General features: G+C 41.2%; 4 protein-coding genes, 1 non-coding gene and 3 pseudogenes across 9 annotated transcripts; 5 read left to right on the forward strand and 3 right to left on the reverse strand.

Annotated features, from left to right (window-relative positions):
• Positions 1-24,955: 24,955 nt before the first annotated feature.
• On the forward strand, positions 24,956-27,521 carry SFT2D3 (SFT2 domain containing 3). Its single transcript, XM_055316223.1, has one exon. It carries the CDS (start codon positions 24,991-24,993, stop codon positions 25,645-25,647), a length of 657 nt encoding a protein of 218 aa, XP_055172198.1. The 5' UTR covers positions 24,956-24,990; the 3' UTR covers positions 25,648-27,521.
• Positions 27,522-28,708: 1,187 nt separating this feature from the next.
• Positions 28,709-139,947, reverse strand: WDR33 (WD repeat domain 33). 5 transcript variants are annotated; one of them, XM_055316407.1, is made up of 23 exons: positions 139,801-139,947; positions 98,796-98,901; positions 94,633-94,859; positions 93,297-93,365; positions 92,624-92,728; positions 89,992-90,087; positions 89,653-89,804; positions 87,843-87,940; positions 49,685-49,811; positions 48,387-48,541; positions 48,214-48,292; positions 47,670-47,780; positions 47,029-47,123; positions 46,727-46,813; positions 46,372-46,511; positions 45,633-45,785; positions 43,677-44,765; positions 40,812-40,920; positions 37,320-37,758; positions 32,823-32,986; positions 32,612-32,704; positions 31,081-31,296; positions 28,709-29,342 (listed from the first exon to the last, which is right to left on the reverse strand). In XM_055316407.1, exons 3-23 carry the CDS (start codon positions 94,834-94,836, stop codon positions 29,113-29,115), a joined length of 4,011 nt encoding a protein of 1,336 aa, XP_055172382.1. In that variant the 5' UTR covers positions 94,837-94,859; positions 98,796-98,901; positions 139,801-139,947; the 3' UTR covers positions 28,709-29,112. The 5 variants fall into 5 exon arrangements, with proteins under 5 accessions (XP_055172382.1, XP_055172383.1, XP_055172381.1 ...); XM_055316408.1 differs by lacking the exon at positions 98,796-98,901 and adding an exon at positions 122,254-122,405; XM_055316406.1 differs by lacking the exon at positions 98,796-98,901.
• Positions 106,034-106,239, forward strand: LOC129504011 (NADH dehydrogenase [ubiquinone] 1 alpha subcomplex subunit 1-like; annotated as a pseudogene).
• On the forward strand, positions 107,587-119,923 carry LOC129504012 (isochorismatase domain-containing protein 2-like; annotated as a pseudogene).
• Positions 126,080-126,183, forward strand: LOC129504059 (U6 spliceosomal RNA). The gene has a single exon (XR_008663294.1). It is a non-coding gene; the product is annotated as a U6 spliceosomal RNA (small nuclear RNA).
• A 16,313-nt stretch (positions 139,948-156,260) lies between the features above and the next one.
• Positions 156,261-172,666, reverse strand: POLR2D (RNA polymerase II subunit D). The gene is made up of 4 exons (XM_055316363.1): positions 172,532-172,666; positions 164,574-164,754; positions 160,210-160,305; positions 156,261-159,264 (listed from the first exon to the last, which is right to left on the reverse strand). The coding sequence occupies exons 1-4, from the start codon at positions 172,602-172,604 to the stop codon at positions 159,186-159,188; spliced, it is 429 nt and encodes a 142-aa protein (XP_055172338.1). The 5' UTR covers positions 172,605-172,666; the 3' UTR covers positions 156,261-159,185.
• Positions 172,667-179,495: 6,829 nt separating this feature from the next.
• Positions 179,496-203,600, reverse strand: AMMECR1L (AMMECR1 like). The gene is made up of 8 exons (XM_055316182.1): positions 203,392-203,600; positions 201,726-201,835; positions 191,484-191,928; positions 188,023-188,133; positions 187,603-187,717; positions 186,875-186,965; positions 184,792-184,888; positions 179,496-183,100 (listed from the first exon to the last, which is right to left on the reverse strand). The coding sequence occupies exons 3-8, from the start codon at positions 191,888-191,890 to the stop codon at positions 182,989-182,991; spliced, it is 933 nt and encodes a 310-aa protein (XP_055172157.1). The 5' UTR covers positions 191,891-191,928; positions 201,726-201,835; positions 203,392-203,600; the 3' UTR covers positions 179,496-182,988.
• Positions 203,601-246,105: 42,505 nt separating this feature from the next.
• LOC129503847 (archaemetzincin-2-like) lies at positions 246,106-248,074 on the forward strand (annotated as a pseudogene).
• The last annotated feature ends 7,668 nt before the right edge of the window (positions 248,075-255,742 follow it).

Below are 255,742 nucleotides of genomic sequence, written 5' to 3' on the forward strand. Positions count from 1 at the left end.
TCTTGCCAGTTATTATTTTTCCCTGAAAGAAATCTCAGGATCATTGATATAACTTTAAGTTAATTTCTTTCTCATCTTTTACTTCAAAAATTTCATTGTATTGGGAAATGCTTAGAAGTAGAACGAAGAAAATTGCCTTGACTTTCACCACGAAAGGTGAGTGCTTCATAAAGATTTGTGGGCATTAAATACACTAATCTATGCAAGTGGTTCTCAAACTTCTTGGACTTTGTTTTACACTCTTAAGAAGAACTGAGGATACCAAAGAGATTTTATGTAGGTGGGCTACATCTATCAATATTTACCATATTGGAAATTAAAGTGAAACATTTTCTTAATTAGCTATTAATTCATTTAAAAATCAGTAAGAAAACTGGAGTACCTGCGTGGCTCAGTCAGTTAAGCATCTGCCTTGGGCTCCGGTCATCTATTCAGAGAGGTATACCAAAAAAAAATATTACTATGGATAAATCAAAGTGGAATTCTAAAAGTGTTCAAGAGTTACATAAAGAGGCAGGATAAAAAGAAATGCTCTTTTTACACACAACAACTTGGATGTATCACAAGGTCATTATGCCCACTAGAAAAAGCCAATCTTAAGAGATTATATACTGTAACAGATTCCATTCATACAACATCCTTGGAACAACAAAATTATAGAGAATGAAAACAGATGACTCATTGCCAGAGATTGGGAATGACTGGGGCAAGAGCTAACTGTGACTATAAAAGAGTTTCCTGATTCATTAACACGGGTTGTCTCTTCATTTATTCAGATTTTAATTTCATCCAATAATGTTTATAGTTTTAAGCATACAAGTCTTATACTCCTTTAGATAGTTTATTCGTAAGTATTTTGTTATTTTTGATGTGATTCTAAAAGTTGTTTTCTTAATTTCCTTTTCAGATTTTTCACAGTATATAGAAATATAATTAATGCTTGTATACTAATCTTGTGTCCTACAACCCTGCTGAACTTGTTTATGGTTTCTAGGAGTTTCATAAGGAATTTCTTAAACTTTTCTATACACCAGGTGTCACCTGCAAATAGACAGTTTTACTGCTTCCATTCCAATCTTGAGGACTTCTATTTATTTTTCAGCCCATTTTCCCTGGCTAGAGCATCCAGTACACTGCTTAATAGAAGTCTTGTTTCTAATCTTAGCTGAAAGTACAGTCTTTCACCATTAAATATATTAGCTGAGGGTTTTTCATAAATCCCTTTATCATGTTGAGGAATTTCTCTTCCATTCTTGATTGTTTGCATGTTCTATCATGAAAGGTGTTGGATTTTGTCAAATGTTTTTCCCATATCAGAAAGATTGAGAGGGGCACCTGGGTGGCTCAGTGGTTGAGCGTCTTCCTTTGGCTCAGGTCATGATCCCAGGGTCTTGGGATCGAGTCCTGCATCCGGCTCCCTGCAGGGAGCCTACTTCCTCCTCTGTCTCTGTCTCTGCCTCTCTCTGTGTGTCTCTCATGAATAAATAAATAAAAATCCTTTAAAAAATAAATAATTTTAAAAATAAATAAATAAATAAATAAATAATTTTAAAAATAAGAAAATTTTAAAAAGGAAGGTTGAGAGATTGTATCACCTTTGTCCTTCATTCTATTAATGATGTTCTCTTTTTTTTTTTTTTTGAACAAATTTTTGGTTTCATTGATTTTTTTTCTATTTTTTCTCTTCTCTAAATCTACTCATATATTTTTTCCTTTCTTCTGCTTGCTTTGGATTTAGTTTGTTCATCCCTTTCTAATTTTGTAAGGTAAAAATTTAGGTTATTGATTTGAGATCTTCTTTTTTCAATGTAGACTTTTATAGGTATAAATTGCCCTCTCAGCATTTCTTTTCCTGCATCCAGTAAGCTCCTGTATGTTTGTTTTCTATTTCATTAATTTCAACATATTTTCTAATTGCTTTTTGATCTATCCTTTGGCCCATTTGTTCTTTAGGAATGTGTTATGTAATTTCTGCATATTTTACAAATTTCCCAAATTTCTCTGTTATTGATTTCAAATTTCATTCTACTGTGGTCAGAGACTTTTGTGTAATATCAATCATTTTCAATTTTTATAGAGGTTTGTTTTAATGGCCTAGCATATGATCTATTGTGGAGAATGTTTCATGTGTCCATGAGAAGGAATATATATTCTACTGTTGTTTGGTGGAGTGGGAGAAGGGAGAAGAGAAGTCTTCTAACCTTTTCTGTGTTACTGTTTTTTTTTTATTTATTTATTCATGAGAGACACAGAAAGAGAGGCAAAGACACGGGCAGAGGGAGAAGCAAGCTCCCTGTGGGGAGCCCGATGTTGGGACTCGATCCCAGGACCCCAGGATCATGACCTAAGCCAAAGGCAGACAGTAAACCACTCCACCCAGGTGTTCCTGTGTTACTGTTATACAATGTCCATCCACACTGTAAACTCCAAATACATTGTTTTAATTATTACTTTACATCATCTTACATCTTTTAAAAATCTGAGAGGAAATTGAAGCAATTATACATTCATAGAGTTTATTATATTAACCTTATTATTTAGCATTTCTGATTCTGTTTCTTCTTGTAGACTTTTTTTTTCTTCTTGTAGACTTGATATACCATTTGGCGTCATTACCTTACTCCAAAACAGCTGTGTTCTCATCTGCTTCCTTTGTGCTATTATTGTTAAATAACAATTTTTTCAAAATGTTGACACATATTATGTTTCTATATGTAAAAAAAAAGCTGGCTATATAAGTACATACATAAATCTTAGGTAATTACTTTTTAAATCAGTTAAGAGAAGAAGAGAGAAGAAATAAGCAAATGTAGGTTTGAGTTATTATCTCATGTCATTTACTTTCAGTCTGAAGAACTTTTAGTGTTTCTTATAAGTCAGGCCTGCCAGCAATAAGTTCTTTCATCTTTCTTTTGAAATGTCTTTGTCTTTATTTCTTAAAATATAGTTTTGCTGGATATAGAATTATTGGTTGACAGGTTTTTTAAGCACTTTGAAGATATCATACCGCTGTCTTTTGGCCTCCATTGTTTCTAAAGCTTTTGTTTGTTTGTTTTTATTTTTTTAGAGAGGGAAAGAGAGAAGGGAGTGGGGATGGGGGCAAAGGGAGAGAGAGAATCTTAAGCAGGCTCCATGCCCAGGTGGAGCTCGACACAGGGTTCAATCTCACAACCCTGAGATCTTGAGCTGAATTCAAGAGTCAGATGCTTAACTAACTGAGCCTGAATTCAAGAGTCAGATGCTTAACTGACTGAGCCACCCAGGCACCCCTCACCTCATTGTTTCTGATGAGACATCAGCTGTCACTCTTAATGCACTTTCCTTATATGTGATGAACTGCTCTTCTTTTGCTGCTTTTAAGATTTTATCTTTGGCTTTCAACATTGTGACTAAGATATGTCTGGGTGTGGATCTCTTTGTGTTTATCCTAGTTGAAGTTCATTCTTCTTGTATGTAGAGATTAATGCTTTTCATCAAATTTAGGAAATTTTCAGCCACAACTCCTCCTAATAATTTTTATGCCCCTTTCTCTCTCTTCTCTCCATTATGCATATGTTGATGCATTTAATGGTGTCTCACATTTCTCTGAAGCTCTGATTATTTTTCTTCTTTTTTTCTCCCCATTTTACAGATTGCATTATTTTTATTACTCTGTCTTGTTGAAACTCCCAGCAACCTTTTCATTTTAGTTATTGTACTTTTCATCTCCAGAATTTTTATTTGACTCTTTATAATTTCTCTTTGTTGATAGTCTCTATCTTGTGAGATGTTGTTTATCCTTCCTTTAATTATTTAAGTATGGTTTCCATTAGTTCTTCAAGAATATTTACAATGGCTGCTTTGAAGTATGTGTCTACTAAATCCAACATCTAGGCCCCTTCAAAAGCAGTTCACATTGGTTGTTTTCTTGTGTATGGGTCACAATTTCCCCTTTATTGCATGTCTCAAAATTGGTTTCGTTGAAAACTGACATTTTATAGGTTATACTGTAGCAACTCTGGATACTAATTCCCTTCATCCTCTAGGGGTTGCTGTTGTTGCTTTCTTCGTCATATATTTAGTGACTTGCTGAACTAACTTTGTAAAGCCTATTTCCCCTGTAGTGTGCAGCTTCTGATGTCCCTACACAGATTTTTGTCTTGCTTTTATCTCTTAGCCTGGCTTCTTAGTGGTCATCTCTGGCTTAGCATAGCCATTATTGGTCAAAGAATTTTTCCCTTTACCACTGAAAGTGTGTGTGTGTCTTAGATGCTGATTTCACAGAGGAATTTTTTTTATTTGTTGGTTGGTTGCTTGGCTAATTGTTTTTGTGTGTTTGTTTTTGGTTTTTTTGTGTTTTTTTTTTTTTTTTTTTTTTTTGCCCCTGTTCAGCCAGAGACCACTAGCTTGGATTTTCCCCCTCCAATCATGCCTAAAAATGGTCAGCCTTGGCCATGCACATAGTCTTCCAGACTCCAAGGGCTATGTGTGATTATATGTTAAAGCCCGGCTTCCTAGACATTGCCTCTGCATCAGAGTAGCTCATTATTCAACCAGTGTTTGGTCAGAAATTTTAATTCAGGGCATGTGGGTAGATCAGTGGTTGAGCATCTGCCTTTAGCTCAGGTCATGATCCTGGTGTCCTGGGATCAAATCCATATCAGGCTCTCCACAGGAAGCCTGCTTCTCCCTCTATATCTCTGCCTTTCTCTGTGTGTCTCTCATGAATAAATAAACAAAATCTTTTTTTAAAAAGTTTCACTTAAGGCCCTTGTATCAGCAAAGCTTCCTCCATGTGCTGATGCATCTCTCTGCAGCCTGAGGGACTGTTTCCAAGTGTGCTCCATGTCTTGCTGTGATTTCTTCTCAGTGGGTGAAGGTTTTGTACACAGATTTCCTGACACCCAAGGTGGACTCTGATCTGAGGAGCACTCTTCTTAACTAGCTCCTTCTCTGGTTCTCTCCATTAAATTTCTGGTTGCTCTGCCAATTTGCTTGTTGCCACTAGTATCAGGGAGCTATAAGCACTGTCTTAATTGCTCTTGACAAAAACCTCCATTGTTTTCAACAACACCCTTAGCTAGAATTTCTTACCCTGTGTTCCAAATAAAGTCAGTCTCCTTCACTCAGAGCTGGGAGCTTTTAATCTCCAGACTATGGCCTGACTCTCCTGAACAGAATCTCTACACCCTGCACAGGATCTAGATTTAGAGACAGCAACCTACCTACTCAGGGTAACACTTCTGTAAAAGTGGTCTCTGGGATGATAATGCTCCTGGTTTTCTTGGCTTGGAGGTCTCCTGGTGTGGAGCCTTCCCCTATAAGCCAGCACAGTAGGGATGAAGGTCCCAGCATTCCTGGCTCACTCAGCTATAGTAGATATTCTACTTTACAGGTGGAGTCTGGGAGGGAGAAGCCCTCCTCTTCTTGGCTGCCTCAAGTAGAGTACTTGGAGTAGCATTTCTGTAAAATGGAGCTAGTGGGGGAGGGAATAGGCTGTGACTCAGTTGCCACAGACTTCTTATTGAGATTTAGTAGATTTTCTTGGATGACTGTTTCTCCACTCACTGTATGCACTTAGGATAATTTCCAGGATTTTATTTATTTTTTTAAGATTTATTTATTTATTTATTTATTTATTTATTTATTTATTTATTAATGGAGACACAAAGAGAGAGAGAGGGGCAGAGACACAGGTAGAGGGAAGCAGGCTCCATGCTGGGAGCCCTATGTGGGACTCAATCCTGGGTCTCCAGGATCACGCCCCAGATCGAAGGTGGTGCCAAACTGCTGAGCCACCCGGGCTGCCCAATTACCAGGATTTTAAATAATTGTTTTTATGGAAGCCCAGGTGGCTCAGCAGTTTGGCGCTGCCTTCGGCCTGCAGTGTGATTCTGGAGACCCAATATCGAGTCCCATGTCAGGCTCCCTGCATGGAGCCTGCTTCTCCCTCTGCCTATGTCTCTCTCTCTCTCTCTCTCTGTGTGTGTGTGTGTGTGTGTGTGTGTGTCATGAATAAATAAATAAAAATCTTAAAAAAATAATTGTTTTTAATAATTTTCTCCCATTAAATGGTTATTTTGTTGGGGAGCGAGGCCACCATGCCCTTTACTCCAAAATTCCAGAAATAGATCCACCTCTGTGACTTCTTTTACTGACTTTTCATCTAGTAGTGTCAAATGCATAAGCTTTATTGATCCCTCAGCCATTAGTGGCACTTCTGTAGTCAAGGTTGCTGATAACTTACCCGGTAAGATGGTCTAACAGTTTTTTTCCTAATTTAAAACTGTGAGAAACAAATTTTGTGTTTCAAATTATTTAAGTTATTAAGTTATTTAAATCATTCAATTCCTTTTTCTTTAAATTCTGGACTGATGGTCTAAAAGTGATAATGCAGCATGGGTGCCTGGGTGGCACAGTGGCTAAGCATCCAACTCTTGGTTTCAGCTCAGGTCATGATCTCATGATTATGAGATGGAGCCCCACATCAGGCTCCATGCTCAGCTTGGAGTCTGCTTTAGATTCTCTTTCCCTCTCCATCTGCCCCCCCCACTTGTGTGTGCTCTCTCTCTCTCTCTAAAATAAATAAATAATAAATAAATAAAAATGAAATGATAATGCTAATGAACTGGAACAGTATTAGTTGAAAATATTAAAAATTATTTGAAAAAAATTTAAATATTCATAAGATAAAATAAGCTAAAGTAAATTTTCAACATTGTGAAAAAGAAAATGCATGGGACAATTAAGATTATTTTATTAAGCCTATTGCACTAGGGAGAAGGTTCATTAATAAGGCATACCTCCAAGAAGAGGAAGCCTAGGACTTCATAGAAGCAGATGAAGAAGGGAGTTGTGAGAAAGGGTAGTGGTAGACCCAATCTGCAAGCACAGGATGATCCTTTGCAGTTTGCCATCTCTCAGAACATAAAAGGTTTGGAAGTTTCTCTGCTTTTCAGGAGCATGGGGCTCAAATAAAATTTAGTATGATTATTCCCCTCAAATGTCAGTTGTCGTTGAAAAACTCAGAGGCATTCATAAGCCTCCTGAGTGTATGAAGCAGAACCTAAGAAATTTTATTTGAACAGACTCCTAAACATAGAGAACAAACTAGTGGTTGCCAGAGGGAGGTGAGAGGGGTTGGGAGAAATAAGTGAAGAGGATTGAGAGGTAAAAACTTCCAGTTATAAAATAAACAAGCCATGGAGATAAAAAGTACAACATAGGAAATAGTAATAATATTTTTTTAAGATTTTATTTATTTATTCATGAGAGACACACAGAGAGAGGCAGAGACACAGGCAGAGGGAGAAGCAGGCTCCATGCACCGGAAGCCCAACGTGGGTTTCGATCCCGGGTCTCCAGGATTGCGCCCCGGGCCAAAGGCAGGCGCCAAACCGCTGCGCCACCCAGGGATCCCAGGAAATAGTAATAATATTGCAATAGCATTGCATGGTGACAGTTAGTGACTATGCTTATCATGGTGAGCATTGAGCAACGTATAGAATTGTTGAATCAATTGTAACCTGAAACAAATCAAACCTGAAACATATAATATATATGGGGGCACCTGGTTAAGTGTCCAGCTCTGGTTTCAGCAGCTCAGGTCATGATCTCATGGGTCATGAGATCAAGCCCTGAGTCAGGCTCCACACTCAGCAGGGGGTCTGCTTGAGAGTTTCTCCCTCTACCCCTGCCCATGCTCACTCTCTCTCTCAAATAAATAAACAAATCTCAAAAAAAACCTGAAAATAATATAATATTGTTTGCCAGTCATACTTCAATTTAAAAAAGATATGAAAAAGAAAACTTGTGTCTCATGGATTTTTGTTGATGTGGCTCCTGTAAAACCAGCTGAACCATCTGTCATAGGTGGTAGCAAAGGTCGGGTGACAGGGTCCTGGAGATTAGATGTCTTAAAAGAGAGATGCCTAAATAGGAAAGGGAAATATTAATATATAAAAGCTTTTTATAAATAAAGTATCAGGAGCTGAACTCTGAAAATATCTAGTCCAGTAAACTCTAAGAAGCTGGTGGAGGAAAATCTTTCAGTTATGCAGCAGCACTGCTTCCTGAGTTTCTAAAAAGTTCCCACACTAGACATCAATGCTCTCAGTGATGTTCTTCCCAGCCTTAGTTGCCTCTCATAGCAGGCATGTGTGACCCAAGCCTTTTGCCCACTTGTCCAGGGAAATCTAGCCCATGAAGAGTCTGCTATAGTGGGGAGTCCTTCCAGGTTTATAACAAGTCACCAGGCTTCAGCTCACAGGGCTTCTCCAGAGGCTGGGGAAATGGCCAGGTGACCTAAAGACCCAAGGGGATTTGGGTGGTCAACCTTTAGTCTTAGTGATGGCAAGTCAGGTGGGAGGGAGAAAAACTGGAAACATTCATCAGAAGAGTTGTGGCCAGATGTTGATGGAAACTGGAGGAATTGAAAATTTAGTAAGGACTGACAATTTGGGAAAGGTAGCAGGATCCAGTCCAAAGTGCAGGTAAGTATCAAAACCTGTTCTTCCGGGGATCCCTGGGTGGCTCAGAGATCCCTTTGGCCCAGGGTGCAATCCTGGAGTCCCAGGATCAAGTCCCACATCAGGTTCCCGGCATGGAGCCTGCTTCTCCCTCCTTCTGTGTCTCTGCCTCTCTCTCTCTCTCTCTCTCTCTCTCTCTCTCTCATAAATAAACAAATAAATCTTAAAAAAAAAAAAAACCTGTTCTTCCACACTGTCTGGGAAGTCAACTAAATCTCTACCAGACAAGAAGAGAGTTTTCATCTCCATCAGTTACCTGCAATTTACAAAAGGTGCAAAGTGACTCAAAGACAATGAGCAGGGCTAGAATCTGAATACCTAGAAGAATGTACTATGAACTGTGTATAGTTGTCTATTGAAACAATTTTTTCCTTCATTTCCCTACTTCTGATTGAAAAATAATCTCCAAGAGAAATTAGTCTTGACCACAAAATAAGGCTAGTCTCATTAGATTTGACCAGGTTATCTTCATAGGCGCAGCAAGAATGGTCATTTTGGGGCACCTGGGTGGATCAGCTAGTTAAGCATTTGACTCTCGGTTTTGGCTCAGTTCATGATCTCAAGATCATGAGATCAAGCCCCATGTAGGGCTCCACACTCAACTTCTTCCCCCTCGTTCTCCCTCCTCCTCTGCTCCTCCCCTCTGCTTTCACACTCTCTCTCACACACAAATAAATAAAATCCAAAAAAAAAAAAAAATGGTCATTTACCACAGACATTCCTGAGTTTGCTCTGCTGCAAGTTTTCATAAGAAACCTCAGGTCATACTTTTAAAAGTTTCTTGGTGTGTTCATTCTGTGCAGACCTGGTACCTCTTGTGAAGCAGCAGCTGAGGAAACTCTGGCACTTGCTGTGGCTCATAAAAAGCCCAAGGAGTCAAGACTGTGAATAACTGGGGCCCCTGGGTGGCTCAGTCAGTTGGATGTCTGCCTTCAGCTCGGGTCATGATCCCAGGGTCCTGGTATGGAGCCCCCACATCAGGCTCCCTGCTCAGTGGGGAGCCTGTTTCTCCTTCTCCCTCTGCCTACCACTACCCCCTGCTTGTGCTGTCAAAAAAATGAATAAATCTTTAAGAAAAAAAAAAAAGCTGAGAATCACAATCATATTAACTTGAAGGTGGCAAGGCAGGCTGGTTCTGTGATGTGGTTTAAGACTAAGAGGTATACACTTGGTAAACTGACGAAAGCCTACTGTGAATGACCAGATTTGTAAATAAGGCCTATCAGATTCCAATGTGATAGGCAGCCAGTCAATGAAACAGACACACCTGCACAGCTGGAGCTGGAGGATGAACATGTAGCAGATGTACACCAGCAGCAGACAGTGGTATCTACTAAAAAGAGAACCTGCCTCTTCACTCCAGAACTCTGTTCCTCCAGACCAAGAAAATGTTCTCAACAAGAAAACCACAATCTGGTCCCACCACATCCTGACCACTACAATAGCGTTTTCTCAAGTTTTTTGCTTTCCCCTCCCACATTCCTTTATTGTGTGTGTGCACTAGCATACTGCATCGTTGTTTTTTTTAATCTAAAATGGCTAAAGGTATGTTTGGATCGATATCAAAAGGAGATGGGATGGGGGAAAATACTGGTTCCATGAGAATATCCCCACTCTCCAGTAATGGCAGGCTCAGTCAGCTCTTATCTTTATATTACAGTAGGTTATTTTGCTCTCACTGTTTAACAAAAAAATAACAACATAAAAATCTTTGCATATCTTGTTTGGAGAATTTTGTTTTATTTTATTTTATTTTAAGATTTTATTTATTTATTCATGAGAGACACAGAGAGAGAGAGAGAGGCAGAGACACAGGCAGAGGGAGAAGCAGGCTCCATGCAGGGAGCCTGACGTCTGACTCAATCCTGGGTCTCCAGGATCAGGCCCTGGGCTGAAGGCAGCGCTAAACCACTGAGCCACCAGGGCTGCCCTGATTGGAAAATTTTAATGTTTTCATTTATCATTGTAAAACCAAGGACAATTTGATAACTTTTTTGTATGTAGCTGTTTACATATAGGGCAATCTATCTTTAGGTAGGGATAAATTACTCTAAAAGAAAAAAATACTCTAAAAGAAAATAATCTAGATAGCTTTCCTTTCAAGTCAAGTGTCTTGTTGTTTAAATAAACTGATTTTAAAAAATAAAGAATAAAAATATAGGGGTGCCTGGGTAGCTCAATTAAGCAACTGACTTTTAAAAATATATATATTTTATTGATTAATTTGAGAGAAAAGGAGAGCTCACATGAGCATTGGGGAGGGGCAGAGGGAGAGGCAGGGAGCCCAATGCAGAACTCGATCTCAGGGTTCTGAGACTGAGCGGAAGGCAGACACTTAACTAACTGAACCACCCTGGCGCCCCATGAGCAACTCACCTCTTGATCTCAGTTCAGGTCCTGATCTCAGGGTGGTGAGTTTAAGCCCCATGCTGGGCTCCACTCTAGGTGTGGAGCATACTTTAAAAAAAAAAAAAGAATAAAATTTTAAAATAAAATAAAATCTTCTTGAGGCTAAGAAATCCAAGCAAAGAACCTGCCACCAGATGTCATCTGCAGTACCCATAGACTTGAGGGAATCTTTCTCTTTTCAAGGTTCCCAAAATATCTTATATCTCTTGGGTCTGCCAAGAGGTGACCGTCCTCACTCACCTACAAAGCTAGGGGACCTGTAAGCCAGGAACTGGGTCAGTTTTCCAGTTTTGTGATCACTGGCTCCATGAGGTCAACCTTAACTCCTTAAAGGCATCTGGTCATGTCTGATTAGATGATCATCATTCTCAAATACGGCATCCAGGCAACACTTTGGGGCCATACCCACTCTTTCCAATTACTTCTGTTAATGAGGACAGATTCTTACCAGATTCATGACAATAGCTTACATTGCTAAGAAAATAAGGGTACTTAGTAAGAGTCTCAAATCTAGAGGGGTCAGGTAGGGAAGAAAGATGTCATTTATAAATGGTAGATTTCTGTTTGGGTTTTTTTTTTTGTTTTTGTTTTTTTCTGTTTGTAAAATCATAGTCTACTAAATTATTATGAGTTGCAGATAACTTAAAAGAAAAAAGAAATGAGTTCATTATATATTAGACAAAATAATTATATACATAATTAACCCTATTTTCAAAGAAGAGTAGGCACGAACAAATGTTTTGTGGTTTTCTAGGTATCCTCTAGGAAATTCAAAGATAATTTTAGGCACAGAAGTTACCCTGATGGAGCATCATTCCCAGATAGAACAATCCAGGTGTGACCTTGGAAATTTTATCTTATTTTATTTATTTTTATACTTAAGGATTGACTATTAGGAAGGCAAAAATCAGATTTAAATACCTAAGATGGGAATCAAATCATGGGGTGCCTGAGAAAAAAATATTTGGCTATTCATTTTAAAGGGATTATAAAAAATTAAAAGTTTTAGAAATAAACCTAGAAGATAATATGATTGCAAAGAACTTTGGCCCAAATTCCTAAATGAGAAACTCTGTTTCCTTAAATAATCAAAGACATAATAAATCAATATAAACCAGAGAAGGTAATCCCAGTAAGATAAATCCTCTTTGTTGCCTAGGTACATTAAGTAACAGAATAAATAATCCTGTATCTTCTAGGTGAGGGTATAAACAGTAAACCAAGGCAACAAACCCATCAAAGTGAGAAAACTTTGCTAAGATCCTAATTTTTCAAATTTGAGTATTATAAAAATAGGCACAATTCATTTCCAAAATTTGTCTTTCATTTCACTCTTTTAAATTCTGGAACAGACACCTCATACCAATATCAGGGTATCTGTTCAGGCTGCTATAACAAAAAACCTTGGACCGAGTGATTCATAAACAACAGACACGCATTCTTCACAGTTCTAGAGACGGGAAGTCGGAGTTCAGGGTGCCAGCATGGTAGGGTGAGGGTCCCCTTCTGGGTCACAAACTTCTCTACATGGTGCCAGGGCCTAGGGAATATCCCTGAAGCCTATTTTATTTTATTTATTTTTTAATATCACTAATAATGCTAAGAGGAATCTTTTATTTTAGTGTCTTTTCAGTCCTCGAATATGTATGTACATATGTGTGAATATGGTGGGGAGAGGGGTGGAACAGGGGAAGGGGATCAAGAGCACACTTACCATGATGAGCGCTGAGTAATGTACAGGACTGTTGAATCACTATGTTGTGCACCTCAAACTAATATAACACTGTATGTTAATTATACTTCAATTAAGAAAGAAAGAAAGAAAGAAAGAAAGAAAGAAAGAAAGAAAGAAAGAAAGAAAGAAAGAAAGAAAAAGGAAAGAAAGAAGAAGAAAGGAAGAAAGGAAGAAAGGAAGAAAGGAAGAAAGGAAGAAAGAAAGAAAGAAAGAAAGAAAGAAAGAAAGAAAGAAAGAAAGAAAGAAAGAAAGAGGCACCTGGATGGCTCTGCCAGTTAAGGGTCTGGTTCTTGGTTTCAACTCAGGTCATGATCTCGGGATCCTGGGATCAAACCCCACAGCAGGCTGCATACTCAGTGGGAAGTCTGCTTGAAGATTCTCTCCTTTTTCCTCTGTCTCTCCCCCTGTTCTCTCTCTCTCCCTCAAATAAATAAATAAGTCTTAAAAAAAATAAAACAGATGGAGGTTCTTTTATAAGAGCACTAACCCCATTCATGACTTAAGCACCTCCCAAAGCCCCACATCCTCATATCACTGTTTTTGGAGATTAGGATTTCAACGTACGAGTGTTAGGGGGACACACACAGACCAGAGCACAGGGGATTCATGTGGTCAGACTAATTTCACAGTATTACTGCGATGTTCTTAACATCAAGTGTGTTCACTGTTGCTATCACTGGATGAATCAGTAAGTCAGCACTTAAAGGTTTTCTTGGTTTCAATTGTCAACATAGTAAATATCAATAGTTAGAACCACCAAGAAAGCTTTTGGGGTCTTCAATGAGCTTGAAGGGTGCAGAAAGATGATGGCGAACCATACAACTTCTTTGGGACAAAACTACTGTTTTCCTTGGGAAACAGAAACACACACTCAGTTGTGTCTCTCCAAAATTATTTCTCTTATGTGTAATCAAAACCCCATACGAGTGATCATTTTAACCAAAGCCGCTAACTTTCGGTTCATAGAGGTAGTGGAGGGTGGGTCACTGCACTGTCTGTCACAGGCCACCACTTTGCCACAGACTAGCAGAACTCATGAACAGCTGTGCACAGCCTCATTCCTCCTTCATGCACTTCTCAAAGTAGCCGAAATGAGCATGTTTGCCTCAGACCCTAAGACATAGCCCTCTGGAGCAGATACCAATTAGAAGCAAAAGAATATAAAATTTAAATTATGCTTAGTAGCCAATGATTCCTCATTCTCTTACTTGGAGATGATCCAGGTGTCTACCTAGTGAACGGCCATTAATTAACTCAGTGTAGTATAACTCCAAGTTGTTTAAATTACACAAATATCTTGGCAATTATCTTAAAGTGGACATACAGGTAAACATTATTATTACTGTTGAAATAAAGTTTGTCAGAATAATCATCTGACTTGGTTAAATACAAACATATATGTTTTATAATCTTAAACAGGTAATATAAATAATGCTAGCCTATGTGATCACCACAGTTTATATGCATAAATTTAGGAAGAATATACCCAAGTAGAATAAAAATATAAGCTGGTATAACATTTAATGCTCAAAGAAGTCACAGATATTTTTATTAAACCAAAAATATTAAATTAGTTTAAAATTATTAAACTCATCTCATTTGCCTAGGTCGTGTGAGCTTATTCTTAAAATACCTCTGAGTTAATTTCTATAAACTTTTTCTCACTTTTTGCTCCTTGAAAGTATTAAAAATTCAGTTTCCTTAACTTCTGGACATTTTTTTAATAAATTAATTTTTTATTGGTGTTCAATTTACCACCATACAGAATAACACCCAGTGCTCATTCCGTCAAGTGTCCCCCTCAGTGCCCGTCACCCATTCACCCCCTCCCCCCTCCTCCTTCCACCACCCCTAGTTCGCCTCCCAGAGTTAGGAGTCTTTATGTTCTGTCTCCCTTTCTGATATTTCCCACACATTTCTTCTCCCTTCCCTTATATTCCCTTTCACTATTATTTATATTCCCCAAATGAATGAGACCATACACTGTTTGTCCTTCTCCGATTGACTTACTTCACTCAGCATCATACCCTCCAGTTCCATCCACGTTGAAGCAAATGGTGGGTATTTCTCGTTTCTAATGTCTGAGTAATATTCCATTGTATACATAGACCACATCTTCTTTATCCATTCATCTTTCGATGGACACCGAGGCTCCTTCCACAGTTTGGCTACTGGGGACATTGCTGCTAGAAACATCGGGGTGCAGGTGTCCCGGCGTTTCATTGCATCTGAATCTTTGGGGTAAATCCCCAACAGTGCAATTGCTGGGTCGTAGGGCAGGTCTATTTTTAACTCTTTGAGGAACCTCCACACAGTTTTCCAGAGTGGCTGCACCAGTTCACATTCCCACCAACAGTGTAAGAGGGTTCCCTTTTCTCCGCATCCTCTCCAACATTTGTGGTTTCCTGCTTTGTTAATGTTCCCCATTCTCACTGGTGTGAGGTGGTATCTCATTGTGGTTTTGATTTGTATTTCCCTGATGGCAAGTGATGCAGAGCATTTTCTTATGTGCTTATTGGCCATGTCTGTGTCTTCCTCTGTGAGATTTCTCTTCATGTCCTTTGCCCATTTCATGATTGGATTGTTTGTTTCTTTGCTTTTGAGTTTAATAAGTTCTTTATAGATCTTGGAAACTAGCCCTTTATCTGATACGTCATTTGCGAATATCTTCTCCCATTCTGTAGGTTGTCTTTTAGTTCTGTTGACTGTATCCTTTGCTGTGCAAAAGCTTCTTATCTTGATGAAGTCCCAATAGTTCATTTTTGCTTTTGTTTCTTTTGCCTTCGTGGATGTATCTTGCAAGAAGTTACTGTGGCCAAGTTCAAAAAGGGTGTTGCCTGTGTTCTCCTCTAGGATTTTGATGGAATCTTGTCTCACGTTTAAATTTTTTTTTTTAATTTATGATAGTCACACAGAGAGAGAGAGAGAGAGAGGCAGAGACACAGGCAGAGGGAGAAGCAGGCTCCATGCACCGGGAGCCCGACGTGGGATTCGATCCTGGGTCTCCAGGATCGCGCCCTGGGCCAAAGGCAGGCGCCAAACCACTGCGCCACCCAGGGATCCCTTGTCTCACGTTTAGATCTTTCATCCATTTTGAGTTTATCTTTGTGTCTGGTGCAAGAGAGTGGTCTAGTTTCATTCTTCTGCATGTGGATGTCCAATTTAACTTCTGGACATTTTTAACAATATTCCATTTACAGAAGATGCTTATTTATCTCTAAACTAATCAGAACAGAGCTTCTTTAACTTAGGTGATTTTATAATCTACTTTGGCAATACCATCCAGAGGTAGAAAAATATCACACACTCACATAATGAAAAGTAAAAGCTTTCTGAATTACAAAAATGTACATCAACACGCAGACTGACACAGATTGCTTATAGCTCCATTTTTAAAATTTCAGCCCTGGCCAACAGTTAACACAGGTTAATGGAATTCACTGTTCCATGTCAAGAACTGTTCTCTTCCCAGTGGGTTTGAATCCTTAACTGATTTCAGCTCAAAGTAGACAAGCAGAAAACAGTGGGACAAACAAGATTCACTGTAATCTTTTACCCAACAAAGACAAGATCTCTAAGACCTAAATGGGGGATCCCTGGGTGGCTCAGCTTCAGTGGCTCCTGCCTTCGGCCCCAGGGCGTGATCCTGGAGTCCCAGGATTGAGTCCCACATCAGGCTCCCTGCATGGGACCTGCTTCTCCCTCTGTCTGTGTCTCTGCCTCTTTCTCTGTGTGTGTGTGTGTGTCTTTCATGAATAAATAAATAAAATCTTAAAAAAAAAAAAGACCTAAATGGTACGACCATGAAGCCAGCTCCAGAAATCAAGCGAGTGCTCAAAAAGAATCAAAACAAAATCCTTATCATGCTATCGACTGACACGAGTCCAGGGTGCAGGACTAAAAGTCAAAACATACCATTGGTCTCAGATCACCAGCCAGGAATAGAGAGGCTCATCACATGGGTGAGATAAGGAGAGATCCCATCACAAGCTTTGTTTCTATACAAGTGATGGCATCAAAACCATACAAGATACAATGCACCAACAGTTAAAGAAATGGCTTTACTTAGAATTTTGCACTAGAGAGAGTGTTCATTAATAAGGAATACCTCAAAAAGGAAAGAGTCTAGTGTTTTATAGAGGCAGGTAGACAAAGGGTCATAAGTGAGAAGCGGTGGAGGTAAGCCCAGTCTCAGAATATGCGAGGACGGGATGGCCTTGTACCAGAACATGTAGTCAGGGGGAACTTCTCAGTTGCCACTGCTTTCTAGAATCACAGGGTGCACGTAAAGTTCAATGTGGTATCCATCCAGGTCAGCTTCATGTCTTCCATCTTGTCATATTTTCATTGCTGATTTATAGTTTCATCCAGTTCTATGGAGTCAATCCTTCTCTTCCATGACTCGGAAAACTCTGTAACATGTCAGTTTCATCTTTTTCAGCATATTTAGATGTAGATAGTGCAACTGTGGACTGAGAAAGATAGTCTTCTATCCTAAAGCCAAAAATCCATCTTTTTTTTTAAGGTTTTATTTTTTATTTGAGAGAGCAAGAAAGCATGAGCAGTGGGGAGGAGCAGAGGGAGAGAGAGAGAAGCAGACTCCCTGCTGAGTAGGGAGCTCAACACAAGACTTGACCCCAGGCCCCTGAGATTATGACCTGAGCTGAAGGCAGATGCTCAACCAACTGAGCCACCCAGGTGCTTCAAATTGATGAATTTTCTGAACAGATTTGCCATAAATAAAAAATATAAATGTAGGGGCACCTGGTTGTCTCAGTCAGTTAAGTGTCTGCCTTCAGTTCAGGTCATGATCCCAGGGTCCTGGGATTGAGCCCCGTGTTGAGCTCCCTGCTCAGTGGGGAGTCTGCTCTCCATCTCCCTCTGCCCCTCCACCTTGCTCATGCTCTCTCTCTCTAATAAATAAATAAATATTTTTAAAATGTAACTGTAGCAGTTTTGGAAAAAAATTTTTAACAATATTGCAAAATAAGACGTTGTACTTTTAAAAGCAGCAAGTTCAACACACAAGATCTGCTAAGTTCACCGTTTGGGCCATCGAAAGGCCTCCCCAGTTTAGCTTGTGTGTTTCACCACCACCCCCCTCTGGACCTAAGGCAGTGCCCGCCTCCCTGCTCCCAGGTCGACCACCAAGGGCGCCAGGACCTAAGGGCTGTCCACTCCCCAACCCCCCAAGCAACAACACAGACACCCTTGGGTCCAGCAAGCCAAACACCATGAGCTTTGAGGGAACTCCTGTGTGAGTTGGCCCATTTCCCTGGCTTCCCCCAGGAAGCTTCAGGAGACAAACCAAGGGGAAGGTCCCTATTCCAAACCAAGGCAGCTCCTGTGCGGGGGGCAGGCCACAGAGGCTGCAGAGCTAAGGGCGCAGTGGCGTCGGATGGGATGCTCAGCTAGAGCCCCCTTGTGGGGGAGCAAGCTCCCAGCCCGACATTCTGCCCTTCACCAGTCCCTGCAATGCCAGTGGCAGGGCCAGGTCAGGATGGTGACCAAAACGCCCTCCATGTTTCCACTAGGCTCCAAGCTGCACTGTCCAACACAGCAGCCACTGGTTGGCCACATATAGCCATGACAAATATAATATTATCGTATTTATATGATTATATATGAATTAAATTATACAGTAATATATTTTATGTATTATCACAAAAATGACTCATAACCTAATATTATAAATATAAATAATTATATTAATTGATTAAAATTTAAAATTCAGTTCTACAGTCTCCCCAGTGACGTTGCAGACACTCAGAGCTGCATGCAGTTTAGTGGCTACTGGATTGGTCAGCATAGGTCTGGAGCATTTCCGCAATTACTGCAAAAGTTCTATGAGACAGCGTGCACCTGCCCAGAGGCTCTACTGCCCCCAGCTGCTGGCCACCGGGATGGATTGGCAAGTCCTCTGCCACCCCGCCTGGGGAAGGTGAGCAGGGCCAGGCCCTGGCCCCTGAATGGTGACCTGGTGGTGATGGTGTGGCCTGGTGACGTTGTGGGGCCCTCTGTGCAATGCAATCCCCTGTGTCACACAGCCTTATGCTTAACCAATGCAGGGTTCACCAGAAAATCCAACACAACCAGGACAGAGTGTTGGGGGCCAAGAGGCAGGAATGTGAAGGAATAAGACTTGAAAAGATCATAAGCATGTAAGCAGTCAAGTGTTGTTTTTAATAAATGAAAAAGGAAGGGCACCTGGGTGGCTCAGCTGGCTAAGCATCTGCCTTCGGCCCAGGTCACGATCACAGGGTTCTGGATCAAGCCCTGGATCAGGCTCCCTGCTCAGTGAGGAGTCTGCTTCTCCCTCTGCGCCTCCCCCATCAATGCGCGCGCTCTCTCTCTTCTCTAATAAAATCTTTAGCAAAATAACAAATGAAAAAGGAAACTCAAGACCTTGGAGATCTCAGAGTCAGTGTACACGGGACCACTGTGCTGTGTGGACTATGAAGGCATGATCCAGAGGCAGGAGGAGCTCAGGAGAGTAGGAGAGGAAAGATGTGTGGGGCTGTGGGAGGAGGTCAGCCCAAGGGAAGGCCCTGCATTAGCAAAGCCACAGAAGAGCAGAGTCACCCAGCTATTAGGGCCCAAGGGCCCCAAAGAGAGCTCCCAGAGCAGGGTGAGAACTGCTGTGGCATAAAGGGGCAAGCCTGGAATGCCAGATAGGAAACTTGAAGTTTAATTTTTAGGGGTGCTCAGGTGGCTCAGTCATTTGAGCATCTGACTCTTGATTTCAGCTTAGGTCATGATCTCAGTGTTGTGGGATCAAGCCCCACGTCAAGCAGGACCTTGCTGGCCAACACAGGGAAGGAAGGGAGATGCCACTTTGAAAACACCTCAGAGGAGGCATGCCTGGAACTGCCTGGATCTGGGGAAAAATAGTTTCCGTTAGGATAGGGATCACATTTGGTGAGTAGAGTGCTGTTTCCTTAGGTCAAGTTCAAAGTCCTCAATAAAATAAAAGGCTAGGGGTACCTGGGTGGCTCAGTCGATTAGGCACCTGACTCTTGATTTTGGCTCAGGTCATGGTCTCAGGGTCATGAGATTGAGCCCAGCATCATCAGGCTCAACTGCCCAGTGCAGTCTGCCTGGAATTCTCCCCCTCTTCCTTTCCATCCCACTCTACCCTTTTCCCTGCACTTTTTCAATTTAAGTAATTAATTAAATTACTTAATTAAATTACTTTAAAGGTTAATTAAACCTTTAAAAGAGAGACTGTCCACCTAATGGACATCTGACAGGCACCTGACCAACACTGCACAATAAATAGGTCCCTTCCCAGGACTTGTGGGTGGAACACTTTTATGAGATTGAGGTCAGTCCCTGTCCGGCCACTGAGAGTGCAATCTTACCTCTCCCCATGTTTAGTAAAGCTATCTGCCACCACAGAGCACACAGATTATGGCTACAGAACAAGGATTTAGTGTAAAAATAAAGTAACCATTGCCAGGGATGTCCTGTGTTTGCTGGAGTCTCTCGCTCCTTCCAATCTCAATCCACAACGATCCACTGCAAACCGGTGCTCAGAACGATGGTGCAGGATTTGTATTTTTGATTCCCTTCAGATGTATATGTTATGAAGGAAATCACTAGACACTTGTTTGTCAGCACAAAGGATAGAGAGTGACGGGAGATGCTGTTCTGAAGAGGGACATTCAAAGTGGGACCTGAACACAGGTGCAAGCTATGAAGATACTTGGGGGTGGTGTGGGGAGGGATGCTCGAGGCTGAGGATGAGGACAGAAGGCACTGCGGTGGGAATGACTGGACACACCCAGAAACAACTCAGACCACCATGTCTGGATGGGAAGGGGGGGCACGATGGGAAGGGGATATGGAGGGTGTCAGGGGGGCCACACAGGCAACAAAGGGCTGTGACTTTAGGAAAGCAGGGCAGCATCAGAGGGTGCGAGGGAGCCGGCCTGCAGGTGGGAGGAGCCCCTGGCTGCTGTGTGAACAGCTGGGAGGCCCAGACCAAAGGGGCACAGAGACAGAGTCCTGGGGCGGAGGCCAGAGGAGGGGTCAGCACTGGAGGAGATATGTGTGGGTCTGGCACTGGATGGACTTCCCAAGTTGAACTGCAGGATGGGGAAGAGTATGTGACTTCCTGAAATGAGGAAGAGCGGGGCAGCAGTTACAGGTTTGGGGGGGTTCAGAGGATAAATTGGGAATCAAAAGTTTCATTGTGTATGCCATCTTCAAGATGTCTGTTGGAGGGACGCCTGGGTGGCTCAGCGGTTGAGCACCTGCCTTAGGCTCAGGGCATGATCCTGGAGTCCTGGATCGAGTCTCCCATCACACTCCCCCTCAGGGAGCCTGCTTCTTCCTCTGCCTGTGTCTCTCTCTGTGTGTCTCTCATGAATAAATAAAATCTTTTTTTAAAAAAAAAAGTCAATTGGATATCCAGTGGAGGAGGGATCTGCCAAAGGGACTGCATAAGATGGTTTGTAACAACATAGGGTGCCAAGAAAGGGTGGGATGCCTGGGGCACTCAAATGAATGTACAGCAAACCCAGGAGACCTGGGGCCCTGCTGGTGGTACCATGCACTGTTCTGGAAGCGATGTCACTGCCAGGAGTTCAAGGAGGGTAATTTTACTGGACTTGGCAACAGAAATATTTGCTGACCTTGTCACAATTTTGCTGGCACAGTGGGATGAAGGGGATTCAAGAACAGGGATAAGTGGAGACATGGGGTTTACAGCTTCTTTACATGGATTTTGCTGCAGTAGCTAGAGGGCAGGTGGCATCTAGGGATGGTTTCCTTATGTGCTTTCTATCAACATAGGAACCAAACCTGAACAGGTTTCCTGGTTTTATACAATTCTATTCCCTGGAAAGATCTTCTTCTGTAATGGGAAGCACACAGATTTAAAACCAGAACTCACCTCTAGTCTTGCTCTACTACCAATTTAGGGGTGAGCTTAGTAGGTTCTTTACCTTCCAGATAGTTGTTTTCCTTCATCTGTACAATAAGCAAAACAATGCCTGTCTTTTGCATAACTGCATAAGTGACTAAGTAAATCACTTATAGACCACCATTCTTTCAGCCTCTATCAATTTGACTCCAAGCACAACATGTAAGTGGAATCCTATACTATTTGCCATTTTGCAACTGGCCTATTTCACCTACCAAAATGTCCTCAAGGTTCATCTGTGTTACAGTATGTTAGAATTTCTTTCCTTTTTAAACACTGAGTATTACTTCATTATATATACTCAATTTTGCTTATCTGTTCATGTGTAGATGGACAGTTGGGTTGCTCTCACCTTTCAGCTATTGTTAATAATACTGCTCAGAAGACTGTGCAACTCTTGGTCTCAGGGTTGTGAGTTTGAACCCCCCGATGGATGGAGAGATTACTTAACAAATAAAAACTTTTTATTTTTTATTCATGAGAGATACAGAGAGAGGGGCAGGGACATAGACAGAGGGAGAAGCAGGCTCCATGCAGGAAGCCTGATGCGGGACTCGGTCCCTCACACCCTGGGCCAAAGGCAGACACTCAACCGCTGAGCCACTGAGGTGTCCCAATAAAAACTTTTTAAAAAAATAATGCTACTATAAACATGTATGTACAAGTATCTTAAGGCCCTGCTTTCAATTCTTTTGGGTATACACCCAGAAGTGGAATTACTGGATCACATGGTAATTCTATTTTTAATTTTTTGAGGAACCACCATATTGTTTTCCAGAGCATCTGTACCACCTTATGTTCCTACCAACAGTGCAGATTACAATTGCTCCACTTACTGGTCAACACTTGTTATTTTCTATGTTTTTATTTTTGTTTGACAGCAGCCATCCTAATGGTTTTGCCCATGGTAAGTGATTAGGATGATTACTATTACTACCACGTATGAAAGAATTTCAATCTAAAATGGAACCAGAGGATATGAAATGGAAAACATTTGCCCTCAGGAAAACAAAACTTAAGAACTGAAAAGTTGATTTCCTGTAAATCCCTGATTTACAGAAGATGGAAACTTATCTGCTGACCAATGAACATCCATCAAGAATCTCTCTCCCTGGGGAAAAAAAAAAAATCTCTCTCCCTGGGCACCAGGGTGGCTCAGTCGGTCATGATCTCAGGGTCCTGGGATTGAGCCCTTGCGTCTGGGCCATTATCAGCATGGAGTCTGCTTGGGATTCTCTCTCTTTCTGCCCCTTCCCCTACTCATGTACATGCATGCTCTCTAAAATAAATTTTTAAAAATCTTCCTGCTAGAACACGGTGGGTAGTTAATTGCCTTGAGTTGGAAAACAGTTTGCATTTACAACTGTAAATATATTCATCCTTTTAATTTATGTAAAGTTTTTGTACACAATTCTCAATTAAGACATGACAACAAATTTTGGTTTTCTACCGTCAAGTGAGAACATTAGGCTCCAGCAACACGTCATTGTGTGAGGAAAATAAAGTGCTGTGCTAAAATAAATAAATAAATAAATAAATAAATAAATAAATAAATAAATAAAATTTAAATATCTTAAAAAAAATCTTAAAAAAATAATAATAATCTTTTCCTATCCAGAAGCCAGTGAACTTACCATTTAGACTCTGGCTGGATTCCCCCATCTTTGCACTCCTTGTCATAAATACAGTTTCCCATCCCCTAAATCCTCAATGGAAGTCACCTGTAGCTAGCTACAGTTTGCATTCCTCAAACTGTAGTTCCTCTGCTATTCCCAAATAAACTCAATTTCTGGCAATTCAAGCTTGCCTCAGTTTATCTCTTCAGGTTGCCACAAGTGAGATAAGAACTGTACACTGAAAAAGAACACTCTATGTCAGGATCCAACCAGGAAGGAAGTATTAAAGGGAATTTAATGGGGAAAAGTGGCTACGCAGGTAACAGAAAGACTGAGAAACCAGAGATGATGGTAGCAGGAAGCCATGAACATCTACCTCTTCCTAGGGTAGAGACAAAAGAATGTTACCTGCCCATTGGCTGGCATCAGGTTCTGCCGTCATGGGGAAGCTAAGTACCAAAGTGATGAGGAGATCCTAAAGAAAATACTCGGGTTTCTCTGTGGCAATGCCTCTAAAGCCAGGTGGCAGAGAATTACTGGGCCCAGTCTGCAGAGACATGCACTGCCTCCGATCCCAGGACAAAGGAAGGAATGGTCTTCTGGGGTAAGCAAGCCAACGGCAGACTCTGTACACCTCACCGGTATTGCACTTTACATTACAAAAGGACTCCCATGCCACCACATTTAAGTTCACAAGAGGCATTCATAAAATCTAACAAAAAAGGTATTTCAATGGATGGCTTCAGGCAGGATCTGCAGAGCCTTTCAAGCACCTTTACTGCCCGGGGAACTGACAGCTCCTTGCATTCAGAGCAGCCTTTCAGGTCCTAGGAAAAAGGAGACGAAAGAGATCCTGTGATGGAGTTGCTGGCAAATACATGAATTAAACAAATAAATGTTCACAACTGGGAAAGAAAAGAACAGTAGCAGTAAGTAGCTGGAAGTGTGGCTTGGTGTACCCGTCTAGGAGGAGAAAGTACCCAGGCAGGCACAGGTGAGCGCAGAAGCCCTGGAGGGGACCCGCCAGGAGGGGACCCGCCAGGATGTGACCCACGTAGGGGACGTGAGGCGTTCGGAGACCTGGACCCAGAAACGTCAGAAGCACAGAAAGGTCAACGGAAAATACAAGACAGAGGCACTAACAAGCCTTGGACGTGGGGCTTGGCCTTTGCTAAAAAGGGGGGCGGAGAGGCGGATAAATGAGCTGGGGGTGGGGGGGACATTAACTCTTTTATCAACTCCAGAGTTGATAAACTCATTAACTCTTTTATCAACTCCAAGAAACCAGAGTCCTGCAGAAATGAACTCTTTAAAAAATTAAATTTATTGAGAGAAACTGTGGACTAGAACACAGTTTTAAGAGGTAATACAGAGTGATTTCCCCAACGGCAACAAGCCGGCAGGACTACACAGAACAGCATCACAACCAGGATACCAGCACCCACTAGCTCAAGGTACGGGACCGCCCCATCACGGCCACAGGGCCTCGTGTAACCTTTCCTAGGCACAGCCACCCGTCCCCCAACCACCTTGCAACGCCAACATAACTACCCCAGGTTATCCCAGGGCCGGGCGCCCGGAGAGCCCACGCGGAGACTGCAATGATGCCCCGCCCCCCGCCCCAAGGATCAGCCGCCGGAAATGTCCCGCGGAGGCCCCGCCCCTTCCGCCTCGGCCGCAGGCCCCGCCCCTCCCGCCACGGCCACCTCCCAGCCGCCGAGGGCCGGGCCGACCCGCTTCCGCCAGCGACCAAGGAAAGCCGGAAGTGAGCAGCGGCCCTCCCCTCCCGCGGCCAAAATGGCCGACCTCCACCGCCAGCTGCAGGAGTACCTGGCCCAGGGGAAAGCCGGCGGCGTGGCGGCCGCGGAGCCGCTGCTCGCGGCAGAAAAGGCCGAGGGGCCCGCGGCGGGGGGCGGGCCGGCGGGGTCGGGGGCGTGGCTGGGCCGTGCCGGCCTGCGCTGGGCGTGGAACCCCGCGGAGCCCTCGGGCGTGGCGGGGCCCGCGTGCTGGCCCGGCGTGACGCGCGCGCAGCGACTGGCGGCTAGCGGCGTCTGCCTGCTGCTGGCCGCACTCTGCTTCGGCCTGGCCGCGCTCTACGCGCCCGCGCTGCTGCTGCGCGCCCGCAAGTTCGCGCTGCTCTGGTCGCTGGGCTCGGCGCTGGCGCTGGCGGGCGGCACGCTGCTGCGGGGGGGCGCGGCGTGCGGGCGGCTGCTGCGCGGCGAGGAGTCGCCGTCGCGGCCCGCGCTGCTCTACGTGGCCGCGCTGGGGGCCACGCTGTACGCGGCGCTCGGGCTGCGCAGCGCGGTGCTCACGGCGCTGGGCGCCTGCGTGCAGGTGGCCGCGCTGCTGACCGCGCTGTGCGGCCTGCTGCCCTGGGGCGCGGGCCCCGCTCTGCGCGTGGCGCTGGGCCGCCTGGGCCCGGCCGCCGGCCTTGCCAAGGCGCTGCCGGTGTGAGGAGCGGGGACGACGCGGGACCTGCCCGTCAGCCCGTCAGCCCGTCCGAGCGGCTGCGCTAACACGGAGACTTGGGCCGTTTCGGCAGCCGCCCGGGACCCGCGTTCTCCTCGACGCGCGGTAGCACGTGCCGGGACGGGGACGTGGTCGACGTGGTGCCCCCCGTGCACCGCCAGCGCTCGGCTGTGCCTCCCTCGACTTCGACTGCGCGCGGTCAAGAGTGGCTCCTCGGGTGGAGTTAGCTGCTCTGGTGACTTGGCTCAGACTTTGGCCTTCTGTCGTTTAGAACAGTCCGGCGGTCGACGGTGGCGGCTGAGCTGCGGTGCGCTCTCACACGTCTCTCCTCCATCAGTGCGTGGATTCTTGAGGGCAGCAAAGGAGACACTGAATGTAGCCACCGGGTATTAGTGAGGTGCTTCCGTTAACATGCTTTACCTCGGTTTTTCCCTTCTTTTGGTGAAATTGTAGATACGGTGCCTTTCAGAGTTTAAGGAAGACTGGTTCTGTACGAGACCGTGAAGACGACGGGCCAGAGGGGAACGTGCGTCCCGGGAAGCGCGACATGTCCCGCGGCGGCCCCGGGCTGGATGGGCCGCGGTCTCCCGCACGACAAGAGCCCCGCAAGAGCCCCACAGCCGGAGTCCCGGAGTTCCGTACTGGACAAAACCCACGGATTTTCGCAGGGCCCGATTAGCATTCCTCCCTCGTTTTAGTGCTTGCTTCTTCAAGTATGACTTGCATTTTGTAGGCTGATTTTAATGCTCTTCATACCTGTCTCATTTCCTTCTAGGTTCCCCGTTTACGCCGGAAAGAAAACTACATGTTCCGGCGGTAGCGATGTAACTTAGAAAGTACATGTATTTAGAATTTTCAAACTCTATGTCAGTGGTTCTCAGTTCACACCAGAATTACTTGACGAGCCAAACCTCACATCCATTCTGTCAATATGCGGCAGGGCCGGAAACCAGGCATCAGTACTGAGAGCTGTCCAGATGACTCTGTGTTTAGGTTGAAAACCTAAAAGTTGAGAACTGTTGCCTGAATGGGTGTGTCGGCCACAAGAGAGGTTGCCTCCTTGTTCAACCTCAGTATTTATAGTCCTAGATCCTGATCTGTGTCCTAAGCCCTGCTCCAGCTTCATGGGGCCCCCACCCCAGTAAACAGGGTTACCTACCTCAAGAGGAACCAACAGGGTGTTTGTAGTAAAAGCAAATGCGCTGTTTTCAGAGTGACTTATTTTTGTAACTGGAAAAACTTGGGCCATTGGCTGCTCCTTCTGTCCCCCATTAAATCTCTATTCTAGTCCTCAATTTCTCTAGAATTTGCACAACTGAAGATTTTAGTGTTTACTACATTTTTATGTTGATGCAGTTGTATTTTTTAAATTGTTCTCCCAACATTTTCTCAAAAATTCAAACACTGAAAATCTAGCATTGGTAAAATTCAAAGCACAATATCTTGTATGTATTTTAGTAGTGATGTTTTAAAATATCCTAAGTATTTAATAAATTACAGTGTAGAGATTTCAGTTTTTTCTAAAGAAATTCTTTCTCAAAATGTGAACTGGTTATACGCTTGCTGAGGTACTGTGTTTTGTTTTTGTTTTTTAAGTTGAAGCCTAAAATGTTAAGATGATAAGGGTCTTAATTACATGAACCTCAAAGGAGTCTAATCGAATGGGTTTGCTCCCTCGATCCTATTTTACCTTATCAGAATTGATTACAACTTCTTTTTAAGCTGTGCCGGTGGAAATAAATAAATAAATAAATAAATAAATAAATAAATAAATAAATAAATAAATAAATAAATAAATAAATTTTTAAAAAGCAGTGCCAGTGGAGGGCAAATAAAGAATAATCCACAAATCTGAAGCATTCTTGAGCCTCCTAATCATGTGTTTATACTGACATGCTGATGTTTTAAATTTCAAAACAAAGTGAAAATTATTCACTTGTAAACTCTGTTTTAACACCCTAAAAAACAGCGTATGGTTGACATTTTCTCACTCTGCAGAAATGACTTAGCTTTTACCATGTTTTTCATTGAGAAAGAACCAATTAAGAGGTTTTTATATGCTGCCCAGCTATGCCAGTATCACCTATCTAAGCAACTGTACGATTTCTGGCACCACTAACTTTACCAGGTAGACTTGTCTCCAGTGCTAAACTTAAGCTGGCAAAGTAGTTAGATACTAAGGTAGCCACAGGAATATCCTTTGATTAAAGCCTTCTTATAAAAACAAAGGGGTTAGGGGATCCCTGGGTGGCACAGCAGTTTAGCGCCTGCCTTTGGCCCAGGGTGCGATCCTGGAGACCCGGGATCGAATCCCACGTCGGGCTCCCGGTGCATGGAGCCTGCTTCTCCCTCTGCCTGTGTCTCTGCCTCTCTCTCTCACACTGTGTACCTATCATAAATAAATAAAAATTAAAAAAAAAAAAAAAAAAAACAAAGGGGTTAGAGAAAATACGGGGTTATCAAATTGGACATTTAGCTTCCAATCCAAACTGGGCCAAATGATACATGTATATAAAACTCAAGGGATCTGTTGTGGATTTAAGCTAAAACTATCCTCTGCCTTAACCACTGATATACGAGAAAGTTTTGTGGAATTGTTTTAGGAGATATTTGGTCCATTCTCAATTTTTGACATGATGTAATCCGATACATGTGGTTAATTTCTGGTTTAAGTCAGGTTCCTCTCATCAGAAACAAGGAAGTTCAGTCTAAGGTGTGATTAGCAGGAGATTCACCCAAGGAAGAACCCCTACTTGGACAGCCAGAAGATTTTCTTCTTCAGAGTATAATTTTCTACCTGCCATAGCAGGTGGTAACTAAGGCTTTGAATCTACTTTAAACTCTGTTACAAAGTATCTCTCACTCTAGTACAAAAAATAAGTGTGACCGAATGGGTAAATGAGAATTTAAGACCAAAAGTTAATGTCGATGGCTCAGAGGTACTCATCAAGCATGCTGTTACAAATAGAAGCAATAATTGTACACCCCTCAAGCAGACTGGATGCAATGGAAACGAAGAGTTTCCTTAAGGAAAGCACTTCACAACTAGTTTTCTGTTAATTCTTGCATAAATCACATTCTGTATTCATACAAAAACTTAATGTTTTTTCTCTGACAAACTGTACATATAGAAACAGATTTCCAATTGGACATGAACTTAAATTTGTGGAGGTGCTCCATGTCTTGTGACACTTAAAAAAAAAAAAAAGATTCCAGCTTTTATCTTCACAAAACAATGGGAGTTAGGGCAGTGAGGGTGGACAGGACAGAACAAGGCCAGCTACTTTGGGCAGCCAGCAGCAGTCTCTTCATCTTGAAGACCTCATTAGGGACTCCTGGGATTCAGCTTCCCCAGAAGTTGAGGGCTATGTGGTGCGGGCTTCCTTTGTCTTGGTAAGTCCACAAGAAGTTCTTAAATACTGTCCAGAGAGGCCTCAGAGTCATCAGCTTCTACCGGCCCCTCCCACCACCCCTTGAAGCTCCTCGCCTTGGTGGGCCAGAGTTCATGGTACTCCCTCTACCCCAGTTACTGCCACTCCGGCCCCCTCTGGAAGGAGTACCGCTGCCTGGAGGGCCCCCAAAGGGTTCATCTCTGTGGTAGCCGTCATGGTGATCCCCATCCAAGGAACTGGAACGCCCGGATTTTGGCACTCTCTGGGAAGGCCCTGGGCCCCCTCGGCCTGAAATGAATCAAAACGATTTCACAGGTTACTTTTTCTTTTTTATATCAGGTACTGTTAATCAGTAACTCCCGGCACAAACTCTTAGTGATGACAATGGAACACTCTGGGTCTTTTTTTTTTTTTTTTTTTTTTTAAATTAAGGGACACCTGGGAGGCTCAGCATTCAGTGCCTGCCTTCAGCCCAGGGCGTGATCCTGGAGTCCTAGGATTGAGTCCCACATCAGGTTCCCTGTATGGAGCCTGCTTCTCCCTCTGCCTATGTCTCTGCCTCTCTCTGTGTGTCTCTCATGAATAAATAAATGAAATCTTTTTTGTTTTGTTTTGTTTTAAAGATTTTATTTATTCATGAGAGAAAGCCAGGTGCCCCGCCCCATATATTAGAATTCTGACTTTTATTTTCTCATGAGCTGACAGGATTTGGCCATATCTTCCATAATACACTATCAGAAGATGACTGACGATTTTATTTTACCTTAACTTTCTGAGTGGAATTTGAATGTAGGTAAAACAAGGAGGTTAGGAAAACTAGCCAAAGGAAAAGTGTTGGCTGCTTTTCCTACAAAGCACACAGCCTAGGCCCACCTGAAGGTGCCTGGGCAGAGAAGATGTCAGCTAGGATGTCATTTCCACACCAGCCATGTGGCCTTGGCTAGGGACCTTACACAGGTGTCCTAAGTGCCCATACAGACCAACAACAAAATGTGCTAAGGTAGGGAGATCTGGTGACATGAGGTAATTTCTGAGGATTCTGCTTTGAGAAGAACCAAACCACTATCAAAAACAAAAAGCAAAACTTTGTAAATAAGAGACTATAAACATGACACAGGTTAACTAGGCCTGCTTCCTAGGAGCCTCCAAACTCTACCACACAGGCCATGGCCCAGCCTAACCTGAGACCACATGGTGGCTACTGCTCCTGGCTAAAAGTTAGTGCTACCTCTAAAATAAAGATCCAGGAGCACCCGGGTGACTCAGTCAGTTGAGCGTCTGCTTTCGGCTCAGGTCGTGATCTCTAGGTCCTGGGATGGAGCCCCATGTGGGGCTCCCTGCTCAGTGGAGGATCTGCTTCCTCAGCCCCTACCCACTGCTCACGCTCACTTTCTTGGTCTCTCTCTCTCTCTCTCTCAAATAACTTTTTTTTTTAAATAAAAAATAAAGATCTAAAGTTTTAAGTTGTAGAAATAATCTACTACCCCCCTGAAAACAACCCCTTCCAGACCATATTTCTCTAAGTCTTTGCAACTCTGGGCATTAGCAGTTCCTTCCAGACCCAATAAAACAAAACACAGGACCTGGGAAGACAATTCTTCCTGCCACTGGAGACACTTGGGAGGAGGCTAAGAGCAGTCAGCTGTGGAGAGCATGTTTGCCAATGAGAGCTAGAGTCTCTTCCCTGCTCTGGGGCACCTTGACAAACAGCTGGAGTGGAACACTTGAATGAATCGGGGAATGGGATTCTTGGAAGCACGTGGAGGGGGCTTATGCAGAGGCTGAGCTTGCAATCACCCGAGTACGGGGTTTGACTGGCTGTGGTGTAAACCCAAACAAGCTGTACTATACTTGGGAACATGTGCCTTTGCACAGCCTAACTCGAGGTATCCTGTCAGGAACAGATGGAACAGGAACGCAGGGATGGGGCTGTCCTGGCGATGAGGCCTCCTGTGGTCCCCATAACCTTCTTGGCAGAACTGTGGCATCCACAGCTCCTGGAACTGTATCACTGGCCTCCATTTACCTTTGCCTCCTCGATCCTCAGAAGGACCCCCTGGGGCTTCCAATTCTCTGTGCTCTGAGGTCCCTGGCCCATCATGCCAGGGACGCTTTCGTGGTGGCAAGGATGCCATGTCCATGCCCTGGAGAGAAGAGGAACGTTCTCTACTAGCTGGGGAATGACCATCATGAGGGGGATGATCAGGGCGAGGAGCATCACGGAAATGTTCATGACCTGGCCCTGAAATAAGAAAACACAGGTACAAGGCTAAGAATCTGACAATCTCATATTAAAGTATAGTGTGACCAAAAGCAGATGGAAATTACACTGTTAACAATAAGCACTTTGGGGTGCCTGGGTGGCTCAACTGGTTGAGCATCCAACTCTTGGTTTTTGGCTCAGGTCATGAGCTCAGCATTGTGAGACTGAGCCCAGCATAGGGTTCTGCACTCAGTGCAGACTGGGATTCTCCCTCTCCCTCTGCCCCTCCTGCTTGTACTCTCTCTCTCTAAAATAAATAAAATAAATCTTTTAAAAAATAATAGGGGTGCCTGGGTGTCTCAGTCGGTTAAGCGTGTGACTTTGGCTCAGGTCATTGTCTCAGGGTCCTGGGATTGGGCCCCATGTGGGGCTGAGTGCAGGCTCAGCAGGGAGTCTGCGTCTCCCTCTGCCTCTCCGCCTGCTTGTGCTCTTTCTCTCTCATATTAAGAAAAGCTTAAAAATAATGAAAAGAAAGAAAAAGAATAAGTAGCAACTTGAGAACCAATATTCATTTATGCACGAAACATGTAAATACCCACTGAAGGCGAGGTGTAAGTCACATCATGAGCACATGAAAAAGTTCAAGATTAGAAATCAACATACCTCTTAAAATAAGAAACAGGTAAGGTCCAGAAAAGTGGTTCTGACTTTTTAGTATCAGGGTGTCTTTTTTTTTTTTAAAGATTGATTGATTGATTTATCAGAGACAGAGAGAGAGAGAGAGAGAGAGAGAGAGAGAGAGAGAGAGAGAGGCAGAGACACAGGCAGAGGGAGAAGCGGGCTCCATGCTGGGAGCCCGGTGCGGGACTCGATCCCGAGACTCCAGGATCGCGCCCTGGGCCAAAGGCAGGCGCCAAACCGCTGAGCCACCCAAGGATCCCCCAGGATGTCTTTATACTCTTAAAAATTATTGAGATTTAACTTATGAGACATATCTAATAATATTTGCCATATTAGCAATTAAAACTGAGAAAACGTTAATTCATTTAACTATATTTTCCAAAAACAAAACAATTTAGTGAAAAGAGTGGTACTGTTTTCTATTTAGGCAAATCCCTCTGACATCTGGCTCAACAAAAGAAAGCTGGGACTCTCCCAGCTATTTCTGTATTCAATCTACTGCAATAAACGGCTGCTGACTGAAGGATCTGAAGATCCAGCGTCCCACGAAGATGTCTGAAAACAGAGGACCTGGTGCACCCCACCCCCCAATGCTGCTAAGAGGTCCTTGGACCACACTCCATGAGCTGCTGGATTCAACTCCCCAGAAGCCCCAGCAGCTGTCCTTCCTTACCTGGCTCTCTATTTCCATCCCAGGAATCTGGTTTCCGTCCTCCTTCAAAGCGAGGGAACTCATCAGGAGTGGGAAGTAAACCTTTCCTTCCTCCTACACAAGGGAACAACATACATAACACTATACTCACAGACTGTTTCAGGTATGTCTCCAACAACTTAACTCTCCACTGTGTCCTTGGCAAGACCCAATGTCCTCAGCACACACTCACCTCGTGGAGTACCCCGACCTCGACCTCTGAGATCTCTTCCTCGGGCTGCTTCATCAGAAGGATCAAAATTCTCCTCTGGACCAAAGTCTTCAGGACCAGGAAAGCCATCCCTTCCTCGTGGAGGGGCACGGCCCTCATGTCTTGGTGGTACTCCTCTCCTAAAGCTGTCGGGGAGAAAAAACAGCAAAATATCCATCTAATGGGATACCTCACAGCTCTGAGTTCATGTTTCAAAGAAGATAATGATATAAGAAAACATGATATTAATGTAAAATGGGAGAAAAAATAAAATTATGTATTTTTTTAAGTATACATTTTATAATCCCATTATTACAGGCAAAAACAGGCAGGAAGGAAAATGTAGGGTTGTGGTCATTTTCTCCTAAAGCTTTTAGGAATAACAACAGCAGTGAATAAGTTTTAAGCGCTGATAATCATGCCTAGTGCTTTACATATATTTTTTCATTTTATCCTCACCACCACCACATCATTAACTCCATTCTACCCATGAGTACACTGAGGCACAGAGAGGTGAAGTCATTTATTTAAGGACACACAGTTAAGTGTTGGGATTTGAATTCAGCCAGTCTTGACTCTAGCCCAGGCTCTTTACCACTACCTCCCAAATATTTTTCATTACCATTTACATTTTTATAATGAACAATTATTACTTATATAATCAGAAAAAGTAGAGCACAGATTCATCCCTGCCAACTGTACCAGACTCAATTTGGGAGCACCTGATCGCCCATCTGTCCAGGCAATAGCCTCTATGCAAGGCTGGCCATGAACTTCACCCATATCCCCACTCCACAGCTGACTGCTGTACAGGCAGGCATGTGGTTTATGGGGAATCTCCTCACTGGCAGCCTGGGGCCCTGGCTGGTGGACAAATTCACTGTCTTTCAGGATTCTGGACTGGAGGCTGAGTTGGCCATTAGAGGAGGGAGCACCCGAGCTGAAGGATGCCTGTGGGGAAGCAGCAAAGGGGCCTCCAAGCAGGAAAGGAGCATCAGCACAGAGAGAAAGGCCTTGGGGCCAAAGAAACTATCAGAGGAGCAAGGACCTGGAGCCAGTCTGCATGAGTGGCTGGGCCTTCCGCTTTTTCTTAAGTCTCCATTCAGTTATCTTTTATTCCAAAAAGAGTTTCACTTGGCAAAATTTCAAACTTAGAGCAAAGCTGAAAGAACAGAACAATAAACATCTATGCGTCCTTCACCTAGTTCTTTTTGTTTAATCAGTTCTTAAGATACTACTCCATGTGCTTTATCATCTTTCTCTATTTAATAAATCCACTTTCTGAACCACCATTTCAAAATCAGCTACCAACATGAACCTGATCCATAATTCCCCAGTATGTTTCTTCTAAGAGCAAGGATTTTTATCCTACCTAACACTATTATTATCAAATAATGTGATATTATTAATATAATCCAATTCAAAATTTCTCTGTCCTCAAAATATCCTTTACAGTTGTTTTTAAATATAGATTTCAATCCTGATCACATACTGTTCTTAGTGGCCATGTCTCTGTGGTCTGTTTTCTCTTTCATGACCCCAATGTTTTTGAAGGGTCCACCCAGGTATTTTATAGACCACAATCCGAATTTATCTGATTACTTCCTGATGATTGGACTCAGGTTAACCTTTCTGGCAAAACTGTTTATACCTTCTCACAGATGCCAGCTGATCACCCTGTTTATGATGTAAAAGTGGTATAGTGACCAAATCCCACTGTTGCAAAGGTACACTTTCTTTCATTTGCAATTAAGTAATCTGTGGGTGATATTTTGGCACAGTGAGAATATCCTATTTCCCCAAAATCTTACAACCAGTGGTTTTAGTATCCACTGATGGTCCTGGCCTGAATCAGTTAGGACACTGACTGCTTATAAAACAAGTGACTTCCTAATTCTATCCCTCTCCCTCCTCCTAATTGATTACTCGGTATTTTATTGTAAAGAGCTTTCCCTTTCCCACTCCACCACTCCAGCTGTCATCTTAATAACTTTCTTGGTCCTGAGGTACCTAGATGACTCATGCTCCTACAAGCAAGGAGTATGTGCCCAGGACACTGGCTGAAATAACCACCTAAGTAAGGGTGGAATTGGCTGAAAGGAGAGGAGCAGCGCAGGAAGAGTACAGCAGAGGGCGCTGTGTCCCTGGGGCAGATTTGGGGTGAATCACCGCAAACACCAAGAGGACTCCTTTGTCAAGGCATCCATTACATGACTGCCCTAGGTATGAAAGGACAGAGACAATCTAATGTGCCCTCATTAGAAAGGCTCCTATTAGAGACTAAAATGCCTGTGTCCCCCACTAAACTCGTATGTTGAAGCCCTAATCCCCAGTCGGATAGTATATGGAGTTAGGCCTTTGAGGAATAATTAAGGTTGGAGTAGGCCATGGGGCACCTGGGTGCCTCGGTCAGCTGAGCATCTGCCTTTGGCTCAGGTCATGATAACAGAGTCTTGGGATCGAGTCCTGCATCAGGAGCCTGCTTCTCCCTCTCCTTCTGCCCTTATTGTGTGTGCATGCATATACTCACTCTCTCTCAAATAAATAAATAAAATCTTTAAAAAAAGAAAGTTAGAGGAGGTCATGAAGGTGAGGGGGAGCCTTGTGATGGGATTAGTACCCTGATAAAAAAGAGACTTTCCACCACACCAGGACACAGGGAGAAGGTGGGCAGGCTAGCTGTCTACAAGCCAAGAAGTCTCACCAAAAACCCGCCCTGCTGGACCATGAGCCATGACTTCAAGCCTCCAGAACTTTGAGAAAATACTCATGTTGTTTAAGCTTCCTGGTCCATGGTATCTTGTTATGGCAGCCCAAAATGCCTAGTACATCTCGATGAACTGGCCCTTCTCAAATATCTCTTTCCATCTAACAGACTCATCTATTCACCAGTTACTGAGCACCTACACTGTCTCCCCACTGTTGCTCTGGGTCCTGGGGATAAAGAGGTAAAGAAACAAAGCCCCTGCCCTGGTGAAGCCGTCATATTCCTGGCAGATACAGATAACAAGGAAATAAACACATCACTTTAAAGTCAAGCAGAAATAAATAAATAAATAAATAAATAAATAAATAAATAAATAAATAAATAAATAAATAAATAAAGTCAAGCAGTGCCAAGTGCTATGAAGAAATAGGAAGCAGGCTCAAGGAACTGGGCTAACAGGAGGAGGGATCTAACTGGAGTGAGCCATAAATGTCTGGGAGACTGTGTTCTGGGCAGAGAAAACAGCAAGCACAACAGGAGCAGGAGCATGTTTGGCATATCTGAAGAACAATAGAAAGCTGTCAACAGCACAAGAATCTGGACTGAGTCTGTCACTGACAAATGAAATACAATAAAACTGGGGCATAGTAAAATCTGAAACTGCACAAGATGCAAAGGTTCAAGAAATTGATGGAAGTTAACACTGATGCCAAAGCCAATGGAAATGAAGCTCTTGCAGGCTAATATAAAAGCCATTTCAAAGAGTGAATCCTTGGATCCCATTGAGACAGGCCCTTAAGAAAACTAGGAGCCCTTAAATCCTTTTTAAAAATAGTTTATCAAAAAAATAATAATAATAAAATTTAAAAAAATAAAAATAAAAACTCCCTTCTGAAAGCTGCTTTCCAGAACCCCTTGATTTCACTCCCCTGGGCTACATTATCAGCCATTCTTTTCTAACACATCCCATGAGGATGGGGGGAATGCCGACCCTGAACTCAATCCCCCACTGGCGACAGTCAAGAGAAATGTGACAGGAAAAGCTGTGGTGGTGACGGCACGAGTGCCACACAGCACAGGCACTGCAGTCAGCCAGCCAGGCCTGAAACTGCTCTGAAACCTCCTCCTGTCCGAGAGTCAACTGCTCTGATCCTCAGCATTGCTCCTCCTCTGTGAACTACTGACAAGAACACAGGTCTCACAATTCACTGGCACACAGAAATAATCATCACCAACACTGATGATTCTCAGTTTCCTCTGAGATTTGCTAATGCTTGTTTTTTCTTATTTCTTCAATGCCTTTTCTACACCCAGCAAGGTGAGTATTCGAGCCTGACCTTGACCTAACTGAACAGCAATAATTTTCCATTTGATTTGACTGTTAAGATCTTTAGGCAATTACACAAAAACTATATCACAACTCTTTTATTCTCAATCTAGATATGTGTCGTATTACATCATTCTAACCAAGAGAATCTGGCAACTTCTAATCAGGTCCCAGAAACTTCATACCATACTGATCCTCACATCTCTTTTAAAAGGACCAAAAAATAAGCAAAAATAAAAAGATTTCTAAATTGTAAAGATAAAAAAGAAGCACAAAAAGGTAAAAATGCATAATTACTTGCTTAAAGTCTAAATGCAACACCTAGAGAATGGTAGAACTAGTAATCAATATAGCACCCTCTGCCTAAGCAAAAGAGGAAAGAGACTTTTGTAGAACAGGTAAACAGGTCCAGGGAAGAACTAGACCCACAGAGCATCTGTCCCACCTTTCTTCTCTGCGCCCTCGAAAACGTGGGTCCTCGGGATCTCGGGGGAATCGTTCATCTCCAGGTCTGCGGCCTTCCCAAGCCCCTGGAGGGCCCCGGGCTGCTCCCCGGCCATCCCCCTCGTTGAATTCCCTGTGATCAGGTGGAAACGGAGGCCCAGGGCCCCCACGCCTCCACTTCTCTTCTTGTGGTAAAGGTCCTCCTCGCCCCTCAAATTCACGTAATCGGTGGCCAAAGCGCTTGTCCGGGTGGAAGTCATCTGGTCTGCTGAAGTCATCAGGGAAGTCGGGGTGAGGGCCACGCCTATCAGGGGGACCCCTGCAGTCCTGGCTGCCCCGGAAAGGCCCCCTCTCAGGCCCATGCTCAGGACCGCTGCTCTGCTCATGCCGCCTCTCTGACATGGGGCCCATGTGATGGTTTGGAGGGCCGCGCGAGTCACCTAAAGGAAACAAAGCTGATTTTTACCTTGTCTTCTAGGAATCCTGCCAACACAGGTCTGATTTTCTGCATCTTAAAGTCTCAGAATGGATTCTTGTATTTAGAATGTTTTTCGTCCTTAGTTTACAAAATACTTAGGAAACAAATCCCTAGTGCATCATCTAATGGAAGAACACAGGTTTGGGGGTGCAGATTTCAACCTTATCACTCCCTAGCTAAGCACCTCCACCTGGGGCAAATCTCATTTGAAATTACTCACTGCTATGAGGATTAATTCAGAAAACGTGCGACAGTCTAACAGGCATAAGAATGAGCATCCCTTCCCTATTCCCATTCGCTCAGTGACTCAGTTGACTTCATTAGGCCTGCTCCACTACACCCAGGAAGGAGACGACAGAGAAAATTCATGCTGCCAGGCAAGAAAGCCAAGCACAGGGAATTGACCTCTGCATCTGAAAAGGACTGCAAAGCCCATCACAGGGCACTGCAGCTACATCGCCCCCATCCCTGATGTGGCCCCTTTAGCCTCTAGTTCATTTAACTTGATTAGCTAATTCACACTTTCTTTTTTTTTTAAGACCAGGAATACTTTATTCAAACCCATCAGAGACATGGACAGCTTGGGTCTGTAACAAAGCACACTTCAATTCTTAACAAAATCCTCTGTAAGGCACATGGAACCACGGGCCTCTCTAATAACTGCCTGGTCACCAAACAGCCTTGCTTGTACTTCAGTTTTGGAATCATATGAACATATTTTCTGCCCCTTTGCATGAATGAATGATGTATATCCCTCACCTATAATAATTATCACCATTCTTTGCACACAGTGTTTAGAAACCCACTAAAGATTTTTTAAAAAATATTTTAACATACGTATGTAATATATTCAAAGTCCAGAATAAAAACAGAAACAGGCCAATTAAACTTGCGATGGTTAATTTAGCTTACTTCTTAACCTTGAAGTGATTTGTTCTCCTGTTATTATACCGCCATTGGCATAGTATCTATTGGAAATGTGTACCTATTTTGTGTCAACATACAATCCGAATCAAGCATTTTTTTAAAAGTAGGTAGCAGAGGGACCCTCTTGCTCTAAACAACTACAATTTTAAGATGAACTTCCTCTACCTGCCCCACTCATGCCTTTCCCTCCTCCCTGGCAGTAAAGACAAACTTCCTCCCCTCAAGTCACAGCCAGCCAGGATTCTTTCCCTCCCCATGCCCTTCCTCTTCCCTTTCAGTTCCTGTCTTTGGGCCATTTGAATCCCATTCAATTTATATAAAAAAAAGTTGGCAATGTCAGTATAAAAAAAACACCATTAGGAGAGTTCTCTCTTCTCTTAAGCTCTTCCTATGCCTTCTGCCTCCTGGTCCTTCCCCTCATTAAACCAGTCCTCTCCATGTTGAGGAAAGCACCTTCTAAGCTTTGTTCAGTCAGTTTGCAAATATCCCAGGTCCCTTTTCTTCTGGTAAAGAGGGCCCCTCACTTCTTAGTGGGTTCCTGATAGCTTCTTCTCTGACTTTATGTAGCTTGAACTTGGTGTGATCTCAGACACAGCAAACTTTGATCTGAGGAAGCTGAACACATTCCATTTGGACTTACCTATGAATAATAATCCTCCCATTACCTCTATCTGTTTAAAAGTACCCTGGCTCCTCCAAGGAAAGAAACCCACCACTACAAATTAGAAGGGATGTGGCCACCGGTGATGGGGCGGCGGCGTTGGTTAATCCAGTAGGGGATGGCAGGGCCACTTTCTCGGCTCTCCCTTCTCCCTTTGGTCCCTGGGAGGAGAAAGAGAGGAGGAAGAGAGAGAGAGGGGTAAAAGAGAAAAGGGGAAGAGCAAGGAGGAGAGGGAAATAGGTGGAGACAGACACAAGGTAGGGAAGAGGAAGAGAGGCAGGCTCTCAGTTTGTTGATAGCTGTACCTTGTGGGTAACAGACTCTTCTTAGGGTCCCCAAATTCCAAAGATGGGTTCTTGATTTCTCTTTTTCCCTGTGGGCCACCACTTCCATGCAATGAGACTATAATAAAGATTCTCCTAATTCCTTTATTGCTCCCTTTCCTAGGATGTCCTGCTTCTCTCAAAGTCCTAGGGCTGCAAAATACTAATGAGGACTTTTCTTCATCTGATAAAATGAGGGCAAAAAATGTAACATGTGCCACAGAGAGCTGTGGGCTCAGCTGATTAAAAATTAAAAAGAGAAGTTCTTTGAAGTGCAACCTCCACAATACCCCTAGTTCTCTGGCTTGTGTCCTCCCTGTGACAGTGCACTGACTTGAACATCTCTGTCTCCGACCTTCCCTCTTTCCACACCACTCAGTCCTGCTCTCACTGACTCCGGCCAGCAGCCTATCACCTGCTCACTCCTGCTCCAGCCCTTCCCCTGTGACAGCAGAACACCTCAGTACGACAGGGGGCTACCTCTGCACTTTCAACTCCTGGGATTAACTCGGCTTCCAAACAGTCTCACATCTAAATACTGACAATTCTCATCTCTGCTTTCCAGAATATCAAGAACCTGATACATCACTGCATTGCTTTCTTCTTATCAAATCATGTGGAACAATATAACCAGCTAAAGAATTCAATACATGGCACAACTGGGGAGGGGGGATATTAAAAACACTATCAAAATCTCTAAATTCTTTAGCTTATCAAAAAATGTCAGTGGAAACAGTTCAGCTTTCCAGGATGCAAACAACATGCCCTTGTACTCAGTGAGCACAGGACCACTGCCATTCCCAAGGCGTGGACGGAGCTGGCCCGCTGCCGCGCAGGGCCTGCTACTAGGGTTGTTCCAGCAGTTCCACTGCCAGCTTCTGGTAGCGAGGAGCTTAGTTACTCAGGGCAGCATTTTTGACTAATTAAAGCAAGTCTATGAAAACAATGTTAAGACAAAGCCTTTACCTGAAATGACTGTCCTTCTATTTTTCCTATAGGGTTCAAATGACCACTCTACCAATTACTTACCAATAATCTATTTATTGTAAGATTTACCCAGAGGTGGTAGAATACAATCTCTTATTCAGCCGAGCAGATATTTACCTTTGTTCGGGCCAGGTCCTTGTCCAGGGTTAAGAGGGGGGATGCGACCTTGTGCTCCCTGCTGCCCTAGGCCTGGTATCAGGGGTGGGGGGCCTGCGTTCTGTCCTTCCTGAAAAGATGTTTTTAAAGCGGGGGTGTGAAATCATAGGCTTGTGCTTTATGAATAGCAATTTTATCATCACGTGACAAGATAAGAAACACTAGGTTGCCCCAAAGCCTCCAGCAGTAAATACACAGCTAGTGACATTATAGCAAAATTGTCCTTAAATTGAGGGAAGGAGAATACTTCTCTTACCATAATAAAAGGAAACACTTATATTTTAAACCTGATAGGTTTTATTTAAAGCTAGATCTTTACCTGTGATGCCAAGTAAGAACCTCAATGGAAAGTCAGAAATTGTAACATAACACTCTGCACAAAGGAGGAACTTCTGGCAAATGTAAAGATCTGGAAATCTGCCAGGCCAGGTAAACTCTGCTTTCACACTCAGGACTCTTTTCCAGCTACAGAAAACAACCACTGCTCTCAAGAGGCTAGAGCTGGGTTTGAAGAGGCAGAAGAATATGAAAGAAGTTCGTGAGGAGACGTTCACACTGGCTTTCTCCTATCACCTCCCTCTTCTTTACCTCATTTCCTCATCCTCAGCATCCTACTGCACATTCCCCATTGAGTCGCCTGGGATCCTTTAGTCCCTGCAGAGACAAAGCTGCTCCTCTGATCCTCTTGGTCTCCATGCTCTGGAACCCCAGAGCTCACCCCAGTTTGTCCCTAAGATTATGGTTTTTTTTAGCAGCCATGTTTCCACACTGTCCAGTGACCTTGGATCAGGTCTCCTGACAAACAAATTAACTTCTTTACATAAAGAAATGCATTTAGTGACTGGACCTACTATGGAAATAGTACAATTTCAAAACCATCAACAGCAAAATTGCTTGCGCATCCCAAACTAGCTACCTGTCCTACCTGCCTCGATAGGACGTCTAGCATTGTAGCTACACGTAACTATCATACTCAATACCAGTAATTTCTGTCCTCCTTTGTTTCCTATCCCTTTCACCCAAGGACTGCTCTTGTCAAAATCTTTCACGTTATTACTTTAACACCAGAAAGCAATTCCACTAAATTAAACCAACTGAAACAACTGGTTTAAATAACTGACCTCATGGGGATGCCTGGGTAGCTAAGTGGTTGAGCGTCTGCCTTCAGCTCAGGTTGTGAACCGGGGTCTGGGGATTGAGTCCCACATTGGGCTGCCTGTGAGAAGCCTGCTTCTCTCTCTATGTCTCTCATGAATAAATAAAATGTTTTAAAAAATAATAATTGGCCTCATCAAAGTGAAGAAAGATTTCAGCACATAAAAAAATATGAGCAAAGATTTTCATCAGGCAACTCTTGAGATCTAAAATGTCTATATCATACCTTCATACTCATTCTATAGGTCAACTAAATCTTTAGAACCATTATTCTTTTCACGTATAAAATATTTTATTACTTAATAAAAACTCTTACCGAATTGTCCCAGAAATCCAGGCCTACCCTCTTGAATCTGACAAGTTTTTAATTTCAGTCATAATGTGGTAGCTAAAGTTCATCACTGTTTTTGTCCTCCCAAATGAAAGCTGTTAATTCATTACCACAGGGTTAGGGAACTGATATTGTAAACACACACAAATGCTCTGTGTATTAATAAAATATACAATACTATACATTTTAGGGCAGTTTGGGGCAACAAACCTAGATTTATTGCACTCATCCTAAATTCTAAAAAGTGCCCAACAGATTCTGAGAATAAACTCAACTATTCTTCACTGCTGTGACACTCGTAAGTCCTGGATGATCTATGGAAGAGTAACAGAACCTACTTGTTCAGCTAGTTATTTTAATTCAGTAAAACCTATGATCATCTTCACCGGACAGATTCTTGCAGGTGTTTGAAAAAGCAAAACAGACTAGTTTTTTCATGTGCAGCATCTGTAACACATCCTCTCCAGATGGATCGAGTGCCCCTCAGTGAAGCAGTCAACATTAGCTCATTCACTTTTGGTCTACAACTGACTTCAGTGATACAAACCCAGGGGTTCAGGCCTAAGTAATACTGCCAGGACCATGAAACTGAGGAAAACAAAAACCACAGATCCAAAGAGTGGTAAATCCACACAAGCTCATGCAGTCCTTCCCCACAAAACCTGAGCCCTCCTCACACCACTTCTCAAGCACAAGCCCAGCAAAGGAGTACTACAATTTGGCTGACAAAAACAGAATCCTCAAAAAAGGGCCAAGACAATTTCTACAGAATGAACCCTCCTAGTAAATAAATATACATGTGAGTGGAAAACAACTTGAACAGAATTTTGCCCAAAGGGTCACCATTTGAGAATGCACAATTCTGGACTCAGAGGGCTCTAAAAGCATTCACTGAGATGAAAATGGTGAGATCAGAGTCTACTGCACGCTTGTGAGTTAAATACTCCATACTATCTTAAAGAGTAAAGCCAGCAGGCAGATCAGCCCATGAAACACCAGGCTACAAAATAAACAGCCCAGAAAGGGGGGACCTGACAAACTCACGGCCACCCCTGCTTTTTCCCCAAGGCCACCACTCTTTCAGAGTGCGGGGACAATTGGGAACAACATTCAACTGAGAGCTGATCTTTTCTGGAATAATTTCTATTAAAAAAAATCGTATTACAATATATTTCATGGTCTGATTTATTCTCATTTCCTTCAGCCATGATGCTATTCTCAAGCCAGCATCACTACTTGAGAGACACTGTGACTGCTTCCCACAGCATTTGGAAGTGCCACCTCTGTGCAGAGCATGTTTTCCCAATGTGTAATGCCTAGAAGTTAGAAATAAATAATACCTGATTGAAGGGGGCCCGGGGCCCATCACCTAGCAGAGCTGTTTTCTGCTGCTGGAATGGTATTGGCCCTTGAGATGGATGTGGCCCTCTTGCCGGGTTCTGCTGTCCCTGAGGTCCAGGGGGCCCTTGCATGCCACCCTGGGGTGGAGGCCCCAAAGAGCCCTGGGGCGGCCCCTGCTGACCTTGTGAGCCTGGAGGCCCTCGCAATTCCTGGGGGGGGCCCAGCATGGACCCTTGGGCTGGAGGCCCTTGCATGCCTCGCATCTCTTGAGGGCCTCGCATCTCCTGAGGGCCATGTCCCAGCAGTCCACTTGGTGGGTGTGGTCCTCTCATCTCTTGAGGCGGATGGCCCATCATCATCCCTTGGGGAGCAGGACCCTGATTTTCTCGGGGGCCTGGAGGACCCTGCATTCCTCTTGGATTCAATCCCATCAGAGGTCCCTGAGACACAGGACCTTGGATCCCTTGAGACCCTGGCCCACCTTGTATCCCATGAGGATGAGGAGGTCCTTGCATTCCTCTGGGACCAGGTGGTCCCTGCATACCTTGAGTACCAGGAGGCCCCTGAGGGCCCAAGTGACCCTGGGGACCAGGTGGGCCTTGAGGGCCTATGTGACCTTGTGGGCCAGGTGGACCCTGAGGACCCATATGACCTTGAGGACCAGAACTACCCTGTGGTCCAGGTGGTCCTTGAGGTCCCAAAGGGCCATGAGGTCCAGGATGCCTCTGCATTCCTTGGGGCCCATGCATGTCCTGAGGCCTTGGTAACCCCTGGGGTGGGCCCTGGGGCCCTTGTGGTCCCATGAATCCTTGTGGCCCCCCACCCCCCTGATGCAGTGGAGGACCTTGTGGTCCCATTTGTCCCTGGGGTCCAGGGGGTCTAAACTGTCCCTGTGGACCCGGAGGCCCCATCTGAGCCATGTTCATTGGCATCTGCTGAGATGGATGGGGCTGCTGAAAACCTTGAGGAATCTGAGACATTGGACCTTGTCCTGGAAAGGGCTGGGGTCCAAGGAGAGGGGTGCCAGATGAAGGAGGAGGCTGAATCTGCTCAGCCTGTTTCTGTGCAAGTCTTTCAATTTTAAGTTGCTAGAAAGAAAGGAAAAAAAGCACACTGATAAATACACCAGAGCCCTTGAAGTTGACAATACTGCTATCACTGACTTTGTTGAGGGAGCCTCAATACGAATATAAGGCATCGACCTCTCAACACTCCAGTTAACTAGAATCCATGTAACATTCAGATATTCTAAGAGCACACAAGCTTCCAGACTCACTCTAGACTCCCTCTTTTTAAATACTGGGAAACAGCAGCCAGGATTATTTATACTCATCTTATTATATTCAATAACTTACTTTATCATTCTTGGTAACTGTCAAAGGTTCAAAAAAAAAGGAAGAGCAAACCACCTGCTCTAGAGCAGACAGAAAAAGAAAAATTATTTTATTTGTGGATAAGACTATGTTGGCTTTACCTTTTCTATTAAAAAATGTATATTTAGGAGTGCCAGAGTGGCTCAGCTGGTTAAATGTCAGACTCCTGATTTCGACTCAGATAATGATCTCAGGATTGTGGGATCAAGTCCCACATTGAGCTCTGCACTCAGCGCGGAGTCTACTCAAGATTTTCTATCTTCCTCTCCTTCTGCCTTTCCCCCTGTACACACACTCTCTCTCTCAAATAAATAAATCTTCTTAAAAAATATATATTTAACTTACGTCTACTCACACTTGACTGATCTGGTTTTAAAAGTCTAAGAAACAGAATTCTTTCACACCTGACACTATGTCATTGTATGTCAATTATACTTCAAAATTAGAAAAACAGAAAAAAAGAGTAGTGTTCATCAGACCCACCTGAGAATCCCTTCCCTTCTCCCTAAGAGCATATCAATAACAAAATGTTAACACTACTTTCTTAGATCATCTTAAACCCCCCTAAAGAGTGTTACACACCTCCAGAAGCTGTGGGTTAGTATATTGTAATGTGGCCATTTCTTGCTCAATTTCTGCTTGTGTTTTCTTCTTCTCTTCCAATTTAATGTCCTCTTTTCTGTCATTCAGTACCTCATTTGGGGCAGGAATTGGAACTTTATTTTGCATCCAAGCCTTGGGAAAGAAGAGAATATTAAATTATACCCTAAGTGTGTATATTTTAATGAGAGAACAAGAAAAACATTGTCATGTCGCTGACCATTCCAACCTGCCGAATACAAGTTGGCTCACCTGGTGTACTGCCTTTATTTCTAATGCTCCTTCTTAGCAACAAGAATGGAGTCAGGCAAGCACAATATCAGGTAGAAACTACTAACTTGATAAAAACTGTAAGCCCTTACGTGTTATTAAGAATGAAAAGCCTGCCCGCCCCCTTCAAAAGGGCACATGCATTTAGTGTTGAGTAAACAAATAAAGCAGAAGACAGACAAAGTAGAGGAGAGTCAACATACTCTCTCTGCTCCATGCTTCTCTCTTCTCCTTCCTTTGATAGCTTGGACAATAAGAAGTAGGTGAGAATAAAAGAGCTACAAGAGTCATGACAAACTCAGAACTAGATGCAGAGCAGCAGATGGGAACTTTGTCTTAGAGTACTCCAAAGAAGTCTGTAGTACAGAAATACCTTCCACACATGAACTGATGCAAAACTCACTGGGCAGAACCTCCTAGTGCATAGACTAGGCTGCTGCTACTCACTCACCTGCTGGAACTGAGCAGGAATAGGTTTGGCATAAGGAACTTTCTTCTGAGGAACTTTTTTCTGATCCTTTTGCATCACCTCTTCCATTCCCCAGTCTAAACCTGGAATTGTCATTTCAATTTCATTTGACTCATCTTTTCCTGTAACCGCAAAAAGGATCAGTTAGCCAAGGAAATGAGAGCAAAGTGGCCATTTCATCAGTGAACACATTTTTGGAAGAATAGATTTTAAAGAATATGTAGTTTACATTTTATGCAATTTACATAAATCATTTTGGCATTTTCAAAATAATTTAGTATCATGAAGGTAAGAAATAAGTCTACAAAAATTTTATAAAAACAAAACATACTCTTACCCATCTGCTCTTGTTCCATAGCTAATTTTAGTTGTTCTGGTATTCCCATTCCTGGAATTACTGCCAGGCTATTAGGTTCAAGGTCATCTATAAAGAGGAATACATCTATTGTCAACAGAGATTTTATAAACATAGTGGCCCAATAAAATGAATACTTTATAAAAATGAAACCTACTATTGGTGATTTTATCAATCAGTAAACTATAAAAGTAAAGTTAGTTTTATATTATCTTTTCCACAACTAACAATTTAATAAGAGAATATCAGATTTCAAAGAAGAATAAATGTGTTAAGAGTCTCACCATATTCTACTCCATCTTCAGACATTCCAGGCAACAGATTGAGATTATATCGATCTCGCATTTTATCACCTGGTCGATTTCGGGTCCAGAATTTGCTATTGAAATAAAAGTGATTAGAGGGGTTAAGGGTAGAGGACAGTTTCAGTGTATTTCTGGGCACTTAAGAGTACCAAGCAATCCACTGGTAAACATAATAAAGTTTTACAAGTTTTTAAAGTTTCTTCTAAAAATTTAAAATGTCAAAAGATTTATTTTTAAAGATTTTATTTATTTATTCATGAGACACACAGAAAGGAAGAGATGCAGGCAGAGAGAGAAGAGGCTCCCTGCAGGGAGCCTCATGTGGGACTCGATCCCAGGACCCTGGGATCATGACCTGAGCCAAAGGCAGATGCTCAACCACCGAGCCACCGAAGTGCCCCTCAAAAGATTTTTTTTAGAAGAATTTGAATAACAAAGTCTTACTCAATACTCATCTTCTTCTTATTATTGCATACTTATTTATAAACCACTACAAAAATGTTCCTAAGAAGTTGGACCAGAAATTAATACATTTATCTATCAATAAAATAAATATAAATCTTCATTTTCTGCTGCTCCATGAACACAGTATTCCTTATTATTTTTTATATAAAGCTTACCTAGTATGGTCATTTGAACCTGAGCAGAGTATATGTCCAAGAGGATGCCAAGCCAGACTCCAGATCATTCCTTCATGGGCCATCTCCATCCCACCCACTTCTTTCTCTACCCTGTAATATCACCACAGAAAGAAGTCTTTTCACAAAACTTATTAAAAAAAAGATATTTTCTTTTACTGTAACACAAAGCTACCAAAGCCTATTTCTTTGAATCTGGTCAGTTCTACATGTTTCAGGTGTATTCATTTGTCATCAGCAACATATTCTTTTATTGGAGGAATATTTCAGAGGGAAAAATGCTTCAGAATGAATTCACCAATAAGAAACAAGGAAATGTGCTTTACTCTCCCTTAATGACTTCCACATCCAGAAATAGAGGTGCTAAATTTTCTATTCCAAGCTGGGTTTACAGAATTGAAAACTGCAGGAAGTCTCTGATATAGGACATTTGAATACTCAGGAAAAACACAAAATGTTATGTTTTACACTTTCGGGTACTCTCTTCATAAATTATATAACTTCTTTAAAAATAAGTATTACATACCCAACATGCCAGAATAGCAAAGAGCCATCGGACCCTCCACTGGCAAAAAGTCCTTCGTGAACAGGATGCCAGGCCACAGCTGTAAAACAAAAACGTGGGGAAAGGCAAAATTATTAGGATCTCAGCACACTACAAACAGTAGTCAGAATGAGAAGCATGCCCTAGCCACTGACCTGTGGCTTCTTTCTTATGACCTCGGAAGACTTGCAGCTCTTCTTTGAGGTTTCGGATATCGAAAAGTTTACAGAGGTGGTCACGTGATGCAGTGAGCAGCCAATTGCCGTTGAGATTTAATTTCACTTCCATGACGGTGTTTTTATGGGCATGACTAGAAACAGAGTACCAAGAAAATATTTGTCAGAATACAAAACAAGTATAAATTGATACAATGGCCATTTTTCTCCAAAAGCACATGGGTCAGGACAGCAAGAGGTCTGGACATTTATTTATGTCTCTGATTCATTTCTTCCTATTGTACTTTTAAACTGTGGTCTAGTGATGCTACTACATGCTTTATTACTTCTTAATGTCCATTATCTAAGTGTAGTTTTCATTAACCAATTAAAATAGCAGAGCTTCAACTGTATAGAAAAGCTTATCTGTGAAGCAGGCACTTGAACACATAAATCAATATTTGATAAAGCTCATTAAATTTTCAAAGTTCAGTGACGCTCCTCTCATTAAGACAAAGTATTTAAAAAGGGCACAGGACAGTTTGAGGGTTAATTTGAACTAAAAACACAACAAGCCAAGGCCTGCAAAATGCACATCTCCAAGGAGCACTAGTCACAAGCTGTTCTATTTGGTTGTAGCCTCGGAGTTATGCAACAAGACAGCCTTGCTCCAACCAGCTTACTCTGGATTTGGCTCACTTTCCACTCAGAAGGACCAGGATACAGGGGTGTGGTCAAAAACATGTTAATAACATACTCAGTTAAAAAAAAAAAAAAACATACTCAGTTAACTATGAATGTTGAAGGATAATAATAAAATAATATAAAATATAATAGAGATACTTTTAAAAAGACAAAACTTTATTATAAGTCTGCATCATAAGTAAGCACCTTAGATAAAAAATGAAAACAGATTCAAAACTGGAGAGAAAACTTCTCTACAAATAGATGTAGTGAGATGGAGAGAGCTGGGCTATATCTAGTAAGTAGCACATGCCTCAGCTCCACATAGTGACAAAATATAGCATGAGGAGAGACCACAACCTAGAACAGTGAGAACTACCTTCTCCTCATCTCCCTTCCTGCCCCCACCCCAAGGGATACACAAATTAAATTTAGATACATATGGCAGAACAAAAATCATATTTAATTAATAAGAAGACCCTAGGTACAAGTTCATCTGCAGTCTAACCTAGTTTTTCATGAATACATGGGAGGAGAGAAGGCTCAAACTTATAGAATACAGGCAGCCTTGTTCCCCTTTGTTTAGGAACCAAGATGGGGTTCCTATTACTTACAGTGTTGCAAGACTCTGCCCAGTCTTGGGATCCCAGAACTTGATTGGCTGTTGACTATCTTTACTTCCTGAAACAACTAACCCTTTTGTTGGATGCCAGTCTACACATTTCACATCTGCACCATGCCCTGTTGGAAACAAGTCAAAATAAAACCTAGTCAGTCATATATTTAAAGAAGTACTCCATTTTAATTTAAATCAGAGCAGACAAACTTACGAAATTTGAAAAGACTCTTGGATACAGCAACCTCTTTTGAGGCAAAGGTGCACAGGAAGCATTTCAGTTCTGCAACTAAGCTCATCTTCTTGCCTACTTCTGATAGGCCAGTCAAAGCTTTCTGGAAGCTGCACTATTCAAGCCCCATATTTAAAGCTTTTCATGCCTTTTTTTTTTTTTTTTGGATGATCTTAATTACTGGGCACATCAGAAAGGACAAATATCCACCATTTGTTTTGATGTGAATGCAACTGGAGGGTATTATGCTAAGTGAAATAAGTCAATCGGAGAAGGTCAATCATCATATGGTTTCACTCATATGGGGAATATAAGAAACTGGTGAAAGGCACTACCAGGGAAAGGAGGGGAACTGAGTGGGAAAAATTAGAGAGGGAGACACACCATGAGAGTTAGGAAAACAAAAAAAGGCTTTCAGAAGGGGAGGTGGGTAGGGGGTTGGGTTAACTGGATGCTGGGCACTTGAGGAGGGCACTTGATGGGACGAGCACTCGGTGTTATACTATATGTTGGCAAATTGAACTTCAATAAAAACAAATGAAAAAAAATTAGTGGGCATTATTCTTGTCATTCACGGTAGTTTCCCCACTTTACAGTAGTCCTTATAGATCAAAAGTCCTAAATTCAGTTTCACGTGCCAGTGCTTTCTAGATGTGATAGTAGGAAAAGTATTCATTCCATCTTTCGGACGGAATCCATTTACTGAAATGTAAAACAAGAAAACCAATCCCTGCTTCATTCACACACATGCCAGATGATATGATGGTAAGAGCTACTCTGTTGAGTGCTTACTATATGTTAGACCATGTACTGAACACTTAACACTTACAAATATCACTTCTTTAAATCCTCACAAAATCCTGAGGCATTATCATTATAGCCATGCTGTAAGTGAAAAAGAGAAACAGAAGGACTGCAAGGGTTAAATAAGATGTCCTAGTTTCCAAAGCTAGTCAACAAGAACAGGAGCAGGACTCTGAACCTGGTCTATAGGATTCCAGAAATAGTTCTCAAAATCACTGTGCTAGAGCATGAGGTCACTTCATAAAAGGAACACATTAAATGATACTAAAAATCACAAAAGTGAAAATCAGAACTTATGGAACTGAAAGAAGTAAGATCTTTGAAAAATCAGTGCTATCCAGAAAAGACCTCAGGAACATTTTATATAGCAAATAGACTACAAAGCATGTGAAGAGTGAGGTGATAAGTATTTGAAACAGGTCCCTCTCTAACCAGGACCAAATCAATCTTCTATGAAGTCTGAGGTGGGAAGGAGGAAGGATATGGAAGAATAGCAAGAGAGGGAAGAAGGGAAGAAGGAAGGGATGATCCTAGAAGCAATGGAAAGTGAATTTGCACCAATTCAGAAGGGGAGTGATTTGCATCTCAAATAGGCATGGACTTATCTAAAGATAAGACCCCATGTTGGGAAGTATGTAGGGAGATACCAACTGCCTGGACAACAGGTTGGAGGTGTTCCAAAGCATGAAAAACATGCATATCCTACAACCCAAGAACCTCCTGCCTCAGAATTTATCCTAATAATGGATGTCCAAAAAGATTTGTCTAAAGAATGTTTACTGATAGCTTATTTTTAAATGCCCTTGCAAAGGAAATATATTAAAAAATATATTTCAGTATGGCATATATGCTCAATGGAATATGATGCACCTGTTATAAATGATATTACAGTAATTTAATTATGTAATTTAAATGTTCATGATACAATCTAAAAAAAGAAAAACACCAGTGTGTGCAGCACTCTTGATTCTACAACACTGTAAAAGACAAGCAAATTAATACCATGAGTGGGTGTGTACACTTATCTAGAGAAAAATGCAAGAAGTCTAGACACCAAACTGTTAACAAAAACATTAAGCTAAGTAGAGGTAGTAGGGGGATTCTTCTTTCTGTGTTTTGTTTTTATTTTTTATTTTGATTGTTTTGTATTTATATTTTCTACAGTGAACACATATAATTTTGTAACTGGGATCTGAACATGAAAAGGGGAAAAGAGGTTTTGTTGCTGCTTTGATTTTATTAAGAAAAAGAATTGAGGATGAAAAATTGAATAGAAATACAATCAGTCTCCCAGCCCCTTGCTTCACTTAAGAATTTTTTTTCATTTTTTTTTATTTACTTAAGTAATCTAATACACCCAGTGTGGGGCTTGAGCTCACAACCCCAAGATCAAGAGTCATATCCTCTCCTGATGGAGCCAGCCAGGCACCCTAAGAATTTTTAATGTCATTAACAATTTGATCCTTAAAAGGGAATTTAAAACCATATGTGTGCATTTTAACCAAATTTGGAAAATATATGAGAAAACACTTAAAATGTGATGTACTGTGCAAAAACATTTCATACTCCTTAACATCCACCTCTACCCTCATCTCTTCTGGGATACTTTCATTACATAATGTATGTTTAGTCTAAACAGATACATACAAAAAAAAACAAAAACAAAAACCATCAATTCCACAAAAAAGGAACAACAAAATATATTTTAGCTGCTTTGATTTTCTTTTCTGACATTTTTTAAAATTTGAAGGTACCTGGGTAGCATAGTCAGTAAGCATCCAACTCTTGGTTTCAGGTCATGTCATGATCTTAGGGTCGTGAGATTGAGCCCTATGTCAGTCCCATGCTCAGCACAGAGTTTGCTTAAATTTCTCTATTCTTCTCCCTCTGCCCCTCCCCCTCACTTTCTAATAAATATTTTTATTTATTTATTTTTATTTATTTATTCATGAGAGACAAAGAGAGAGAGGCAGAGACACAGGCAGAGGGAGAAGCAGGCTCCCCAGGGGGAGCCCGGTGCAGGACTCAATCCCAGGACCCCAGGATCACGACCTGAGCCAAAGGCAGACATTCAACCACTGAGCCACCCAGATGCCCCATAAAATTTTTAAAAATAAAATAGAATCTATTTAAGCAGAATCCAAACAAATGAGGAATTTACCCAAATCCATACATATCACTAATATAAACCCAACTGATTGGTTCTGATTCTTGGGTATTATTTTATTGGTTACTGCCCTTAGTAACAAAAATACTACTACTAAAAAGCACACATACATCATATGTGTATAGTGCTATATTAAGTAAAGCATGTATACTAATACACTACATATGAAAATTACAAGGCACAGATAGGTTAAACAACTTGCCCATGATTACACAGCTGGTACACAGCTGAGCAGACATCTTGAATGCAGGGGGCTGGTCCCCAAGCCCTAACTCTTAATGCCTATTCTATCCTGCCTCATTAGATGTAGAAAGGTTAGTCTAAGAGTTACAGGAGGAAAAGACTCACTGAAAGATAGCAGACAGGGAACAGATGGGACGGCAACTATTCATGTCTTTATTTTATTTTTGAACCATAGGCATGTGTCATCTACTTTTTAAAAATTAAATACAAATAAAAGACTTATCTAAGAAAATATATACAAAAATAAGTGCACCACCCTAACATTTATGGCTTAAAAAGAGATACACGCATACACAAAGCACACACATGTATTTGCTCAAAAATCCATAAAATGTAACTGAAAAAAAAAAAAAAAACATGAGAATCTGACTATACTACCCCCAAGAGAGGGAATTGGGTAAGGAGACTTCACTGTATATTGTTTGGTAATTTTTAAATACTAAAACATGAATGAATGATCTTCTTTCATTCATGGGGGAAAAAATTCAACTAAAAATTTTTAATTTAATTTACTAAATAGGAGTTGACTGAAAACCTCTAAAAAGTGGGTATGAAATTATTACAAGTAGCACATATCATTTCTATAATTTTTTCAAATTAAAAGGAAGAAAAATAAATAGCTTAACCTGGCGTAGAAGCACACTTGCAACTGCTTCCTTCTTTGGTAAAAAAAATGTTACTGAATTCTCAACGAAGTGACAAAAACTATTTCAAATGATAAAATTGTACCCTCTCATGTCAATGTTGACACAGCTAGATCCAGAACAATGATACTAATAAAAATTTAACCTAAGAAAATAACCTAAAGAATTTTAACTTTTATATTTTAAAGATGGAATTTGAAACTTTGTTCAAAACAGTGAAAAAGTGTCAACAAATTTTAAAAGTGTGATAATTAAATGAACTGTGTCATGCCCCCCCAAAAAAGGACATACAACTATTAAAATGAGGATTCTAGGAACAAACGAAAATGCTCATAAAATAAAATGAATTTTAAAACAGCAAACAAGGTGCACCCAACTGGCTCAGTCATTGAGATATGCAACTCTCCATCTCGGGGTTCTGAGTTCAAGCCCCACACTGGATGTAGAGATAACTCAAAAATAAAATCTTAAAAATAAATAAATAAGTAATAAAAACAGCAAACAAAATGCACACATAAACTGTGTATATGCCATGGAGGTGATTATAAGAATGTTCATGTATACATACAAAAATGTAGATGGTAATAGGCAGCAAATAAAAAGTCTACTGAAATAGCAGAAATCAAGGTGAAGTTTTCACATTTTCTCTAATGTTATAGTTATAATCATAAATAACACAGGTTACATGTGTGTATGTGTGAATGTGTATAAACTTTCTAATGTTTTAAAAATGAGAAAAAAAAGCCCACTAGTGAATGCAAGTTATTTTGCTAGGTGATATTTTCTTCATCAAAGTAGCAAAAATTAAATTTGGTGACACGCAGTGATAATAAAAGAGGAACAGGCACTGTCATCCATAATGGGTTGGAAAGCAAATTGGTACAATTTCTTCAAAATATTATAGCCCTTAATTCAACTAGGAATTTACCCTACATCTGTAGCTGTAAAAGCACACCAAATTTTACAAAGATATTTATTGTACCTTGTTTGAATTACAAGACTGGCAACACCTAAAAACCAATGATAGTGTATTTAGGAAAATTAAGGTAAATCCATAATGAATATAATACAGCTGAGGAAGAGAGAACTTTTGGGGGGTGATGGAAATATTCTATATCTTCATATGGTGGTGGTTACAAAAATGAAGCAGAGAAATGGGTTTTGAAGGGACTGAAATGTTATAGATCTTCATTATAGTATATGTATTTGTCAAAATTCATAGAACTGTATACCTAAAAGGGTGAATATTACCATATGTAACTTATACCTCAATAGCCTTTTAAAAAAATACAAGCAGAAAAGCTAAGTGAAATTACTCCAATTTGTAAAAAAGAAAAGTTAAGATGGTGATCATTTTTTAGGGAGAAGAAATGCTATGAGAATAAGAAGGCATTTACTCACGCTGTCTGAAGTTGTCAACATGTTCTTTTATTACTTTATCTAATGGCAACTGCCTTTGGTGTCCTTCCACTCAATGACGGATACATACTAGTGCCTTTGCCAGTATAGAACCAGTGCTCATGGTCCTGGAAGATGGGACTTCAAAGTCTCAGTGAATGTACCTCTTCAGACGGCTCTCAGACTCAGTATGTCTGAATTAAGTTTCAAAGATATTATGGGTTTTGTGAGCTGAGTGCCATATACAAAAACTTAATTTTATATAAATTACTCTCTCACAGAAAAATGATGGGAATCTGAAACACATAATTTATCAATTTAACCATTAAACCAAAAGAATGTCTCTATACTAATTTTTATCATTTCAAAGGTCCAGAATATCAGGATAGAATCATTTGAAATTCTTTGTGATTCCCAAATGTGGACATTTCAAGAGTGTAGTTAGTGTTTGCAATACTGAAGCAATTAACACAAACTTAATGGAAGAGTCATTCGAGTGAATTTATGGCCCAGTAACCTAAATATTTTAGTACTAAAAACATCTTGCCAATGGAAGACCAAGTGTAAAGTGGCCCTTAATTAAAATGTTTCAGAATAAGGCCTGTAAGACAGTTTGAAGATAAAATTCTCAACATCAAACCCACTCCAGATACTACAAAGCCTAACTCAGGACAAGGTACAGCCTTGCAGGGAGTGACGGGAGTCTACAGGTAGACTGTGGTAAACACATACAGTCTTTGGTAGGATTACTGCTTTAAAAAGCCAGTGATACAGGTGTATGGTTACCAAGTAAAGACTCCAGGATCCCTGGGAAAGGTCATAGTCCCTATCCATACTTGATGGCAATTAGAAAGGGAGGATACGCTGGAAGAAAGATTTCAGTGTTGAAAGATGGAGGTGCAACTGCCAAATTCTAAAGTTAAGAGATTCCAGGTACAAATCATTACATAAAGATCAAGACTGTCATAATTGATCTATGTGTTGAATTCCCTTTAAATATTTGAAAATACTTAAGGATTTAACCTGCACTGTCCAATACGGTAACTAATCAGCCACATGTGGCTACTTATATTTGTCTTAATCAAAGTTAAAATTTAGGTTCCTCAGTCACACTAGTGATGATTCAAGTGCTCAATGGCCACATGTGACTAATGGCTAGTATGCTGGATAACACATATCTAGAGTAATTCCATCATCACAAAAAAGGCCTACTGGACAACACTGATTTAAATTAGAGTCATTTTAAAGAAAAGTTTCTACTTAAGTTCCCATGTTATTTTTATTCAGTTACATAATAAATAACCCAAAAAAAGGTATCTTCAATTGCTACAAGAGCTAGGCAAGACCTGCAAAGGTATCCAGCCCTGAAGCTGTCACATGAAACTGAGGCCTAAAAGGGCTAAGCCAGTGCCAGAGGTAGCCCAAATTTTCTTCCCATTGCTATCTTCCTTTCAGCTACTAAATTCAATATCCAAATGAAGTGGCAAAATACAGTTGACCCTTGAACAGGGGTTTGAACTGTGCAGGACTATTTAAATGCAAATATTTTTCAATATACAGTATTATAAATGTATTTTCTATTCCTTATGATTTTTTTAACATTTTTTCTCTGCTTTATTAAGAATATAGCATATAATACATACAGCATACAAAATATGTGGTAATCAACTATGTTATCAGAAAGGCTTTCTGGTCAACAGTAGGTTATCAGTAAAGATTTTAGGGAGTCAAAAGTTATACGTAGATCTTAGACTGCAGTGAAGGATCAACACCTCTAACCAGCTCCCTCAGTGTTGTATAAGGGTCAACTGTAGTTCCTTTCATTTCACTTCTCAATCAAACTGAGCAGGTTGTAGTAGACAAACTTCTGTATACCTTTCCATGTCTCAGAACTACATAAGAAAAGAATTTAGGGGTAAAATTTAAAAATAAGTAAGAATTATTTCTTTTACCTTTCTGAGAAGTGATCAGATTGACTCTGAAGACCAGGGTCTTATTAAGAATAAAGGAATGTAAAAAAAAAAAAAGGAATAAAGGAATGTGGGGGAAAAAAAGAATGTGGCGACCATGACCTAACTCCACCCAAAGATATTATAAATTAACCATACTGGGTTACTTTTTAAGCCTTGGAGGGAGTGAATTTTGCATCATTTCTTAGCTAGCTAACACTCTCTTTGGTCCTAGCTAAATGAATGGTCACAGAATTAGCATATTTTGGGAGACCGGTAGCACTACTTTGTAGACTGTGTCTGACACACCAAAGTGTTTAATTTACTAGTTATTCTGTATGTTGGTAAATTGAACACCAATAAAAAATAAATGTATTAAAAAAAAGAATTGCAAAATATAACCATTAACTGTACATTAGGATTTATACCAAATGGGAAGAAAACAATTTTACTTATTCCACTTGATCATTCTTTCACACATTCATTTATGTGCTCTTTCACTGGCTCATTAACTCAAAATAAGTGTACGTTAACAGCAACACTTATTGGACTTTTTTTTAAGATTTTATTTATTTATTCATGAGAGACACACACACACACACACAGAGAGAGAGAGAGAGAGAGAGAGAGAGAGAGAGAGAGAGAGGCAGAGACACAGGCAGAAGGAGAAGCAGGCTCCATGCAGGGAGCCCGATGCGGGACTCGATCCCGGGTCTCCAAGGTCAGGCCCTGGGCCGAAGGTGGCGCTAAACCGCTGAGCCACCCAGGCTGCCCGCACTTATTGAACTCTTATTATGGATGTCAATCTCTAAAATATGTGATCACCAAACAAAATGAGGACTGAACACTGGGGAATCATACAGTCCAGATACAATAACTTTCAGGAAAATTAGAATAAAAATGTTTTCAGAACAAAGACTAAATTAAGCTAACAAAACAACACAGGTTCTTTAGAGACTTTTCTCCACAAATGAAAACAGAAAAATCTCCTTTAAAAAATGTTACATAACTATGGCGAAAATAGCAAGATGCAGAATGCAAAACAATTTCTCCTAACTAATGAAAAGCTGCTGAGGGTGTGTGTGTGTTTTAAGGGAGATCCTAGAAATAAAATGCAGAGACTCCTTAATAAACCCTAAAATTCTAATAGCAGGGCAGATGGTTTAGTCTTTGATATTTTGTAAACAGTTCCAGGTGTATTTTTATACAAAGTGAAAGGCTTCCCTATTTATCATCTCCTATCTCAGAACCAACCATAAGCTGTAGTGTAGTGACAGCTAGAAGCCAGTAAAGGAATGAGGTCTGATTTTCCACTCTTCCTTTATAGGTTTCTGTGATATTGTATCTAAACTGTGTGTCTTTGTATATTTTTCAAGAACCTCATCTCTCCTCCACACCCTCACCACATCCTAAGGGACCTATTATCCCACACAGGTAAATTGTCCTGCCTTAACACAATGGATATGACCCCAAGGCTCGGTAAACAGTCTGAAAACCAATATAGTTTTATTTGAAGGTCAAAAATAGTGTTCATTTTCCCATTTTATTTTTCCTGGATCAGACCAGTATATGAACAAATCTTAAGAAAATTTCTTTTATACATAACTTACAAAAAGCACCAAGATTTTCTAATACAGGAAGGAAAAATCAAACAAAGAATTCAAGTACCATCTTGTACATTAACAGTTGAAGAACTGTTATTTAAGAAAATGCATCAAACATTAACAACAAACTCAGTCTACTTCCAGCCACAGAAACATAAAATGTAACAGATCAGTTTAAGGCAAAGGGTATTTGTTGCCATGGTCCACAGCCAGACATTTCAGTATCCAATAGATTAGAGGACTCAAGAATTTTAAAAGGATGAAACAGCATAAGTAACTTGTACGCTGGCCAATGAATATGCAATTTATTAACATTTTACCTCCCTTTTTTGCAAAATGATTTTAAATATTTTTGATCCAACAGTCAACATCAACTGAAAGTAATATTGTTAATACTTCTGTTATCTAAATCTAGAAACTGACATTAGTAAACATCTATAAAATTAAATGGAAAGTCAATCATGGAAACCATATACCTCTAAACAGTGTTTTCAAGAAGCATGTTCCAAGCCACAACAGAGCACAGAATCCTGGGTGGAGGAGTTCTGTGGTCAAAGAGAGGGCAATGGTAAATTTTAAAAATTAAGTTATTTTTTTTCCCATGTCTGAGAGCCTTCGGTGCTTTCAATATAGGTTATAAATCTGCAGGTGAGAATCTGAACATGAGTCTCAGCTTCAAAGCACTTCCAAGTCCCTCAGAAGATGAATCTGAGAAATTTTGAAATGCTAGATTATGTTGTTTGGCAATGATGAACCTAAATCAAAGAGAGTGGACACCTTCGGGGGAAAAGAGAAAGTGTATTGAGAAGGGGGGCACATAAAAGGACTTTTAACCATACTGTAATGTGTTCTTTTAAAAAATTCAAAAAAAAAGCACAGCAAAATATAAGAATTTGACACAATTGAGTGGTAACACAAAAATGTTTATCAGGTTATAAAAAATTGTGACATGCATAGTGTCAGAAGAGTATCCAGTATGCAAATACAAAAACTCAAATGAAACAAGGAGATAGGGATGCCTGGGTGGCTCAGCAGTTGAGCATCTGCCTTCAGCTCAGGGTGTGATCCTGGCTCCAAGGATCGAGTCCCACATTGGGCTCCCCTGTGAGGAGCCTGCTTCTCTATGTCTCTGCCCCTCTCTGTGTCTCTCATGAATAAATAAATAAAATCTTTAAAAAAAAAAAAGTAAACAACAAAAAAAAGTAGATATACAATAAATTTGCCAATCTCCTACCTAAATCACACATTTAATTTGTATATACAAGTAAAATGGTTTCTATTATCTGTACCATGTATTTATATAGAAGACTGACAAAGGCTGACCTAAAAGAAATTGTCAAGTAGATTAAAAACTGAAATTAAGGGGCACTGGGTCAGTTAAGCATCTCTTAGTTTTGGTTCAGGTCCTGATCTCGGAGTCCTGGGATGGAGCCCCACATGGGTTTCTGCACCCCAGGGTGAAGTCTGCTTGGGATTCTCTCTCCCTTCTCCCTCTGCCCCTGCCCTCCTCCACTCACACACTCACTCTCTCTCTCACCCTCTCACATGCACCATCTCTCTAAATAAATCTTATTTGAAAACTGAAATTAAGCATACATCTCATAAGACTAATGCCATGTAACTACTTCTGGCATCAAAGCAAAAAATTTTTATGAATATATGACATAACTTCTGAGTCCAATAAAAATATATACAAGTGTAAGTTTTGCTGAAACATGTATCAGATTATTAAACTTATACAATAATATGGAGGAAGGGTGTGATAGAGAAAAGTACAATTTCTATTTGAGTCAACTGTAAAGACTGTATTTAGAAAAATCCTGAGAACTATGAAAGGGAGAAAAACAATCAGATGTCTGATGCAACAGGAAAATCTACATTTGTTTCCCAAACCATTGCCTGAGAGTGTACAGAATGAGTGTTGATCCTCTATATTCTTCTGTTATAATAAGCAGAAAGAAAGGAGCACCTGGGTGACTCAGTGGTTGACCATCTGCCTTCGGCTCAAGTTGTGATCCCAAGGTCCTGAGATTGAGTTCCACATCAGGCGTCCCACATCAGGCTCCCAGCAGGGAGCCTGCTTCTCCCTCTGCCTGTGTCTTTGCCTCTCTCTCTCTCTCATGAATAAATAAATAAAATCTTTAATAAAAATTAAAAAAATTTTAAAAACAAAAAACAGAAGATTTTCAGCATGTTTCCTGCCCAACAGCAAATTCCCCTTTGTTGGCTTTTTCTATTTTTAATTTAAAGAATTTTTTTTTTTTAAAAAAAAGCTATTTTGTAGAATATTCATCAAAGCAGCTTAAAGGGAAGGAATGCAACAACTGTATTCTTTAAACCTCATTGCTATTTTATTGTTCCAAATATTAACAACCAGTATCGCAAAGCATATCAGCCATTCATTGGTCTGAGGTGGGAGATACCTGATGTCCCACACACAAGGCAGAAACCAGCTACAATGTCCTTTATGAAAAAGTGTGCACTGGTGTGTGTGTGTGTGTGTGTGTGTGTGTGTGTGTGTGTAATCAGAGAGTCAAGGTTCTCTAGCAAACATTTCTGCACACATTCATAATTCAATAGTAATACACAGATGGTATAATAGTCTTAAAAAAGTAGCATATTGTCATCACTTGAAAAACTATAAAGTTAAGTATAAAAACCAAAAAACCTTTAAAAGAATGATAGGAAGGTCTGGCAATAGCGAGACTATCAGAAAGAGCACAACCTATGTATGTATGCTACAATAATAACAGTAAAGTCACTAGTGCCAGCAGTTGGCCAAGAATGAAAAGAAGCTGTGATTAAAAGCCCTAATGAAAAAAAAGCAGGATCAAACAGGAAAACAAGACAATGATACGTTAGGGCACTTCTAGGGAAAGCCATCTTTCTGAAAATCAGATGAAAACAGTAAAGTGGTTCATCACCCTTAGTTGGCCAGATTAAGGACACTGTGTCTTAAAGTTGGAAGTTTTGATAGATAAAAGTAACACAGAATCCTGGCCAAATGTGACATAATTAATTGCCCCCCATAGTAATCATAGCCATGTACAGCATCAACTGTCCTTTGAATCTCTGTTTTGCCAGTATCTACTTAGGTATATTCACACATTTTTGGGAAATGTGGCTCCCTATAGAATTCTATTCATCTACTACTAAGGAAGGTAATAGTGGCAAAGTTAAAGAAATTTACCTGCATCAGAACAAGGTTACATGAACCCCTAAATAACTGCTAGCAGCAGGGTCTATTCACAGGATTCCCAGAAGACTATAATTTCAAGCTATTACTGAGAACTTTTTCTATAAATAAGTAATCTAAGATGGCATCACACTCCAATTGGATCTTGACAATTATCTCTTTTTCTGTTTCAAAGTAGAAATAAGAAAACTGGGAGCTGGTTATATTACTTAGTTTCTCATAGTAAAAACAACCACATAAATACTCATTAGTCCAGAATGATATAAGTGAATAAAAATAAATAAGGGGGGGGGGGCGGGCGGAGGAATGCCTGGGTGGCTCAGTGGTTGAGCGTCTGCCTTCAGCTCGGGGCGTGATCCTGGAGTTCCAGGATCGAGTCCCACATGGGCTTCCTTCATGAAGTCTGCTTCTCCCTCTGCCTATGTCTCTGTCTCTCTATCTCTTGGTGTCTCTTGTGAATAAATAGGTAAAATCTTTTTAAAAATTAATAAATAAGGGGGGGGAGTCTCCTGTGCATGAAAATTCCAAATAACTTATGTATAATTCCCCAAACCTTAAGTGTGAGCTGTGCTTCATGACTTCCTTCAAAAAGTACAGTATGGAAAGGGGGTCAGGGGAGTAGCCCTACAATGGAGACTCCAACACTGCCTCAACCTGGTGATTAAGGTCAACATTAGACCATGTTGAGGTATAATCTTTGCTGTGATGTGATGAAAACGGCACATTACCTCTATGATCTTCTGCCTCAAATCCCATAAAACCAAAACTAATCATGAGAAATACATCAGATAATCCCAACTGGATGACATTCTACAAACTACCATAAAATTTCTCATTAAAGTGCTGGCTCCAAGAAGACTGGAACAAGATTCTGACAGTGCTAAAGAGGGGGAAAACTGAATTTACAATTCACTACCCAACCAAATGAAAACATTTTTTTACTTTATTTTTCCTATAGATCTCAAAAAGGAAAAAAACTCTTTACCATTCTAGAAACGTGGAAACCAAGTAACAAATAATAGGAAATGTGAAAATCCAAGCCACTTTAAGTTAAACTTGACATACTATAAACAATACCAGCATTTCCTTGTGGAAGTGATTAAAATCTGCCATATTCTTGTAGTCTATTGAATGCATAAATGAAGAAAAGCCAAGAGAGCAAAAAATACATCTATGCACATTGTATTAAAAACCAAAATTGTATTTTTAGGGAAAAGAGATCAATGTTTAATTCTGCTCTCCTCTCTGAGTAGCATCACAACTAAATCACAGAAATTCTCATTTCCACATATAATCTACTATGCTTCCCTCTCACAAGAAGAAAAACCCAAGAGATGAAATTAGCTTTGTCCAATAGGAGCACATGGCACAGGTACAGTGTTGAAACAGTATTATTTGAAATCAAAGAAAAGATATGTTCAATATACTTTAATTCATATTGGCACATTGTTTAGTGCTCATACGCTATAGTAGTTGATAGTAAAAAAAAATCTGGAGTAAAACTGACCTATTTAAATGTCAGATGTAATTTACCAGTTATGGCCTTATGTAATTTATTTAACACCTGCTAAGCCTTAATATTTTCAAGTGTAAACAAAGGTTACTCAATTATCAGACTGTTTCAGAAATTAAATAAGGTATATAAATAATTCAGCATCATGCCTGGCACACATTTTGAACAGCCAATAATTAAAAGCTCTTATTTTGATCCAATCTCTGCCTTGAAAAATTTTGCATGGGGACAGATATTTCCATAGAGAGTTGGTTATCCAGCAAGAGCCGTTTCTACTATGAACAGAGGATAGGAAAGCAGACAATGGCTCAATTTAAAAATACTCCCATTAAGACTTAAGACTTTTGCTAAATTTGTTTTCAAGCAACCTCTGAGAAAAGAATACTTTTTTTACCTAATTTTACCTAATTACCAACTCTAATTACCAACATCCAACCCAAGTATCAGAACTTGACCTAACACCATTTCTCACTCAGAACTAAAAAATCTAAAATGGGGGTCACCATTGTCTTTATTACTTTGTCTATGTTTTAAATAATTAAATCAAAATAAATAAATAAATAAATAAATAGTTGATGGATTTAACTATTGATTCCACTAGACTAAAATGCAGTCTCCAACACCAGAGCCTTATATTTATGGAGTAAATATTTCATGACTCTCACTACATTTCTCTATCTTTAAAGAATATTAACTAATTTCTAGGGAGAAAGAAACCTACAGGAAAAATACTAGGCTTATTAACTCAAGTGTCTTTCAGTGACTTTAATTAATCACTTACCTCTAAATCACCCATTGCCATAGAATATCTTAAGTTTCAAATACATGATTAAAAACTTAAATACATACTATTTCTTAAGAAATGGAAAAATCATGTAAGTAGAACACAAGGAGGGAAGTAACAGAAATTGTTTCTAGGTCACTAATGTAAAAAAGAAATTACATCTTGTGGCGCACTGGGGATGGCTCAGTGCTTCTACCTTCCGCTCAGGTCATAATCCCAGGGTCCTGGGATCGAGCCCCATGTCAGGCTCCCTGCAGAGCCCTCTCCCTCTGCTCCCGATCCAGCTCTCGCTCCCTCTCACGTATCTCAAAATATTTTTTAAAATAAAATAAAATAGTACCTTGGAATAAATCATGATTTTAGTACTAAATGAAATGATGTCTGCAATCCCCTTCCTAGATTATTTTCCAAGGTTTAGAGTGAATACAGTTATTTCCCAAGACTGATACCATGAATTTTATTAAAATTTCAAAAACATTCAACCCAAATGTGAGCATTCTCCAAAAATAAATGGGCCAGAGCAGAAAAAATAATACCCAAAACACACGGAAGGCTATTAGAGGCCTTAAAAAGATTCAGGAGCACCTGGCTGGCTCAGTCAGAAAAGCATGTCTCTTGATCTTGTGGTCCTGAGTTCAAACGCCACGTTGGGATAAACATAGGGGGGAAAAAGGGCTCTAAGCTCCATGACAGCTCAGTGATAAAGACTGTGATGTTATAATGATGGTAATTACAGAACCCTTCATAAAGCAACTTGTCCAGGCCCCTGTTGACTTCTCACTTATACAGAACAGCTACCCTCAGCTAAGGCCAGACAACTGCTTTCTAAACAAAGCAAAAGTTCGTCTTAGAAGAAACCCAAGAACAGGATTTAAGACTGGAGAAGAATGCAGTACAAAGCTTGTGGCAATGCTACACTATGACCCTGAAGGAAGGACAGAAGGGAAGGAAGAAGAGAAGAGACAGGAGAGGGAAGGTGGATGAGGAAGGAAGAGAGAAAGAAAGACATTCCATCTGAGAGTGAAGTAAACCAAGCATTCCACCTCACAATACAATCCACTGGTTTGTGGCAATTGCTGCTTACTCCAAGCCTGTCCTTCCCCGCCTAGTTCATTAACACACACACACACACACACACACACACACACACACACACACACAGTCCACAGTGAGGACTATCATCCAAGGGAGGAGCCTTTGGGTAAGTGGACTTACACAACTGTGAAAGAAATGAAAGACAGCTACTTATGCTAACCAATACAAATCTTCATTCAAATTTAACCAATCAGGGGTTACTAGACATTTGAGAAAAGCTGACCAGGAAAAAGAAAGATTAAGGGAAAATAGGTATGAGATCAAACCAAACACACAAGTATTTCAATTACTATGCTAAAGTTTGAAGGGGTATATTCATTTAAAACAAGCAACAAAACAGGTCACTATGAAAAGTAAAAATACAAGAGAAGCACTAGGGGATTTTGGAAATTACACACAAAATGGCTAAAATAAAAATTTGATCAGAAGGGCTAGATAACAAACTAGGCATGAACGAAGATAGTATTCTGGAAAACAGAAATCTTCCAAATCTTAAAAGTAAAGGAGAGAAACAGAAAATATGAAAGAAATGGTAATCAAGGCAGATAGCTCCAAGAAGACCAACGTGAATATATTAAGAATTCCGTAAGACAGAGACAATACAAAATGATAAAGAAAGAAGAATCCTTTGAATGAAATAAAGATTTGGAATTGCAAATTAAAGCAAGACAAAAAAGATGGATGTTTAAAATATTTAAACACTGGTGTGGTAGTATAGTAAAAACAAGTTTGCTGAGTGAGATCATTTCAAAGACATTCAGAGAGGGAAACTAGATTATATACAAAATAATGAGAACCAGAATAGCATCTGATATTGATAAACAAGTAATGGAGGCCTTCACAATTCTAAGGTAAAAGGATTTAGAATCAGGAAATCACAATCCAGACAAACTTAGAGTCAAGTATGATAGCAAATTATAGACCTCTCCATACATAGGATTTTGAAATTTACCTCCAAACACTGTTTCTGAAAAAGAAATTTAACGTCCAGTATGACTAGCGTAAAAGATAGTTAAAAGCAGAGCAGGAAGTAAGAGAACCAAGTCATGTCTTCAAAATTAAAAACAAAATCCATGTACTATAATTGCAAAATTAAAGTCTTTTAAAATGCTACAATAAAAGCTTTTAGCGATATTACAAAAAAAAATTAGAAATGCAAGAAAAACTAAAGTGGGAAAAAAATTTTTAAAGATTTTACTTGAGAGAGAAATAGATCATGAGGAGGGGGAAGGGGCAGAGGGAGAAGCAGATTCCCCACTGAGCAGGGAGCCCAATTCAGGGCTCGATCCAGGACCCTAATATCATGACCAAAGCCAAAGGCAGACGCTTAACTGACTGAGACACCCAGGCATCCCGCAAACTAAAATTCTTGATGACATCTGAAAGTAAAGGGAAAGGAGAAAAAAATAGACGTTGAGGGTACAGACCATAATGGTGAGTCAAGGGAGGTTGCTTCAAGCTGTTGGCCCAAAAAAACTAACAAACTAAGAGCATTAAAAGCTATAGGAAATGATCAAAACACCACAGTTCATAATAACAAAACCCAGGAGGCAGAAGGCACAGTGGCGGTATAGTAAACAAAACTCCTCATCTTTCATGACAGGAAGTAAAGAGACACCACATCAGACAGATATACCAAGAAATATATTATTTTAAATTCTAATGTTAACCACAGGAATAAAAACAAATTAGTTTTAAAATTTTATATCTGGGGAGTGGCAAAGGATTGGCGTATTTTTATATTTCAAATTCCATGCTGCTATGATGTTGGAGAAAAAAAGACTTTTCCATGTGAGCTTATAATTTTTAAAAATAAGATCATATTCTTAAATGGTGGGAAAATTCTTTTATCTTTAGTTTTTGGCTAGACCACAACAACATCCTTAAGCTTTATCATTAATACCTCCAGGACTGTGAGGACAAATAAAAAATCTCTCTCAAAAGCTTAAATGTTCATACGGTTTGATCCATTAAGTTCATAGCTGTCTATCCTAAAATTTACAAGATTGGCAGCAAATATAAAGATAGAGGAAGCTTAGTGTACAACTCTTAGTAAAAACCTTGTAAATCCTACACATCTGTCAATGAAAATGGTTAAGTGAGTTATGGTAGATACATGCTATGGAATGTTATAGCTACCAAATAAAAAGATTGGAGTAGTAAGGATACAGAAAGATGACCATGATATATCATATCAAAAGAAAAGCAAACAACAAAAGAATAGATGTGGTATAATCCCATTTCATATAGTCGTTGTTGTTTTTTTTTTAAGATCTTCTTGTATATGTGTAAGAATTGTGGAAACATACACACCAAAGTATTAACAACAGAATAGTGGTGAACTTTGGATAGAAGATTGAAAAAGGGGAGAGAGAATCTGACTTTTTACTTCTCTTTGTGTGAGCTTTTTATGAATGTTTATTAATTACCTTTGTAAAAGCAGAAAATTCTCAAAAAGATAACTTCCACGTTAATACCACCCAGTTCTTTCCTTACCTTTCCACCCCTCCGTTCCCCCAACACTGCTGCACCACAGATCTCAGCCTTCCATATGACATGGCGGGAATGTGTGAATCCAGACCTTACAGTACTCTCCAAATCTTACTTTCATGTGATACACAGAATATACTTGTTGCCATGCATGACTAATGGGAAAAATGCATCTTAATTTTGCATTTAATCTTCAGCTTAGTTGGTTACACAATGGCATTGCTAATAAAGCCAAGGTTTCAAGTGTTATCCCCACAGGTCAATTAACTGTTATGCAGTCAGTCTGCTTTTGTTTTCATCACCTGTCATCTTCCTGGGGACATGACAACAAGATGTGGAGAAAGCAAAGTAAATCCATTTTAACTAGTGGGAACACACTGATAGTGGGTTTCAGTCTCATGGTTGTATTCTGAAGAACACACGTGCGCATATGTATGACCACAGTTTACACAGTTCTTTGCTAGCCAACCGCATATAGTCACAGAATTGTGTCATCAATGTTTCCCAAAGAGAGATTTGCTGGTTAGCCAAGTATCTGCAACAACAGAGCCTATCTATGCTCTGTGGGAGTAGTGTGATGTTGGGGTAAGTGGGACCACGAAGTTCTCAGTTTCGATTCTATAATTCCCATCTTCAGTCATCACACTCAACAAAGAAAAATCAAAGCCATGTGGCAGAGTGAAGGTTTCAAAACCTTAACTGTGCTTGAAGAATGATCTTTCTTTCACTACCTCATTTGTAGAGAAGGCAAGAATAAAAGGAGAAAATCAAAGACTAAAGGATAATAAAATAAATGAAGACTTACAATGTAACCATGGTGCTAGTTATATAAATATCTCTAACAAGAGAATATTGGGTTCTGATCTAAAGTTAAAACATCTATTAAAAATGCCCCAAAAAACAACTCACATCACAAAGATGTATCATTTTTTGGCCTTTATATCTTTTCAGGATACTGTAAACCTCATAAAAAGTAGCAATGAAAGGAATATTCTGCTATAGATCTATAGAACTCAGTATATTTTATGCTCAAGTATCAATTGACCTAACTAGAACTCAAAAAAACAAAACAGCTAATGGTTCTCAGGGAAGACTCAAATTGTTATCTATTAAAAAATCAAACAAGCAAGCAACCAAACAAAGGAAAAGAACTGAATTTGGGGTCCAGTGCAAGAGGAATGGTGGGAATGAAGTGTTGTCTTAAGAGAATACAGTGAAAAAAAAAAAAAAAAAAAGAGAATACAGTGGTTCTGAGATGACAGTGGAAGTATAGTATGAGGACTTCTTAAATAAAGCTTTAAATAATAAGTCATAGTTCCATTTCAATGTTATTTATTTAGATGTGGCTTACAATACAATTAATTTTACCAGTGACACTTCTAAGAACCCTTACTGAAAATAGGATGATCGTGTATAATATCCCATTCCCAACTCTTGATCTAGTCATCTCCTCTTCAACCCTTTATAATGCCTTTCCTAACCAGTTCCAAACTCCTCTTAAGTCAAATTCACTTCAATATGTCACTTTCTTTACCACCAGCTTTCCTTATACATATGCAACACACATTTTCTTCATGCCTGCCACATGAGCAGAGGCGTGTTCTGTGAATTTCTAGGACCCTCACAACAACCCTGTGAGGTAGGTTTCATTAGCACCACTTGACAGAGTTAGAAACAAACTCAGACTGCTGACTTGCCCAGTGGCAGAGGTGGGACTCAAAGCCAGAACCGCTTGCAGATATGAGTTATGACTGCCCCAAGTAAGACTGTACCTAGAATTTTCGAGGAGCTGGAGAAGAGGTTCAGTAACAGTTTCTTCTTCATTGTCACTTACCAAGTAAACAGCAAATATACTATATTCTCCTATCATTAAATTTTAAAGGTAACAATATACAAAATCAAATTTACCCCTCCCATTTTATAGGGAAAAAATGACATACGCAAATAGACTCACAGACATCATTAATTATGAAAAGATATACTAAACTGGTGCTATTCTACATCAATCCTTCTGGTAAATGGACACTTATAAAAGTGATACAAATGCAAATCTACTCATCATTATAAATAATAGGAAGAGTGAATTCTGTGGGGATCATGAAAGTGGGCTGCTGCCCAGATTTACTTTCAAAACATAAAACATTATCCAGGAACTTTAACCCAGAGAATGTACCACAAACCTACATGCCTAAGTTATAGGAAGATGTCTCCTGGCATCTACATCTAATTTAGACACTGATAAAAAGGGTTATATAATAAGTTCCTTACTAATCCTGAAATCTGTGGTAACTCTGGAATCCTTCTTCCTATGCAAAAATACATACTGCACTTGGTAAAGACCTGCATTTGGTAAGACCTAAATGATAGTTCAGTATCATGTGTTTAAAACTTAAAATGTGGGGATCCCTGGGTGGCGCAGCGGTTTAGCACCTGCCTTTGGCCCAGGGCGCGATCCTGGAGACCCGGGATCGAATCCCATATCGGGCTCCCGGTGCATGGAGCCTGCTTCTCCCTCTGCCTGTGTCTCTGCCTCTCTCTCTCTCTCTGTCTCTCTGTGACTATCGTAAATAAATAAAAATTTAAAAAAATAAATAAATAAATAAAACTTAAAATGTATACACTTTTCTGTGTAGAATGGTCTTTAGGAGAAAAACCTTATTTTGAAATGTTACCACTCTTAGTTATGTCCAAATCAACCATACTATAACGCTACTACTGTTCTACCAAAAGCACCGAGATGTAAAAACTTTTGCTATCTAAATCCTTTCTTAGGGGCCCCTGGGTGCTCAGTCATTAAGCATCTGTCTTTGGCTCAGGTCACGATCTCAGTGTCCTGGGATCAAGCCCCACGTCAGGCTCCGTGCTCTGTGGGGAGCCTGCTCCTCCTTCTCTCCCTCTGCCTGCTACTGTCCCTTCTTCTGCGCCCTCCCAAATAAATAAAATCTTTTAAAAATAAATAAATCCTTTCTTAAAGGATTTTGAGGATCTTATAAACATTCAAAGCTATCACACAGCTATGAAGATTTCAATGACCAAATATGATTATGTTCTTTATTTCTATAGGAAAGTTCCACAGACCAATAGGTATATAGTATTATCATATGAAGAAGCCTGGTTTGCCTATAATGTACCTTGTCTAACAGAACTATACATTTTTGTTCTCTCATCTGTAACACCACCTGTCAAAAGTGCTTAGAATTTTAATGGGTACTCATGGTTAAGTCTTAACTACAAATATAGATTTTCTATCTCTAAAACTTACCCAGTTTTTACCAAATGATAAAAAGATTCAATACTAAGGAGAATACCCTCTATTACTCAAGATGAAGATATAAAAGAAGCTTATCTTGTAGTTTACTAGAACACAAATTTTGTTCTGAAGACCTCCACATTTAGAGGTACCTCAGGACTTGTCGAGCAGATGCTCCATAAATATCTGATTTTAAAGAGTTACCACTTTTCAAGTTACAAAAACTATAAAACTACTTTATTAATCATAGGGATATTCTTCTGAGTAATATAGTAATGTAGTGCTTATTCAAGAATACATATGAAATGAAGAGACCATTAAAAAATGCTTTTAAAACAAAAATCAGCAATCAGTAGTACTGCTCAAGAAGACAGGAATGGCTATTTGACCCATCCATCATACCCAGGGCCTGGCACTTAGTTAATAGCAATTGTTTGAGTAAATGAACCAATATAAATTTGCCCTTAGTGGTCTTTGATGAACATGACTAAGATAGACAGTTGGAGCTGTGAAAAAATAGTCCATTTTTTGCCTTAAGTCAATCTGAGAGTTCATAAGGAATTTTTAAAATTATTGTAATTTTTAATTGTAAAGTATTTGACAGAGTTCTTAAGTCTTAAAACCTTTAAAATTGCTTTGGTATTTGCTGCTTTGTATGAACACAGACAATCTAGAAAATGAATAGTAGACTTGTCCCAGATAGAAACAATTCCTGAAGCACTACAAACCAGTCCCTGGACACTAAGTTTAAAGAGATAAACCTTAGGATCCCGCAGAGATTAATGCAAAAATGCACACATTTTATTTTTATTAAAAAGAACATGTTCGGGAATCCCTGGGGGTCTTAGTGGTTTAGTGCCCACCTTCAGCCCAGGGTGTGATCCTGGAGACCCAGGATCCAGTTCCGCATCGGGCTCCCTGCATGGAGCCTGCTTCTTCCTCTGCCTGTGTCTCTGCCTCTCTCTCTCTCTCAATCTGTGTCTCTCATGAATAAATAAAATCTTTTTTGAAATAAATGAATGAATGAATGAATGAATAAATGAATAAATAAATAAATAAATAAATAAATAAATAAATAAATAAATAAATAAATAAATAAATGAAAATAAAAAGAACATGTCCATATTTTACCCACTACTTCTAGCCAGCTGAAAACTGGTATGCATGATAAGCTCAATTGCTCTGTTTTGTAAAAACATAACTATTGGTATCACTGAAGCTTATTCCAGTCACAGGCCCAATGTCACTGCTATTGAAGCATGGTCTCCCTCACCCAACTCCCAGCTAGTTCTATATAGTGAGAAGTCAGTTTGGATTTAAAGCTTTTTAAGAAAGTTCAAAAAGAAAAAAAAAAAAAAGGCAGTCCCTGACCACTGAGAACTAAACTGATACAGTTAAGCCTCAATGTTATTACAGACTGATCTGACATTAACAGCAAAATCATTTTGCTCTCCTGATCCCACTAAATAACTGTCTAGACCAGGATGAAGTCAAACGAAAACAAGATATACAACCCATAAAATACCAAGTATCTCTCTTATGCTAAATGAGTGACAACCGTCAATCCTTGAACCCTCCCCCAAATTACCCAACGCCCAAATCCTATACTATAATCTTTGTAACACCATCTTATTGAGACACCCCACAGTTCTCCATGGTCTGTATTCTTTGCTGCAGAGAGTAATAAATCCAACGTGTTCAGTAACAAGTGTGTTCCTGATGGCCTCTGAATGAAGGGTAAATACTAATGGTAGAATGAAAATAGACTACATGCTCTAGGGTTACAAAAGGACTCTAAAATATGGCTTACTAATACACATCTCCTAATTCACAATGAGGGCAGCTTTGGCTAACTTTGGTACAAGATTTCTTCCATTTTGCTTTTAATGTCAAGACCATGCTAAAATGTGTTGAAAAGTTCAGAAAAAATAAAAAACATTAATGACAATCACAGTGTAAACTGTTAAGGCATATAGGAAAAGCCCATCTAGCAATGTTAATTAGGAGAACGAGCAGGAGTCGTCACCAAGAGTCATTTCAATCAGAGCCATGCTCAAGTATATGGGCTATACCCACATGCCTAAGTATTTTAAAACAAGGACTTTAAGAAAATACCTAACAATAATAAAGTTGAGGTATAAGGAAAAGGTAGAAGAGGGTAACTTTTTCTTTAAATAGTGTTCACCATAACCATTGGAAAACCTGGATAACAGACTAGCTGTGAGAGGAAAGCAAGATTTTAGTATATATTCTTTTACTAAAAGCCTTTTTTAATGTGCAAAATCTCCCACTTTGCAGCTGAATGTTATTTTTTAAGTATGAATCACACTAGACAGAGGTATAAAAAACAAGAATGCCAACTTAGAACAAAGTTTTATAACACAAATCTACTATAGACACTAATATGAGCATTTTGACAAAAAAAAAAATCCAGTATTTTAAAGCTAAGCTATTCCTAACTATATGTTTAACACAGGAGCTAAAAACTCAAAGTCTTGAAGAACTTGAGGGGAATAATAATTTATTAAAAGCCCTTCCCTACCCCAAAGCTAAGGCAGAAAACACCTTTTTAACTGTCAACCATATAATGTTTTTAAAAACCCTATAAAGATAAAGCACTAATTAACTACCTTTCAGATAAAACTAAAATATTTTCATGTCTAGGAGATGGGGACATGGGGTATATATGCCACTTTCCCAAGTGCCTATTACGTCTTTCCTGAATCTGGAACATGTAAGTTTGGAGCATCACATTAAAGTCATTGTCTTCAAAGACACCTAATTTCTTAGAACCTGCAGTGTGTGGGAGTTCTGGTTGAGAGAGAAAATTTTTCAACACTGCCCTCTATCTGTTAGCACATAAAAGTGTTGTATATATTACAATCTGGTCTTGCTGTAGGATGTGCATTACCACTTACTTTTAATGGATCATAAAAGCCTTATTATTCAATAAGTAGGAGCGATGATTTAAACTCATCTTGGGATGCCGTTATGCAGTTCAAAACTATGACTTCAATGGAACAATGAAAACTAGTTTTTAAAAAAAATATGTCAAAGCTTGTTCAAAGAGAGTACCTACTATACCAAGTAATGCCTATGTAAGTGACTTACAATAGGAAAAGGAAGTTTGTGGTCTCCCTGAGCCCATGTAGTGAAGGAAGTATTAGATCTTTTAGAGTACAATGGAGTAAATATTCTAAGTTACATTTTATTGTAGGTATATAACCTTTCACCTGTATTTGTATTAGGGTATTAGAAATAATCCAATTAAGAAGGTTGACCTTAAAAAAAAAAAGGTTGACCTTTCCACTAACTCCAATCTCCTCTGTAAATCTCTTTTACAATTTTTTAGAACAGGTGCTTTATGGCCCAGTGAATTTTAGCACATTTAATTCAAATGTAATTCTACAATAATAATAAACACCAAGATGTTGACTACTCTCTCTCTACAGTGTAAACCTAAAGCCATGTCAAGTTTTATCCTTTATGACTATCACAATCCTTGGCATACCTGTTCCAGGACTGAAACTTTCCTCTTTCAAATACCTTTCATCTCATGAGCATTAATATCTAATATCCAGTTTCTAAATCAAAACTGTGTCATCATCTTACTTCTTCACTGTGCGAGGAGACTTGTTTTTCTTTTTTCCTTTAAGTAAAGGTCCAGGGGCAGGGCACCTGGGTGACTCAGTCAGTTGAGCATCTGCCTTCAGCTGAGGCCATGATCCCAGAGTCCTGAGATTGAGCCCCCAGCTGGGCTCTCTGCTCAGCAGGGAATCTGTGCTTCTCCCTTTCCCCATGCCCCTCCTCCCCACTCATGTTCTCTCTCAAATAAATAAATAAAATCTTTTAAAAAGGGGGGTGGTGGTGTCCAGGGACACCTGAGGACTCGGTTAAGCGTCTGACTCTTGATTTTGGCTTCAGCTCATGATGTCAGGGTCGTGAGATGGAGGGGCTCTGTGCTAGGTATGGAGCCTACTTAAGACTCTCTCCTGGGGATCCCTGGGTGGCTCAGCAGTTTAGCGCCTGCCTTCAGCCCAGGGCATGATCTTGGAGTCCCAGGATCGAGTCCCACATCAGGCTCCCTGCATGGAGCCTGCTGCTCCTTCTGCCTGTGTCTCTGCCCCTCTCTCCCCCTCCCTCTCTCTCTCGTGAATAAATAAAACCTTAAAAAAAAAAAAAAAAAGACTCTCTCCTTCTGCCTCTTCCTTACCCCAGCCATTTTCTTTTTTTTTTTTTTTTTAAATTTTTTATTTATTTATTTATGATAGTCACAGAGAGAGAGAGAGAGGCAGAGACACAGGCAGACGGAGAAGCAGGCTCCATGCACCGGGAGCCCGACGTGGGATTCGATCCCGGGTCTCCAGGATCGCGCCCTGGGCCAAAGGCAGGCGCCAAACCGCTGCGCCACCCAGGGATCCCCCCCAGCCATTTTCTTTAAAAAAAATAAAAGGGTCTAAGGAGTGCCTGGGTAGCTCAGTTGGTTAAGCAACGGACCACCCTTGGTTTTGACTCAGATCAGGATCTCTAGGTCCTGGGATTGAGTCCCGCGTTGGGCTCCATGTTCAGTGCAGTCTGTTTGTCCCTCCTCTCCCTCCCTCTCTCACATGCTCTCTCTCAAATAAATAAAATCTTTAAAAAAAAATCCAAAATATTTTTAAAAGCCTAAATTTAAAACAGTTCAAAGAGCTAAAATACTCTATAGTAACGGATTTATTAAACTCTAGCAGAGAAATTATTAAATCAAATAAAAAATGCCCAGCAAATTCTCTTGAATAATTTTTGTTTTAATAAACATTTCATTTTTACCCCAAAGACCCTTAGTCATTTACATTTGTATGATAAATTGTTAAATCTGTAAAACTAAAAATGTTCTGAAAAACCAGAATATACCTTTAAAAATATAAATGGGGGACACCTGGGTGGCTCAGTGGTTGAGCATCTCGCTTTGGTCAAGGCATGATCCCGGCATCTGGGATTGAGTCCCATATCAGGCTCCCTGCATGGGGCCTACTTTTCTCTCTGTGTGTCTCTCATGAATAAATAAATAAAACTTTTAAAGAAATAAAAATATAAATGTAATAGTTTTTCCATCAATTACTAGAAAATGACTTCACCATTCCAAAAACATGTAAAATATTATTAACACTAACTTCTACTTATTTAACATTCAGGGCCTACAGACAGAACATTAGAACTGGACACTATACTACATGATCTCAAAAAAGCAGAATTTAAGTTCAGAACTAACTAAACTTACAGTGCTCCTTAATTCCTAATGTGTCTCCTTTAATATTATCCTATTTACTCTTAGAATCACTTTTTCAGTTGGGCCAGTATCTGCTACACGTAAGGATTTAGCTTCCACCCTCCAACAAACCCCATCCACTGGGACAGAAAATATATAGAATTACAGTTTCCCCAAGACTCCTAACTTACCAGTGATCACCTTACTCATTGAAGAAGACAAACAGAAATGACATTCTACCAGAGTTATCACTAGCTCATCAAACTTTATTACTAAATGGGTTTAGAAATTACTGTGATTAAAATAAATAAAAAAAATTTTAAAAGAAATTGCTGTGATTAAATTTGGTCAATAGGAAAAAACTTGTTCTTCCCCCAGAGAAAAAGAAATGTCTCAATGAAACAGTCTAGAGACCAAAGACCACAGTCTGCGGCAGTATGATGCTGTGAAGACTTGATTTTCACTGTATCCTGCATTCCCACTCACCATGGTGCTTGCCCAATTGACAAAATACATTTGAGGCGATGAAAGAAAGGCCTAGGAAAATGCTGGAAATGCTGCTTAAGGGACGAAGCCATGTTTTGAGAATTTTTATTGATCACAGCTGGTAATCATTTAATATTTGATTCATCTAACAATTAAAATAGAAACTTTAAATGCTTCCATATCAGATCTTTTTTTTATAAAGCCAATTCTAGCGATGACTGGGTGGCTCAGCAGCTGAGCATCTGCCTTTGGCTCAAGGAGTGATCCCGTGGTACTGGGATCAAGTCCCCACATCTGGCTCCCTGCATGGAGCCTGCTTCTCCCACTACCTGTCTCTGCCTCTCTCTGTCTCTCATTAATAAATAAATAAAATCTTTTAAAAATAATTATTAACAATAATAAAAAGCTAATTCTAAGTGTTGAATTTTTTTACACCTGAAGAGATTAGAAAATCACTTGTTTAAGCAAGTGGTCATATTTATGGACTAGCTATAAATTGAAACCAGTACAATTGTGATAACTGATAATGGCTAAAAATACTTAGATGAGTTAAAATACATTTCAGAAGTAACTACTTTTATCCTTAAATGGGCAGAAAGGTGGAAGTAGGCTCTAAAATTAGCTTTGGAAATGAGATAATAGCTGACACCAATTGAACACTCTTTACGGCAGTAATGTTTCTCATGAATTAACCAATTTAATTCTCACAACTACTCAGGAAGGTCAGTATTATTACTAATCCCCATTATACAGATGAAAACCAATAGACACAGGGACATCTGGGTGGCTCAGCGGTTGAGCGTCTGCCTTTGGCTCAGGGCATGGTCCAGGGGCCCAGAACTGAGTCCCGTATCGGGCTTCCTGCATAGAGCCTGCTTCTCCCTCTGCCTAGGTCTCTGCCTCTGTGTCTCTCGTGAATAAGTAAAATCTTAAAAAATAAAAAAATAAAAAAAGAGAGAGAGAGAGAAAGAGAGAAAGAAAGGAAGAAAGAGAGAGAAAGAAAGAACAGACACAGTAATGTGACTTACCCCAGTGTCCCATATCTGCTAAGGGCTAAAAACTGTGACTTAACATCCAGGTCCCAGAGCTATTATTGTAGTAATATACAGTACTATCTCTTTATATACTAACTTTTGTTGTGTAGCTTTTATTAACAGGAAACTAGTAAAAGAAGTTAATCAGAAAAAAAAAAACAATAAATAATGTTTTCAAAAGAACACTGAGAAGAGCACCTGGCCAACCCAGTTTGATAGAGCACGTGACTCCTGATCTTGGGTCATGAGGTAGAGCCCTACATTGGGAGGAGAGTTCACTTTAAAAATAAATTAAATAACAATGTTTAATTTTTAAAAAATGTTTAATTAAAAAAAACACATAGACAAGTCAAGGAAACTACATAAGGGAAAGGGAGATGAAAAAAAATCACAAATGAACAACAACAAAAGCCTTGAAAAACAGTAGAGAGAAGGGAAAATTAATTTAATGAAAATAGCTTTGAAGATCTAAACTACCAAATAAAAGATCTGGGTTGGGAAAAGGTATGAAGGAATCTTTAGAGTGCTGAAAGCATTCTGTATCTTCACTGACAATGACTACTACGCATAAAACTTTTTCAAAGAAAAGTGAGACAGGGCAGCCCCGGTGGCACAGCGGTTTAGCGCTGCCTGCAGCCCAGGGTGTGATCCTGGGGACCCAGGATCAAGTCCCACGTCAGGCTTCCCGCATGGAGCCTGCTTCTCCCCCTCTGCCTGTGTCTCTGCCTCTATCTCTCTCTGAATAAATAAATAAATAAATTTTAAAAAAAGGAAAGAAAGAAAAGGGAGACAGAAAAATCTTTACAAAATGCTCATTATAAGGTATTACTGCCTCCACTGAAAACCAGAGGTTTGAGGTAAGTCATAACTAAAACAAAAAATTTTTTTTTTTAAGAATTACTGGATCAAGGAAATTATAGCCAAACCACAGGCAATCCTCTGAACTAAAGATCAAAACAGAGGATCATGGCTTTGTAACTGCCTAACTGAAAGACCATTTCCCACCTAAGTTTCCATTGGATATTTGTTACCAGCAAGGCAAGTCTGCAGAAAGGGCTACAAGGCCAACTGTCCTGTTTAGCATTTTTTAAATTAATCTAGATGGCCTGCTTTGCAAATTTAGAGGTGATCCAAAACTAGTTCTCTAGATGTTAGGATTCAAGGAGATATTGTGATGTTAAATTTAATTAACAGAAACGTAATATGTAAAATTGTAAATAGAGATAAACGTAAAGTCCAGTACTTAAGTTTTCAACAATTCTATAGTTTACTAGAATGGTTTTATGAGTTTATGTAAAAACAAATGTAGGTTTTAGAGTAAATTCATGTGGTGTCGTGCCCTCTGCAATTCAGTAAGAACAGATGTGCACAATGGTGAACCTTAATTCCTGATGTGAGATAATGTGGTAGAGTCCAGAAATCACAAGAAAGAGTAAAGGGAAATTTAGTGTTCAACTTGGATAAGAAACAAGAAAAATTTTGGCATTTTTAAATATTTAAAGGATTATGTATGAAAGTAGAGTTCAATTTATTATATACAGATCTAGAATATAGGGATAGAAGACATATTTGAATTACAGAAATTTTTTCCTATAGAAAGGTAAAAAAAAAAAGCTGTTGTAAGAGCTCTTAAGCTGTCCTAGACTCAAATGGGAGGCTTAGCTTGCCAGCTGTCAGGAAAATTACAGAAGGCATTCCCTCCCTTACCAGATGGACGATTCAGAGCAGGAGAAATTCTACCTAGCCCTACTCAAAGGTACCACAGGCCCCCTGTGGTGGCTGTGCCTTCCTGGTGTTCCCTAGGGACCAACACAGTATTTAAAACTATCAGCAAGTTAAAGCAGATACAATTTACTGGGCTCATAATCCAAGTAACATGTTATTCTAAAGCCATGCTACTAAGGGTAAAGTGGTCTCAGAGAGAATTGTATCAAAATACCTTCAGAGGGAAAACAGAGGCTTCAGCAGATTCGTTTTTAGAAACTTATTAGTGTATTTTGGAGAAATTAAGACTAGTTTATGAACTAATCCATAAAAAATTATAAATGAAAATGGGGAAATAACCTAAGAACTACAATTTTTTTCTTTAAATAGAAATTTTTATTCTGTAACTGAAGATATCACAGCACAATAGGTGCTTCTTACAGATTCCCGAGAAAGGCCTTAAATCAAACTTTGAAATGGTTTTCTAGTTTATCATTAAAAAGTAAAGGGGAAAACTTTTTTTTTTTTAAAGTATTTGTTTTGGTACTTAACTGCCCTCATTGACAAGAAACTACTTTTGATAACATCAATCTAAGGATCTACCTACTAAACATAAAAAAGCCAAAAACATTACATATTTACCTTATTTTATCATTCCTTCCAAAGCTCTGAATTTTAACTTTAAAAACTACCGAAGACTCAATTAGCTGCGAAGCTCTACGATATAACCAGGTAACTAATTCATCAGCAAATGGATTCACTCATAATAAACCGAAGTAGACAATTACAGAATAATTAATGCAAAGATGCAGACTCTTTCTGAAAATTAACAGCCTAAATTATTTATCATAGTGATTTATCACGGTCAAAAAACTTTATATACAAAAATCTTCATATATAAGAACGTCTGGGAATTGTTTGACTCTTAATTAAAACACTATGATAGCAGCAGCGTGCAGAGCTGACATCCCAAGAAAGCCAAAAATCTATTTTCAACAAGTTTTTGCCACATTATGTAAACACTTAAAATAAGTAGAGAGATAGAAAGAACAAAGCCCAATATAAAAATCGAAAATGGGCAGCCCCGGTGGCCCAGTGGTTGGCGCCACCTTCAGCCCAGGGCGTGATCCTACTCAGGATCAAGTCCCACACTGGGCTCCCTACATGGAGCCTGCTTCTCCCTCTGCCTGTGTCTCTGCCTCTCTCTCTGTGTGTGCTTCTCATTAATAAATAAAATCTTAAAAAAAAAATAAGATATAAATTGAAAACAGGACGCCTGGGTGGCTCAGTAGTTGACCGTCTGCCTTCATTCAGCTCAGGATGTGATCCCAGGGTCCTGGGGATCCAGTCCTGCATCAGGCTTCCTGCAGGGAGCCTGCCTCTCGGTGTATCGCTTGAATAAATAAATAAAATCTTTTACAAAAATAAAAATAAAAACAAAAAATAAAAATCTAAAACAATTCCTGCAAAAATGTGAATATACCATGTAAAATAAATATTTCAGAACCCTACTAATTTCTTCAAATAATGTGCTTCAGAAGTCTTATTTAGACTGAAGTCTTTTTTCTTCTCATTATATACTCAGATAATTCTTTACATAGGAGAACCTACCATACATAATCCAGTCTTTTCAGGAGAGCAGAGGGAAGGGCCTTAAACTCTTCCTTCCAAAATAAGGGTTAGTAACACAGATAGAGAAAACCAGTGTCCATATGTAAAATGAGTTTACATGGTTGTCTGGAGGATTAAGATGTGCTTGAAGACCTTTTAATATTAATATATGCCATGTTAGTGGAAGGAGTTATTCTGACATAGGCTATTTTAGAGGAAGCTGGGTGTTTCTGTTTTCTGTATCTGTTCTCTGGGGAGAACAGATAGAATCTTGTGGAATGTTTTGTAAAGTATTGTACAAGCAGGCTCATTAATCATAAACTACATGGTTTGTAAATTCTACTTTGTAAGTAAAATTATCCCCAGTAAATAGCATCAAAGGTTTTTGGAACACTCAGACTTCATAAACATGTCTTCACACAATTCAAAACACACTGCTGAACCAAAGATCTCTGCAGAGGCGTTGATCTCATTTATTAAAGACCACAGTCAACGTAACAAGGAAGGGATACATAGGGACTTACCAAAAGTACTAATAATATTCTTTTTCTTAAATTGTGTGTACTCAGGGGTTCATTTCCACTCCATGAGTGCTACATCTAAAAACTGAAGAGAACTTACCTCCTGAATAAGTCTCAGTATAACTCCTTATTATGTCTATATTCTATTTATAAAAACTAGCATCTATCTTATAACCCATTTAGTTTAGTGTAGTTTAATTTTTGTTATTAAATATATCCTACATTGAAAACCTATAACCTACAAGGACAATTTTAAAGAACAGTAAAATGAACCTGAGTCTCTAAATTAGCTCCCTCTACCTATACGCCACTCTTCTCCCCAAACATATATTGTCATCACAGCTCAGGAAGACATCACTACATCCATGTTGGTGGTAAACAGAAAACAGGCAGTTTAACATAGTGGTTGAGTATGAGCTCTGGACCTCAAAAATCTGGGTTCAAATCCTAGCCCCCTCTTACAAGCTATCTAACCTTAACACAGGTTTATTTAATTTTTTTGTACCTTGGTTACCCATTTGTGAAATGTGGACCACACAGCACTTAGCTCATAGGGTTACCAGGAAAATTAAATGAAGTTCTCAGAACACAGGTGCCTGGGTGGCTCAGTCAGTTAATCATCCGACTCTTGATTTCGACTCAGGTCATGATTTCAGGGTTGGGAGATCGGGCCTCCCGTCGGGCTCCACGCTGGCCATGGAGCCTGCTTAAGATTCTCTCCCTCTCCCTCTGCCCCTCCCCCCACCCTCCCACCCCAGCTCACTCTCTTTAAAAAAAAGAAAAGTTCTTGGAACATGCCCAATACATAGTAAATGTAATGTGTCGGCTATTATTAAAACCAAGAAGGTGGGATCCCTGGGTGGCGCAGCGGTTTGGCGCCTGCCTTTGGCCCAGGGCGCGATCCTGGAGACCCGGGATCGAATCCCACGTCGGGCTCCCGGTGCATGGAGCCTGCTTCTCCCTCTGCCTGTGTCTCTGCCTCTCTCTCTCTCTCTCTGTATGACTATCGTAAATAAATAAAAAAAAATTAAAAATAAAAATAAAAATAAAATAAAACCAAGAAGGTAAAACAAAAGTAAAGCATGCTGAAACTTTGTAAACTGGGTTCTTCTGAGTATTATGCTTCTCACTAAAATTTACTTCAGTGTTATTGATTCGTTTTCAAACTTTCTCAAAAAAAAAAAAAAAAACCTTTCTCATGTACATTTTAGCTAGTCTTAAGTGATCTGCTAACTCTATGCAGATAAAACTACCTTTCTAACACTATCAAGACTCTTCTCCCATATTCTCCACATCTTAAGTATGTGACATTATCTTCCCTACTAAATTTTAAAGCATGAGGGGAGGGGACACCTGGGTAGCTCATTGGTAAGTGTCTGCCTTCAAGGTCATGATCTCCAGGTCCTGGCATCCAGCCCCACAACAGGCTCCCAACTCAGTGGGGAGTCTGCTTCTTGCTCTCCCTCTCTCCTCATGTGCTCTCTCAAATGAATAAATAAAACATCTTAAAGGGGGGGGAGGGGCAGCCCAGGTGGCTCAGTGGTTTAGCACCGCCTTCAGACCAGGGCCTGATCCTGGAGACCCAGGATCAAGTCCCACTTCAAGCTCCCTGCATGGAGCCTGCTTCTTCCTCTGCCTCTCTCTGTGTATGTATTTCATGAATAAATAAATAAAATCTTAAAAAAAAAAAAAAAAGAGAGGAGGTGTCATACTTTGTAAAAAGATTCTTCTACCGAAGGTAGTATACATTTAGCATCTGCTCATTATTTAAATAAATGGATTTTAATGGCTCTATTTCACTGGGAGTCAAGTGCATAAATATCAATAAACTAGAGGCTCATTTAGATTCATGTACTTCTGGTGCTTAAATGTTCTTTTAATCCTAGCCCATAAATTAAGTGCTCTAAGTAATAGTAGAAAAGAAGGATAATTGTGTATGAATTATGCTGACTTGGATATGCTTTAGTAATGAGTAGTACATGATACTTTTCAATTTTGCAACATAATCAAATTTCCTACCTATGAACCAATCATGATCTTTTGAGTAGCAAATCTCCAACAATAGATCCGTGCTCATTTGAACCTTAAAAAAATACTGATTACTTCCTAATACGGAACTTCTTTTTCTTAAGAAAGCATGAGAACCACCTCAGAAAGGACACTAAAAAGCAACTATAAATTCTGCAGTCAACAGAATGGAATCATGGCTTCCACCATGCACAGGGATCCTGTATGCTTATAATTGATGATCTACATTAAGAAGACATGATAGAGGGACACCTGGGTGGCTCAGTGATTTACTGTCTGCCTTTGGCTCAGAGCGTGATCCTGGAGTTCCAGGATCAAGTCCCAGATTGGGCTCCCTGTATGGAGCCTGCTTCTCCCTCTGCCTATGTTTCTGCCTCCTCTTTCTGTCTCTCTCATGAATAAATAAATAAAATCTTTAAATTAAAAAAAAAATGATAGAATGCTCATGTTAGCAGCACATACACTAAAAAAAAGAAGACATGATAGCTATATTCAGATACTTAAAAGGCTGCCATGAAGAAAGTATAAATTTAATTTTTTGTGTTCCTGAGGCAGGACAAGTCATACAGAAGCAGATTTCTGATATAATCAAAGAACTTTCTGAAAATTAGAGCTATATAAAATTAGAAAAAAAAAGAATTATTTGAGGTAGTGAATATTATTAACACTAAAAATGTTTATGAGTAGGGGCATCTGGGTGGCTCAGTTAGTTAAGTGTCTGCCTTTGGCTCAGGTCATAATCCCAGAATCCTTGGATCAAGCCCCACATCTGGCTCCCTGCTCAGCAGGGAGTCTGCTACTCCCTTTCCCTCTGCCCCTCCTCCCCACTTGTGCACACGATTGTGCTCGCATGCACGTGCTCTCTCTCCCTTTCTCAAATTAATAAAATCTCTTTTTAAAAATGTTGATGAGTAGGCGCAGCAGTTTGGTGCCTGCCTTTGGCCCAGGGCGCGATTCTGGAGACCCGGGATCGAATCCCACGTCGGGCTCCCGGTGCATGGAGCCTGCTTCTCCCTCTGCCTATGTCTCTGCCTCTCTCTCTCTCTCTCTCTCTCTCTCTCTCTCTCTGTGTGTGTGTGTGTGTGTGTGTGTGACTATCATAAAAAAAAATGTTGATGAGTAGAAGACTGGGTTTCAGGAATGATATAGAAAAGATAAATATTTGATAAAGAGTTGAACTACATGGTTGTAAACATTTCCTTCAATAAAATGTTCCTAGATTTTCTTAATACTTAAAGTTTTGGTCTGAGGTACACCACTAATCTTGTGCAGGACTATGCTTACCTGCCCAATATTTCAGTCTGTGTGGGCTACCTGAACATCATCCCTTCACAGAGACCAACTGACATTTTAGACATTGGAAGGTCCTATCCCTATTTGACTTTATGACCCAATTGTCTCTCTACATATAAAGCTAAATTATATTCAATTAAAATTTTCTGTGAAGAACTTCACATCAGCCTTGAAACAACTGGAATCCCATTACCCACTGGATTCTCAACCCACAACTGAAGGATAGGGAAATTATAACTGGTTTCATTGTTTTATAATCATTGCTAAAAATCAGAGAATTTAGAGAAATAAGGAATGACAGAAAATGGATAATTGGTATCTAATAATTCGACTATACCAGACCTATCAGAACTACTTCTTGGGTGGTATAATTAACTGGGTTTAATATATTCATATTGGTCCCATATATTCATTGAGGTACTAAAATGTTTTCAAATGGGAGCAAAGATCATGAATAAGTTAGAACATATACCCTAAAAGTACATGGAGATTCATTATACTTTTGTACATGTTTGAAATTTCCATAGCAAAAATGAAAATAAAAAGAACTTCCACATAAAAAATAAAATTCAACTCTCAATATAGGCAGGATGCTGGTCTATTTTTAAAGATACAGGAAGAACAATAATTCAGCATCCATTTAATTTTATCCAAATTTGCCTGAACTCAAATCTGAAAATATTTAACTGCCAGAATAACTCACATACTCTAAATTTCAGAGGAAAAGTTCTTAAGTGCTATCTAGAAACATTTTCATTGGGATGACTGTGTGGCTCACTGGTTGAGCCTCTGCCTTTGGCTCAGGGCATGCATGGTTCTGGAGTCCGGGATCAAAACCCACACTGGGCTCCCCCGGAGGAGCCTGCTTCTCCCTCTGCCTATGTCTCTTCCTCTTTCTCTGTGTCTCTCATGAATAAATAAATAAAATCTTAAAAAAAAAAAAAAAAGCCTTTAGAAACAGTTTCATTACCAAAACTGAATAACATGGAAGTGAAACATGTTATCACATAGCAGGTTTTCTTTTATTTAATCCAAGATGCATAGTTATTATTATTATTATTATTATATTATTATTATTATTATTATTATAATCCTACCTAGTCCACTGTAAAGATATTTTAACATTACTTTAGTAACTACAATTACTGTGTTTCCTCTATACAACTTAGGATCCTCAATACCTAGGGATACCTAAGTGGCTCAGAGGTTGAGCATCTGCTTTAGGCTCAGGGCATGATTCTGGGGTCCTGGGATTGAGTCCCACATCGGGCTCCCCAGAGGAGCCTGCTTCTCCCTCTGCCTATGTCTCTGCCTCTGTCTTTCATGAATAAATAAATTTAAAAGTCTTAATTTAAAAAAAAAAAAGGATTCTCAAAGCCTAGAAAAAGTTAACCATCTTTTTGCTGTTTAACAGCTAAGACTTCCATTAAGATTGAGAAAAGCTGCAACATTAGCATAGTGTTAGACTACAACATCAAGTGTAAGATTCTAGTCCTGGATATGAACTTGTTTTACCTTGAATATGTCACTTAAGCCTGCTGGATCATGATGCTCATCTATAAAATAACTCCAGCTAAATGATTCCAAAAACTCCCATCTAGTTCTGAAGGTGTATAGTATTATAACGTTCATAGTGAGTATACTCCTTCAATGATAGATACTATATCCTTATGCTAGCTACCACTGTACAGCACTGTGGATTAACCCAGACGAAAGGTAAGAAGCCAGGAATGTCTAAATAAACATGATTAAAAAAAAAACTGGCTTGAATACAGATTACATATCAAGAGCATTTATTTTCTTATCTAGAAAGCATCAACACTATAGGATGTAAATTAAGCTCTGGAATGTTGTTAAATTCAACCAAGACTCTTGAACAGAAAAGAAAATCTCTGAATAGTAATTTCTTGACACCCAGTGTTCTGTGGCACCCATGTGCTACCCAGCATTTATGTGTCAGAGAAGATGTTACTTTTATGGTATATTGGATTCAAGAGTATGGAGTGAAATTCACTCTTTATTAAATCAGTGTAAATTCAAATTAAGCACTTGAGAATACTACCTTCCGCTTAACTAATGAGATTAAATGTTTTTATTAATGTAAATGTTTTTTCAGTGTTTGTATCACGCATATAAAATAGTTAATTCCGTAACTCTAGCACCCACTGAATTCACATAAATAGTACTGATAAACTGTTAGTATTTCAACAGCCCCACTTTATGAAGTCTAAAACTAAGCTAATCCAAGTAAAAAATATGGATTTCTTTGTAGGAGGGAGTAATTCATAGGCATTAGTTCATAATTATGAAATCAATAAAAGTAAACAAGAAAAAATTGAGTAACAAGTGGGCCATGTAGTACAGAAATGTAGTATACTGTTAGTAAAACACACACACACACACAACACCTGCTTTCAGAAATAGCAATAATGAGAAGTGCAGCTATTGATACCTCAGTTAATCATATTGTAAAAGAAATGCCAGGAGAATGTGAGCTATCTAAATAAAATCACAGTGCCATTATGTTGGAGAAAGCCATGCTGGCTGTAAGACAGGAATATAGCCCTAACAGATGAATACAGATAAGCAAGTTATTTGCAGGGGTGGGGGGATGACAGAAGGAGAGGAACACTTGTATTTAATTCAACTCAAAGAATTCAAAGATTTAGTAGCAGTAAAAAATCTACAAAATGAATGTGAATTGGAGAGTGTGTTCAGGTTTCTTTAAAGAGCCTGACTGAGACGGTGTATATGTAAAAAAAACTGAATGGAGATGTAAGCTACTATTGTGGTATTGTGATGATTTAACCACAAATGCCTTCCCTATTTAAATATTCCAATCAGTACTGTTAGTACACGTACCTCGGAGAATTCTTTCCTCATGGCAACGAAGAAAGTCCCAGATTCTAACAGTGCCGTCATCAGAGCATGTGGCAAATTTATTATCCGTGGGTGAGAAACTGTTACATGAAGACACACAGCAGGGGAAAGAAGTCAGCATTTAACAGATTATCTGTGCTTCTCAGACAGGGAAAAATAAAAACACTGTGCTGCGTTATAAACAGGAGAGGGAAGTATTCCATCAGTGAAGAAGCCCTTAAAGAGAATGTTGTCAGCTAATAAATGCATCTCATCAAAAGAAGAATTCACCAGAGTAGTTGCTTCTTAGTTTTCAATCACCAATAGTCCGAGAACTTTACAAGTGTATTATTAGTACTAATGCTTCCCACACTCCCCACAGTGCAGTATTTCCTGCCTTACCAACAGAATACAAGGAGCTGATTTAAGTGTAGAAACTAAATGAAATCTACTTTTGCAATATTCCTGTAAACATTCCTTTACATTATATAGGAATATCACTCAAAAAATTAAGCATCAACTTCTGCCTCAGACACTTCATGAAATGATAAGCTAAAAATTTTTGGACAGGCTGTTTAAAGACTAGTTGTTAAATATCCCTACATTAATGTTTCTCATTTATTTGAAAAGTCTGTGGGAAACTTTCACATCTTCTCCCTGGCAAGCTCTTCCATGAATGTTGCACCTTGTAAGGAAAACTTTAACAAAGAGACATTCAGACTGTGTTTGAAGCCAAAGATAATCTACTGCAAATGATTTTGCCATCTTTCCCTCCCTGTCGTGAAAAACCATCAAGTTTCTCATCTATCTCGAAGAACTCCCTTGAACTTTTGAGTTCTATAACTAACAAAGAGCCAACTGTGAAACTCAATGTATAAGCAGGACACTAAAGCACAGTCTTTGTAGAAGCATGTTTATCCAACAATTTTTGTAAAGATTCTGAAAGTAGAAACAAGTGACTGCAGTGGATGATGTTTCTATAAGGATGTCAACCTCCTCCCACACATGGGCAGTACACCCGTAAAGAATGCTGCTTAGCTTTATTATTCTGAGGCTGCAGCAATTCTTCAGGCTTGCTTCTGAGATTTTTTTTTTCCGGTTTTACTATACATATCTCATTGATATGTAAAAATATACAGCTCACTGAAAATATTTTAAACTCCACTTATTATACATTTGCGTAACTGATGTTCTCAACAGCGAATCAGAAGAAAAAGTCCTAGAGTCCTCTTGACAATGGTTTGCTTACAGTTTCAAAGCTTGAAGAACCCATTCATTACGCCATTAATGTTTGCCACATCCAGAGTTACTTGTGAGTTTTTAGTCCTACTATACTCTCCTTTTGAAGTCGTGGCATAACCAAGCCAACCAGGTCTTCACTTAAGCCTTTTTTTCTTGTATTTTGTGTGAACTCTGAAGGTGTTTTCTGTAGGCTTTAGATTTTATTCAGTTGTATAATTAAAGACTGAATTCTTTATTCGGAATGAAAGATTCTTGTCTTACACAGTAGGTAATAAAAAGGAATAACGTATACACATTATTAACCATAAATGAAAAGAGAAAACCAGTGCAAAATGCGGCAGACAATACATCTCTAACATATTGCAAAGGCTGATACCGGGACAACACTACTTCAGAAAAGTGCCAGCAAAATGGTGAGTGTGTGAAAACAAGGAAAAATATTGTGTTTATAGGGTGCAGAAAGTATCCCAGAATCTGACAGAGCCCATGCATCTCTGCACCCAGAATACACTTAGAGAATAATTTAACCATGACAATAGGGACTACAGAAAATGGTATATTGTGTATAAACCTGGCCTCTCTAATCGCCTCCTTATGTGCCTGGAACATCTTGACGTTGTTCATGTTCGACTGCCAATATTTCACATATCCTCCATGGTCTGCTGTCAACATCCACATGTCATTATGTGACCAAGTCATGGCCCTCACTGGGCTATCATGAGCCTGTGAAAACATAAGACATTTTAAAAATTATGTAAAAGAATATAACGATGGAAGGCTTTACAGGAACCTATATTACCTCACAAGAATTATTTGTCCAATTTTAAGCTTAAAATGCCAATAAAGTAACTGTATCTCCAGTTCTTTACAGTACCACAGGAGGATGCTATTGTCTGATGACTACTGTTACCTGTAATATTGTTTCAAAATTGAAGGTGAGTCCATTCCACAAGGTGAACTCTCCACTAGAAGCTCCAGTGACCAACCGTCTTCCTTCTGGAGTCCACTAGGGAAGAAAAAAAAGAATCTTAGCTAATTTTTAAAACACTTAGAAAGGATTATAAAATATCTAATACTCAACATTAAATAGACAATACTTTCACTTAAGCATAGTTCAGAATTATAAGCAAGTACTTTGTCAGAAAAGAACTCATATTAACAGCACAGGGAAAGCTTTAGCACTTCAGCTCATTAACCAAATTAAAAATAATAAATGGGGGATCCCTAGGTGGCTCAGTGGTTTAGCACCTGCCTTCAGCTCAGGGCATGATCCTGGAGTCCTGGGATCGGGTCCCACATCGGGCTCCCTGCATGGAGCCTGCTTCTCTCTCTCTCTCTCTCTCTCTCTCTCTCTCGAATAAATAAATACAATCTTAAAAAATAAATAAATAAAAATAAAAATAATAAATGCAAGGGGCACCTGGGTGGCTCAAGTCAGTTAAACATCCAACACTCGGTTTCAGCTCAGGTCCTGACTTCAGGGTGGTGAGATCAAGCACCATGTGCTTGGGATTCTCTCTCTGCCCCTTCCCTCACCGCCTGTGCTTGCTTTCTCTTTCTCTCTCCCCCTCTCTCCAAATAAATAAATCTTTAAACAAAAACAGTAAATGCATTAAAAGTACCTGCTTAAGTTACACCTCTAAAAACAAAACATGCAAAGACCACATTTTCCTAGGATGCTTAGCAAGCTAACATAAAATGGTCACCAAAGTAAATCAAAAAAGGATTACACCTGCTAGTGGACCAATTAAGGCAGAGAAGTTAACAGGTGTTTTATGAAAAAGCTAAGTACCAATTTAAGGACAGCAAGGCTAGCAAACTTCTCCTGGCAACTAAATGTACTTAAAAAAAAACAAAAGTCATGAATAAATAAATAAAATATTTAAAAAACAACAACAAAAAGAAAAAAAACAAAAACTTTTTAAAGCTTTCCCCTATTCACAATATCAAGCATTGACAAGTCTTATGCTCATCAACTCTCCAAAAATGTAAGTCATGATTAACACTACAGCAATATTTTAATATCACAATTTGCATACTAAGGGGAATCTGTGACATATGCTTACCAACTCTAAACATAACATTGCTTTTTTTTCTTTTTACTTTCAAGCTTCTATGATAGATTACAAACTTATTTTCCTTAGGCAATGTAAATACATGAAATAAAAATACAACAATCCTATTTTCCAAACTAAAAACTATGTGGACACACAGTTGAAAAATACAAGTGTGCTTATAAGAATAGCAGGATGAGATATGTAAAATAAAGACTATTTGGTAAACCTTTTTATTGCTAAACTGCACATCATGATTTTATTATAAACAAAATCCCCCTACTTTCCTAGTTTCTGTTATCTGCTATGGGTTCCAACCAAACTATAAGCACAGGACTTTATGTCTTAATACCTTCTAATGTGGACTATGCCTCTACTGTGTGCAAATGTCTCCTAAGACCTTGCACTTTGATCCCCAAATGAGAAATCTACCTATCTAACAAACTGTAACAAATACAATTTTATCATTCTGTACTGTGATACAAAATGCTCAGATTTTATTCATTTCAAAAAGATTTTCTCTATTACGCTAAGAAAATACAAAAATTAGCTGCACACCAACTCCTTTTATCAAATTCCCTGGCAAACAAAATTATACTACTTACTGGTTGGCTCTACCAACAAAAGAAGCCAAAAAACAAGTGTTTCTTTACTGATGTTTCTACTGCTTTAGACCTCTGAAGCAAATAGGACACCTAAGACTGACTGCAGTATTTCCCCCAGCCCTTTGGTTCTCCCTGCTCTCTACCATTACCTCCCTAATATCAGGGGCTTGCTTATTTTGCTCATTTGCCACAATGCTTGCTTGCCATTACTATCTTTTTTCTGTCCCTTTTTTCCTCCCAATTCTTATTTGCTTAACTCTGTTAATTCTATCCTACATTTCTGGCCTTACTAACCAACAAGTACATTCTTACTTATTAGCAAACCACAAAGATGATGATTATACTATCACAAATGGAAATATTAACTGGATGCCTGGGAGACAAAAATGGGAAGACATTTTACTGCAAACCCCTTCAAATTTTCAAATTTTGAACCATGCCAATCTACTATCTAAAAATTATACTTTTTAAAATGTCATGCAAATGTATTGAGTACCTACTGTGTACCTTTACTGAAGCTAACAATTATGGTCAACCATTGGTCTTCAGCTCTTCTCAGGTGTTTTCCTTACTAGCGACATATTAACAGTTTTCGTTAACTTTGAGATGCTACTTTCTAAACAGCAGCAAAAGTAGCCCTGCTATTCAAGAGCAAGTCTGAGACATGCTGCAATACAGTCCCCTGACTTGCTCAGAGAATTCTATGGAAATTACAACATGAACAATTCAAAAGCATGATTGGGTATTCCAAAATGAAGTTATCAGCAACATACCAATTTTTATCCCAGATATACATTTAAAACAATTTTGTCCTGCTAAATATATGTTCAGAAGTTATAACTCAGGATTAATTTTTTAAAAAAATATCCAACAGAATACTTACCCTAACAACAAATACTGGACACTTTACTTTATTTGTTGATGTTCGAACAAATTTTGTTGTTACTGCATTCATAGGATTATTCAACATTCCTATAGGTGGGACCAGCTACAAAAAGAGGAAATTGTGTTTTAAAAGTTCCTGGTTACACACAGGGCATAAATCAGAGACATAGCAAGGTAATTATTTCAACATCTAAAGACAAATTCAGGACTACACAGGACTTTCAAAAAAACTATTATTATAGATTATAATCAGTCTGCATTAATTAAATGAAGAAAACTGAGATACAGGACAGTTAAATGCCCATTATTACTAAACAAATAACAAAATCAAGTATGAAATTTCCCCTAATTACTTCTCAAGGTCAACACAATAAAAACAGGTTGAGAATAAACCAAATTTAAAATTAACTTTCCTATTCCACAGACTCTGAAGCAGTGCAATCTTTCGCTGGACACTGCTTTAAGCCCCAAATCAAAAGTTTGGCCACTTTAGAAGTTTTAATTGAGAAAAAAAAATAACTCGCAGAGTACACAGATACATTATCTCTTTAGGAATGTTTTAATTATAAAAACGTAAAAAGTCCATGTTTGCATTTGAGATCACATAGCTTTACGTCAAAATGTCCAAGCAGCGGTTTTATTAAGCTAGTATAACATATCTTAATACTTACATCATTATAATAACCTGCATCAGGCTGAATTGCCCGCATATCTCTCTGGTCTCTTTGCCATATTCTATTCTGTTTAAAAATAAACAAATTAATTAATTAGTATATGGTCCAATTATACTCAGTTCGAAACTAAAATATTAACAAAATGTAAGCTATCAAATGGGGAGAAAATAGGATTAAAACTTTTTCATTATGTTCTATAACAAAGATAACAGTGGGTATCTTAAAAAGACCTTATCCTACTGACATTGTTTAGAATTTCCCTCTTCTCTTTACTCACCTCATCCCCAACCAATCAAACAAGGTACTGCTGACCCCAACACATTCTCACTGACCATGCTTTAATAAAAGGAAAAAGGATAAGGGATAAGCAGACATCTCCAATTCCCTCAAAATCGTCAGCACAATTCCTGATATCTTGTCCTCGGTTTTCTTAATTCCTCTTAAGCTCTCCTAGACTAGTTTTCCAACTGAATTCCCTGGAAAAACGTAAATAAATCTAAATCTAAATCTGTCTTAATCTCTGAATAAATCTTTTTCTCTTATGTGTCTGCAACATGCTAATTATCCAATATGCAAGCAGGTCTTTAAAAGATCTCACGTTAAATAAATAGATAAATAAATAAATGGTCTCAGGTAAGAAAAAGCAAACAAATGTTCTTCAAAGGAGGCCAGAGCAGATCAAAATCTGATTAAAGTAATAGCATTAGTAATGAAAAACGAATCACAGAGGCTAATAATTCCTAGGTGAAGACAAGTAAATAAAGAGCTCAAAAGAGAGAAATATCATGCAGAGGTCTAGACAGCCCTAACTCCACCTTTAGCTGTCATGTCAGAGTTGCTTTCACCATATAGATGTGCTTGACCCTCAAGAAAAGTGGAGCCCTTTTCTCTGACAAGAAGAGCTACCCACCACCAGGGGCTTGGAAAATCAGTGTTCTTAGAGCCAGTGTCTTCATGCAAAATTGCTATTTTGAATGTATGTTCGCACAGAAATATTCCTATGTTGGTAGTCTCTTAAAATTTCATATACACTGTGGGTTTAACAAGTATTTTAAGGCTGGCCTTGAGAGTAAAGTACTATTTTCTGAGATCTGCTGTGAACTTTGTTCTAAAAGTTTAAACTATGAACTAGAATTCAAATTTTGTAATTTTTGAGATGATTCATGAACGCAAAGAGTAAAAAAGTACTGGTGATTGGCCTCATTTGAAATTCCACTTATCCTACTATAATTCAAGAAACATAGTTATTATACTTATTACCCTAAATTTTAGAAACTCTCTTTTTTTTAAAAAGCCGAAGTTTGATCATCAGAAGCACATTAACTGGACTTACCTCCAAATACTTAATTACAGATGGATTATAGTCTATGGTTTTTCGATTTACTGCTTTTCTCATCCGTTTTCCATCAAAGGTAAGCTGTTGCATTGCTTGCTGCTGTGCAAAATCAGGTCGCTTATAAAATAGCTGTCGAGGTGCTTGGTGCTGGAACCTTGGCATATGGAAAAAACGAGGAGGAGAACCAATTTCTGTAGCCATGGTGATGTATTCGTTCTAGGACACTAGAGTAGGGAAAAAGCACTTTCACTACAAATACCAGCATTGCAACACTGCTTGATAACATTTTTAAATGGACATTTTTTGTACTTCTATTCTCTAATAGGTATAATTTCTAGTTTTTAGTCATCATTTTTACAAAATGAATTATTAGATTTAATGGCAGAGACCAGTTATACATTTGAAAAAGGCCAATTCACAGAATAAGTGCTAATAAGCGTTTGTTGTAAGATTCAGCCTGACGAAGGGGAAAAAAATAACAATAATAGCATGGGGTGAATGTGCTGTGTGCATTTAAGTTAGGGCATCTGGGGTAGAATCACGGAGAACTGTTCACATTTTTTTTTATTTTTTTTATTTATTTATGATAGAGAGAGAGAGAGAGAGAGAGAGAGAGAGAGAGAGAGAGAGAGAGAGAGAGAGACAGAGACACAGGCAGAGGGAGAAGCAGGCTCCATGCCAGGAGCCCAACTTGGGACTCGATCCTGGGACTCCAGGATCGCGCCCTGGGCCAAAGGCAGGAGCGAAACTGCTGAGCCACCCAGGGATCCCCTATTCACATTTAATGACATTTTCATTAGATGTTTGATAGTAAAACAAATCATTTATGCAAGAGTCACTAAAAATTTTTTTTAAATATGACTTTTTGTCTTTTTAACTTTCCTAGGAATAGTGTAAAAAAAAAAAACTATCCTATTTCACATAAATGCTAGAAGTATGTATATCTAGGGGTGCCTGGGGGGCGCAGTCAGTTAAGCATCCAACTCATGATTTCGGCTCAGGTCATGAGATCAAGCCAGGCATCTGGCTCTGTGCTCAGCACAGAGTCGGCTTGAGATGCTCTCTCTCCCGCTGCCTCTCCTCTCTCTCACACTCACGCTCTTAATAAATAAAATCTTTAAAAGAAAAAAATGTTTTAATGTAAGTATATATATATATCTAACTTCAGGATCCAAGTACCACAGAAATGTATGTACCACAGATATGTATTTCTCAGTATGTATATTTAAATACTTATATAGTCAACATTAAGTTAACAACTGAATGGACTAAATATGAAGGGCTTACAGTTTTTCAACTTTAAGGCTCTCCAATTAAATTTACATTCCAGGGATGCCTGGGTGGTTTAGCAGTTTAGCGCCTACCTGCAGCCCAGGGCGTGATCCTGGAGTCCAGGATCAAGTCCCACATTGGGCCCCCTTGCATGGAGCCTGCTTCTGTCTCTGCCTCTCTCTCTCATGAATAAATAAATAAAATCTTAAAAAAAAAAATGTACTCTGCATTTTTTCTATAGTCTTATATTTGCCTTTCTTCATTCAATACACTAAAGGACCAGAACAAAATGTATGATTTCCTTTGGATGAAAATATTTTAGCATTCCTACTTCATTCATCCTGCCACTTTAGTCTCTCATGAAACCTTTTAATAATGCTAATAGAGAGGGGGATAACAGGAGGAACAAATAAACAAAACTAAGTAGTGTGATAAAATACACATTTAACAATCGGAGAAGGACAAACAGTGTATGTTCTCACTTATTTGGGGAATATGAATAATAGTGAAGGGGAATATAAGGGAAGGGAGAAGAAATGTGTGGGAGATATCAGAAAGGGACACAGAACATAAAGACTTCTAACTCTGGGAAATGAACTAGGGGTGGTGGAAGGGGAGGAGGGCGGGGGGTGGGGGTGAATGGGTGACGGGCACGGAGGGGGACACTTGACGGGATGAGCACTGGGTGTTATTCTGTATTTTGGTAAATTGAACACCAATAAAAATTAATTTATAAAAAAAAAAAAATACACATTTAATACATATTATATCCATTACTGTGGTACAATCCCAGAAGGTCTCTCACAAATGTTAATTTTTTTTAAGATTTTTTTTTTAAGTTCATGAGAGAGACAGACTGAGAGAGAGAGAGAGAGAGAGAGAGAGAGAGAGAGAGAGAGAGAGAGGCAGAGACACAGGCAGAGGGAGAAGCAGGCTCCATGCAGGGAGCCGGACGTGGGACTTGATCCCAGTACTCCAGGATCATGCCCTGGGCTGAAGGCAGGCTCTAAACCACTGAGCCACCCAGGAATCCCCACAAATGCTAATTTATAATGAGATAAACATTCTCTCTTAGTGCTATGTGTGAATTAAATTAGAATGCACAAAGTGCGCTAAGCATTTGAGTCCATAAGGTTGGTGAAGGAATCTGTTTAATCAACTGTCCTATGAGTCCAACCAAGTTTCAGCATCCAGATTTCAACTAATGGCTTTAATTCAGATACTTAAGCAAGTAATTCCAAAAGGATGCAGCTCTGGAGCTCCTGGCTGACTCAATTATCTCAGGATCATGAGTTCGAGCCCCATGGTTGGATGTACAGATTATTTAAATACATAAAACTTTAAAAAATAAAAAGATGTTGTTTTGAAAAGTATTTCCTAAAAATTACTATTTTTTCATGTTACAATCATCACATTTCTAATTTTATTAGAATAAAATCATCCTAATAATCTACTAATATTATTGATTTCAAATGAGAATTAATTCTTTTTACTGAAATATGGTTGATCAACGATGTTACAAAAATAACATTTTAGGGGTGCCTGGCTGGCTCAGTCAGTAGAGCATCTCTTAATCTCAGGGTCTTGAGTTCAAGACCCACACTGGGCATGGAGCCTACTTAAAAAACAAAAAAACCCTCATTTTTACACATAACAAAAGAAGCTTTAAAAATACTCAGCCAGGGGATCCCTGGGTGGCTCAGCAGTTAAGTGCCTGCCTTTGGCCCAGGGCGTGATCCTGGAGTCCCGGGATTGGGCCCCACATCAGGCTCCCTGCATGGAGCCTACTTCTCTCTCTGCCTGTGTCTCTGCCTCTCTCTCTCTCTGTCTCTCATGCACAAATAAATAAAATCTCAAAAAAAGAATTATTCAGCCAAAAGAAAAGGGAATACAGTACTGATATATGGATGAATCTTAAATACATTATGTGTTCTGGATGGCTGAGTCGGGTGAGTGTCCACTCTTGGTTTCAGCTCAGGTGATGGATCTCAGGGTCATGAGACTGAGCCCCATCTCAGGCTTCATGCTCAGCAGGAGTCTACACTTGAGATTGGAGATTCTCATCCTATCCCTGTGCCCCTCCTCTGTCTCCACTAAAACAAGTAGATAAAATCTTAAAAAAAAAAAAAAAAAAACCTGCTTAAATACTTTATCTTAAGTGAAAGGAGCCAGACATAAAAGGTCACATATTTTAAGTTCTATTTATATGAAAAATCCAGAACAGGTGAACACACAGAGACAGAAAGATTAGTGGGAGACAGAAAGGTTAGCGGTTGCCAGGGGCTGGAGAAAGGAGGAATAGAGTGCTTAACAGGAGTGGACTTTCCTTTAGGAATGATGAAAATGTTTGGAACTAGGCAGAGGTGGCTTATGCACAACATTGTGAATGTACTAAGCAGTGCTGAAATGGGCACTTTGAAAATGGTTAAAACAGTGAATTTTATGTTATGTGATTTTCACCTCAGCTAAAAAATGGGGGATATTTCATCTACTGGAAAAAACTTCCACAAAGCACTTAACCAAGAGACAAATCAAGGATCTACTGTACAAACAGAGGAAAACAACTGAAGTCAAATACAAAACAATCACTATGCTATTACTAACACTCTTGAATGAGTCACATGTTAAAGCCAAGGAAAAATATTACTCCTTCACCTAAGAGGATGGGCAAAAATACCTTTCCATTTGCAGATTTGTTGAATAAAACTTATTCTAAAAAAAAAAAAAAAAAAGAACTTTAACTTTTCCTGAATGATCAAGTACTACTTGTGCTCTAAAAATAAAGGACCAGCAGGAAGAAAAAGAAGAGGATAAAGTACAATTATATTTTACATCAAGATTCAACCCTAAGGGATGCCTGAGTGGGCTCAGTGGTTTTTAGTGCCTGCCTTTAGCCCAGAGGGTGTTCCTGGTGTCCTGAAATCGGGTCCTGCATCAGGGTCCCTGCATGGAGTCTGCTTCTCCCTCTGCCAGTGTCTCTGCTTCTCTGTGTCCCTATGAATAAATGAATAAAATCTTAAAAAAAAAAAAAAAAGAACCAATCCTAAAATAAAAGAAAAACAAATCTCCTCACAATACAGTGACCAGTCTTCACTGGTCACTTCATTAAGCCTTATACACTTCAGCTTCACTTCCTGCAAACCACTGTCACTTACCAAAACCAAAACAGAGACTCTTTGTAGCTGTTATGGGCTGAACCGTGTCCTCACACAAATTCATATGTTCAAGTCCTAGCCTCCAACACCTCAGAATGTGACTGTGTTTGAAAACAGAGCCCTCCCTAATCCATAAACTGGTGAAACATACACACATACAGTGGCAGTCGGAGCAAAATACTTGGCCTTCCTGGCTCATCAACATGGGTTGCCCAAAGATTCTAGCAATAATAATAAAACAGCTTTCTCCAACTGAAATAGCAGAAAACTCCATATAGAAGATTGAAAAATAAGTGACCCAGACAGAAAGAAACATCTCTCAAGTCATTAAACTATCCTTTATGCTTCACTACATTTCAAGGAACTATAGATATATATCCAAATGCAGAAAAAGAATTAAGAGCTTGGGGCACCTAGATGGCTCAGCCAGTTAAGTGTCTGCCTTGGGCTCAGGTCATGATCCCAGGGTCCTGGGACAGAGCCCCACATCAGGCTCCCCACTCAGTGGAAGAGTCTGCTTCTCCCTCTCCACCTACCGCCTGCCACCTGTGTGCACGCGTGTGCACTCTCTCTCACTCTCTCTCTCAAATAAATAAATGATAAAATCTTTTTTAAAAAAATAAATAAAATAAATAAAAAGAAAGAAAAGCTTTATCCCTCAATAAAATTACTGTGATTTCCACTTACTACAGTATTCACTTCAAGTACATTAAAAGAATATCAAAACTTCAAATCAGATTTGTCCCCCAATAGCACTTTCATCTCCTATCTAGGGTGAGGGATGGTGGGAGAAAGTGAGGTAGAGAGAAGATAAGAGAGGGAGGGATAAAGAATTGGATGCTTAACTCTTACAAGATAAGAGAAAGTGAGGTAGAGAGAAGACAAGTAATTTGGATATGGTTATTAAATACTACATACTAAAATAAATACATACATACATACTACATACTAACAAGAGAACCAAATAGCTAAGGAAAAAAAAATCCACCTGAAACAATGAACTCATCATGTCTTTCTCATACACACAAACCTTTGATGTTTCAAGCAATCAGGAAAATTTCATCAAGTGCCGGGACACCTGGATGGCTCAGCCGTTAAGTGTCTGCCTTTGGCTCAGGGTGTGATCCTGGAGTTCCCAGGATCGAGTCCCACATCAGGCTCCCTGCAGGGAGCCTGCTTCTCCCTCTGCCTGTATCTCTGCCTCTCTCTGTGTCTCTCATGAATAAATAAATAAAATCTTTAAAAAAATTTTTTCATCAAGTGCCAACTTTATATTATGCCCTGCATCATGTACGGAATATCATTCGATTCACAAATATAACTTCTAAGTTCATAGAACAGATTTCAGACTTGGTGGTATCTGGACTTATCTGGCAAATACAAAGACTCTTGAGTTCACAAAAGTTTGCACCATACCCTTAGCCTTTGCATCATATCCTTAGCCTTCAAGCTTTCAACTACTCCCCTCCAAAATAAGCCAGCCACTACATATACTTTCTCAACCTGGACAATGAGGTTACTTCAATAGATAACTTCAAGACTATTTTTGCTCAAAAGGTATTATTTTGAATGAAATAATGTATTCCATAAGCCAATGTAGTGACTAGTCTGTTGAACAAACTAGAATACCCAGACTTACTTCTCCAATATTTGGGCATACAGGTCCATACCAACATTATAATTTTATAATTATGGTTCTTGTCCCAACTAATAAAAAGTAACATGTTTTATAAGCTTAGTGATGTGATATTGCCAAAATTATAAATGAAGATAGAAAAGTAGATAGAAAAAAACATAAACGCTTTTCTTCAAGAAGTCATTACAAGTTTTACATTGTGGAACTCTGCTATGGGGTGCCTGGGTGGCATAGTCACTTAAGCATCAAATTCCTGTTTCAGTTCAAGTCATGGTCTCGGAGCCGTGGGATCATGGCCCACATCAGGCTCTGCACTCAGCACAAGGTCTGCTTGAGATTCTCTCTCGTTCAGACCCTCCTACTCAAGCTATCTCTATAAAATAAATAAATCTTAAAAGGGGGGTGGGGGGGCAACTTCAGTCAGTTAGGCCACCTGCCTCCAGCTCAGGTCGTGGAATCAAGCCCTGTGTCAGGCTCCCTGCTAGGTCGGGACTCTGCTTCTCCCTCTTCCCCTCTCCCCAACTTGTGTGTATAACCCTCAAATAAATAAAATCTTAAAAAGATTTTTTCTTGTATTGTTAAATAAGAACTCACTTTATTGAACCTAAACCTCTAATTTTAGTAATAAAAACTGTACTCAGGGATCCCTGGGTGGCGCAGCGGTTTGGCGCCTGCCTTTGGCCCAGGGCGCGATCCTGGAGACCCGGGATCGAATCCCACATCGGGCTCCCAGTGCATGAAGCCTGCTTCTCCCTCTGCCTGTGTCTCTGCCTCTCTCTCTCTCTGTGACTATCATAAATAAATAAAAATTTAAAAAAAAATTTAAAAAATAAAAATAAAAATAAAACTACTCAAGTATTAACAAAGCCTTAAAAATATGAATAATACAATAAATAGAATGAACAGGAAAAAAATTCATGAGAAAGGTTAAGACCTAAACTGGAAATATAAGAGGGATGCCTGGGGGGCTCAGGAGTTGAATGTCTGCCTTCGGCTAAGAGCATGATCCTGGAGTCCTGGGATCGAATCCCACATTGGGCTCCCTGCATGGAGCCTGCTTCTCCCTCTGCCTATGCCTCTGCCTCTGTGTGTGTGTGTGTGTGTGTGTGTGTGTGTGTCTCATGAATAAATAAATAAAATCTTTAAAAATATCTACATATGTAATAAGCAGCCACCACCAAAATCACTGAGGCAGTTCCTAGCCATAAACAAACACATACTTAGAAATTGCTGAAATGGGCAGCCCAGATGGCTCAGCGGTTTTGCGCTGCCTTCGGCCTGGGGCATGATCCTGGAGACCCGGGATCGAGTCCCACATCGGGCTCCCTGCATGGAGCCTGCTTCCCCCTCTGCCTGTGTATACTCTACCTCTCTGTTTCTCATGAGTAAATAAAATCTTAAAAAAAAAGAAAAGAAAAATAAATTGCTGAAATACATGAAAACGCTCTGTGGCATGGGGAAGCATAATGAGAAATGCAATTCATTTCACTGACTTATCAGTGAACACTAACTACCTGACAGGCACTAAAGACAGACACACAGACATACACACAGTCTGCTCTCAAAATATTGACAGTTTATAAGAACAGAAGAGCTCAAAAAGAAAGCAATGTGAAAATCTACTACTACAAAGAGAATCTACTATAGTTGTTTGCCAGAAACAATCTATCATAGGCAATAGGAATGTAACAGGATGCTTACATCACAAGTCAGTCTTAAGAAGTTTAATTTGGGTTGGGCTAAGTATAAGTAGGAGGAAAAGACCCAGTGAAATGAAACAAATTAAGTAATGCTCTCTCTCATTCACTCAGCATACCAGGGCCAGCATAATCTTTTCCTCCAACCAAACATAGTCCAAAATAATCATTCAAACATTTCTGACTCCATTAGAAAAATTTCACTATCACAGCTGATAAACTAAAACACAGGGGGAAAAAATATATATTTTTTTTTCTACAGGAAAATAACCTTGCTATAATTTAACTAATCCCCACAATTTCAATCCAAAATGGATTTACTAAATGTTTCACACAATTGAATAAAAAGATCTTTTTCATTTAAAGATTTATTAAAAAATAAATAAAAATAAAGATTTATTTATGAGAAAGAAGATTAACAAGAGAGAACACATGCGTGAGCACAAGTGGGGGAAAAGGCAGAGGGAGATAGAGAACAAACCACTCTACACTAAGCAAGAAGCGTGACCCCAGAGCTCAACCTCACGACCCTGAGAGACCTGAACCAAAACCAAGAGTCAGATACTTAGCTGACGGAGCCACCCAAGAATCCCAAAGATCTTTAAACTACTATTCAGGAGGATAGAACTGAGGCTCTGAATCAAAAAACAACTTGGGGCATCTGGCTGGCTCAAACAGTAGAACATGCAACTCTTGATCTTGGGAACAGAATTTACTTAAAAAAAAAAAAAAAAAAAAAAAAAACACCTCCAGGACCTAAAGTGTCATGAACTAATGTTAGTAGTATTTTTTCTTTAAAGTAGAAGTCACATCATATTGATGGTTCCTGAAACCAATTTAGCTAACAACCAACAGTACTTTAATAATTAAAAAAAAAAAAATAGAACACATAATATTGAACTACATATTTTACAGGAAAGAACTGCTTTTGTGAAACTGTTTCAGTTGTACGTATGTGTATACTGAGTCACCAGTAAAAAAAAAAAGTATCTTCTTCCTGTGGATTTCCTATCTATGTATCTTCCTCTTTTGATCACTTAATTTCTGCTACCACTGTGTATTCATAGCCAAAGAAGTTCACATGAAGCAACGATCCCAAGTGGTAGTAGCTATGGCACCAGAATCTGGTCCAATTATCAAATCAAATAATTCTTATCACATCAACCACTAATCAGAGTTTCTCATCAGCACAAAAAAGCTTTGTTTTCCAAACTGAGATGAAATAATTCTAACCAAGAGCAAATTATTGATGCATTAAATAGCTAGAATAGCAAGTATAATTAGTGTAGAACTTCTGAAAATAATAAAAAGTTTTAAGATCCTCACTTTCATTAAAACAAACCTTGACTTCACTGTCAGAACCTCAGTCTGGAAACCTCTATTTTAAGATTACCTATCTCAAAACCAATAAGTAGGTCCTGGGATGAATAATCTACCCTAAAAGAGATGTTATGTAATCTGTCAACAAAACTTTGAGGGGACCTACATAAATGGTAAGTAAGGCCAATACCAAATGACCATGGTCTCCTTTTCTTCACTGCCAAATCTTTAATATATGAATCCTGAACAAATCAGGAACAATTTATACTGAGACCATTCAGTTTTTAAAAAAATAAACAAGAAGGTAGCTGTTTACGTAGTTTTTAAAAGTTCACATGATTCTGTATCTCAACTGTGGTAGGAGATACATGAACCTATCTAAAAAGTTATATACTGTATACTTTCACTTACGTGACATTCTTGAAATAACAAGATGACAAAAATGGAGTGATTAGTGATTGGCAGAGTAAGAGATAAAGGAAGGATGTGATTATAAAAGGGGAACTACTATGTGATGAACTGCTAGGTATCTTGACGATGGTGGTAGATACACAAATATATACATATAATGAAATTGCAGAGGGACGCCACGGTGGCTTAGCAGGTGAGTGTCTGCCTTCGGCCCAGGGCGTGATCCTGGAGTCCTGGGATCGAGTCTCACATGGGGGTCCCTGCATGGAGCCTGCTTCTCCCTCTGCCTGTGTCTCTGTGTCTGTCTCTCTCTTTCTCTCATGAATAAATAAAATCTTAAAAAAAAAAAAAAAACTCAGAAAATCTGTGTAAGATCTGTAGATTAAATCAATGTCAATATTTGACTTGTAGGGGTGCCTGGATGGTTCAGCTGGTTAATCATCAGGCCTTAGTCTCCGGTCATGATTCCAGGGTCCTGGGGTCCAGCCCCACATCAAGGTCCCTGCTCAGTTGCTTATGCTTTCTCTCGCACTACTTTCTCTCTCAAATAAATAAATAAAATCTTTTTAAAAAAATAATTGACTTGCGATATTGTACTATAGTTTTCCAAGTTGTTACTGCTGGGAAAATTAGGTAAGGTACATAGGATCATTCTGTATTGCTGCTCACAAATATATTGTATATATAATTATCTCAATAAAAAGTCCATTTAAAAAGTTAGCATGAGCAAAGAAAAGTTAGGATGAGCAACTCACTAGCAGGTAAAAACAAACCACCCATGCTGAGAATACACATATGAAATAATTAACTCAAAAGATAAGCATTTTAGACTGCTATCATAAATCTGCTGATAACTAAACTGCACATTAAAAATCAATTTTTAGGGGCACCCTGGTGGCTCAGTGATTGAACATCTGCCTTTGGCTCAGGTCATAACCCTGGGGTCCTGGGATCAAAGCCCGCATCAGGCTCCCCATGGGGAGCCTGCTTCTCCCTCTATGTCTCTGCCTCTCTGGGTCTCTCATGAATAAATAAATAAAATCTTTAAAAATAAAGATCAATTTTTTTATTTTAGTGGCAGGAAAGGGACAAGTACACTGACCAATGAGTGGGACGTCCAATACCAGCTCAATCTCACCACCCTGAGATCATGACTCAGTCAAAATCAGGCCACCCAAGCACTCAAAGATCAATTTTAATTAATTCTCAATATAGGAGTTTTCCAACTTTTATAACTTTCAGCCAAAGATTTAACTTTGTAATTCTTCATAACCTAAGGTTAAGTAGCTTCCACTAATACTTAGTTGTAAAGCTACTGAAACATGTTAGTAGATACTACATTAGACCCGTGTTTTTTTGTTTGTTTTTTATGATGGGGGGGGGCAGAGACACAGGCAGAGGGAGAAGCTGGTTCCATGCAGGGAGCCCAACGTGGGACTTGATCCCAGGTCTCCAGGATCAGGCCCTGGACTGAAGGCGGCACTAAACCACTGAGCCACCTGGGCTGCCCATACTTGTACTTTTAGATGTAGTTTTCTGTGCCAAAAGTTAAAAACAAACTTTTACATATAATCCACATGACCATATTCTGGATGTCAACTTAGTTAGAAAGTAATAGTTCAATCTTTCAAAAGTGTGATTCTGGGATAAAGAAACCTATAGCATTAACTGTTTGTTTTTTTTTTTTTTTTTAAGATCTTATTTGAGAGAGCAAGAGAGCATGAAAGGGGTGAGGGAGGGGCAGAGGGGGAAGTAGACTCCTTGCTAAGCGGGGGAATCTGATGCAGGGCTGGATCCCGGGACTCTGGGAACATAACCTCAGCTAAAGACAGATCTTTAACCAATGACCCAAGCCTCCACCCCCCACCCCAACAGTTTTAAATGGAGGCCCTGCCAACCACGGTGCAATGTGGTTGGAGATTCTCGGGCTCGGTGTCATGGCCGTGTGCTTGGTTATCCCCTGCACAGCCACGGCGCACATCCACAGGTTCAATAATGGGGGCAAGGAAAAAAGTGCTGCCTATTATCCACATCAGTGGAGTATGATGCAAAGAGATAGGCGAGTGGAGTTAATCGTTACTATGTGTCAAAGGGTTTGGAGAATATCCATTAAGGAAGCATTTTCCTGATTGATGAAAAATACCTCGGTTATGGCTCATCTACCTCTCCTGGAAGGTTATGCAGTGTATTAATGTAGTGCATAATAAAAACAAAAGGTAAAAAAAAAAAGTTTTAAATGGAGATAAAGTCAGTGGTTATAGAGTGTGGTTTTCATCCTTGTGATTAGTATACAAGAGACATTTTCCAGTTTTGCACCATTTTTTAAAATGCATATTAACTTACCAAGTTTTTTAAAAGATTTATGTTTATTCATGAGAGACACATAGTGAGAAGAGAGAGAGAGGCAGAGACATAGAGGGTGAAGCAGGCTCCCCATAGGAAGCCAGATGCGGGACTTGATCCTGCATCCCAGGATCATGCCCTGAGCCAAAGGCAAATGCTTAACCGCTGAGCCACCCAGGCATCCCAACTTACCAAGTATTTAAACCAATAAAAAGTGGACAAACTAATTCTCAGTGGATTACAAAATTCATCTTTGCAAAAATAAACAAAAACCATAGAGCATTTTTTAGATAAAGTTACCTACATATAAGCTAAAGCCAGCTGTTCCTAAAATCCAGGCTTTTAGGCTCTCATCCTCATTCTGATTTAATTATATGGGATATGAACTGGGCAGCAGAGATTTTTTTTGTTAATATTTTGTTTATTTATTCATGAGAGACACAGAGAGATGCAGAGAGAGGCAGAGACACAGGCAGAAGGAAAAGCAGGCTCCATACAGGGAGCCCAACATGGGACTCAATCCGGAGACTCCAGGATCACGCCCTGGGCCAAAGACAGGCACTCAACCACTGAGCCATCCAGGCATCCCAGCAGAGATTTTTTTAAAGCTCCCAGGTGATAATAAAGTGCAGCAAAAATTTGGGAGCCATCAGACATCCTAATAACTTGGATGGCTTACTTCTGAAACAGTTTCCTTAGAGCAATAACTTCTTAAACTTTTCATTTCAGGATACCTTTGCTTTTAAAAATTGAAGATTCCCCCAAATTCTGGTTTACTGTGATATTTACAGATATTGCCATTTAGAAATTAAAACAAAAAAATTCAAAATATTTAATACGCATTTAAAACAATGATATAGGGATCCCTGGGTGGCGCAGCGGTTTGGCGCCTGCCTTTGGCCCAGGGCGCGATCCTGGAGACCCGGGATCGAATCCCACATTGGGCTCCCGGTGCATGGAGCCTGCTTCTCCCTCTGCCTATGTCTCTGCCTCTCTCTCTCTCTCTGTGACTATCATAAATAAATAAAAAATTTAAAAAAAAAAAAAAAAATAAAAAAAAATAAAACAATGATATAAAAAATAAATAAATAAAACAATGATAAACCCTTTCACGAAGATGACGCCAAAGACAAAGACAGAAGCCCCTGCCCCTCCCAAAGCCAAAGTCAAGGCTTTGAATGCCAAGAAAACAGTGCTGAAAGGGATCCACTCACAAAAAAAAAAAAAAGATGGGCACATCACCTACTTCCAAGGGCCCAAGATACTACATCTGCAAAGGCAGCCCAAATATCCCTGAAAGAGCACCCCCAGTAGAAAGAAGCTTAACCACTATGCCATTGTCAACTTCCCCCTGACCACTAAATTAGCCATGAAGAAAACAGAATACACTTGTGTTCATTGTGGATATTATGGCCAACAAGCACAAAATAAGTCTGTGAAAAAACTCTGACACTGACAATGCCAAGTCAACACCCTAATCAGGCCCAATGAAGAGAAGGCATATGTTTGACTGGCTCCTGAGTATGATGCTTTGGATGTTGCCAACAAAACTGGTATCATCTAAACTGAGTCCAGCTGGTTAAAATCTAAGTATGTTTTTAAATGTTTTTACCATAAAAAATTTAAAAATAACATAACAATAAAAAATTATAAACCCGGGCAGCCTGGGTAGCTCAGCGGTTTAGCGCCACTTTCAGCCCAGGGCGTGATCCTGGAGACCCGTGATCGAGTCCCACATCAGGCTCCCTGCATGGAGCCTGCTCCTCCCTCTGCCTATATCTCTGCCTCTCTCTGTGTCTCTCATGAATAAATAAGTAAAATCTTAAAAAAAAAAAAAAAGATAAACCCATTATGATAGCTATTTCCCCTTTCCCAAATACAACTAGTGAAAAGTGACTTTTTTTTCCAAATCTCTTTAATGTCTAGCTTAATTTAATTGAAAATGGCTAAATTCTCATTTTATTTTTTTAAAGGATTTTTTTTTTTAGTTTTATTTATTCATGAGAGACACAGAGAGAAAGAGAGGCAGAGACACAGGCAGAGGGAGAAGCAGGCTCCATGCAGGGAGCCCGACATGGGACTCGATCCCGAGTCTCCAGGATCATGCCCTGGGCTGAAGGTGGCGCTAAACCACTGAGCCACCTGGGCTGCCCTAAAGGATTTTTATTTATTTATTTATTCATGAGAGAGAGAGGGCCAGAGACACAAGCAGAGGGAGAAACAGGCTCCATGCAGGGAGCATGACGTGGGACTTGATCCTGGGGCTCCAGGATCAAGCCCTGGGCCGAAGGTGGCACTAAACTGCTGAGCCACCTGGAAATGCCCTAGATTCTCATTTTAATGCTGCATTCAACCTGTTGCAATATTTGGGATGAAGTATATGAAAAATACATGGACCCACACAGATATATATTTGCAAAGGGGAATTGTATTTTAATTGCCTTCTCAGAAAAGTGTGAATATTCTTTAATATTCCAACAAAATCTGACAAGCGGTAGTTTACTAAATATTAACTGTAATGTGGCATCTAAAAATCACATCAATAAGGGGTACTGGGTATCTCAGTCAGTTAAGCATCTGCCTTCAGCTCAGGTCATGATTCCAGGGTCATGGGATTATTGAATCCCATGTCGACCTCCCTGCTCAGCAGAGAGAGCCTGCTTCTCCCTAGCCCCACTTATGCTCGCTCGCTCTCAAATAAATGAATTCTTCAAGAAATAAAAATAAATCATACCAATAATCTTTTTGTACTCTGTTAAAGTGCATTTATTTGCACTTTGGAACTTTTACTCATGTTTGATTTTACAACATCATGCACTGATCATTTAGAAAACACAGGTTTCACAGAATTATGTATCATCTAACTAAATTTCTTATAAAACAAAATAATCACATTTATTAAAATCACCAGTGGTCGGGCAGCCCTAGTGGTGAAGCGGTTTAGCGCCGCCTGCAGCCTGGGGTGTGATCCTGGAGACCCGGGATCAAGTCCCACGTCAGGCTTCCTGTATGGAGCCTGCTTCTCCCTCTGCCTGTGTCTCTGCCCCTCTCTCCCTCTGTCTCTATGAATAAATAAAATCTTTAAAAAAAAAAAAAAAATCACCAGTGGTCTTCAACTAACATCTTCTTTCATTAAGATATAAGTGTTTGTCAAAGTATATGTAGAAGCATATGAGAATAGCTGTATGCTTAACTCATTGAAACCAGACTGTGTATAACCACTGTTCAAGTAACATCTTCTTTCACTAATATATACCTGTGTATGTAAACTTATGTGTAGAGGCATAGGGGAAGAGCAGTATGCTTAACCCATTTGAACTACCCTGTGTTTAACGCATCCTTCAACTAACGTCTTTTATTATGGCACCAGTTTGTAAACATATGTGTTGATACATAAGGAACAGCCTTATGCTTAACTCATTGAAACTACACTGTGGAAGTGTGTGGGTGGCAGACGCCTTCAACTCAGATCATGATCCATCAAGCCCCACATCAGGCTCCCTGCCCAGCGGGAAGCATGTTTTTCCCGCTCCATCTGCTGCTCCTCTTGCTTGTGTTCTTGTTCTCTCTGTCAAATAAATAAATAAAATCTTAAAAAAAAAAAAAAAAAGAAAAAAGAAAAAGAAACCACAACATGTATAAATATCTTTCGAGTAATTAACTAATCAATCAATTAATCAAAATATCTTTCAGGTCATTACCTCGGGGTCTTAGGATCAAGCCCCACATCAGGCTCCTTGCTCAGTGGGGAGTCTGCTTCTCCCTCTCCCCATCCTCCCACTCATGCTTGCTCGCTCACTCATTCTCTCACTCAAATAAATAGAATCTTAAAAAAAAAAAAAAAATCACATGAGAACAGCCATATGCTTATCTCACTGAACCTATACCATGTGAAAACCTTCTTTCAAGCAACATTTTCTTTAAGGTATGTGTTTACAGATGTATATGTGGAAGCATATGAAAATAGACCATCCTTAAAAAGAATTTTTAAAAGAACTATTAATAACTGGGAAATTCAATCTCACAAGGCAGATACAAGTGTTCATAACTCTAACTTTTGCTTGCAAATCAATTTTTATCACTAATAAATACTGACAACTGTTTCCCTTGAAGCAGTCTACCTACCTACATTCACCTTCAAGAAAAATACCTGTGATATACTCAAATCTGAACGAGATGGCTTATCATTCTTTTCTTTTAAATTCATTTAGTATTTCGTAATGGAGGGCAGCCTGGTGGCTCAGCGGTTTAGCGCCACCTTCAGCCCAGGGCCAGATCCTGGAGACCCGGGATCGAGTTCCATGTCAGGCTCCCTGCATAGAGCCTGCTTCTCCCTCTGCCTATGCCTAGGCCTCTCCCCCTCTCTCTCTGTGGATCTCTCATTAATAAATGAAATCCTTTTAAAAATAAAAAAAAAATTTCATAATGGATTTATTTTTTAAAGCAGTATTCAGATTGGCTTCTTTCACTTAGTAATATGTATCTGAGTTCCCCCACCCCATGTCTTTTCCATGAGTTGAAAGCTCATTTCTTTTCAGCACTAACATTCCTTTGTTTGTACCAATTTGTTTATCCATTCACCTCCTGAAGGACATCTTGGTCCTTCTAAATTCTGGCAATTATAAAGAAAGCTCTTATACATATTCATGTGAAGGTTTTTCAATAGTCATACTTTCAACTCATATGGATAAATACAAAGGAGCAGGGATGCCGGATCCTCTGGTAAGAGTAATTTACTTTTCTAAGAAACTGACAAAGTATCCAAAGTGGCTATAGCATATAGCATTCCTACTAGTAATGAATGAGAGTTCTCGTTGCTTCATATTCACACCAGCATTTACTGTTATCAGTATTTTGGATTTGAGACATTCCAGTAGTTATCTCATTGTTTTAACTGGCAGTTCCCTGATGATGAATGATGTTACGCATCTTTCCATATGCCTAATTGACATCTGTATCTCTTGTTTGGTGAAGTGTCTGTTCAGATCTTTTGCCCAATTTTTCTTTTTTTTTTTCTTTTTCAATATAAGCTCTATGCCCAATATGGGGTTTCATCTCACAACCCCAAGATCAATAACCACCTCGGGGGAACCTACACAGTGTCCAACTCTTGCTTTCTGCTCAGGTCATGATCTCAGGGTCTTTTAAAAGCCTCACATCAGGCTCTATGCTCAGTGTGGAGTCTGCTTAAGACTCTCTGTCCCGCCCTGCCTGTTCACTCACTTTTTTTTTTTAAGATTTATTATTTTATTTATTTATTTATTTATGATAGTCACAGAGAGAGAGAGAGAGAGAGGCAGAGACACAGGCAGAGGGAGAAGCAGGCTCCATGCACGGGGAGCCCGATGTGGGATTCGATCCCGGGTCTCCAGGATCGCGCCCTGGGCCAAAGGCAGGCGCCAAACCGCTGCGCCACCCAGGGATCCCTATTTATTTATTCATGATAGACAGAGAGAGAGAGAGGCAGAGACACAGGCAGAGGGAGAAGCAGGCTCCATGCCGGGAGCCCGACGTGGGACTCGATCCCAGGACTCCAGGATCGTGCCCTGGGCCAAAGGCAGGCGCCAAACCTCTGAGCCACCCAGAGATCCCCACTCACTCTCTTTTAAATAAATCTTTAAAAAAGAGACACATGTTCCACCAACTGAGCCAGCCAGATGCCCCCTGCCCATTTTTTAATCAAACTGTTCATTTTCTCAGTTAAGTTTTAAGAGTTCTTTGTATATTTTGGATAACAATCCTTTATCTGATATATCTTCCGCAAATATTATCTCCTAGTTTCTGGCCTCCCTTCTCATACTCCTGATTAACTAATTTTTAAAATTACATGTACTAAAATTCACTTACTGGTATACATTGGTATACACTGCTAAGTTCTGACAAATGCACAGAATCATAGAATAACCACAATCAAGATGCAGAACCCTGTTATCAATTTCTACCACTACCCCTAGTCCCTACAACCATTGATATGTTTCCCATTACTGTAGTTTTTGTCTTTTGTAGGATGCATATAAACAGAATCACACATCGTATACCCTTTTGAGTCTGGCATTTTTAATTTAGCATAATACTTTTGAGATTCGCCAATGCTCTAACACATACCCATAATTCCCTTTTTATTGTTGAATTCAATAGACATACCACAGTTTGCTTATCCATTCACCAATTCAGGGACACCTGAATTATCTATAATGCTTAGCAATTTGAACAAAATTACTATTGACAGTCGTATATAGTTTTTGAGTAAACATCAGTGTTCACTTTTCTGGGGTAAATGTCTAGGATTGAAACTACAGGGTCATCATGTGAGTTATATTTAACTTTATGAGAAACTGCCAAAAGACGTCCCAAAGTGGCTGTGCCAATGTGCATTCCCACTAGCAATGTATGAAAGTTCCAGTTGCTCTACGTCCTCATTAATACTTCACATTGTCAGCTACTGATTTCTTAGTCATCCTAACAGATATACAGCAGTTTCTCATTGTGGTTTTTAATTTGCATTTCCCTAATGACTAATGAATGACACATACCACCTTTTGGTCCATACTTAACCACCATACATCTCATCCAGCAAAGTTTCTATTCAAATCTTTTGCCCAGGGATCCCTGGGTGGCGCAGCGGTCTGGCGCCTGCCTTTGGCCCGGGGCGCGATCCTGGAGACCCGGGATCGAATCCCACATCGGGCTCCCGGTGCATGGAGCCTGCTTCTCCCTCTGCCTGTGTCTCTGCCTCTCTCTCTCTCTCTCTCTCTCTCTCTGACTATCATAAATTAAAAAAAAAAAAAATTTTTTTGCCCAGGGCAGCCCGGGTGGCTTAGCGGTTTGGCACCACCTTCAGCCCCGGGCATGATCCTTGAGTCCCCGGATTGAGTCCCACGTCGGGCTCCCCGGATAGAGCCTGCTTCTCCCTCTGCCTATGTCTCTGCCTCTCTCTGTGTGTCTCTCATGAATAAAATATTTTTTTAAAAAATTGATTGCCCATTCTTTAATTGGGTTCTTATTGTAGAGTTTTGAGAATTATTTCTGTATCCTACATACAAAATCTTTGTCAGATATATGATCTGCAAAGATCTTCTAGTAATCTACCACTTTTCACTGTTTTCAGAGTACCTTTCAAAGAGCAAAGTTTTTAATTTTAATGAAATCCAATTTATCAACTTATTTTGTACTTTTGGTCATATGTAAGAAATCTTTTTTAAGATTTTATTTGAGAGACAGAGCCCAAGTAAAGAAGGGGGAGAGGGAGCAGACTCCCCACTGAATGAGGACCCTGAGATAACGACCTGAGACAAAGTCAGACATTTAAGAAACTCAGTGACCCAGGTGCCCCTAGAAATCTGTAGTTAGCCAAGACTACAAAGATATTTTTCCTTTGTTTGTGCTCTTCTGGCAATTGTATTATTTTACATTTTACATTTAGATCTCTGATCTATTTGAGTTCATTTTCACATTAGGTATAATGCAGAATTCCTTTTTCTCGTATGGTGTCCAAATATTCCAACTCCATATGCTGAGAGACTATCTTTTTCTACTGAATTGCCTTTATACTTTTGCTGAAATTAACTGACTATATTTTATGTGTCTCTACCTCAATATCTTGATTACTGTAACTTTACAGAACATCTTGAAACCAGCTATATTTCAGATCAGATTCTCCAACTAGGTTCTTTATCAAAAGTATTCTAGCAGGGTGGCTCAGCGATTTAGCACTTGCCTTCAGCCCAGGGCGTGGATCCTGGAGACCTGGGATCGAGTCCCACATCAGGCTCCCTGCATGGAGCCTGCTTCTCCCTCTACCTGTGTCTCTGCCTCTCTCTCTCTCTCTCTCTCTCTCTCTCTCTGTGTGTGTGTGTCTCTTATCAATAAATAAATAAAATCTTTAAAAAAATTTTTTAAAGTATTCTAGCAATTTGTATTCTTTTGCCATTTTATAATTTTTTAAAAGCAGCTTATGATCTATACAAAATGTTGCTTAGATTTTCATTTGGATGGACCAATCTGAAGAGAAATTACCCTTTAACAATTCTCTGTCTTCAAACCACAAACAGGTAATTCTCTACATTTAGGCCTTCTTTGATTTGCTTCATCCATGTTTTATAGTTTAAGGCACACAGATCCTACACATGCTTTGTGAGATTTATACCTGTTTTGGTTCTTACTTATTTATTTTTAAAGATTGTATTTATTAAAAAAAAAAAAGATTGTATTTATTTATTCATGAGAGACACAGAGAGAGAGGGAGAAAGAGAGAGGCAGAGACACAGGCAGAAGGAGAAGCAGGCTCCATGCAGGGAGCCTGAAGTCGGACTCTCCGGGATCACACCCTGGGCTACAGGCGGTGCTAAACCGCTGAGCCACCAGGGCTGCCCTTTGGTTGCTATTTAAATGTTACTGGGTTGTTTTTTTTTTTAACTGATTTCCATTCCCAGTTGGTCACTGCTAGTATAAAGAAATGCAGTTAATTGTTATACATTGTCTATTTATTCTGCAACCTTGCTAGATTCACATGTTCCTAGAAGCTTTCTTTAGATTCCCAGGGGTTTTCTGCATAGGCAATCATGTCATCTGCAAATAGGGGTAATTTACTTTCTTTCTGTTCTGAAAGCTTTCTTTTTCTTGACTTATTGCACTATTCTCAGTCTTAAAAGGAGAAGGCATTCAGACTTTCACTATCTCTTTTAAGTATGACATTAGCTATAGATTTTTGTAGATGCCCTTCATCATGTGAATGTAAAATGCTTCTATTCTTAGTTTGTAAGAAATTTTATCAAGAAGGTATTAAAAGGGGTGCCTGGGTGGCTCAGTAGGTTAAACATCTGCCTTCACCTCAGGTCATGATGTGGAGTTCCCTACTCAGTGGGGAGTCAGCTTTTCCCATTCCCTCTGCCCCTCCCCCGACCTCATGCTCTCAGTCTCTCTCAAATCTTAAAAAAAAGTATGAAGAATGTTGTCAAATGCTTATTCTCCATCTACAAAGATGATCATATGGCTTCTCTTCATCTATTGATTAAAGTAAATTAGCCTTTCAAATATGGAATTCCCAGAATAAATCCCATTTGGTCATGATATATCATCCTTTTTATATCCAAAAAAGATTTTGGATTTTAATTACTAACATTTTTATTTTTTTTTTAATTACTAACATTTTTAAAAGATATTTTATTTGATAGAGAGAGCAAGCCAGAAAGCACAAGCATGAGGAACAGCATAGGGAAAGGGAGAAGCAGGCTCCCTACTGAGCAGGGAGCCCAGGACCTGGGGATCACGACCTGAGCCAAAGGCAGACATTTAACCAACGGAGCCACCCAAGCATCCCAATCACTAACATTTTGTTTTGACTTATAATGTACACTCATTAAGGATACTAACATAGCTTTCTTTTCTTGAAATATCTTAACCTGGATTTACATCAAGCCTCACAGAATGAGTTGGAAAGTATTCCTTCTAATATCTACTGGAAGAGATTGTATCAAATTGGTATTATTTCCTCCTTAAATGTTTGATATGGGCAGCCCGGTGCCTCAGCGGTTTAGCGCCACGTTCAGCCCAGGGCGTGGTCCTAGGAACCTGGGATCAAGCCCACGTCGGGCTCCCTGCGTAGAGCCTGCTTCTCCCTCTGCCTGTGTCTCTCTCATAATAAATAAAATCTTAAAAAAAAAAAAAAGTTTGATAGAATTCACCTGTGAAAGCATCTGAATGGACCTCAAGTTTCCTTTGCTGAAAAGTTTTTAATTATGAAATCAGCTTTTTAAAAAACTATTCTGGTTATCTATTCCTTCTTGAATCAGTTTTGGTAGTTTGTTCTTTAAGCAATAGATCAGTTTCACTCAAGTTGCCACATTTTAGGACATAGTATTGTTCATACATTTCTCTTATTAACATTTTAAAATTTATAAGATCTGCAGTGATAGCCCTTCTTTCATTTCTGATATTGGTGAACTAAGGTTCCTCCTTTTCTATCCATGCCCTGCCTCTATTTGAACAGTGTGTCATCCTTCCAAGTAAAAAATAGATTCCACAGAAAATGTGAATATTAACACTACATAATTTCCTCAAGGGAACTGCAGTACTTCTGTAAGTAGCAAAAATGCTCTATTCACACTTCCCACTTCATCACGGATTATGCATTAGTCTGCTTGGCTTGCCATAATAAACTAGCACAGACTGAAAGGTTTAAACAAAAATTTATTTTCTCACAGTTCTGGAGACTGAAAATCTGAGATTAGGGTGCCAGGACAGTCAGGTTCCTGGCTTACAGACAGCCATCTTCTTAGTATGTCCTCACATGGCAGAAAGAGACAGCAAGTTCTCTGGTGTCTCCTCTTATAAGGGCCTATCAGGAAGCCCCTACTTTGATTCCCTCATTTAAACCCAATTATCTCCCAAAGGCCAGATCTCCAAATCTCATCACATTGGTGGTTATGGTTTCAACATATGAATTTTACAAAGACATGATTCGGTCCACAGCATGCTGTATTTAAAAAAACACATACTCAAGGCAGGTGGGAGAATGGGTGACATGTGATGGGGGTTAAGGAGTACACGTGTCATAATGAGCCCTGACTAGGTGATGTATGGAATAGTTGAATCACTATATTGTAGACCTGAAACTAATATAACAATGTATGTTAACTATTAGAATTAAAATAAAACAAATTTAAAACATAATCAAGGGTTGACATTAATTATTTTTAATGCTTCAATGACATTTCAAGATCAGTGAAATTGGCTTTTCTCTTTTCAAATACCAGTGTGAGGGATCCCTGGGTGGCGCAGCGGTTTGGCGCCTGCCTTTGGCCCAGGGCGCGATCCTGGAGACACGGGATCGAATCCCACATCGGACTCCCGGTGCATGGAGCCTGCTTCTCCCTCTGCCTGTGTCTCTGCCTCTCTCTCTCTCTCTCTCTGTGACTATCATAAATAAATAAAAAAAAAAAATTAAAAAAGAAAAACTTTCAAATACCAGTGTGAGGTGATAGTAAACATACAATGACTATTAGTACAGTTTGGTACCACTGCCTAAACCATGCTAAGGAGCAAGCAGTTTTATCCATTACTACTTTCATACCACTAAGTACAAATGTCAACACAGTAAAAGGCCTAAAATGTCTGAGCAGTATTCTTAAAGTTCTCAGGAGCATCTGCGTGGTTCAGTTAAGCATGTCACTTCGGCTCAGGGTCCTGGGATCAAGCCTTGATCCATGCTCAAAGGGCTCTGCTTGTCCCTCTCCCTCCCACTATCCCTCACCACTCATGCACATGCACACACTCACATGCATTCTCACTCACTCTCTTAAATAAAATCTTAGAGAAAAAAAAATGTTTTAACTCACCACTGCCATACAGAATTAAATTCAAAATTTTTTACGAACTACGAAGTATATTAGCGATTCAAGGTATTATTACAAATTATTCACAAGAGATAAAATCCACAACTAAAAACTTAACCCATTCCTAAACTTTCCAAATTCACTTATGAAAACAGTAAAAGCTATGATGTCAATTTAATACAAACCTTAGAAGGAAATGGAAAACTCTACAGAATCAAAACAAAACAAATAGAACTATCTTGGCTGTCTATCGTGGTTGTGATGAAACAAATAAAAAAAATGAATAAAGCAGTCCAATGGTGCTAAAAACACAATCATGTTTTTGTATGCTTATACACATTAAAAAAAATATACCAGAGGGACGCCTGGGTGGCTCAGTGGTTGAACATTAGCCTTTGGCTCACAGCACGTGATCCCAGAGTTCCAGGGATCAAGTCCCGCATCGGGCTCCCTGCAGGGAGCCTGCTTCTCCCTCTGTCTCTCTGCCTCTTTCTCTGTGTCTTTCATGAATAAATAAATAAAATCTTAAAAAATATACACACACACACACACCAGAAACATTACCAGTGATGTATCTGGGAAAGGGGTAAGAAAAATTTAGTCAAAACCTTTTAAATTTTAGACCATCTATAAAATGTATTACCCTTCCCCTAAAATAAATGAAGTAAGTCTGTTTCACAGGTAGTATTTAATGTTTTGGTACATTAAAAACTCAATTTAAAATACTGTAAAATTTTACTGTCTCACTCAATTTGGAAATCGAAGCCAAAATTGTTTTAAGAATTTTTCTATTCCAGTATATATGTATAATTTTTTCAAAGATTTTATTTATTCATGAGAGACACAGACAGGCAAAGACATAGGCAGAGGGAAAAGCAGGCTCCACGCAGGGAGCCCGACATGGGACTCCATCCAGGGACTCCAGGATCACGCCCTGAGCCCAAGGCAGATACTCAACCACTGAGCCACCCAGGCGTCCCTGTATGACCTTTTTTAAAGCAATAATTCTTTCTAATGGTGAGATAGTATTAATTTACAAATGACAAAAATATAAGTTCAGCTGCTTATTCTATGTTGGATTAAGTTTTCAACCAAAAACCTGGGATACTGCTTCTCCCTCTAGGTCTCTTGCCTCTGTGTGTCTCTCACGAATAAATAAAATCTATGGGGAAAAAAAAAACCTGGGGAACTTTTTTAACTAGAAGCTCTGTAAGACTGAAAAACTGCATGCTTGCCATCTATGTGATAGGTCTCTCTAAATGGAGAATTCAGTCCAATACGGTATTTCTGGAGAAGTGACTATCAGTTTCACCATTACAATATTTCGAATACACAAAATAAGGCAAAAATCTAACATATAATCTATTTGGAATACTTTTTTTAAATACCTTTAACCAAAATTATTTTTCTTTAGATTTTTTTAAGATTTATTTATTTGAGAGCAAGAGTGGGAGGGGCAGATGGGGCAGAAGATAAACAGACTCTCCACTGAGCAAAGAGCCTGACACAGGGCTGGATCCCATGACCAAGATCATGATCTGAGGGGAGGATAGGAGTGGCGTTAAGTGTGGCTCCGCGAGGACACGGCAACTGTGAGGTCCAACCTGGGCTGAGTCCTCCCTGGATCATCCATCCTGTTCCTGTGTGACATGCAGATGCAGAAGCTCTGCCAAATCGCATACTTTCCCCATATTGTCTCTGTGGCTGCCATGCTCAAGGTGGCCAGGCTGCTGGAGGTACCAGCTGTGCTGACAGAGCAGTACCCAGAAGTCCTGGGCCCCATAGGTCCCAAGCTGGGGGCTCAAGGCCTGCAGCCAGTGGCCAAAACTTGCTTCAGCATGGTGCCTGCAGTGCAACGGGAGCTGGATACGTGGCCCCAACTGTGTTCTGTGCTCCTCTGTGGCATTGAGACACAGGCCTGCATCCTGAATACCACACCCTGGACCTCTTGGACCAGGGGCTGCAGGTCCATGTGGTGGTGGACGGCTGCTCTTCTTGAAGCCAGGTGGACAGGCTAGTAGCCCTGGCCAGGATGTGGCAGAGTAGTGCCTTCCTCTCCACCAGCAAAGGGCTGATTGGCTGATTCTGCAGCTTATGGGTGATGCTGCCCACCCCCAGTTTAAAAAAAGATCCAGGACAGCCCCGGTGGCTCTGCGGTTTAGCGCTGCCTTCAGCCCAGGGCATGATACTGGAGACCCGGGATTGAGTCCCATGTCGGGCTCCCTGCATAGAGCCTGCCCTCTGCCTGTGTGTCTCTGCCTCTCTGTCTCTCATGCATAAATAAATCTAAAAAAAAAAAAAAAGATCTGAGCCAAAATGAAGAGTCAGACACTTGACTGAGCCACTCACCATGACCCCAAACTTAGTTTTATCTTTTAAAGATTTCATTTATTTATTTGAGAGAGAGTGGGAACACTCAGGCACATGCTTGAGCCAGGTGGAAGGGCAGAGGGAGAGGAAGTAGCAGACTGGACATGGGGCTCCATCCTAGGACCGTGAGATCAGGACCGAAGCCGAAGGCAGACACAACTGACTGAGCCACCCAGGTGCCCCCAAAATTAATTTTATTTTTTTAATATTTTATTTATTTATTCATGATAGACACAGAGAGAGAGGCAGAGACACAGGCAGAGGAAGAAGCAGGCTCCATGCAGGGACCCGAAGCGGGATTCGATCCCCAGACCAAGGATCATACCCTGAGCCGAAGGCAGATGCCCAACCCCTGAGCCACCCAGGCGTCCCCCAAAATTAATTTTAAAGGGAAAAAACAACTGTCAAAAAAACCAAGTATCTTTTCACATGTGCTTATGCAATACTGAGAACAAAAAAACGAAAGGGAGACTTATTTTAAACTATAAGGCTGAAGAGACATAACTAACCTTGATGGAACCCTGATTTAAAAAAAAAATGTTAGGCCACCTGGGTGGCTCAGTGGTTGAGCATCTGCCTTTGGCTCAGGTCAGCATCCTGGGGTCCTGGGATCGAGTTCCGCATCAGGGTCCCCACCGGAGCCTATGTCCCTCTGCCTATGTCTCTGCCTCTCTGTCTCTCATGAATATAAAAAAAAAAATCTTAAAAAAAAAAGGGGGAGAAAAGGAAAAAGTATATATTCCCACCATTCATTAATATATACAAGTGTGTATTATATAAAATTTTATTTTTCCCCATTAATAATTACAATTTAAGAGTTTTCCATACTACAAAACTCTTTGCAAATGTTTTTAACAACTTCTTAAATATTCCAGTAATAATAATATGATTTAAGGGGTGCCTGGGTGGCTCAGTTGCTTAAGCATCCTATTCTTGATTCGGCTCAGGTCATGATCTTAGGGTTGTGGGATGGAGCTCTGTACTGAGTGTGAAGCCTGCTTGAGATTCTCTCTATCCCTCTACCCTTGCCCCTCTGTTTGCGCACACACATTCTCACTTTCTCAAAAAAATTTTACTTAAATGTCTTATTGCTTAATCATGAAATGAGCCTCCACCACTTCTTTGATGACATCTCAATTCCCAGACAACGTCCCCCGTGCTGTATTTGCCAAGGATAATGGACAAGAACTATCCTGAATTTGTTTGACAATTCAGGTCAGTTACTCTTGTTACATATTGTGTACACTCAAAAGAAAAAGAAAATATGATAATCATATCTACTTTTTACTTCTGGCAGGAAAATATAGATAGCAGTACAGAAGTGATCTCTGCTTCCTCTACCTTTACATGCAAAAGGCTCTCCTCCTACTCCACATTAAAACTGAAGAGGAAGGGGTGGCTGGTTGGCCCAGTTGGTAGAGCATGTGACTCATGATCCTGGGATCAGGAGAAAGAGCCCCACATTGGTTGTGGAGTCTACTTAAGAACTTTTTCTAAAAAAAGTGAAGAGGAAAACAAATCTCTAATGAAGCTGTTATGAGTATTCACAAATTTTTTTTTTTTTTTAATGATAGTCACACAGAGAGAGAGAGAGGCAGAGACATAGGCAGAGGGAGGGAGAAGCAGGTTCCATGCACCGGGAGCCCGACGTGGGATTCGATCCCGGGTCTCCAGGATCGCGCCCTGGGCCAAAGGCAGGCGCTAAACCGTTGCGCCACCCAGGGATCCCAGTATTTACAAATATTAATGAATAAAAACTGCTTATTTTTTTTTTAAGATTTATTTTATTTATTTGACAGAGTGGAAGCATAAGCAGGGACAGCAGCAGGCAGAAGGAGGAGAAGCAGACTCCCAGCAGAGCAGGGAGCCTAACACCTGAGCCCAAGGCAGACGTTTAACTGACTGAGCCACTTAGGTGCCCAGTTTACCTTTAAAACATGTCTCGTAAAATGAATGAATGAATGAATGAATGAATGAATGAATGAATAAATAAATAAATAAATAAATAAATAAATAAATAAATAAATAAATAAAACATGTCTCATTGCTGGACTTTTGAATTGTTTTAAAACATAACCTACTAGGAGATGCCTGGGTGGCTCAGAGGTTTCGTGCCTGCCTTTGGCCCAGGGCGCGATCCTGGAGTCCCGGGATCGAGTCCCACGTCGGGCTCCCAGCATGGAGCCTGCTTCTCCCTCTGCCTGTGTCTCTGCCTCGCTCTCTCTCTCTATGTCTATCATAAATAAATAAAAATAAAAATAAAAATAAAAATAAAATAAAATAAACATAAGCTACTAAAACTCAAACTGTACTATTGTTGTGCATATAGCTTTAAGTCAAAAGAATCTTTGCTGCCTTAGGGGGAAAAAAATTTCTCGGCTCCATTTTAGTTTTCTTGATTATTAATAAAAGCTTAAATACTTATTTTTTCCATTTCATTAACCACTTTTACTCCCACCTCTATGTACATTTACATTCTCTTCACGTCTTGTGCATACTGCTTTAGGATATAAATGTATAGGGCAACTCTGCAGCCCGGGTGGCTCAACGATTTAGCGCCGCCTTCGAACCAGGGCCTGATCCTGGAGATAGGGATTGAGTCCCACGTCAGGCTCCCTGCATGAAGCCTGCTTCTCCCTCTGCCTGTGTTTCTGCCCTCTCTCTCTCTCTCTCTCTCTCTCTCTCTCTCTCTCTCGGTCTCTCATGAATAAATGAATAAAATCTTAAAAAAAAAAAAGGATACAAATGTATAGTTAGGTCTTTGTCATTTGCCTCCTGTATCATTAGGATCAGGGGTAAAAAATCCACTACACAATTTAGCTGTATGGATTTTTTTTTTAAGATTTTATTTATTTATTCATGAGAGACACAGAAAGAAAGAGGCAGACACAGGCAGAGGGAGAAACAGGCTCCATGCAGGGAGCTGGATGTGGGACTGGATCCCAGGTCTCCAGGATCAGGCCCTGGGCTGAAGGTCGCACTAAGCCACTGAGCCACCCGGGCTGCCCCAGCTGTTTGGATTTTTAACTAAAAAGCATACTTACATCCCTGCAATAACCAACAACAAAATAAAAGCTTAATAGGAAAAACGGTTTATGGTTTCCCTGTGTCAAACTAGAGTGGATCCTCAAAGATTCCCCATTTACAAATTTGCCTACTTGGCAAAATTTTTCTATAGCACCAAATCTTTGGCATCATTTGTAGAACAAAGAGTAAAGAAAAACTTGAACTGACCCAGAGCTCAAGTTCCCATCTAAGGTCTAACCAGGCAATGCTCTGACTTCTTGTTTCAGCTTTCGTACTATAAAGTATCTTTTTTTTTTTTAAAGATTTTATTTATTCATAGAGACAGAGAGAGAGGCAGAGACACAGGCAGAGGGAGAAGCAGGCATCATATAGAGAGCCTGATGTGGGACTCAATCCAGGGTCTCCAGGGTCACGCCCTGGGCTGCAGGCGGCGCTAAACCACTGCACCACGGGGGCTGCCCCAAGTGTCCTTTTTGTAATCTACTAAGTGTCATGTTATTCACATTTTTGTGCTTTTAAAAAAAAAAAATTCATGGCTTGGGACACCAGGCTTAGTGGCTGAGCCCTCTACCTTTTGGGCTCAGGTGGTGATCCTGGGGTCCTGTGACCAAGTCACCTGCAGAGAGAGCCTACTTTGCCTTCTCCCTATGTCTCTGCCTCTATGTGTCTCTCATGAATAAATAAAATCTTAAAAAAAAAAAATTCATGGCTTAAAATGGTCTCCAAGTGTTGTGAAGTGTTGTCTAGTGTTCCTAAGCTCTAAAAGGTTGTGATGGGGATCCCTGGGTGGCACAGCGGTTTAGCACCTGCCTTTGGCCCAGGGCGCGATCCTGGAGACCCAGGCTCGAATCCCACGTCCGGCTCCCGGTGCATGGAGCCTGCTTCTCCCTCTGCCGGTGTCTCTGCCTCTCTCTCTGTGTATGACTATCATAAATAAATAAAAATTAAAAGAAAAAAAATTAAAATTAAATAAATAAATAAATAAATAAATGGTGATGTACCTTATAGAGAAAATACACTTAGATAGGTATGGTTCAGACGTGTGCTGTCACTAGTGCTATCAGCCATGAATTCAATGATAATGGATCAACAATATGCATTAAATAAGGTATCTTTGAAAAGAAGCACACAGAAGATTATGTCTCAACTGGCTTTATGCAAATGTCACCAGAGGCTCACAGGAATCTGTGTATGTTTCCCCTAGGAACAACCATTTAGCATTTGCTAGTTCAGGGTCTGCAACTGCCATGAGTAACAAGAATCAACTGGAGTTGGAAACACTTACTATTCAATGGGAAAAACAGAATTGGATGGGATAGAAAGTGAAAGAATGGTCTCATTCTCCTAATCTCTTTCAACTGCAGAACTCAAGTCATATCTTAGAAGCAAGTTCAAGATATACAGACAGCAAAGAGCCACCTGGCTGGCTCAGTCAGTTAAGTGTCTGCCTTCTGGTCAGGTCATGAACCCAGGGTCCTGGAACTGAGCCCCACATCTGACTCCCTGCTCAGGGGGAGCCTGCCACTACCCCTACTTGTGCTCAGTCTCAGTCTCTCTCTCTCAAATAAAATCTTTGGGGAAAAAAAAGATAAACAGCAAAGTTGTACTATTCTAATACTATCCGTAATGTATCCACAGAACACCTAAGCCTTGATGGGTAGGAGATATAGTATCACGTAAGTACAAAGAACATGGGCAGCACTGGTGGCTCAGCGGTTTAGCGCCGCCCTCAGTCCAAGGCGTGATCCTGTAGGCCTGGGATCAAGTCCCACGTGGGGCTCCCTGCATGGAGCCTGCTACTCCCTCTGCCTGTGTCTCTGCCTCTCTCTGCATCTCTGTGTCTCTCATGAATAAATAAATAAAATATTAAAATAATAAAGTACAAAGAATAAGAAACTAAAGAAGCTAACTAGGACTCTATCTAAGACTCTGATACTTCCTTGCCTATGTTGGAGAAATTTTTGATACTTTGATCTCCAAAAACGAAGGAATAAGAAGATTAAGAACCACTAGGGGCGCTGGGTGGCTCAGCTGGCTAAGCTTCTGCCTTTGGCTCTCAGATCATGATCCTGGGGTCCTGGGATTAAGCCATATATCCGGCTCCCTGCTCAGCAAGGAGCCTGTTTCTCCCTCTCCCTCTGCCCCTCCCTGCTGCTTGTGCCACTCACTCGCTCACTGTCTATCTCAAATAAATAAATAAAATCTCTTTATAAATAATTTCGGAAAAACATTCTATGATTTAATAGGGATCAATGTAGCAAATAAAAAATTCTGTTTTGCAAAAATTCAGTCAAGTACACAGGCATAAGCAACCAGAGAAAAATAATTTCTGCACATCTGTAACATGAAATTTCATATAATCACTAAAAATTTTGAAATATTTTAAACAGGGCAGCCCAGGTGGCTCAGAGGTTTAGTGCTGCCTTCAGCCCAGGTTGTGATCCTGGAGACCCGGGATCAAGTCCCACGTCTGGCTCCCTGCACGGAGGAGCCTGCTTCTCCCTCTGCCTGTGTCTCTGCCTCTCTCTCTTGTGTTCTGTGTCTCTCATGAAGAAATAAATAAAATCTTTAAAAATATATATTTTTTAAACAAACTGCACATGATCCAATTTTAACTGGAAAAACCAGATTGTGAAGGGACACCTGGGTGGCTCAGTGGTTGAGCATCTGCCTTCAGCTCAGGGCGTGATTCTGGGATCCGGGATCGAGTCCCATATTGGGCTCCCTGCAGAGCCCCTACCTTCCTCTGCTTGTGTGTCTGCCTCTCTCTCTCTGTCTCTCATGAATGAATAAATAAATCTTAAAAAAAAAAAATCAGAATGTGAATAACTACAATTACTTTAAAAGAACTGTATACTTTTGTGCAAAAGACAAAAAATCGTGCTTGCTTCAGCAGTACATATACTAAAAGTGGACCAATACAGAGATTAGCATGGTCCCTGCATAATGATGACATGTAAATTCATAAAATGTCCCATAAAGCAAACAAAGTTCCTCCAAAATGGGAAGAAACATAAAACAAAGGTAACAAAGCATGAGAGTTACAGTAAAATTTGGTTGTCTTATTTATACATTCAGTTTTTCCAAGCTATCCACAACAGCGATGGATTACTATCGTAACAAGGTAGGAGTATTTTTCTTTTTAAAACACTCTTTTGAAATCTCTAACTTTCCCAAATACTCTCAAAATCATTGTTAGTATATTCGTATACTGATGTTTTCAATTATTTTTGTTAATTTATGCTTACTTATTGTGCTCTATTCAGCAGTCTTTGCACGCTCAAAATATACTCTGTATAATCCTAGAAACATCACACTAGTAAAAAAAACCACATATCTATATATCTAAAATGCAAATTCCATATAAGCAAGGACTGAATGTTTTTAAGATTTTATTTATTTAAAGTAATGAGGAAGGGGCAAAAGGAGAGAAAGAAACAAGCTCCCCACTGAGCAGGAGGAGGTCAGAGCAGGTGGATCCCAGGACCCTGGGATCAGGACGTGAACCAAAGTCAGACACTTAACCAACTGAGCCACCAGCCCCCCAAGACTGAATGTCTTTCATCTCTATATTCCCGAGCCTTGCACACAGCCTGGCACATGTAAAAATTGTCACAGATCTATATTAAAATATATACTAAGAGAGTAGCCTGGGTGGCTCAGCGGTTTAGTGCCTGCCTTTGGCCCAGGGTGTGATCCTGGGGTCCTGGGATAGAGTCCCGCATCAGGCTCTCTGCATGGAGCCTGCTTTTCCCTCTGTGTCTCTGCCTCTCTCTCTCATGAATAAATAAAATCTTAAAAAAAAAAAAAAAAAAAAAGGGACGCCTGGGTGGCTCAGCAGTTGAGCATCTGCCTTCAGCCCAGGATGTGATCCTGGAGACCCAGGATCAAGTCCCACGTCGGGCTCCCTGCATGGAGCCTGCTTCTCCCTCTGCCTGTGTCTCTGCCTCCCTCTCTGTCTCTCATGAATAAATAAATAAATAAAATCTTAAAAAAAAAAGAAAAAAAATCACTATTGGAACACCCAACAATACTTGTTACCTACAGGCTCCACCAATGAATGCTAAAATTACTGTGCAAAAGCTTGAGAACAGTATATTTACATAATTTCAAAGTATCTCCTCTAAGATACTTATTAATTACAAGGAAAAAATATTAACTATGCAATAGGGAGGATCAGCAAAGTATTGGCTCACAGAACATTAATTTTTCTGTTTCTATTACTACAGGGAATGAGCTAAGAGAATTTTCACCAAATTGAAAGGATATGTTCCAGATAGTCTAAACTTAAAGTACAGCCTATGTGTTGCACATAAAAAATTAACATTTTGAGGAGGGGAGAACAATCCTTGAAATACACAAAGAGATGAAGCTCATTTGCCAAAATAACTGTAACAGAGACAATTAATGTAAAAGCCCTCAAGAGATATGTCTTCTTCATTAACACTCTTGGACAGAGAAAGCAAATGGTGATTTCAACTACTACTCAATCAGACTGGCATAGAGGCTTGATTTGCTACTGAGATACTCCTGCAAGCATGTCTTTAAAAGAGTGTATGGGGAAAAAAATTAAAAAAATGAAATAAAAAAATAAAAAAAAAAAAAGAGTGTATGGGGGCACCTGGGTGGCTCTGTCAGTTAAAAGTCAGACTCTATTTCAGCTCAGGTCATGATCCCAGCAACCCGGGATGGAGCCTAGTGTTGGGCTCCCTAACTCAACAGGGAGTCTGCTGCTCCCTCTCCCACTGCCCCTTCCCCCAACTTGTGCACTCTCCCTAGTAACTAAAAAAATATATTTTTAAAAATACATAAAAAATTTACAAATAAAAAACTGAAAGTGTACATATAAAAAATTAAAACATAGATGACTGCTCTAAATAAACAAGACTAAGGAAACAACCAAATGGAATGTTAAAATTCAATCCTGCAGTTTGAAAAAAAACAGCTACCAAAGCGATTCGAATGTAGATCAGATATTATAATAGGGAATTACAACAAATTTTCTTAGATGTGCTACTGCATGTTGCTATTGCACGCTGAAGCATTACGTATCATGACGTCTGCAATTACTCTCAAATAGTTGAAAATATGTATATACATATGTATGAACGCAGAGACAGAATGTTATAGGTTGAATTACATCCTCCCCCCTCAAAATCCGTATGTTGAATTCCTAACACTTAGTACCTTACTGAAGAATAGGGTCACTGCAGATGTTAATAGTTAAGATGAAGCCAAATGGACTAGGATGAGCCTGTAATTCAATAAATAGGATTGGTGTTCTCATAAAAAGGGGAAATTTGGACACATAAAGAATGGAGTCACACTGGTAAAAGATAAGCAACTACCAGAAACTAGGAGAGGCCTGAAACAGATCCTTCCCTAACATGACCGAGGGAACAAGGCCCTACAGACATCTTGATCCCAGACACCTAATCTTTAGAACTATAAGACAATAAATAACTATTGTTTAAGCCACTCTGTTATATATGGCAGCCCTAGAAAAATAATAGAAAAACAAAGTACAGCAAAATTGTTGCAAATGTTGAATCTAGGAGGCAAGTATATGGTAGTAACTTCTTTCACTTTTGTGTGTATCTAAAAGGTTTAATACCTTAGAAATGGGTGAATACTCTGCTCTCTAGTAATCAACACTTTAGTAGCCATTGATAATACTTATCTAGTCAAGGGGCACCTGGCTGGCTTAGTTGGTGGAGCATGCAACTCTTGACCCCCCAGTTGCGAGTTTGAACCCCATGTGGAGTGTAGAGATTATTTAAAAAATAAAATCTTAAAAAAAAATGACATCAAAAGCATAATGAACAAAAGAAAAAAAAAGGTAAATTGGACATCATCAAAATTATTGTTGTGCTTCAATTACACCATCAAAAAAGTGAAAAGACAACCCACAGAATAAGAAAAATTTTACAAGGACACCTAGGTGGCTCAGCAGTTGAGCAGCTGCCTTCAGCTCAGGGTGTGATCCCGGGATCCGGGATCGAATCCCACATCGGGCTCCTTACAGGGAGCCTGCTTCTCCCTCTGCCTGTGTGTGTCTGCCTCTCTCTCTCTTTCATGAATAAATAAAATCTTTAAAAAAAGAAAAAAAGAAAGAAAGAAAATTCTGCAAATCATATATCTGATAAGGGACCTACAGCATTTAGAATATACAAAGAACTCTGACAATTCAATAATAAAAGACAAACCAATTTTTTAAATGAGGAAAGTATCTGAAAAGAGATTTCTTTAAAGAAGATATATAAATGGCCAATAAGCATTTGAAAAGATGCTCAGGGGCAGCCCGGGTGGCTCAGTGGTTTAGCACCACCTCGCCACCTTCAGCCCAGGGTGTGATCCTGGAGACCCGGGATCAAGTCCCAAGTCGAGTCCCAAGTCGGGCTTCCTGCATGGAGCCTGCTACTCCCTCTGCTTGTGTCTCCGCCTCTCTTCTCTCTCTGTGTCACTCATGAATAGATATATAAAATCTTTAAAAAAAAAAAAAAAAGGAAAATAACAAATACTGGTGAGGATTTGGAGAAACTGGAACCCTCAAATACTGCTGGTGGGTCTGCGAAATAGCACAGTCTCTTGAGAAAAGTTTGGAAATTTCCTTAAATCCTAAACACAGAATTACCATAACATCCAGCAATTCCACTCCTAGTTTCCTCAAGAGAACCATAGAAGCATTATGTCTACAAAAAAACATACACACATGTTCATACCACCATTATTCATGATAACTAGAAAGTGAAAACAGGGGATCCCTGGGTGGCTCGGCGGTTTAGCGCCTGCCTTTGGCCCAGGGCGTGATCCTGGAGTCCCGGGATCGAGTCCCGCGTCAGGCTCCCTGCATGGAGCCTGCTTCTCCCTCTGCCTGTCTCTCTCTCTCTCTCTCTATCATAAATAAATAAAACCTTAAAAAAAAAAAAAAGGGATCCCTGGGTGGCTCAGCGGTTTTGCGCCTGCCTTTGGCCCAGGGCGCGATTCTGGAGTCCCAGGATCGAGTCCCGCGTCGGGCTCCTGGCATGGAGCCTGCTTCTCCCTCTCCTCTGCCTATGTCTCTGCCTCTCTCTATGTCTATCATAAATAAATAAAAATAAGTTAAAAAAAAAAAGACAGTGAAAACAACCCAAACATTTTACTTACTATATTTACTGGTTTACTATTCAGAAACAGGTGGAAGAGATACAAAGGGAAAAATATGGGGGAAATGGCTCAGATAAGCTGCCACATTCACTGAACCACCAAGCTACTCACATCTCCACACAATCACCAAACTGGAAGCTCTCTGAACCTCATCCATTTGGGTTTTTACAGAGACTTCATTATCTAAGCACGACTGATTAAATCACTGGCCATTGGCAACTGATCCTATGTCCAACCTCTCTCTTCTCTCTGAAGTTCGGGGGGTGAGACTGAAAGTCCAACCATCTAATCACATGGTTGGTTTTCCTGGCAACCAGCCTCTATCCCACTGGCTTTCCAAAAGTTATCTCATTAACATAAACACAGGTGTGGTTGAAAGAGGTTTGCTGGGGATCCCTGGGTGGCTCAGCAGTTTAGTGCCTGCCTTCAGCCCAGGACCTGATCCTGGAGACCCGGGATAGAGTCCCACATTCGGCTCCCTGCGTGGAGCCTGCTTCTCCCTCTGCCTGTGTCTCTGCCTCTCTGTGTGTGTCTCTCATGAATACATAAAATCTTTAAAAATAAAAAATAAAAAAAGAAAGAGATTTGTTATGAATGTCAAGACACTTTTATCTCTCTAATCACTTAGGAAATTCCAAGGTTTTAGGAGATCCATGCCAGAAACTGGACAAAGATTGAATATATATTTCTTATCATAAATCACATTGTCTTGAGGTAGGTATGAGGGAGAAGCTCTCAACTGATATGGAATAATTTCTTGGATATACTGCTAGGTGGAAAAAGAAGAGGGGTCACACACAAATAGGAAACAAACTTTAAAACTGTGCAGTAAAATATACAATCAATAGAATGAAAAGGCAACCTATAAAATGGGAGAAAATATCTGCAAATCACATTCCTAATAAAGGATTAATTCCAGAATAAAGAATTCCTACAACTCAACAGCAACAAAAAAAATCAAATAACCCAATTAAAATTGGGGCAAAGGACTTGAATAAATGATATACACAGGGTGTCTGGGTGGCTCAGTCAGTTAACGTCTGCCTTCAGTTCAGGTCATGATCCTGATGTCCAGGGACCGAGCCCAGCATCGGGCTCCCTGCTCTGTGGGGAGCCTGCTTCTCCCTCTGCCTCTGCCCTCCTTCTCTCTTGCTCTCTTTCTCTGTCAAATAAATAAATAAGACCCCTAAAAAAAAAAAAAAAGATATACACATACCCAACAAGCATATAAAAAATGTTCAATATCACTAATCATGAGAGAAATGCAAATTAAAACCACAATGAGGGGGGCACCTTGGTAGCTCAGTTGGTTAAATGTCCACCTTCAGCTTAGGTTATGATCTCAGGGTCCTGAGATCAATCCCCACATTGGGCTCCTGCTCAGTGGGTAGTCTGCTTCTCCTCCTCTTTGCCCCTCCCCCTGCTCATGTGCACTCTCTCTCAAATAAATAAAATCTTTAAAAAAAAAAAAAAAAAAAAACACACAGGGATCCCTGGGTGGCTCAGCAGTTTGGCACCTGCCTTCGGCCCAGAGCGTGATCCTGGAGTCCCAGGATCGAGTCCCACAACGGGCTCCCTGCAGGGAGCCTGCTTCTCCCTCTGCCTAGGTCTCTGCCTCTCTGTCTCTCATGAATAAATAAATAAAAGCTTAAAAAAAAAAAAAAAAAAAAAAAACACAGAATGGGCAGCCTGGGTGGCTCAGCGGTTTAGCGCCACCTTCAGTCCAGGATGTGATCCTGGGGTCCTGGGGTCGAGTTCCACGTCGGGCTTCCTGCATGGAGCCTGATTCTCCCTCTGCCTGTGTCTCTGCCCCTCTCTCTCTCTCTCTGTCTCTCATGAATAAATAAATAAAATCTTAAAAAAAAAAAAGAAAGAAAGAAACAATGAGTTATCACCTCACACCTATTAGAATAACTACTATTAAAGAAAGAGGAAATAAGTGTTGGTGAGAACGTGGAGAAATTGGAACCTTTTTATACTACTAGTAGGATTGTAAAATGGTATTATCACTATGGAAAATGGGATGGAGGCTCCTCAAAAAATTAAAAATAGACTACCATGCAATCCAGCAATCCTACTTCTGAGTATATATTCAAAAGAATTGAAAACAGGATCTTGAAGAGACATATGGACACCATGCTCATAGCAGCACTGTTCACAATAGCCAAAAGGTGGATGAGCCATGGATGAATGGATAACCATAATGTGAGATGTGCATACAATGGAATATTGTTCAGCTATCAAAGGAAGGACATCCCATCACATGCTACAACATGGACAAACTTTGTGGACATTATGCTAAATGCAAGAAGCCAGCCACAAAAAGAAATAATGCATGATTTCAATCATGTGAGGTATCTAAAGTAGCCAAACTCATAGAAACATAAAGTGGAAGAGAGACTGCTACGGGCTGTAGGAGGGAGAAATAGGGAGTTGTTCTGTGAGTACGGAGCTTGTTTTGCAAGATGAAAAAAGTTTCAAATCTGTGGCACAACAATATGAACATACTTAACACTACTGAACTGAATACTTAAGAATTGGTTAAGAAGATAAAATTTGAGGGGATCCCTGGGTGGCTCAGCGGTTTAGCGTCTGCTTTTGGCTCAGGGCGTGATCCTGGAGTCCCAGGATCCACTCCCACATCCGGCTCCCTGCATGAAGCCTGCTTCTCCCTCTGCCTGTGTATCTGCCTCTCTCTCTTTCTCTCTGTGCCACTCATGAATAAATAAGTAAAATCTTTAAAAAAAAAAAAAATAGGCAGCTGGGTGGCTCAGTGGTTAAGTGCCTGCCTTTGGCTCAGGTCATGGCCCTGGGGTCCTGGGATCTGAGGCCTGCATCAGGCTTCCTGCAGGGAACCTGCTTCTCCCTCTGCCCCTCTCTCTCATGAATAAATAAAATCTTTTAAAAAAGGGGCAGGGGGATGATGTTCTTAAGGAAAAGGTGCATGACATCCATGACTCTAGATGGTTCAGAAAAAAATACAAGGGATGGGAGAAAGGAAGGGATGGAGGGAAGGAGGGAAAAGCAAATGTGACAAAATGTTAATAAGTGAATAGTGATGAAAAGCATATGGGAGTTTTTTGTACTATCATTCCAACAACACTCTAAGTTTGTATTTATTTCAAAATTTAAAAGTTTAAAATATGAAAAGCGGAAACTTTTTTTTACAGAAAACAGCTAATAAGTGTAAATAACAGAGTTAGAAAACCCCCAATGAAACAAATGACTGGACCAACGATAATAATCAACCACTAGGTGAAAGGGAAAATGTACTTTTACAATGAAGAAATCTGGCGGGCATCACACTAAGCAAGGAAACTTAGCATTGTAAACAATGGGGCAAACTAACATGTGGCAGTTTCCACCACCTTATTTATGGATCCTCACTAGCAGGAGGAGAACCAGACATTCTGTTGTTCCTGATGTAGGACAATATAAATTATATGTTATCACCTATAAAGTATCTGTGCCAAACACGTTTGACCCAAATTTAATCAAGCCTTTCTAGACCTAACTACCACCCTATAGGAAATAAAAGGAATTAACGAAACCAGTTAAAAGACATTTTAAGCATTCAATCAGAAAATTCCTAATGTGTAACACTATTGACTTTTTGTCAATGCTAGGGCAGCCCAGGTGACTCAGCGATTTAGCCACCTTCAGCCCAGGAAGTTAACAGGTGTTCATTCTTGCAACTATTCTGAATGTTTGCAATTTCACATAAAAGATGGGGGGGAGAGTTAACAAAATATTCTACATGCAAAGAAAGGGAAATTGGGGCAGCCCAGGTGGCTCAGCGGTTTAGCGCCGCCTTCAGTCCAAGACGTGATCCTGATCCTGGAGACCTGGGATCAAGTCCCATGTCAGGCTGCCTGCATGGAGCCTGCTTCTCCCTCTGCCTGTGTCTCTGCCGCCCACCCCACCTCTCTGTCTCTCATGAATAAATAAATAAAATCTTTAAAGGGGGGGGGGGATTGTCCCTTAAAAGTATCTTACTAGGGGATCCCTGGGTGGCTCAGCGATTTGGCGCCTGCCTTTGGCCCAGGGCGCGATCCTGGAGTCCCGGGATCGAGTCCCGCATCGGGCTCCCGGCATGGAGCCTGCTTCTCCCTCCTCCTCTGCCCCCCATCATAAATAAATAAATAATAAATAAATAAATAAATAAATAAATAAATAAATAAATAAATAAATAATAAAAAAGTATCTTACTAAGTGGGACAGTGAATACAGCAGGTGCCTGTAACAAACTCAGCCTCAGCACAGTTTTGCACTTATCATCCCACCCAAGGAACTACTCAAAACAGGTAAGGCATGTGCCAAGTACTACAGGGCACAAAGTAACAGGAGAGAACCACACACACCCTAGGCTAACTGGAGAGAGGAGTTACAAATAAGGGAAAAGTCACTTAAGACCTCATTAATTGTATGATATTTAGCTGGATTTTGAGGAATGGATATGATATGAATGGTCTGAGAGGAGGGAGACAGGCAAAGAGCTCTCAAGTAAAGGCTAAGGAGCAGAAATAAACCAGATCTGTGTGAAAACGGATCCCAGCAGTTATGAGGAAAGGTTCTGTAGAAAACCCACTTATTCCATCATTTCTCAATTTTTATACTGCCTAACTTTATGAATACAAAAACATAAGGCAATGAGGGCTCCTAGGTGGCTCAGTGGGTGAGCATCTGCCCTTTGGCTTGGGTCATGATGCCGGGGTCCTGGGATTGAGTCCCGCACTGGGCTCCCCACGAGGAGCTTGCTTCTCCCTCTGCCTATGTCTCTGCCTCTCTATGTCTCTCATGAATGAATCTTAAAATATATATATATATAAAATATGAAAATGAAATATCTGCCTTCACAGAGGCTCACAAAGTAGTGAAGATACACAATCAAAATACATTAATTAGAGATATGCACAAAATGCTTTAATAACACAGGAACAGAACAGCTTACCAGAGGAATGAGACTAAATATTTAACAAAGATATTGGAGTTAATCTTTAAAAACTGAAAAAGGGGGAGGGGAGGCAAAAAGGTGACAGGAGTCAAAGGTACAAACTTCCAGTTAAAAATAAGCCATGGAGGGATCCCTGGGTGGCGCAGCGGTTTGGCGCCTGCCTTTGGCCCAGGGCGCGATCCGGGAGACCCGGGATCGAATCCCACATCGGGCTCCCGGTGCATGGAGCCTGCTTCTCCCTCTGCCTATGTCTCTGCCTCTCTCTCTTTCTCTCTCTGTGACTATCATAAATAAATAAAAAAAAAAATTAAAAAAAAAAATAAGCCATGGAGATGTAACATACAGCATAGTGACTATAGTGAATAATACTATATTGCATATATGGAAGTTGCTAAGAGAGGAAATCTTAAAAGTTATCAAAAGAAAAAAATTTGTGACTGTTTCGCAACGGATGTTAACTACATTTATTGAAGCCATCATTTTACAATATATACAAATATTGAATCATGTTGTATACTTTGAACTATTATGTTACCTGTCAATTATACCTCAAAAAAAAAAAAAAGAAAAGAAAATGACCTTGCCAATTAAATTCAAGTCACAGGAAGAAAAAAAATGCCAAAATTTACTAAATGCTTACTACCTATCACTCTTTCTTTTTTTTTTTTTTTAAAGAATATTCTTCTCCTATATTTTTTTATTTTATTTATTTATGATAGTCACAGAGAGAGAGAGAGAGAGAGGCAGAGACACAGGCAGAAGCAGGCTCCATGCACCGGGAGCCCGACGTGGGACTCGATCCCGGGTCTCCAGGATCGCGCCCTGGGCCAAAGGCAGGCGCCAAACCGCTGCGCCACCCAGGGATCCCCCTATCACTCTTTCATCTTTGAAATAACTATTGTAAACATTCTTATACATAAGGAGTTCAGAGTTTAATTAACTGACCCAATATAAAAAAGCTGGTTAGTCGTGAGACTCTTATTTATTTATTTATTTATTTGATTTATTTATGATAGTCAGAGAGAGAGAGAGAGAGAGAGAGAGAGAGAGAGAGAGAGAGAGAGAGGATCCCTGAGCCTCACATTTAAACCTGTCTGCAGGGATCCCTGGGTGGCTCAGTGGTTTAGCGCCTGCCTTCGGCTCAGGGCGTGACCCCTGAGTCCCGGGATCAAGTCCCACATCGGGCTCCCTGCATGGAGCCTGCTTCTCCCTCTGCCGGTGTCTCTGCCTCTCTCTGTATGTCTCTCATTAATAATAAAATCTTTAAAAAATAAAAATAAATAAGATAAATAAATAAACCTGTCTGCAGCTGAAAGCCATGACCTTTCTAATACTAACCTGCTCTGAGAATTTATAAGCTCTCAAACTATGACTATACAGTACAATACAAACATTATGAAGTCAGTCCTCCACCAGAAAATATTACTAAAATGTTCAAGGAACAGAAAGGAGGAGAGTAACGTGGGTACGACTTTCCAACACACTTAAGAGTTTCTGCATCTAGAACTAATTCAAGTCTTTTGCAATGGGAACAGAAACGTTACCAGAGTGTGTTCAAAGAGAAAAGGTGTTTTTTTAATTTATTTATTTTTTAAGATTTTATTTACTCATTCATGAGAGATACAGAGAGAGGCAGAGACACAGGCAGAGGGAGAAGCAGGCTCCATCCAGGATCATGCCCTGGGGCTGAAGGCGGCGCTTAAACCGCTGAGCCACCCTGGGCTGAAGCCAGGGGCTGAAGGCGGCGCTTAAACCGCTGAGCCACCCGGACTGCCCGTGTTCAAAGAGAAAAGTTTTTAACCTATGTCACTGTCAAAGACCCAAAAAAAAAAAAAAAAAAAAAAAAGGCATTTTTAAGCATTAAAACTATGGCCTGGCAACTTACTTGTCACACAACATATTACAGCAACAGAGAAACCTTCACCATTCCACCAAAAATATGAATGAATGAATGAATGAATGAATGAATGAATGAGTGAGTGAATGGGGGATCCCTGAGTGGCTCAGCGGTTTGGTGCTGGGCTTTGGCCCAGGGCGCGATCCTGGAGACCCGGGATCGAGTCCCATGTCGGGCTCCCTGCGTGGAGCCTGCTTCTTCCTCTGCCTGTGTCTCTGCCCCCCCCCTCTCTATATATATATCATGAATAAATAAATTTTAAAAAATCTTTTAAAAAAATAAAAATAAATGAATGAATGAATGAATGAATGAATAAATAATCAAACAGACATAACATCTTACAAGCAAAAATTTCAACACAAATAAAATCTTGGAATATGGGATCGCTGGGTGGCTCAGCGGTTTAGCGCCTGCCTTTGGCCCAGGGCACGATCCTGGAGTCCCGGGATCGAGTCCCGCATTGGAATCCCTGCGTGGAGCCTGCTTCTCCCTCTGCCTGTGTCTCTGCTTTTCTCTCTCTCTGTCTCTCTCTCTCTCTCTCTGTCTCTCTCATGAATAAATAAGTAAAATCTTAAAAAAATTTGGGATATTTGACCGAAAACTAAGACAATCCAGAATCTTAAAACAAATCTGCAATGCTTAAACAAGTGGTAAGTTCATGACATTTAAGTAAATATATGTTGATAATGAAAATTTCTAGCCTACAATTACTACTTTATCTAAAAACAGTCGTAAAAGTCCTAATTTTTTTGCTAAGCAATCTCAAAAGTATTCCATATATATTCATAAGCGACTTTCACCAGTATTTCTGTCAATATATTCATAGTTTTAAAACTTTACTATAACTTTACTTCCTTATTCAGAAATATGAAAGTTTGAACTTGAACAATAAATAACGTGTTTTTCCCAAAGTAATGTGAGAAATACGGAGTTATTACTTAACAAAAAACAAAACAAAACAAAACAAACTATGAATAAGCATCGTAAGTGGCTAGTAAAAGAGTAATTAAAGCCTTAGGTCAAGATAAAACTGTGATGGCAAAAATCGGACCTTGGACATTTTAATATTTTTCACCAACCAAAGAATTCAAGTCATCAACATCATAAAGATCTGCAACTAAATCATTATGATGTAAGGCCAACTTTCTACCGATATTCTTACCACGTGTAAGAAAAATTAAATTTTTCCATAAATTTCAGTAAGATAGACTACAGAGCTTCAAGCTCTGCACAAACTCAAACTGGTACAGTACTTTATATTCTAGGCAAGGAGACCAATTAAAAAGTGCAAAAGTATCTTAGGGTAATTAAAAATGGGCGTCAACCGCAATTAAGAGGTGCGCCGGCGTGGCTCAGGAGGTTAAGCATCTGCCTCCGGATCCTGAGATGCAGCCCCACGTGGGGCTCCCAGCTCAGCGAGGAGTCTGCTTGTCCCTCTACTTCTCCCTCCGCCCCTCCCCCCACGCTGTCTCAGTCTTTCTCAAATAAAATCTTTTAAAAATGCAATTAAGATTAGGAAAAGGAAAATGCCACCGTGGGAACAATTAACACGCTTCGTTTTAACAGTCTCTAAAAGTTGTCTGAATTAAATAGTTCTACCACTGACTGCATCACTTTCAACAGGCAAAAAAATACTGCGTGCGCTAGATCACCGGAGTGTACTTAAAAGTCGACTCAGCGCTCCCAAGAGGTATTTATTCCTTTAATACGGGTTTTTTTGTTCATGCTCAGATGTCTTCCAAAGTTCCTGAACAGTTAAAGTCATCTGTGCAGAAATTACTTCTAAACATTCACGATGAAGGTTTTCCACAAGTAATAGTGACCTTTCCGGTCTGATTTAAAGAGATCCAATTACGGAATTCCCTATCAACCTACCTTCCTCTTTCAACGGAACAGTTACTAACCACAAGGGTTACAACCACTTAGTATCAATATTTATTTTCTTTTCTAAAAATAGAGTCTTCTAAGATCCTAAATATGTGGTTGTCAGAAAGCAACTTATTAATAAAACCGGAGAGGCGGACGGAGCCAGCGAAGGGGCACCGGCGGTAGCACGTTTAAAGCCAACAAAACAGGAACCTAACTTTTCCAGAGGAGAGTTTCTGCTTTGTCAAACTATGGGTTTATCCCTGTTACAAACACCAATTTCAAGCGACGATAATACCGAGACTAAACAACCTGCCGCTGCTTCACAGGTTTCGCATGGACTTCCCGAGACCCCTTGAAACCACATTTCCATTCAATTCTCGGCTCAATCCCCTCCACTCCCGCCCCAAGTCTCCATTTAACGCGTTTCCCTTCTCCAAACTTCACGTCTTATCCGTGGCCTACCCTAGTAACGTCTCGTCGCCACCAGTTCCCAGTTAAGGGCCTTAGTCCTACTTGCCCCCCCTTCTTACCCGGCCTGCCTCAAGCCTCCAGCTCCCTCCCCTAGAGCTCGGACCAGCCTCAAAGGGCCCTCCCGACCACAATCCTCCCGGCTCACCCAACCTGTCCCCAGGCGCCCCTCCAGGCCCCCAAAGCACGCAACGGCCGAGCTTGAAAATGGCGGAAAGTGCCTCCGCCTGCTGCGGGCTGGGGGTGCCGTGCCGCAGCTGCACTCACCCTCCGGCGCTGAGCAGAGCTCCTAATGAACGGTGAACGAAGGGTTCGTCTTCGCTGTCGGGAACGTCTCTCCCGCCCGGCCTCTTCCCTCCGCCCCTCTCAATCCCTCTCCTCCAAAGCAGCAGCCGCCATCTTCCCCTACGAGCCACCGAGCGCACGCCCTAGCGTCATCGCGCACCGCCGAACGTCATACGTCATGCGCGCCTGGGGCGCCTAGCTCCGTCGGCCTCCAACTGCGCAGGTGCATAGGTGAGGGGCGGGGCCGAGCCAGGTCCCCACGCGGCTTCGCTGAGCGCTCCCTTTGTTCCCGCGGAGAGGAAGTCTGCGCTGCCTCCGGAGGAGGGTTGCGGCCTTCTGACTTTCTTTACACCGTGAGCTAAACTTCATGCTCTGAAAGACACCTGGATTTTCAAGATTTGAATAAGAAATTTGTTGGCGGGCGGTGTGGCAGTTACAGTGTATGGCCCAGCCCACCGAGAGTGAAATTGTGGGCAAGGCACCTGGCCTTGCTGAGGCTAAGCGTGGATGAAATTGGGGCTCCTACGGTGTTTTGAACATTTTAAAGATTTTATGTATTTATTTGAGAGAGAGTGGGAGAGGGATCACGGAGAGGGAGAAGCGGACTGAGCAGGGAGCTGGTTGGACCCCAGCACCTGGATGGAGAGCATGAGCTGAGCTGAAGGCAGACACTTAACGGACTCCAGACGCCCCTGTTTTAAGCATTTTTTTTTTTTTTAAATATTTTACTCATTTGTTCATGAGAGGCAGAGGGAGAGAAGCAGGCTCTCCTCTGAAAAGGAGCCCATGCGGGGCTCAATCCCAGGATCAGGCCCTGAACTAAAGGCAGGTGCTAAAGGGACTGAGCCACCCAGGTACCTATTTTGAGCATTTAAATGAATGCACTTAGTTTAGTCAAGCAGGAAGTTGGAGTTTACATTACCTGGAGCTAATCGTGCCTGTAGGTTATCTCCTTTCCTCAGAGGCTGCCCAAGTTATAAAAACTGAGTCATATGCGACAACCACTTTGGAAAACTTTAAGTCTGTTCAAGTTAAGTTTATACTCACCTGCTACCCAGCAGTTACAGTGCAATTGGAGTGAGTGCATTCATCTACCTGTGGCTTATACAAAAGTGTTCATAGCAGCTGTGATCAGAGTAATCAATCACTGGTAATCCAAATGTCCATCAGTAGTTTTGCCAGTAAATGGGTTGTATTGTGGTCCTACAGTGAACTACACAGCCACATGAAATAATTACTGATAGACACAACTATCACAGGCACTGTTACATAGGGCACAAAAGAGGACACTGGACGATTCCTCGTTTTTGTTTTTTTTTAAGATGTTATTTATTCATGAGACACAGAGAAGCAGACACACAGAAAGAGAAACAGGCTTCATGCAGGGAGCCCGATGCGGGACTCAATCCTGGGTCTCAGGATCACGCCCTGGGCAGAAGGCAGACGCCCAACCACTGAGCCACCCAGGCGTCCCTCCATTTTTTATAAGGTTCAGAAATGTATAACTTCCAAACAAGTTGTCTTCTAAGTTTTCGGAAATAATACAGCAATATGAATCAAGGATTTTAAAATATTGGGGAGCCTGACCAACTCTATTGGTAGAACATGCAACTCTTGATCTCTGGGTCATGAGTTTGAGCCCTACCGTGGGCAGAGAGATGACTTAAAAAAGTTTCAGGGACACCTGGGTGGCTCAGCGGTTGAGCATCTGCCTTCGGCTCAGGGCGTGACCTGGGGTCCCAGGATCGAGTCCCACATCAGGCTCCCTGCATGGAGCCTGTTTCTGTCTCTGCCTCTCTCTCTGTCTCTCGTGAAATAAAAATAAAAGATTTGCTTTTAAAAAATAAAAAAAGTTTCAAATAAATAATAAAAAAGTTTCAGCCTGGGTGGCTCACTGTTTTGCGCCTCCTTCGGCCCAGGACGTGATCCTGGAGACCTGGGATCGAGTCCCACGTCAGGCTCCCTGCATGGAGCCTGCTTCTCCCTCTGCCTGTGCCTCTGCCCCTCTCTCTCTCTCTCTCTCTCTCTGTGTGTGTGTGTGTGTGTGTGTGTCTTTTATGATTAAATAAATAAAATCTTTAAAAAAAAGTTTCAAAATTAAAGACTTTTATAGGCAGATGGGAGTGGGAAGACGGAAGTTATACTAGACACAAGGTAGATTAGGGCGTCATGCCCCAGGCCAAAGGCAGACGCTCAACTGCTGAGCCACCCAGGCATCCCTAAATAAATCATTAAAAAAAAAAAGTAGATTGGGGGTTTGTTTGTTTGTTTTTGTTTTTGTTTTTTTAAAAAGGTAGATTGTTACAGTAAGATCACTTTGCTTTAGAGGATGGCAGGAGTCTATCAGGTCAATTACTTAACTAGTGCTGATTAGGTGATTCCTGATTAACTGGTTAAGATCCCATTTCTGGGAGAGCCAAAATTATGTTGTCTTGTTTTTGTGATGTGGGGCTAAACATAAATGACTCCAATTATGGTGGTCTTGTTCTTAATACTAGGATATGTGAGAGTGTATATACCCCTAAAAGAATATGGTAGAGTGGGAATGGGAGGAGCAGGGATGGGTGGTATGGAGGAACTCATAACTCAGTCACCAAACCACTATTTAAGCAATAAATAGTACTGCCCTGCATATTCTCTAACTTCCAGGTACAGAAAAACCAGTCCTCAAAGAGTCCCTTACAGTACAACAATTTGAGTTCCATGTGGTTAAGTGTAGGATAGGATGACAGGAACCCTGAAGGAAAGGCAGGATTCTCACCAGCTGAAGTGGGAGAATGGAGACAGGAAAGTGACCCTCAGTAGTCTACCCTTAAGTAGGGTTCTAAAAGAAAAGTGACAAGCAAGTGGTCCATTCTAGATATTATAACTACAAGTGATAGGGAAGGCATTCAAGCATAATAAAGTGTCCTGATCCTTGAAAATTCTTAAGATGTGCTGCATTAAAAGATCAATCTAATAATAACTAAAAGCTATTCATATTCATACCACTAATCATGCAAATCCTGCTGGGAAAAATTTTTTTTAATTGACTAGGAGATAGACTACAAGTATGGAAACAGTTATATTCTATAGAATTCTATACAAGTGATCTACTGTCTCCAAAAAAGTTATTTTTTTAATAAATTTTATTTATTCATGAGAGACACAGAGAGAAAGGCAGAGAGAGAAACAGGCTCCACACAGGGAGCCCGACATGGGACTCGATCCCAGGTCTCCAGGATCATGCCCTGGGCTGATGGTGCTAAACCGCTGAGCCAGCAGGGCTGCCCTCCAAATAAGTTATTAAAGAATAGAGGCATTGAGGCACTTTGCTGGCTCTGTTGGTAGAAAACACTTCTTTATCTTGGGGTTATGAATTGGAGCCCAACACTGGGCATAGAGCTTACTTTAAAAAAAGGGCGGGGGGGGGGGGCGGGCAGCCCCGTTGGCTCTGCGATTTAACACTGCCTTCAGTCCAGGACAGGATCCTGGGGACCCAGGATCGAGTCCCATGTTGGGCTCCCTGCATGGAGCCTGCTTCTCCCTCTGCCTGTGTCTCTGCCTCTCTCTCTCTCTGTGTGTGTCTCTCATGAATAAATAAATAAATAAAATCTTAAAAAATAATAAAAAATAAAATAAAATAAAGGGACACCTGGGTGGCTCAGCGGTTGAGCGTCTGCCTTAGGCTCAGATCAAGATCCTGGAGTTTCGGGATCGAGTCCCACATCGGGGTCCCCACGGGGAGCCTGTTTCTTCCTCTGCCTATGTCTCTGTGTCTCTCATGAATAAATAAATAAAATCTTTTAAAAAAATTTAAAAAGAGGGACAACTGTTATAGACTACTTGTGGATTAGAGACTTACAAAAAAATCAAGTGAGCAGAATTAAAGACCTAATTGACTTTGTTAAGTGATTCCTAAATCCTGAAGCATCCCATCCAGCAAAAAGAAAGGAACGAACTCCAAGGAGCTACACAAAAGGAAGAGTTTTATAGACAGATATGGAGTGGGACAATTAGCAAAAGAAAAGTAAGGATCTTTTCAGGGAAGGTCATCTTCCCTTGCGGAGGAGGACAATCTTAGTAGGTAGAATACCTCAACTTCCTTTGGGGCATGGAGAGGGCCCATAAGACTGTCTTGAGGAAGAAAAATTCCTAATATCTTTCAAGATTCTTCTACCTAATCTAAGAATAAAATGGACACAAAACATTAACAGGAGAAAAAAGCTAGGTTAATTACATGTGCAAGGCAGCCCAACAACAAAATTCAGACCCAAAGAAATGAGGGCGGGCAATTTTATAGTTTTTAGACAAAAAAGAATAGATCTGGGCAACCTCGGTGGCACAGCGGTTTAGCGCTGCCTGCAGCCCGGGGTGTGATTCTGGGGACCTGGAATCGAGTCCCATGTCGGGATTCCTGCATGGAGCCTGCTTCTCCCTCTGCCTGTGTCTCTGCCTCTCTCTCGCTCTCTCTGAATGAATAAATAAATAAATCTTTAAAAAAAATAAGAGAATAGATCTCTGAGGCATTAACAGTACAACGAAAATTCATGTTAATGAGCATCAAATAGTAAGGAATTATATTTTATTTTTAAAGTTTTATTTATTCTCATGAGAGACAGAGAGAGAGAGGCAGAGACACAGGCAGAGGGAGAAGCAGGCTCCATGCAGGGAGCCCGACGTGGGACTGGATCCCAGGTCTCCAGGATCAACGCCCTGGGCCCAAGGCAGATGCTCAACCACTGAGCCACCAGGGGACCCCCTAGTAAGGAATTTTAAACAGAATTAGTGCAGGGGGAAATTAGTAAAATGTAATAGCATTATTTATATAGACTTTTCAGCTCTAAATTCCATATCTCTAGTAATAAGAATGTATCTTTACCTCCTGGTATAGAGAGGATACCTTTCACATGGGAGATTTATTTCCTATTTTCTGGAGACAAAGGGGCATCAGAGTTCTTTTTGGATTGACCATTTAAGTAACTTTTATTTTAAATGGTCAGTGAATGGAACACCTGGGTGGCTCAGTCAGTTAAGTGTCTGTCTTCAGCTCAGGTCATGATTTCAGGATCTGGATGGAGCCCCACACTGGGCTCCCTGCTCAGTGGGGAAGCTGCTTATCCCTCTCCTTCTGCCTGCAGTCCCCCTGCTTGTACTCTCTCTTTCTGTCAAACAAATTAATAAAATATTTTTATTTTTATTTTTTTTAAATTTTTTTTTAAATTTATTTATTTATGATAGTCACACAGAGAGAGAGAGGCAGAAGCAGGCTCCATGCACCGGGAGCCCGACGTGGGGATTCGATCCCGGGTCTCCAGGATCGCGCCCCGGGCCAAAGGCAGGCGCCAAACCGCTGCGCCACCCAGGGATCCCATAAAATATTTTTAAAAATTAAAAAATATGGGGATCCCTGGGTGGCTCCGTGGTCTAGCACCTGCCTTTGGCCCAGGGCGTGATCCTGGAGTCCTGGGATCGAGTCCCACATCAGGCTCCCTGCATGGAACCTGCTTCTCCTTCTGCCTATGTCTCTGCTTCTCTCTCTTTCTCTGTGTCTCTCATGAATAAATAAATAAAATATTAAAAAAATAAATAAAAATTAAAATTAAAGAATAAAATCAGTATGCCAGGGCATGTGGGTGGTTCAGTCCATTAAGCATCTAATTCTTGGGCAGACCGGGTGGCTCAGCAGTTTAGCAATGCCTTCAGCCCAGGGTGTGATCCTAGAGACCAAGGATCGAGTCCCACATTGGGCTCCTTGCATGGAGCCTGCTTCTCCCTCTGTGTCTCTGCCTCTTTCTGTGTGTCTCTCATGAATAAATAAAATCTTTTTTTAAAAAAAAAAGCATCTGACTCTTAATCTCTGCTGTAGTCTTAATCTCAGGGTAGTCAAGCCCTATTTTGGGCTCCATCCTAGGCACGGAGCCTACTTAAAAAAATAAGTAGGGGCATCTGTGTGGCCCAGTCAATTAAGCCTCCGACTCTTTTTTTTTTTAAACAATGTTTTTTTTTTAATTTTTATTTATTTATGATAGTCACAGAGAGAGAGAGAGGCAGAGACACAGGCAGAGGGAGAAGCAGGCTCCATGCACCGGAAGCCCGACGTGGGATTCGATCCCGGGTCTCCAGGATCGCGCCCTGGGCCAAAGGCAGGTGCCAAACCGCTGCGCCACCCAGGGATCCCTCTTTTTTTTTTTTTTTAAGATTTTTATTTATTTATTCATGAGAGACACAGAAAGAGAGAGACAGAGGGAGAAGCAGGCTCCATCCCAGAACTCCAGGATCATGCCGAGCCAAAGGCAGAAGCTGAACCACTGAGCCACCCAGGCGTCCCTGCTTATTATTATTTTTTTTAATGGCTGAATATCCTTAAGGGGGAAAGGGAGGAAAGAGGGAAATAGATAATACAAGTTGGCTAGGTGATAGATGAGTGAGAGTTCATTATGTCATTCTATTGTGTGTATTTGAAATTATTTTTATTCCGTTTTTTAAAAGATTTTATTTATTTATTCATGAGAGACAGAGAGAGACAGAGACATAGGCAGAGAGAGAGGCAGGCTCCATGCAGAGATCCTGATGTGGGACTCGATCCCAGGACTCCCGGATCACGCCCTGGGCCAAAGGCAGGCGCTAAACCACCGAGCCACCCAGGGATGCCCTCGCCTGACATTTTCTTTAAAAAAAAAAAAGGTTGGGATCCCTGGGTGGCACAGTGGTTTAGCGCCTGCCTTTGGCCCAGGGCGCGATCCTGGAGACCTGGGATCGAATCCCACGTCGGGCTCCCGGTGCATGGAGCCTGCTTCTCCCTCTGCCTGTGTCTCTGCCTCTCTCTCTCTCTCTCTCTCTCTCTCTCTCTCTCTGTGACTATCATAAATAAAAATTAAAAAAAAAAAAAAAGGTTGAGGGGCACCTGGGTGGCTCAGTCAGCTAAATGTGTGCCTTCAGTTCAGGTCATGATCCCAGAGTCCACTCCCTGCCTGGAAAGGAATCTGCTTCTCCCTCTCCCTCTGCCTCTCCCCCAGCTTGTACTCTCTCTTGTCACTCTCTCTCAAATAAATTAAAATCTTTAATTAATTAATTAACTAATTAATAAAAGGCTGAGGGGCATCTGGGTGGCTCAGTCAGTTATGTGTCTACCTTCAGCTCAGGTCTTGTTCCCAGGGTCCTGGGATTGAGCCCTACATCAGGCTCCCTGCTTGGCAGGGAGTCTGCTTCTCCATCTCCCTCTGATCCTCCCTCTTGCTCATGCTCTTGTGCTCTCGTGCTCTCTCTCTCTCAAATGAATAAAAAAAATAATAAAATTAAAAATCAAAAAAATTTTAAACTCTTTAAAGAATAAAAAATAGTAGAAGTTTGAATAATTATCTCATGAATGGGGGAGCTTTAAGTAGTCTCTCCACCCAACTAAAGTGTCTAAATTAAATACCAAAAGTAATGTATATAGTATCTTTAAGTATACAGTTCTGAAGTTTTGAGAAAACAAAAATCCATGTTAGAATACCACATACACAACTACAGATTTGGCCTACAAAGCATGCCAGGGGAAAAGAACACTGGACCTCATGTCAATAGACCTGAATCAGAGTATTGATTCTACCACCCGGTGAATTGATGTTGGTCTCTATTGCTTCCACTGCAATGTGTTTTTTTGGGTTTTTGTTGTTGTTGTTGTTGTTTTTTTAGATTTTATTTCTTTATTCATGAGAGACACACACACAGAGAGAGAGAGAGAGAAAGAGGCAGAGACACAGGCAGAGGGAGAAGCAGGCTCCATGGAGGGAGCCTGATGCAGGAATCGATTCTGGAACTCCAGGATCAAGCCCTGGGCCAAAGGCAGGCACTAAGCCGCTGAGCCACCCAGGGATCCCTCCACTGCAATGTGTTAAAGGAAAAAAAAAAAAAAAAAAAAGGAGGGGCACTTGGGTGGCTTAGTTAAGTGTCTGACTCTTGATTTTGGCTCAAGACATGATCTCAAGGTTGTAGAATCAAGCCCCACATCAAGCTCCTCTCTCAGTATGGGGTCTGGTTGTCCCTCTCCCTCTGCTCCTCCCCCTGCTCTCTCTAATAAATAAAATCGAAAGGAAGAAAGGAAAGGAAAGGAAAGGAAAGGAAAGGAAAGGAAAGGAAAGGAAAGGAAAGGAAAGGAAAGGAAAGGAAAAGGAAAGGAAAGGAAAGGAAAGGAAAGGAAAGGAAAGGAAAGGAAAGGAAAGAAAGAAAGAAAGAAAGAAGAAAAAGAAAGAAAGAAAAGAAGAAAGGAAAGAAAGAAAAGAAAGAAGAAAGTAAGAAAGAAAGAAAGAAAGAAAGGATAAAAGAAAGAGAGACAACATAACAAAAATGGAGTTGCTTGTGCTAAGCTCCGCATCAGCAAACCAAGATGTAGTATCTAAACTAATTGTAATTTCAGCCTTTCCCAGGAACTTTTTTTTTTTTTCTTTCTTTCTTTCCCAGGAACTTTAACCAGTCAATTGGAGTTACCTGATCAGCTCTGGTGAGGTCATCTACATGATAGACACCTGCTCTTCCTACAAAGGAAGGTGACCTTGCCTGAAACAACCCACTCTTTGCTAGAAACTTACTTTTTTCTATCCCCTTTTGCTCATAAAAGCCTCCCATTTTGTTCAGCTCTCCAGAGCTCCATTCTGTTTGCTAGATGGGATGCTGCCTGATTCATCAATCATGAGTAAAGCCAATTAGGTCTTTTTAAAAAAAAAAAAAGATTTTATTTATTTATTCATGAGAGACAGAGTGAGAGAGAGAGAGAGAGAGAGAGAGGCAGAGGGAGCAGGCTCCATGCAGGGAGCCTAATGTGGGACCTGATCGCAGAACTCTAGGATCATGCCCTGGGCAGAAGGCAGATGCTCAACCACTGAGCCATTAGGCATCCCCAATTTGGTCTTTAAGAAGTTGAGGGGATCTGTGCATGGCTTAGCGGTCCCCATCTTCCCATAAATTGTCTTCTCTCCCTTAGAAGTTGAAGACCTACCTCTACCCTCTTCTCCTTAGTTCAGGATGGCATATAAGTCTAAGCTGCCTGCTGTGGGTCTAATTTTTTCTTTTTTCTTTTAAAGATTTATTTATTTATTTACTTACTTACTTACTTATTTATGATAGACCTAGAGAGAGATGCAGAGACACAGGAGGAGGGAGAAGCAGGCTCCATGCTGGGAACCCGACATGGGACTTGATCCCAGGACTCCAGGATCGTGCCCTGGGCCAAAGGGAGGCACTAAACCACTGAGCCACCCAGCGATCCCCTAATTTTTTTTTTAATGGCTCTATGCCTGGGGCATCTGGGTGGCTCAGTGGTTGAGCATCTGCCTTTGGCTCAGGTTGTGATCCTGGGGTTCTGGGATTGAGTCCTGCATTAGGCTTCCCCACAGGGAGCCTGCTTCTCCCTCTGCCTGTGTCTCTGCCTGTTTCTGTGTGTCTCATGAATAAATAAAATTAAAAAAAAAAAAACTTTAAATGACCCTATGCCCAATGTAGGGTTTGAACTCAGGACCCTAAGATCAAGAGTGCATACTTTACTTACTGAGCCAGCTAGTGCCCTGCCCTGTGTGGATCTCAGATTCTTATGGGCCTCCTTTACATATGTAATTAAATTCATTTTTCTCTTGTTAATCTGTCTTCTGTTAATTTAATTAAGAGGCCAGCCAAAAGGGTAAAGGAAAAATTTTTCTTCCCCTACAGGTATCATTTTAGTCCAGATATAGGCAGACTGTTCCTGCAGTCTAGTTAAAAATAGCTTTACATTTCTAAGGGTGTAAAAAAAAAAAAAAAAGAAAGAAAGAAAGACTAACAATATGTGACAGAGAACATATGTAATCCGCAAAGCCTGAAATACTCTCTGACCCTTTTTTTCTCTGACCCTTTATAGAAGTTTGTTGACCCTTGCTCTAGTCCAAGCCACGTTTGTGTGAACCTTTGCACAATCTCCTATCTCCCCACTTCCCTTTTTCCATGTTTCCCCTCCCACCTAATTCTAGTTCTCTACACTGCTGCCAGAATGACCTGTTTGAAACAAAAATCAGATCTTCTTTCTTTCTTACTTAAAACCTCCCAGTAGCTTCCCAACGTGCAGAGTATAAAATCCAAACCCCTGGCTCTGTAATCCAGGTCTGTTTACATCTGCAATCTCAGCTCCTAAATTTTTCCCTGATTTACAAAGCTCCAGCCATTTCAGCTTGTTTTCTCTGTACCCACACCCCCACCCCCATTCATGCCTTTGTGTTTAGCATTCTCTCCTAATCTGGAATTCTCCCCAGCCCCCTCCCAGATTTTCCTATCCTTGGCAGCTCAAATAGCATCTTCTGAAAAAGGCCATCCCCGAGCATTGCATCTAGTACAGCACTTGATCTCAGGCTAATCTACTTGGCTGTTTTTTTCTTGTCTCTCCCCACTAGAACGCAGGCTCCAGGAGAACTGAAACCTTCTTATCTTGCTCTCTTTCTTTAATCCCAACTTCATATGGTGGGCACTCAGTAACATGTGTTGAATGAATAAATAACCTGATGTTGATAAGGTTATATATAAAAGTATTAGAGAGGGATCCCTGGGTGGCGCAGCGGTTTGGCCCCTGCCTTTGGCTCAGGGCGCAATCCTAGAGACCCGGGATCGAATCCCACATCGGGCTCCCGGTGCATGGAGCCTGCTTCTCCCTCTACCTATGTCTTTGCCTCTCTCTCTTTCTCTCTCTGTGACTAGCATAAATAAATAAAAATTAAAAAAAAAAGTATTAGAGAGTAGAAGAACATAAGGGCCTTATGGTGTTTTAAAAATTCTCAAAGTTTCAATAAGTTATATAAAACACTTAACAGTGCATAGCCACAAATACCTGGACTCGAAGGTAGCCTGTCCTGGCTCCTTCTCTATTCGAATGCAAATAAACCTTGGGAGTTCCAGGACCTGTGTTTATACGTGTGTGAGAGAGAAAGAAAAGAGGAGATTCAGCTGGGTAGTACCCCAGGCCCAGACCAGTTACTAAAATATTTAAATATCTTTCTAAGTAACTTCTGACCACTCCCATCTGCCCAGGACCTTATGCTGATCTGGCAATTAGAGACTTAATGTCAGGCTGCACGAATGTCAATGGCCCCTAAGTCGTTAAATATTTTGAAAACCACCCCTGCTCAGCGAGGGGCACCTGGGTGGCAGTTAAGCATCAGATTCTTGATTTCAGCTCAGGTTATGATCTCAGGGTTGGGAGATCAAGCTCTGCATCGAGCTCAGTGCAGAGTGGCTTGGGATTCTCTCTCTCTCTGCCCTTCTTACCCCAAATAAATAAAATCTTAAAACACACACACACACACACACACACACACACAAACACACACCCGTTCATCAAAAATCAGAAACTGGCAGAAAAAAGTTTGAAAAACTGAAAAACTGTGAGGTCCGACAAGAGTCGAGCCAGAATCCCGGTTTTGCGGAGAGCTGCCTCTGTGCAATCTTCTATAGGGAGGCAAGCTATAATTATGATTATTTAAACCAGCCCATTTTCTGCACCAAGAACAGGACCCGCGGCTAACGGTTTTGTTCTTCCACTTGACAGCAGCATATTACAACTGCCAGCCTCCTCATAGGATTCTGAAATGCAAATAGATGTTAAACCCTGTGTGGGCCCCCGTGGCCCAGCGGTTTAGCACCTTCAGCTCAGGGCGTGGGAGCCAGCCTGAGGACTCCCCTGCGTTACTTCCCTTGTGCTGGAGCATAAACTCCAACAAAGCCTTGCGTGGAACTCTCCTTTGGCCTGTCAATTTTTAATATTCAGAGAGCCCAAGGGCTGGTTTGGTATCAGGGGACGGGGCTGAGCTCTTTGCTCCAGACTGTCCAGGTGAATGCAGGCCTGGTAGGCAGGGGTCAGCAAGTGTGACATCCAGAGTTCCGTTGTGGGTGAAGGGAACAGAACTGAGCATTTGGCACTTTCCTGTCTAAGCTGAAGGAGAAGGCAAGTTCTGTTCTTAAGTGTTCCTTTTGGAAGTACAAATGTTGGGGATCCCTGGGTGGTGCAGTGGTTTGGCGCCTGCCTTTGGCCCAGGGCGTGATCCTGGAGACCCAGGATCGAATCCCACGTCGGGCTCCCGGTGCATGGAGCCTGCTTCTCCCTCTGCCTGTGTCTCTGCGCCTCTCTCTCTGTGTGTGACTATCATAAATAAAAAAAAAAAAAAAAAAAGGAAGTACAAATGTTTACCCCCTTTTGTATGTTTACTCAACAATCTAATTTTTACTTCAAGTCAAATAAAAAAGAATTTTTTTTAAGTAGGTACCACACTCAACATGGAGCTCCAACTCACAACCTCAAGATGGAGAGTTCATGCTCTGGGAAGCCTGGGTGGCTCAGTGGTTTAGTGCCTGCCTTTGGCCCAGGACATGATCCTGGAGTCCTGGGATCAAGTCCCACATCGGGCTCCCTGTTTGGAGCCTGCTTTTCCCTCTGTCTCTCATGAATAAATAAAGTCTTTTAAAAAAAAGTTCATGCTCCTCCAGTGGAGCCAACCACGTATCCCAAAATAAAAAAATTTTTTTTTCCAAAATCAAAAATTCTGTAAGTTTTATGTATTTTTCCAGCCTTATTGAGGTAACTGACATACAATACTATATTAATGATTATATATATAATTGTACATATATATTATGTGTGCATATATAAATATATATACATACATAGTGAAATGGTAACCACAATAAGTTTAGTTAACATCCATGACCTCACATAGTTACAGTTTTTTTTCCAGTGGTGACAACTTTCAAGATCTACTCTGGGCAACTTTTAATCATACAATATAGTATTATCTTTTTCAACAATTTATTTATTTTAGAGAGAGAGGGCACAGAAATGGAGGAGAGGCAGGGCAGAGAAGCTTCAAGCAGACTCCTCCCTGACTGCAGGGCCTGACACATACTCTGTCCCACGACCCATGAGATCATGACCTGAGCCCAAACCAAAAACCTGGTGCTTAATCAACTGAGCCACCCAGGTGCACCTACAATATGGTATTATTAACTATGGTCACCCTGCTGTGTATTATATCCCCAGGCCTTGTTTTTTTTTAAGATTTATTTATTTATTCATGAGAGACAGAGAGGCAGAGACATAGGTAGAGGGAGAAGCAGGCTCCCCGCAGGAGGCCAACGTGGGACTCGATCTCGGATCCCAGGATCACAACCCGAGCTGAAGGCAGATGCTCAGCCACTGAGCCACCCAGGCATCCCAACGTTGGGTTTTTTAGAATCCACATATAAGTGAGATTATATGGTATTTGTCTTTCTCTGATATTTCACGTAGCATAATGTCCTTAATGTCTATCTAAATCAAAATATTTTGGTTGTAAACCATTTAGCTTCTGAAAAAAACCTCACCTGTTTAATAGGTGAGAAATATTCCATGAACAGTGACCATAACATACCATACTATTTCTTTCTTGGAAAAAGAATCAGCTCCTGACAGCTTTTTTGGTGTTCCAGATATTTGGTATACAATTTCCACACCAGAATCACTAGGTCAGATGTATGAACATTTTTATGGTACTCAACCCATTTTGGGGGATGCTTTTGTTTATACAACCTATGATCCTCTTCCCTCATCTGAGAACACCACCTCCACCTCCCCTCACCCAACACGTGGTTCCTTATATCTGTAGTTTAGTAAACTTGGTGACACTGTCTTCACGGGACCAAATCTACTAGCGTACATGCCTGCTTTGTGTGTGCACATTCTCTGCCTTCCTTCGTACAAAAATATATAAACTCTGTCCTTTTACTGTGCCTCTCCTCCACTTAGCCACTGGACCCTGTTTCTTTTTCCTCTATGTAAACTTTGCTATTGCACGTCTCTTCTATCCCACATGGCAAATTTTTCAGTCCCCCTGGGTCAGTCCCATTGACACATAAACATACACAAGTTCCTTCCATCTCCAATCCTCTTGACCTGTCTCCCCTGCCAGCTCCCTCTCCAAAGCCGCTCCCTTCACATAGCGCCCTACAACCCTTCCCTATACAGCCATACACCCCCCTCAGGTCCACTACCTTTTCCTATTTCTCCCAAGCTCCTTCCCACCTTTGGCCATTACACTTTGTATTCTTTTTTTTCCCCCTTCCAAATTTTTTTAAAGGATTTTATTATTTATTTATTCATTTATTCATTCATTTGAGACAGAGAGAGAGGCAGAGAGAAGAAGCAGGATCCTCGCAGGGAGCCCAGCGTGGGACTCTATCCCTGGAACAGGATCATGCCCTAAGCCAAAGGCAGACGCTCAACCGCTGAGCCATCCAGGCGTCCCAAGATTTTATTTTTTGGGGAGAGTGCGTGTGTGACAGAGCACAAGTCAAGTGGTGGAGAGGGAGATCAGGCTGCCCATTGAGTGGGGAGCTCAATGAGGAGCCCAATCCCAAGACCCTGGGATCATGACCTGAGCCAAAGGCAGCTGCTTAACTGACTGAGCTACCCAGGTGCCCCTAAAAAAAACAAAACAAAACAAAAAAAAAACTTAAAAAATGAAACCTCTATAAAATATCTTCACGCTGCCTATGTTCTCTGGTATAAACTTTATTAGTCTGTTGATTGCCTTAAGTTAGTGATTTTAACTTTAATGATTTATCACTTTAGAGAGAGAGCAGAAATGGAAGGGGCAAAGGGAGAAGAGAGACTCTCAAGCTGACTCTACACTGAACAAAGAGCCCAACACCCAGGCCAACACAGGACCCAATCTCACAATCCTGAGATTAAGATCTGAGCAGAAACCAAGAGTTGGATGCTCAACTGCACCACCTAGGTGTCCTGTAATTTTAAATTCTTACATCAAGTCTGTGTTTTTTATTTCTTCTAAGTTTAGAAAGTACTGTTTTCCAAGTACTTGTAACTTCCAGTTGCTTTTGCATATGGAGAAATGTTAAGTTCATTTTACAAGCTCTCCACAAGAATGTATTTAAGACGTGCATGGCCACAAGATGGTGTTGATGTGGCTTGGGAGAAAGAGGTAGAACTTACTAAAAGATACCAGTCGTGAAACTGGAAGTATCCTGCCTCTGGGACACATTTATTAGAATTACAAAATATGAGTATTGGAAACCGTAGGTGATAACACCTTGACTTTATTTATTTTTTAAGATTTTACTTATTTATGAGACACACACACACACACACACACAGGCAGAGACAGGCAGAGGGAGAAGCAGGCCCCATGCAGGGAGCCCGATGCGGGACTCGATCCCAGGTCTCCAGGATCACACCCCAGGCTGCAGGTGGCACTAAACCGCTGTGCCACCGGGGCTGCCCCCAAGGTAGATTTTCAAAAGCAGAACTTGTATTACACAAAAAAACTCTGTAATATATAGAAAATGATATACATGACTAAACTCCAAATTGTGATTAATGGTCCTATGATTACTGCTGCTTTTGTCAACAGTTAATCTACCTGAAATCCTTCTTTCAGTGGCCTGCAGGACAGCTGTGTTGGTAGCTGAGAGCTGTGTTGTCCAATCCAGTAACCACAGGCCACTAGTAACTATTTTTTTTAATTTAAATTGAGTAAAACTGGGGATCCCTGGGTGGCTCAGCGGTTTAGCGCCTGCCTTCAGCCCAGGACCTGATCCTGGAGACCCGGGATCGAGTCCCACATCGGGCTCCCTGCATGGAGCCTGCTTCTCCCTCTGCCTGTCTCTGCCTCTCTCTCTCTCTCATGAATAAATAAAATCTTAAAAAATAAATAAAATGCTGTTCCTGAGTCACACCAGGCTGAAGTGCTCAATAGCTGCATGTGGCTATTATCTCCCATGTTGGACAGGGCAGAGAATGACACCTTTGGCTTGTCATTCAAAGCTGCCAGGTATATTCTGGGCTGCTTGCCCACCACCCTAACTCATGGAACCCTCTATGATTTTCTCACTCTGGTACATTCTTGCCTCTCCTTGAAGCTCCACACTGACCTTTCTCAAAATAGGGGCTATTTACTCAGCATTTACTATTAAGTGCCTACTCAGTGCTGTGCAAAGCAAAAGGAGTTGCACGTAACCCTAGTCTTAAGATTCAGTGGCATACAGACCTGCTTTTCTCTGCTACCATTCACCACCTTCTGCTTCTAGTCCACCCACCTGCACTCCTGGTGACAATCAAGGAAGACTGCAGACGTGTTACTATCAAGTGCTACTTGGGACCCAAGATCTACCTTGTTTGTTTTTATCCAAGACTGCATACAGGTATTTTTGTCCTGTCAAGGTCCCTTACAGCAATATAATGGCAGTGACCACATGTCTATTTTTCACAAGTGTCAGTTTAGATCCTTTTTTTTAAGAAAAAGATTTATTTGTTCATGATAGACAGAGAGGCAGAGACACAGGCAGAGGGAGAAGCAGGCTCCATGCCAGGAGCCTGATGCAGGACTCGATCCTGGGACTCCAGGATTGCACCCTGAGCCAAAGGCAGGCGCTAAACCGCTGAGCCACCCAGGGATCCCATGCAGTTTAGATCCTTGATGATAACTGCTTTCATTCTAAATTACACCAATGCTGGATTGACCTTTGGCTCATAACTCACCGCAGGAAAATTTAAATATGAACTGAGTATTAGAGATGAGGCAATTCTGGTCAATGTTCCCAAGTGCAATAATGCTACTTACAAATAAAGTATTTTTTTAAATGCACGCTTAAGTATTTCAATCAAGTGTCGAGCTGCTTTCAACTGCATCTTAGCAAAATTAGAGGTGAAGCAAATATCTGTTAAATGTAGGTGATGAGCAGATAGGTGATTAATGTACTGGTCTTTTGAGCTTCCCTGTTTAAATTTTTCATAAAAATTGAAAATGTCATACCACTGGCATATCCTGCAGGCTTCAGCAATTTTACTTTTATTGCTGAATAGTATGCTGCTATTTGGAATATGTATTTTGTTTATTAATTCACCAGTTGGTGGGCATTCAGACTGATCCGTTATTGGCTATTATAATACTACAATGATCAGGGATCCCTGGGTGGCGCAGCGGTTTAGCGCCTGCCTTTGGTCCAGGGCGCGATCCTGGAGACCCGGGATTGAGTCCCACGTCAGGCTCCCGTTGCATGGAGCCTGCTTCTCCCTCTGCCTATGTCTCTGCCTCTCTCGCTCTCTGTGTGACGATCATAAATAAAAAAATATAAAAAAAAAATACAATGATCATTCACATGCAAGTCTATGTAGGTGTCAGTGGTTTTATAAATAAGCTTAAAACATTAATGTTTGATAAGAATGGCTTGTGCTACTCAGACTTCATTCAGTGATGCTTCTTCAAGCCTTAAGTTGAATAAATATTCATTAAACCAGAATGTCAATTTTCAAGAAAAGTTTCTTCCAGTTAATTTTGCTTTCTGAAGAGGGTTTTCCCCGCCTAAGGATTTTATTTATTTAACAGAGAAAACAAGTGAAGGGGCAGGAGAGGGAGAAGCAGACTCCTCGATGAGCAAGACCCTGAAATCATGACCTGAGCTGAAGGTCATGAGCCACCCAGGCGGCCCGCCCTATTTATTTTTACTTTCAAGTAAGCTCCACACCCAGTGTGGGTCTTGAATTCACCACCCCAAGATCAAGTCATACGCTCTACTGACTGAGCCAGCCAGTTGCCCCAAACTATCTTAACTGTTAAAGCTAATTTTGTTGGTGCTTCTAGCAGGCTCAGTCAGTAAAGCATATGATTCTTGATCTCTGGGTCTTAAGTTTGAGACCTACATTGGGTGTGAAACCTACTTTTAAAAAAAAGGAAAGAAAGCTAACTTTTTGTTCCTCCAATCTTTCTTTCTTTCTTTCTTTCTTTCTTTCTTTCTTTCCTTCTTTCTTTCTTTCTTTCTTTCTTTTTTTTTTTTACATCATGTATTCATTGGGAGCCAACAAGTGCTCCAAAGAAAAATCTACAAATTGTGAAGAAAATAGGCATAGTTCCTCTCAGCATAATCAAAGCTAGAATGTTCAGCTATTTTTTTTTTCTTTCAATCAGCAACAATCGTGCCTTGGATAAACTCCACTGGCTATGATAGAAAGCTAGAGTATTTTTTTTTTAAAGGTTTTATTTATTTATTCATGAGACACAGAGAGGCAGAGACACAGCAGAGGGAGAAGCAGGCTCCACACAGGGAGCCCCATGTGGGACCCGATCCCGGGTCTCCAGGATCACACCCTAGGCCAAAGGCGGGCACCAAACTGCTGAGCCACCCAGGGATCCCTAGAGTATTTATCAAAGAGTTTCCCCCAACTAGCTTTACATCGAGTGACTTCACTGTAGTGGCTCAGGAAGGGGCAGGCTCCCTCCTTCCCAATCACCCCATCAGATATCACCTGCTGCTGAGTTGCATGACAGAGTTTGGACTGGATGCCCCATACAAGGAGTCTTCAAAATGTTCAGACCCTCAAGTCTGGCCCATGAAGGAAAAAAAAAAATCTTAACCTGGGAGTGAGAAATCTACATCCTTCAACAGTCAAGAAAAAAGGCCCGGTACTGATCAACCCCAAGGCTACGAGCCCCCGATGTTTGGCAGTTATCTTCAGGTATAACTACTTTCCCTGGTGAGCTTCTTCCTTGACTTCTGGGTTAAACACAATGATTCCAATGCTGTCTCAGTCATTAACACCATCATCCTTTCTGTAAGAATTTCAGATGATGGTAGACGTCTGGTTTAATTCTTCCTTTTGCGTTTATATTTGGGGTTCCTTCCTTGTTTCTTTAAAGTAGGCACCAAGCCCAATATGGGGCTTTTTTTTTTTTCCCCAATATGGGGCTTGAACTCACCACCCTGAGATCAAGAGTCACATGCTCTACCAACTGAATCAGCCAAGGGCCCCTTAATTCTTCCTTTTGCATTGAGATAAGACTGTCGTTTCCTGTAGTTTCAAAAACTACAAATACGCTGAAATTAAAACATGAGATCTTAGGAATAAAATTAACACAGGGGCTAAAAAACTAAAATCTTAAAAAAAAAGGGGGTGCTTGAATGGTTCAGTCAGTGGAGCCTGCAACTCTTGACCTTGGGGGTAATGAGATCAAGCCCCACACTGGGGGGAGAGACTACTCAAAACAAAACAAAACAGATAAACAAACAAACAAACAACAAAAAAAAGCCAAACACAATCTTAAAACAAAAACAATTTAAAAATAACACAGGTGCCAAAACTGTGGTAGAAGGTAGTCACTAGTGTAGCTTATGTGCGCATCACCCCTCATGCCTCCCCCTCCAAGAGGGAAGGCCAGGTTACCATGGTCTAGGAGTTAAGTCTAAAACAGCAACCTAAACTGAGACCAAGCTGAGTTGTTCTAGCCAAAGGAAGCCCAACTGTCTTCTGCAATAGTATTTCCGTGTAAGTCAGCTCCAGACACCTGGTCAGTGGTGATGGGCTTGGGACACAGTTCCCTCAGCAGTGGAGCGATATTTGGAGACTAATATTGAAAGCTGCGCTTGGTCTGGATATCATCAAGAATCTGCTGTAGCTCCTCATCTTCAAACCGCCCCTCCAAGCTACAAGAATAAAACCAAAAGAAATGAGTATCTCAGGAATTGACAATGTTCCCTATACTCTTTTGAACACATGCTCATCTTTGAGCACCACTTACACACTTTTCCATTTACCTCTAAACACTGACACCTCTACCTTCAGCTTTATTTCTGCCATTCCTTTTAAACACATATGAAGTGTTTCAAAGATTTAAGAAAGTATAAAAATATGTTAACCCTAACAGCTACCCCTACTTGATTTAGATTTCTTTAATAAACACAACAGGAATAAATTAATGGCTCTGTGTATGCTCCCCCATTGCAATACCTTCCCCAGAATTAATAGCCATTATCCTGCATTTGTATTTATCATTCCTATACATATTTTTAGACTTATTATTATATACATATATAAAGGTATCTACAAGCCATATGCAGCACTGTTTTCAAACTTTTAAGAAATGACATTGTAATACATTTATCCTTCTGCGAATTTTTTCACTCCAAAATGATTCTGGTATTAGTTATTACTCCATATTGTTCCAGTTCATTAATTTTTGTACTGCTACATAAATGATTTATCCATCCTCTCATTTACTGACTGTCAAGCTTCTGTTATCACTAACACTGCAGTAATGAACATTAGAATACATGCCTCCTTATAGAATGGTATGGGCTGCTTTTAGGCATGTACCCAGGAATGGATTTTTAGATAACAGGGTATAATCATCTTTAACTTTACTAGATGTAGCCAAACTGCTCTCCAAAGTGACTGTACTAATTTGCACTTCTACCACCAATGTGAGAGATTCAGCTGGTCCACATTTTTGCTAACAGCTGGCATGGCTACAAATCATATTCACACCCTGTTGGTGCTATCTGTCCCGATTTTAAAAGTACATACTTTTTAGACAAAGTGATTCTACTTGTAGGAATTTTATACACAGAACTCAGCACAGTGGTGCTTACCTTGGTATCAGCGCCTTTGACTCCTCAGCAGTCTCTGGGCAAAGGTTGGCCAAACAGGCCAACTCAAACTTATGAAGCTTCTTCTGGAGCAACAAGCTGATCATGGTGATGAAAATCAAAACAAACAAAATCAAAGAATGATGAGTAGGAAAAGAGAATCAAAGGTAGTTAACAAGTATGAAAAAAAAGTAAAGCACTTCCAATATTTCTACATGGTTAAGCTTGGCTGCAAAATCTACTTTAAATTCACTTCCTGTTCCTATTCTTGGAAAACAAAGTTACAATGAAATCAGGCAGACACAAAAGCAATCAGAGCACATCAGGCCTGAGAACCCCCTATTTTAACTTTTGAAAAATTACTATGTGATTTACGGACTGTACAACGTTCCCCAAGAATTTATTTTGCTGTTCTCTGCTTTTATCACTGTACCTTGCTTCTTTCATCATTAATTTTATTACAAATACATGATGTTTGTGTATTTTGACTTGGGAGGAAATTCTCTTAAACTTATCTAAAAGTTGATTAAGCATCTGCCTTCAGCTCAGATCATGATCCCAGAGTCCTGGATGGAGCCCCACATTAGGCTCCCTTGCTCAGTGGGACTCCTGCTTCTCCTTCTCCCTCTGCCTGTTATTCCCCCTGCTTGTGTTTTCTCTCCCTGTCAAATAAATAAATAAAATCTTATAAACTTACCTAAAAAATAAATATAGGCATACCTTACTTTGTACAAATATTTGTGTAAACTGCATCCTTTTATTTTTGCATCTTATTCTAAATGCACTTCTATTCTAGTTCAAATTGTCTAAAACACTGTCAAATCTTATCTTGCCTTCTTACACATTTAGCTCTTAAAATAAGAGCTCATCCACAGTAAATCTGGTTTCAGAGACCTTAATTATCTGTTCAGAAACAAAACATTTACTGTGATTATTCTATTATAAGCATTGTAGTTATCATACAAAATTCTGAAAATACAGAAGGACAGAAAAAAAGCTACCCATATCATTACCTAAACAAAATCAATGTTATTATCTTAGTGTACCATTCCAAATACTTTTCTGTTTTAGAATATAAACTCACACATTGTTTCATAACTTTGTCACTCAGTAAAAGCTATCTTAATTTATTTAATACTGTAAACTTACTAACATGGGAAGTTTATAAAATAGTGTATATATCTGTGTGGAGAGATTTGTTATTAAATGAACCTATGCTCAGGGATCCCTGGGTGGCTCAGGGGTTTAGCACCTGCCTTCGGCCCAGGCCGTGATCCTGAAGGCCCCGCATCAGGCTCTCTGCATGGAGCCTGCTTCTCCCTCTGCCTGGATCTCTGCCTCTTTCTCACTCTCTGTGTCTCTCATGAATAACTGAATAAAATCTTTAAAAAAAAAGCTCACTTATAAACAATACAAAGAAACACCAAAAAGGTGAAAATAACCTGAAATCCTGAGAAATAACTATTAACATTTTCATGGAGATTCCCCTTCCCTTCCTCTTTATAAAAATTTTTGAGAGAGGGAACCCTGGGTGGCGCAGCGGTTTAGCGCCTGCCTTTGGCCCAGGGCGCGATCCTGGAGACCCGGGATCGAGTCCCACATCGGGCTCCCTATATGGAGGCTGCTTCTCCCTCTGCCTATGTCTCTGCCTCTCTCTCTCTCTCTGTGTGTGACTATCATGAATAAATAAATAAAATCTTAAAAAAAAAAATCTTTTCAAATCTACTTACCTCTTTTACTCTTTCTTTGATTTCCTTCAAGATGAGCATTATTTCATGTGAATTAGCTAGCCATTTGAAGTTCTCATTCAAACTGAGCCTCTAATTGGAGACTGTACATTTTTAAAAACTGGTGTCATCTCTTTATTAATTCTTTGTTGGAGTTTTTAATATTAAGGATATAAAAAATTAAGGCTATCAATCCTTTCCCCGTTCATTTACACTTACATTTTGCATATGGCATTTAACTTGATGTAGGGAAGTTTAAAGATTTTTATACAAATTCATTTATTCACTATTTATATTTAGTGCCTACAATCAGGTTACACAGTGATGAATATGACCAAGTTCCTGCTCTCACAAAGCTTATATTCAACTAGTCAATCAAGTTTCCCCTCATTTAAAAGTCTTACTAACCACAGCCAAAATAATACAAACATTCATATTATCACAAAGCACTTTTATTCACCATGGTTTGTATTCAAATCCTTAATTCCTTAGGAATTAAGTTTGGTATAAGGTATAGGTTTTGAACTTTGTTTTAAAATATTTCCCCTTGGGCAGCCCGGGGGGCTCAGCGGTTTAGCGCCGCCTTCAGCCCAGGGTCTGATTCCGGAGACCTGGGATCAAGTCCCACGTCAGGCTCCCTGCATGGAGCCTGTTTCTCCCTCTGCCTGTGTCTCTGCCTCTCTCTCTCTGTGTGTGTCTCTCTCATGAATAAATAAATAAAATCTTTAAAGAAAAATTAAAAAAATAAATAAATAAAATATTTCCCCTTTAGGGGTACCTTGGTGGCTTAATTGGTTATGCCTCGGACTCTTGATTCTGACTCAGGACATGGATTCAGGGTCTTGAGATGAGCTCACAGTGGGCTCCATGCTAGGTGGGGAGCCTGCTTAAGATTCTCTCTCTCCCTCCCCTCTGCTCTTCCCCCCCCTGAGTGCTTTCACTCGCTCTCTAGGTTATAAAAAAAATTATTTCCCTCTGATCTATTCTCATGCCAAAGTGTCACCACTTTAATTGCTATCAGTTGTTTTTTTTTTTTTTAAGATTTTATTTATTTACTCATTAGAGACACAGAGAAAGGCAGAGACATAGGCAGAGGGAGAAGCAGGCCCCCTGTAGGGAGCCCAATGTGGAACCTGATCCTGGAATCACACCCTCAGCCAAAGGCAAACGCTCAACCACTGAGCCACCCAGTCGTCCCAATTGCTATCAGTTTTTAATGTGTTTTACATCTTTTAGGACAAATTCTCCCCTTCATTTTTCTCAAAAAAAAAAAAAAAATTTTTTTTTTTTGACAATTCTTACAATAGCCTAATGCAGGGCTCCATCTCATGACACTGTGATCATAACCTTAACTGAAATCAAGAGTCAGTCATTCAACCAAGCCACTCAGGCGCTCCCAGAATGGCACTAAATGCATACATTAATTTGGGGAGAACCAACATGTTTAAAATACTGAATGTGTAAGTCTACTTTAATCTGTCCAGGTCATCTCCTAGGCCCAATAGCTTGTAGTTTTGCTCGGAAGCTCTGCAAATTTCCCTCCAATCTTTTCTCCATGCGTACATTCACTTTTTAGAACAGATTATTCTTCATATACAATTTTATCACCTTCATTTTCTGCACACTTAACATGGGAACATCTTTCGATTTCATTTTCTACCACAATTTGAATGACAATATATTCACCAAATGATTTACCACTATTTATTTAATTACTGTTGAATGTTTAAGGTTTCTCCCTGTCCTTGGCTATTATAAATAGCTCTCTGAAAAGTATCTGTGTATATACATCTTTTTTTGTATACCTGCTTTTCCTAAGGACAGTACTTCTCAAACATTTTCACCAGAGCAGAGCACACAAGTATCCCTAGGTGACCTGGGGGGCACAGGCTCAAATGACTTTCTGTATCTGTAAGGTTTTAAGTCTTGTAATTTAATTCAGGAATTCACATATATTTTTTGTTTTATTCAACAATATGCTGGTATCTGTTTGTTTTAATGTAGAAGTGTTTTAAATCACCTACCATCAAATAAAACTGATGTTTGAAGATGTGTTTTTTCCTGTGGCTTCCTATATGCCTTAGTACATCATGGTTTTCCAGGTTACCCAATTTGAGAAGCAATGCCTTAGAAAAAAAAATGCTAAAGGCTGCCTTCTGAGAAGTACAGCAAAGATTCAGAAAGAATGCTCCTGATTTATACTTAATTACATATAAAGACCCTGAAGACATTTTAAATAAATAATAAGCCCACTTTATTAAAAAAAAAAACTCACAAAACACTGTTATGTGTTATATATATATATATATTTTTATACATATATAAAATATATATGTGAATACATGGAAAAGATCTGGAAGGCTAATAACCCAACTAACAGTGGTTACTGTGCAGGATGACCACTGGGATTTTAGGTATGTGGAAAGGTGGCCAAAAAGAATTTTGATCTCATAAGCAATTTTTAAATTTCAGACAGATATTATTTTTCTTACATTAAAGGTACAGATGAAAAAAAGAAAAAAAAGAGGTACAGATGATGACCATGGGATGGCAGTGGTGGCAGTGGCAGTAGAAGCAAAAGCATTTTACACACAGATGTCCAACAGTTTGGATTAATAAAAACTTTCTTTTAGCACTCACCTACGGACACTGGCAATGGTCTCTCTGTTTTTGAAACGGCTGAAACGGGCTGTATAATTTAAAGTTTTCATGAAGACCTCAGAAAGTTCCTGTTCATCCTCTGCACTCTCATTCTGTTGCTTTCGATGCTCCAGAAGCATATGAACTTCTGAATTTAGTAATGTCTCCGCTGTTTCAAACTCTATTTGTGAGAAGCATAAATGTCAGCTGAAAAGTATTCCTTCAAAAGATTCTAAATGTTCATTTTGCCTTCAAGACTAACAGCAAATTTCTGTCCCTGCATAAATCCAGAGGCCCAATATCCCACAGCTTTATCTTCATCCAGACCAGTCTACCACAAGGGACAGTAGAGTTCATGAGATACTAACACTTAGCTCAGTCCAGCTAGACAGTTTCTAACATCAAAGAACCTGACCTGGATGTGCTACAACACAGGATGTGTGTTGTGATATGTCACAACAATGACCTATCATTATCCTATAATAACACATCATTACCCTAATTAGGCCAGTTAGGATTTTCAAAATAGAGCATAACCAACAATTATTTCTCTGTAGCTTGCATGAACTGATAATCTAGTTCCACAATACTAATATTATACTCTCAACTTTAAGAATTATTACATCTTAGGGAGGGCCAAGTATTTGGAAACACACATTAATAATGCATCCCAAATTCTATTTTTGTACCTGTACAAATCTGTTATTTACTCCTTCACCCAGATCACTACCTATTACATACTAGGTATTGGACTTGTCCCACCTTGGGCAGCCCAGGTGGCTCAGCGGTTTAGTGCCCCCTTCAGCCCAGGGCCTGATCCTGGAGACCCGGGATCAAGTCCCATGTCAGGCTCCCTGCATGGTGCCTGCTTCTCCCTCTGCCTCTGCCTCTCTTTCTGTGTCTCTCGTAAATAAATAAATAAAATCTTTTTTAAAAAATAAATAAAAAATAAAAGTACCTACCCTTTAGATTTCATAATCTTATGTAGTTCCCCAACAAAACCTACTTCAAATATTTACTATCACACAAATCTTGTTACTCATTTATTTTTTTAGCTTCAAGTTTTTATTTAAATTCCAGCTAACACAGTGTATTATTATTTTCAGGTGTATAATTTAGCGATTCATCATTTACACATGATACCCAACAAGTGCCCTCTTTATTATTTTTTTAGAATTTTTATTTATTATTTATGATAGTCACACACAGAGAGAGAGAGGCAGAGACACAGGCAGAGGGAGAAGCAGGCTCCATGCACCGGAAGCCCGACGTGGGATTCGATCCCGGGTCTCTAGGATCGTGCCCTGGGCCAAAGGCAGGCGCTAAACCGCTGCACCACCCAGGGATCCCAAGTGCCCTCTTTAATACCCATTCCCCATTTAACTTATCCCCCCCTCCCCTCCAGCAACCCTTCGTTTTTTCTCCGTAGTTAAATGCCTGTTTTCTGGTTTGCCCCCTTTTTTTCCTATGTTCATCTGTTTTGTTTCTTAAATTCCATGTGAGTGAAATCACATAGTATTTGTCTTTCTCTGACTTATTTTGCTTAGCATGATACTCTAGGTCCATCTACGTTGTTGCAAATGGCAAGATTTCATTCTTTTTTATGGCTGAATCATATTCCATTGTGTATGTGTGTCACATCTTTATCCATTCATCAGCCGATGGACATTTGGGCTCACCCTCGATACTCATTTAAAAATAATCTTCATTAATAAATATTTAAAATATTAAATTAAAAATTAAAATAATAAGAATCCTCTTGGGACACCTGGGTGGCTCAGCAGCGGGCATCTACCTTCGGTCCAGGGTGTGATCCTGGGGGGGGGGGTCCGGGGATCGAGTCCCATGTCGGGTTCCATGCATGGAGCCTGCATCTCCCTCTGCCTCTCTCTCTCTCATGAATAAATAAAATCTTTAAAAGTAATAATAATCCTCTTCTTGAATAGGAAGAATACCAGTAAGCAAACTTTAAAAACTGGATTTGCGCAGCCCCCGTGGCCCAGTGGCTTAGCACCGCCTTTGGCCCAGGGCATGATCCTGGAGACCTGGGATCGAGGCCCATGTCAGGCTCCCTGCATGGAGCCTGCTTCTCCCTCTGCCTGTGTCTCTGCCTCTCTCTCTGTGTCTGTCATGAATAAATAAAATTAAAAATAAAATAAAAACTGGATTTATTTATTTTTAAAAGTTTATTTATTCATGACAGACACAGAGAGAGAGGCAGAGACACAGGCAGAGGGAGAAGCAGGTTCCATGCAGGAAGCCCAATGAGGGACTCGATCCTGAGACTCCAGGATCACGCTCTGAGTCAAAGGCAGATGCTCAAATGCTGAGCGACCCAGGTGTCCCTAGAATTGGTTTCTGACTGTTCCTTATCAGTGAGTTCCTCCACAGTAGGAACCGTTCATAAACATGAATTCATGTTTCTAATCCCACACTGAGGAATAATAATGAGGAAAATCCAAAATTACTTACAATTTAGCATTTCCATGGGTCATGGGTATGTTTACTATTGGGGAAATCACTAATACCACCATCTGAGTAATGCCTCTTTCTCAGGCCAAGTGACAAGAACTTCCACTCTGCTTCCACAACCATCTGTGGGCTGGGTGTGTATGTGGGGTGAGGGGAACAATATTTTTATTTGAAAAGTTCTCATTACTCCTAAATCTAATAGGCACCAAGAAGCTATTTTCTACCAGAGGTCAGCAGAGTTTAAGCAAGAGGAACCTCTCAGAGCTAATTCCTGTCCCGTGCAGGTCACTGCCGATTCTGTATCGATGCAGTAGTGTACAAATAGAGAAACTACTGCTTCAGAGCAATGAATCAAGAGGACATGAAATATTAGGAGTGTATGGTTCCAGGGGTGCCTGGGTGGCTCCGTGGTTGAGAGTCTGCCTTCAGCTCACATTGTGATCCTGGGGTCCTGGGATTGAGTCCTGTAGCAGGCTCCCCACAGGCAGCCAGCTTCTTCCTCTGCCTCTCTGTGTGTCTCATGAATAAATAGAATCTTAAAAAAAAAAAAAAAAGGAGTGTATGGCTCCAAATCTCCAAAGTGACAGTCACAAGTGACATGATAGGAGAAAAAAGCAGCAACAGCACCTAAAGAATGGATTAGTCTCAGCTTCTGAGGCTGTAGCATTAATGCTACAGGGGCACTTGTGTGGCTCAGTTGGTTAAGCATCTGCCTTTGGCTCAGGTCACGATCTCAGGGTCCTGGGATGGAGCCCTGCATCAGGCTCCTTGCTCAGCAGGAGGCCTGTTTCTGTTTCTTCCTCTTTCTACTGCTCCCCCTCTGTGGGCTCTCTCTTTCATCAATAAATAAAATCTTAGCCAAAAAAAGAAAAGAGAGAAGAGAGAGAAGAGAAGAGAAGAGAAGAGAAGAGAAGAGAAGAGAAGAGAAGAGAAGAGAAGAGAGAGAGAAAGAAGAGAAGAGAAGAAAAAGAGGAAATCAAGAGGCTAAGCCAGAGTTACTAACAAGAATCATCTCCCAAGTTTATTACAGCTATTGATGCTTTTAAGGCTTCTGGAAAATTGGCCCAATGAAAGATGCTTCACTTTCTGTACTAAGTGAAATGTACCTGTTAAAACAGGATAGCGCTTTCAGGACACCAGGAGGCCAGTCACCTGCCCCCATTCCTCACTCACGGTAATGTCCAAGTACTATTTACACATCACTCTCACTCCTTTCAAACAATGAAAGACCAAAGCAGCCAAACCAGGTATGTTATTCTTCCTCTGCACTGGTATTTTAAGAATAGCCACAATTTATTAATTTCCGTTCCTGTAAGAAAGAAAAATATTCCTTGGCCAGTACCTCAACTGTGAATGTTCTTGAGGACACTCCATTACAACCATTATGGTAAAGGTGGCAACTTCAGATGATCTTCTCATACTACATATTTTTCTCTCTGGTACAAAATGTTCTAGGGGATTTCTTTAGCTGAGGGAATGGAGAAATGGGGATCATATTGGAGTGTATGGTTCCAGGGATGCCTGGGTGGCTCAGTGGTTGAGCCTCTGCCTTTGGCTCAGGGCGTGATCCTGGGTCCTGGGATCGAGTCCTATACCAGGCTCCCTATAGGAGCCTACTTCTCCCTCTGCCTAGGTTTCTGCCTCTGTGTGACTTTCATGTATAAAAAAAATCTTAAAAAAAAAAAAAAAGAGAGAGAGAGAGAGGATCCCTGGGTGGCTCAGAGGTTTAGCCTCTGCCTTTGGCCCAGGGTGCGATCCTGGAATCCCAGGATCGAGTCCCACGTCGGGCTCCCTACATGGAGCCTGCTTTTCCTTCTGCCTGTGTCTCTGCTTCTCTCTGTGTCTCTCATGAAAAACTAAATAAAATCTTGAAAGAGAGAGAGAGAGAGAGAGAGAGACGTGCAGGTGGCTCAGTGGCTGAGCCTCTGCCTTCGGCTCAGGGTGTGATCCTGGAGTCCTGGGATTAAGTCCCACATCAGGTTCCATGCAGGGAGCCTGCTTCTCCTCCCTTTACCTGTGTCTCTGGGTCTCTTGTGGATAAATAAAAAAAATTTTATTTTTCTGGCAAACGTGCTGTGAAAACTAACTACAAACTCTCAAGACGCTTTCAGTTGCCTCACCTGTTCTTCCATCCCACAGAATTAGCACACATTTGTTTGCTTTCTATCTACAGCAAAGGCTTTCCTTATCTTTTAAGTACTTACTGTTGTTTCTATGTATCTTCACATATATTTTTTAAAGCAAAGTACACCTCCAACATAGGGATGGAACTCACCACCCCTGACCTCGAGATTAAGAGTAGCATGCTCTACCAACTGAGCAACCAAGCGCTCCCATATTCCCTTGTATTTAAAAGATTATATTTATTTATTTGAAAGAGAGACAAGCGGGGGGGAGGGGCAGAGGAGAGGAAGCAGTGGACTCCCCATTTTGCAGAGAACTGGACAAGTGTCTAGATCCCAAGACCCCAGGATCATGACCTGAACCAAAGGCAGACAGACACTTAACTCACTGAGCAACTCAGAAGTCCCCCATCTTCAGATATTCTAAACTACATAAAAATCATTGTGTAGGGGATGCCTGGGTGGCTCAGCGGTTAAGCGTCTGCCTTTGGCTCAGGACATGATCCTGGAGCCCCAGGATCGAGTCCCGCATCGGGCTCCCTGCATGGAGCCTGCTTCTCCCTCTGCCTGTGTCTCTGCCTCTCTTCTCTCAGTCTCTCTCATGAATAAATATTTTATTTATTTTTTTTAAAATTTATGATAGTCAGAGAGAGAGAGAGAGAGAGAGAGAGAGAGAGAGAGAGAGAGAGGCAGAGACACAGGCAGAGGGAGAAGCAGGCTCCATGCACCGGGAGCCCGACATGGGACTCGATCCCCGGTCTCCAGGATCGCGCCCTGGGCCAAAGGCAGGCGCCAAACCGCTGCGCCACCCAGGGATCCCTCTCATGAATAAATAAATAAAATCTTTAAAAAATAAAAATCACTGTGTAACCCCATATGAGCTGAGAAGTTAAACAGATATTCCGAAGTCTGACACACTGTTAACTGACAGAATCTAAGGTCTAATTATACCTAATTCAATAAAATTTTCATGTACCAGATGTTACTTGCTTTTATCAAAATAAATATTTTCAGAGTGCAAAAAAATAAATAAATAAAAAGTACCAAGACAAAACCCAAGCACAAAAAACTGGCTTAATTTATCATATATTAAGAGACCATCTCCCAGTGAGTTAAAAAAATAAACATATACTTTTATTATGCCAGAAACTTTCATGAGGCTATCCTACGGAAATATGTGACCTTGAGTCAATGAAATAAAAAATTGGAAGCAACCTATATGTCTATCAACAGATAAAAAAAAAATAGTATTATGGTAAACCATTAAGTATTTCTCACCCTTTAAAAGAACAGGATGGGGCACCTGGCTGGCTCAGACCATAGAGCATGGGACACCCGATCTCAGGGTTGTGAGTTCAAGCCCCACATTGGGCCTAGAGCTGTTTTAAAAACAAAACAAAACAAAACAAAACAAAACAAAACAAAACAAAACAAAAAAAAACAGGACAGTTCTACATAATATATCATCAAAATTTTAAAAGGCTATAGCATTCCTCTTGCATAATCTCATTTTTACAAAGAAAAAATTGTACATAAATATTTATTCATAAACATAAAATTAGCTTGGAACAGTAAGTACTGATTGTTTACAGTACTCCCTCTGGGTGAAAGGGTGTGGAGTTTCACTTTTTCCTGTGTATGCAATAATTTTAAAACAGGTGGGTATTGTTAAGGTTTCCCGTATTTACTTGCATTCTTCAGTACCTGTAAAATATGGTATTTTATTTTATTTTAATATGGTATTTTAAAATCTTAAGCTTCCTGCTTATTTTCGGTTTCTAAATTACAAATAAAGTACATCTCGCTGCACAAAGAAAGTCCACTGACAACAAAAATGTGCTGTACTTGTAGCCTTCTGACAAAGACTCTGGCCAAACTCTAGCCAGGCTCCTCTGAGCCCTGCTTTTGGGCCTCATATGTGGCCCAGAAGGACATGAACAAAAATACTGACACAATTTCTAATTGCCTAGGTTGACTCCGGCCCCTTTAAAGCGCCTACCAATATGTTGGCAAATTGAATTCAAATTAAAAAATGTAGGGATCGGGATCCCTGGGTGGCGCAGCGGTTTGGCGCCTGCCTTTGGCCCTGGGCGTGATCCTGGAGACCCGGGATCGAATCCCACGTCGGGCTCTCTGCATGGAGCCTGCTTCTCCCTCTGTCTGTGTCTCTGCTTCTCTGTCTCTCTCTCTGTGACTATCATGAATAAATAAATAAAATTTAAAAAAAAAAAAAATGTAGGGATCCCTGGGTGGCGCAGCGGTTTGGCGCCTGCCTTTGGCCCAGGGCGCGATTCTGGAGACCCTGGATCGAATCCCACGTCGGGCTCCCGGTGCATGGAACCTGCTTCTCCCTCTGCCTGTGTCTCTGTCTCTCTCTCTCTCTCTGTGACTATCATAAAAAAAAAAAAAAAAGTAATAAAAAAAAAAAATAAAGCGCCTACCGAGCTGAAAGCTGACAGCTGTTGTCAATAATTTACGGCTTGTCCCAGCCAACACCTAGAGACGGGGCCCCTGTCCCTGAGTTCAGAGAAGAGCTGTGGGAGAGCGGAAGCCTAAATTCCATAAGCGCCAGTTAACATAAATGACATAAACCCTCAAATGGGTCTCGAATGCACCAATCCCCCTTTCCGCGTTTTTTGATTTTTCACTTCCCGGATCTACGGAGACGCGGCCAACCCCTTCGTTCCTCCGTTCTCCTTTAAAACGCCCAATCACCTCCGTACAAACAGAAACTGAGCTCAGTCCACGCTAGCCTCTTTTCCCTATCGCAATCGTGCCTGAATTTTATTCTTATTTTTCTAAAGCAGGCTCCTCGCGCGAGCTCGTGACCTGGAGCTTAAGACCAGCAAGCCAGGGCTGCCTGGGTGGCTTTGGGGTCGAGCGTCCGCCTTTGGCGCAGGTCATGACCAGAGTCCCGAAATTCAGTCCCGGCGCCAGCTCCGCGTCCCCTGCCCCCTGCCTCTGCACCCCGTATGCGCGCCCTCTCGAAAGAAAATAGGAAAAAAAAGAAAAAAAAAAAAAAAGCCTGGCGTGCTGTACGGGTTGAGCCGGCCGGACGCCCCAGCGCCCCTTACTAAAGTCTGTCCTTATCACTTTAACCAGAGCGGGCTTTGTTCATCCTCGTCTATTTCTGCAGCACTTGGTGGTTCATCACATACAATAAACGACGTAAACGAGTAAAAAGGAGCCAACGGCTCCGGGACAGAGGCTGGAATCCCACCGGCCCCTCTCGAGGCACCGTGGCCCGCGGGGGCCCCCTCCCGCCACATCCCCATCCTCTCTGCCCCTGCCCGTCCGTGGGGACGCCAGGCCTGCGGCGAACACGCGGGACAGCGGGGAGCAGCCGCGCAGCCCCAGCCCCACCTTTGGGAAAGATAAGCTGTGAGGCATCCTCCTCGACGTCGCCCGCCCGCGGATCGCTACCCCCAGCCGCCATGGGCACACCGCGCCGGGCTCCACGCGCGGGGCGCCGAACGCGCACGCCGGAAGTGCAGGAGCGCGGGGCTCGGCCCCGGAAGGGGCGTGGCCGGCGGGCGGGTGGGCGTGGCCGGCGGGCGGGTGGGCGTGGCCGGCGGGGCGGGTGGGCGGGCCGGAGAGGAGGCTGGGGGAGCGGCGCGGTCGGCCTCTGTGTCTGCGAGTGGTCGTAAGTTTAGGTGAAATTCAGACCCTGGGAGCTCCCGTTGGTGGACAGAGGGTCAGCGACCCTGAAAACGTGCAGCGGAATTTCTTGCAACGCTTTAAGTTATTCAAACAATTTGATTAGGGTGGCTGGCCAGTAGTTGGTTGTGACTCGTGATCTCAGGGTTGTGAGTTCGCGTTCCACACTGAGTGTAAACGTCACGTAAAAATAAAATCTTTTTTTTTTTTTAGTTTTTTTTTAAATTTATTTATTTATGATAGTCATCAGAGAGAGACAGAGAGAGGCAGAGAAACAGGCAGAGGGAGAAGCAGGCTCCATGCACCAGGAGCCCGATGTGGGATTCGATCCCGGGTCTCCAGGATCGTGCCCTGGGCCAAAGGCAGGCGCCAAACCGCTGCGCCACCCAGGGATCCCTAAAAATAAAATCTTAAAAATTAATTTGGGACCGCCTGGCTGTCTCAGTGGGAAGAGCATACGACTCTTGGTCTCGGGGCCACCTTGGGTGCAGAGATTACTAAAAATAAATAAACCTTAAAAAATGACTTGTAGTGGATTATTCGATGCTTCCAAGCAGGTGGAGAGTGATGCTGAGAGTCCTTTAATTCATCTGTTGAAACATTTGGATGAGACGTAGGAAAGTAAGCCAATCAGGAGCACCCGGGTGGCTCAGCGGTTTGAGCCTTTGGCTCAGGGTGTGACGCCGGGGGCCTGGGATCGAGTCTCGCATCAGGCTCCCTGCGAGGAGCCTGCCTCTCCCTCTGCCTGTGTCTCTGCCTCTTTCTGTGTCTCTCATAAATAAATAAAAAATATTAAAAAAGAAAAGTAAGCGAATGAAAAACGATGCTGTTTTCATCTCAGAGAAAATAGAAGATTGTACAACAAAGGAAATAATCAGTGCATCACTTGTGTCTCTGGTGAGCAATGTTTAGGTATTTAAGGTGTGTTTACAAAAAATGAATTAAGGGACTCCTGGCTGGCTCAGTGGTTGAGCATCTGCATTTGGCTCAGGTCATGATCCCGGGGTCCTGGGACTGAGTCCCACATCAGGCTCCTCACAGGGAATCTGCTTCTCCCTCTGCCTGTGTCCCTGCCTCTGTGTGTGTCTCTTATGAAAAAATAATCTTTTTAAAAAATGAATTAAGAGGGGATCCCTGGGTGGCGCAGCGGTTTGGCGCCTGCCTTTGGCCCAGGGCGTGATCCTGGGGATCCGGGATCGAATCCCACGTCGGGCTCCCGGTGTATGGAGCCTGCTTCTCCCTCTGCCTGTCTCTCTGCCTGTCTCTCTCTCTCTCTGTGACTATCATAAATAAATAAATAAAAAATTAAAAAAAATTTTTTTAAAAAATAAAAATAAAAATGAATTAAGATGTTACCAGAGAAGAATATGTGCTTGTATTCCTTTGATTTATAAATATAATAATTTTTATAAAATTAATTTGTATATTTCCAGTAGAAACATATTGGGTAAAATAATAGATTATATAGCATAGCCAGAGCTTATGACTGTTTCCAAGTGGTTTCTTTTTTTTTTTAATTTTTATTTATTTATGATAGTCACAGAGAGAGAGAGAGAGGCAGAGACACAGGCAGAGGGAGAAGCAGGCTCCATGCACCGGGAGCCCGACGTGGGATTCAATCCCGGGTCTCCAGGATCACACCCTGGGCCAAAGGCAGGCGCTAAACCACTGCGTGACCGAAGGGTCCCTCCAAGTGGTTTCCTACACAGTTCATTAGAGGCACAGGACAGAAGTCCTGACATGTCTGGAGACATGAAGCGACTTGGCGTCAGAAATGGGCCTGGAACTCAGTGTAGACTTCTCTCTTCCATCTGTCCATCCAGCAGGCCCTTACAGAGCACCTAATGCCTACCATGTGGTGGCTCAAGAAATACCCAACACTTGGTCTCCTGCACACACACATCAGGAGAGAAGTCAACAGGTGAAGAAGAAAGGAGAAAATGTTTCACAAGGTGGTTTGTCTACAACATTTTCATTCAGAAAACCATTATAAACATTTATGTTGAAAGCCCTGGGGTTGAAAAGATGACTCAGTCATAAATCTGTCCCTACAAGGAGATCACCAAAAAGTAGTTGATGCAAGATCTGGACTTATTTCCATAATGAAAGAAAGTGGTAAGTAGTAAGAGAAAAGAAAAGTCAAGGAAAATGCTATAGAAGGATCCCTAGAGAAAAAAGTCACTTCTGGTTGCGGGTAGGTGAGTCACAAGAGATCAGAGGAGTAGGGGCTGGCACTGGGACTACTCTCTAACATTTAATCAGACAGAGATGGGGGAGGAGTAATATGAATGAAGTTAACAGGTACATAAGAGGAATATTTACTCTTTAAGGTAATTTCATATCTCAGTTTCCTTAAATGTCATTTTCATTATATCATTCTTGGGAAATGAAGGAAATATAGTAATTATACAGAACTTATATAAACAAATGTTTGCTGTGTTATTAATATTGCTATGTCATTTTTTTCAATCACAATAACAATTTACACTTTTTGGTTTACTTCTCGAACCTCTTGTGGACTGAATCACTATCTTTCCTAGACCTCGGTGTTCTGCCCTAGTATAGTATGTTTCCCAGTATGTTATGGTATGTTTCCCAGTTCTCCATATGCTTAAAGTTAATGTACAGAATCTCCCAATTTAAGCTATTCTCTCATAAATTAAAAAAAAAATATTGGCACCTGCTGCTGCAAGGAAGTCTGCTGGTGAGTGCCTACAAAGAAGCCAACGGAATAAACATGTAACCCTCTCCCTTATGCTATTAATACAATGTCTAGAGATACAAAGGAATGGGGCACATGGGGGTGGGAGGAGGTTGTGTGATTCTGCAAACAGCCCTTGACTATTAGTTACAAAAACTTCAAGAGGTAAAAAAAAAACAAAACTTCGAGGGCTGCCCTGAAAGTCCCACTCTTAGATTCTAAAGCCCATGTGGCCTGTGGCACTGGTACAGGGCAGTGAGCCCTGTGCTGGCACTATTAGACTACCTGAAAGGCCCTCTCTTCTTGAGGTCAAGCTGGGCTGACTTCAGCGTCCACCTCTTTCAGAAAGCCTGTCTTGACTTGAAGGGCTGAGCATAGTTATGCTGCTTCCTTTCACATGTCCAGAGTGGCTTAGGGTTCCAAGAGGGTTTGATACTTGCCCAGTCGTCCCCACCTACATCTGGCATTGGGTAACAGTCTGGAGAGTCACAGTCATCCAGCCACTGCAGGAGTGTGCTGGGGCTTGGACAAAGCCTTCCCAGCAGGCTGTCTCAGAGGTTCAGGGTCCCATCACAAAGCAGGACATATGGCTCAGAATAGTATTAGGTTGTCTGGCTCATAAATAGCAAGACCAAGACTTGAGCTCAGGCCTATCAGACTGCCAGCCTAAAGATTCCAGTGTCAGCATCCTGGGTTACTTCTTTGGTCAGGAACCAGGATAGGATCAAAGAAAGAATGGCCGTACTGGGGGTAGCAGGTGGAAGGTCAGATTGGAAGCAGGAACTTGAGTGGTTGACGATGAATTTGAGACCTCTTTCCTGTTCAGTTCCTCAAGCCAGAGGTACAGTCTTGAAACTGGAGGGGTCATTTGTTTTTCAGTTTGCTCTAGCATACAGAACCTCCTGGAATCAGAGAGTAAGGAGCAGGAAGAGATCCTAGAATCCTTGTCAGAGCTTCATTTTAGAATGAGGAAAACACGCAGAAGGGGCAGCACTTGTATTACGTTCCTCAGGACACTACTGTGATTCTTTGTATAGTAGTCATTCAAAGGCCTTCAAGTAGCTTACTGAATAGGATCTCAAAGCCAAGGTCAGATCTTTGATCTGGAAGCAGCTTTAGAGCACCTACCCCATCCCCAAAATTAGCCCCACTGATCTCTGATCAGGTGGCTTAGTGGCTTAGTTCACATGGTTAAAGTAGCACATTTTAGGGCACCTGGGCAGCTCAGTCAGTTAAGCATCTGTCTTCGGCTCAGGTCATGATCCCAGGGGTCTGGCGTCGAGCCCCACGTTGGGCTCCCTGCTCAGCGGGGATTCTGCTTCTCCCTCTCCTTCTTTGTGCCCTCTCTCTCAAAATCTTTTTTTTTTTTTTTTTTAGATTTTATTTATTTATTCATGAGAGGCACAGAGAAAGAGAGAGAGAGAGAGACAGAGACATAGGCAGAGGGAGAAGCAGGTTCCATGCAGGGAGCCCGATGTGGGACTTGATCCTAAGACTCCAGGATCACGCCCTGAGCCGAAGGCAGACGCTCAACCACTGAGCCACCCAGGCGTCCCAAATAAAATATATTTTTTTAAAAAGATACATAAAATGGATAAAATGGCAAATTTTAGGTTATACATATTTTACCACCACCACCATCACCACACATACACAAACCAACAAAAAACCCAATGATATGGAATTCCATGATGTTTAAGTGCAGGTTGTATTATAATATGGAACAGAGGATTCCTGGGTGGCTCAGCAGTTTAGCACCTGCGTTGGGCCTAGGGCGTGATCCTGGAGTCCGGGGATCAAGTCCCACGTCAGGCTCCCTGCATGGAGCCTGCTTCTCCTGCCTGTGTCTCTGCCTCTCTCTCTGTCTCTCATGAATACATAAAATTTTAAAAATATGTATAATATGGAACAGTAATTTCTGGAACCAAAATTTGTCTTTAAGAAACAGAGAATCTGGGCAGCCTGGGTGGCTTAGCGGTTTAGCGCCGCCTTCAGCCCAGGGCCTGATCCTGGAGACCTGGGATCGAGTCCCACATCGGGCTCCCTGCATGGAGTCTGCTTCTCCCTCTGCCTGTCTCTCTCTCTCTCTCTCTCTCTCTCTGAATAAATAAAATCTTAAAAAAAAAAAAGAAAAGAAAGAAACAGAAAATCTGGGGTGTCTGGGTAGCATGGTTGGTTAAGTGTCTCACTCCCGGTTTCAGTTCAGGTAGTGAGTGATCTCAGGGTTTTAAGATCGAGCCCCATATCTGCACTTAGCACAGAGTCCGCTAAGACTCTCTCTCCCTCTCCCCCTTCTCCCTGTTCTCTCAAAAATTTTCTTTAAAGATTTTATTCATGAGAGACATAGACACAGAGAGAGGCAACATAGGCAGAGGGAGAAGTAGACTCCCTGTGGGAAGCCAGGTGTGGAACTCCTCCCAGGACCCTGGGATTAAGCCCTGAGCTAAAGGCAGATGCTCAACTACTGAGCCACCCAAGTGCCCCACAAATAAATCTTTTTTTTTTTTTAAAGATTTTATTTATTCATGAGAGAGAGATTGAGAAAGAGAGAGAGAGGCACAAGAGAACCCACCCAGGGGTTCCCCCGACAAATAAATTTTTTTTTTAAGATTTTTATTTATTTATTCATGAGAAACACACAGAGAGAGAGCGCGTCAGAGACACAGGCAGAAGGAGAAGCAGGCTCCATGCAGGGAGCCCGACGTGGGACTTGATCCTGATACTCCAGGATCACGCCCTGGGCCAAAGTTAGGCGCTCAACTGCTGAGCCACCTAGGCTTCCCCCAACAGATAAATCTTAAAACGACAACAAAAAAAACCAAATACAATCCTCACACACCCCAGTGTTATCACCAATTTCTGTGTTTGAACAGTTGCTTGTAGTCTATTTCCAAATTATCTAACTCTGACAGCACACATTCCTGCAGCCATAGGCTGAGTTCTGCTAAGGGCCTCCAAACTGGGTATCTTTAAAAAAAAAAAAAAAGACATCCCTACAAATAGAGATTTAACTTTAAGACTGACAATCCCAGCACTATGTATTTGTTTGAAAAATTATTCTGGGCCAAAATAGTGAAAATCTTCAAACACATCCTTTCTGGGCCCTCCAAAATAAATGTTTCCCTTTAAGGTTAGAGCATATCAATATGTTCCAGGGTCTCTGCTTGGATTAATATTATCTTAAATTTGAGCATCCCTCCCTCCCTCGTTTTTAGCTTTTTGAATAAGATTACTTTCAAAGGGAAAGCTAATTGAAACTACCAAACCTTCTTTATAGGAAAATCCAAAAATTTTTAAAGATTTATCCATGAAAAGCAGAGAGAGGGAGAGACAGACAGACACAGAGACATAGGCAAAGGGAGAAGCAGGCTCCATGCAGGGAGCCCAATGCAGGACTTGATCCTGGATCCCAGGATCACCACCTGAGCCGAAGGCAGACACTCAACCACTGAGCCACCCAGGCGCCCTGGAAAATCCAAATTTTAAAGAGTTCATGAACCAACGTTCAGGAAACTTGGTTCTAAAAAAGCCAGTGGCATTGCCCCCAAAAATACAAGCGCAAATAAAAAAAGTATGCTGAGGATCATGGACACCACACAAAATACACAGGCTAAAAAATACCATCTGGTTGGTGGTCTTCCAAAAATAAGATTGGGGGACCTGGGTGGCTCAGTTGGTTAAGTGTCAGCCTATGGTCAGGTTTAGATCATGATCCCAGGATCCTAGGATTGAGCCTTGCACTAGGCTCCCTTCTTCAAGGGAAGCCTGCTTCTCCCGGCCACTTTCCCCCTCCCCGTGCCCGGATTATGCACATGCTCTAACAAAAGCTTAAAAAGATTGTTAGCGGTGCCGGGCTTGCTCAGCTGGAGGAGTATGCGACTCTTGGTCTTAGGGTGGTGGGTTTGAGCCTCACATTGGGTGGAGAGATTACTGAAATAAACCTTTAAAAAAAGTCAGGACAAAGAACAATTTTTACCCATTATGATTTATTCTCTACAATACTTCGTTAAAGAGTTCAATGATTTGCACTCAGAAGTTATATAGCCAAGAGGCAACCAAGTGTAATACAAAGAATTGGTCTGAAGTCTTTGCACTGAAGGCCATACAAAGTCTCTTGCTTCAGGAAAGTAAGAATGAAAATAAACAAAACGAACACATAGCTCCCTAGGCTCCAGAATTTCAATAGAAAACAGCATCAACAGTTAGTGAAAGTGTAGGTGTTAACATATCATGGAAAACAGGTTGTGCAAATATTAAAATTAACACCCAGGACTTCTGTATAGATGATTTTTATTATAAACAATAAAATATATGTAATGTCTCAACTACAAACCTTTCATGTTGAAAGGGTCTCTAACATGAGTTGCTTTAATATTATGAAGCAAAAAAGTTTAAGAACCTCACAGTGGAAACAATCCAACACCAACAAATCCTAATGATCAAAGACATTCTCTTTTAATTAACATAAAACAAGGACAATTCATAATTACAGAGAGAATGTCCTAGCTGTGGGTATTATGAGACAAGCCAACTTTCCAGACCAAAAGGCACTCACAGCTAGGGATGAAACGAACTCCAAACCGAAGCAGCCCATGCGGGCTGGCTCCTTAACAGCAATTACCTACTGCTCAGCTAGAGCAGTGCCCCAAAACAAAGTAAACACCAAGCAGAAAACATTCTCTTCTTTTCGGACCTGCCACTCCCACCACATGTACCAGCCACCTTCATCACTGCTTTGGTCAAGCGTGTGGAAGGCAGTTCAGTCCTAGTTCGGAGCCGTCATCTCCCTATGCAAAGCTGCCACATGGATGATCCAGACTTAGTATTTTTTCCTGAGAGCCACCTGCCACACATCTTCATGAGGTGACCGTGACCGTACACTTCCAGACTGCTTCCTGACTAGGCCCCATTCAGGACAGACACCAACACTGGCATTCCTCACGGGGCCAAATGGTTTTCCTTGGTCAACTCCTGAGTCCCCCTGACAAGGCCAGAGGGACCTGAGCATCTCCATTGCTGGACTTGTATGGGAGCATGAGGGAATGTGCAGGGAGTAAGGCTTCTTCACTCCAAAACCACTGAGCCCACTTCAGTGTGGTGCTGGGCTAACAGCCCAATTCTTGTGCACTGATTTTTTTCTCCCCATTTTGTGGGTTTGTAAAATTTCTGTTCACTTACTTAAATGGCAGGTATCCTACCCCACCCTCAATAAAATAAAATAAAAAACATACTATACACTGGGGAAGACAAATAGGGCAACAATTCTACAAGAAAAAAATAGGCTTGAAGAACATGGCACTGTAGTAAATGCTTGCATGACCAGTCTCACTGAGCGTGCTCAGGGGTGAAAGTTTAGCACCAATTTTTTTGCTTTTTTAATCTTTAGAAATTAAACACAACTTTTAACACAGAACATTTGAACAGTAATGAGTGTAGCCCTATGTATCAATACTGTTGTACAAATTGGAGGTGGGTGGTTTAGTCCAGAGCTGACCACCCTGACATCAATCCATGGCACCTAAGAGTAACTATCGTCACATTTGTTTGTAACAAGACATTTATTATTCTCAGCAGCAGGAAATCACAAAATAATCCCTTCATCTTCAAAAGCTTTTTTTCATTAACCTTGCAAGGGAAAAGTGGCAGGATGCGAGAAGGCAGCACGACGTAAGATGGTGTGGTGCGGCTGGACATGGGCATCCTGAGGTCAGCCCACTTCCCTTGCACATTATGTATCCTCACGAATAACAGAGGATTTGCCAAGCAAATCTGCTCACCTTCATCCATTTCTCCCAAGAAATGAGCCAGCAATGCCTAGAAAGGCACGTGTGTCGTTTCTTGGGTTATGTCTCTATTCCCCCTCCTCCATTCCTGGCAGAAGAAAACTAAAAAATTTCTTTTGATTTGGATATTTGCCCATTTTGGAAAGCCACACCACCACCACATAAACTTTGAAAAATAAATTAAATTAAAACAATTGTGTTCACTGGATTGACACCCAATCCGCTTCAAGAGTTCTCTAAGCATGTTGTTGAAAACCAGTGTATCACCCTCTGGGTCCTTTCTTGCAACTGGCCACCTCTTCCTGTGAATCCTTTCAGCAGTACCTCTGTGACAATGTTTCCAAAGCATCTTCCAAGTCCCCAGCTTCTATGAACTCTGCCACCAAATGAGGGAAGAATAGGCAAGAGGGAGGAGAAACTTGCTGACAGCTATTTGGAATCAGCAACAATGGGGAAGGGAAATATGCCACAAGAAAGTCTGAATGACCTAGAATACAATGAACCATTTGGAACTTTGCCATGGTGGGATGAAGATTCCCAGCATGTTAGGCAAGATAAAGATTTCATCTTAATTACACATCTTTGTTCTAAAGTCCTGGAAAGGACTGAAACAGCAATAGTCTTCCCACTTCTCCAGGCAAACTAAAGAACTTCTCTGCTTAAAGGTCCCTCGGGATGTCTGCTTGAAAAGAAAAACAGCTCGGAGACCCTGGATTTTCTCCTATGATAACATGTCCTTCTAAAGCCCAACCCAAGTGCTTGTTGGAACATCTATACCTTCTGAGAACCTAGATCCAGCTATAGGCACTGCTACCAGTAGAGGAGTGAGGTAGCCGGGTGGTAAGGAAGAGGTCTCTCCTTTCTCACTGCATGCAGCGATGATTTCAGGACCTCCTATGGGCATCCCAGTCCAGTCCTCAGCAGGCTACACCACAGAGCTCTGTTCAATACCAGGAGACTCAATGCAGGAAGAGTGCCAGAAAATCCAACTGAAAGTGGGATGAGAATTAAAACCTTCGAGGCTAATTGAGCAATGAGATCTACAACGCCATCCAAAGGGCTTCCGATCTTGATGTGGGTCTCTGTCCAGGAGCCTCAGAGGACTCATGGTGCCCACGTTTAACCCTAACATGGCGTCCGCTTATGAAGCATGGAGGTTGTGATCAACTCTTGGTACGCAATAAACTGGAAGTTTAAAAAAGGAATTTAAAACAACCTAAAAATGTTTCTTGTTGGTCTCCGTTGCCCAGACTGCCAGGGGAATACATCTACTTGATCTGGGGAGTCTGTAGGGGTGTGTGTGGGGTAAGCCTTCATGGACCACCAATTCTGGCTTCCACTGTGTGGCCACCACACAGGTGGCAAATCACCAGTGGCACCTGCATGCCAAGGGTCTTCTGAACCCACACGGTAATTCTCACTAGTCATGGAGGAGCCCCAATCCAACGGAACCCCATATTGAGGAAAGGCTGAGATAAGGCTTGGGCCCCTCAAGTTCTGTTTCATTCAGTACAACCCCTCCCTCTCAGTCAGCTGGAGGCAGACTTGGCAACGGAAGCTAGCATCATAAAATGGTGCAGTAATAGAAGTAACTGGACCAGGAAGAGGAGGCATCTGCTCCAATGATGTCATAGCCATTGGTGGCCACAGGGGGGTGGGACTGGTCATGCAGCCTTGTGTCAGGAGTAATGATTGTAGAGGGGCGGGGCATGAAGAGTGCCATTCTGGAAACAGTGCTGTCGAGAAGCAATATACTCTGCATAACTGATTGTCACCTTCTCACTTCGGTACCTGTGTAAGGAAATAGGAAAGGGTATTAGGAACCTCAAATCCTTCATCTTGTAAAGTCACTCAGCAGAGAAAACCAAAAGCTTATTCCACATTTTGAAAGAATAAAATGGAAGACCAAGAGCAATCTTACTTACAGAAAATGAAAGACAGCACAAGAAAACAATGTTGTTATTACAAATGAACAAGATGAAAAAGCACAATCACAATTCACCCCGAGAATGTATTTTCTGCACATCCCACCTTTAAACACTACTTATCATCAGGCTGCTCTTAAGCAATCTGCTACTGGGGTCTGCATGAAGAATGTCAAGGTCAAATTACAGGGGTGGCAGATTGGAAGATGGCTATACCAATGCCCAGTGCAAACTGCGTATCTATTGCATAAAATGTGATAAATTTGACAGAAATGCAACCTCAATTTGTGGAAAAGCAACAAACAAGTTATTTATAACTAAAAGGGGCACAGGTACCTAATTCTGAGTCAAATTCTGATGAAGCAGGTTAAAGGATCCTGGGGCTATATAGGACGGGTCTCAATTCCCAGATGAATATGCCATATCATATCACAGGGTCATCAGAACAGAATTCATAGCACTTTGGCTTTGCTCTGGAAAGAGCCATGAGTCAGGATGCGAAGCATGGGGTGTTACAAACCTATGGAGCCTACTACAGACCACAGGAGCTGGGTGTGACAATCCTTACCCAGAGCCATCTCTTTCCCACTGTAATCACTCCTCCACTGCAAGGTGATTATTCCTGAATTTTGACAGGGAAATGGCTGTTCAAATAAATTATAATAATAATAATAATAATAATGCTTTGTATTTGAAGTTTTTTTTTTTTTTTCTTTTTTTTGGAATCCAAAGCATTTCAAAAACACTGGGTTATCTTCCAAATAGACCTGTGAGGTTAGTATGATTATTCAGTATTTTACAGATGAGGAGGCCAAAAGAGGCCCACAGAAGCCCACAGAAGCTAAACCTCTCAGTGTTTCCGATTTCAGTAGGGATGGCAAGAGAACTGACATCTACTGACCACCTATAATTATTGCCTGGCCCTGGGCTAGAAATTCTTCATACATTACCTTACCACACTCTAAAACAACCCCAAGGCATTATCATTCACTTCTTACATACAGGAAAACCACCCCACCCCTTGCCACTCCACCCTGCCCAGAGGCACAGTCAGGCAGGGGTGGTGCCGGGATTCAGACTCCCAAGTCCCTGTGCTTCTACTACAAGAGCAGCCTCCCCCAACAAGCTGGGTGTTTCCTTCTAACACTCTGTAAAAAGCACTGTCTCCCTATTCCGTTAACAAGGCACCTGTATCCCCTGCCACATGACTGCTGGTGACTTCAACTGACCCTGGACCTCTGCACTGAGAGCCTTTTGTTGCTGACCTTGGTCTGCCCTCCTATCCTCCCGACCAGTGGGTCTGGCGAAGACATCTACCACCTGATCACCGCCTAAACTCTGCTCGGGCTCTGCCATCAGCTCAGCTGCAGAGATGCCCAGGATGCTGGGAAGTCTTGCCTTTGCTGCCACTGCTTCCTCCCAGCTTAAATCTGACCCATATTTCTTTAGTTTAGGGACATTAGCAGAGAAATTTTTTTCTAGCCCTTTCCAACAAAAGTATCCTCCATCCAACCCAAACTAAATTAAAATGACAAGGAAAATGAGACAGTGGGTTACCTGGTAAGTTTGATCGTTTTTCTGAATTCACTGGTAATTGGAGCCTTAAAGCCACCTTTCCTGAGCAAGGAGTCTATTGTCTGGATCTGATCCCAGTCTGAGGAGGAGAGGCACACTGAGATCAGTGCACAATGACACAAGAGTAGGGTATGTTCTCACACAGCAAAAAAAGAGAAGCAGCCAGATCTGCTAGGGTCAAAGTGATCTCCCTAGAGCCCCTTCTGCCTCACTGATATCCAAGTAGAATCTCTGAGACATGAGACAATAACCTGACATACACCATAATGGCTGTCCCCCGGCCCTGTTCCTGTGTCTTTCCTGTCAGATGTGATCCCAGTATAATCATCTAGGAACAAACATGGTCTCAACTTAAAACTGGCCTGCAGGCCTACTACTGGTAACCAAGGCTATTCTATGAGAGGGAAGAATTCAAATTCTGCAGCCTGCATTCCTTTGTGTGGCCTTCCTTTATTTTGATCATTTCTGGGAATCCTGTTTTCTATTACAGAGAAGTGATAGCAGGAAGAAAGCTATTCCTTCATGAAGGACAGAAATGGTGTTCATGTATACATTGCTGTGTTGTTCCTGCACATTTTTAACAGATAAAACCAAACACATCAGAACTGAAAACCAAAAAGAAACCCCTAAATTACATCCAATTTTTAAATTTTGCCAATCAATTTTCAAACGGCACAGATAATCTGATGATCTATATTATCACCACATCTCACTATTGGGAAATATTGATGGTGTTTCTCCTTATAAAAAAATGTTAGACTTACGGCCTCAAAGTGGCCAAAAGGCTTCCCTTTTATGCCACACCCACACTACTTTTGAAAAAGTTTTAAACACAACCATGATGGAAACTAATGAAGGCAACCACTCCCCACATAATTAGTTCATTGATACAGTGAACTGGATATTTCTCTTTACTCTAGGTTCACACTGTGTGTTTTACGTATTACTTCAGAAACAGACAAGAAAGGAGGAAGGGAGGGTGAGAGGGACGAGGAGAAGAGAGAAAAGAAAGAAAACTGGGTTACATACCATAGAAACACTAAAAGGTATTCTCCAAAACATTCTTTTAAAGAGAAAACCTACAATAGCCAAACTGAGGAAGGAGCCTCGGTGTCCATCGAAAGACAAATGATAAAGAAGATGTGCTTTATGTATACAATGGAATATTACTCAGCCATTAGAAATGACAAATACCCACCATTTGCTTCAACATGGATGGAACTGGAGGGTATTATGCTGAGTAAAATGAGTCAATCAGAGAAGGACAAACATTATATGTTCTCATTCATTTGGGGAATATAAATAATAGTGAAAGGGAATAGAAGGGAAGGGAGAAGAGATGGGTAGGAAATATCAGAAAGGGAGACAGAACATAAAGACTTCTAACTCTGGGAAACGAACTAGGGGTGGTGGAAGGGGAGGAGGGCGGGGGTTGGGAGTGAATGGGTGATGGGCACTGAGGGGGGCACTTGACGGGATGAGCACTGGGTGTTATTCTGTATGTTGGCAAATTGAACACCAATAAAAAATAAAAAAATAAAAAAATAAAGAGAAAACCTACCCTACCCACCTCCTACCTTTACTGTCCCATTATAAAAACTTTTTAACTACCAAGTTCTCAAAAAAAAAAAAAAAAAAAAAAGATTATGTTTTGCTTTTTTCCCAAGTATAACATTGTTTAATAATTTAAGACCAATAAAGTTCAAAATCCACTGGTATGGGCAAGTCCCCTTTACAATGAACTCCTCCATAACATGGTCCAGTTGGTCGCTGGAACTTTGCTACAATTACCACTAGTTTTGGGGGCCAAGGAACAAAACTTTTCACTGAGAAAGTGAAATGAGAGTGTGAGTAAGGCCAAGTCTTTACCCCTGTTCTTTCCCAGCTCCTGCATTTTGGGAGAGTTTATTTCACATCCTGTAAGACTTTGATAAACAATAAGAGGAAGAGAGGCACTTATTCTTAGTTGCAGTTAGGCTGAAAGACAACACATCCCACTTTCCTGCCTTTACATGGCAACACTATGAATAGTATCCTTCATTGAAATGCCATTTGTCCAACTTACCTTGTTCCTTAGCAACCTCAGGTAAATATGTGGCTGTACGTTTGACGCCTTTTTCATTGATGAATTCAATTCGAATCCCATGGACCCCTACCTACAGAAAAAGTAACCAAATGAAGGGCATTTACTTACTCTAATGGAACTTCAAACATCCACATTTAATTGACATTGTCCCCTGACCAGCTTGATCCGAGTCTGAGAAAAGGAGAACCTACTGCTTTTCATGACTAACTCTTTCCCCTTAGGTATAGAAGCCAAAGTAACTTTAGCTTAAGGGAAGCAACACGTTTACATGTAGCCACCTCTCCCAAGTATAAGGGTTCTTTCAACAGCTCATCCAATAATCTGGAGTATTCCATCTTTAATCTATTCCATTAAACAGACAACAGGGTTTTGATCTAGGCTCATAACTCCTCATAACAACTTTTACTCAAGGGCTTACCAAGAGGGATCTGGAATGCTCTCTTTATCCCCAGTATAATTTCCTATTAGATGTGGGAGAAGGCTATGGAACAGAGTGGACTGGGAAGACACGGGAAAAGAAGATTTCACGTTTTTTCCTACTTCTAGGATCACAGCACCTTTCCTGTCACCTATGTGGCCCCCAACTGCTTCCAAACTCAGCTTTCACATTCTTATACCCTCTCTCAATGAAGGAGATACATTACCATGTACTAACCCGAACCCAAATGCAACGAGAGATGCAGAGTTCCAAATGCGGCTGTTCTCACCTCCCAGTCCAGGTAATCACTGGCATCCTCAAAGTTAGTAAGGAGGGAGACAGAGCAGAAAAGTTTAGGCAGCTCCTCTCGGGTCAGGGGGGGAAATCGGCTGTCCTTAAGTGCACTGGAGGGGGACAGAAAACAAAGTGAGGCTGCTCTGGAGCCAGAAGCCAACATTACGTGCCCGAATATTTATGAATCCTGAGCTATGCAGAGAATATTGATTATCCATCAGCACTAATATGCTAAAAATAACTTGATGCTATTAATTGCCTACACAACTGATCAGTGACTCACCAGATTAAAGTCCCATACTTCCTGATTACCAAAAAAAGAGAAGACTCAAACTTTATCACTTAGAAGAAACAAAGTCAAGCAGTTGTTTTGAATTCTAGTCAATTTTACAGAGCTTATGTCTGATGTCATTACCTGGTTAACGTGTATTCCCTGAGTCCTGAATGAAGATTCATGGCTGAGAAGGTCCCGATGCAGCCACGAAGCCGCTTGTCCCGCCCTGTCTTCCATGTCACAAAGAGCGGACTACAAAAGGAAAACAAAAAACATTCTCCAGCCCCAAATCAATCATGGATAAGAACAAAACTTTTGCTTTGCCCTATTCATTTCCGTTATTCCCCAAAAAGGATTGTTTTCTGAATTGTGGCTATGCGAAGAACTCTGTCTTTCTGGGAATTGTGCAGTCTGTGGATGGAAGAGAAGAGAAGAGAGAGAGGGAGAGAGAGAGAGAAGACAAGGCAGCATGAAGAAAGGCACTCTGTGTAGCCCTTCCTGTGGTCCTCGCTGATAGGTTTAATTCACTCTCAATTTTGCTACTTTCCTATTCCTCTGCCCAGCACCCAACTTCTTCTAATTTCCATGTCTTTCTCTTCTTCTTTATTCTATTTCTGGGAGTGTCCATGTTCCCCAGTTACATCCTTCATGAAGACACTGGGCCTGCATACTTTCTCCTCATTCCACATAACCTCCCATTATTCCCATAATTATCTCTGCCCTTTGTCCTGCTCCAATGTCTCTGCAAGAAATCGTATTATTAGTAAAAGTTGCCACTTTCTGCTTCTAGACCAAAGTCATTAGATTGGTGGTAACAGACTTTTTAGAAACAGGTTATGGAACTGTCCCTTCATCCTGATATTTCCTCTATACTCCAATACGGTTATTTTTTAGAGCAAAATCTAAAAAGCAACTTAAATTTTAGTTTCTTTTTTTTATTTTTTAAAGATTTTATTTATTCGTGAGACAGAGAGAGAGAGAGAGAGAGAGAGAGAGAGAGAGAAGAGGCAGAGACACAGGCAGAGGGAGAAGCAGGCTCCATGCAGGGAGCCTGACGTAGGACTCGATCCCTGGTCTCCAGGATCAGGCCCTGGACTGAAGGCAGGCGCTAAACCGCTGAGCCACCCGGGCTGCCCAGCAACTTAAATTTTTAAAGCTGTTTACTTTGATTACTGTTTTAAAGCAGATCTGCTGCCTATCTTTTCCCTCCAGTAAATGCCTGAACAGCACCCAAAGTTATTGTCCCAAAACCTACTCAAAACCCCTCAAGAATTCCACTGTCTGGGCAGCCCCGGTGGCGCAGCGGTTTGGCACCACCTGCAGCCCAGGGAGTGATCCTGGAGACCCTGGATCGAGTCCCACATGAGGCTCTCTGCATGGAGCCTGCTTCTCCCTCTGCCTGTGTGTCTGCCTCTCTCTCTCTGTCTCTATGAATGAATAAATAAAATCTTGAAAAAAAAAAAAAGAATTCCACTGTCCATAGAATGGAAATATAAGCCCCTGAATACAAACAACAACCCTTTCCCTATAACACTGCAGCCACCACTCACTCTTCCAAATCCACATCTTTCTTTTCGGTGGGACAAACTTGATCTTATTTAGGATAAAGGCTTAGGATCTTCACGTGTTCAATCAGGAATTTTCTGACCAGGGTATCTCATGGCAATACTTCCTAAAAAGTTAGCACATTTTTTCTCTATAGTTTCTCTCCTCTGACACAATCACAGAGGAGTAACTTCCCCTCTACTTCTGCCCACAGAAGTATGCCAAACACATTGTTTAGCTTTGTGTGTGTGATTTGCCAACTTGGCAAGTCTCCCAAAAGTGAGGATTTTTTCTTCATAACCTCTCTGACCAGTGAGGTTATGTGTTGCTCTAATATGGCATTAACAGTTGCAGAATAAATGATCTTAGGTCAATGAAATCTCCGAAAGCATCTCTTCAGTACTTTCTTAAAGCCAGTTCAAGGGTGCCTGGCTGGCTGAGTCAGTGGAATGTGTGACTTTTGATCTAAGGGTTGTGAGCTCCAACCCTGAGTTGGGTATGGAAACTACTTAAAAAATAAAATCTTGGGCAGCCTGGGTGGCTCAGCGGTTTAGCGCCGCCTTCAGCCCAGGGTGTGATCCTGGAGACCCGGGATCAAGTTCTGTGTCGGGCTCCCTTCATGGAGCCTGCTTCTCCCTTTGCCTGTGTCTCTGCCTCTCCCTCTCTGTGTGTCACTCATGAATAATAAATAAATCTTAAAAAAATCTTAAAAAAAAAACAAATAGCTAAACTATGGAGAGAGCCCACACATGTCCACTAACTGATGAATGATAAAGATGATATAGTATGTACACACACACACACACACACACACACACACCCGGAATATCAGCCATCAAAAAGAATGAAACCTTGCCATTGGCAATGACATAGATGGAGCCAGAGTGTATTAACCTAAGTGAAGTAAGTTGGTCAGAGAAAGACAAAATACCATATAATCTCACTCGTATGTGGAATTTAAGAAAGACAACAGATGAACATATGGGAAGGAGGAGGGAAATAAACCCTAAAAGACTCTTAACCATAGAGAACAAACTAAGGGATAATAAAGGGAGTTAGGTGTGGGAATGGGTTAAATGGGTCATGAATATTAAGGAGGGCACTTGTAAGGCACCTGGGTGGCTCAGTTGGCTAAGCAACCAACTCCTTGGTTTTGGCTGGGGGCGGGGGGTGGGGTGGGGGGAGTCGGCTTGGGAGTTTCCCTGTGTCCTTCTCTCTCCCTGTGTCCCTCCCCAAGCTCACATACTCTAAAATAAATAAATAAATAAATCTTAAAGAAGGGGGGGCATTTGTGATATTGAGCAATGGGATTGTATATAAGTGATGAATCACTGAATTCTACTCCAGAAACCAATACTGCACTGTAATGTTAAGTACCTAAAATTTAAAAAAAAAAAGCCAGATCAGAGTTGCTTTCAATTCTGAAGAAGAAAACTCTGTCATGGATTTCTTCACTCTACACATAAACTTATTTAAGTCACTGACACCTTCAGAGAGCTTAGGACAAATAATAGAGTCTTGAACTAAACACAGTATAGCAGAATCTGACATTCTTGGTGGGGTGGGTGGAAGAAGCCATGGGGGAACTGATGGAACAAAGGAAGGGATCCTTGTTGAGACCATCACAGCTCCCATTATAAGTGCTTCTACTCTCAACTTGGCCCCCAGAGATTTCCAATTCATTTGGACTTCAACACCTGGACCACAATGATGTGATCTGTGGCTTCTCCACTGGAAAGGTTAAGTCACCTATTCTCCACCATATAAATCAACAAACCAAACGAAGAACCAAGAAAGAAACCCTAATTTCTTAAACGTTAGCTTAAAAACAAGCCAATACTTCAAGTGTAACCTAGACCTCTTCTATTACTCAATCCACATACTGTTCTCGATACTGTCTGGACATTTCTCATCATCCTATTCTCATTACTCTCTGCCCAAACGATGCTAAAGCTCTTTGTAAGTGGCAGCCCCCACGCCCCCCCAAGAGAGAGAGAACCCAAGAAAGACGTCACTATGTCTTCTCACTGTCCCCTGCACCTGATGGATTTACTCACTAGGGGTCATTGGTGAATCTAGGAAGTCGTGGCTGTGGAAAGCCATAGAGGTGACAGTAGAGGACGTCAAAGCAGTAGCAGCACATCTCTGCAGTCACCACCAGATTCTTGGTGGTGTTGGCAGTTCCATTGGGCCGGGGAAGAGGGCTCAGCGCTCCCGATGCGGGATTCATTCGTGTAATGGGAGAATTTCCAGGTCCCAGAGTTAAGTCTGACACATTCTCCCGACCACTGCTGCCATCCACATGCTGGTGGTTTTGAAGAGGTCCTGAACTAGAGCCGGGGACAGTTGTGGACTGGTTCCCGTGACTGTGCGTTCCACTTCCAGATAACTTAGGCTTCTTGACCCCACAACAGCCTGCTGCCAACTTGGGCTCAAGTGGAGGAACACAACGTCTTTTTCCCATCCTGATTCAGTGCTCGAGGTCTGGAATGCTGCAGAACCCTGACCAAAAAGAGAACAGTTAAGCATTAATTCAAAACGTTAGAATGAAAAAACAAAATCAAAAAGACTCTACATGGAGAGTCATCAAATTCTTTCTCGTTCAGGTTACCAGGTCACAAAGGGTTGCAGACCAGTATGACTGGAAGAGACCTTAAGCTCCAGACCAGGGAGCTAACCTTTTCCTAAAGAACCACTTCTCATTTCCATAAAGCCTTATGATCATCACAGAGGCAGGCAATGAACCAGGACTCCCCGGTGCAGAAAGGAAGGGTGGGGCAGCAGTCATTGTGGATCTGCATGAGGACATTTCAAGACTACAAGATAGCACTGGACCTGTCAGACTCTTCATCAATTGCCTTCTCTACCTTTTAGGGCCTCCAAATTAGACCACCATATTTTCAGAGTCCCAGAGGAAACTTCATGCTTTTCCTTGTTAACCATATCCTTTCCTCATTTTACTCATCACCAGCCTATATACATGTGACTTTAGACCTGAGTGAATACAAAAAGCAGTTAGCTGCCCATTCTGAAAAGAACTTACCTTCCAACACAAGAGTCCCACCTTTCTACCCTCATAGCTTGCATTCTCCAATGCCTTGCTCATTTTTTTTCCCTTTAATTTCAACTCCCTTTTTAAAGATTTTATTTATTTACTCATGAAAGACACACAGAGAGAGGCAGAGACATAGGCAGAGGGAGAAGCAGGCTCCATGCAGGGAGCCGGATGTGGGACTTGATCCTGGGACTCGGGATCACGCCCTGAGCCAAAGGCAGACAATCAACCCCTGAGCCACCCAGGCATCCCTCAAAACTCCAATTCAAATAAAGTTACAACCTAGTAGGAACCTTTATTCACACAAATGACCCAAGCTTCACAGGCCTTTTGTGAGGTAGCCATTTCCACCCTGTCACAGCAAGGCAGATGCATGCAATGCCACTCAGCTTAACAAAGTGTGGCAGTGGATATGCCAAGAAACCAGAACACCCCATCTGATGATGTGAATGGAAGGAAGGAATTTTTTTTCTTAAACAGCCTGAGGTAAAAATGGACAGTTATAACACAGCCAAGATCAATCTTTTTTCTGACTCAATAGAATCAGGAAAACAGATACTAGTTATTATTATTTTTTTAGATCTTATTTATTCATGCGTGAGAGAGAGAGAGAGAGAGAGAGAGAGGTGCAGAGACATAGGCAGAGGGAGAAGCAAGCTCCATGCAGGGAGCCTGATGTGGGACTGGATCCCAAGGACTCCAGGATCATGCCCTGAGCCCAAGGCAGACGCCTAACCACTGAGCCACTCAGGTGTCCCAATCCTAGTTATTTCAAAGTCATTAATACCAAAATTTATAACATTCTGTTGATTTGAAAAAAGCATACTTAAATCTCCCTGTGATTGGGACACATAATTGCCTTTTTAAAAAAACATAATTTGCCTTTTTTTTTTTTTAAAAAAAGAATTTATTTAAGAGAGACTGAACACCAGAGAGACAGAGCAAGCACAAGTGGAGGGCAGAGGGAGAGGGAGAAGCAGGCTTCCTGCTCAGCAGAGAGCCTGACGTGGGGCTAGATCCCAAGACCCTGGGATCAGAACCTGAGCCAAATAACCGACTGAGCCACCCAGGCACCCCCATAATTTGCCTTTTTGTGCACAGCTCTATAATACAATATTTTGGTTGTAAATTCTAAAACCTTTCTAAATCAAATTAGGTATTTACATACCCTTTTGCAAAACCATCATTTCTACACAAACAAGCTGTCACTCTAGGCTGAATGAGATACAAAAATTTCAAAGTATTTTTTTTAAAGGTTTTATTTATTCATGAGAGACAGAGAGAGAAGCAGAGGCAGAGGCAGAAGCAGGCTCCATGCAGGAAGCCCAATGTGGGACTTGATCCCACAACTCTGGGATCACACCCTGAGTCAAAGGCAGACACTCAACTGCTGAGCCACCCAGGCGTCCCAAAATTTTCAAGTACTATTTATGTTCTTGATATATGCTGATCTATAACAAAATACACATTTTTGTACTTAGGGCAATTCTTAGTGAGACGAAAGTTGCTTGTACACTTTTTTTTTTTAAAAGATTTTATTTATTTATTCATGAGAGACACCGAGTGAGAGAGGCAGAGACACAGGCAGAGAGAGAGAAGCAGGCTTCCTGCAGGGAGCCTGACGTGGGACTCGATCCCAGAACTCCAGGATCACACCCTGGGCTGAAAGCAGGCGCTCAGTGGCTGAGCCAGGCATCCCTGTTTGTACACTTCAATGTCTGTCTGGCTTGACACAGGCTTCTTTTTGAGAAAGCCTTAAGTACTTAATATAATTAACATCCTCCCCCCTCCAATTTGTTTCTGACTGTGGACTTAACTTTCTTGTTTAGACTGTCAAAAGAGGAAGAATATCTTGGTTAAAAATGCTGCCTCCAGAGCCAAATGGCCTGGACTCAAATTCTGATTCCTCAGGGATATCAAACTCTCCATGACTTAGTTTCCTTAGTATGGGAATAATAATACTACTTGTCTCATGGGGTTTTAGAATTCAATTAGTTTAATATGCATAAAGTGCTTGAAATAGTGCCCAGCACATAGTAGGTGGCAATATATTTAGCTGCTCTTATCATTTGGATTATTAGACTGCTCCAATCGGGTGGACATTCCTAGAGGGCCACGACTCCACTAAGCACTCAGCACTTATGGCAATACTTACTCTGAACAGGTGCTCTTTAAACATTACACTGAATTTTCAAAACCGTTCAGCAAGGCAGGTGATGTTACTATCATTTTACAGAGGAGGAACTTTGGGCTTAATAAGCAAGATAACCTGCTCAAAATCAGACTGCCACTAAGTGGGTCACAGTCTATCTGTTAGACTCCAAGGCCTGGGTCTTTCTACCAAGCCACGAAAAAGAATGAGGTCTCCCAATAATATAATAATCCATTGGATTCAGTCATTTCCTAAGGGCATGTTAAAAAAAATTACATTCAAGGGTATACTAAAAACTAATCTTTTTTTTTAAATTTTTTTATTTATTTATGATAGTCACAGAGAGAGAGAGGCAGAGACACAGGCAGAGGGAGAAGCAGGCTCCATGCACCGGGAACCCGACGTGGGACTCGATCCCGGGTCCCCAGGATCGCGCCCTGGGCCAAAGGCAGGCGCCAAACCGCTGCGCCACCCAGGGATCCCCCAGAATCTTACCAATATAAATGGAGCAGGAGGGGCACCTGGCTGGTTCAACTGGAAGAGCATGTGACTCTTGATCTCAGGATTGTGAGTTCAAGCCCCACACTGGGTATAGAGATTACCAATAAATTAATAAGTGAAAACAAAATGGCCTAAAAAAACGACCTAAGCCCAAAGCCAACATCTCCAGCCATGACCTGAAAATTATCAGTACCCCTGCCACCATCATTTGAGTCCACAGATGTCACTGGCCTCTAGACTTTCTACCTTGTGCATAACTGTGTGCAGGGGGCTTAAGACACATGTTGTTGAATGAAGCAGAAGGACTACCTTGAGGGAGAGCTGGAGTGTTAACAGGGTCTCCAGAAAGCCCCAAAGTTCAAAGCAGCAGAGATAAAACAGATAAAAAAAAAAAAAAAAAAAAAAGAAATGTTACCTCACTCTCATTACACCAAAGCACCTGAAGGAAAAGCTAAATGTCATGAGATGGTGGTGATGGAGGTGTTCCTTAGCAGGTATCATCAGCTACCTGAATGCTGAAACACCCTACAATGGAGCTATAGAAAGAACTTTCAAACCATGCCAAGGTATTTTACTTTACTTTCATTTCATTTCTTCATTTCATTTCATTTCATTTCATTTTATTTATGATAGTCACAGAGACACAGAGAGAGAGAGAGAGGCAGAGACACAGGCAGAGAGAGAAGCAGGCTCCATGCGCCGGGAGCCCGACGTGGGATTCGATCCCGGGTCTCCAGGATCGCACCCTGGGCCAAAGGCAGGCGCCAAACCGCTGTGCCACCCAGGGATCCCCTGCCACCCAGGGATCCCCGGTATTTTACTTTCAAACCAGGCAGGTGAAGATTTTGCCTGTGCACCACACCAAGTGCCAACCTGCAGTGGAGCATGATCACAAGGGATACCAAGTGGTTACATTTAACAATTCCCCACACCCTCTTAAACTTAACTACTTAAACTACTTAAACTACTATTTGAAATCAATAGAACCAACCCAAATCTTGTGGCTCCTTAGGCCCAAGCATTTCTCTGGAGGCCACTAAGCAAACAATTCAATTGCTATTCTCAATTAGTGACCAAAGGCAGAGTTAGATACTTCTTGCATCAAAAGTCTATTACAAGGTATTTCGTCAAAAATTTGTTCTCTAAATTTAAATCTATTAAAAAATTCAAAGATAAGATAGAATAGTATAATGGACCCAAGAACCAGTTTGTTTTTTTTTTTTAAAGGTTTTATTTATTTATTCATGAGAGACACGGAGAGAGAGGCAGAGACACAGGCAGAGGGAGAAGCAGGCTCCACGCAGGGAGCCCGATGTGGGACTCGATCCCAGGACCCCGGACCATGCCCTGAGCCAAAGGCAGACGCTCAACCGCTGAGCCACTCAGGCATCCCAAGAACCAGTTTTAATAATTTTTCACATATGGCCAATCTCATTTCGTCTACAGCCTGCCTACTTACCTCCTACTGAATTATCATGAAGACATGTTTTTAAGGGGGCCAATATTTTACTTATTTGTCAGGAAAAGGCAAATAATAAGTGAATTACAGGTAAAGCATGTGAAGTGTAACCAGAGTGCTGAGACTAAATACTTATTTACAACATCAACCCTATCTAAAAATTACATTAAAGCTTTCTCTTTGAGACTCTCTTAATCCTACTCCAACAAAGTGGGCCGTCTCACCAAAACTATGCAGTCCCGAACTCAGCTCTCAGGATTGCCCTCCAATGATCAAAGAGACACTGGCTTTTCCAACAGCTGTGTTTCTGAGAGTACAGCCTAAGAGACTTCAGAACAGCACTTCAATACAACAGATTAACCAGCTAATATCAAATACTCCTAATGACCTACTATTCTACGGTTTCTTTTTTTTTCCTTTTTTTTTTTTTTTAAAGATTTTATTTATTGGGGATCCCTGGGTGGCTCGGTGGTTTGGCACCTACCTTTGGCCCAGGGTGTGATCCTGGAGTCCTGGGATCAAGTCCCACATTGGGCACCCTGCATGGAGCCTGCTTCTCTATCTGCCTGTGTCTCTGTCCCCCCCCCCTCTGTGTGTGTGTCTCTCATGAATAAATAAATAAAATCTTAAAAAAAAAAAAGATTTTATTTGAGAGAAAGAGTGAGAACATAAGCAAGGAGGGGCAGTGGAAAAGGGAGAAGCAGACTCCCCACTTGAGCAGAGCTCTGACATGGGGCTTGATCCAAAGACTCCAAACACCCAACCCACTGAGCCACCCAGGCGCCCCTCTATCTTTTCTAAAACTGTGTGTGCATTTGTTCTCATCATTCCCCCAAACCTCATGGAAACTTCCAACAATAGTACTTTGATAGAGGAGTCCCTGAATGGATACTATGAAGTCAGTTCATGAAATAATTGGAATCGGGTATAAAAACCTTTCTTCCCTCTGTGGGGACGCTGAGCAGTGGTGTTGCTCCAGGCTGTGTGGCTTACCATGCCACTTAAGTTCCAAACAGCACTGAATTTATCAACCACCTTTACAAACACACATTTCACTGAGACCCTTCCAAGCCTTCAGTTGGTTCACTCTTTCAAAGCTAAACTCAAGGGCCATTTTTTTTAAAGGTTTTATTTATTTATTTATTCACGGGAGACACAGAGAGAGAGAGGCAGAGACACAGGCAGAGGGAGAAGCAGGATCCATGCAGGAAGCCCGATGTGGGACTCAATCCCAGGACTCCAGGATCACACCCTGGGCCGAAGGCAGGTGCTAAACTGCTGAGCCACCCAGGGATCCCCTCAAGGGCCATTTTTAATTCGCAAGAGAGCAAGAGTGAGCAGGCAATTGGGGGAGGAGCGGAGGGAGAGGGACAAGCAGACTCTGTGCTGAGCATGGAGCCTGACTTGGGGCTCGATCCCAGGACCCTGAGATCATGACTCCAACTGAAATCAAGAGTCAGACACTTAACCCACTAGCTACCCAGGCACCTCTCAAGGACCACTTTAAAAGCCAGCAGCACCAATCTCATTTTCCTACTGCCTATCTACTTTAGACAATCAATGAGAATGAACAAGTTAAAGCTGGATTTCTACCAGATGGAGACAATACCCGTAATTCCCCAAAAAGCTGGAAAAGCAATAGGAATCATGGTTTTGCCACTCCCTTCAAGACCTCTTAACCTGGGATCCCTGGGTGGCGCAGCGGTTTGGCGCCTGCCTTTGGCCCAGGGCGCGATCCTGGAGACCCGGGATCGAATCCCACGTCGGGCTCCCGGTGCATGGAGCCTGCTTCTCCCTCTGCCTGTGTCTATGCCTCTCTCTCTCTCTCTCTCTCTCTCTCTCTCTCTCTCTCTCTCTCTCTCTCTCTCTCTCTGTGTGTGACTATCATAAATAAATAAAATTTAAAAAAAAAAAAAAAAAAAAAAAAAAAAAAAAAAAAAAGACCTCTTAACCTAAACGGTGTCAAATGTAGTATGTTTCACTGGTGAAAAAGTCACCACACCCTTTACCTGACATATTACAGTTAAGGGGTCCTGACCTTTATTAGGGTCCTCAACAAAAGAAGGTAATTCTTCGGGCAGCCCCGGTGGCGCAGCGGTTTAGCGCTGCCTGCAGCCTGGGGTGTGATCTTGGAGACCCAGGATCGAGTCCCATATCAGGCTCCCTGCATGGAGCCTGCTTCTCCCTCTGCCTATGTCTCTGCCTCTCTCTTCGCTCTCTCTGAATGAATAAATAAATCTTTAAAAAAAAAAAAAAAAAAAAAAAAGAAGGTAACTCTTCTTCCCTCTGTGGGGAAGCTGAGTAGTGCTGTTGCTCTGGGCTGGATGAATTTCCAAGCCACCTCAATTCCAGCCAGTGCTGAACACATCATTACCTTTAGCCTCAGAGGCTGGGTGACATTTGTTTTCTTTCACGACACTTAACACAGTGCCCTGCATAGAGTATACATACCAACAATCTTATCTACAGATCTCCTAGTAATTTCACTTAAGTTTGTCTTTTCTATAAAAAGAATGCTCATGGCACAAACTAAGCTTTATATCGTTAGTTCTACTGTTGAGATGCCGAATGTGGGGCGTGTTAGAAGCTGAAGGCAACTGAATTACAAGTATATGCTCTTGGGATCCCTGGGTAGCGCAGCGGTTTGGCACTTGCCTTTGGCCCAGGGCGCGATCCTGGAGACCCGGGATCGAATCCCATGTCGGGCTCCAGGTGCATGGAGCCTGCTTCTCCCTCTGCCTGTGTCTCTGCCTCTCTCTCTCTCTGTGTCTCTTGTGAATAAATAAATAAAATCTTTAAAAAAAATTAACTTCTTCATTTGATTTATGCTTGTAGCTCTTTTCATTGCTACAACCAGTCACTGGCCAGTCCTGGACTAAGCCTCGGGTGGTATTTAACTTTACGCTGACTGAAGGCTTTCCCTTAACCGGCCATACCTAGCTTCTAAATAGCACTTGACAAGTTTTTTTCTTTTTCTTTCTTTTTTTTTTTTTTTGAATGATGGAGCGCTTTAAGAGCCACCCACTGGAATATTATTTTCCTGGGAAGTAATTCATTATTTCAGGAGTTAATGCATATGACAGCTCATAAACTCCTGATGTTTATAAAGAAGCTGTTGAGACCGGTAATTGAGGGGAGGATGTGAAGACACCCTGATGGATCTGGCTGGCTGGGCAGGATGGCCTTCCTCCCTTGCTGAGGGTCCCTTTCATGCTCCTTAAATTCACTGCCATCTTCACAGAGCAGCTCCCATCATCAGAGGACAGAGCCTAGGCTTTCGGATTACAGTCTAGGCTCAAATTCTAACTCTGACTTATACTGGCTATGCAAACTCGGGCAGGTTGTCACATCTCTGTGGATTTAGGCTCCCAATACCACAGAGAGTTATCTGTGACCATCAATGAGTAACATGTGAAAAGCATCTAGCATTCTTTGGCATATAACTATTATTTATTAAAATGTCTGCCATTATTAATACTACCACTATGATAGGGTACATTATAAAAATAACATGGGTTAGGATTCTTACAAAATCTAGAAAAATAAATGCCATCATAATAAAATTCTATTAAGAACTACCTTGTAGTCTAAAACATGACATGAAATTATAACTCTAATGACCTTGATGCTTTTCCTCTTTGCAGAGCAATTGCTTCTAATAAATCATCCACTGTTCTGTTCACTGTGAGATGCCAGAAAATATAAAGAATGAATACTGGTCTGAGAGTTCTCTACACTTTTATTCTACCAGAGTCCTCTCTTCAACTTACAAACGTACACTAAAAAGAGATGAAACTTGCTAAATATGCTATTATTGTAGAAGTCTTAATTTATATTAAGTACTAATGGAACCTCTCTGTCAAAGTAGTTAGGTTTCAAACAATAACCAGATTTTAAAAAGCCTGCAGATGAAAAAACAAAATTTAGATTGACCTCTTGAAGACAAGCCTCAAAATAGCTTATTGGGGAACATGACCTTATAACAAATAGATCTGGGAGGTAGAAAAGAGGCAAAGAAAAAAGGAATTTCCACTTTTCTTGTTACTATGTAGTATCCATATGTCTGTTCAAATCAAGCTTTATATAGAAGGAATGGGTTGTTGTTTCCTTCAGGACAGAAAGTTGAACTGAAATTCAATTTAATAATTATGTCGTATGAGTAGGGAAATGGCACCTGAACTGTAGTTCTGGCCTACTTATATAACCATTCCAAGAAATAGATGAAAAACCTACATTCTGGTAATCATTTCAAATAATCACTTTTATATTTTTGAAACCTCAATATACACACATATACATATCCAAACAAAATACACTTGATCTTAGGTGGAGAAGCAGTCCCCACAAAATACAAATCTACCTACATAACTGCTTTTAAAATTTACAAAAATGCACAGAACTATGTATTTTCATTTCAACTTAGCTTAAAGAAAAACATAGGAGCCAAATGTTTTGTTTTTAGATCCCCTCCCTTTACTATGCGATCTATGGCAAAGTGCCAGATCTTTCTGGGCCTTGGTTCTTTCTTTTGTAAAACGAAAATATTTGTCCCTACCTCCTTCACAGAGGGATTATAAAAGGCTCCAATAGAATGTGAAGCACTGTGAAAAACATCTTTTAAGTGTTAGCATAACTACAATTAATAAACTCAAGGGGATGCACAGTAATAAAAGTTTTTCTAGAAAATAGTATCATCATAGAAGATTTAGGGCAAAATGTTCCAAAAATCTCTGAAGATTATAACCATATGGAAGAGACCCAATAACTGACCTTCATCAGAAACTGAATTAACCTGAGAGTTTTCATCTTTGGCTGTCTTAAAAATGAGTAATTTGGGGGACGGGGTGGGAGCCAGACCGTTATGTACTGAAAGCATACAGGTTAAGTGTAATACTACTACACCACTATGTAGGTCACTTTGATGGGATCATTAAAAATAAACTTGTTTTTATGTATTTAAATTATTTTAAGAGAGCAAGTAGAAGGAAATTCATGAATACTAGAACCCTCTCAAGGAAGTAGAAAAATACAAGTGAGGAAGTAATCCTATATCCTAACGCCCTAGCCCAAAGCTAAAACCAATAACAGCAACAAATTCTAGACATTCTAAATATGTCCAAGATAATACTCACTGAAAGCAGATAGTTTGTATTGCCAGGGGAACAGCTATAATAGAGGAGGGGAACTATTTTGTCTCTGAAATGAGCCTTCTTCCTTCCGATTCCATTCCTTCTTCCTGTACCTAAGATAGAAATGCAGGTGCAGTGAATGAACAAAATCAAGGCAGCCCAGAAGATAGGGTTCTTGAAAAATTACAACTCATAGGGCAATTTCTAGAAAAAAAAAAAAACAAAAGCTAGGAACAAGCTCTCCCTACTTCAAAACATTTCCAAATCTAAATATAAGGTAGCAATGGCGGTCTTGTGCACTGAATCACCTCATCCTTGGTGTCATCACCAAGAAGGGAGGACGCGGAGGATCAAAGGTTTTATTGAACCTGAATATGAGACACACAGGATAACTTCTTCCACCGCTAATTTAGATCAAAACTTGCTCTCAGGCCAAGATATACCATCTCAAGGCCCTCCACTGGTTTCAGAATACAAACATATTCTCAAATCCTCTGCAAAGATGGTGTTGAAGAATTGCTGGACAGCATGCCAGGGTCCCGGGGTCAGGCCATGTTGTCACCCCAGGTGGAGACGGTAATTGTTGGTGAGAGTTATTCATCTTCACTATTAGTTGTGCATAAATCTCTTCAACGGCTCTCCCCACCCCCCACCCCCAGTATTAGAGAGTCAAGCTATTCCCAAAGATGTAAACAGGAGACTCCAAGCCCCACCCACACTATCCAAGGAGAGGGCAGTGAAAGAGGATAGGCCCAGAGGGATGAGGGTGAGGGAGTGTGGCAAAGTGAGGAGTTCAGATCAGGACAGCGAAGGGAGGAGGGCGAGGGATGAAGGGCAAAATCCACAGCCCGGGAAGGAGAGTTTAAGGTGGAGGGTAAAGGGAGTGGGGGGGGCTACGGTGCAGAAGGAAGCCCAGAGTGAGGGTGGGGCTGGGGAAAAAGAGAAGAGGAAGAGGAGAAAAAGCGTGCGCGTGAAGACTTAGGCAAGAAAAGGACGACAGAGTGGGAAGGAGAGGCCGGAGCAGGGAGGGGCAAAGGCGGAGGGAAGGGCTGAAGGTAAGAGAAAGGGGGTGGGCAGCAGAGTACGGGGCGCTGGGGGAGTTGGGGAGACGCCGGAGCGACGGGTAGGGCGGCGAGGGCCGGGCCGCGGGGGTGGAATCCGGACGCCGGGCCGGGGGAGGGGGCGGCGGGCTCGGGGGTGGGGGCCGCCAGGCGGCGCCGGAGACCACCAAACTTTACCGAGACACAGACTGCTCGCCGGAGGGAGTGCAGGAGGGCGCCGGAGCCTTCCTGGCCTCGCCTCACCTCCCCCGGCGGCCCGGGGCAGGGGCGCCCGCCAGCCCCTCCCCCGCACGGCCGCACGGCCCCTCGGCCCCCCGGCCCTCGGCGCGGACCGGCCCGCAGGCCCGCAGGCCCCCGGGCCCCGCCCGCCGCCGCCGCCGCCGCCGCCGCCTCTCCCCGGGCCTCCCGGCGGCCCCTCCCCCACGCTGCTCCGGGACCCTTGCCCCTGACCCCGGAGACCCCGGAGACCCCGGAGACCCCGTCCCGGGCCCTGCGCTCGCCCCAGCGCGAGGAGGCCCCGCGGGCACGGCGGCAGCGGCCCGAGGGCAGCCGGGCCCAGCGGGGGAGGAGGAGGAGGAGGAGGGCGCGGCGCAGCCCGAGTTTCCCACCTTTTCTCCTGGCCCAGACGCAGCCGGGGTGGACGGGACCTCTCGCGCTCTGCCCTCTCCTCCTGCTTCATGGAGCCATGCGCCTGGGTGGGGGCTCCCGAGAGAAGCGGGCCCGCGGGCGGGCCGGACGCGCGGCGCGGCGCGGACGGGGCGGGGCGAACAAGGCCGGCGGGCGGGCGGGCGGAGGAGGAAGCGGTGGGGCGGCGGCGGCGGCGGCGGCGGCGGCAGGGAAGAACTGCTAGAGGTATTCCCCGGGCGGCTGGAGGACTGAGTCGAGCCGGGACCCGAGTCCTCCAGTATCCCAGCAGCCACCGGAGGCAGTGAGGTAATGGGGGAAGAATGTAGGGAGTCCTCCAGTGGACCACACGCCCTCTAGCGAGCCGCGAAGACCATAGAGATTCCGGAGCCGCCAGAGCACCGCCCCGCTACTGTCACGTGGCCCGAGTCCGCGCACTTTATTGGCTGGCGCCGACTCGACGGGGTTGAACTCCGAGGGCTGCTTTCCGTCCGTGGGGCCGAGTCCCGGCGGTTGGAATGAACGGGGGCCTGTGGCGAGGGTTCGGAGGCGCCGGCCGGCCGGCCGTCCTCGGAGCTCGGCTCCACGCTCCGCCCGCTAAGCCGCCGCACTGCCGGCCGGGCCGCCCGGCGTCTGCGAGAGACCGCGAAGCGCGCGGGGAGACCTGGTGCGGGCCGGGTGGGCGGCGGCGTCCGAGCCCCCGAGCCCCGAGCCCCCGAGCCTGGCCGCCCGCGGCCCTTCTCCTGGACCGCGCAGGCCTCCTGCTGCCTCGCGCGACCCGGCCGGGGCAGCCGGAGCCGCGGACATCGAGCCTGCCCGCGGGCCGCCGTGGCCGCCGTGGGTGCTCCAGGCTCCGTGCCAGTCTCGTCCTGGACTGACAAGGGCAAGCAGCGCCCAGCCTCTGTCCGAAGCCCCTGAATTCCCAAGCTGGAGATGCTCCCCCCTCCCCGACAGGACTGACTGCGCAGTAAGGCCCAGTAAGCGCGCTCCTCGGGACTCAGCAGGGGAAGGGTCGCGGAAACACCACTGCAAAATGCTTTTTTAGACATTAGGGGTAAATGACTTCACCTTCCAATACTTGCTATTATTCGATTTGACTTGATTTGGTTTGAGGACCTGGCATGTTTAATTACGGGTGGAGTTGCAGTGAATCTTGCTTCTGCCCGGCTTCCTCACCCTAACCGTTGCAAACACTGACAGTACAGGCACCACAGCCAGTAAATGCCTGCCCTCTTTTAAAGCCACGCCAGGCTTGTCAAGAACACAGACTCAAGCCCACATATAGACTGTTTTGTGTTTTGCTATTCTGTTTATGCACAAAGGAGCCCTTAACGTGTTTGTCCTCAAAGAGCAAAGAAAAGTATCTAGTAAAAATGCAAATCATATCTTGACAGTGAAGCTTTCCAGCAAAAACCTTCTGCTCTAGAATGCATAATGTACTCAAGCATAATAAGATCTACTACTACAGACTTTTAGCATAATTACCTGTAGACAACGAAAACTGAGGAAACTTGAGTATCTGACTGGTGTCTCTTGGGCCTAAGCTCTCAGAGAACCTAGTGAAGGACAACAGAGAAAGGAATAGGCAGCTCTGCTTTGTAGAACAGGAGGTGACTTTAAAAAAAAAAAAAAATTCTGTAGCAGCCTTCACGATTCCTGTCACAGTCTCGACACGCTTATCTGCTGTTGAGGCCACATTTGCCTCTTTCCAACCTCCGCCTGCCTGAAAACTACAAATTAGATGACTGTGTGGCCCACAGCTGGAAATACAGGAGGCAGCAAACCAGAGGTCAATTTTTGTTGTTGCCTCTAAATAAGGAGATGAAATTCTGACTTAAAATAGAATAAATTTCACATAGTGAAGATTTTTCCAGCTGAAAGTCTTAAAATATGGCATCTGGAAAGGGCCTTAGTCTATTGCTCCCATGGCGGTACTATATCGTCATTAAACAGCCCACAGATAAGGGACTTATGGCTCCCTGGTTATCAAGCTGTCAGGAGGTAAATGATGGAACTACGCTAGACTTGAAACACTCCCAAATTAAAACAAAAAACAAACCTTGCGTTGAGCTGTAAAAAGAGGCATTCTACTGAGAAGTAGAATCCAGATGCTGTGCCCATTGTTAACTGATGCTGAACGGCAAGCGTTAGAACTTTTAAAAAGTCACTTGGAGGTCACCTCCTATCAGGAAGCAACAGTTGGAACGGATGCAAAGATATGCAGGAGGAAGAAACCAAGGGCAATATATGCCAGGACGCTGTGTCTTATTTATTTTCTCACTTCCTACACAAAATAGAGAAACCTGGTGCCTAGGAGGCACTAATTATTTGTAACCCGGATAAGTGAAGAAGAAAGCCAGCAAGCAGCAGGAATGTAATATAGCTGGGAAAGGGAACTGTTGCTCAAGCCCTCTGCATGATCTTGAAATGTCCTTCCAATCTGCTGTGATATAACTGCACTATATCAAAATAGCTCAAATCATCTGCTTCCAGATGCACAGCTTCCCATTATTTCCTACCTTGAATGGTTAAGAATATATAGTAATATGAGACTAGATTTAATTGTTCCCACCCCCAAAAAGAAATGATAATTATGTGACATGATAGAAGTGCTAGCTAACCCTATAGTGCAGTATATAAGTGTATCAAATCACCAGATTGTACACCTTAAACATACACAATGTTATATGTCAATTATATATCAATTTAAAAAATTATATATGGTCATGATTAGGAGAGTGCACTCTGGAATCAGGCTGTGTTCAAATTCCAGCCCTGAAATGAATACCTGTGAACCTAGAGCAAGTTAAAGCATAATAACTCTGATCATGAAATTTAAATAAGTTTACACACGAAGCCATTATAGGATTAGCATGTCAAAGACGCTCAATAACTGTGAAACTTACTAGTATGAGGGTATTGTGGTAAACATGAAATTGAGCTGTACAATAGACATACCCATTCTTTTGGATTTGCACCTTGGATGAGCAATGCACTGATGCATTAAAGGCATTTGTGAACCTATAGTAATGAAATAAGGTTTCACAAAAGATACTGATGGGTAACAGATTTTATCTGTCTCACTTTACAGACTGATATGGGTCCGGTCTTAGTAGGAGATACAGTCTGAATCTGCTCTGATCTCCACAAAAAGCAGGCACAGAGAAACTATAATCTCCTTCAGAGATACTGCCTGGCTCTTGTGTATCTTCCATAGGATAGTCCAGTTGGGCACTTAAAAGGGATGATGAATACTAATCTGATTAAAATAAATCTTTAAGGGGGCGCCTGGGTGACTCAGTCGATTGCCCATCCAACCCTTGGTTTCAGTTCAGATCTTTTAAATTTTTACTTATTTATGATAGTCACACAGAGAGAGAGAGAGAGAGGCAGGGACACAGGCAGAGGGAGAAGCAGACTCCATGCGCCGGGAGCCCGACGTGGGACTCGATCCCGGGTCTCCAGGATCGTGCCCTGGGCCAAAGGCAGGCGCCAAACTGCTGCGCCACCGAGGGATCCCCTCAGTTCAGATCTTGATCTCATGGGTCTTGTGATGGAGTCTTGTGTCTGTGTTGGGATCCGTGCTCAGAGGGGATTCTGCCTAAAGATCCTCTCCCCCTGCTCACATGCACGCTCTCTCTCTCTCAAATACATGAATAAAATCTTTAAAAAAATTAAAAAATCTTTATCTGTATATAACAATGTCTACATGGGTTGAATGTTTCAGAAATATGAAATAGTTCAAATAAACTGAAAAGATCCACAGTATTTTGTTTGTGGTAGAGTTAAACCACATTTCTCTGATAAGTTTTTTTTAATTTAAAGATTTTATTTATTTATTCATGAGAGACACACAGAGAGGGAGTGACACAGGCAGAGGGAGAAGCAAGCTCCATGCAGGGAGCCCGATGTGGGACTCGATCCAGGTATTCCAGGATCACTCCCTGAGCCGAAGGGAAATGCCCAACTGCTCAGCCACCCAGTCATCCCTCTGAGAAGTATTTTTAAACTTTGTATGTCACTTGGGTACACAATTGAACATCAAGAAGTTTCTAAACTTCTAGTTATTAATGGTGAAATAAATGAAACCAAGTTGGTAAGTTCAAGTCATATATTCATTTATTCTGTAACTACTCTTAATATTTAGTCTGTACTGAGAATTTTGTATTACTTTTTTACTGAGATGTAAATGCACAAATCTTAAGTGTACAGATTGGCTGACTCTTACTTTAGCATACATCCATGTAACCAAATTAAGATGTAGAAATTTCAAGCAGCCCAGAAGACGCCCTTGTGCCTTCACCCAGGTACAAATCTCCCTTCAGAAGATAACCATTATTTTGACTTGTATCACCAGTAATAGTTTTGTTTGTTCTTGAATATCATAGAAATGGACTCATACAGTATGTATTCTTTTTGTCCTGGTTCTTTTGTTCAACAGAGAGAAAGGCATCTCTCTGGCTGGGTGCAGGTATAATTTATTCCTGTTATTTGCTGCATAGACTGTAACATCATTCAATATATATTGGATGAATATGCCAGAATTTGTTTATCCAGCATTATTTTTAAAAATCTTGTTTCCTTCTCAGAGTCTAAAGATTTAATACTTTCTGCAAGATCTCATGTTTTTTGCAACTCTATGTGGCTCATCCTCAAATAGCAATGGTTACAAACGGCTATTGTGTCAGGTTCCAGCCAGGAAAGAGATATTTCAGAGATAACAATACATCTCCACTTGTCTAGCCTCAGGGTATGTCACCTCTCCTTCTCTCTGCCATAATCTTGCCTGCTGAGAACTTAATCTTCCTGACATTCCACAGAACATCACACTGATCCATTGCATTGGTGACATCTTGCTGAGTGAATGTGCACTCTGGAATCAGGCTGTGATGGCAAGTACTTTAGATGCATAAGAAAGTCACATGTGTTTCAGGAGGCAGGCAATAACTCCTAATCCTGGTACCAAGTACTATAACATTTAAGGTCCAGGAAATAGAAATCACACTAGGCATTTCAAACAGAAGTGATACATATGCAAGGAGTTGGTTATACAGATGTTAGTAGTCTAAAAGAATGAAGTAGATGCTGAGGTGACCCAAAAATTAGCAACTGTAAGAAGTAGCTACCACCTCCAGGTAGTGAGAGAACACATGGGAAGATTTAGCATTACCAGAATGTAGGAACTTGAAGGATAGGCCACCAGAAGCTGGTGCTGAATTGAAAGACCATTTTTACCTCTGGCGCTGGAACCTCTAACAGGGTCCTGTGAACCCGGTCATCAGGCCTTTGAGGGGTGCCCTTGGGCTGGTGCTCAGAGAACCAAAGTAGTGGGGAGCTGGAACTTCCTGCGGTTCCTGGAGGAGTGCCGCACTAGCTGAAAACAGGAAGAGAGAGATGCCCGTCTCCTCCCACCTTCCAATTTCTCACCAACGCCTTCCATCGGCAGAGCCTACAAGGGAAATCAGGCGGCAAAGGATTCTGGGAAATGTGGTTTGCAGACTCCCAGACCCAGTTTCACAGAATGGAATTGAGGAGAGTTGGCTTGGCCTGCTAATTACCTGGGGAACTACTGGCGCAGCCATCACTTTAAGGTTAAGAAGATTGTTCTCTTTTATTCCCCTGGGAATATGCCAGACCCAACTCCTTTGGGTCCTGGTCGAAAACTTAGAAGTTCTAGGCCTTCTCCCAAGAATGCTGAATGCAGTCACCCTCCCTGAATAGTCTAGCACCTTTGGGCTTGCGGAGCTCCTGAACTTCTAGCTCCTAAAGCTGCAGCAATCGGACACACACCAAGGGAAAGAAAGACCCTGAGGTTATATGCACTTTCCCTTCTCAGCCCTATCTGAGGTCAGTGAGACACATTCTAAGAGTTAGTACTTTACAAATGTTACAAGGACTTTTTTTGTTTGTTTTTTTTTTTTTGAGAGAGAGAGAGAGAGTGAGAACATGAGCGGGGCAGAGGGAGAGAGAGACTCTTAAGCAGGTTCCATGCTAATTGTGTAGCCCTACATGGGGTTCGATCTCATGACCCTGAGATCCCGACCTAAGCTAAAATCAAGAGTTGGTCACTTAACTGACTGAGCCACCTAGGTGCCCCAAAGCCTTTCTTAATATAATGACCTTAGGTTTCCCAGATCGGGAAACATGAGAGCAATTTAAGACTATCATCTTTTTCCTCCTCAATGTTCTATTAGAGACCTTTATTTGCAAAGATGCGGGAACAATGAGATATAAACAACATCTAACCACAGCAAGAAAGGGAAAAAATTAAAAAAAAAGAAAAAGAAAAGCCAAAAAATTAAAAAAGAAAGACAGGATATGGGGACCAAGAAGGAAGAAGCTGGTGAGAAGCTATAATCACTGATACTGATTTGTGCTGAAGAAGATTACAGTTTGCTTGGGGCTTGCTCAAGGACAACAAATGTAACTGTGTTAAATGGAAATCACTGAACATATACAAAGAAATGGAAAGCACTGAACTGTTGAGGGTGATACCAGTGCAAAGTAATAGAGGCTGAGTGTGCTGGAAAGCATTGGGAATCCTTGATCACTGACCACATTGTCACTCCTTACCCACCAGATCACGAGGATGTCCAGCTGAAGCTATGCAGCTGCTATGGTAAGCACGTCAAAGTGTGAAGTACCATGTAGCCATAGCACCGGGCACAAACATGTCTGACTAGAAGAGTGAATATATGAGGAAATTTCAAAGGCTACCCATGCCATGAATATTTTCTTCACAGGGCAGAGTTCTTAATTTATGTAGAAACTAAGTTCCTAAGCTTTAGAGCCTTAGGACCCTGGCAGAGCCCAGACATCCTGAACTAGTGATCTTCTTTCTTTTACACCACACAAAGCTGTAGGAAGGAAAATGTAGGGAGAAAGGGCAAGCAGGGCCCAGGATGCGGAGAGGAACAGAACATTTCCTTCACTTACACTTAGGTGTAAATCCAACAAAATATGTAAGGGCTTATATAATGAAAACTACAAAATGCTGTTGAAAGAAATAAAACAAGATCAGAAAAAGGAAGGGACATATTGTGTTCATGGATTGGAAGTCTCAGTATAGCAAAGATAATGGTTCTCTCCGAATTGATCTGTATATATAGATAGAGATCTAGTGCAATTCCTATCAAAATTCTACCAAGGAGGGCAGCTCCGATGGCCCAGCGTTTTGGCGCTGCCTTTGGCCCAAGGCATGGTCCTGGGACCCGGGATCGAGTCCCACATCGGGTTCCCTGCGTGGAGGCTGCTTCTCCCTCTGCCTGTGTCTCTGCTTCTCTCTCTCTGTATGTCTGTCTTGAATAAATAAATAAATAAATAAAATCTTTAAAAAAAAAACTCTACCAAGGATTTTGGTAGACATAGAAAAGCTTATTCTGAAATACACATAGAAAAAAAACAAAAACTGGGGGATCCCTGGGTGGTGCAGTGGTTTGGCGCCTGCCTTTGGCTCAGGGCGCGATCCTAGAGACCCGGGATCGAATCCCATATCGGGCTCCCGGTGCATGGAGCCTGCTTCTCCCTCTGCCTATGTCTCTGCCTCTCTCTCTCTCTCTCTCTCTCTCTCTCTCTCTCTCTGTGACTATCATAAATAAATAAATTTTAAAAAAATTAAAAAAAAACAAAAACTGGAGTTGAAAAAGTAGGAAGACCCACTATACTTGCTATTTTTTTTTAAAGATCTTATTTATTTATTCATGAAAGATACACACAGAGAGAGGCAAAGACATAGGCAGGTTCCATGCAGGAAACCTCATGTGGGACTCGATCCTGGGTCTCCAGGATCACACCCTGAGTCAAAGGTAGATGCTCAGCCGCTGAGCCACCCAGGCATTCCTCTACCTGTTATTATGGCTTCCTTATGTGGTTATAGTAATCAGGATTGTAGTATTTTTTTTTTGAGTTTTATTTATTTGAGAGAGAACAAGCTGGGAGAGTGACAGAGGAGGAAGAAGCAGACTCCCTGCTGAGCAGGGAGCCCGACGTGGGGCTAGATCCTGGGACCTGGGGATCATGACCTGAGCTGAAGGCAGAGGCTTAACCAATTGAGCCACCCAGGTGTCCCAGGATCATAGATTTTAAAGTGAAGGGTAAAACTATAAAACATTTAGAGGAAAAGAGCAGAGAATCTTCAGGACCTGGGCTTGTTGAACAGTTTGTGGTTATAACACCAAAAACACTACCCATAAAAGAAAAAAAATCAATCAATTGGATTTTATAAAGACTTTTTCTGGGCAGCCCGGATGGCTCAGCGGTTTAGCACCGCCTTCAGCCCAGGGTGTGATCCTGGAGACCCGGGATCGAGTCCCACGTCAGGCTCCCTGCATGGAGCCTGCTTCTCCCTCTGCCTGTGTCTCTGCCTCTCCTCTCTATGTCTCTCATGAATAAATAAATAAAATCTAAAAAAAGAAAAAGACTTTTTCTCTGTGAAAGATCCTCTTAAGAGTGTTAAAGTATAGCTACAGACTGGGAGAAAATATTTGTAGACCACGTATCTGATAAAGAACTCATTTCTAGAATATATGAGGAACTCTCACACTTAATAATAATGGTAAGAAACAATCTAGTTAGGAAATGGGCAAAATGCATGAATAAACAATTCGCTGAAGAGGATATATGGAAAGAAAATAAGCACATGAATACATGTTCCATGTCACTTGCATTAGACAAGTTAAGACCACACTCAGAAGCTCTTACACACCTCCCAGGACAGCCAAAATAAAAAGTAGTGGTCATCCAGAATGTTGGCAAGGATGCAGAGAAAGCGAGATGGGAATGGATAATGGTACGACCACTTTGGCAATAGTTTGGCCACTTCTCAACCTCAGGTCCCGACAATTACACCACCGGGCAGTTCTCCTAGAGAAACAAAAACTATGTCTTCACCAAAACCCTTACATGATTGCCCATAGCCACTTTGTTCATGCTAGCCTGAAACTAGGAAAAGCTCAGACATCCTTCAGCAGGTGAAAGATGAAAGAAACTGCTAGGTCCATACTGTGAAGTACTAGTTAGTAGTAAAACGAACAAACTGTTGATAAACACACCCACCTCGATGGAGCTTAAGGAGCAGGAGCTGGTGGCCGCGTGCTCTGAGGTCCCCAAGGGCGCACCTCTACCACTCTGCAGCCTGTGGTTAGGTCAGCTCAACTTCCCTCTCCACTGCATGGACAGGACGGAACTTAGGCCTGGTATCTCATCCTCCCCATTCCAGTGAGTGGGTCAAGCATGACCACATGACCCAATCCAGGCCAAAGACAGTTGCTGAGCAGGAGTCACAGCTCTCCTGTCTCCTGGCACTGCTGACTGGTGTCTTGCTACCATGTAGCACATGACCTGGAACAGCTGGAAAGGAACCACACTGATGATATTGTTTGAGTCTCTCAGAGTCCATGCCTGAAGGTAAAACTACCTCAGACTCATGTGATAAATTATATTCTCTATTAAAAGAACAAACTATAAAGAGTCCCTGGAATAATTCAAATAACAGCAGACAGCAAGATGCTTCTATCCTGAATGAGGGAGTTGCTAAACTCTAAAAGTCTAAAGGAAGGGGGAAGATATTAGAGAAAAATTACCTAAGCCCCATCTTCCATCACAACAGAAATGGAAGATCCCAAAATAAGTCAGAAGATCTTTGTACGAGCAGCTGCCCATTTTTCTACCCCTCTTTTGTGTCAGTCTCATTAAGGAGTAACTTTTTAGTTCTAGCAGTGGAGCCAGAATAAAAAAAAATATATATATATATATATATATATATATATATATATATATTTTTTTTTTTTTTTTTTAAGAGAAAGCTTACAAAATACAGATAACAAGAGCAATGTGTAATGCTTTCTCCCTTCTCTAGAAGCCAGTGGGGGAAAGAGTAGGGGAGCAGGTCCCAGCCGGGGAGAGGTTATAGTCTCTCACATTCCAAACAAAGCTCACTGGAGAAGCCACATGAATATTGTTTTAGCAGCTTCAAGGGAACTGGTCCTTCTTTACCGGCTCAGCATTTCTATTTGCAGATACCAAAGAAGTGGCAGGCTCCAGGGGCGACCCTGGCTGTTGTTCCTGTCTGAGGGGCTGGCCATTGTGCCCTCATGTGATAGGTCACCTGATCTGGTTCAGGATCCTCACAAGAAGAGTGAGACATTGAGGAGATGCAGCCGGGAATGAAGCACAGGAAACCCACCAATCACCCAGGCTGAAGTCAATCCCCTTGATCCATGTGAAACTTAGTACTAGCTCCCACGTTCAAACTACTGTATTATATATAATGAGCTATATTAGCCAGCTATATAATTAAGGCCCGGAGACTTCAACTACTCCAGTGGAAAATTTCTGCCAAATTCTTTGTAAAGTGACACTTTTTGTGAGATCTTTCAGGAAACTCAGCAGAAAGAGGAAAGTGCCCCAAGCTATCCCAACTAAATGCCTCTCGAATAATTGTGAAGGGGGTGCTTTTTAAAAACACATGCTATATGAATTCCTTTATTACCATCCAAGTGCCATAGATTGAATGTTTGTGCCCTCCCCCACTGAAAATTTGTGTGTTGAAACCTACTCCTCCGCATGATCCCATCAGGAGGTGAGGACTTTGGGAGGCAATTGGGTCATTAGGGTGGAGCCCCCATGAATGGGATTAGCGCCCCTTATAAAAGGGACCCTCCAGGCTCTCCCACCCCTTCTCCACATAAGGACATAGCGAGAAGACAGCAGTATATCAGCCAGGAAATGAACCTCCCTCCACCAGATGCCAATCTGTTGGCACCTTGATCTTGGACTCCCAGTCTCCAGAGCCTCGAGGAGTCACTTCAAGTCAGTGTTCTTTGAAGCTGCTTGGTCTGTGGGATTCTCTTACAGCGGTTACAACAAGCAGAGACAAGAGGCAGGATTAAAGATATGGCTCGGTGTCTACTTGTTTATCAGTTCATTAATTCACTTCATGGAAAGGCTTTTTCTCAGGTTGTAAAAATGGTACTTGAGTCTTTAATTTCTCTGATATTTTACTGGTTTCAGTATTATCACCACCGTCTTCTTTCAAAGTTAAGTTCAATTTTTACCTTTCTTTCAAACTTTTTCCAATGGTCAAACTAATAGTGCATCTCTCTTCTCTAAGCTCCCATAGGGCTTCACAGTTTCATACTTAAATATCTATTATCTCACATTTGCTTTCAATTTATTTCATGTGTGCCAGGCCTGTACTCACAACTAGATTTCTAAAAATTGTGGTAAAAAACACAGCACATAAAACAAGCCATTTAACCATTTTGAAGTGTGCAATTAATTATATTTGTAATGTTGTGCTGCAGATCTGAGAAGTTTTTCATCTTGCAAAACTGAAACCCTGTACCCATGGAACAACCACTCCTCATTGTCTCTTCCCTGAGCCCCTGGGTGCCAGCATTCTATTTGCTATCTCTCTGATATGTGACTGCTCTTGGTACTTCATATAAGTGGAGTCTTGCAATATTTATCTTTTTGTGATTGCCTCATCCTCTTAGTGTGATGTCCATATTGTGTTCATCCATATGTTCATCCATATTGTAATGTGTTAGAATCTACTACCATCCTAAGGCCGAACACCATTTACAGTCTGTATACAACTAATGGGTTCAGCCAAGACTGGCCTTACAGTGCTCATGATTTCCCAATGAATGCACTCAGTGGAGCCCCTCAAAGATCCTCTGACACTTAACTGGAGAGATGGAAAGCTCTCATTGGCACAACTGATGGACTGAGGTAGAAATGGAAAGCTCACCTGAAATATGAGAACCTTCACTGTGGAAAAGCAAAAATAAAAACAAACTAGCAGCTCTTTTTTTTTTTTTTAGATTTTATTTATCTATTAGAGAGTGAGAACAAGAGAGATCACAGAGGGAGAGGGGGAGGGAGCAGACTTGTCTCTGAGCAGGGAGCTGGATGTGGGGCTTGATCCCAGGACCCTTAGATCACAACCCAAGCAGAAAGCAGACACTTAACTGACTGAGTTATTCAGGTGCCCCCGAACTGGCAACTCTTAATTACCATTTGGTTTAATAAGAAATATATATTTGATCTTCATCCCCAGTTCCTGGCACAGAGCCTGGTATAGTAAAGAGCCAAGAGCCAGAATTCCTGGGGTTGAAATCCTAACTTTACCCCTAAGTAGCTCTATGACTGTGGAACAATTAAGTCTCTCAGTGCCTGTTTCCTCACTAGTAAAATGGGAATAATAGTACCTATCTCTTAAAACTGCTGAGGATTAAATGAGTTGGTATCTGTAAGGTGCCTAGGACATTACTAGGAGCATAAGTGTTACCTAAGAGGCCTTATGCTATAGATGAAAGGGTACCTACTGACAACCTGGATTTTAGTTTCCCAGCTTGATGGTTACCTGGCTTTTTTTTTTTGGCCAGATTTTAGCACTCTCTTTATCTGTAAAAATGTGGATGGTTCAAACATTGCTGTAAATGTAGATTGAATGCTGGCACTGTGAACTTGAGTTTGGGGCCATTTTCTCTGTTTCCTCAGCACTTTGCAGAGTGCCTGATACCTAGCATGCAATAAACATTTGCTGAGTTTACAAAAAAAAAAAAAAAGAATAAAAGGGTCTTTAGAAAAAGACCTTAGGATTTCCTAGGAGCTAGGAGATGAGTTATGTGTGCTTGTGTTCTTAGTAAACTTCTTGCAACATACCTGAGTTTATTTTTTTTTAATTTTAAAAAATATTTTATTTGAGAGAGAGAGCATGAGGGGTGGAGCAGAGGGAGAGGGACAAGCAGACTCTACTCTGATCAGAGAGCCCAACATTGAAGCTTGATCCCAGGACTCCGAGATCATGACTGGAGCTGAAGGCAGATGCTTAACTGACTGAGCCACTCAGGTCCCAACCATACCTGAATTTATGCTAATGAGGTGGCTCTTGATGGCCTGAGATGGCTTCAGGGGGTGGTTGGTTGCCGGTGATAACCACATGATTAGATGGTTAGAACTTAGAGCTCCCAACCTCTGGGGAGGGAAGAGGGACTGGAGATTGAATTTGATCACCAGTGACCAATGATTTAATCAGCCATACCCATGTGATGAGATTTCTATAAAAATTTCTAAGCAGCACATTGAAAGCTTCCCAACCCATGAACACAGTGAGGTGCTAGGAGGTAGGTATGCCTGGAGAGGGTATGGATGCTCCATGATAGCTTTTAGCTTTTAGCTATTTTAGCTAAATACCTTTTAGCTATTCTTGAGTTGTATGCATCTCTTCTACTAGATTGTTCCTGAATTGTATCCTTTATAACAAGCTAGTAAACATAAGTAAAGTGTTTTCCTGAGTTGTGTAAGTCATTCTAGCCAACTACTGGGCCTGAGGAGGGGGTCAGAGGACCCCTGATCTACAGTTGCTCTGTCGGAATTATGGGTGGCCCCTCCAGGACTTGAAGTTGGCATCTGGAGTGGGGGTATAGGTTCTTTTGGAACTGAATCCTTAAACCTGTGGGGTGTGCTGCTAACTCTAGGTAGTTAGTGTCAGAATTGAATTGAACTGAATTGTTGGACATCCAGTTAGTGTCAGAGAGAATCCAGGAGTTGATGATAGAGCCATAATGACAGGCAGGCATTTTCTCTGGCTCCAAAAGGAGGCATATGTGGGAAAGGAGCCTAGGCAGGCAGGCATGTTCAATGTATCTGGTGCTTATTAGGAACTCAACACCTGTAGGAGAAATGTTTACCTACAATAAGTATTACCGAAATGCCTTGCAATATGGGGACATCTGGGGTAGTCTAGTAAAAGTTATGGAACATTTACCAAAGATTCTGATTTAAAGTTTATTTATTTGTTTGTTTATTGTAGTCTCTACACCCAGTGTGGGGCTTGAGCTCACAACCCTGAGATCAAAAGCCGCGTGCTCCATCTGAGCCAGCCAGGTGCTCCTAAAGATTCTGATTTAAAATTTTTTTAAAATTTTTATTTATTTATGATAGTCACAGAGAGAGAAAGAGAGAGAGGCAGAGACATAGGCAGAGGGAGAAGCAGGCTCCATGCACCGGGAGCCCGATGTGGGATTCGATCCCGGGTCTCCAGGATCGTGCCCTGGGCCAAAGGCAGGCGCCAAACCGCTGCGCCACCCAGGGATCCCAGATTCTGATTTAAAATTATTCATTATTCTGTGCTGTTCACTTTAAAGTTAGTCCCACATTCTGGGGAGGCCCAGCTTCGCAATCTCACTTTGAGTTTGTAAAGTATAAAAACTGTGCTAAGAAAAATGCTGTTGGGCAGCCCTGGTGGCTCAGCGGTTTAGCGCTGCCTTCAGCCCAGGGCCTGATCCTGGAGACCTGGAATCGAGTCCTACATCAGGCTGTCTGCATGGACCTGCTTCTCCCTCTGCCTGTGTTTCTGCCTCTCTCTCTTTCTCTCTCTCTCTGTGTGTGTGTGTGTCTCATGAGTAAATAAATAAAATCTTTTAAAAAATGATGTTTCCTCAATTATTTGCAACCCTCTCCAAATCATATACAAAAATCCTCATGTAATCTGCATCGAGAGAGATGTGTTAGCCAGAGAAAGGTGAAGAGCAAGAGGAAGTCCAAGAGATAGCTCAAAGCAGGCCGTTTCTGCTTGATGGCTTGACACTGTGATTTTCCTTTTTTTTTTTTTTTTTATTTATGATAGTCACAGAGAGAGAGAGAGAGGCAGAGACACAGGCAAAGGGAGAAGCAGGCTCCATGCACCGGGAGCCCGATGTGGGACTCGATCCCGGGTCTCCAGGATCGCGCCCTGGGCCAAAGGCAGGCGCCAAACTGCTGCGCCACCCAGGGATCCCGACACTGTGATTTTCCACCCAGCACGGTGAGTCTCATCAAAGAAATGTGTTACAGAAGTTCTTCATCCTAGACCTACTCCACCAGTGACTTCTGGACAGGGTCTGGAATCTCAACACACTCCCCAGAAACATTGGTTTCTTGTATGGCCTGGATTGTGGCCAGTCCCCCCGACCTTCTAGCCCTCCCCCCAACCCAGTTCTGCAAAATTCATGTGTTGAAGCTGTAACCTCCAAAGTGACTACATACAGAGCTCACAGAGAGCATCTTCAGGACACAAGATTAAGTGAGATCATGAGGGTAGGGCCCATCTGCAAGTGGGAAGAGAGCTCCTGGGAACAAAATTGGCTGACACCTTGATCTTGGACTTCAAGCCTCCAAAGCTGTGAGAACTACATTTCTGTTCTTCAAGCCATCTGGTTTTTGTGGTAATCTGTTAGAGCAGGCTGAGCTGGCTAAGGCTGCTTCGGGGGGTAAAAAAATGACCAGTCTGTTCTTATCAGCTACAGTGAAGGGATCCTCACTCTAGACCTGGAATCTCTGGGCTGGAGGCCGAGATCAGTGGTGGAAGGGGGCACAAGGGCTCCTAACATTGGCAATGCTCTGTTTCTTGGGGAGGGTATGATTACACAAGAGGGTGCACTTTGTGAATCTCTGTTAGGCTGTATATTTAGGATTTGTGTACTTTTCTGTATGTACTTCTACTTAAAAAAAATGACAATATTCAAATAAAAAGTTCAAAAGTTCACCTCTTAGAGCACATATGTAAGGTGCCTTACCGTTTTTAGCACGCAGGCCACACTCATTAGTTATTTGCCACCTCCTATTAGCTCATTAGGCGAAAGGCCAAATAAATATGCAAATGACCAAACTGAGTGAGGAAAGAAGGAATCAGCAGTCCCACTGCCACTGAGAAAGCAGAAGAGTGCAAGGAGAAACGGGCACAGACGTGGGGTTTGTATTTTGGCTTCTTCACCTCCCGAGCAGGTCACTTACGTCTCTGAGGCTCAACTTCCTAACTGCCTGAAGGGTGAGTTACCAAGATTAAAAGTCATTGGCAAAGGCCAGAGGCCTGTATGCACAGCAGAGCTCAGTGAGTATTAAGCACGATGCAGACAAACAGGGCGCTGTGATGTGGCCAAGTCCCCAGGCTCCTGCAGTCTGAATCATGGACAGGCAGGTAGAATCAGCAGCCCGATGTGGGGCTCCATCCTAGGACCCTGGGATCATGACCTGAGCTGAGGGCAGATGCTTAACTGACCATTGACCAAGCCATCCATGCACCCTTAGCAGGCAGCTGTAAATACAGGTTCTCTCGTGGCCATTAACCCCTAAGTGCCTGTAGACTGAAGCTTTCGAGGGTTCTCTAGAAAGTTAAACTTTCCAAGAAACGCTGTTCACAATTTAGCTTCAAGGAAATCATTTGCAGTTCCAGCTGCCATGTGCTCACATTAAGCTTATTGCTGGTGATGACTGAGCCAAGACAGTGGTGCCAAATACAGCCTTCCTGAGTGACTTTAAAAAAAAAAAAGCTAATGGCAATTTTATGTTTTATGGAAGCTTTTCCTGTCTACTAACTGCCAACAAGAGCCAATCCTGGCATCTTATGCCAATATCTCACTCCGGACATTTCAGGAAACTCTGCAGGAAATGATATGAGTGAAGATTACGATGCCTCTTAGCTATACTGTGAAGTTTTGGAGATGAACCACACAACTAAGTGCTTGTGGAAACATGATTTTAATATTATACTAACATGCACAGTAGTAATCACTGCCATCTACTCAGGCCCCGCCATAACCCAGATATGATGGCAAGCATGGTCACGTTACATCAACAACGACACATCCCAAGGAGGTGCGGATGGGCATCATCTCCTACAGTCCCTTCTCTCTTTCATGCCACATTGGCCCTGCAAGGGCTAAAAAGCCACATGCTTCAGTTTTCTATGTATACAGAGTCCTTATATACATTCCTAGAATATATATGTCAAAGATCAAGAGTAAGTAGATGCACCTAAAGCTGAGAGCCAGACAAATGTGCTGCAGAGGAAGTGACATGTGAGCGAACGCCTGTGTTCTGCCTTGCAGATCTGCTCTTTGAGAGTAGGGGAGCCTGTGGACAAGTGGCCTGAAGAAATGTGTGCTTCCTAAGCAGAAAAGGGGAAAAGAAAGGTACTCAAAAGGAGTGGCTTTCTACCACTGTGCACAAGGTAAGTTTCAGAGTAATTGTTCCTGAATGTTCTGGGGGAAACACTTTTTTGGCTAACCTCAAAGCCCATGCTAACTTGCATGAATATTTCATATCCAGGTATAAGAAAACTTAGTATTTAAAAAAAGAGGGCAAATTAGGAGCTCAGTGTTTGTTTGTTTGTTTTTTCTTGAAATGAGATGATAACATCAAGGTATTAGTAAATTGTTGCTTACATAATGGGAACAAAGGAAAGTACTAATGAAATTATACCCTAAGCAAAACCAAGTGATAACCAAAAGGCTAATATTCACGATGGTTATAGCCTAATTGCAAATCAATAACAAAGACAAAAAAAAAAAGAAAAGTCAACCCTAATAAATAGGCAATACATAGCATAAGTAATACAAATATCTAATAGACATAAACTAAAATGATCAGTCCTACTGGCAATTAGGAAAAAGTAAGTTACAAAATGTCTTCATCATTAAGCTGGTAGATGTAAACATTATTGATACTTTCCAGTGTAAGGGAGTGTGGAGAAGCAGGGACTGTGGTATACCCTTTTGGGAAAGTGACTTGGCAGCACCTATCAAAATCCAGAATCCAACCTCAGTCCTGCTTTTGTTACAGTACACCGACACCGGCATGTATTGCTATGCATGCGTGTATTTCTCTGTGTGCTTATCTACATGCCACAGCCTGGAAAAAAGACTGGAAGGATACATAGCAAGGTCAGCAGTTTCCTCTGGAGAGATGCCTTTTGTCATAGCGTTCTAGGTCTCACACACATGTGCACACAAACACGAATATGAGGGGGTACCTGGGTGGCTCAGTGGTTGAGCGTCTGCCTTTGGCTCAGGTCATGATCCCCATGCCCTGGGATTGGGTCCCACATTGGGCTCCCTGCAGGGAGCCTGCTTCTCCCTCTGCCTGTGTCTCTGCCTCTCTCTCTGGGTGTCTCATGAATAAATAAATAAATGTTAAAAAAAATCCATGAATACAAGGATGTGCAGCATTTTTTATGACAGAAAAAAAGAATGTTTGCTACGTAATTTCATCATTAGGAAAGATGAATCCAGAATGCAGTTTAAGTGAGTTCACATAATAAAAACCATGCATCTGGGGTGTGCCTGGCTGGCTCAGTCAGTAGAGCATGTGACTCTTAATCCCAGGGTTGTGAGTTTGAGCCCTATGTTGGGGGTAGAGATTAAAAAATAATAAAAAATTTTAAAACCAAAAAATCAGAAAAGAAAAAAAATGCAGCTGGGAAAAATCGCCTGATGGAGTTCTACTCCCAATAAAGAAAACTTTCTAGGGGTCCCTGGGTGGCTCAATTGGTTGACAGTCAGGCTCTTGATTTTCTGCTGGCTTTTGATTTTGGCAGGGGTGGAGATCTCGAGGTCTTGGGATCGATCCCCACATAGGGCTCTGTGTCCAGCAGGGAGTCTACTTCTCTCCCTCTCCCCACCCTTGTGTCCCTATTGCTCCCCACACATGAGCAAATGAATAATTATTTAAGAAAAAAGAAAAAGAAAACTAAGGAATTATGAAGTGAAAAAGCCAACACCTAAAAGCACTGTGATGGGTTTCTGTATATGCTTATCTGTCTGCACGTCACTCTGGGGAGAAGAAGATGGGAAGGGTACGCACAACTGTTAGGAGTGGTTTCCTATGCAGAGCAGAGGGAAATGTGGAAAGGGCAGGAGAGGTGAACCTCGCTCTGGTTTTCTTTCCTTCCGGAGACTCACCTGAAGGAGGGGTGGACAAATGAGGATTCCTCATGTCAGCGGGAAGCCCATTCTAAGGGACCTATTAGCCAATGCTACTTTGAAAGCACTTACCTGGGGCGCCTGGTGGCTCAGCTTATTAAGCATCTGCCTTTGGCTCATGTCATGATCCTAGGGTCCTGGGATAGAGCACTGTGTCAGGCTCCCTGCTCAGCGGGCAGTCTGTTTCTTCCTTTCCCTCTGTCCCTCCACTTGCTTGTGCTATCAAATAAATAAAATCTTTTTAAAAAAATTTTAAAAATGAAAACATTTAACCTACAGAATGGGAGAAGATATTTGCAAATAACCTATCAGATAAAGGGCTAGTGTCCAAGATCTAAGAAGAACTTAACTCAACAGGAAAGAAACAAACAGTCCAATCATGAAATGGGCAGAAGACATGAACAGAAATCTCACAGAGGAAGACATAGACATGGCCAACATGCACATGAGAAAATGCTCCACATCACTTGCCATCAGGGAAATACAAATCAAAACCACAATGAAATACCACCTCACACCAGTGAGAATGGGGAAAATTAACAAGGCAGGAAACCACAAATGTTGGAGAGGATGCGGAGAAAAGGGAACCCTCTACACTGTTGGTGGGAATGTGAACTGGTGCAGCCACTCTGGAAAACTGTGTGGAGGTTCCTCAAAGAGTTAAAAATAGATCTGCCCTACGACCCAGCAATTGCCTTGCTGGAGGTTTACCCCAAAGATACAGATGCAGTGGGCAGCCCCGGTGGCGCAGCGGTTTAGCGCTGCCTGGAGCCTGGGGTGTGATCCTGGAGACCCAGGATCAGGTCCCACATCGGGCTTCCTGTATGGAGCTGCTTCTCCCTCTGCCTGTGTCTCTGCCTCTCTCTCTCTCTGTCTGTATGAATACATAAAATTAAAAAAAAGAAAAAAAGATAAAGATAAATGAAAATAAAGATGCAGTGAAACGCCGGGACACCTGCACCCTGATGTTTCTAGCAGCAATGTCCACAATAGCCAAACTGTGGAAGGAGCCTCGGTGTCCATTGAAAGATGAATGGATAAAGAAGATGTGGACTATGTATACAATGGAATATTCCTCAGCCATTAGAAATGACAAATACCCACCATTTGCTTTGACGTGGATGGAACTGGAGGGTATTATGCTGAGTGAAGTAAGTCAGTCGGAGAAGGACAAACACTGTATGGTCTCATTCATTTGGGGAATATAAAAATTAGTGAAAAGGAATAAAGGGAAAGGAGAGAAAATGAGTGAAAATATCAGTGAGGGTGACAAAACATGAGAGACTCCTAACTCTGGGAAACGAACAAGGGGTAGTGGAAGGGGAGGTGGGTGGGGGCTTGGGGTGACTGGGTGACGGGCACTGAGGGGGGCACTTGGCGGGATGAGCACTGGGTGTTATGTTAAATGTTGGCAAATTGAACTTCAATAAAAAATTTTTAAAATGAAAACATTTACAATTTCGTAAGAAAAAATTAAATATGACTAATATAAATTAATACAAATTAAATAAATATCTAGAATTGATATTAATTTTTATGAAAATAAAGATATAGAAATATTTATAAAAGGGAAGAAGGAAATCTAAAGTTCTAATTTTGGTCTCATGGGCCATGATCACACACATCTGTATCTATTATAGAAAGAAACTGTGGGGCAGCCCCAGTGGTGCAGCGGTTTAGTGCCGCCTGCAGCCTAGGGAGGGATCCTGGAGACCTTGGATGGAGTCCCATGTCAGACTCCCTTCATGGAGCCTGCTTCTCCCTCTGCCTGTGTCTCTGCCTCTCTCTCTCTCTCTCTCTCTCTCTCTCTCTGTGTGTGTCTCTATGAATAAATAAATAAATAATCTTTTTTTTAAAAGAAAGAAACTGTGATCCAAGAGTTTGAAATTATTCAATCCAAATTTTTTATTTTATAAATAAGGAAATTGGGTCACCTCGGTGGCTCAGTGGTTGAGCATCTGTCTTTAGCTCAGGGCATAACCCTGGGTTGGGGATCGAGTCCCACATTGGGCTCCCTGTGAGGAATCTGCTTCTCCCTCTGTGTCTCTGCCTCTCTCTCTGTGTCTCTCATGAATAAATAAATACAATCTTAAAAAAAAAAGCAAGGAAATTGAGGCCCTCAAAGGTAGAGTGACCTCCTCATGACACAAGTGTTGCCAACCACATCCAGAGCACTACCCAGACCTCAGACCCCAAGTGGGTGCTTATGTGTATTGGGAGCTGTCTTTCCTAAAAAGCAGCAATTTCTATGTAGTACTAGCCATCCTGATCATGTGAACTTTTGAGATGAGAGACTTGTTACATTGAGGGGCACTGGTTCGTACGAGATGAAATCCTCCAGGTGAAGCACTAATGAGAAAGGTGGATGGGAAAAACAAGGAAGGAAATCTCAGGTGTTCTCTTTGGAAGTTTAAATTTTTTATTTATTTATGATAGTCACACATAGAGAGAGAGAGAGAGAGAGAGGCAGAGGGAGAAGCAGGCTCCATGCACCGGGAGCCCGACGTGGGACTCGATCCCGGGTCTCCAGGATCGCGCCCTGGGCCAAAGGCAGGCGCTAAACCGCTGCGCCACCCAGGGATCCCTCTTTGGAAGTTTAGAGTCATCCATTTCCTTCAATGTTCTCTATAAAGCTTTAGGTCCCAGGGCTTCAGTGAAAAGGGCTTTCGAGGTCCTTCTGGTACCCAAACCTCAGACATGCTGGCAGGTAAACCTGATTAGGCTCTCACTTCAGTCTTTGGAAGATGCTCCTTGGACAAATTTAGGGAGACCCAGGGAAGGCTGGTAAGTGCTGAATAAATTTAATATGACTCAGGCCCAAACCGATCTGTTATTCCCCAAGGCAAAATTTGAACTCTCCTAACCGGCAAGAGGCTGATCTCCTTTCTTCCAACATGATCACTTTCAAAAGCTGAAAATGAGAATAACAAACTTGTTCAAACCTTAAAAAAAAATTTCGGGGGCTACCTGGGTGGCTCAGTAGTTGAGCATCTGCCTTCAGCTCAGGGTGTGATCCCGGGGTCCTGGGATCGAGTCCCACATCAGGCTTTCTGCGGGGAGCCTGCTTCTCCCTCTGCCTGTGTCTCTGCCTCTCTCTGTGTATCTCTCATGAATAAATAAATAAATAAAATCTTAAAAAAAATTTCTGAGCAAAATAGCTATTTATGTGAACTTTAAAAAAAATCTTTAAAAAATTAAGTAGGGCATCTGGGTGGCTCAGTCTGTTAAGCGTCTGCCTTTGGCTCAGGTCATGTTCCCAGGGCCCTGGGATCAAGCCCCACATTGGCTCCTTGCTCAGTGGGGAGTCTGCTTCTCCCTCTGCCCCTCCCCCTGCTTGTTCTCTCTTCCTCTCTCAAAATAAATAAATAAAATCTTAAGGAAAACAAAATGTACAATTCAGTGGTTATTAGTGTATTCTGAGTTATACAACCATCACAACTGACTTTAGAACATTTTTATCACCCCAAAAAGAAATCCTATCCTGGTTAGCATCCTCTTCTCATCCCTCCTTCCCTTCAGGCCCTGGTGACCACTAAGCTACTTTCTGTCTCTATGGAGTTTTCTCTTCTGGAGCGCTCATATGAATGCAACGATATGATACGTGATCTTTGTGAGTGGTTTCTTTCACTGGGGATCATGTTTTTGACGTCCCTCCATGCTGCAGCATGTATCAGTTCTCCATCCCTTCTTATCCAATGTGTGGATATGCTGTACTGTATTTATCCACTCACGGGTTGATGGACATTGGAAGTGTTTCCACTTTGGGGCTATTGTGAATAATGCTATTCTGAACATTTGTGTACAGTGTTTTTGTGGACATTTGTTTTCATTTCTCTTGGCTGTCTCCTGAGCAGTGGACTTACTGAGCCACATGGTAATGCTAGCTTTAACACTGTGAGGAATGATCAGAAGGTTCTCCAGATTGGCTGCACCATCTTACATTCATCAGCAGTCAATGAGGGTTCCAGTTACTCCACATCTTTGACAATACTTGTTATTGTCTGCTTTTTAATTTATAGCCATCCTACTGAGTGTGAAGTGCTATCTCATTGTGGGTTTGATTTGCATTTTCCTAATATCTTCTAATGTGTATATCCTTTACATATATATGTATGTATATATATAAAGATAGGTATGCAATAGATATTGCAATATCTACATATTGTAATATCTATTCAAATCCTTTGCCCATGTTTTAACAGAGTTGTCCTTTTATTATTGGGTCATAAAAATTCCTTATATATTCTTTATATAAGTCAGATATATGACTGGCAAATATTTTCTCCCAGTCTACGGGTTGTGTGTGTCCTTTTTGTAGCTGGAAACTGCTTGGCACCTCACTTTTCTTCACAAAATGGGTTTGGCAGTTAGCTACAGTTTAGTATTTGAGAAGTTCTTTTTTAAAGATTTTTTGTTTATTTTTGTGAGAGAGAGAAGAGAGAGACAGAGACACACTATGAGGGGGAGGAGGGACAGGGAGAAGCAGCAGGGAGCCCGACGTGGGACTTGATCCCAGGACCCTGAGATCACGACCTGAGTGGAAGCCAGAAGTTCAACCGACTAAACCACCAAGGCACCTGAGAAGTTATGTCTATCTCTAACCCTAAAGTTCTGGTAGAGCTACAGGTAGTGTTCAGTTACTGACAAAAGGTATCCTAAGAGGGCACCTGATGGCTCAGTCAGCTGAGTGTCTACCTTAGGCTCAGGTCATGATCTTGGGTTCCTGGGATGGAGCCCCATGTGTCTGCTTCTCCTACCCACCTCCACTTTCTCTAATAAATGAACAAAAAATCTTTTAAAAAACCCTCAAATTTCTCAGTTTTGAGAAAGAAATGGGGCATGTATGAATGTATCCTGTCATAGTTGATAGGATACTTTATTTCTTTTGTCCCTATTCTTAAAGGAAATAAAGGTTTCATAAAAGCCAAGCTAACAAGGATAATTCTGGTAACAATAGCCCCATTTGGGAGATGGGGTAAACTCCTTTATGCCTAATCCACAAATATGGCTTTTCTATCATAAGTCTCATCCATAAACACAGAACAAGTTAATGAGTGTAGGCAGGTTTCCCAGTCATGTGATTGCCCTAATTGCTGTATGCATAGCAGTACCCAATCAGGAATGGTTTTTAGTTTCAAATGACAAAAATCCACTTTGACTGCTTTAGGGAAATGAAGAATTTATGGCAAAACATGGGCATCTTTGGAGAGCTGGTGAAGCAGCTTGACTACCAGGCCATGCAGGAAAGCCACAGTCAAAATTGAAACGTACCACAGGTCCTGTGAGGACAGCGAGGCTGTCGCTGACCAGTACAAGATCCTGAAGCTAACCTCCAGACCCAATGCTGCTGGCATTAGCACCCCAGAAGGGAAGGTCTTTTTGCAATGACTAGAGGCAGAAGACTTTACCATTCCAGACCCTTTGCGTCTTAGGACATAGTTGAAGTCCAAGGAAGACGGACCTGACTGGCCAGAGCCACGTCCTGTGCAGTGGTTGATCCTTCTAGAGCTTGCCTACACCCGGTCCTCTTTTCCTGCCAGAGGTGTTAGATGTTACATTTTCTTGTTCCCTTGCAGTTAAAGACAGGGCAATGGGCTATGAGTCAAATGGCTGGACAAAGGGATGTGAGTCAAATTGACAAGTCTTCCTTCTGGGCTAAAGCATTCTATTGCCCAGTGATCACCTTCCAGCAGTCTATTCCCCTCAGGTGTTGACATGAGGGCCAGGTATTTCCAGTGGGGCAGCTACAAGATGGTGAAGCTCTGTCAATCTGAGTCTTAGGGTGAGTGTGTAGCGCAGAGCCCCGGGACAACCAGTGTTAGATATGTAACCTAAGCAAGGAATCAACTTGTGCTGTTGAGCCACTGAGAGTTTGGAGTTGTTTGTTCCTGTAAAACAATCTAACCTAGAGCCTATACTGACTACATTAAAAAACATGTTTATAGAGAAAAAACTCAAAAGGCAGAAGGAGAGAAGAGGAAAGAAGTTTAATATTTTTCTCCTCATCTCTAAAAAAAAGGACTCAATTTTCTTCCTTTGTTTATAACATTTACATTCTATTCAAACCATATTTTCCCTATTGTTTTATCTTGGTTCTCTATTTAAGTTGATTCAATTTTTTTTAAGATTTTATTTATTTATTCATGAGAGACACACAGAGAGAGAGGCAGAGACAAAGGCAGAGGGAGAAGCAGGCTCCATGCAGGGAGCCCAACGTGGGACTCGATCCTGGGTCTCCAGGATCATGTCCTGGGCTGAAGGCAGGTGCTAAACCGCTGGGCCACTGGGGATGCCCAGTTGATCCAATTTTCACTTCCAATTCTTGTACCTTGACCTCCCTGGTGTATCATTCTTTAATTTGAATCTTTCTTGTTTGTCTAGATTTAACCCTTGCATACCACTTATGGTAGTCTGTTGCTTTTGCATATGAATAGATATTTTGACTATGTATAAAAATTTTAGGTCAATCTTTCCCTTAGAGTTTCTTTATTTTTATTATTTTTATTTTTTTAAAGATTTTATTTACTTATTCATGAAAGACACAGAGAGAGGGAGGCAGAGATGTAGGCAAAAGGAGAAGCAGGCTCCATGCAGGGAGTCTGATTCGGGACTCAATCCCAGGACTATGGGATCACCACCTGTGCCAAAGACAGACACTCAACCGCTGAGCCCCCAGGCATCCCTCCCTTAGAGTTTAGACGTTGCCTTATAGCCACTGAATTTGGCATGGAGAAGTCAGATGAGTCTTATTTTTGATGTCTTGAAGAAACATTTTTTTTAAAAGATTAATTTATTTATTTATTCATGATAGAGAGAGAGAGAGAGAGAGAGGCGGAGACACAGGCAGAGGGAGAAGCAGGCTCCATGCTGGGAGCCTGACGCGGGACTCGATCCCGGGACTGCAGGATTGCGCCCTGGGCCAAAGGCAGGTGCTAAACCACTGAGCCACCCAGAGATCCCCTGAAGAAACCTTTTAAAAATAATATCTTTACTGAGATATAATTTACATGCCATAAAATTCATCTGTTAACATGAATTTTGAATCTGTTTCATTACAACTTAATGAATCCATAAGAAGCCACCCCTCATCTGTTCAAGTTTTATCATGAGATTGCAGCAATGCAGTCCCATCTTCAGGCCCTACTTCTTCTTTTTCATCATCTTCTTCCACTTTTAAAAAGACTTTATTTATTTATTTGAGAAAGAGAGAGAGATAGCACAAGCAGGGGGAGGGGGTAAGAAGAAGGGGTAGAAGAACAAGAAGACTCTGCTAAGCCCAGAGCCCAATGTAAGGCTCAATCCCAGGACCCCAAGATCATGACCCGAGTCAAAGTCAGACACCTAACTGACTGACTGAGCCACCCAGGCATCCCCAGGCTTCACTTCTGAGTCTACTTCTCTTGCTATTTCCTTTTTTTTTTTTAAGATTTATTTATTTAGGGATCCCTGGGTGGCGCAGCGGTTTAGCGCCTGCCTTTGGCCCAGGGCGCGATCCTGGAGACCCGGGATCGAGTCCCACGTCGGGCTCCCGGTGTATGGAGCCTGCTTCTCCCTCTGCCTGTGTCTCTGCCTCTCTCTCTCTCACTGTGTGCCTATCATAAATAAATAAAAAAAATTAAAAAAAAGATTTATTTATTTATTCATAGAGAGAGAGAGGGGCAGAGACACAGGTGAGAGGGAGAAGCAAGCTCCATGCAGGGAGCCCAACGTGGGACTCGATCCCAGGATCTCCCGGCTGCAGGCAGCAGTAAACCGCTGAGCCACCGGGGCTGCCCTCTCTTGCTATTTCTACCACATCTGCAGTCCCTTCCTCCACTGAAGTCTGGAACCCCTCCAAGTCATCCGTGAGGGCTGGAATCAACTTCTTCCAAACTCCAGTTAATTGCCGATATTTTAACTTTTTCCCAGAAATCATAAATTATTTCCCTCTGTCACATGTTTTTGGCTTATTTTAAAATGTCTTATTATATTTAAATTCAATTAATTAACGTAATGTACGATTGGTTTTAGAGGTAGAGGTCAGTGATTCATTAATCTTATGTAATGCCTAGGGCTCATTACATCACATGCCCTCCTTAATGTCTATCATCCAGTTATTTCAGCCCCCAGGCCCACTCCCTCTAGCAACCCTCAGTTTAATTATATTTTAATTAATTAATCAATCAATCAATTAATTTTATCTTGGTTCTCTATGATTGATTAATTTATTAAAAGATTGTATTTATTCATGAGAGACACACAGAGGGGGAGAGAGCAAGAGACAGAGAGACAGGGAGAGAGAGGAAGAGACACAGGCAGAGGGAGAAGCAGGCTCCATGCAGGGAGCCCGATGCGGGACTCATTCCAGGGTCTCCAGGATCAGGCCCTGGGCTGAAGGCTGCGCTAAACCCAGGCTGCCCTGTTTTCTATGATTTAAAGTCTCTTATGGTTTGTCCCCCTCTCTGATTTTGTCTTATTTTATTTTTTCCCCTCTTCTCCTATGATCCTCTGTTTTGTTTCCTAAATTCCACTATGATGAGATCATATGATAATTGTCTTTCCCTGATTGACTTATTTCACTTAACCTAATACCCTCTAGTTCCATCTACATCATTGCAAATGGTAAAATTTCATTTTTTGATGGCTGAGTAGTATTCCACTGTATATATGTAATGCATCTTCTTTATCCATTCATCTGTCAATGGATGGGCTCTTTCCATAGTTTGGCTATTGTGGACATCGCTGCTATAAACACTGGGGTGTGGGTGCCCTTTTGGATCATACATTTGTATCTTTGGGGTAAATACCCATTAGTGCAATTGCTGAGCTGTAAGGTAGCTCTTTTTTTAACTTTCTGAGAAATCTCTATACTGTTTTTCAGAGTGGCTGCACCAGTTTGCATTCCCACCACGAGTGTATGAAGGTTCTCCTTTCTCTGCATCCTTGCCAACATGTCATTTCCTGATTTAATTTTAGCCATTCTGACTGGTGTGAGGTGGTTTTTCCCTGATGCCCAAAATCATAAATGTTTTTAATGACGTCTGAAATGGTGACTCCTTTTCAGAAAGTTTCCAGTTAACGTTTCCCAGATCCATCAGAGGAATCACTATGGCAATTATATCCATGAAATGAAATAATAAGACTTTAAAATTAAAATTACTCCTTGATCCATGAGCAGTAAAATGGATGTTGTATAAGCAGACATGAAAACAACATTAATCTCATTGCGTATACCCATCAGAGTAAGGTATGTTGTCAATGAGTAGTAATAATTTTTTTGTTTAAAGATTTCATTTATTTGGGGGCGGGAAGGGGCAGAGGGAAAGGGAGAACGAGCAGGGAGCCTGATGCAGGGCTCGATCTCAGGACTCTGAGATCATGACCTGAGCCAAAGGCAGATGCAGGGCTCGATCTCAGGACTCTGAGATCATGACCTGAGCCAAAGGCAGATGCTTAAGTGACTGAACCACCCAGGTGCTCCTGAGTAGTAATACTTTGAAAGAAATCCTCATTTCTGAGCAGTAGGTCTCAATAGTGGGTTTAAAATACTCAGTAAACCATTTTATAAATAGATGTACTCTCACCCAGGCTTTGTTTTTCCCTTTATGGAACACAGGCAGACTATATTTTAACATAATTCTTAAGGGCCCTAGGATTTTCAGAACAGTCTCTAAGCGTTGGTGTCAACTTAAAGTTCTCCTATCAAGAGAATCAGTCCATCCTTTGAAACTCTGAAGCGAGGCATTGACTTCTCCAGCTGTGGAAGTCCTAGATGGAATCTTCTTCCAATAGAAGGTTGTTTTGTCTACACTGAAAGTCTGTTGTTTAGTGTAGCCACCTTCATTAATGATCTTAGCTAGATCTGTTAGAGAACTTGCTGCAACTTCACATCAGCACATGCTGCTTCACCTTGTAGTTTGATATTAGGGATACAACTTTTCTTAAACCTCATGAACCAAACTCTGCTGGCTTCAGACGTTTTTCTGCAGCTTCCTCACCTCTCTCAGCCTTCACAGAATTGAAGAGAATTAGGGTCTTGCTCTGGATTCGGCTATGGTTAACGAAATGTTGTAGCTGGTTTGACCTATCCAGACCACTCAAACTTTCTCCATATCAGCAATAAGGCTGTTTCATTTTCTTAGCATTCATGTGTTCTCTGGAGTAACTCTTTTAATTTCCTTCAAGAACTTTTTCTTTGCACTCACATGTTGGCTGTTTGGTATACAAAGCTTAGCTTTTGGCCTGTATTGGCTCCCAACATACCTTCTTCACTGAGCATTTCTAGCTTCTGACTTAAAGTTAGAGATATGTGACAGTTCTTTTCACTTGAACCCTTAGAGACCATGACAGGGTATTAATTGTCTTAATTTCAATATTGTTGTGTCTCAGGGAGTAGGGAGGCCTGAGCAGAGGGAGAGAGACGGGGGAACATTTGGTCAGTGGAGCAGTCAGAACACACATATCCATTAAATTCACCATCTGATAGGGGTGTGGTTTGTGGCACCCCAAAACAATGACAAGAGTAATATCGAAGGTCACTGGTCACAGATTGCTGTAACAAATATAATAATAGTGGAAAAGTTTGAAATATTACAAGAATTAGCAAAATGAGACAGAGACACGAAGTGAGCAGATGCTCCTGGGAAGGTGGTGCCAAGAGATTTGCTTGATGCAGGGTTGCAACAAATCTTCAAACTGTAAAACAATGCAGTATCTGTGAAGCACAAAAGCTAAGTGCAATAAAATGAGCTTTTTTTGAATACTGAGAGGGTGCAGAGGAGGAAAACTTCTCCTTCCCTTCCAGCTTCTTTGGCTGGCTTAATAATTAAATTGACATAGATTAACAAGAGAAAAACAAATTCAATTATACATGTACAGGAGCCTTATAAGAATATGAGATCCACAGGCCATCAGGCAATTCAGACTTATATGCTGTCCTGAGCAGAGGAGAAGGAGTAGGGGGTCTGGGACTGGACAGGTGGGGAAGAAGAAAATTTATGGGAAGAAGGGAAGAGCAGATGTTTGGTAAACATGTTTGCCATGCCTTGTGGAGACAGTGGGACACAGGAATTTGATCTCCAGCTACCCACCCCCCCCACCCCCTTTTACCAGGCCCACCCTCTATTCTTTGTAGTTATCTCTGGTGATAGTTTTGATAGACCAGACCCTCTATTTTTTTTTAAAGATTTTATTTATTTATTCATGAGAGACCCAGAGAGGCAGAGACACAGGCAGAGGGAGAAGCAGGCTTCATGCAGGAAGCCTGATACAGAACTTGATCCCAGGACTCCAGGATCACGACCTGAGCCAAAGGCAGACGCTCAACCACTGAGCCACCCAGGCATCCCCAGACCCTCTATCTAAATTCTTTCAGGCAGTTAAAAGGGAGGTAAAAAGCTTTTCCTGAGTCTTCCATGTCTTGAAGGACCTCAGCTCACAATAATCCACTTGCCAAAATAGTAGAGTAGCATATTCTGCTCCCCTTCAAGGGGGAGTTCAGAAAAGAATATAGCATCTCTTGTACTAAAAGTCAGTACTTACCTCTATTCCATTTTAGTTTTGTGGTCTTTAAATTTAAGCAAAACAAAAGTTAATGCTGTTCATATGAAAAAGTAGCTTGCATGGTGCAATCCATTCTATAAAATGATTATCTGCCTTTAATCTCAATTATTTCCCCCTTATAATGTGTAGAACTATAATCACCAAGAGTTAACCCAGATTTTTTCCCTAAATGGTAGAGTTTTGGTAGATTTACTAATTTCTTCTTTGTATTTCTCTGAGTGGGTTAATTTTAAAAAATGAGAATGTGTAATTTTAAAATTATTTATTATTATTATTTTTATTTTTAAAGATTTTACTTATTTATTCATAGAGACACAGAGAGAGAGAGAGAGAGGCAGAGACACAGGCAGAGGGAGAAGCAGGCTCCATGCAGAGAGCCTGACGTAGGACTCGACTCGATCCAGGGTCTCCAGGATCACGCCCTGGGCTGCAGACGGCGCTAAACCGCTGCGCCACCGGGGCTGCCCTCCTTATTATTTTTTTTAAAAAAGATTTTATTTATTTATTTATGAGAGACACACAGAGAGAGGCAGAGACAAAGGCAGAGGGAGAAGCAGGCTCCCTGCAGGGAGCCTGATACAGGACTTGATCTCAGGACCCCCGGATCACAACCTGAGCCAAAGCAGAAGCTCTACCACTGCGCCACCCAGGTGTCCCGATTGCATAATTTTTTAAAGATTATTTATTTGAAAGAGAGAGTGAGCAACTGGGGGGAGGAACAAAGGGAGAGACTCTTCAAGCAGACTCCCCACTAAGCATGGAGTCTGATACAGGGCTCTATCTCACAACTGCTGAGATCATGACCTGAACCAAAACCAAGAACTGGATACTTAACCGACTGAGCCACCCAGGCACGCAAGAATGTATAAATTTTATATAAAAGTCATGACTTGGGCAACCTTAGTGGCTCAGTCAGTTAAGTGTTCAACTCTTGATCTCAGCTCAGGTTTCGATCTCAAAGTATAGAGTTCAAGCCCTATATTGGTCTTCATGCTGGGTATGGAGCCTACTTAAAAAAATTATTAAAAAAATAAAATTCTAATCTTTGTCTCATACACACACACAAAGGAGGACATGGTAAATACATACAGTGAAATATTATTCAGCCTTGCAAAAGAAGGAAATCCTGTCATTTGCAAAAATATGGATGAACTTTGAGGACATTATACTGCGTGACATAAGCCAGTTGCAGAAGAAAAAGTACTGTATGAGTTTACTTATATATAATAAAATGGTCAAAGTCATAGAAGCATAGAGCAGAAGAATGGTTGCCAGGAGCATGTGGGGAAGGACTTTGGGCGTTGATAATCAATAGGTATAAAGTTTTAGTAATGCAAGATGAAAAAGTACAATGCAATCTGCTGTACAACATGGTGCCTATAGTTAACACTATTGCATTGTACAATTGAAAAATCTATAAAAGAGTAGATCTTCTGTTAAGACTTACCAAAATAAAATTGAAATTAATAGGAAAAAATGTTTGTCATGACTTCAAAAATTTACCATCTTAAGTTTTTCAAACACCTTTCAAAGCAATTTCATTCCTTAATATCACTGCAGTGTTGCACCTTACTAATCTTTTATTCCTAGTTTTGAGATGTGACTGAAATATAAAACTCTCTTTCATGTATATAATGTAATGGTTTGATATATGTCTATATTGCAAAATTATAATCACAATAAGTCTAGTTAAATCCATCATTTCATATAGTTACAAATTTTTTTCCTTGTGATGAATACTTTTAAGATGTCTCTTAGCAACTTTCAAATCTACAGTACGGTGTTGTTAACTGCAGTCATCACTCTGCACAGTACATCCCCAGGACTTATTTATCTTATAACTGGAGGTTTGTACCTTTTGGCCACCTTCACCCATTTCCCCCACCCTTCACCATTTTATTTATTTCTAGAGATTCTTCACCTTGATAAAAACAGCAAATATTCATCACTGTCTCAATGCCGGCCCTGTGGTGCTGTCTTAAAAGACTTCACGCAGGGCAGCCCCCGTGGCGCAGCGGTTTGGCACCGCCTGCAGCCCCGGGCGTGATCCTGGAGACCCTGGATCGAGTCCCACGTCGGGCTCTCTGCATGGAGCCTGCTTTGCCCACTGCCTGTGTCTCTGCCTCTCATTCTCTCTCTGTGTCTCTATGAATAAATAAATTAAAAAATCTTAAAAAAAGACTTCACACAGACTGTCCCATTCATTCAACCACCTCATCAACATCTCAGAAATAGGAGGTATCATGATCCCAGTTTGACGGATGTGGCAACTGAGGCTTCAGAATGTTTATTAGCTCACCCCAGGGTACTTGAATAAATGCAGGAAAAGAAACCCTAGTTGTGCCTTTAGTGTCCTCCACTTCCTCTCCAAGCCCCTTAAAGTATTCTCAGGACTCTCAATGGTTAAGTCACAGTTATGTGATAGAACCCATAGGCCCCAAGACTTGGTCTCCAGCACATGTTTGTCATCATCTCTCCTTCATTCTTCCCTTCGCATCTTGCCTTGTCATTTCTTGTCTTTCCCTTCTTCTGCAATGAAATTTTTTCATCTTTTTAAAAAAGATTTTACTTATTAATTTGAGAGAGAGGAGAGAGAGAGAGAGAGAGAGCACACAAGCACATGCAAGTGGGGGCAGGAACAGAGGGAGAGGGAGAGGGACCAGTAGACTCTGCACTGAGCGTGGAGCATGATGTGGAGCTTGATTCCAGGACCCTTGAAATCATGATCTGAGCCAAAACCAAGAGTCTGGCGGTCAACCGACTACTCCTATTTATCCTTTAAAATTTATAGGACTCCCCCCTTCTATATTCTATCTTCAATGCACCAACTTCCCCGCCCCCAGAGATTTATTTATTTATTTGAGAGAGAGAAAAAGCACGTGCAACAGGGGTAAGGGTTCAGAGGGAGAGAATCTAAGACTCCCCCCTGAGTGTAGAGCCCATCAAAGGGCTCAATCTCATGACCTGAGTTGAAATCAAGAGTAGGATGCTTAACGGACTAAGCCACCCAGGTGCCCCAGTGCACCAACTTTTTAATCTGCCCACATTTTCTTGGCTCAGGGTTTGTCTCTCCCATCAGACCATACATTCCTGGAAGGCAGAGACTGTCTGATTCTTCTTTCTGGCCCTATAGTGTCACAGGGCTTAATAAATGTTTGCTCAATTCCATGATCAGTTTCAAAATCCAGTTCATTTGCTAACCCCTATAACTCCTCTCCTGTGATCATTTCCTTCTCTAAACTCTGAAGGCATTTTATTTTATACTTTTAGTTTAGTGCTTAAACATTTGCTGTCTATTGCCACCTTTCTGTTTTATGTACACAGTCTGCAATAAAACAGCCAGGAAAATACAAACCATGCTTTACTTATCTGTCCTCAGACTTAGCCCTAGTCCTTGTTCACATCAGAAATTCAAGGCATGGTGATGATGTCAGAAGACAAAGCAACATGTTTTCCAAAATGCAATTATATCACACACTTAAAAGCAACTGCTCTTGGGGCACCAGTAGCTCAGTCTGTTGAGTGTTGACTCGATTTTGACTCAAGCCATGACCTCAGGGTTGTGAGATTGAGCGCTGCATTGAGCTCCACACTCAACAGGGAGTCTGCTTGAGATTCTCTCTCTCTCTCTCTCTCTCTTTACCTTACCTCAGAACTCCCCTCCTTTTCCTCTCTCAAATAAATAATCTTTAAACAATAAACTGCTCTTAAATCCACCTGTGGCAGGCAGAAGTCTAACATGACCCTCAGGATTTCTGCCCCTTGATGTACTTTCTCTTTATAATCTACAGTCTGAGTATAGGTGGGAATATGGATTTGATAGGATTTCACTTCCACGACTTGATTTCATCATATGGCAAAGCTGAAGGGATTTCGCAGATGTAACTAAGGTCTATAATGGGTCAGCTTTAAGTTAATTAAAAGAGATCAGCCTGGATGGTCCTAGCCTAATCAGGTGAGCCCATTAAAAGAGGCCTTCCCAGAAATGAGAAATGTGAAGTGAGAAAAGCATTCCTTTGGCCCTTGAAAAGGCAAACCATTAGTTCAACAGGAAATGCATTCTGCCAAAAATGTGTGAGCCTAGAAGAGGACTCAGAGGAGCTCCCAGCCTTGGCTTGATACCATGATTACAGCTTTGTAAGACCTTGATTGAGGTACCAGTGATGATGGGCTGATCTTCTGAATCATGGAAACTGTATATTAAGGTTCTCCAGAGAAATAGAATCAATAGGAGGTAAATCTGTATCTATTTACAATATTTATATCCCTTATATATTATATATGTATACACATACAGATCTGTAACAGGAGATCAATATCTATCTATCTGAGAAGATTAATTATAGGAATTTGCTCTTGTGGTTACAGAGGCCAAGAAGCCCCACCAGCTGCTATGTGCAAGCTAGAGAACCAGGAAAGCTGGAGGTATAATTTGGTCTGAAGCTGAAGACCTGAGAACAAAGCGGATGCTGATGTAAGTCCCAGAGTCTAAAGGCCCCCAAACCAGGCCAGTGTCCAAGGGCAGGAAAAGATGTCCCAGCTCAAGAAGAGAGAGTGAATTCACTCTTCTTTTGCCTTTTTATTCCATTTGGGCCCTCAATGGATTGGGTGGTGTTTGACTGTGTTGGTGAGGGTGGATCTCTATTGAACCAAAGGGTAATCTCTTCCAGAAACACTCTTGTAGACACAGTCAGAAATATTTACCAGCTATTTGGGTATTCTTCAGCCCAGTCAAGTTAACCATTGCTAGTCTACCCCTGTCAACTGCACACATCTCCATATTTAATCTCCAAAGAAAGACAATAACAAGGTCATAATTCTTCTTAACATGATACGACTATCCTGCATACAACCCAAAACCCACTAGCCCCTTTCCCAGGAGAGGACGTAAAGTCCTTGAGTGATGTTTGCCCTTCACGTTGATATTCTGTAGCTCAAATAATATGATGTAGAATGAACAATACTTAAAAAAAACAAAAAACAATACTTAGCAACATGATATGTGGTCAGCATATCTCATGTTACATGATAAGAGAATAAGAGAGGAGAGAAAAAGATATTTTCACGTATATATAAATATAAATATATAAACACAAGTGTATTCAATACAAAATAAGGAGGAAATACTCATAGCAATTACAGTGCTTATTTCAATAACTAGCCACGTGGTTGCAGCTGGTATTTATAATCACCTTCTTCTACTAACCATTTCATATTCACTTTGTCTTCAGCACGAACTGAAGTTGGTTGTGGTTCTTTTCCTGTGGGATGACTCAAACCTTCATTTTTGAAGGGTCTAGGTCATTACTAGTCCTGCTTGGATTGAGTTGTTGTTTTACATCAACTTTAATCACAAGACGTGGAAATACTAAGACAGGGCCTGAGTGTGTCCTGAATTCCGGACATGCCATCATGGAGTACTTAAATTTTCCCTTGCTAGTCAGGACCAAGCACCCCAGTAACTCCCTTCCTTCTCTATTGATATAGAGGCATGGGGAACCCAAAGTGGCTGGGTGGCAGTCTTAACTTCCAGTTCAATAGAATCATTGTTGTGTCTCCTGGTGGAAGCATCCCTTCCTTTGGAACTAGGACTTCTGGACCAGGAGAGCGTAAAGTCATAGGATTTAGAAGCAAACGTTTTGTTTGTGGGTAACAGTGAGTGGTGCCACTCCTCTTTCTACCCCTTATTTGTAGGCCCCTGAATCCTGGCTCTGGGAGGAATAGCATCATATATTAGTTGCTGTTTTGCAGCATATAGCCTTTTGAAGAACCTTGTCCCAGTACTGCAAGGTACTGCCACCGAGCTGAGGGTATAATTGAGTGTTCAAAAGCCAGCTGCTTCAGGATAGTGGGGACATAGTAAGACAGTGAATTCCATGATTTTGAGCCCTTTGCTATGCTTGTTTTTCTGTGAATTTCTTGAACTGTAGCAATTCTGTGCAGAATACTATGATGGTGGATGAGGTATTCTGTAGTTCTATGGATGGTAGTTTTGGCAAAAGAACTGCATGTGTGGAAGGCAGATCCATATCCAGAATAAGTGTCTATTCCAGTAAGAACAAAACACTGCCCCTGCCATGATGGAAGCAGCATAATGTAATCAACTTGCCACCAGGTAGTGGGCTGATTACCCTGGGGAATGGTGCCATATTGGGGGCTTCATTTTTGGTCCCTGCTGCTGGCAGATTGGGCACTCAGCAGTGGTCACAGTCAGGACAGCCTTGATGAGTGGATGGCCATGTTGCTGAGCAACATGCATTAACTCCATTTATGCCACCATTCCCTTCTTATGAGCTAGTTAGGCAATGCCAGGGGTGGCTGGGGAAGGCTGACATATCCATAGAATGAATCGTCTTATCCACTTGGTCATTCATTCATTCATTCATTCATTCATGAGAGACACAGAAAGAGAGGCAGAGACACAGGCGAGGGAGGAGAAGCAGGCTCCATGCAAGGAGCCCGATGTGGGACTCGATCCTGGGATCGGGGATCAGGCCCTGAGCTAAAGGCAGATGCTCAACTGCTGAGCCACCCAGGCATCCCATATCTACTTGGTTATTAACATCCTCCTCTGCTAAGGTCATCCTTTGGTGAGCATTCACATGGGATACAAATATACTCATGTTTTTTACCCAGAGATGTTCTTTTCGCATACCTGTTCTCCAAATTTCTTTTTCACCAATTTTCTAATCATATTCCAAATCCTTGATCATTGAAACAAATCATTGGCTCAGACATGAAGCAGTGTATAATTGCACATCTCCCCACTTCTTGCAAGCAAAGTGAACAAGCAGGTGCACCATCTGAAGTTCTGCCCACTGGGAGCATTTCCCTTCACCACTGTTTTTGTGGGATTTCCCAGAAAGGGGCCATGAGGCTATCTATGACTATTCAGTTTTGGGTGGTGCTTGCCTATCATGCAGAACCATGTGTGAATCAGGCCTGAGTCTTTTCTTCCTCTGTCAATTGATCATAGATAATTCTCTGTGAGGCAACAGGTGCAGGATGAAGGCAAGAAAGTCATGTAGCAGGAGTGGGGAGCTTGGGCATTTGGGCCACCTGCTCATGTAGTTTACTTGCACCTTCAGGGCCTACCCAGGTTTAATCACATATGTACCATTTCTATTTGATGTTTGAGTGTTGTTGTGCATGCCCAACTTTGTGGCTTGGTGAGTCAGTCCAGTTCATGATGGGCAGCTGAGGTCACACATAATTTGATGGCTCATAGTCAAGCTTTCAGCCTCTTCTAAGGCCCAGAAACAGGCCAAGAGCTATTTCTTGAAAGGAGAGTAGTTATCTGCAGAGAATGGCAGGGCCTTACTCCAAAATCCTAAGGACTGCAATCAATAAATCTAAAGGGTCCAGTGAAAGGCTCCAGGCAGCATCCCTGTATGCCACTGCCAGTTCAAGCACCATTGGATCTGTGGATCATATGGCCCAAGGCAGAATAGCTTGTATGGACTGTAGCAGACTCTACTCTTGTTCTGTGACCCACTAAAAACTAGCAGCATTTTGGATCACTAGGTAAATGGGCCAGAGTAACACCCAAATGATGAGTATGTTGCCTCCAAAATGCAAAGAGGTTGGAGTTGATATCATCCTGAGATAGGACAATGCAGGTGTTTTGCTGGTCTTGCCAACTGAAGGCTGGCTCTGTTGGGCCTTGTGGACAGGTATGGAGAAAAAGTCATTTGCCTGATCAATAGCTACATACCTGGTGCCAGGGGATGTTAATTTGCTCAAAGATGAAGCCACAGCTGGTACAAGAGCTTCACTTGGAGTCACCACCTGGTTTAGCTTGTGATAATCTGATGTTATTTCCTAAGACCCATCCATCTTCTGCATGTGCCACATAGGAGAGAGCTCAAAGGATCCCTCTAGTAATGCCAAGTGTTTTTGATATGTTATTTTCCTAGGTATGTACAGTTCTAATGGTTTTGCACTTGGCCTTTCCCCCTGTAATAGCCTTCATTTGACAGGTTGGAGAACAAATGTGGGCATTCTGCTAGCTGCAAGTATGTCTACTACAATTATGCATTCTGGAACTGGGGAAATAACCACAAGATCGGTTTGGGGACCCACTGGGCCCACAAGGAGATGCCCCCGAGTTAAAACTCCATTGATCACCTGACTCACTTGAGCTCCTATTCTGACCAGAGGGCTACAGTGACATTCTGGGTCTCCTGGAGTCAATGCCTGTTCACAGCATGTCCCATAGTCCCTGAGAAGTCGATCATTTCCTTCTCCCTACACAGTTATCCTGATAAATGGCTGTATGTCCTTTGGGGAAGGCTGGGAGAAAGATTAATAATATAAATTTTGGTAGAATACTGAGGTCCTTCCTCAAAGAGATCTATGCCCCCTGTTCATTACAGGGCTGCCTGAGCTGTGAACTGGCTCAAGTCTGGGATTGACTGAGAGGCTGTGACTATTTTATAATTTGAGTTAGACTTTTATTCACTTGACCTGGAGATTTTCTGCTTATACAGATCAAGTAAGAATTTTGTAGGTTTCCTATTTATTTCATTTCTAGGAACACCATCATTAACCAGCTAGTGCCACAGGTCTGTGCGAGTCAGACTATTCTGCTTGCTTTGATTCTGCTGTTCTATGTGGTAAATACACCCACCTTCCCTTTGATGTTGTAAAGCCAGGAAAGCACTCGTTGGACGTTGGAGAGGCATGCCACCTTGAGTTCAATGGGAAATGAATCCTGCCTAAAACCAGTGAGCCTGGAGGAGGACTCAGATGAGCTCCCAGCCCTTGCTGATACCATGATTGCAGCCTTCTGAGACCCTGATCAAGGCTGTAGCTGTTATACTGGACTCCTGAAGCATGGAAACTGAAATGATAAATGTTTTAACCTAAGTTTTTTTAAAAAAAGATTTATTTATTTTAGAGAGGAGAAAGTATGTGTGTTAGTAGGGGGAGGGGCAGAGGGAGAGAAAGAGTATCTCAAGCAGGTTCTCTACTGAGCCCCAAAGTGGGGCTCTATCCCATGACCCTGAGATCATGACCTAAGCCAAAATCAAGAGTTGGATGCTTAACCAACTGAGTCACTCAGGAGCCCCTTAACCTGATAAGTTTACGGTAATTTGTTACACAGCTTGGAAAACGAACTATGAAAGTATGGATTGATGTAATGAGAAGAAAAAGCAGGAATCAGGGGATCCCTAGGTGGCTCAGTGGTTTAGCGCCTGCCTTCAGCCCAGGGAGTGATCCTGGAGTCCCGGGATCGAGTCCCACATCAGGCTTCCTGCATGGAGCCTGCTTCTCCCTCTATGTCTCTGCTCCCCCCGCCCCTCTGTCTCTCATAAATAAATAAATAAATAAATAAATAAATAAATAAATAAATAAATAAATAAATAAAATCTTAAAAAACAAAGAGAAATTTAAAAACGTGTTTACTATAAATGTCAAGATAGGGACAACTGTTAATGGCAGAGTAAATTTACTAAAATAAACCACACTCTGGGCCATAAGATACATCTTAACAAATTTAATACTATAGAAGTCAGTAACAGAAAGATAGCTGCAAAATCCCAAAATATTTGGAGATTAAGCTGCACACATTTAAATTGCATTGGGTCAAAAAAGAAGTCTGAAGAGAAGGTAAACATTTTGAACTAAATGAAAATGACATACAAAGTTTCAAAATTTGTGGGATTCAGTGAAAGCAGTATTTAGAAGAGAATTCATGGCCCTAAACACAAATAGTAGAAAAAAAATCTACAAATAAAATAATGTAAGGTTCCACTTTAGGAAGCCAGAGAAAGAATAGTAATTTCAACCTAATGCAAGGAGTGGACATAATTAAAGTCACAGCAGAAATAAATGAAATTGACAATAGGAAATCAATAGAGAAAATCAACAAAACCAGGGACGCCTGGGTGGCTCAGTGGTTGAGCATCTGCCTTTGGCTCAGGCTGTGATCCTAGGATCCAGGATCAAGTCCCACATCAGGCTCCTTGCAGGGAGCCTGCTTCTTCCTCTGCCTATGTCTCTGCCCTTCTCTCTGTGTCTCTCACGAATAAATACATAGAATCTTAAAAAAAATAAACAAAACCAAAAGTTGGTTATTTTATTTATTTATTTATTTATTTATTTATTTATTTTTTTATTTAATTTTTATTTATTTAAGATAGTCACACACACACACACAGAGAGAGAGAGAGAGAGAGAGAGAGAGAGAGGCAGAGACACAGGCAGAGGGATAAGCAGGCTCCATGTACCGGGAGCCCGACGTGGGATTCAATCCCGGGTCTCCAGGATTGCGCCCTGGGCCAAAGGCAGGCGCCAAACCGCTGCGCCACCAGGGATCCCTATTTATTTATTTTTTAAAGATTTATTTATTTGAATTGGGGAGGGGAGGGTCAAAGGGAGAGGGAGAGAATCTGAAACAGACTCCCTGCTGAGTGCAGAGCCCAGCGCGGGGCTGAATCTCACCACCCTGAGATCATGATCTGAGCCGAAATCAAAGGTGTATGCTTAACGAGCTGAGCCACCCAGATACCCCAAAAGTTGGTTCTTTAAAAATATCAATCAGATTGATAAAACTCTAAATAGGCTAGCCAAGGGAAAAATTGAAATCACGAATAACTATTTTTTAAAATTTTTAATTTAATTTTTTATGAATAACTTATCAGAAATTAAAGAGGGACATTAAACTATCAACATTACATAACTCATAAAGAATCATAAGGGAATACTAGAAATAACTTTAAGCCAATAAATTAAATAACTTAGGTGAAATGGATGAATTCTTAGATACAAACCATCAACACTCAAAAATAAACAGATCTGAATAGATCTATAGTAAGTAAGCAATTTGAGATAACAATAAAAAAACTTCCCACAATGAAAATCCCAAGATCAGATGACTTCATTGGTGAATTCTAACAAATGTTAAAGGAAGAATTAATATAAATCCTTTACAAACTCTTCCAAAAGTTAGGGGAGCAAAGAATGCTTCCAGGCTAGTATTGCCCTGATGCCAAAATGGAAAAAGGTACCACCACACACACACACACACACACACCAATACAGAGCAGTATCTTTCATGGCTATATACTAAAACAAACAAACAAACCTAAAAACAAAAAACAACCAGATGGATGAATAAGGAAAAAGAGAATGTGAACACTACAAATTGATTAGACCTAACAGACAGATACAGAACACTTAGCAACAGGAGAATACACATCTTTCTCAAGTACATATGGACCATTCTCCAGAATAGACCATATATTAGATCACAAAACAAGTTTCAATAAACCTAGGTAGATTCAAAACATACACAATATCTTTTTCTCTTTTTAAATATTCCTTTTAATTTTTAAAAAAGATTTTATATACTTATTCATGAGGAGAGAGAGAGAGAGAGAGGCAGAGACACAGGCAGAGGGTGAAGCAGGTTCCTTGCAGGGAGTCCAATGCGGGACTTGATCCAAGGACCCCAGGATCATGCTCTGAGCTGAAGGCAGATGTTCAACCAACAAGTCACCCAGGCACCCTCCCCCTTTATAAAATATTTATTTATTTTTAGAGAGAGAGTGTGTGAGAGAGCATGAATGGGGTGAGGGGTAGAGGCAGAAGGAGAGGGAGAAAATCTCAAGCGGACGCTGAGCTAAGCTTGAGCCAGACATAGGGCTTGATCCCATGACCCTGAAATTACGACCTGAGCTGAAATCAAGAGTTGGATGCTTACCTGAGTCACCCAGGTGTCTCCAAAGTATCTTTTTCAATCACAACAGAATGAAACTGGAAATGGGTAACAGAAAGAAAACTGCACAATTTACAAACATGGGAATGAAACACTCTTAACCACCCAAAAGAAGAAATAACAAGGGAAATTAGAAATTACCTTGAGATAAATGAAGATATAGTAGAACTTAAGGAATGCCGCAAAAGCAGTGCTCAGAGGGAAATTTATAGCTGTAAATGTATATGTTGGAAAAGGAATATCTCAAATCAGTAAACTTTATTGTACATCTTAAGGAGCTAGAAAAAGAAAAGCAAACTAAACCCAAAGCTAAAAGAAGGAAATAACAGTAGAAACGAGAGAAATAAAATAGAGGATAGAAAATCAATGAAATTAAACGTTGGTTTTTTGAAAAGACCAACAAAATTGACAAACCTTTGTCTAGATTGAGTCAGAATAAAAGATTCAAATCATTAAAATCAGAAATGAATGTAATGTAGGGACATTACTATCAATTTTACAGAAGTAAAAAGGATAGTCTACCAAAACTAATTAATGCAAGAAGATACGGCGGTGTGCAAGGGTTGCCATGGGAGTGGGTGGTATTGAGGCCTGTTGGAGGAGAAGGCACCTACACAACTATGGGCCTACGTATAGACAGTCCTGTCCTTCTAAGGTGAAAACTTCAGTTGGAACCTTTGTGTGTAAAGATGGAAACAGTGTGGTCCTTTGAACAGATGCTAAAAATAGCTCTCATCTCAAAGAACCTAGTACCTGTGTATGAGAACTTGGATGCTGGGGAACAGCATTTGGTGAATGAATCCTTCCAGCCAGTGCTCTCTTTGGACTCATCACCTTGCATTTGTAATCAGATTGGGTCACCTCCCATCATGAGGCTCCTGCCAACTTTGAACAGTTTTTCAAGGATCCTTATAGAAAGACACATTCCCCAAATAAATGTGGTATTTATATACAGTCCATTGGTATATACTGGATCTTCAGGAAACACTAGAATTACTAGTGAACAATAATATTAAATGGCTGAAGATTTACTATGGAGCAATTTTCTATGGCTTCACAGTAAAACTCCTAGAGTCACCTCCTGTTCCTGAACTAAGTGTTCCTTTAGAGTCAATGATAATGTACAAAATCCACAAATGTATACAGGGCACATCCTGAAGGTTTTTTAAAAAAGAAACCTGAAGATACATTCTGTTGTGGGGATATAACGATTGATCTTTTCCCTTTGGAGAGGCCTCTTTGACAGATGGTGTGGAAATATTCAGCTTTGCCAGGTATGACAGTGATTTTTTATAGCTCATGAGATGAAAAGCAAACAGGCTCCAGAAAACATCTTCCAGTGACCATTCAATTTCTGACAACTATTCTATCCCTAAAATGTCTAGTATTTCACTGTTTCAATCTTTTAAGACTTTAGCCAATGAGATTAAGCACATTAAGACTGCAACGCTGCCCGGGCCTTATATATCTAATTATGAGGCTCCAAACACTTAGAAAAAGCCAACTACTGCCTTATAAACCTTTGCCCCATCAATTTACACAAGTTGCAGTGTGCTGGTGTCAACATATTGTAGAAAGATGTAAAGTGCTGGTGAGGTGGATTGATGGTGATCTACTGACATACCTGGATTCACTCTAAAACGTAGTCAAGAGGATAATGTGAATTTGCCAAAGCTTATGGAAACCTTTAAGGAATGGAAAGAGGAGGTAATAAAATGCCTTGCAGTCCTCTAAAGCTAAGGACCTTCAAATAGGAGTAATTAAAACCAAACACTTGCACATAAATAGAAACTCTGCATAGACTTATGCTATAGACTGGAGGTTTCTGACCCCTTATGTTTAAATAAATATGTTAAAATACTAACCCCTAATGTGATGGTAATTGGAAGTGGGGCATTTGGGAGGTGATTAGATCATTAGGGTGAACCCCATGAACAGGATTAGTGTCCTTATAAAAAGAGATTCCAGAGAGCTTGCTTCCTCTGTCTCTCTCTGTTCTCTCCATGTGGGGATACAGCAAGAAGATCATCATTGGCAAACAAGGAAGAGTGGTCTCACCGGACATCAGATTTGCGAACACCTTGATTGGACTTTTCAGCCTCCAGAACTGTGAGAAATAAATGTTTGGTTAGGCCACCCACTCTGTAGTATTCTGGTACACTAGCCTGAACTAAGATAACCTGTAAGTTGTGAGATTGAATTGGTGATGATAGATCTCACAACAAAGAAAATCCTAGAATGAGATGGCTTCACTGGTGAATTCTACCGAATGTTGACATAAGAATCAATACCACTTATTTGCAAACTCTTTCAACCAACTAAAGAAGAGGGAATACTTTGAAACTCACTCTATGGAGGCCAGCATTACCTGATACCAAAACTCTACAAAGGCAATACAAGGGAACAAACTACAAAAATTCTCTGAATATAGACACAAATACTCAAGAAAATGCTAGCAAATCAAATTCAGCAGCATACAAAAAAGACCATCCCATGACCAAGTGGGATTTGTTCCTAAAATGCAAGGATGGTGTGACATATTAAAAAATAATCAATGCAGTAAATCACATTAATGAAAGGAATAAAATCAACAATCCTCAACTGATACAGAAAAAGCATTTGATAAAATTTAATATATAAAAACACTCAATAAACAACAATAGTTGGGAAATTCCTCAACATGACAAAAGCCGTGTGTAAAAACCCAACAGCTAATATCATACTCACTGATGAGAATCTGAAAGCTTTCCTTTTAAGGTCAGGAATAAAACATGTCAGTGATGGCTCTTACCACTTCTATTCAAATAGTTCCAGAAGTTCAACCAGACCAATAAAGTAAGGAAAATAGGAAGGCATCCAAACTGGAAAGGAAGAAGTAAAGTTATCTCTGTACATTGATGACATGACTTTACATGTAGAAAAACCTCATGATTCCACAAAAAACTGTTAGAGCTAATAAATGAATTCAGCAAACCAGCAACATAAAAAATCCACATGCAAAAATCACTTGTATATCTGTGCCCTTGCAATGAACAAATCATATGCAAATTTAAAAAATTCCAGGGTGCCTGGATGGCTCAGTCCATTGAGCATTTGACTGTTGATTTTGGCTCATGTCATGATCTCAGGGTCATGGGATTGAGCCCCATGTCGGGCTCCATGCTCAGTGGGGAGTCTCTTTGAGAGTCTCTCCCTCTCCTTCTGTCCCTTCTCCCACTCATGTGGGCATGTGTGCTCTCTCTTCAAATAAATAAATAAATCTCTAAAATCTCAAAAAAAACAATTCCATTTACAATAGCATCAAAAGAATAAAAAAAAAGAATAAAATACCTAGCAATGTAAAATGGTATAGTTGCTATGGAAAATAGTTTGGTAGTTCTCAGAAAGCTAAACACAGAATTACTATATGATTCAGAAATCCCACTCCTAAATATATAACTAAAATGAAGTCAGGCACTTGAACCTGTATGCCAATGTTCATTAAAACACTATTTACAATCCAAAAGGTGGAAACAATCCAAGTATCCATCAACAGGTAAAATAGATAAAATACGATATATACATATAACAGAATATTACTCAGGTATAAAAAGGAATGAAGTTTTGATGCATGCTACAACCTGACTGAACCCTGAAAAGCTTATGCTAAGTGAAATAATCCAGACACAAAGGACAAATATTGTATTAATCCATTTACATGAGGTACATAAAGTAGGCAAATCCATAGAGACAATTTAGAGACCACCAGGGGTTGGGGCAGGGGGAATGGTTACCAAGGGATAATGAAAACATTTTGGAAACAGATGGTGGTGTTTACATAATGTTAGTGTAATTAGTGCCACTTAATTGTGTACTTAAAATGGTTAAAGTGGCAACTTTTATATTTATATATTGTTTACTGTAATTAAGAAATTAATAATGTAACATAAAAAATTACTGAAATGTATACTTTAAATGAGTCAACTATATGGTATGTGAATATATTTCAGTCAAGCTGTTTCAAAATAAATAAAAACCATATTTAAAAAATCAGTTGTATCTGAGTTTAACAAATGAAAAACTTTGAATACTATAGAACATTGTTGAAAGAAATTAAATTAGAACTAAATAAATGGAAAGATAATCCATGTTCACATATCGGAAAATTTAATATTAAGGTGGCGAAATTGCCAAATATATAGATTCAACATAATACCTATCAGAATCCCAGACAGACACTGCAGAAACTGACAGGCTGATTTTAACAATGACCTGGAAATTCAAAGGACCCAGAACAACCAGAACAATAGACTTTAGTTCAGGGGCACCTGGCTGGCTCAGTTCGTAAAGCATACAGCTGTTGATCTGGGGGTTTAAGTTTGAGCCCCACACTGTGTGTACAGATTACTTGAAAATAAAATATTCTAAAAAGTTGAGAGTTTAGAAGTAATTCTTCACATATATAACTAACTTCGACAAATTGCCAAGACAATTCCATGGTGAAAGAAGTCTTTTCTACACGTGGTAGTAGGAAGACTGGCAAGCCATAGGCAAAAGAATGAAGTTAGTCCCTCTACTTCACATTAGAGGTAAAAATTAATTCCAAATGGATGAAACTCCTAAATGAGAGTAATGGTTACAGGGACAGGGCTTATTTTGTGGGGGGGGGGGGCAATGAAAATATTCTAAAATTGATTGTGGTGATGGATGCCCAACACTGTGAATATAGTAAAAGTCATTGGATTCTATACTTCAAGTAGGTGAAGCATATGATACTCCAAATACCTTCAAGTAGGTATTTTATCTGAATTATGACTCAAAAAATTTTCAAGATTTTTAGTAATCTCTACATCCAATATGGAGGTCTGAACTCATGACTCCAAGATCATGAGTTGAATACTCTTCCAACTGGGCCAGCAAGGCGCCTCTGTCTCAAATGTTTTTGTTTTTCTTAAGATTTAATTTATTTATTCACGAGACACACAGAGACAGAGGCAGAGACACCAGCAGAGGGAGAAGCAGGCTCACTGGGGAGCCTGATACAGGACTCGAATCCGTGACTCCAGGATCAGACCTTGAGCCAAAGGCAGCCCCTCAATCACTGAGCCACCCAGGTGTCTCTCAAATGTTTTAAAAAAATAAAAAGAATGGTTATCACTACTGATCCTATGGACATGAAAAAGGTAATAAAGGAATGCTACAAAAAATTCCATGCCCACAAATTTATTAACTTAGACGAAACAGTAAAATTCCTTGAAGGAAATTGTTAAAACTCATACAAGGAGAAATACGTCTATATCTATTTTAAAAATTGAATCAATAACTGGTAATTTTCCAAAAAAGAAAGTACCAGATCCAGATGTTTTCACTGATGAATCTGACCAAACATTTAAGGAAGAAATTATACCTATTCTCTACAATCCCCTCCAGAAAACAGAAGCAGAGAGAACACTTCCTAGCTCATTTCTATGATACCAGCATCATCCTGACCTTGATAAAGACCAGTACAAAAAATAAACCATAGACCACTATCTCTCATGAACAGAGATGCAACTAAACATCAGCAACTTGAAACTAACAATGTGTAAAAAGAACTATACACTATAACAAGTGGAATTTATTCCAGGTATGCTGGTTTGATTGGCTGGTTCAATAATTTAAAAATCAATTAATGTAATCTACTACATAAACGTTTTTAAAAAAGAAAACTCATATGATCATAGCAGTGATATAGAAAAACATATGACAAAATCCACCATCCATTCTATGATGGAAAACTTGTGGAAAACTAGCAATAGAGGAGAACTTCCTCAACTTAATAAAGAACTTCTACAAAAGCCCCTACAGCTAACATTATACTTAATGGTGAGATATTGGAGACTTTATCCCTAAGATTGGAAATAAGGCCAGGATACTCCCTCTTACCACTCTTACTCAACATCTTACTGAAATTCCTATCCAGTGCAATAAGATAAGGAAAAAGAAATAAAGCTTATACAGACTGGGAAAGAAGAGATAAAACTGTATTTGTTCAAAGATGGCATTGTTTATGTAGAAAGTCCCCCCAAATTGACAAAAGAACTTTTGTTAATAGTAGCAACATCACAGCATACAAGGTTAATAGTATATAAATGTTGACTGATTTCCTATATACTACCAGTGAACAATTCGAACTTGATATTAAAAACACAGTATCATTTATAATAGCATACACACAAAATGAAATACATATAAATCTAATCAAATATGTGCAAGATGTATATGAAGAAAATTACAAAATTCTTTTGAAAAAATAAAATGCCTAAATAAATGGAGGTGTCCATATTTATGGACTAGAACACTTAACATTATTAAGAAGTCAACTCCCAACTCAATTTATAGTTTCCTTTTTAAAGATTTTTTTTAAAGATTTTATTTATTTATTCATGAGAGACACACAGAGAGAGAGAGAGAGGCAGAGACACAGGCAGAGGGAGAAGCAGGCTCCATGCAGGGAGCCCGACGTGGGACTCGATCCTTGGCCTCCAGGATCAGGCCCTGGGCTGAAGGCAGCACTAAACCGCTGAGCCACCCAGGTGCCCTCTTTTTTTTAAAAAAGATTTTATTTATTTAATTGAGAGAGAGAAAGAGAGGGAGAAGAAATGGGTAGGAAATATCAGAAAGGGAGACAAAACATAAAGACTCCTAACTCTGGGAAACTAACTAGGGGTGGTGGAAGGGGAGGAGGGCGGGGGGTGGGGGTGAATGGGTGACTTGCACTGAGGGGGGCACTTGACTGGATGAGCACTGGGTGTTATTCTGTATGTTGGCAAATTGAACACCAATAAAAAATAAATTTATTATTAAAAAAGAGAGAGAGGGAGAGGGAGAGGGAGAGGGAGAGGGAGAGAGAGAGAGAGAGAGAGAGAGAGAGAGAGAGAGAGAGAGAGAAACAGACAGGCAGACACAGGCAGTGGGAGAAGCAGGCTCCAAGCACGGAGTCTGATGCAGGACTCAGTCCCGGGGACTCCAGGATCACACCCCAAGCTGAAGGCAGATGCTCAACCACTAAACCACCCAGGCGTCCCTGATCTCTATAGTTTCTATATAATCCTAATCCAAATTCCAGCAGCGTATTTCATAGCTATTAACAGATTCTAAAATTTATATGAAAAGACAAAAGACCCAGAATAGCTAACACAAAAGTGAAGAACAAAGTTAGAGAACCCATACTGCTCAACTTCAAGGCTTACTATAAAGCTAGTGATTGAAACAGAGTGGTGGTGGTGAAAGAATAAACAAGTACATCGACAGGACAGAGAACCCAGAAATGATGCCACACAAATACAGTCAACTGATCTTTGACAAATGAAGCAAGAGTAGTTTAATGGAGACAGTCTTTCAACAAATGATACTGGAATAATTGGAAGTACACACACACACACACACACAAACATGTACACAGACTTTACCACTGTCATAAAAAGTATCTCAAAATGGACCACAGACCTAAATGTAAAACACAAAAAACTATAAAACTTCTATAACAAAACATAAGAGAAAATCTAGATGACCCTGGGTTTGGTGATGAGTCTTTAGATATAACTCAAAAGCACAATCCATACACAAATAAGAAATTGATGTTGTACTTCATTAAAGCGGAAACTTCTGCTCTTCAAAAGGCACTAGTGAGTAAATGGAAAGATGACGCAGACAGCAAGAAAGTATTTGCAAAATGCATATCTTTCTGAAAAAGGACTGGTATCCTAAGCATACAAAGAACTCTTAAAACTCAATCAGAAAACAACAATCTAATTAACATATGGGCAAAGATCTGAATAGATACCTCATCAAAAATGATATAAAGATTTTTTTTTTGATATAAAGATGTTAAATGAGTATATGAAAAGTGCTTGGCATCATGTCATTAGGGAACTGCAAATAAAAGTGAGATATTACTATATACCTATTAGAATGGCTAAAATCCAGAACATGAACACTAAACATTGGAGAAGATGTGGAGCAACTGTCATTCATTGTTGGTGGGAATGTAAAATGGTACAGCCACTTGGGAAGACAGTTCCGAAGTTTCTTACAAAACTAAACATAATTTTACCTTATGACCCAGCAATCACATTCCTCGGTTTTTACCCAACTGATTTGAAAACAAACAAAACTTGCATGCAAATTAATAGCAGCTCTATTCACAATGGTCAAAAACCAGAAGCAAGCAAGATGTCCTTCAGTAAGGAAATGAATAAACTTGCACATTCACATAGACTACCACTCAGCAGTAAAAAGGAACAATTTATGATACATATGACGAATGGATGAGCGTCAAATTATGACACAAATAAGATACTCTAATTCCGTTTGTCTGAAGTTCACAAACAGAAAAACTAATCTGTGACAATGGACAGATCAGTGTTTACCTTGGTAGGGGTCAGAGCTGTGTGGACTACAAAGGAGCACTGTTTCTGGGGTTTTGGTAATGTCACATCTATCTGTATTCGGATGTTAGCTAAGGGTGTATATATTTGTCAAAAAAGCTAAAACTATTAAGATTTGGGTATTTTGCTCTACATAATTATACCACAATAGAATTGGTTATTTGAAAAAAGTCAAGATAGTGGCCATTTTGGGGGAGGTAGAGATTAGTAGTTAGGATGGAGCAGTTGTGGGCTTCTGAGATGACACACAAAGTTCTATTTTTTACCCTGGGTAGTAATTTCATAGTTGTTCTTTAAAAAATTTATGAAGCTATACATTTGTTTCATGTAGTTTTCTATATCTCTGCTGTATTTTACAATAAAAAAGTATAAAATATACATCCTTACAAAGGTGTCTGTTTTTTCACAGGTTGGGTTGAACTATATAACCTTTAAATAACTTTTAAACTCTAAAATTGTGATTCTATATAATTAGTGTGATAAAATGCCATAAGGCATTTCCTATTTAATGAGATTCTGAAATATCCAGGTTTTTTAAAAAAAGCATATGAAAGATTTTCTAGACAAAGCAGTTGGGTTAAAACTCCCCCCCCCCCCGATTTATGTTTCTTTGATTTTCTACTGTAGCCAAATCCAAGTCTTATCTCAAATATATTTCCAATTCCTCTAATCTTTAAGTTTGTGAATGATAGTTTTCTGGACCAAAAGCTACTTGGTCCCTGGACCATCTCCTGCTTATAATTCCCTGGAAAGCACAACTAATACAATATTAGCAATTAAGATGTACAAACACATGTCCATATAAAGAACAGAAACGTACAGAACACTTGTATCTGTAATAACCAAAACCTGCTAACAACCCAAATGTCTTTCTACAGGTGAACGGATAAACCTGTAGAACATCCATGCAGTGGAGAGCTTGGTACTCAATAACGAAAAGTAATGAACTCTAAAACACGGATACATCTCAGGATAAATTTCCATTATGCTGAGTCACAGAAACCCAGTCTCTCCTTTAAAGAATACATTGTATGATTTCACTCATACAATTCCAAACAATGCAAACTAATCTAGTGATAGAAAGCAGAATAATGTTTATCTGAAGATAGGGAAGCAGGTAGGGGCAAGGAGAAGAAATCAGAGGCACAAGGAGAAACCACTGGGACTGATGGAGATGTTCACGACCCTGACTGTGGTGAAGGTGAAATGGGCATGCATATGCATCAAATCTTATCATACTATATACTTTGAGATGTTTAGTTTATTGTAGGTTAATCCTCAATAAAGCTGTTTTTAAACAACACAGTATATGCAGACAAGACTCTCCCAACTTCTGTTTAAGGCAAGGAAATACTGAAAATGCTATTGTTCTAAGCTACATTGAAAAGCTTCCTTTGACCAGGGTTATCTAAATTTTGTTTAAATTGTGGTGACTTTTAGAGAATACAGGTCAATAATGTGGGATCCCAAGTACCTGAATCATAGCCAGCACACATGAGATGACTGGGGCAGTAGTGTGCACAGGAAAAACTGAGGCAAAAGAACATTCTTCTAACAGTCTAGCACACTAGACTGGTGTTTAGCAAAAACAACCAATAACACCTTTTAAGGTTGGCTCTATATCTCAGTGAAACATTCTAGTGAAGCAGCCATGATTATTTCTAGGACCTCCTAGCCTAGGCCACACAGGGCCGAAGTCTGTTTCAGGTGAGTAAGAGCGCTGGTCCCTGAGACCTGGTCAGAACTGGCACATACTCGTCTTAAATCTACTCAGGTCAGAGCAAAGAGGAGAGCTCCAGGCAGAGTTGGCACCACAAGGTCTAAGGAAGAACATTCAGCTAGAAGGAGAAGGATGCCTGCTTATACTCAAAGGAAGCAAGCCTAGACTATACCATTTAGGTAGCTCAGAGGAAGCAAG

The sequence above is a fragment of the Nyctereutes procyonoides genome, unplaced genomic scaffold (genome assembly GCF_905146905.1).
Source record: "Nyctereutes procyonoides isolate TBG_1078 unplaced genomic scaffold, NYPRO_anot_genome, whole genome shotgun sequence".
NCBI lineage: Eukaryota > Metazoa > Chordata > Mammalia > Carnivora > Canidae > Nyctereutes > Nyctereutes procyonoides.

Coding starts and splice junctions, on each gene's coding strand:
- SFT2D3 (XM_055316223.1), top strand. CDS start 24,991: ATGGCCGACCTCCACCGCCAGCTGCAGGAGTACCTGGCCCAGGGGAAA.
- WDR33 (XM_055316406.1), bottom strand. CDS start 94,836: ATGGCTACAGAAATTGGTTCTCCTCCTCGTTTTTTCCATATGCCAAGG. Junction 90,088..92,623: donor GTCCAGTATTTGTTGTTAGG/GTAAGTATTCTG, acceptor TTTCTTCCCTAG/TGGACTCCAGAAGGAAGACG. Junction 31,297..32,611: donor GGATGGAAATAGAGAGCCAG/GTAAGGAAGGAC, acceptor TTCTTATTTCAG/GGCCAGGTCATGAACATTTC.
- POLR2D (XM_055316363.1), bottom strand. CDS start 172,604: ATGGCGGCTGGGGGTAGCGATCCGCGGGCGGGCGACGTCGAGGAGGAT. Junction 160,306..164,573: donor ACCATTGCCAGTGTCCGTAG/GTGAGTGCTAAA, acceptor CACCATGATCAG/CTTGTTGCTCCAGAAGAAGC. Junction 159,265..160,209: donor TCAAAGGCGCTGATACCAAG/GTAAGCACCACT, acceptor TTATTCTTGTAG/CTTGGAGGGGCGGTTTGAAG.
- AMMECR1L (XM_055316182.1), bottom strand. CDS start 191,890: ATGGGAAAAAGACGTTGTGTTCCTCCACTTGAGCCCAAGTTGGCAGCA. Junction 188,134..191,483: donor AGATTCACCAATGACCCCTA/GTGAGTAAATCC, acceptor TTCCTTTTGTAG/TCCGCTCTTTGTGACATGGA. Junction 184,889..186,874: donor TGAGGTTGCTAAGGAACAAG/GTAAGTTGGACA, acceptor TCTCCTCCTCAG/ACTGGGATCAGATCCAGACA.